This window comes from Betta splendens, chromosome 19 (assembly GCF_900634795.4).
Source record: "Betta splendens chromosome 19, fBetSpl5.4, whole genome shotgun sequence".
In the NCBI taxonomy this organism is placed as follows: Eukaryota; Metazoa; Chordata; class Actinopteri; order Anabantiformes; family Osphronemidae; genus Betta; species Betta splendens.
The window spans coordinates 5644617-5894477 of NC_040898.2; the positions used below are offsets into that span (position 1 = coordinate 5644617).

At 46.1% G+C, this 249861-nt stretch overlaps 16 protein-coding genes and 1 long non-coding RNA gene across 30 annotated transcripts; 10 read left to right on the plus strand and 7 right to left on the minus strand.

Moving 5' to 3' along the window:
- Positions 1–5089: 5089 nt before the first annotated feature.
- Positions 5090–25167, minus strand: LOC114846137 (urotensin-2 receptor). Its single transcript, XM_029134915.3, has 4 exons — positions 24705–25167; positions 23473–24176; positions 22801–23179; positions 5090–5910 (listed from the first exon to the last, which is right to left on the minus strand). Exons 2-3 carry the CDS (start codon positions 24172–24174, stop codon positions 22802–22804), a joined length of 1080 nt encoding a protein of 359 aa, XP_028990748.1. The 5' UTR covers positions 24175–24176; positions 24705–25167; the 3' UTR covers positions 5090–5910; position 22801.
- A 21572-nt stretch (positions 25168–46739) lies between these two features.
- pemt (phosphatidylethanolamine N-methyltransferase) lies at positions 46740–69084 on the plus strand. Of its 4 annotated transcripts, none has more exons than XM_041068474.2 (7): positions 46740–46823; positions 48002–48109; positions 56023–56138; positions 59749–59894; positions 61574–61685; positions 66372–66446; positions 68678–69084. In XM_041068474.2, exons 1-7 carry the CDS (start codon positions 46755–46757, stop codon positions 68730–68732), a joined length of 681 nt encoding a protein of 226 aa, XP_040924408.2. In that variant the 5' UTR covers positions 46740–46754; the 3' UTR covers positions 68733–69084. The 4 variants fall into 4 exon arrangements, 3 of the variants coding, with proteins under 3 accessions (XP_040924408.2, XP_028990017.1, XP_028990016.1); XR_008693140.1 differs by lacking the exon at positions 68678–69084 and adding an exon at positions 62307–66048 and having other exon boundaries at positions 46747–47041; XM_029134183.3 differs by having other exon boundaries at positions 46753–47041.
- Positions 69085–69230: 146 nt separating this feature from the next.
- rasd1 (RAS, dexamethasone-induced 1) lies at positions 69231–73198 on the plus strand. 2 transcript variants are annotated; one of them, XM_029134181.3, is made up of 2 exons: positions 69231–71998; positions 72138–73198. In XM_029134181.3, exons 1-2 carry the CDS (start codon positions 71728–71730, stop codon positions 72665–72667), a joined length of 801 nt encoding a protein of 266 aa, XP_028990014.1. In that variant the 5' UTR covers positions 69231–71727; the 3' UTR covers positions 72668–73198. The 2 variants fall into 2 exon arrangements, with proteins under 2 accessions (XP_028990014.1, XP_055360123.1); XM_055504148.1 differs by having other exon boundaries at positions 72212–72549.
- Positions 73199–84173: 10975 nt separating this feature from the next.
- LOC114845382 (5'(3')-deoxyribonucleotidase, mitochondrial-like) lies at positions 84174–89095 on the minus strand. The gene is made up of 5 exons (XM_029133308.3): positions 88346–89095; positions 87334–87434; positions 86731–86791; positions 86494–86608; positions 84174–86045 (listed from the first exon to the last, which is right to left on the minus strand). The coding sequence occupies exons 1-5, from the start codon at positions 88616–88618 to the stop codon at positions 85906–85908; spliced, it is 690 nt and encodes a 229-aa protein (XP_028989141.1). The 5' UTR covers positions 88619–89095; the 3' UTR covers positions 84174–85905.
- Positions 89096–89847: 752 nt separating this feature from the next.
- Positions 89848–95439, plus strand: cops3 (COP9 signalosome subunit 3). The gene is made up of 12 exons (XM_029133300.3): positions 89848–90032; positions 90937–91066; positions 91353–91465; positions 91619–91668; positions 92429–92521; positions 92761–92940; positions 93078–93218; positions 93318–93491; positions 94026–94112; positions 94212–94325; positions 94445–94525; positions 94625–95439. The coding sequence occupies exons 1-12, from the start codon at positions 89978–89980 to the stop codon at positions 94676–94678; spliced, it is 1272 nt and encodes a 423-aa protein (XP_028989133.1). The 5' UTR covers positions 89848–89977; the 3' UTR covers positions 94679–95439.
- A 285-nt stretch (positions 95440–95724) lies between these two features.
- Positions 95725–104448, plus strand: usp22 (ubiquitin specific peptidase 22). 2 transcript variants are annotated; one of them, XM_029133299.3, is made up of 13 exons: positions 95725–96219; positions 97550–97682; positions 99386–99499; positions 99755–99856; positions 100190–100356; positions 100441–100588; positions 100916–101018; positions 101413–101571; positions 101788–101914; positions 102085–102176; positions 102362–102424; positions 102611–102760; positions 102877–104448. In XM_029133299.3, exons 1-13 carry the CDS (start codon positions 96100–96102, stop codon positions 102917–102919), a joined length of 1521 nt encoding a protein of 506 aa, XP_028989132.1. In that variant the 5' UTR covers positions 95725–96099; the 3' UTR covers positions 102920–104448. The 2 variants fall into 2 exon arrangements, with proteins under 2 accessions (XP_028989132.1, XP_028989131.2); XM_029133298.3 differs by having other exon boundaries at positions 96204–96219; positions 97550–99289.
- A 2-nt stretch (positions 104449–104450) lies between these two features.
- LOC114845381 (tumor necrosis factor receptor superfamily member 13B) lies at positions 104451–109977 on the minus strand. The gene is made up of 5 exons (XM_029133304.3): positions 106818–109977; positions 105977–106104; positions 105716–105832; positions 105372–105635; positions 104451–105285 (listed from the first exon to the last, which is right to left on the minus strand). Exons 1-5 carry the CDS (start codon positions 106898–106900, stop codon positions 105032–105034), a joined length of 846 nt encoding a protein of 281 aa, XP_028989137.1. The 5' UTR covers positions 106901–109977; the 3' UTR covers positions 104451–105031.
- Positions 109978–110109: 132 nt separating this feature from the next.
- Positions 110110–116713, minus strand: sstr2a (somatostatin receptor 2a). Of its 2 annotated transcripts, XM_029133301.3 has the most exons (5): positions 115903–116713; positions 115281–115678; positions 113247–113884; positions 112841–113166; positions 110110–112768 (listed from the first exon to the last, which is right to left on the minus strand). In XM_029133301.3, the coding sequence occupies exons 3-5, from the start codon at positions 113635–113637 to the stop codon at positions 112337–112339; spliced, it is 1149 nt and encodes a 382-aa protein (XP_028989134.1). In that variant the 5' UTR covers positions 113638–113884; positions 115281–115678; positions 115903–116713; the 3' UTR covers positions 110110–112336. The 2 variants fall into 2 exon arrangements, with proteins under 2 accessions (XP_028989134.1, XP_028989136.1); XM_029133303.3 differs by lacking the exon at positions 115281–115678.
- A 5944-nt stretch (positions 116714–122657) lies between these two features.
- LOC114846613 (somatostatin receptor type 5) lies at positions 122658–125198 on the minus strand. The gene has a single exon (XM_029135647.2). The coding sequence runs from the start codon at positions 124695–124697 to the stop codon at positions 123678–123680; it is 1020 nt and encodes a 339-aa protein (XP_028991480.1). The 5' UTR covers positions 124698–125198; the 3' UTR covers positions 122658–123677.
- Positions 125199–126754: 1556 nt separating this feature from the next.
- On the plus strand, positions 126755–177931 carry LOC114845439 (zinc transporter ZIP11-like). 4 transcript variants are annotated; one of them, XM_029133440.3, is made up of 10 exons: positions 126755–126867; positions 127849–127966; positions 128415–128453; positions 139516–139674; positions 158892–159033; positions 170410–170577; positions 176361–176430; positions 176704–176802; positions 176875–177033; positions 177129–177931. In XM_029133440.3, exons 2-10 carry the CDS (start codon positions 127859–127861, stop codon positions 177205–177207), a joined length of 1023 nt encoding a protein of 340 aa, XP_028989273.1. In that variant the 5' UTR covers positions 126755–126867; positions 127849–127858; the 3' UTR covers positions 177208–177931. The 4 variants fall into 4 exon arrangements, with proteins under 4 accessions (XP_028989273.1, XP_028989276.1, XP_028989275.1 ...); XM_029133443.3 differs by having other exon boundaries at positions 158892–159012; XM_029133442.3 differs by lacking the exon at positions 126755–126867 and adding an exon at positions 126885–127120.
- A 421-nt stretch (positions 177932–178352) lies between these two features.
- LOC114845443 (ankyrin repeat and SOCS box protein 12-like) lies at positions 178353–180213 on the minus strand. Of its 2 annotated transcripts, none has more exons than XM_029133449.3 (3): positions 180104–180213; positions 178803–179576; positions 178353–178634 (listed from the first exon to the last, which is right to left on the minus strand). In XM_029133449.3, exons 1-3 carry the CDS (start codon positions 180108–180110, stop codon positions 178483–178485), a joined length of 933 nt encoding a protein of 310 aa, XP_028989282.1. In that variant the 5' UTR covers positions 180111–180213; the 3' UTR covers positions 178353–178482. The 2 variants fall into 2 exon arrangements, with proteins under 2 accessions (XP_028989282.1, XP_028989283.1); XM_029133450.3 differs by having other exon boundaries at positions 178803–179573; positions 180104–180208.
- A 901-nt stretch (positions 180214–181114) lies between these two features.
- On the plus strand, positions 181115–198805 carry pkd1b (polycystic kidney disease 1b). Its single transcript, XM_041068367.2, has 39 exons — positions 181115–181332; positions 181498–181693; positions 181761–181969; positions 182069–182187; positions 182288–182435; positions 182526–182791; positions 182867–183625; positions 183727–183858; positions 183926–184101; positions 184206–184342; positions 184412–186807; positions 186885–187025; positions 187254–187394; positions 187479–187761; positions 187854–187956; positions 188032–188311; positions 188383–188520; positions 188609–188753; positions 188825–189439; positions 189706–189859; positions 189959–190214; positions 190327–190522; positions 190639–190806; positions 190875–191015; positions 191092–191302; positions 191428–191551; positions 191757–192336; positions 192423–192537; positions 192628–192779; positions 192854–193254; positions 193330–193484; positions 193573–193758; positions 193843–194017; positions 194095–194277; positions 194361–194465; positions 196963–197103; positions 197189–197391; positions 197491–197602; positions 197674–198805. Exons 1-39 carry the CDS (start codon positions 181281–181283, stop codon positions 198547–198549), a joined length of 11070 nt encoding a protein of 3689 aa, XP_040924301.1. The 5' UTR covers positions 181115–181280; the 3' UTR covers positions 198550–198805.
- On the minus strand, positions 194058–196975 carry LOC129603370 (uncharacterized). Its single transcript, XR_008693156.1, has 2 exons — positions 194741–196975; positions 194058–194547 (listed from the first exon to the last, which is right to left on the minus strand). It is a non-coding gene; the product is annotated as an uncharacterized LOC129603370 (long non-coding RNA).
- A 762-nt stretch (positions 198806–199567) lies between the features above and the next one.
- On the plus strand, positions 199568–201625 carry LOC114845438 (pepsin A-like). Its single transcript, XM_029133439.3, has 9 exons — positions 199568–199726; positions 199807–199957; positions 200034–200151; positions 200225–200343; positions 200435–200631; positions 200717–200833; positions 200914–201055; positions 201135–201233; positions 201335–201625. The coding sequence occupies exons 1-9, from the start codon at positions 199671–199673 to the stop codon at positions 201470–201472; spliced, it is 1137 nt and encodes a 378-aa protein (XP_028989272.1). The 5' UTR covers positions 199568–199670; the 3' UTR covers positions 201473–201625.
- Positions 201626–201765: 140 nt separating this feature from the next.
- LOC114845441 (PI-PLC X domain-containing protein 1-like) lies at positions 201766–204267 on the plus strand. 3 transcript variants are annotated; one of them, XM_029133445.3, is made up of 7 exons: positions 201847–202115; positions 202186–202314; positions 202729–202853; positions 202934–203065; positions 203184–203348; positions 203508–203697; positions 203776–204267. In XM_029133445.3, exons 2-7 carry the CDS (start codon positions 202200–202202, stop codon positions 204000–204002), a joined length of 954 nt encoding a protein of 317 aa, XP_028989278.1. In that variant the 5' UTR covers positions 201847–202115; positions 202186–202199; the 3' UTR covers positions 204003–204267. The 3 variants fall into 3 exon arrangements, with proteins under 3 accessions (XP_055360240.1, XP_028989278.1, XP_028989277.1); XM_029133444.3 differs by having other exon boundaries at positions 201850–202314; XM_055504265.1 differs by lacking the exon at positions 203508–203697 and having other exon boundaries at positions 201766–202314; positions 203776–203947.
- Positions 204268–215717: 11450 nt separating this feature from the next.
- On the plus strand, positions 215718–217807 carry LOC114845442 (PI-PLC X domain-containing protein 1-like). The gene is made up of 7 exons (XM_029133447.3): positions 215718–215887; positions 215967–216083; positions 216372–216496; positions 216577–216708; positions 216827–216991; positions 217155–217335; positions 217419–217807. The coding sequence occupies exons 2-7, from the start codon at positions 215969–215971 to the stop codon at positions 217643–217645; spliced, it is 945 nt and encodes a 314-aa protein (XP_028989280.1). The 5' UTR covers positions 215718–215887; positions 215967–215968; the 3' UTR covers positions 217646–217807.
- Positions 217808–217906: 99 nt separating this feature from the next.
- Positions 217907–241759, plus strand: spata20 (spermatogenesis associated 20). Of its 2 annotated transcripts, none has more exons than XM_029133436.3 (16): positions 217907–218107; positions 219024–219152; positions 219237–219301; positions 219478–219632; positions 219713–219856; positions 219988–220189; positions 220279–220409; positions 220625–220729; positions 221198–221272; positions 222518–222730; positions 222981–223173; positions 224084–224252; positions 228004–228212; positions 230981–231180; positions 232075–232155; positions 240439–241759. In XM_029133436.3, exons 1-16 carry the CDS (start codon positions 217911–217913, stop codon positions 240631–240633), a joined length of 2463 nt encoding a protein of 820 aa, XP_028989269.1. In that variant the 5' UTR covers positions 217907–217910; the 3' UTR covers positions 240634–241759. The 2 variants fall into 2 exon arrangements, with proteins under 2 accessions (XP_028989269.1, XP_028989271.1); XM_029133438.3 differs by having other exon boundaries at positions 217970–218122.
- The last annotated feature ends 8102 nt before the right edge of the window (positions 241760–249861 follow it).

Sequence of the window (249861 nt, forward strand, 5' to 3'; positions counted from 1 at the left end):
TTTCAAAGAAAAGTAACTTTTTTTAAAGCAACAAAAACGCTCTTGGCTGAGTTATCAGATAGAAACGACATGGATTGTTTACACATCCTTGTGTTTGGACAGAATGCAACGAACGGGCGCTTCCCTCTGCCAACGTGTTTTGTACTATGAAAGTATGAAATAAGTGTGTGTGTAGTCAGAACCTCGCATTGTATTGTGTGCAGAAGTGCTAAAAACAAGATGAGACACATTCACATAATACACAATGTTGTAGGATTGTTGTTTTGATCAGGTTTATAACAGGATATGAAAAGACTTCTTGTGATAGAAAATTATGTTTCAGTTCTATACATCTCTTAACAAATAAACTGGAATGTGTTACAGATGATATCACTCTTTTTTTCTATCCAGTAAAATTGTAAGTAAGAAGTTAAATGAATACTATATATTAGGTCTTTTTCATTAACATCATCTTTAAGAATTGCTTTTCAACAGGAAGGTCCTGTTCTGTGTTTTACTGTATAAGATGCTTGAAATTCAGTTTGCGTCGGACATCGACTTTTCCCACCTGCCTTTTTTCTCAAGGACGCGAAGGAGCTCAGCGCAGAGGAGTCTGACCTTGATGGTCCCAGTGTACAGTATGAGCTCAAGCTCAAGTATGGGGTGAGACTCTTTGAACCCGGTGCCGGCCGGATCCGCTGACGGCTGAGCACATTAACCCCAGGAAAAACCCGAGAGCTCCGTCCTGTCTAAAGAGGACATGGGAGCACGACTGAGGATTCTGAAACGGCTGAATGGAAATCCGCTCGCTTCTGTCTGAGCTCGCCTGGTGACTGATGATGGGGGGGGGGGGCTGAGCCGTACAACCACAGCATGTAAACAAAAGAAAGTCCAAGCATGAAAGACTCTCCTTGGCTTCATCCTCTCTGCGGACGATATAACACCCCGAAGTACAAAAGATGCTTTTATCCTTTTATTTTCCACGCGGCAGGACGATGTATATTATGTGCAGGCGTATTCAAAACAACCGTTTGACTCCTTTGACTCTCTGTCTGCGTCCTCCGAGGGACAGATTTGAATCTGCTTAATTAATTGGGGCTAATCATTATTCAGTCTTTTTCCAGTGAAGCCCGCGCCGACGCCACGGAAACGCCTCGTGAAGCTCGTTATCACGTATCCTGCGCTCCGGCTGAAAGGGAATAAACATACCGATGACAGTTTGACGGAAGGAGGAAAAACACCAGCGAGGTCCTGCAGTCGTGATGAAGAGGACTGAGCGTAATCAGGAAGGTGACGGGAGGCGGCAACAAAGTGCTGCTTCTGTATCTTGTGATAGAATCAGCAGCTAACAATGAAGTTGACAAAGACTTGTCCTTCCATCACCTTCTTTCCCTCCTTTTATAGCTCTGTCAACTGAAGGCAGTTGCTGCTTTAAAGCGATGCCACTGTAGATACTGAACATCCACCTACACCTGCACGTACCTGCGACTACACGAGCAAAGCGAAACCGAGGAGCGCACGTTTACATCTTGCGAGTGCACTTAAGTTCACGCCACAAAGTGCTGAGTGCTCTCTGTCTTTGCTGAGTGCGGGGCCCTGAGGAGGGGGGGGGGGTTGCTGTTGTCAGCGTTTCAGGGCCGCTGTGCAAACCCGGAGCACGAAACGGGGCACAAAGTAGGAAATGTGTTGATAAATGCAGTTTGAATTCAAGGGGTAAAAGTCTAATTGTTTACCTGCTCCAACACCTCGGAGTCTTTGGTGGTTTGTGGCTGCATAGTTACACTTCAAGCCTGTGGGAACAGGAAAACATTCAGCTACAGCTCTAATGAGCAGCCTTAACTCCGCGGCCGGATGCCATAAATTAGCTCACTTGGCTGTATTAGTCATTTATATATGTACAGGCACAACGTGGCCTCAAAGGTTAAATAAAAAAACTGGGCAAATTGATTAAAAACCTGCTGTGGGTCCAGTTTGGACAACCTTGATCAAGAAGCGCTGGGCTGAGCTTCACAAAAACCCAGAGACGGCTGCAATCCCACACTAATAAAGTAATTGAGACGTCTAAGAGGCTTTGTAAAAACCTCCCAGAACCCAACGGTAGTGTTTCTTACCCACCTCAGCTTGTTTTAACATACTGTAGGTTGAAAATAAACCGTACTCTCTGCAGAACCTGTGGCAGCAGCGGAGCAGTCTATGAATGAGCGTTGCCTTGGTAACAAATGCAGAGTCACACGTTTGAGGGGAGGATTTGTGAATGGAAGACTCATAATAAAAGACATTATAGCATTTCTATTACATAGATTTGCTGCGGATGTTTTGGTGCAAGGACATCATGTATATGTCATCACCTCGACTCAAACATTTGTGCAGAGAAACTGCTGTTTATAGCATCTGTAATAACAGAGAGAATGAGAACAACCTTTTCTGTCAGTAATAATTTATGGTGTAAATATAAATATAAACCTGATGAATAATACATGACTACATGAATATGAGCATGTGCTGTAAGTGTGTGTGTGAACTGGAAGCCTTCATATGTAAAGTGGAACTGCAAATGCCTGATTAAGTGCTTGAATGAAGTAAAGGTGCCACGTTCCACAATTATCCAAAGAACACTGACATTTGATAGAAGCATTAAAAAATAATACATCAAATTTATTAGCAAAGTAAACCTAAACACTAAAAGGTGTTTTAATAAAAGGTGTAAAGGATTAGATAGGATAGAATTAATAAAGATGTAACTTGAATAAAGCAGCAGATTTTTGAATTCCTTGTTATTAAACCTTTTCCTTTAGTTATGCCATGAAACGCTGGCATGACTCTGACTCGACAGACAGCTTCAGGTGACATCCAATAACCACTAGACCTTTCAATTAAATTATGTATCTGGTCGATTTCCTGGTAACATACTGCAGTCTAAAAGTCCTCTTCTGAAAAGTCTTCTTTCGTAATAGGTTTCAGGAAAAGGAATGATTTAGTAAACATGGCACGCTGTTCAATTTAAAAACAAAACGAGCTACAGGCCTGAAAAAAGCCTGAGTCTTCGCGTCCCGGGGCTTTTCCCCTGGGAGCGTTAGACTTTGAGCGTTTTCCTTCAGCAGTCGCAGCGAAGCTCCTCACTCACCGCTCACTGAGCCAGAGGAGACAACGCCCAACCTGGAATTACACATTCATGAGCGCGATGCTGACACTTTAGACACGCCCCAGCTATAGTCTCACATAATTAAACTGCATCCTCATGAAATCACCGCGTCCCTCGGGACTATAATCATGTGATGTGGGACCTGCTTCCCCGACGGCACCAATTACATCGCGCGCGTGAGAGGCTGGGATCCTTTTCAAACGTATTAATTGTATTAATTATCATTACGGATAATGAATACAGTGCTGAGACTGTAGCAGTTAAACCATCTCTCTAAAAGCCTCACGCTGCCGGATCTCCTTGCAGACTAGCAACTATTTCACATCACATCCACCTTTGCAGCTAAAGCTAAGGTTAAAACGAAAGGGCACTGACGCTCGGTCTCCAAAGAGACGCTGAGCCCTGCTTCCGATTGGATTTAATTTAATGTGTGACTGCTGGGATTTGAATGCTTACTGATAAGTGGCAAACACATCCTGATCCTGGTCCTGAGGCTGGACTCCTAATGAGAGCCTCCCTGTCTATCAGCGCTGGATTAAGTGGCTGGGTATCCTCAGCCACAGGCGGCTTTCACACAGGGTATTATTGGAAATGTGCTCCTGCGTGAATAACAAGCCGGGGTGATGAGAAGCATGTCAGGCCACAAAGGGCAGGACTGGACAACATTTTGTTTCCACAAGATGCATGAAGTCTCTTTGCAGTCAGAGACACCAAGTATTGATTGGACGTCAGTAGAACTGTATCTGAAAGCTATTCGTTCTAAGCCGCCTGAGACCGAATATTCTCACTCTGGACTCGGTGCCACCGGAATATCACGAACTCCACAGGGCGTTTAATAAGACCAAGGCGATGTCATCGCCCCCTCACAGACAATATGATTGTGCCATAAAATCTTTTACCAGGTTCTTCTTCTCCACAAGGTCGCTTGAAAGAGGCGTTAGAGGCACTTTATTGGATCACCACCTTTTGTTTTACCTCGTATATTGCTAGATTCTAACGTCTAGATGCTCCCCTTGACTTATATATGTTGTCTTGGTTGGATGCTTTCACAATCAATCTTCGCAGACTTAGACTTCATATTGGAGCAGTAGCTAAAACATAAGTTAGTACCGATGTTAACCATCTTTAGCTCCTGTTACTTCTCCTCACCTTGATGAGTCTTTGTTGAGCTCTTGAGGTGGACCCCTCTGGACTGGACCCCTCTTCTTGGTAGAATGGCCACAGCTGCAGAGAGTCTCTATTTGCACATTGTTACCTACATTATCTGTAGAATTAGTGAATTTCTTCTCATTTTTTATGATTTATGTCTACTGTACAGCATAAGAATATAAAGGTACACTGAGTTAAAAAAAAACATTAGGTCCTATAACTGAAGGGACTTGTTTAGTATGTTGGTTCCATAATATTCAGTCCCATTAAAACTAAAGCAGCGAAAGCGCTAATCTTGATTTAGCATTAATGTGTTCATTTAAATGTTGAATTTAAATAGACAAACATTAGATTATCAGACTTAAAGTAATAATAACTAAGCATGATTATGTGTACTCTTACAGTACGTATCGTATGTTATAGAATAGGTTTCCAGTCAAATAAGATATAAAAAGCATACAATCCTTCACACGCCATCCAGCTTGATGCAAGTCTATCAATATCCATTTCTCATGTGTCAAAATGCAATCTTCAGTGTATACATGGCTGTAAATATATTCAGTTCCCGTGGCGAGATCTGTGTTGTTTCATGCTCTCGCGAACAAAACCTCCCAAATTCAAAACCAAGATTTCTCCAGAGAATCGATCTGGTTAAATGTGCATCAATCAGACAGCGTTTCTCGCTCGCCTCCTGTTGCTGAGGGGCTCGAATCAATAGAGATGCAACAGATCGGCTTCCACCTCCCTCCTCGTTGTTCCTTGCAACAGAATTAAAGCCGTAAAATGATCAAGCGGACGCGGAGCAGTCGAATAAAATCACAGTAATCACACATGAAGCACGGTTGGCTTTTCCAGCTTTTAGTTGGGACTTGGTAGCAGTTGTTCTGATCGCACAGCAACAATAAACAGCAGTTTCAACATGCAAAGAAATTCAAATATCTGTAAACAGATGAGATACATGAAATTAAATAGAATTATTAATTTAACTTCTATACTGAATGTTGACTTTACTTTTCTATTAAGTCCTAGTGATGTTTTCATGAATTAAAGGGAAGCTTGTGCACATTTCTTAACTTTATATAATCCTAGCTTAGTATCTCAGCATTACTATTTTCTCTGAAAAGTTATGCAAACCATGCAACTGATACTTTTGTATCAAAAAAGACAAGACAGTCGGGTTCTCTTTCCACTCCTTGTGCTAAGCTAGGCTAATTAGCCGCTAGCTAACCCTCTCTTGCTATAGCTGAAGCCGTGGTTTTGTGTTGAAACACGTTCCTTTATTTTTTTTGGCAATCACCGACAAAATCACCGAACAGTTTCAGAGACAATTTCACATGCATTGCAAAACAATATAGAATGTGAGAATGAAATAAAAAATAGAATGCATAAAATAAGACAAACTCTTGTGTAAGACATTTGTCTCCTTGTGCCACAGGTCAAATAAATACAGATGTGATGGGGATGCAGGCTTATACAGAGTCAAAAGCAGCAGCATCTGCTGGTAGTCATCCAATTCGAAAACGCTGATCCGCAAATACTGTACCAAAGGCCTTCTGTGTCCTTGTATCATGATGAGGCGTTCAGGGTCAGGGTTGTATTAACCTCAGTATGTGCTTTTGTGTTCCTGGTTCAGGACAGATCTAGGAGACACAGGACAGAACGCAGCTATTAATGCAGTGGCTCTATACACACACACACACACACACACACACACACACACACACACACACTGTTTGCCAAACACGTTGTCTTTGGACCAGCCTGCGGCTAAAAATAGTAAAAAAGCAGTTATCACCTCTTCTGCACATATAGAACGGTAGTTATGTTTTTTTTTATTGCTGAAACACAGATTTTTGGAAGAAAACCCATGTCATGGTAATTATTACAGCGTGACATGGGAAGCTTAGAGGAGGATGCCTGGAAGGATCAGATTAGCTGTGAATGTCTGTGATTTCACTGCCATTCACCTTTAGGTTTTCATATCTAAACATAGTTCATCCATTAGGAGTAGTCACTTTACATAAAGAGGCCATGCAGGAAAAATGCTTCACTCTATGTTTAGTCATGTATTTCACATGATCAATCAGAAAGACTGATACTGAAGCAATAAGGCCTTTAGACACAGAGGGAGACGTGCATTCTTGTATCTTGTATTGTGTTGCACCTTATTAAAGAACGGACGTTTTACCTTTAAACTTGCTCTGCAGAGCTTGAAATTGGATTTTTTTTTTCAAGCCAATGGTTGTGGGCACACAGTACTGTATGTATGTGTATGTAACGTATTTCCTTTTGAAGTTTGAGCGTCGAGTCGCCAGGAGCACGAGTGGTTGTCGGGGACAAAGAGGCTGCGGTTCGCGCCTGTTTGAATCTCTATTAAACTTGACGTTATCTCGCCTAGATGTTAAAAACGTTCAGGCCTCCTTTAGCTTCATTCACATGCAGATTCGAGGACGAGAAAAAGGCCGCTCTGTTAGTAGGAAGAAAAACGAGAGAACATCCTTGAGAAAACGTTGAATGTTCATTAATTCCTTATAATTAGTTTTAACAAAGATAGTGAAGTGACTGCAGCTCAGACTAAAGTGATGGTGATTAAATGACTCCTTCCTCCTGATGTTCTGTACAAAGTCCCCTGACAGTTATGCAGTATTATAGTCACTTCCCTCCCAACACAACAATATACTTGTGGTCTTTGATTGATGACAAGATGCTAACCTCCACTGTGAGCGTAGCTTGTTTCATGAACAGATATATTACTGAGTCATCTGCAGCCACAGGGACACGGTTGTGTCCGGTAACAGGGTCTCTAGGACCTGATTCTGGTTAGAGCTCACCATCGTTAAACACCACACGGGGTGAATCACTCAGTGGAGTCCCGTGGAGACAAACTGTGACATCTTTGGCTTTGAGTGCGGATTAAATGATGGTGGGAAGTTCTTGAGCGGACGTCAGCCAAAAACAAACCAAATGAATTGGATTTTTTGACATCTTTGTTAAACGACGTCTGCGTTTCATTTTGGGATGTTTGGACTAGCTTCTTCTGCGACGCGTCTCTATTCAGCCCTGAAGTTGTCACGGCCTTCTGCACCTATGGAAACACACTGTAAAGTTACACAACCCTATAGCAGGGCCAATGAAGTGGCCTCACACAGCCTACTGTATGTTATTCCACCAAATAAATACACTTGAGTGGTCTTCGAGTTGAGAGTGATAACAATCTGATTATTTTTTGGCCTCGGGTCGATCTTATTTCTCCCGGTCTCACTCGATCGGCTCGCTTTTCCCACCGCACTCGGATTTCTTGCTCTTCTCGCCTCCCACTGCGACAAATCCCAGTGTTCACAGAGGGAATTCCAAAAGTTGAGGTTGTTGAGAGCTACAGTACAAAGTGGTGGAGACTAAACTAATAATAAATGGGATCTACAAATCAAATTGTTACAATTACACTAAGGTTAATTAAAGATAAATTAATTTAAAGCTTTTCTGTGTATTGGGAACCATTTATCTTTGAAGGACAAGAACAAATTGCGATATTAGTTCTTATTGAAGGGAACATTGTGGTTGTTATGTGTTGAAACCGATGTGCAGATGATGATGAAGGGCCCGGCTGACCAGCCGCGTTCCTCTCCAACCGTCTTACTTGCGTTTTAGCGTTTCCCAGCCCTTCTGTCGTGATTTACCCAGCGCATTCCAGCAGACAGCTTTTGTTCTGCGCCAGGAAAATTGCGAAAGGCGCGGGACAAAACAACGAACGCTCCAGCTGAGGAAAAAAAAAAAAAAAAAGAGCCCAGAGATTGAGTTTTCAGCGACGCTGGCACGGTCGTCTTAGAAAGCTGTGTACATGAATAGTTAAGCACACTTGCAGACTGAAGCGACTGCAACTACACAATATGTGCAATGTGTGTGTCATGTAACGCAGCATATGTGCAGGTTTAGTATGTGTGTACTGGCTCCAGCAGCAGTTTGGGGCTAACAGCCACATCACTCTCACGAAGGCCCTTTATTAACTGTGATGCTGTTGGCATGGAAACGGGAAATCTGACAAAGTTTGGCAAAGCGCCTGTGTTGTCTTTTGATTCTCTCTCCTTCGTTACGCCTCCTCCTCTCCCTCGCCGTCTTCATCCTCCACGCTCTCTCGCACTCGCACCCCACGGACTCCCCCATAAGTTCCACGGTAGCGTTTCGCGCTGATTAGAGGCGCGACGCCGAGGAGCTCAAGGTTTTCTGGGGCGAGCCTAATCCGGCGTCAGTATTTTTAGCGTCTCGCGTCCTCGGCTCGGCTTCGCACCACCGGCGGCTCCTGATGCTCGCGGCGGTGATCGCGTGCCGACTCTGGGCAGAAAATAGAAAGTCAAATGCCTGCTGCTTCCGTCCAGCTGTTCATCTGACACCTGTTGAGGCTCCGCACTCGCCCCTCTCTCTCAGTAGCAGCCAAACCATCTTATGTCCCACTTGGCATCAGCTATGAGGTGTGCGGACTGCATCATCAACATGATGTACGTGCTTATTTAAGTCAAATTAGCTTCGCTATATTATATATATTGCACTATGGAAGTAGTTTTGAGCTCATAGGGATTCTGTAATTCTCAGCGGTAGCAGGGAGGAAATGTGTTCGGCTGCAGAGCTGGAAGAAAGATTTCCAGGGTAATTATTAGGTTGTTATTGTTGAGTATTTCACATTCACCCTGGTTGGCAGCCAATTTTAAATTTGGATTTGATTTCCCCGCTCCGGATGAAAAAAAGCCTGCAGAGGTAAATCATGTGTGCGCGTTTGGGCCCGGGTGCGATATTGGCTGAGTGCATTTCAAAGGGGGTCGGATCCGAACGCTCCTGCCGGTTCTCCGGCTGCCGTGGCCCCGGCTCCTCGCTCCTCCTCTGCCAGGACATGCAGCCATGGCTTAACCTCCACTCTGCTTCTTATCTTAGCTTTGCAGCCCAGCGGGGCCTCTATACAGGCCTCTAATACTGACTGCGTCTGTGCACATCTGCACCATTTTGCTCCGGACCATCTTCTTTTCATTCATATTCAAATTTCCATTCATCCTCAATACTGTATGTAGATGTACTGTAGTAGTCATTTATTTCCGAAGTTCATCCTCCAGACATGCTCCTTTCTGTGCCGCTGGAGGCAGATGACCTCCCGCGCTGAGCCTGCAACTGCTGGAGCGCTCCTGACTTCCCACCGAGAGCAGCCACTCGCCCAGAATGTCGACGCCAACGTGATCGCTAACAGATACGCGAGCGGCTTGTTTTCCTGCACCCTGCCGTGCGTCGGCAAACGCGGCACTCAATCAGACCGCGGGTGCACGTGACATAATGGAGCAAAGCCAGCGATTCCCCGAGTCGGGTCCTCCGCTTGCAGCTCCGCTCTTTGTCTGACGGAGGGGTGTTTCTTGCTCTATATAGTGTTGATAATTGAAATGAATTGTAATGATTCCCCCCGAAATAAATAAAAAAGAAGCAGTGCAAAAGCAACAAAGTGACCTAGTTTTTTGTGCTCAACATAGTGTACATCACCTGGACATTCATAAAAACTTAAAGCTAAAGATAAATTATGAGGAAATGTGCCCGCGTCCTGTATTACTGGCTTCTAACAGTCATTCTTCTCCCACATAGTGATCATGAGCCAACAGGAACTTATAATACGCGTATAATATCTCTGCTTCACCGAGATGCCACAATACCAGTACAGATCAGTAGAAAGTTCCCCGTCTCTCCTCCCTGGAGCAGCGCACGGTGATAGACTGTAGCTGGTGTTTTGTTCTTTCAGACTGGAGGAGCTCGTTGAAGTGAAATGTGTAGCGACGCAGGCATCGCGGGGACGGGACGAAGCCCACAGTTGTTTCACCCGGGGAATACGTCAAAGAGAAATCCTCAACATCACAACAAGGGGATCCCTTTGATCTTATCTTGTAGTTTAACGTCAGCTCAGCAACAATGGGACTCTCAACGCCGTCTCCCACGGTTTTAGTGCTTTTTAATCGATGAGCATGGTTGACTTGCTTAAGGAGCCGAGCTCAGCTGTTGATAAAAGCGCTTCCTGAGTCTTGTTTTGCTGCGGTTACTTCGTCCGAGGGGCAAAGTGGAAACACCAACATCCTCCAGGGAGGTCAAACGTGTTTTAAAATGTAGTGAAGCCCAAGTACAGTGCATGTTCTGTGTATTTTATATCTTTTAGATTTTCAAGTCACATAATCTAGAATGACTGACCCCTAAAAGATCAGCTTTGTTTCTGACTTTGGCAGCTTTGCACCGTTGTCTCCCTCCACTGCGCGTGTGCTTTTATTCTTCCTTCTTGGCTGTGAATGTCAAGGTGGGAAGTTGTCCCCCATGTTTTGCATGTCAGTGGACTGGGCTTGGCTGGACTCACGGACACAGCGGGCCCCCTTCACACTTCGTGATCTGTTCAGGAATACTCTGATTATTCCCAATAAATCAGCCGTTGTAGAGGCAGCTCCAGCCAACTTATTTGTTTTAAATCACAGCCTTTCATTTACGCTGCTTGATGCTGGAGGTGTCTCCGGGCTGTTTGTGAGTCCCTGAAGCTGAATGTGCAGTTGTTGATTTTTTTTTTTTTTTTTTGCACTGCTATGCAGGAATAACTAATTCACTTCATCGAAGGCTGATTATGTTGACAGGAAGTGAACTTCTGAGGTTTCCTTTAGCATTTAGCATTCTAATAGTGGAGAAAGTCCCATTAAAATGCTACGCTAATGAAACATGATGGCATTTCAGTGCAGATGCAGCGAGTTGAGTCAGAGTTATCACTTTTTATTAGGTGGGTTTATCAAATATTAATATTGACTTGCTTCGGGCTCTAATGGGTTTTGATCAAATATCGCTCAAGGAGCCGACAGTCAAACGTAAAGTTCTGTGCTGTAAAAAACATTTTGTGGTTAAAACGACCAGAGGCAGCTCTGCTTCTTATTTGCCAGTAAATGTCCCAGTTCCTTCATGACCGTGACTTTTTATTGCATTTGCTGTGTTTGTGTGCTAGTGTTCCTGCACACGTAAGAGTTTTCCATGACTCTGAGTTTTTAACTCCAGATGATTCTGCCTGTTTACTAAAATAAGGTATTATGTATTATATTAGGTCAGTAAAATAACACAATTACATCATAGTTGGTTTTCTCTTTTTAGCTGCTGCTATTTGTTCAATCAGAGCTGCTATCTTCTTTCTTTTTGTTATCTAATTATTCTAACAGCTATTTTGGTCGCTGTATAAATTATTTATGCCTGTTGGGAAGCTATTGGATTGTTCCAATGTTCTCCTTAATCCATAGTTTTGAAACTGCATACTTGCCCCACAGTGGAGGACAGACAGTGACAGTGAATGTGACTCCCAGTCCAACTAAACAGAAAACGTTAAGATCTTGAATACTTGTACAGTATGTGGTGTGAACCTCTAGGATCACTATTACCTGTATATGTCAGAGTCAGCTGTTTGGATCATGACAATGAGAGTAGGGGGGGTTTAGTCAAAGTGAGATTAAGAGGAAATTACCACAACTTTATAGAAAATAAAATGCAAAAATCTATAACTAAAAGCAGCAAAGATTATTTATTTAATGTTCATAATAGATGACATTGTCTTGTGTGCAGCTCAACCTGCATATTTCATGGAGTGTATCATGGATCATCTGTTTTGCCTTTAAGCTTTGGTTCGATTTGTCCTCTATATTTTTTGAGTGATATACACAGGACAGATTGTCAGGATCCTGGGCTGGCTCTGCCAGCCATCCTGTTGTTCTTTCACCCTGGACCACGCCTTCTCCCTCACTATGCCACGCCCCTGCTTTTGACCACGCCCACTCCCTCTCCTTCCTTCTATAGACACCTAGCAATCAGCTCAACTTGCCACACCTGCACTTCCCCTCTGCCTCCCTTCAAAGACTCCTGCAGCACAACACTCTGTGCTGGGTCATTGTTGTTAGCAACTATGTAAGTAACTGTTTGTACAGATGACTATATCTGGTGTTTAAGGGCTATCATCTCAGGGTGTCTGATCAAAACAACAATCTCTGTACAGGTGAGTTGAGGTAGAGGCAGAGACAGATCCAGATTGGGACAAACTTTATCTGCATGAGGATCAGCAACACAGACTTTGAGTATATGGGTGTGTGTGTGTGGTTTTCCTACAGCAGAAACAAATACTAAGTATTAAGAAATTATCAATAAACAATTAAAGTACAAGACATGACTGAAGCCTGTTAATAACATATATGAAAGATATACAACATGACTTATAGAAGCTCTATTACACGGACACATTGAGAACAAGCAACAGTCTTAGCGGTCGCAGCACCAAAAGCTAGGCTACATGGCTAACGGTCAGTGTTCTAAACGTCACAAAATAATATACGAATACCTGCTATAGATAACTGAAAACTGGCGTCTCTGTACACAAACACCAACACAATAACGATCCAGTATAAACGACATTACTTACTTTATTAGACGCACACTGCTAAATACTCATAATGTCCGTGCAATGCAAATGCGTCTTCCAAAACAGGTCTCCGCTGACACAAGGAAGCCAGCTCTAGAGCGCCACCTACTGGCCAAAAACAAGAACCAACAGTACTAAACTAAAGTTAAACTACAATCTTTTGTACACTGTTCACGTATGCCATGTCGCTAGCTGTTCACGTATGCCATGTTGTTAGCTTTTTAAGTTGCCATGTCGCTAGCTGTTCACGTATGCCGTGTCGCTAGCTGTTCACGTATGCCATGTTGTTCGCTTTTTAAGTTGCCGTGTCGCTAGCTGTTCACGTATGCCGTGTTGCTAGCTGTTCACGTATGCCGTGTCGCTAGCTGTTCACGTATGCCGTGTCGCTAGCTGTTCACGTATGCCGTGTCGCTAGCTGTTCACGTATGCCGTGTCGCTAGCTGTTTACGTATGCCGTGTCGCTAGCTGTTTACGTATGCCGTGTCGCTAGCTGTTCACGTATGCCGTGTTGCTAGCTCGGTCTGTTTAGGCCCACGTGGTCAAGATTTAACTACGTGAGGAGTCTTTCCTGAGCTCCACAAGTTAAATTTTTTTTGGTTCTATCATGTTTAGCCTCCTAGTGCATTTTGTTTAGTTAAGGGAGTGTTGTGCTTTGTGTTTAGCTGAAAATAAACTATACATGAATTCCTGGCCCTCACGCTACTCTGACTCGGCCCAGACTGACTTTCATAGCCTTGATCCGCCATTCAGTGAGGCGGATTGTGACACACATTTATGCTAGAGACTCAGCAACAGGATCATATGTCGACATATTCCAGCACTTTTCGTAGCGCTTTGTTCTTCACTTCCTGTTTGAAAGTGACATCTTGTGCATGTACTGTATCAAAGGAGCTCTACGCCTGTGATGTCTGCTTGTGTGAGCGGTGTAGGCGTGTGCTCATCATCTGAGAGCACAGGGAGAGGCCTTAAACTGCCCCAAGTGTGAGACGCACATGATTAGTCCTCATCAATCCCCTAAACACAGTGATGTCAGCTTTTAAAAATAGATATTAGCTTGTTAGTGGCTTGTGGCATAATTATGAGCTGGAATTCTGCCTAAGCCTTCAGCTCTGACTCTTAGCCTGCAAAAGTCAAGTATGTGGATCTACTTGTTTACTACTACTTTCATCCTGGAAAGGTTGTAATTACAGTATGTGAAAGTGGTTCTGATAACAGCCCTTTCACATTATCTTTAACCAGCGTCTCCTTTCGTTACTGCTTTATTTCTGATCAAGTGTTTCAGTCTGCGTCTCTGCAGGGAGGATCTGGGCCACAAACATAGCGGCTGCAGAACTTTATTATTTCTTGTGCAGGAGAGAAACCAGACATGTGGTTTTTATTTGTTAATGAAGCAACACTAATCTGGTTTGGGTCCATTTAAAACTTTAGTGTTTGTATTTGTCTCCTTCTTCCTGTAACAAATCCGTCCGTGCCATTCTCTTGCGGTAACGTAATCTCGCTTGTGCATATGAATGATGACATTTCCCACGCGCGGCGATGCCCATCCCACTTTTAATTAGACTGGAAGGTACTGTATGTGTTCTAGTGTCGCCCGCATGTGTCGGCGTCTGCAGGAGCGTGTTCCTAATTAAGGTCCCTGCGCCGGTGACCTCAGCCTCGTCTGAAATGGCACACGACGTCGCTGAAAAACATTCTGCTGGGGTTGTTATGACGGCATGAACGCACCGGCCTGTCACGGAAGGTAGTCATTACTGAGAGGAAGCTTCTGGACAATGGACAAAATCTATTCGATATTATACAACACCTCCGAGCTGAGTCTGTGTTCTTCCACATTTCGGGCAATTATTTATTTTATTACCACATTTTTCGTGTTGATAAATTTGGTTGAGTGAGTTTCATTAGGCAATAAATAATAATCTGAAACATGCTTTTTGGACTCAATATGCTCATTTATATTACCTTAATAATTACAATGTTACAGCATTTTTAGACTGTTTAATTAAACGTTGCCTGGCAACAACCTGTGGACCTCAATAATTGGCCACATAACCTTTTACTGTATAGTAAATCAGCATAAAGACAAAGATTAAGTTTCAGAGTCTTCTCAAGGGTTATATCTAAGATGTCATCAAAGTATCAAACAGTTCCTTGTGCATCCAGTTGAAAAGAAATAAGATTCCTCTGACTTCTGAAAGTCCTTCACTGTCTCATGCAATAACAGTTGAGAGCAGAGAAATGAGAGGCCCGACGGGATTTTGGAACAAGATCCGCTCAGACTCGCTGCCGGGAACCTCAGGAAGAACGCGGGGAAGAGATTACCCGCGACGCTTCCTGTCGCACGGTGGAAGGTGTAGCCACGGCTTCCTTCAGCCTTTCAACAAGTCAACGTCTGGAGAAGACAATAGTTGAGTTCAAGAGTAAACAGGATTAAAGCCCTCAGCGGTCCTGTCATCGGTTCACTGCTGATAAAGCTGTGACTGAGTCCTGTGTGGAGTTGGCTTGTTCTCCCTGTGTGTGAGCGGCCGTCTCCGGTTTCCTCCCGCGCTCCGAAGGTATGCGGTCAAATTAACTGGGCGTCCTAAGTTACCCGGAGGTGTGAGCGTAGGAGTGAGTGCTTGTCTGTCTCTATATGAAGCCTGCGATGACCTGGTGACCTTTGACCCCTGGGCGAACCCCGCCCCTCGCCTGCTTGGGCGGCGCTGGGCTCCAGCTTGCCTCAAGCGGCTGAGACGAGCTGTCCTGATGCTCCATCTTCAAACTCAATCATTCACATTATTTATTCATTTAAATGAATTATTAATATTAGTTGTCTTAAGTTATTTGTCGATCAGAACATAAGAGTGAGAAAGGTCCATCTGCTGACGAGCGCCCGCGTCCGTCCCACTCCATGACACCCACCCGGTGTAAGAAGCTCAGCATCTGTCCTCCAGCCGTCCTCCTGCTGCTTCACCTTCGCCTCTGCTCCGTCCAACTCTCTCCGATTCGCAAGCTATTTCTAGAGGTTGGATCTATTTATCTGAGGGCCGTGAAGCCTGGGGGTGTTTATTAGATTTTGCCGTGTCTGTGTAGGCAGCGAGTGTAATGTTCAGGTTAAAGGTAGCATCTGCCAGTCTCTAACATCTGGAGCTAAAGTGGAAGCTAAAGGCTATTTTTCATTTGGAGTGAGCTTTCTTTAGTTGTTGTTTATTCCTGCTTTTTAAAGCCATGTTTTTATAATGGGCACACTTGAAGAGGGGGGGTTTCTTCTCAATGTATGACCCCAGTTATAGAAAGGTTGAGGCTAAAAATAAGCTGTGTGCAGATGAGTGGCTGCTTCTTTGTGCGACTTCAAAGTGATCCTCCGTCTGTTCCAACTAACAAGAAGCATCTCAACAAAACTTTGGTTTGATTCAAAGCAAGGCCAAAGGAAGGAGAAACCCATAGTCGCACTGTGAAGCTACAGCAACATAGACACTATGAAGTCAAACTAGTCTCCACTGCTTCTCCAACGTCCACAGCCCTGCTGTTCTCCAACACTTCCAGCTTCATTCCAGTCTGAATCAGTGCTTTCATAAATCGACCTCCTCCGGTCCTATTAACCTGGAACGGCAGTAAATTACTACTGTGCCCCTTCGGGGGTCACAGCGATCGCACAGTTTTATCAGGTAGTAATAGAAATGCAGATAAGCAGGGTATAAATGAAAGTACTTACTGTAGAGTGAAATGGAAATTCCATGTGCAGTGTGTGTGTGTGAGAGTAGGAATGATGCATTACTGTATGTGACAGAAGACATGAAACATTCTTCAGTCAAAGTTTTTCTTTTTAATTCTTAAATTGAATCTGTGTGATGTGATTTGTGCTGGAAATCTATTTCATTAAGAACAACTAGAGCCAACGCCGCTCCAAATAAAATGTTCCTGCCTCCCAGGACATGAGCCTGAATTATGATTATTATTATTACGGGTTTTCATACTATGAAATGGGCTGATGATGTGGGCGTGAGAAGCAGCTCCCCGTCCTGCAGAGCCTCGAGCTTTGGTGGCGTGACACCATAATTGCAGCTAAACTGGAATCTACGAGCTCCGTCGGCGACGAGCGTCCAATCTGCGACTCTGATGGACGATAAGCATTCATATTTCCATCTCTAACCAGTTCAAATATGTGGGTTGCTCCCCCTCTATCGAAGCCCTGCCTGGGTTGTTTTTATGAGCTCTGTCGTCTGCTCGTTTGTCTTGGCTGGAGTTCCATTTATCATTGTTGCCTCTCTGGAGCCCTTGATGTCAAAGCACAGCGCTGTTGGGCCATAAATGCATTCCCATCCCTGCAACAGCAGCGATCTCACCACTGTGCCCTCCAAAAGCCATGAGCTCCCACCTCCACCTGGCTTCTTTGAGTATCCCTGACTTTGGCAACTGACTGAAGGAAACTGTGTGAAATCTGAATCAAAGACTTTGAATTGAAATAATGATCATCCTGACTTTTGTAGTTCTAGGCCAATGAGGGAAGATAACAATATGTGCTGCATTCACTGCCAATTAGCACATCCACTCATTTATACCAACACCTCAAATACCCAGACAGTGACTCACACCGCGCACGAACCGGGCATGAGCAGAAAACTCGGAGGCGAAGTGACGACGTGCGCTGACGAGAGCATTACAGAAACATTAAAAAACCCAAAGTTTTGTTTTCCAACTCGAGCGAGAACGCGAAGTACCCGGGCGCCGTTGCCTCTGCTGGGGGATTGCGAGCGACGGCGGATTTGGCGGGCGCCTGACAAAGGAACAAACACCCCTCGGCGCTGGTAATCGGCAGCCGCGTGCTCCGGAACGGCCCCCGCTCGCTTTTGTTCCTCCTTTATCACGTGAACCATCTCCGATGCTTGATTAAACTTTGATCTTCAAAGTCTAATCTGAGCTCTGAGGATCAGACTGTCAGTCAGAGAGCTTTAAAAACAAGGACTTGGATGGGAAAAGGCAGAAAAGGACTGAATGACTTCTTGTTTACACATCACACAGGCTGTCGTTGGCGTTGATATCCAGGTATCAACTACTTGGAACAGAATAACATGCTGTAGTGCATTGAGGACGCCATTTTGTCCCTAATTGTGCATCCAACACTTTCTTGCCCTGTTATTAGCGATCGTGAGTCCTCTGAGTTTCCAGCACCTGCGTGGCCCACGGGGCTCCAGGATGCGAAGCTCGTCCCTACACATCTCTAACTAAGTCCACTCGTTAGTGGTTTCCTGCTCTGGCTCGGGGCCCGTAGCGCCGCTATGTGCTGCAACACAGCAGAATCCTATTAACAGTGAATTTGATGCGATGAGAAACCTTCTATCTCTGACGGCTGGACATTCGGTCTCCGGGGCCGTTTTCCTCTTTGAATCCCTCCAGTCGGTCGGACCAGCGGTTTCTGACTCCTGAGTGTTTTGCAGCCTCTGTTATTGTTTCAGCTCGGCGACGTCGGCCTCAATGCGTGTCTGGCTATGAACATCTGCCGTGTTTGTCTTTCGCTGAAGCTTGTTTCGTGTGTTTGTCCGTTTTACTGGGCCTTGTTTTTTTTTTTATTGAACTGTGAATTTTGTGAAGCACTTGGGAACAAGATGTGAGGTGATGTGTTCAAAACTGACTAGTGTGATTAATGATGAAGTACAGGTGGATGTTTTGAACATTTTTAGTTGTTGTTTTTCTGAAATCTAGAAGCAGTGGAGTTATTGGGTGAACAGGCACAAACTGACCCCAAGGTCAAACCATGCAGTGTTCAGAGGAACACAACAAAACCCACGACAGTTGTTTATCTTTCCTATAATTAGCCGAATTAGAATTTCCTTAGAGCCAAGCTAGATAAACATCAGAAGAAAAGGAAAGAAGGAGAAATAGCTGAGGACATATGGTGTAAAGCGTTTCCAGACAGGTCCAAGGAGGAGGAGCCAGAGAGCACTTTCATCAGGATGGGCCTAAACGATGCGTCCTTCATGGTGCAGTACAGGTACAAGTACAAGGTAGTGGGTCTCAATCCTGCTTGGCCTCGGTCCCGCCTCTCTAGCAAAACATGCAGAATCGCTTCCCCTCATATATAATGCGTCTCTTTCCACACGACATCGGCCAAATGTCAAATTCCTTCGCCAGCCATCTAATGTAGACAAGCAGCCACGTCGAAGAACAACGCAGAAGAACTACAGAAGCAGCTTTAACAGCAGCTACGATATGAATAATAAACCTTCTGAGACCTTCAGTGAGTTCTGTTCTGTTTAATGCACAGGGATAAATATGCACGACTCTGTTTAGAAGTCAAATTCAAGTTTTATTGGACTATTTCGTGGAGGTTTGGTAAAAAGGGAATTCTCAATAGTTGTTAACACGTTAGTTAAATAATTACCCTCCGGCCTCGCAATGAATAAAACCTTTTCTCCTGCTCCTATTCTGTTTTTCAAACACAGAAACCAATTAAATGTCAGAAGGTTAATCCACCTGTTATATACAAACGCTCGTCGCATTAGCTCTGCGGGTGTTTGTTAAAAATGTTTGCTTTCCCCTTTAAATTGGATTCAGGTCTGTCGTATCCTTGATTTTAGGCCGTCGGCATCCGTCACGGGATCATGTCGGCCCGACCGCGGAGAAGTGATGGCGCCGTGGGTCCATTTACCGCTTCTACCAGGCCCGATAATAATTCAAATTGACTGATATGGCCGCAGAGAGAATCTTTCCAGTCCATTTAGCAGTCTCTGTCTAGAGGTGAGGCACAGGAACACCCTGAAACCTTCCTCTGAGCTGTACCACCATCATCATCACCTCTTACAGTGAAGGACAAAAGGAAACAAAAAGCCACATGCAGGGTTTATGGTGCAATAGACATGGGGTTGAGGCTTTATATCTTTAATGACTGTTTTAGTCTGCGTTGCCAGATTGTGTGCAGATGCCAGACGGATCAGTATTTACAAGTGTGTTTGCACACCACAGTACAGTATGTTCAGCTGAGGGCCTGAAGTAACTGCACAGCTGGACACATCAGCCCAGCCCATACACTACAGTACTAACATAGGTTTAACACCAACCTGTCAATCGCACACACTCTGGGGTTCTTTTTAGTTCCCTTCTGCTCCTGGAAGCTCCGGTTCATCGCGGCTGCAGCCGCTAAGTGCTTAATGGCACGGAGGCACGTCTGACGTGAGCGCTGCGACTTAATTCACCGAGACAGTTTACCGTCACTTTAGGGATCGCGGCGCGCTCTCGTAAAAGAGCTAAGAGCTGGAGGGCCGAGATGTTTTCCCTCTGCGGCGGGTTCCGTGCCATCGCACCGCCAGGAAGATTCCATCAAGGTACGAGTGAGAAGGAACCAACGGGCATCGGAACCCACCCCAAACGCAGGGTTCTACATTAGCGTTCGTTAATGTTGGAGCCCAGGCTGCTATTGATCACGCCGAGGACTTTCCTAGAAAACACACTCTGCAGCAATTACCACAATTATTTTCCAGCCGCCCGCGACGAGAGGAGAGCGGCGGTTCCCTTTCCCCGCGTTCCAAACGAGCCGAGTCGATGGAAACGGCCTTCACACAAATGGTCGGCAGATCGATAGTTCGCTGGGCGTCACGGGTGAAAGGGAACAAGACCGCGCACGCGTCGACCGTCACAGACCTCACAGATATTTAGGGTTTAAGGTTGATTTTGACATTTTCTACTCATGCTCTCATTGAGCATGTGTCCGTTTGGGTTAAATCACTGAACTAGTTGTTCCCATAGTTCTGGGCATTGAGGCGGTTACTGTATGTTCATTGGGATGGAATAAGACGGGAGGATCGTTGTGTATTGAACAGTCAATAAGAAGAAGCACTGAACCAGACGAGGCCTATAATCAGCTTGTTTACCTGCGCTAATAAGTGTGGGCTGCGTTAGTGCATGTAGCCGTCCACCACTGGTCCCGGTGAACACATCATTTGCTCCCTAGCTGTCATTTAACGGCTCGTGATGGGTCGAAGAAGGAACCATCGCCTGTCTATCACCCGTCCAGGCTGCTCACGCGATCTGACTGGTCTGCGGGTGAAGACTCCGTTTGGAAAAACATCTGCTGATAATAAGACTATTATGTGTTTGCAAGACAGATGTGATATGAACATTATGGATGTGTGTATGAGACGGTCCAATTTAAAAACAGACCCTGTTCTTGTTTGCTGTGACCATTTATTCTCCAGTCTCTTGGCAGCAGGACTATAGATGGAAACCAGCACAAACACAAACAGCCGTTATCGTCTCGCGTGTCTGTTATTTCCTGGGACACATTTCAAAGCTATCTAAGACTTGGGGGTCTGTGAGAATTGTGTGTAGTCCACATTAAAGGTTCTTGTGTGTCCCATGTTTATCTGATGCTACTGAGATGCATTAGCCGACGCTTTTAATCCAGAGTGACTTACAGGTTCCACAGTGAGTGGGCTTTATTATCTTCCTCGGGGAAAAATCGAATATGTGGGAGGAAGAACCACTGACCCGGCAGTTTGGGAGCGAATCACCAAGTCGCCGCGTGGACTCAGCCTTGAAATCCGTGTTAATCAGCTAAATCTTCACGTCCAGAGGATCCAGGCCATTCAGCGCTTTTGTCACCTTCTGCCATTCAACCACAGCCGCTGTACTTTCACAGCAAAACCAATGTAAAATCAATTTGCACTCATTTGATATTTGATCTTCAGTGTTTGGACCTCTGTCATGTTGATGAATTGCACCGTTTGTAATGATTGTAAAACTAAACTCCCCAGGGCTCAGGAACTATTTATGTGTCAATGTGATGAAGCGCTTGTAGTGAATATTGTTTTGGTACATTAACCACATTTGTGGTATTGCTTCATGTGTTGGTCCAAATCAAAGAATGTCAGGATGAAGTGTAACAGCTTAATAGATATTGACAGAAGTCACAGCCTCCAGTTTATGAGCTGTACACAAAGCAGGACGTAATGTGTATTTGCTTTATACTGTAAATCGCTATTGTGCACCTTGTTTGGCAAATTCACTGCATGTGAAACGTTGAGCAGTTACTCGTTTTGGCCGCACACTGGACGTAGAGCACGCGTGTGTGTGTGCGGATTCGTATTTTCTGATGACTGATGGTTGGTGTCGCTCGCTAAAGGGAGCGGGTGATTCACCGATGCCGACCGGCCACACACCGCTCTGTAATCAACACTTTACTACAGCAACGGTGCGAAGTGCATGAACGCAGGCTTTTACTCCCATGACGGATGAACGGGAATCAAAGGCTGTTTTATTGCGGGGCATAAAATTGTCTAGTTTCCTTAAAAGAATTATTAGAAAGATTAGAAACTGGACTAATCCATGAAGCTCCATCTGAGAGTATTTATGTTCCTGGTGGTTTTGCAGCTTGTCCGCTGTGTTGTGTCTACTGGGCTTGTGTGTGTGTGTGTGTGTGTGTGTGTGTGTGTGTGTGTGTGTGTGTGTGTGTGTGTGTGTGTGTGTGTGTGTGTGTGTGTGTGTGTGTGTGTTTCCTGTTTCCCCTCATGCCATCGCCTCCCCTCACTCTGTTCTTCACCCTCAGCGCTCTTATTTAATCCTGCTTCCTCTGTCGGGAACGCTCACAACCACCGTCTGAAGCTCATCTCAACCACATATACAGAAAAGAAGTCCTCGGGGCGAGGCATCCATGAGGCAACGGAAGAACCACAGTTAAAAGTCAACAAGAGTCTAGTGATTTCTAATGTTTGCTCCCAAAGTAATGTATTTATTTGTGAATATTTTAAAAAGACTTCATGGAGAAATTGTACAGACCTTTCTAGTAAATAGTTTAAGATACACAAGCTGTGAGTATCTAGTCTGCTTTAATATTAGGTAAGATTTTGTAGATAACCTCAAATATGTTATCTTGTTTTTATTAAGAAGGAAGTGGAATCTCCCAGAAGACGTTCTAAGTTGATTTTTAAATCCAAAATAGATATGTCCTTATACAAAACTTGTATAAAGTATACAAAATGTATGATATAGGTGCCTGCACAAAGCGTTACCATGGCAACACTTTTGGGCTTTGACTATCGCTACAAAGCAAAGGTGACCGTTTGAACACAGACCAAATGCTACAGCGTAGAACCAGGCAGCGACGCGCTCCTACCTCACAAGCTGCTGTTGTGCGTTCGCAGCGAGGCCGTGTGCGTCAGCATGAAGCTCTCGGTGCACTGCTGGCTGCTGGCGGACGGCGAGCGGCGCGGCGAGCGCTGGAAGCGGCTCCTCCGGTTGAAGTAGCCGCCGGCCGACCACGAGCGCTTGTGCTTCCGCAGGTACTCCTTGTAGTTCTTGGTGAGCAGCGTGTAGAGGAAGGGGTTGATGCAGCTGTTGGAGTACGTCAGGCACGTCGTCAGGTAGTTGATGTTGCGCTTGGCTTTGGTGGAGAGCGCCAGCGACGGGTGGAACTGGCCCAGCAGCTGCCAGATCCAGAAGGGCAGGAAGCAGGCCCAAAAGAGGAGCACGATGGTGAAGATGAGATACAGCACCTGGAGGGGGAGGGGGGGCGAGATAACGATCACATGTGGAATCGGTTCATGTCGTTGACCCACTTGGAGCTTCAAAGCCGGCCCAGTTTGGGTCAAGTCACCCTGACTGCTTCTCTCTGGGGATTAGCGGGATATCGGTCTTGGCTTTTGGAGTAGCATGCCTCAAAGTCCAGCTTGTAAAGTTGCACTGGTAGCATAAATCGTCCCTGTAGGAGAATAGAGGCTAGCGCAACGCTAACAGATGCAGTACAGAGCCAGAAAACGCACACAACATCAAACTGCGACGCACTGACCTTTTGATTGGGAAGCTTCTTGGTCTGTTTGAATGTCTCCGTCTGCGAAACCCAGTAAGTTCGCGCAAGCTGGACGTAGAGATAGCCAATGATAAGTCCCGGGGCTACGATGCTAGTGCAAAACAGGAAGGAGATGTAAACCTTGTAGGAGAGCGGGGACAGCGTGGACTGGCACATGGCCTTGGTGCCCAGATGAATGCTCACGATCATGGGCAGGGTCAGCACCAGCGACGCCGCCCACACCATCGCGGCGATGGCCTTGCGGTAGCTCTTGGAGCGCTTGACCGTGTCGAGCGGCTTGAGCACGGCGAAGTAGCGCTCGGTGCTCATGACGGTGAGCGTGAAGATGCTGGCGTGCATGGTCAGGAAGTCGGTGCTGATCAGAACGCGGCAGCCCACGTCCCCGAAGTGCCAGCCCTTCAGGAAGTGCGTGCAGACCACGAAGGGGATGGTGAGGAGGTACAGCAGGTCGGCCAGGGCCAGGTTGATGATGTAGATGTACATGGAGGCCGCCGTCCTCATGGACTGGCACATGACCACCAGGGTGTAGATGTTGCCCGAGATGCCGACGAGGCACATGATGGAGAGGATGGTGCCGATGGCGAAGGTGGCGGCGGTGTCCTCGGGCGAGCTCAGGGGCGGGTTGGTGGCGTTGGCAGCCCTTTCCACGAGCACCGCGGGCTCCATGGACACCGTGCTCATATCTGGTCAGGTGGAAATGAAAACACAGGGGTGATGCGGCCACCAGTTCTTATCTTGGCCTTGTTCCTGGACTAACACTGCTCCGGCTCGTTTTCCTCCCGAGCGCGACTAAGCTACAGTACAGGTCGGGTAAACACCAGCAAATCTCTACGAGGACCTATTCTCACGCAAACGAGAGTTTTTGTTTATTTGGCTGCACTTCTGTCACGTTGGCAGAGTTTCCGGGGGCTGGTGACGAAACGCACTGCGAGGAGCACAGAGCCGAGCGCGTCAAAGTTTAAGCAGCCGCTGCGAGAACGCGGCGGCCCGTCCGCATCCGCGCGCTTTCCGAGTGATTCCAGGCAGAAATCAGCGTGGAGCGATTCCCCTCCTGCGCCCTGGGCTGCTCCGAATCAGCAGCGAGCGTAACTCTAACAAACCAGCCTGCTCCGCTCTGATAAGCGCGACAGCCCTCGGGAGATGCACGTGAATGCCTCTTTAAGGGCGAATTCATATCTCTGAGCGTGCAAAGAAATGAGCAGGAGCCTTACCTGGACCGCGTGCCTGGAATAAAGACTCAGTGTTCCACAGGTCCTCCAGTCATGCCTTGTCTCGCTTTGCTCTTCCAAACTTCACACGTGCCTCGCAAACACTCCATAAAACCCCAACAGGCTCAGAATCGGAGATTCTGAGGTGAAAGACGCAGATGGAGCGAAAGATGAGGAAAAAAAGAAGCTACACGCAGCAGGCTCCAAGGGGGGGAATAACCCAAATGAGTCATCCACTAGAACAGGAGTCCTTCCATTGTTGACGGCCAACGAACCAATCCGAAGTGTGCGGATGGACGAGAAAGGTGCCTTAAAAGTTGTCCTCTCCCCCTCGCGCAGCATCCAGAGCCGGTGACATCAGCAGCACGGGAGCACCGATTCAAGGAGCAAGTACGAGGCATCGGCAGTTGAATGACGGTGAGCAGTGAGGATCACATTATGCTGCAGCTGGTTACGGAGAACCCCCCCCCCATGACTGGGAGAGAGAGAGAGAGAGAGAGAGAGAGAGAGAGAGAGAGAGAGAGAGAGAGAGAGAGAGAGGGGGGGGGCAGTCTGAATGGGAGGGAGGAGACAGAGAGCACGGGAGAGAGGAGGTATGCAGGAAATGTGTCCCTCTCTCTCCTTTGTGCCACTCGCTCCAACGCGAGACGCGTTACTTACCCACAGGAAGACCCCGTTGACACGAGCAGCATAAATCTGCAGGTGCAAACAGCTGCCCATTTGATTCATCCCGCTCCCGGTGTGCATCGTGTTATTGTGAAAGCCGGGGGCAATGTCGTCCACCGGTACCGCTGGAGTGGACCTTCTGCTGCTGGTCCTTTTGCACCCGAAGACAATGAAAGAAACGGGGCTGCAACACTACTTCCTGCTGGTCCCGTTGTTTTATTTTTCTACAGTGTAAAACCCAGGTTTGCTGCCATTCCAGCATGTTTCAAAGCGACCTGACGTGCTTTCGAGGCTCCTCCGAGCGTCTGCACAAGGCTGTTGGGGGGGTGAAAACACAGACGTAGAAAAACAAGCATGAAAAGTGAACCCTGGAGTTAAAAAAAGCATAGCCCTGCTTATTTAAGCCTACGGCAAAGCAAACACACGGATAAGGATCAGCTACAAATGTAAAGCATCCATCAGGGCAGTAATGAGTTGTGGTGCGAGCGTGAACTGAGAAAGAGTCTCGTCCGGTTCGTTCAGCGGAGCCTCATCGTCGTCTCAGTCATTGCAATCAGCTCACGGTAACAGTGATGTCGAGTGCGTTGCAGCCGGATTCAAACCGTGGATTCTGAGTCCTCCCCGGTCCTGCCTCGTCTTGCCTGCTCGGACTCCAGATCAACCGATTGCATTCTTTGTGGCGAAGGTCACTCAAACACAACACGCCTGTGAATGCAACGCCCAAAGAACAGGGGGGGGGGGGGGTATCAATTCAAACCCACTCACCACGTGGGACGCAAGGGTTAAATAATTGCTTTCCTTCAATACTGCGACTGGTCAATTTCAGCCTCCAGCTGAGCTCAGGTTCCACCGTCTCCCCGTCAACCTACAGTCATAGTTCAGTTCAGGTAGAAAGAAAGTCGTTCTCAACTTTTCAACACGAGCTCAGAATCACTGGATGGAAGATGAGATAAAATAGAAAGTGTCCCCAAGTTGCCGTGACCAGTGGGTTACAATAACAATCAACTAGGAGCATCTGCCAATTGTAGTGAGTTGAGGCTGATTTGATTGCAGCTTTGTTCCTGCATTCTGCCATTCGCCACTTATCTAATCAGAACCTCCCCCCGCGACGACTAATGCTAACACACAAAGACCCTGAGAAACGGGCCTCAGTGGTCCAGCACTGAGAGCAGTGACCTCTAACAGCACAGGAAGGTCACATCTGGGTGCAAAATACCCCCAAGCCAATATACGGTGACTGTGTTCAACTGTGTTCATCGGTTGTGTGACAGTACGGCAAAGAATTGAAGAGAGTTGAGCAGGTGAAAGTAGATGTAAACACACAAAGAGATAAAAAACCATCTATTCATACAGTTTAAAATAAATGACTGGCTCTTATGTAAGCACCAGTTGTCTGGGGAACAGGTGTGTGTGTGTGTGTGTGTGTGTGTGTGTGTGTGTGTGTGTGTGTGTGTGTGTGTGTGTGTGTGTGTGTGTGTGTGTGTGTGTGTGTGCGTGTGTGCGTGTGTGCGTGTGTGTGTGTGTGTGTGTGCGCCTGCCTGAGGGTGTTACTGCTGAAGAATGCAGTCAGACGTTCAAAGGTTGCCTTCATGGGATCCTTCCATAACGGGGGATTAAAACGCTCCCACACTTTGGGCGTTTAGAAGTCGCCCTCGTGAAATTAGAGGTGATCCACCAGAGGGATTAAGGGAGCAGTGATGAGGCCGTGAGGGCTTCCGCCGTAAAGGATGCGGGGCGGGCGGGAGACTTGGCACGTCACAGGATGACAAACGACCCCAACTCATTAGCTGCCACTCAGACAGAATGAGAAGCAGAACGAGGGAGCAACACACACTGCAGGTTATTTTTACCACTACATGTGCGTGTTCAAGTGTTGTCATCCTGTTAAGTTGGGAAGTGGTCACTGCTCAGAAAGTCACACTCTTCCATAATAACCTATAAGCCCATGGTAATTAAAAGAGCTGACTTCCAACGCGGCCTCGCTAACATTCATGTCGAGGTGTGAGTCAGTGTGTGTGTGTGTGTGTGTGTGTGTGTGTGTGTGTGTGTGTGTGTGTGTGTGTGTGTGTGTGTGTGTGTGTGTGTGTGTGTGTGTGTGTGTGTGTGATGAATGAGAGGAAAAAGTTTGTTGGTGCAGCAGACAGAGAGGATGAAGAGGAGAAGAGATGATGAAACAGTGGAGGAGTATAAATAAGACCGGGCTCAAAATGAAGGAACCAGGCCAGAACGGGACAAAAAGCCCAGAATGATCATCTGGAGACACAACTGGGGAAAGCGTCACGCAGACTCCCCTCGTTAATGGGGGTCGGACTCCTCATTAACGAGGGGACGGAGCGCGCTGTTCGAACACGTCTCGGACGGAATATCTCCACGCGCCTGTTGTGCTGAGTCATGGAATTCCTCAACCTTTTCTCGGAGCCGCCGCCGCCGACTGCTCCATTACCGGGTTTGAGCACGTCAAAGCTGCGTTCAGGACAAAAAGCAGCATGACATCACCGGAGTCAGCGACGTATGAAGACAGCCTTCACAAACAATGAGCGTCAGTCCTCCCCCGCGGGCCCGCGTTTAAAGCAGCTCAGCTCAGCTCATCAATGAATCACCGACTGCCTCGGAATATCAGTCAATCGCAGCAGATGTTTGTTGCTTGTGGGTCTGCAGCGCGTCACCAAACGGCTTCCTAATCCTCCAACAAATGGAGAACAGGCCGGGCCGAGGCACGAACGCACCACAGGCAGGTTTCCCTGTGTTTTTATGAGCTCGCGTAGCGCGAGGACGGACTCTGACGCGGCTCCGATATCGAGTCGTCCATCAACTCGGGCCCAATCGTCACACTCCTGAAGAGCGAAACATTGGAGACGAAGAATCGCTTCCATCTGAAATTGGGCAGGAAATAATGTCATTTTTAGGGGGGATCTAATCTTTAAAGTCACAATCAAGATCCAGTCATTCAATCAGTTTCTCCATCTTGAAGCTCTCGCAGACAAATCTTAGACAGGAAATCGCCTCCGGGTGGATTTTCTTTGCTTGTTGCAGGATGGTGAGCTTATTTCTTTTTGGGTGAATGAAAGAATGTGAGGTCAGTTTCGGGACCCTCCGACATCCGACACTCACGGTTGCACCCCACAATAGAAACAAATGACACAGAGACATCCTGAGCGTTGTTGTGCAGGATATCCAATGTGACGGGAGACCTTCAACCGGAGATTCAGGCAAGTCCACGTCTGCAGGAGTCTGATCAGTGACATCAGGTCAGTGGTTCAAAGTATGATGCAGAGAGCACAAATATTACACATAAATACCCTACGATCAGGGAACAAACAGAGGAAGAGCTGAGAAAAAAACAGGAAAACGCTCCGAAAAGAGTGCGAAATGCCAAAAGGAAACAGGAGTGGACTCTGGGAAACAAGATGTAAGTTCATTACAGGGAAATATGTAGGCATGAGGAAACCCAATGATGCTCAGCTGTTTAGAGATTAGCTGATCAGCTGATCAGAGAGCAGTCGCCGGGCTTCAGTCCTCGTGCGTCCAGGCCCGGGTTTTATGGCGCCGCGAGCAAACAGCGGCGCGGTGGCCGTTAGCGTCTGTAAACAGAGCCGGACCCATGGCAACGGTCAGAGTGTGGACGGAGGCAAACAGAGGCCGCGGGGACCGGAGCCCGAGCAAAACCTGGAACGGGTTCAACAAAACGGCAAAACCACAATAGGCTTCATTTAAACAAACGACGGCGTCTGATGATCTGATGCAGACCTTGAAGCGGATATTTCCCAGCCGTTCGGTGCCTTTTAAAGCGTTGCCACACAATATGGATGACATCAGACTGAGCTGGTGTGACGCGTTTGAACACATACTTGGACGGACTCTAAATCGAGTCCTTCTAAAAATAAAGCCGACCCCCCTCACGTTCCTGTTCACAGTTGGAGGGTGAAGAGCGAAGAGGCCGGGCAGCGGAGGAGCTTTACGGACCTGTTGCTCCACAGGCTCTTTGCTCTTCATTTCCTGCGTCTCTTTAACTGTTTTCGCAAACGCAAGCACGACGTCACAAGCGCAAACTGAGCAAACGTGTCCTGTAAAAGCCCGGTGCATCATGGGCCGCACCTTCCACCTGCAGCGGCCTCTCCATCAGCCGGGACAACCGTCTCCATGGCAACAGATTGACTGGCGCCTGTGACCCCTGATCTTCTTGAGTGGTAGTTTTAAAGCCTGTGTGAGTGACTGGAGGCGAGTTGTGGTGCTGCACGGAGGCGTCGCCGTGACGACGGCGAGGACGAGCTGCTGCGCGCCAGAGGTGGAGTTGCATCAGGAATCGGCTCGCGGCCTCTTCTGCTGCGCCGGTGATGGGCAGGCTGGCTGACGGGACCGGGCAGGGGTCCCTGTGGAGCACGATGCTCACATCACGACGTTGTGATGCGCAGCGGGCTGCGATGAGTGCGGAGAGAAAAAGGATGGAGTGCGTGTGGAGATGAGATGGTGGAGGGGAGGAGGTTCAAGAGTTCAAGAGAGCTGGAGAAACTCTGACAAGGAGATTTAAGGCAGCGCCGAGGATGGACAGGAAACAGCAAATACCATCATCATCATCATCATCATCATCACGAAGACACTTGATTCCAATCAATACGCCGACCTCAGCATTTAGCTCTTTGCACCTGGCTTCACCCACGTCTCTGCAAAGTCTCTCAGCTTCCATGATCCTGAATGGAGTGGGAGGAGCTGCAGGCGAATGGCTTCTCTTTGTACACGTATCGATCCCTAAGCTGCACAGTTGGAGCCTGAGTCACAAGAATCCTTTGAGGATCAAGAACATAGCGATTACAGCAGGTAGAATATTTAGAATCCCAGTGTGTTGACTGTGTCTCAGTATGACTCATCATCAACAAGATCTGCATTTTTTATGTATTTTATTTAGTAGTAATATATATATTATTTATTTTCTTGAACGTTCTCATCATCAGGCACCTGTCCTCTTGTTTGGCATCACATCAGAGGTTGCTTTTCTCCCCTTCGTCTTTTATCCCAATAAATGGCAGCCGTTCGCCCTCATCCTGAGGAGCAGCATTAATCCTTTTCCCGGCTGCTCGCGACCTGATGTGTCACGTGTGGGATGCGGGAGCGCTGCACAGTGGAAACACGTGGGGCGTTACGATGGGCCGCGTGACGGTACTGTACACTGACTGGGACCGGCGCCGGCGCCGCCGGCCCGAACGTCCGCGTTCACGTCCTGCATCCAGCAGAGAGAGGGTGGAAAACGCTCCCGTTCGGAGCTGAAGCTGATGCAACGGCGCGTTCGCCTTCAAACCAGTCAACGCAGTCCATGAACACTTTCATTTCTTTGCAAATCATATTCATGTTTTTGGTGTACACATCCACGGTATGACTGAGATTGAAACATTGGCTGCAACGCGATATTCACAGTCATTGCATCGTGGAATCTTCCGTCCAGTGCTTCATTCACACAGTAACACACAACTGTAAGTTGTCTATTATAAACACCGATCTGATTCAGATCTGACGTCGTCAGGTGCCTGGAGTGGATTGTAATTAAAGCTGGATCCTCGCAGCCGTCAAACAGAAGGCCTTTCTCATTTGCACTGGACTGTAATTAATTACTAGTTAATCAAAGCAGCGGAGAGGTCAGTAACGCACAGGTCCAACCTGGACACAGGTCAGGGGTCAAGTCTAGGTTCAGTAAATTAATTCAAGCTACAGCTGCATGAAGCCCTTAAAGAAACGACTTCACCTGATTCTTTAAGTTTCCCATTTATGATGATCGGAACGACACGACATCAGCGTCTTTGTGGGGAAAGTGCATCTTGACACAGTGGAAACGCTGAAAGCTTTCTGATCTGTTTGTCCTTGAAACGCGCTCCAAGGAAATGTTGGCATGAATATGTATCACGCTCCCTGTATTATAAGGTCAAAAGATGTGGTTTAAAGCTAAACATGAAATCATTTGCTGTGTGTTTCCGACTGGACATTTCCTTTTGAAGCTGTTTGTGTGACAGCTGCAATTACTGGCACTCTGACAGCTTCTGTAGCGCAGACGCCGAACGCCATAATTGGACTATAAAAATATAAATTAGCTTTCGCTCATCACGCATTTATTTTCTCCGTGCGACACGAGCCTTTAAAAACTCTCGAAGGTTAAATTTGAACACAAACACAGGAAGAAACATTAAAGCTCAATGCATGTTTGCAATCAGGGGCGATTAATGATGGCTGATCTGTTGCCGAGGCAACAAATTCTTTGAGAAACATGTGGGTAATGGCTGGAATGCAAGAAGAACAGAAAGGAAACTTCCTCAATCTGTTAATTGGGCATTTTTAATGCTTGGATACGGCAGCTGTAATGTTTTCAATATTACAATACAGACGTCAAAATACAGTATAAAACAATAAAGACGCAGCAGGAACATGAAGGAGTTTAACTTAAATCTGTATTGTAGGTTTAATATCTATAATATGATCAAAGTGTTTTGGGAGGAGTCTTGTTTTCAGTCGAGCTTTGAAGTGTGGGTTCTGATGAGCTGGGAGCAAACGTACTGAAGCATCAGCGGAGAGATGGGATGTCTTCCATCTCTGAGCCGTCACACACTTGATTCTGCTGGATGGAGTCTCGACGATGCTCATCGCTGAATAACTGCAGATCTCGCTCTGAGAAGCCTCGGGATGTCACGGTGTCCTGCTGAGACGTCAGTCCGCTTCAATCCCAGTCATTCTGCGGTTTGCAATTCGTCTTCAATTTACTGCGCATCTATACTGAACTACACATTATGTCTTTCTAACTCATCACAGCTGAGAGGAGTCGGTTGCTTTCACTTTATTATTCCCTCATCTTCTAATCAAAATCCCCCAAACGTATCTATCCTTCAACCGCTGAGTAAAATTCATGAGATTGTTTATTCACCCCGAACTGCTTCACTGACTGTGATGAGCTGCTCTCGGTTAATGTCCACTGTGGGCCTGAATGTGGCTGTTCTTCATTTTCATGCTGTTCAGTCTGACCCACTGCATTAAACTCTAGTCGGGAGATGAAGGCAGAATCTGGAACAATCAGAGGAAACTTTGGCTTTTTGCAATATGTATTTGGATGGATGGATGGCTGAATGGACTATGGATGGATGGATGGACTATAGATGGATGGATGGATGGATGGATAGATGGATGGATGGATGGATGGATGGATGGATGGATGGATGGATGGATGGATGGATGGATGGATGGATGGACTATGGATGGATGGATGGATGGATGGATGGATGGATGGATGGATGGATGGATGGACTATAGATGGATGGATGGATGGATGGATGGATGGACTATAGATGGATGGATGGATGGATGGATGGATGGATGGAAGATCAGTTTCTAGTTCAACAGAGCTTTGATACAGTTCATAAATACACGCTGCCCTCTAGTATAATATTAAAAAAACAGTAAAACAATAAACAGTACTAACAGTATTAACTTAACTCTTGGAAATATTATCATTAATCTGGAACTATTTGAGTAAGTACAGAATGTGTCTCACTCTAACAGACACACACACACACACACACACACACACACACACACACACACACACACACACACACACACACACACAGCTCAACTAATTGAATTATATTGTTCCACCATCTGGCTTAACCATAATCCTGTTCCTCATCAGACTCATCTGTGAGCAAAAACCCAGGATGATCTCCCAGCACAAACATGCTTCTGTTTATCCTCTGGAAGTTCGACTGAGACCCATGGGCTGCTTGGTATTCACCGGGTGCCAGACAGGAGGCCGGCTGCGGTCAGTGTACCGCGACCGCCTGGAATCAGCCCGCCGGCTCCTCCTCACCTCCTCCGTCGCCACACGGCGGAGTGAGACCGATCGCAGGCGCGACAGAGCGCGCCGGCCGCGGGGCGGCGGTCGTCACGGCGAGGACGGCGGCGCCACGGAGACGGGATGAGCGGGGCTCGTCTCCTTCACATCTGTGAAGGTCCATCTTTCAGGGTCGGTTGCTGCAGTTTTCCATCGAGCAGCAATTCATGAGTGTCAGAGAGGCCACAGTTCAGCCCCTTGATGCATTCAGGGCCCGATGGGTAATGTCAGCGCTAGAGAAGGCAGCACAGCTGACCACTGAGGCACTGAGCCTGTGTAATTAACCACCTGTTCACGGCTTCATCCCTCAAGAAACGGGAATCTACAGAAATAGGCTGCAGCGTAGCAGCAGTAAACAGGGTGGAAGCTTCAGGTCTGTTACAGAACTACTGTCGTTTGTCATAACGATTTGTCGCCACAAGTAAAAAAAGTGGGTCCGGTCCAATATTGGCCGGTCGGAAGACAGATGCCGACAGAGCGACGAGTCAGAGGAAGGACAGAGTCAAAAAAGAAGCTGTTACGCTGAGACGGAGGCAGATAATGGCTAAATCAAAGTGCTGTGAGTGCTGCTGTGTCTCCTCGTCCCCGTGGTGAATAATAAATACGCTGAAAGACAAAGAGGAGAGGGAGGAGGGAAGAAGCTGATGAGTCAGTAGAGAGGTTAATGGTGGAGCAGTGAAGAGATGAGTCAGACACGCACGCACGCACACACATACACACACACACATACACATAAACACGCACACACACACATATAGTACACACACACACACACACACACACACACACACACACACACACACATACACACACACACATACACACACCCACATACATACACATAAACACGCACACACACACATATAGTACACACACACACACACATACACACACATGTGCGAGGTCAGTGAAGGGGTCACAGTCAACATATGGCTTATTGTGAAGTGATGAGCCTTGAAATGTCTGCGTGAATCAATGCTGAGATGTTTTTATAACTCTATGATATGAATGAAAGAAAGATGAATGCAGATGTATGAACAGCAGCTGCTCTATCAGGTCCACAGCAGGAGGAGAAGGCGAGGCAACGCTCGCACACACACACACACACACACACACACACACACACACACACACACACACACACACACACACACACACACACATTTCATTAACTACGTTATAACTATAACTATTGTTAAAGTGGATATGCTGATTGTTCACTACTAGAAAACCTAGTTTTCGGCCTAACTATCTGGTGATTGATAATTATACTGTACTTGATTGCTGGATGCGTTTTTCTTCTTTGAGTATTATGGATAGCAGCCAGCGTATATGAACATTCCGCCACCTGCTGGACAGGAGGGTGAAGTGGAACGGCCGGAAAACAATGGATTTAAACGTGTGTATCAGTGTTTGGTTTGGTTGGTTCCATGTATAAGGAAATAACTTGATAGCGAATGTGAGACTATCGTTGCCATTTTAACATTTCATGTAGCATAAAAACGCAAGCACGGCCTTAATATGAAGGGATTTTTTGTGATTCGGCAACTTCATATGTTCCGAAAGAAAGAATAAAAAACAGCCCTGGATACAATATGGATGGAAAGTCACACACACACACACACACACACACACACACACACACACACACACACACACACACACACACACACACACACACAAAACCCAGAAACGTCAACTCCGCTCCACGGCGACGCTGAGGTTTGCTTTGCCCGCGTGCGCGTGCGGCTCCCGCGCTCATACCTCGCGTTAGAAACCTCTCACTTTTCGTTGCGCTTGAATAATTCAGTCGCGCTTTCTCGGTCACACCTCGGCTCTGGAGGAACGACTCCCTCCGCGCCCCGTCGCCCTCGCGCGCTCGGCCGCCCGTTAACGGCCGTCAGCTGTGCAGAGCGTCACAGAGCAGCACGTGGCGGGACGCGTCTCGCCGTCTCTCATTAGAATTGGACTCGGCCAAATGATAAATGGGGCTGATGAGGCTCGAATGAGTTCCTCCAGAAGTCCCGTCCTCGGGCCAAGAACAGCATCAGCGGAGGAAAAGATTTAAAGGTTCACTTCTTTGACTCACTCGGGTTAAATTACAGGAGCGGAGTTAACGACGCTCTGCAGTCACACTTTGGCGGTGACGCAATAATAATAATATTAATGATATTTGAATTAGGAAATATATTAAATGAGTCATTGCGCATGACATTACTCGAGGTTCTAGGGGTCCATCTGCGTTCTGACACGTGGAACGCCGCTTTAAACTTTTTTTTTGAATGCGTCGAGCTGCGCGTCCCGACGAGACCCCGACAGCGTGCGTCTGAGCCCGTAATCCTCCAAACAAACGCACGGCGTTGGATTTGATCCTCGCCGCTCGCCTCGAGCTCGGCGAATTATTGGAGCGCGGCCGGGCCCGGTGGTTCTGATTTCAGATTCCGTTACAGCGCGTGGACCGTGACCGCAGTCTCGTCCAACGGCTGAGCGCAGCGTGAGAAGCGCTCCCTGCGCGTCTAATGACCAGCGGCGTTCATTAAACGGGGAATAGAAATGCGGCGAAATTATGCATTACACTCAGCCCAGTAATTAGACCGGACCATTTGACCATATTTAACTTATTAATCATTAGTTACATTATATAAAACGAACAACAGCCCTGAAATGCGACCAACATGAAAGTGGCACCACATCAGATGAATGGCAGTAATAAAACATTAATACATCTCACATGTTTGATTTTTAAGCATTAAAGTAACTTTGATCATTTTGAAAAAGAATTCCTGTCACAATTATTAGAGGGTTTCAGGTCCTAATCCGTTATTGCTCTTTTTTCACAATCTACTCTGACTAGAAGCGTTTGCAACGTGCTGGCGTCGTCACCGTGTTACGTAAGAGCGCAGCGACTAAGACGCATCAAAGGACTAACAGCAGTGGAGGCTACTTGTTGCATCACATGGAACCTGAACGCAAAGGGGAGAGGCTTCAAACAGCGGATCCATCGTTTCAGACCGCACTGATGCTGTAACGGATGAGCCTTAAGGCGACACACAACCAGCAGCCTCTCAGTGACCTCGTGTGTTCGGCTTTAAATCTTGTGCTGACACTTCAGCTTCTTCTACTTACGTTTACATTTTATTTAAACATATTTATATATTTGTTTAAACCGACTGACTCATTCTGGTCAAAGAGTCAAACGCCACCTCGAACTGCTTGACTCATATTTAACACGTGGTCCGATTTACTATTTTGCATTTCATTTTTGCAGCAGATGTTATAATGTGGATTGTTTATAGGCTAATGTCCCACTTCTTCAGTCTGGAAATTCACTGAGTTGCCGCATAAACAAGTTGTTGCAATATTTAAATTCTGCAGTGGATGTAACAATAGATAAAAGGCTGCTGTGGAGGACTGAGTTTCCTCAAGAAGAAGAAGAAGGCTGAAAATTTAAAGCTGGGCCAATATTAAATTTTTTTTACTGAACCCACATGCTGACAGATTTTAGACTGTTACAAAATAAAGTGTTAAATTGACCACATAGAATTACACGCCACTGCTGATGATGTAGCTGTAGGATAGGACAGCTTAGTAAACAGGATGACTGCTAAAACCTGCAAACTACCATCAGGAACTCATGGCTCGTTCCAAAGACATTTATTCTAATGTTGATGAATTAGGTGAATGTATGAGGAAACAAGGAGCGAGGGAGTTTCACCTCACAACTGTGGGTGAGACGTGAGCCTAAACAGTGAGATCATGGCGCCATCTAGTGGTTGAAACGGCGCATTACAACCAGGCCAATCACCAGCCGCAGCGCCACAACAGCAGCTACTGGACAATGTGAGCAGATGCTGGAGACACTTAAACATGGTCACACTGTCAACTGGGTTCAATACAACAACTACCGGCATCAAACACTAAAAGTAAATGCATGAGGAGATGATGGACGGCATTTTTCTGCACAAACACAGAACATCAGTAAAATCCGGTCCACTAGTGTAAACTAAATAAAAATAATAAAATAAATAATAAAAGTAATTCTGTTTTTATTGAGAACATTCAACAACATCTTGACATGAGAGAGGTGGGCTCACCGTGGACTGGGTCAGGAAATGGCATCAGGGATCAAACCCAGGTCCTTCTTGCTGTGAGTCAACTCTGCCAAGCATTGCACACATTATTAAATTTCATGCTGCTGCTAATAAATATGACGAGTGACGGACAGACTCCATCTACTCTACAGCGTTACCCTGTATGTCATTGTGGGTGGGAACATGCGTTTCCCTGTGCTCTGACGGGCCCTGACTCACTCTCTGACTAATAGTTGTTCCATTATGTTTCATAAACAACTGCAGATTGGAACACTGCGACAACGACACCCAGACCTGTTTTTCGGCACACACCGACCCGATAAAAAGAAAGATTCACATAATGTATTACAATAAAAACAGATCATTATCGCAAAATCAGCACTGTGTCTCGTTTAGGTCAAGCTGTAATGTCCAGCATGACCAGCAGGGGGCAAACGTGGGTCACAGTTTTCTCAAAGCTTAAAGCGGCACAATGAGAAATTTCAGGCTTGTTGCACTTAAGATCACGTTTAGAAGATGTTTATCATCTTTAACATCAGGTATTTCAGCCCTCCGGTTGAGGAGAATCGTGTCTTGATGCTGTCTAAGTTCATTACGTTTAGTTTAATCAGGTTTGCTATATTGGGCTTCTTTATTCTGTATTATGCTTACAAAGTTATTCTTGATTTATTCCTGTGCAAAACCTCCTTGCGGTAACATGAGCCTCTATCTCAACTATCATCTCCATTCATGAAGCTGACGGCCGGGAAAAAGACAATAAATGGGTCCAAGAGTGGTTGTTCTGCCCAAATGTGTGTAAATGTGTGCAATGGTGTGAATAAGTAAATAGTTCGCGGCCATAGTCATGCCGCTCGCTGACTACGGCCCTCATATGACTGAGCGAGGGCCATCTGTCGTATCATTAGTCCCACCTCAGGGCACCATAACCCCGATGGCTCCTCTTTAGTGACCCGTGTGTGTGTGTGTGTGTGTGTGTGTGTGTGTGTGTGTGTGTGTGTGTGTGTGTGTGTGTCGTTGCCAAGCAGTCCACTCCACTGGGCTAAAGTGACCAGGAACCCCAAACAAAGCCATGTGGTCGGCGTATTTGGGTGTGTGACTGGTCTTCGCGCTCGCTTGCGTGAGCCGCCAACGAGGCTGGAGCCTCATCCAACGCACAACCGCAGCCCGCTGTGTTACTTGCAGGACGAGGCCGTCGGCAGTGACAGAAAAAAGTGCTCGTGCCGTTACTTGTCTTATTTTGAATCAGTATGATTATGGTTTCAGGTGCTATTCAACTTCTCAGGCACATGGAAACAAATAAACGAATGCTTTTATTTTGAAAAATGAACCATAAATGAAGAGATTGTGAGCAAAGTCTTCCACAAGAATGTACATACTGCAGCAGTTATTGTCCTCAGGTCCCTGATGACCTAAATGTGATGAATGAAAATACTGCATGATGTAATGATAATAACTGGTGATTCTCATTGTTATGGTAAACGTCTGAGGACATGTGACAGGAGGAGCGTCAGCGTGACGCAAAAAGACTAAAATGTCCAATTTACCGGCTTCTGTCGGCGCAGGACGCGGACTCTGACCTTTTGCCGTGGTTATTTTTAAAGCCGCCAAGTGGGAAGCGGGTCCAGTTCTAGTAAGTGACGGCTAACGACCTCATTTAGATAGACCCGCGATCAATAACGGAAATAAACACCTCCTCCGCTTTGTTATGGAGACGAGCGGCCTTCCAGCCACGCGGCCGCTGCTCAGATAAGGCTCAAAACATCAACAGGGACAGTGGGCTGTGTTTACTGGGAGCCACGTGCGTCTACTGTACTGAGGCTTCACTGGATCAGAACAGAGGCAGAGAATGTCCAACGTACTCCACACATGAAGCCATGATCACAAAATCATGTGAAAGGCTCTACATCCGCTGGTCTGGGGTCAGGCTTAGAAGCTGTGATCCGGCTCCACTTACACAACAGCAGCCGGAGGGTGGATTGGATTCTTTACCTACGTTCCAGTAGTGAAGCTATTGTTGAAGCAGACTCACGACTCAGCGCCTAAACTTAGAGCTGGACAAACATCACAGGGATCCCTCGCGGGCGGCGTCTCAAAAGTAATGCAGAGGCAAGCGGGACGCCTTCGTCAGCGCTAAAGTTGGACTCGGGACGGTGTCGGAGCGTGAGTCACAGGCCGCGGTGAAGACGGGACTCTCACCAGTCTGGGTCGGGTGTCCCCGGGGGGTCCGTGTCCTCGCTGTGAGCTCTGGATGAATTCCCAGACTGTGACGGGGTCATTCCTCATTATTAGGAGTGTCGCAGGTTAAGACTCAAGCGCGTGATTGAAATCGCACATTGAAATCAGTGGAGAGAATCGAACAATTAATTATTTTGATATTTTTAGAAAATGTTTTTGTTTGTTTGAAAAAGTTTCTCATTGGATAAACATCTCTGCCGTGTTTGTTTTAAAAGTTTTTTTCATTAGCCTGCAGTTTCTCCTCCTGTCACCATCTGTTTAAAGGCTCTGCTTTCATTTCATTCAGTTTAATTTGGAATGATTAGTTACGGGATGCATTATTTGTGTCTGGGAAAAAGCCAAAGCGCTGCTGATAATAGACGAGTGGACGGGAAAAACGCTTTAAACAATAGCGCAGGAGAATGAACTGAGATCCTTCTGTTGTTGTGGAGGAGCGGCCGGAGGCAGCGTTCCCGCTGCAGGTCTGAGCACGCAGAGCAGCCGGAGATGATGGAGGGTCTGACATGTGGCGTGAATCAGCTAATGGCAGGTCGTTACCTGTCTGCATGCAGTCACTGGAGCTCTCAGCGCTGCAACATCTGGACCAGTCTAATTATAGAGCGTGAAGGTGTGCGATGTTTGTGTTTCCCAACTTTTCTTCTTCACCTTCTCTTGCTTTTATGTTCATGTTTTTGCCCCCACATAGATAAATAGACTTATGTATAGGATTCTATTATAGAAATCATCCCTGTGCTGCCTTGTTCTTAATACACTGGGAAACTATAAATACATAAAAAGTGCATCGTCACCATGCCAACGTAACCACTACTACTAAATCCAGTGAAGGTAACATAGTGATGGTGAACAGGCAGGTCAAGTGTGTGTGTGTGTGTGTGTGTGTGTGTGTGTGTGTGTGTGTGTGTGTGTGTGTGTGTGTGTGTGTGTGTGTGTGTCTTTCTATTCATGCTACATTCGCTCTTAAGGCAACTGGCTTCTCATTTGTGGATATGTGTCACTCGCGCATGTTAACCATTAACACAAAGAGCACGAAGCGCTGCCAACAGATGGGATTGCCCACAATCTGAAGCAGGATGAGCGGCGTTAGCATTTACAGTACATGAGCAAAAAATCGAACACTTGCTCATTTACAGTTAGCGGGGAAGTCGATTAGACACGGTGTTTTCATCTGGAAGTGGCTCCGGATGAAGCTGATAGATAAGAATATTTAGCCTTAGCTTCATGGATGGAGGATCCTGATGTTTTAGTTGTGGGTTTGGCGAATCGCACACCGTCCCCGTCCTCCTGCGCCAATGCTGCTCAGCTCACATCTCATGGAGCAAAAATGCAAAGTCAGCATTATCAATACTCAAGCGTGAGCCAGTGTATAGCGTCACAGCGGCCGGCAGCGTGGCTGTCGCCGGGCTCCTGGGTAACACGAGTCAGGCTGGGGGGATTACCCTGGAGAACACAGTAAACCTGTTAACCCAGAAAACAACACACCGCCGCCGCACACGTCCGTCTCCAGTCGCCCGTTGCATCATCAGAGAGCGGTTGGACGGTTCAGCAGGTACAGAACCCTCCAACGAGCAGCGGGTCCCGTGTCAGTGAATGTAGTGAGTATGAACCCAGCTGGTTGACTGAACGCACCGCAGCTGGAAACCGAGGTTATACGTTCAAAAATGTTGGTAATGAAGCTGCTATAAACCACTGTTTGTAGCTATTTAGGTGTGTGAACGGAGGCCTAATGATTCATAGTGGAGTGGGTTTGAGGATGTTACAGTATGTGACTGATGCCTGGTGGACACCAAATACTCAATAAACACCCCCCTTTCTCTTTCTGTTGGTGTTCAGGGCAGACCACATTATAAATACACATAAAAAAATATACACAAGTCTCTAATCAAGACCATAATCACGCTTGGATGAAAATGCTGTGTTGTTGACAAGCAAACTTGTCCAACACAACAAGGCAATCAGCTGCTGGACTGGACACAGGAGAAAAAATACAAATATAAACAAATATGTTTAATAAAACTGAATATAAATACAACTGACAAGTTTGTTGTTTTTTACTAAGGACCAACTTCATGCAACACGCAGCAGTAGACTGCACAGTATAGTGAAATGTACCTGAATCCTTTTACAAAATAAAAGAAAAGCTACATCACACAGAACAAAACTGTACAGAGGATAAACGTCTAAGCAGTTAATCATTAAATGACAACACAGTCGACAAAAATGTGTTGGTGGCTCATCTGCTGAGAGTCCTTGACAAAACAACCAGGAGTCGTTTCCTCCATGGCACTTTTTTCCCAACATCCTTTCAGGTATATCAGACTTTGTATAGTTCAGTTAAATACACAACTGCTGATGAAGTACCAGTGACACAATGAAGAGGAAGGACGGGTCCAGCAAAGAATGAGTTGTTGGTAAAAGAAGGTTGAGTGTAGTCAAGCATCTGATACATGACTTGTTTTAATAAACCTCCCCACAATTGCATCAGTACATTTAATAGATATCAGCATATTTGTGATTTGTCATTTAATTGGACATCGGGATATGAGCATAAAAGCTCTTTTTGAATAGAAACTCTTGGCTCAGGGCACATATCAACCCGCCCTTAATCCATTATCACGTATGTGCTCATCCTCCCAAACAGCAGTCCTTGTACTTCCATTTAAAAACATTCCTCACGGGCTCTCGGTTCGTCTCTGACTGGATGAGCGGATCGCCCTTGGCACAGTTCTCAGCATCCCCTGAACGCACCGCCATTCAAACAGAGGTCAGCGCGCTGGTGCTCGATGAGTCCTGATCTATTTGTGGAGCAGCTGGATGAAGGTTTATGTCCCAACCGGCTAATAATCAAAACACTAACACAGATTAGAACGGTGGTGCGCAGGCTTCGGTCCATTTAGAACTGTAATGAGTCTCAACAGTGAGGCCGAACATCACAGACTAAGATGTACTTTGAATGAAGCAGCCGTCGTTTCTCTCCATCATCAGATGCCTCTTAGAGATAGATGTAGAATGAATAGAAGTGAACTGCACGAACACTGAAATGCCTGAATCATGTCCTGGTGTCTGTAACCTGCTGACATGGTTAATGTAATGCAGAATGACTCCCATGTGAGTGGTGCATTCACAGACAAATAACCTTGTTTTGGCTTTTTGACCGGTTGAGAGCCTGTGAGGGTGCTTCGCAGGTTCTGCTTTGCACTTCAGCTTTCCGAGCGCTGCATCATTAGGCGTCTCATGCAGACCCATCACCTGGCAGGTGTGGGCGTTCTCGGCCCAAGCGTGACTCACTCGCTGCGTTATGCAACTGGAATTCAAACGGCGATGGCGAGGAGATCGTCGTGACCCCTCGTCAACGCCTGATGTGAAGTGATGCTCGCCTTCACTTGTGATTCAGACATTCTTCTGAGTAATCAAAACATTGAGGATGATGTCTCATGCCCAATTATCAAAACACAATTTCCTCCCGTCAACCTTTGCAGTTTGCTTCAGCCTTAGTTTTTAATTCTTACAGCATGTATCTATTTATGAAAAGGTAACTTTGATTAAGTCCACACTCTGCATGGCGTTGTGTTTGGATGGATTCATTTCGGATTCTGTTTCTGAGTGGGATCTCGTGTTGAGAAGCTGAATGAGCCCCCTGAATTTTAATCCAGGTTGTTACCCAATCTCCGTGTTACCACGGGAGCCAGCGTAATCCTTAAACCAGAAAAGAAGCAAAGCAGCAAGTGGCTTTGCAGCTACAGGCGACCACTGTGCAACGAATGTTGGGGGATTTTTGGTAGTTTGTGCAATACACAACATGCATGTGTGGTTATTACCCATAATACTCCTGGGCTGCAACATATACTGACTGCATAGTGCATCATGTAGTACAGGCTGTCTGCATAATGTCCATCTAGGCTCACACATACGAACAATGTGTGTGTGTGTGTGTGTGTGTGTGTGTGTGTGTGTGTGTGTGTGTGTGTGTGTGTGTGTGTGTGTGTGTGTGTGCGTGTGTGTGTGCGAGCAGAGTTAGCAGGTAAAAGAAAGAAGTTAATAAATGGGGGGAATTAAGTGCTTGGTTGAGTGAGTCACTGGGTGAACGACGAGGTAAACAAACCAGTAAGTGAGCAACGGAAATTAGGGCATAATAGCAATAAGTCACACAAATGCATATTTAATGTGCCCGGTGTATTTTGGTATTTGTTTGTGTCCGGGGCAGACAGGGAGGCAGTGGGAGGCAGATAGGGGCCAGTCGAATGGGCGAATGGTGCTCTGTGATGGACGTGAGTCATTCTCAGACTGGCAGCTTGGAGGCCGGTCTGCTTCAGGCCTCTGGTGGGACAGGCTCCTCAAATGATAATGAGCCAATTAGCTTCCTGAAGACAATGTAGGAAAACATAATGAGGCCGATTTGAAAAATGTGTCTGAAGGTGCATAAAAAGGAGTGTGTTTGTTTAACACGAGCGACAATGTTGGTGATAACTGAATAACTGCACTCCAAACTCTATTTATACTTCATTTATGAATGACTCACGATGGATTAAAAATGCAGGAGGCATCGACTTTCTGTCCACGTTTGAAAAAACAACCGTTTCCGCGTCATGACTGACGCCCGCAGGCATTTTTTTTACTGGTTGTGTTTTCTTCACGCGACAGTTAATGATGCCCCGCGAGCCCGCTCGTGCGCCGGAGGCCTGTCAGTTCCACTTCCCGCCAATCGGCCCGCGACGATCACGCGGCTGCCGTCGGCCGCATCGATCCACGGCCGGCGAGGCGACGCTTTTGTTTGCACGCGGAGCTCGATCACGTCTTGCCTCATTTACACTGTAATGACAAGGAAATGGTGGCGGGGTTTAAAATGCAGGAAAAAGCAGAGGAAGAACTAGTATCGGTATTATTCTCCTGAACTATCCCATTTTTTAAAATGTAAAAACTGCGACTGTGAATGCATCTTTCAGAGGGAGCGCAGTGACAGAGGCTGACGAGCACGAGGGCTAAACACAACAAACAGGTAAAATAAGTCCACGCGACACGAGCCTCATAATACGTGATGTCATTGTTGTCCCTCAGTTGGATTAAAATACTGAAGAACTCTCGCCGCAGCAGCAGGTAGCAACTTAAATCTAACGAGGTTTCCTCTGTTTACTTGCCGACAGGAAGGAGCACGCGCGGCGGCACGTGCCACCACCCCCTGGATCAAAACAACAAATACATCCGTTACGGCGCGTCGCGGGCCGGATACGTTTAACTGGATGACACAAGAGTCCCGAACGCACATTAGCATTATCGCAGCATCTCGTTGGGAAACATTAACAACCAAGTGTTACAGTGCGACGTCTGGGTCGGATGATTGACGGCTCAGGCTGAGCACACGTGGACGAGGTGCACAGATGAGTTTGAGGATTACACATTATCAGTGATGCTAATTCTGTTCAGCTGACATAAACAAGAGGACAATCTCCATTGTGACTTTTGATTGATTCTCCGTGCTTATCGGTTTCCTGTGGTGCCTTCATCTAATTCCTCACTGCTGAGATCGAATTGCTCTGCTGGCCTGATAATGTGCTGCTCAGCAGAGCTCATACTGTAGATCTGATCAGTGTAAACGCAGTCTCTGTTGTGTGCCCTGACTGATGCTCACAGCAGAGAAGACGACAGATCAGCTGGGTTGTTACTGGTCAGGCAATAGATGCATTTAAATAGACCACAGTAGAAAGTGCTGCTTGCATGTGAGGCGGTTACCACGGCCTGAAGGGCAGACTGACAGCGCTCCTGTCCTTGTGTGAGTTGAATTAGACGACTACTCCACCAGCTGACGACCTTCAGGTCTATAGAAACTGGAAATGTGTGTGTGTGTGTGTGTGTGTGTTGTTGTTCCCAGTGCTGCAGCTCTTCATTCTGTTTCCACTCACTTGCTTTAATAAAAGTGCACACAGACCCGTTGATGATTGTGTGTGTGTTTGTGTGTGTGTGTGTGTGTGTGTGTGTGTGTGTGTGTGTGTGTGTGTGTGTGTGTGTGTGTGTGTGTGTGTGTGTGTGAATGAAAATACAATACACACAGTCTTCCTGTCTGGCCCATGGAAAAGTAAACACTGTCAGCTGTGTGACTGTGTAACTGTATGCGGTAATGCTTTGTGTGTCCTGCGGTCGAACAAATACGGAATATGGGAATATGTAACCAACAGATTGGGCAAAATATTGAATGTGCTCTGTTTGGGTTTGAGGTTATATAGACAAGGGTTGATGACTCATGGACTTTATCAAACTAAAACCACAACAGTTTCCTTATTTATTAATAAATATTATTATGAAAAACCGTTGTAGTTGCTACATACAGTAGACATCCTAACTTTTTGGTTTACTTATTAATTTTCATTTTTTTCCATCCATCCATCCCTCTTGGCTAGTATTGCTTTTTAAAGCTATAGGTAACTGTTGCATAGTATTAAATATACATATTTTTCCATCAAGCATTCACAGGTTTAGGCTTAAGCAAGAAGATGAACCGAGAAAATCACAGAGTCAATCAGTGGAGGAGAGTAAAAAGCAGGCAGAATGTGGTGATGCTATTATTTTACATGATAGCGCTCTGGGCTCTGACAGCGTCCAGGCTGATGAGAGCATCGTATGCTCAGTCAGGGAGGTGCCAGACCTTTAACGCTCACTCCATTTCTGCCTCCACATGGGGTGTCTGCTACGCAACCGATCGGCTCCAAACAAACAGCGGGAAGCGCTGGAAGAGAGGAAGCGGGAGAAATAATGATAAAACATTAAGGAAGAAAGTGAAATGGGTGATGTAGGTATATAGGTAACTGAAAGAAAACAGAAAAGAAGATGGAAATGAAAAAGCGATGAAATAGAAAAGTGAAAAACAAAGGACCTAGTGAACAAAAATAGACATCAATCTGGGCAATTTATATTAGTATGATTTAATTTTTGATTTTAAAATTGCATGAATGGATTAGACAATGTGTTTCATTAATATTCGTTGTTGCTGCTGGTGCTAACAAATGACCCTGGTCATATTTAATATTTTCTGGCAGCGGATGTCACTGTAAATGTCCTAAAGTTTCATTAATTAGAAGAAGGCGCAACCACGAGAGAAGTAAACAAACCCCACAGGCTTTAAGTGCGGCGGCAGCCTCGAGAAATAAACTTTCCCGTGCACATAATCAGCGTACGGCTTTCTTGAGTAAGGTAACTACATTTCCCAGAATGCACCCTGCAGGTTTAAAGGTTATCCGTGCACGCGCGCTTATCCACAGCAACTGTAGCGTTCCTTCGGTGAGAACCTAAGACTTTTGCATTAAATTCTAAGCAAGACCGGTTCTGTCTGCCCAACGCACGCGCGCACACACGCACACACTGGTGCTGGTTATCTGCCAGTATTAACTGGCTGTTAACTGGTGTGTATGAGCCACAGCGACGGCACAGATCCCGCTGGAAAGACTCCTGTGCCGCCGGAGTGCTGCGGAGGACTCAGCAACGTGGATTACTCCAAGGTAAAGGTCAAAATGTGGAGTAAATAAGCAGCTGAGTGTCACGTGCGTCGGTGCACACGCTCAAAGAAGCTGCCTAGAGTCGTTTGACCGACTGAACCGCGTAGTCTTAGCCGCTGAGCATAAACGGAAGGCAGCCGCTCGTGTTGCCGCCTCTTCAAAATAAAAGCGCTGTAAACAAGACACAAATAGGTTTGTACATTAAAACTCAAACTATATAAATCATTTATCAAGCACTGAATCTATTATTTTTATAAACAAATGCAATACAAATACTTTAATATATATTTAATCAAGTATTCAAGTTCATAATAAATTCATGGCATCTTAAGATGTAAAAGTACATGCTATCAAATATATTTTTACTGCTCAATAAATAATATTAATATTAATAATAATAATGTTGGTCAATCATGTAATCATGGTGTACAGAGTTTTTCCCGGTACCCTTTGGTTTGCTACTGTTTTTTTTTCAAATCTTTCCACCTTTTGCTTTCTGCAAGAGGTCAGAACAGATCAGCTGAAATGTCCCTGCTTCACTCAGTTATTGTGCAAATTTGCTAGTTCATCTCTGGCGCCAGTGGGCTTAAGCCGGAAAACCACATGGAGCAACCCAATGTGTGATGGCGAGTGTAAAGCCTCTGATGTGTTGATCAGTTGTTATGTTGTGTGGTAACCTTTTATGTCATACATCACTCATCATCGCTTGCCCCGCTTTGTTATTCGCCCCATTAGTGTAAAACTGTTAATTATAAGGAAGGATAGCATCACATCTTTATATAAAGTTCATAAAAAGCTTCATCATAACATATTAGTACAGTAGAAAATGGTGCAACCTGTCATGGGGCCCCAGTAGACTTAGGAGACCTTGGCATTAAATGTATTAGGAACAGTTCTTCAATAGACCTGCTCACACATTTTTGACAGGTTTGGAAACAACTGATAGCTATTCTTTTTTTTCAGATGGACTTTAAGCCAATGAAAGAATTCTTTAATCTCATCAACTTTCTTGACCCCAGTTTCTGCATTGCTGTAATCGCCATCGCTTTCAACCCTCTCTTCTGGAATATGGTGAGAGCCGCTTCTATAACCGAGCTTTTAATCATTCACATCGAGGTCTGCAGCGAAGCAAATCGACCAGGGACATCTAAAATAATGTTAATTCATTTCCTCAGCCTTTTTTTAAATGAGTCATTTGCTCTTTTTTATGTCAAAAGATCTTGGCAGTGGTGTGTTTGTCTTAAGGCCTGGGCTTTGTTTCTCTATACAGAACCTCTCCTGTGGGCTGAGCAGTGACTTCTGCCATTGTAAACCTTTGTGCAGCCGTGTCTGTGACTATTGGAATATTTAGGGGTCAAGGTCCTTTTTGTAGATTCTGGCAAAACCATTAGCTTTGTTCACACTGTGGAAGACAACTTTTGACGGAGTATTAGCATCTACATTATGGCAAACTGTGCCAACAATGTCCCTGAGCCTGATAAAAGCTGTCAGTCAAACACAGGACTCCCATGTTGTCAGAATTATTTATTCTCAGTAGAAGATCAAGGCTGGTAATTATGTTAAAATGGTAATGGTAAAATTATGTTTATTATACATTACATATATTAATAATTTATGAACAGTGTTGTCCCGATGGATCTTTTTACTAGACACAGGAAGTTCTATAAAGTGTGTAAACACATGCAATGCAGGCTTTAGTTTGATAGAAGTACAGTCTTCCTCGGTGTCTATTCAATTAAACTTGGACCCTTAACTCTGAAATTGAGCTAAGGCATTAGTTGCTAGTTTGCGAGCTAATTGGCCAAATTTGGCTCAATTAGCTCGTTGCATTGTGAAACGAGTTGTCATTTCCTTACGACCGTATAACTTGGTGCCGACTCATTAGACTGTTCACTCACTGCCCACCCAGGCAGGATGCAGGCAGAGGCTCCCTCCTCACACAACAGAAGCCAATTAATTGCAGTCAAGTAAAAAAAAACGCATGTAGTGCTCTGTATCTGACTCCTGAACAGTAAGTAGCCACGTGAGTCGCATCCTGCCTGGTTAGTTCAGTACTTTTTAAAAGGGACGTTGTTCGTCGGCTGGTGGGACCTGTGGACACTGTGACCTGTAGACTTCAGACTGACGCTGGTTTCGAGTTATGATGCAACTAAGCGACTGAACTGTGGTACAAAATGTATGCAGCTGTTTTACCACAGGTCACACTGTGAAACACACTCATCAGATACATCTTATTTCTGCTGGTGCACGTTCACAGCTACTGCAGCACCGAGACCTGGGTCAGATTGTATTTCGGAATTAGCCAGGATCCCTCTTAAAAAATGAACACCCACATAATAGTGTTTACTCTTATAATTGTCGGGCTTTGTCGCTTTTGGAACTAATGCATGTTCACTTGCGCTGCAGGAGGGCATAAGCACATTTGAGTTAGGACTCTCTGACAAAGAAAACATGTCAAGCAGCGCTATTGGTGGTGCTGCTGCAGGTGCTGGTCGTTCTGCAGGGCTGATGTTAGAGGCTACCCCGCTGTAGCAGCGAGCTGCTCTGAACACAGTGTTCCTGCTGGAACAGTAACACAGCAAGGCCTGCTCCTTGAGGTTATGGCGTGTGTGTGTGTGTGTGTGTGTGTGTGTGTGTGTGTGTGTGTGTGTGTGTGTGTGTGTGTGTGTGTGTGTGTGTGTGTGTGTGCGTGTGCGTGTGCGTGCGTGGGTACAGATCAGGATTTACCAGCCTCCAGCTACTGTACCTCTGCTTAACCCAGTTCTTTTTAACACTGACATGGATGGAACACTAACCAAACACACATCTTTGCCTTAGAAAAGCACCAAACTCATTATCTATGCATGCTTTCTGGGTCTGTATCAAACAAGATAAAAACCAAAACGCATACGCATGTGTGAGATCTGTGAGGTCATGCTCTGCTGTTGTAGAGCTTTAATCACGCTGACGCAATCGGAAGAGGACGCGAGGAACCTCCTGAAGGAAAATCCGGCCAGCAGGTCAGCGCCAGCGTGACCCATTGACCCTATTGTGAAACCAGGCCAACCCCGTTGAGGCCCGCTCTGTGGGGAACAGTCAAGTCTCTGCAGGGTTAACCGACTTCCCCCCCGGCCCAGCGTGGGCTGCAGCCTGACTCAGTACGTGTGTGTGTGTGTGTGTGTGTGTGTGGCGCCTACATGCTGATTCATCTTCAGCCTCTCAACACCTGAGGAAGGTGCAGGTGCACCTCGCCACACAGGCAGCCAATTAGTAGCGGGGACACAGCCCACCTATTATAGTCACAGCCACTTTGGGCACGGGCGCCGTCGGGTGCAGATGACATCATTTCCTCTCACCCGGCGAGGCGTTGATGGCGTTTGTAACAACTGTCACGCTGCGATATTGAGACGCTTGCTACCTGAGCCCTTCAGAGCGTGAGATTCGCCAGAATTCATATTCTCCTGTCTTCCCGCAGCCGCTTGGTTTTATTTTCCGGGAGCGACGCTGCTCACTGATCACGTTGGCCGCCTCTGCCTTGACAGTCCCACGGACCTGCCCTCGTCCGAAATAGCCCCCACGCTGGTGTTATTCTCTCATCTTTATTTGCCTAATGCACACAACACATCACTTCCTGCGCGGCAGCCCACTGATCATCGCAGCCACGTGAACTGGGCAGAATAGGCAGTCACATGCTGCCCCTTCATCCTGAATACATTAGCCACATTTGAAAATAAGATCACATCTGCTTCTCCCCCGTCGCCTTAAGCCGTCCTCTCCGCGCGCCTCCTTTTCACCGACTCTCATTTACCTTGTTTTTCTCCTTTTGCTTTTGCACCATTTTCCCTTTTGTGCCCCCTGCTGTGCTCCTCTTTCACTTCTTTCAGTCCTGCTGCTCCTGCCATTTGAGGGAGGGTGAGTGAATCACACGGTAGCAATTTTCTGCTGTTCCTTCTTACCTCAGCACCCCCCTGTGATCCCCGTGGTCTGTCCTTTGCCACAGGTCCGTCACCCTCAAGTTCTTTTTTCCTCTCTCTGTACTTGCTGATTCTTCTTTTTGCATTTCCCATTTGGCCACAATCTGAAATTGACCATTTAGTCAGACCTCATCCAGGCCGTGCTCCACTAAATTGCTGCAGCCGAGTATTTTGTTTTAATGCATCACAGAAGGTGATTCATTTTCATTAAACGTTGCGTGCAGTGAAGAATCAGGACACACAGATACAGTACATAGAGAGATGAATGACCTGCAGCTCTATTGATACTTATCACCTTAATGAAATACGCACAGGGACCTTACCTGCATTTGTGTTTTTCAAATATCTCCTCCACAGCAATTTTCTGAAATGAAATATTGCTTTTATTTCTTCTACATGATTAAAATCTCAAGTGGTCGGGAGGAATTAGACTCATATAGCTCCTGTACTCGGCTCGTGTCTTGTGCTTTCAAGTGAAGCACGATATTTTTAAAGTTTATTTCCTAATCCCATGTCTGCTCTTTTTATGTCAATCTGTTACCTAGGCAACAGGCGCGTACAGAGCACACAGCGATGGACGGGGGAACCAGACGTCTTTGCTTGGATGCCGTTTTCGGCCTGTTCAGGCTATGATCCTTTCTGTGTAGCGCGTTGCCTCAGCTCCTGCCTCTGCAGATGCCTTAAAGTATTTCAAAGTTCGATCTGGGCCTTAATGAGATAAACCTGAGCGAGAGGCTGCACTCGATAGATGTCACACCGACACTGAGGCACTGGGAGGAGGGCGGTCAGCCTGTTCTTTTTTATTTTATCTGTCTGCCGTAGACAGACATCTCGACGTGATGTCAAGTTTAAGATAAAGGCGGGAATCATGGGAACTAATTGCATAACAGCTGCAAAAGACACACTAGAAACAAGTGGTAACAGGTGAAATGTTGTGTAAATAGATAAAATATGTTGTAAAAAAACACAGGAATAAGTCAAATACAATGATGCCCTTCCAGTTTGACACCATCAGCCTTTGGCAGAATAAATTCCTCCGATCAGTGTTCAGCCCGAACATTTTTTAGGTCTGACGCACAACTGTTGCGCACATGGCAACGTGAAGTCTTTGTCTTTGGAGCGCAAACCTAATGACAGTTATATTTAGGCTGATTATCAGTGAGAAGTGTGCATTGAAGTGTCAGCTGCTGCTCTGTTGAAGTGACAGCATATTTTTCCTTTTGACTTATGATCAACCCTGAACCCCCATTTAGTACCTAAATCTGGATTCATTCAACTCGAAGCATATGATGACAATATTCACCCAATGAGTGTGTTAAATTTACTTATATAAATAAATATTTAAGTATTTAAAACTATATAATACATATTTATAATAAATATGTAAATATAATTAAATAATAATAATATTTGACTCAGTAATAAACAAAAACTGCTTCTCATTTTTGTCAGCTATTCTTAGCAATATGATGTTTATTGATTTATGATTCAAAAATAATCTACAGAGGGAATATTCTACATTGTTGCCTACTGTTTACGAGCGATTAATAATATCCAAGTGTAGAAATTAAACACTGATCTGTTTTAGAGCTTAATTGTTTGCTCACACACTCTCAGTGCATGAACAGTAGTACAGTAGGATTTGTATGTACGGTTCTAGGCATGGACTTGAGTTCCACTGATTAACAGGGCAGTGTGACCGCAGACATACCCACGCTGGGTTAAGTTGGCGTGAGTCACACTGCTGGGCGCGGGTAAACATACTGATAGGGCTGTTGTTTCCTCTGGATAGAGTATCTCAAACAAACCCATTGTTTGCCAAACAATGTCCTATTCCACGATTCGGATCTGTTGCTTGATTTTTGCCAAGAGTTCAAGTTGAAGGACAGATGTGACGGCCGTCGTCGCCTCCGTTACGTGGCGCAGCTCCAGAGACAGGGTCATAGTGTGACTGCCCGGGGGTTGACGCAGCGATAAGACCATAATAGAAACGCATGAGTCTTTGCAAAGCGATCCTCTGATGTCTGATCCCACTGACAGACCAGCATCAGCATCCCTGCACCCCTCTCTCCTCCCTCCAGATATTGATCCCCGTTCATTTGCATGTTGTTTATCTGCCCGATAAACATGTGCCTATTATCACCGGCGCTGCGGTTGACAGAGAGTCCGCCAAGGCCGAGATGTTTCAATATTAAACGAGCGCTTTCCGAACTCTAATTAGGCGTCTCTGATGTGCATGTGATCCGTCTATGTTCTTGTTCTCATTCCCCCTGTTACACCGGGGCAGCACACTTGCATTCATAATGTGCGGCGCCGTGCGTGTGTGCGCATTTGTGCCAGTCTGCATATTGTCCCCCATTAAATGCAGCTGGGTTGGACTGAATCACAGTAGAGCTCCTCTGGAGACGTCCACACATTTATTTCCCTTCAACGTCTGTGATTTCATGTTCTTGCTACTTTACGTTAGTTTGTTTACTATTTCATATTTGTTTTTAATATTGTACTCTTGTTCACAAATATTTAGTAATGTCTGGGTCTGAGCATCTGGGTCGTCACCTTGTTAGTAATGTTTGCATCGCTAACGTGATAATTGTTAGAAAACCAGCACGAATGTTTTCAGAACTTGTAATATAATTAAACTATTTTAGTAATTTAATTTAAAATATTAATTGAAATTCAAGAAATACAATCTTGTTAGTTAATCTATGAATTTTGTTATACATAGTTTATTAACTATCTATAAACTATAGCAACTACACCTTTCTCTTCATTCGTGCTTTAGTTATATATATTCTCCGTTTCCTGCAGCCTGTTCTATTTAGGAACATCAGATGAACCCCCCGCCCCCCAGACGTCCTCCTAATGCCCTGACTTCAAACCCATTCCAGTGCCTGCATCTCTGCTCTAAGTGGGCTGATAGAGATGCAGGAGGAGCCTGTTACCTAAGCCTTGATTGAATTTGTCTTGGAGAGCTGCTAGTTCTGCCAAGCTGGCGCCGCTCCTTCATCCCTGCTTTCTGTTGTTTCCAGCGCTCGGCCCATGATTTCATAAGGGCATCAGTAGTCGGCTTGCTCAACCCCATCACCCAGTCAAGGATCGAGGCTAATATGGTGAAGTGTATATGATTAGTTTCACCTCCAGTGCAGTGTTCTCATACTGTGTCTTGTTTACTGCAGAGGTAAATGCTTCACATTCACTTCTTGATGAGCGCAAACGCTTGTCATGGTTTCAGTCAAATGAGGTTGTGGTTATTTCTTCATGTCTTTATTTAGCCATTAAGTAATTATTAACTATTATTAGTTCTTCTGTCGTCACCAGACAAGACAGGCTGTGATGTTAGTAGTCATGTTTTGCATATTTGCATTTAACTAATGAACAGTGAAGAATTTAAAAGCAGACTTAACTGGAATAGACGCAAACTGTCAACGTACTGATTTATTTCCACATCTGCTTCATCCATAGATTTGTGTAATTAAAGTGAGAAGCACATACTGATAAGTCAGACTGAACCGGTGTTTAAATGGTCTCAAGTGAACAACACAGTGTCAATGAAGATGCAGAAGGACATAATATGATTGCTCAGTCACTATTCTACTCACTAACCTACATAAAAACACATCTGCATGCTCAGCAGCTGAAAGCTGTCGTTCCGCGTTTCTTGGCAGACAAAGTTCGTCCTCCTCTCTCCTGTTCTCCTCTTTTCTGTTTTCCTTCAGCATAGATGTGTTGCCATGGAAACATTTGTGCCCTTTATTTCACTTAGCCTTTTCTATGTTTTACAGTCATCTACGCACTTCCTCAGCCCACAGTCAGCCCGCAATTTACAGTTTGTTCGTCCTTCAGAACTCTTTGGCTCAGACAGAGAGTTCACCGCGTGGCAGACGGGTCGGAGGCCATCTGTGTTGCATAACTGTGTGTGTGTGTGTGTGTGTACGACTGCAGGGACCATTTTTAAAGTGCACTCATTTTTACCATCAACACTTAAAAGCCACTTCTGTTTGAGTCAAACTAGGGACACTGCATAGTGAAGGAGCAGATGTGGAGCCTCCTCAATTCTGCTGCTGCAGCTGCATGGGTGCAGCTTGACAGCCTGATCCCTTCTACTCACAACCAGGCCCCTCATCACCGCTGGGTTTGTTGAGTGTCGTCACAAGATGCTCACCTGGGTGTTGGTCCAAAAACAGTTGTATTTCAGCTACAGAGAAGGTGACCACTGTAAATCGCTATAAGCAGGATTTCTGTGGGTTTGACTACAGTATTATCGATCAGCTTGTGAGCTCCTACTGTATTATGTTACAGTTAGAAAGGCAGTCATAAATTATGAGGCGATGAATGTGGCAGGCGAATCCCATGCAGTTTTGTAAAGGGTAAAACCATCAAGTCTTCACTCAGAATGACTTTCAGTGCCACAAATCACGCAGAGACCGTGCAATCAGCAGCTTATGTCCATGCAATGCAAGACACACACACACACACACACACACACACACACACACACACACACACACACACACGCACACTGATTTCCTTCCTGTTGTCTGAACAGTGCTTGTCAGCTCATCAGTCAGCCAATCACTCAGCCAGTGAGTGGCTTTTTTCAGCATCCTAACCTGGTCCTGATGCTGTCTCCCGGTTTTACACTCAGTGATCCGCAACGGGTGAACAGGCAATGACTGATCCCTTTACACAATCGTAACCCTGCTTTAAAAGCTGCAGTGAGAGGGAATGAAGTTTTGATTTCAGATAAAAGAATTGACTTAGAGTCACTGTTTTAGATGAACAGAAACATGACTCGTCATATTTTCTTAGAAAGAAGTCAGCGCTTATTCAGAGCCTGTGCTGCATTCAACCGGCCCAAAAATAATATTAATGATTATTTTTGCGCGATTCAAATCGTTTCTTGCTAATTGAGATTTTTCAGGCCAAAAGCGGCATGGGAGCAGGTTGTCTTTAGCGTCCGACAGCTGCGGGTTCAGCGTCCTGTTAGGAGGGAACGCCACTCATTAGGCTCTGCCATCTGTCTTCCTTCAGGTGGCGAGATGGGAGCATCGCACGCGGAGGCTGTCCAGGCTCTTTGGCAGCTCGCACCTGGCCTGTTACTGTCTGGCCTTCGTCATTGTACTGCTCAACGTTTACCGCAGCCACAGGTAGACATCCCCCCCCCCCTCACCTCCCTCCACACGGCGCCCTGTGGACACGCAGCCTCCCACACCTCCCACTGCGCCTCAAAGACAAACCGCCCTCAGCAGCGCCGTTCGTACGCTGATGTAAAAAGCCTATTTCTTTCTCTCGGAGGATGTCTGGGATGCTTGTTGCCGGGCAACAGCACACAAAGAACAAGCTGCTTTTAAGCGATGCATTTTTGTTCTACTTTAAAGCCACACAAGAAAACAGTGCGAGAGATTCATTCAAGGATGTTAATGGGGAAAAGGCCGAATCCTTGTCCTTGTTTCATCGATACAACATTGTTCCGTACTGAAGCTGGGTATCCTCTGCTTATATGAGTATCAGGAGGCAATGTACACTTACCCTGCAGCAGGTCATCACATGATCCTGTGAGCACACAGCACTCAGATGACAGGAGTAAGGCAGATGAGGGCACATTTCAGTACAGTGCTACAATAAGTGCATGGTTAAATATAAAACTTGGACCAGCATCACATTAGTCCTTGTGTTTACTTGTTTACTGCACAGAGCGGCCTGAGCTGAGATGATGCCACGCCCGTCAGAGTCCCGTGCAGGCAGATAGATACTGTAAAGAACAATGGCAGGCGTTTGGTACAGTACACAATGCAGCGATGGTCTGTTGTCGGTGGCAGGTGACCTGGAAAGGCAACATCCAATGTGACATTGTTAAAGTCTGCCACCTTCACAGATCGCATGATTCATCTGCACCTTTGAGTCTGCTGTACTGCCCAGTGGCAGTTTAATTGGCTTTTAATTAGGATAAAATGAGTCTTAAGGCGAATGGAGTGAAAAGTGTAGATGTGGTTTGGCTCTTTTCATTTGCCTCCTTTGAATTCAGTGAAACATGCGTTCAAGCTTTATGATCAAGGTTGCACGGCTTGACTTTAAATCCCACTGAACTTATAAAGATTCATCAAAGACAAACAATAGACCAGTAAGTACCTGACATGGTGACATGATGCTGATTTTCTCCATAGATAGTTATTCTTAAAAAACAAAAAGAAAATAATCCAAAAATACACTTTACACAATAAAAATACACAACATAAAGTGTGCAGAAAGTCAATTAGCTTCAGTAACCTGTGGCTGATGGCAAACAGACGTCGTGGCTGCTTCTGTACAATGCAAACTCCATAGGTCAGACGTCGCCCGTGTGAAGTGAACAATGAAGAATCGTCCGATAACAGTCACGCCGAGGAACAGCTGGGAGGAAAAGCCGCGGACATACAGCGACGTATATAAAGGAGCTGCAGGCAGCGTCAGCGCCGTCACGAGTAAAAGCGGTGCGTCGTGTTAAACACTTGAGGCCTGAACGAACATGTGAAAGATCACGACCCTCAGCCTTTCATCAGCTTAGAATGGAGAACACATGAAATTGCAAAGGCTCTAGTCGCTTCCACCACAGTAAACATGCTGCCGCCAGAGAAGTCACGCAGTGAGCAGGTTTATGATGGATAATAATGTTTTCCCTTTCTTCGACATCCAAAACAATCCAGGTTCTAAATACATGCGACTGATTCACCAGCAACGTGATTAACGTGGCTTAATTGCGTTCTGATTAGCCGACTGAAGCTGCGTCTATTCATAGCTTCAGTGCAGGTGATGCAGGGAGCGTATATATAGCTTCCTCACGCAGCAGCGACGCCTTCCAGCCATTATTGTCAATTTGAGGTTGTGTTCGGCTGTGGGAGAAAGACGAGGATATGATGATATGATGATATGATTATGTAAATGGTGCATCTCCTCTATTTCAGCAGTCATGCGTTTTAATGATGACAATATGAGTTCACGCTGATCAGCCAGTGGCCTCCATCAGTGTGTGTACATGTAAATACCTCGTGTCTCTGTGGCTTTCTGTAAAGTCTGCGGCGCGGCGTTCAGGGAAAGTGAGTCAAACAGCAGGTTCTTCACTCGGTGAAAGAATACGGCACAGGCCGCCTGGACAACGCCGCACATTAGACTGCCGTCAGTGTAAACACGGCGTGTTTTGGTGCCAAATCGCCCGCGAGGCCGACCCGCGCTCGTCAGCTGACGCTGCCGTCACGCCGGGCGGCGCGGTGCCGTGCGAGCAGGTGCTCGTCTGTGATGCAAGGAAAAACAGCTGCTAATACGGGACTCGGTGACTCCGTGAAAGCCTTCTTCCAGAGCCTGTCCTGGATTCTGTGATTATACAACTTATTCAGACCTTTGCCATGCATTTAAAATAGCTGGTCACACTGACATTCGGTGCAGCCATTTTTTTCCCTGAAGTATAAATCATCATCTGAATGGTTCACTCTTTATTTATTCATTAGCTAGCTACCATAGAAAGTGGTACAGATATTATTTTATTCTGAAATTTCCCCTGTGATGGATGGATGATGCTTCTGTTAATGTCCTGTTTAAAGGACATTAATGTCTTGCAGGTTTTCATGTTGACAGGTAGAATGGACGCAGTGACTCCTTAATCCCCTCGTATCTGTATAGCAGACGGCATAAATGGTGAAGAAAATAAAAGCCTGCAGCTTTTCTGGCAACCCCGTCAGCATTAGTTCCCGTTGCAGCCAGCGGTCACTTCCTCCGTTCCCCTCGCCCCCCGCCCACGTCTCCGTCCCCGCAGACCCACTTTTTCCCCCGCTCGCAATCCCGGTCCCAGCAGTGTCCCTCGCCGCCGCTGACGTGGCCGAGCGGCGGGTCGCATCACATCGCATTTCCTGCTCACCGCGACAAAGGAGCAGCGCCGGAGAGCTCGCAGCGCAGACACCGTAACCCAGTTTTCTCTTATTAACCCCTAACCTAGTTTTGATTCGGGAGCCATTTTTGTCTGCAGGTGTGTGTGTGTGTGTGTAGCACCTGGAGCACGTACACAGGGCACACAAACCCACCAGCATCTGTGTTGCCTGCATCACAGGTTGAGCATTAGGAGCTTTGGTCTGATCTCCTGTTTCAAACCATATATAAAGTCAATCGATTGTGTATTTCCATGTTTGGGTAAAAATCAATGGAAAAAGTTCCCATTCGCTTTATTAAGTCAGTCTATTGAGCTACTTCTCAAGTAGTGATGGTTAAAACAGCAGTAAGACAAACCCATTAAACTCGAGGAGTAATTGCTCCAGACTTTAAACCAAGGACTACATCTCAGTCTGACTTCCATCTTTTCATTCCAAGCGCTATTAATTCTAAATCGAGCGCCTCCCAAAGCAGACGGACGCTTTTCATCCGAGCATCTCAGAAATGGAAACGCTTTCACTGACGGCTCCCCGCACACCACGCGACCCCCCGCGTCGTCTTGAAGCCGGGGCGGCGGCCGAGCGTGGCGTCACAGCCGCGCAAAAGCACTCTCTCTAATCACCAGCCTCCCGCTCGCTGGAGTCGCACGAGGAGATAATGGGAGAATAAGCGAGATGCGATTTCAGTAAAAAAAAAAAAAAGTCCAGCATGCATTTACTGGACATTTCGAAGTAATCACACACTGTGGCTGAGCTAATGAAACATCTTCTCACTGTCCGTTCCTGCAAAGCTGTCATTAATTACTATGTTTTACGCTTTTCCACATCGAAGCATTAAAAGGGTCCTCTGCTTCCTCTGCAGCATGACGGTGGCCATGAGGGCCCAGGCCCGGTGGCAGCTGATGGACGGCGCCGCTGGGTTCTACGGCGGCGTGGCCTTCGTGGCGCTGGGCACGGCGCTGGTGGTCAGTAGCTTCCTCGCTCTGGGCTTCACCGGGACGTTTCTAGGTGGGTCATAAGGATTTCCTTCCATCGGGCGTCCTCGCGTCCTCAGCTCTGGCTCTGACGCGGGTCTGAGTGGACGCCGTGTTTTTGGTGGGCACCCGCCAACGTAAACACGCTTATATTGGAAGATAGAGGCGGTGATAGAAGGTGTGTTGTAAATAAAGGTGTCTTGTTCATCCTGAATTAAGCCCTTTGAGTCACGGTGACCCGATGATTCAAAGAGATTCCACAGGGGCAGAAAGAAAAACCCAAAACAGCATCGCATTAGCCGCAGTGTTTATGTGAGGGCCAGCTGGCTTTGGACCCGTCCTCCAATCACAGCCCACTAAAACTCCGACCCGCAGAGGCCACGGCGCTTTTAGTTCTCCTCAACAAATCCAGGTTGGTCCTTCTCATAACCAAAGTGACGCAGGTTACGCTGGGCATTTGGTGGTGAATGGGTTAGCAGCGAGGAGGCCAGAATCCAGGGTGGCAGCTGGTCCTCTATTCAAAAGCAAGAATATTTGTTTGTGTAATCTCCTTTTTTTTTACCCCGTCCTACCTGGTGCTTAAATGAGCATACGTAATGAGTCGTTATATAACTTGGGCATTAGCGGCCTTTCTCCAGCAGGGAACAAGGCCAGCAGCCCATGTGGTGTAAAGGCTGGCCTCACCTACTGTACTCCCACTGTGAATCCGTGCGGGAGGGTGGGCGAGGGGGACGTAAGAGGTGGACCTCAAATCATGTCCTGGTACACTTTGGATGTGAAATAGGTCAGATCCTGTGTGTGTGTGTGTGTGTGTGTGTGTGTGTGTGTGTGTGTGTGTGTGTGTGTGTGTGTGTGTGTGTGTGTGTGTGTGTGTGTGTGTGTGTGTGTGTGTGTGTGTGTGTGTGTGTGTGTGTGTGTGTGGGTCTAGCACCTGGAGCACATACACAGGGGACAATAATAAGAGCTCAGGTTGCTCTGGGCATTGTCCCAGTTCAGCTGCCCCTAATGTTGTAAATGGTGATGGTGGTTGTTTAACCCAAGACAAAAAACACGCTGCTTCTGAAAATGACTTTGAGTTACTTAAAGTTACATGGAAATAAAAGGACTTTCTGATCGTTGGACCCTGTACGTTTATAGACAGTAGAGTCTGTTAGTGTCATGTTCATTTTGTTGCCGTAATTCATGGGATGTGACAATACAGCAAATAATGGAACAAACAAATACTTCCTTAAGTTTAGTTATTAGAGTAAATTAAAAGCTGCAATGATGTTAAATGACTGTGACAAGTGCCCATTTTGTAGTTTTCAGGTGTTGGCTGATTCTGAGTGAAGACTAAAATCTGTACAGGTCCTAATTGACCCAATTAGCAGTACCAGGTAAACACCAGTGACCCAGTTCTGCTCACAACCAGATGTGTTTGTCACACAACGCCTCCCCCAACATGTTGGACACAAGCAGAATACTGTACTCTATCGACCTGGCGCAGTCGGCGATCCACCCCTGAATGTTACACCCGGTCGCCTAGCAACGCTCACTTTAGGAGGACGAACCCAGAAGTGGCCAAACTTTACAGTCCCTCCAGTCTCAACATGGCTGAGGTCCGCGACCTGACATCAGTAGCAGCCAGGTGACGGTGGAGCAGCCGGACAGTGACATGAGCACGGGTGTGTGTTTCTCCAGCTCCTCCATGTGTGTCTCTGTGCTCTCTTCCAGGTGACTACTTCGGCATCCTGATGGACGAGAAGGTGTCCGGCTTCCCCTTCAACCTCACAGAGAATCCCATGTACTGGGGCAGCACCGCCAACTATCTCGGCTTTGCGCTCATGTAAGTGTGTGTGTGTGTGTGTGTGTGTGTGTGTGTGTGTGTGTGTGTGTGTGTGTGTGTGTGGGACTTCCAGAAGCTTCCTTCTCCGCGTTTACAGCCGAGCGCAGATGTACGTCAAATGTTAATGTCGCTGGAAACGAAGTGCGAGCTTGTGGGAGAGGCGGAGATGACGAGCGGCCGCCAGCAACCTGGAAAATGTTTACTCTGAGATGCAAATCGCTCCCCTCTCGAAAAAGGTCGGGAGGTGAAAACTTTTGCGTGTGTCCCGTCTCCATGACGACCGGGACCACATCACTCGCAGCGTGGCGTGGTTGCTAGGCGACCGGAGTTGATGATCCAGTTACCGATGAAAGCTATTAGAGCCCTTTTTTTATCCTCACTTCAGTCCTAATTTAACTACCACTAGTCTTTTTCTCCTTGCGACTGATTTTGCCCTGTTTCGTCTCTGACGTGAACTAAACTCACTTTAAGGCCAGTAGCTGCAAACTCTGACTGATTAAACCACCTCACTTCAACGCTTCTCATCCCCCTCTTCCTCCGGCACTTGATCAGTGTGTTGATAGTAGCACATTCTGCTTCAACCTTCTGTGTTTGGTTCATTCTGCCTTCTTTTCTTCACAGTACAAAGTCACGCTCTGGTGTGTTTTTCATCACCACTCCAATAAATTTCCTCAATACAATGAAAAATGTGGCGGTTTTGACATTATTTGGATCACTGAGCAGCTAGAAACCTTGAAAACACTGTAAGTGATCAGCTGGATGTGTGAATAACCAATTTAAGAGCCTGGCTCTAGATCTGCCTTTGTTTCTCCTGCTTCTGAACAGAGGTCCTACACAGGCTCCCTCAGCTCAGAGGCCCAGAGCTCAAATCCAGCTCAGCAGCTTTTGCAGCCTAATTAGTTTTCCACAGTAGAACAGTCCACTTCGAGGCCTCAGTCTCTCACGTTTCGGCCCAACAAAGACGCCGAGCGTTCAGCGAATACACAACTGACGCGCACTAAGGTCAAGTCTCGGCACTTAGAAGATTGTTCCAGTCTGATGCACGACAGCGGTTCAGAGGAGGGTTAATGGCTGCGACTGACTGTTTTTTAAAGTAAACTTCAGTCGCTTTATTGGAAGCTGCGACCAGCCTGAGTATCATTGCACACGTTTGCACCTGTTTGCCCGTCATTCTGTTTATGGATGTCATATCCAGGCTGCACCACTGCACCACCATACGTCACATATACCAGAAAAAAGGAGGGGGGGGGTCATTAGACCACAGCGAGACGTATCTGCTCCCATGGCCCTTATTCTTCAAAGGTCACTCCAATTATTGTTTGAGGAAATTAGTGATGATTGTACCCTGATTCAAAATCTTTCTTCTTTCCAAACATGACACACGCTCTTTACATTATTTCATGCTCATTGTTAATAGGTCTAGGAAGTGCATCAGCAGGACTTTTAGATACAAAGTGAGCTTCGCAGTGCGGAGGTTTTTATCTATATACTGTATGTTGGGCTTTTAGATGATGCCATTAAGGCAACATCTCCTCCCGACGAGGCAGGCCGAGGTCAGAAGATCTCCGTCTGTGCCCCTTCGTGCAGGTTTGCAGTCATTTCCTGTTGTCATTCAGTACCAGCATCCATGAAGGAGGCTCAGCCCGAGGACTGCGGACGAGAGAGAACATTACATTGACGAAATGAGAAAAGATGAAAGCCGTGTCCGTGTCGTATGCATTCACCCCAAACTAGGTCAGTGATTGGGAGTTCTCCTTTTCCACAACACAGGTACACACTTAGTCATTTCCCCTGATTGGCCTGAGCCGTGACTGTGTTGGGCCTCTAATGTGGCCGCCTCGGTTTCCCCTCAAAAAAGCAGGTCAGGTATCATCTGAGGCTTGTTAGGGAGAACGCAGGCGCCGGTGAATCACGGCAACGGACCTGGCTGGAATGTGTGCGTTAATGAGCGTCTGCGAGCGGGGAGAGGGTTTTTAACCCAGATTCAGCGCCGGGACTGAACCCCGGCGTGACGCCCCGCGTCCTCACGTTATTAGGATGAATGCGCTTCCCACGAAGGCGAGGCGTCGTCAAATTAGCGGCGCGCTGCTGTCACGTGACTCATATAGGACTCAAATGGCTTTGGTAATAGAATCAAAATGGGTCAGTGACCCGTTCCGTTCTGTTTGGAGCATCTGATGGAGGTAAAGAAACTCTGCAGCCGAAATAATATAGCTTTTCAATTTTACCTGGACTCAATAATAAATCCTGTTTCAAGGATGTGATTCTCTCGAATAATAGAAACGTCACTCATTTAAATATTTGTATAGATAAACTAATAACACTAATTAAACATAATCCTGTTGTTTGTGCCTTATTTGAATAAGTATGTGCCAACACAATTATCTTATTATTGTATTGTACAGTTTGAAGGTTTACTTCAGAATACTTCATACAGTGGTGGACAGAAGGAGAACAGAGGAGCTAGACATCAGATCAAATGGGAGGAAGGATCTCATGTTTCCATGTCTTTGGATATGAGACAAGTGAAAGATGCAGTGAAGGGATTCGTACAGGACGGTGCGTTCCCTTCCCTGCCGCTCAGCTGACGTGTCACATGACCCCGGCGCCTCCATGCAGGTGCAGCTCCACAGTCGGCCGTCCTTGATGATCACCGTCCATGAGGAGTGTGCAGGGACCTCTGTGACTCCCAGGTTCAACGCTGCCCGCAGCTTCGTTCGCCAGCTGGAGCACGGGAATGAACGCAGCGCGACCCTCATGCCTCCATGTTCCAGCTTCAGCGGGCGTGAAGCGCACGCAGACGTGATCGGTGTCAGTCGGCCGCTTCGCGTTGGCATTACGTCGCCGTGTTTGGAGCGCTTTCTGAAAATCCTCGTGTCTTCGAGTTGTTTTCTACAGTTGGCCGTCGTATTTTGCAGCGTGCGACGATCCGTGCACACAATGACCCCGTCCCCGCTAATAAACAGCAACAGCGGCTGCTTTCGGGAAATGAATATTGATGTCTTTGTCCCCATCTGCTCAATGTTCTGGTCCAAAAACGTCTGCAGCTTGATTCACACGGACAGAACACGTGATGCACGGTGCACATTACTGTGTCCCATGCATGAGCGATGGCCACACAGTCAAAGGACACACATGCAAAAGCATTTACACGACTGCACGGGGGTTGTGTGAGTCCGATTTCCACATCTGGAAGTCCGGGAGAAACATGGCGGCGCCACGCGCCTCCCAGCTTTGGGTTGTCATTGGCAGCTATGGCCGTTTGGGATATGGGTCAGTGATAAACAGCGATTACCACACAAGGTCCAGTGAGTCACTGCGGTGTCAGATCCGTGTGTCACAATCAGCGGGCGCCCGCTGCAGCCGGCGCGCTGCGACAGATTGCAGGTAATTGGAAACGTGAACGGAATGTTGCCGCAGCTGTTTTCCTCTGTGACACAGAAACAGCGAAGTCACGAGAGAGAGAGAGAGAGAGAGAGCGGCCCCGAAAACTTGGTAATTAGCCCGCCGTCCTGCAGTCACACCGGACCCGAGCGTGGACTGGAGGGCAGCGTTAGCAGAAGAGGCTTGACGCCAACAGGAGCTGGTGTTCAACTTAAAGGACCTGCGTGCGTCCGATCTGTGTCTGTGACCTGCAGAAAGGTCCACAAAGGCACTTAAAGCAACTCTCATCACCACCTGCTTCATCAGATTCGCGCTGCAGCCCATCTGAGCTAAATTCGAGCCGCTTTTAATAGCTCAAGGTTTGATATGTTGCTGCTTGGTTCCCTTTGGTCTGATTTGGTTTTCACTCATTAGTGTGAAACATCTGGACAGTGGCGGGGGGCCGTCTAGCAGCTGAGGACCCAGTGAGTCTTCTAAATGTTTTACTGCTCTGAGCTTGAGCTTGATGCTCATTGAGAAACAAATATGGTCCATTTTTCGAATTGAACCCTTCATTGTATCAGACAAGTCGCGCTCCAGCCTCCTGTGCCGTGTTTGCTCCTTTCTGGCTCCAAGGACTCTGTCAAAGTGCTGACTCTGACTCAGCGCGGTGCCTCCACCGCTGCCCGCCCAACTGGGTCACTTATATAAGCCTCATCAGCAAGTCCTGTGTGGAGCTGCTCCTCCGTGCGCCGTCGTTCTCCTCGATGTGATTACGCTGCTTTTTTTTTTTTTCTTCTTCTTCACCAAATGATGGAAGGTCGCGGGGTCAGTCTCACGCGCGCAGCCGTGCGCTGAGCGCGTTGCAGACTCGGACGGATTAAAACTCCTGGCTACGGGTTAAAACTCCGGGGCTTTTATTTAAAGCTCCCGTCCGAGCCTTCAGCTGAGCTTCAAGCCCGGCTTCGTATGAAATTGTGCCCCTGCAGCTTAAAGTGAAGTAGGTCTAAAAATACCAAGTGGGGTTGTTGCTGATTGTGTCCACTGCTTCACCTCCATCATGCTACTGTATGAAAGGCTGCTTTTATGATGTTTTTTATTTTTCCATTAAATAAATATGTGTCAGTGTGCCACTCATCAGGATGTAGGTCAGTTGTGTTGACCAGGCTGGAATATTATCTTAGTTTACAAACTGGTCTCCAGATTATTTCTCTTCTAAACCTCACTTGCTGTTACTGCTGTTGGATTGGAGAAGAATCTATTTGTTTTATATTTCTCGCATTTTTTTTAATTCATATTTCTTCCTCTACCTCTTGTCTCTAGCGGCGCCAGTCCTGTTGGTGTTATCCTGACGGCCATAGTGGCCATAGTTTACAAGGTGGCAATAAGATTTGAGGGGTAAGTCTATGTTCCATTGACATTGTCAGTACAAATATGCCCTTTAGGTTTTATTATGACAGTGTAAAACAAAGAGGGACCCAAACTTTTGGGTTTATCAGTTCACCCAAAGCCTTATTTTCACTTTGACAACAGAAGAATCAGGTCCACCTCAATATTAATTTAGCTTAACTTGCTAACAGCTATTCTAAGATGAACACAAGCAGAAGTACTCATACTGTACACATTTATAGAAAGTACTTGGCTCCATGGTGCTCTACTACATGTAGAAGTACCACTTCAAAAACTTTCCCCAAGTTAAAGTAGAACTTTTAAAGTACTTAAATACTTATAAGTTTTAATATTATATGTAACAATATTTCTTTATTTCAAATATTTATTTGTGATTTTCAGGTCATAATACATCCTGAGTATTATCATCTGCAAACATGCATGAAAACACACGTTAAAAAGTGCATGGGACTTTCTTAAACTTTAGGTTAAGCAAGAAACAGTCGTTTTGCTTTCTGAGGCTCCCATTTATGCTGCTTTCATATTCAGGTCCTTTAGTGATGCACTAGAAAGGAATCAGATAAATGGTATTGTGCCAAACGTGCCTCCTCTGAAATAGTTTGAAGTGTGGAAGAACAATAGCTGATATCAGTGTCATTTCAGTTCCATTATCCCTCCAGACAGACACTGCACACGTGAGCTCACTGACGCAGATGAAGCAAAGAATAGGTGCGAGGCCAAAGCCGCAGTTAATACATGTTGTATTGTCCTTCCTAATGTTAAAGTGAGAAGTCATTTACTCATAGTTTTGCTGTGGCCCAGAGCATCCACAGATACTATTCTCCCCACGTCTCCTTCACCTCATCTGCTTTTATCCACAACGACATCCATCAGCTGTGCACAAAGTTGCGCCGGGTAAAAATAAGCCCGTTAAGAGGCCGACTTTTGTCCACGGCAGAAGCCGCCGTCGCCTCCCCTCGCTGTGATTACGAGGCGAGACCCAAAAAGCGGTTACGAGCGAGCGACCTACTTCTGCGTTCGCGTGCGTCCTCGCAGAAGTACACAGAAATGCTGCTACTGCATAAGGAGGCTGCAAATGAGACACAGCAGCTGCTGCCTGCACTGTGTGTGTGTGTGTGTGTGTGCGTGTGTGTGTGTGTGTGCGTGCGTGTGTGCGCGTGCGTGTGTGCGCGTGTGTGTGTGTGTGTGTGTGTGTGTGTGTGTGCGTGTGTGTGTGTGCGCGTGCGTGTGTGCGCGTGTGTGTGTGTGTGTGCGCGTGCGTGTGTGTGCGCGCGTGTGTGTGTGCGTGCGTGTGTGTGCGTGCGTGTGTCCGTGTGTGTGTCAGACGCTCGCTCATCTTCGCAGCAGGCTCACAGGTGCCTCTGTGTACACAACTGCACATGGTTGTAATAAAAGTGCCACTGCATTGATTCGCTCACAAGACGCCTGACCCACTTTTTCTCCCGTACGCTGATAATGTGATAATGCGCCGTACATACATAAACACACGCGGTCGCAGCCGTCGCTCGGCCGGAGCCGTCCCCCAGGTGAGTGCGACGCCGCTGCCGTCGTTTTAGCCCCAACCTGCGAACTCGGAGCAAGGCGGGTGTCAGATATTGGCCCACGCTGCGACCCGGGTCGGACCCAGACGCTACATTTATCTTCTGCCTCTGGCGTCAGTCCTGGATGATCTCACCGTGCGACTGTGTGAGAGCGGCGGCGTCTTATTTAATACGATGACTGCGATAACGTAAACGCAGCCGCCACTAAATAGAACGATGTGACGAGTGCCTCTTAGTTTAATTAATGAACGCTGGGGCTCTGTTTGTGAGTCACATCCTTACTTAATCACGTTTGTAATTTGACATTTAACATAAGTAAGGTCGTCCTTGCACTTCAAGCCTGGGCCACGTCCTAAATGACGGCTTTGCAGGAAGCTTCTCCACAGACACATTCTGTTGTTTCTGTCCAGATGTGACAAAGACACCTCAAACATCTGCACCTGCACTTTGACTCTGGGACGTTCCACCTGTGTTTTACCCACACAGAGCAAATGTGAGCAGCAGCCACGCCTTCTAGCGCTGCTGCTGCCGCAGGTGCAGCTGACGCTCTGAGGAGCGAGTCATGAATCGGAGCCTCCTCACGCTTCACCTCGCGCTCGCGCCCCTGGCACAGGCTGGTACCGTGCTCCCGGCTCTGATTTATTGTCCCGCTCCGTGTTTGTTCTGCTGTATTTACAGACCATTCACTGAGCAGATCTACCGGGAGAGAGCTCAGCGGCACAAGCGTGAATAATCGCCTCTCCGCCTGGTGTTCTTCTGTTTGAGGAGTTTGGTTCTGCCCAACAGCCACTGATCCACTGATCCCACTGTCGCTGCAAGCGTGTGATGCGTTCTATGTTGGTTCAGGTTCCAAAGTTATGCTTATTATGCACTTAAGTAAGCACAGACCTTGATTCCATGTGTTTCTTTTGTGCTTCACAGTTTTCTTTTTTGTTTGATTGTTCAGGTTGTTGAGCTTAAATGGTTCAAGCTGTATGAAAAATATGACCATAACATTTAAAAACTGCTAAATTCCAAGTGGAGTGAGAGAATGTTCCACTGATGTTTTACTCATTAATGTTTACTATTAAAATTAGGCCAAAACACGTCTTTTCTGACTCTATGCGTTTGGACACTGGTGAACTGAAACAGTTTATGTTCTCAGTCACTGTCCTTCAGTTTAGATTCAGAACAAGGGAACTGATACATCAGAGCCAGGTTCCAGCTGTAATTACATATGATTATATAGACTAAGGTTTCTGGGTTTAAATGCAAACCTCTTGAGCAGCTGTGTGTTGTTCCAGCCTTATTTAATGTGCTGATAGTTCCCATGTCGCTCAGACACATAGTTCTCTGTCATTGTTATTAATAAAAGGGACCAAAAAGATACAAATGAATATTTTGAGTTGGTTTGTCAAAATTAGCATTTAGATAGGATCTTTAAAAAAAATCACAAGCACGGGAAAAGTATAAAATAGAGAGAGAGTCGCATAAAAGAGCGAGAAGCACGATTCATGGTGATGATTGCTGAATTGCGATAGTGGTCATGAAAAAACTCCTTTGTTCTAACTAACCTGTACGAACACTGTGCAGCCGCTGATCTGCGGCGGTTGTTATCCTCTTATTCAAAGCAGAGTTGAAGCAGTGCTGGAGCACTAACATGCCCAGGCTCCTCCAGTGACAGGTCCAAGCCAGCGGCTCCATCAAAGGCCCATACTGTGCTCGTGTAGATGCACGGTAATGCTAATGAAGAGCCATCCTTATGTAATGAAAGAGTGAGTCAGGGTTTGGAAGCACCGATCTCACCGATAAGGCAGCACTCTGCGTATCTACAGGCCTTTGCATGAGTCAGGACGCGTACAGTAGCTGCCGCCGAAGCAAAACTATTTCACGTCCTGCAATGAGTTCTGTCTGCAACTGGCTCACATTAGATTTTCTCGTGACAGAATAAATATTGATATGAATAAAACCAGGGCGCTGCGGTTTCATGTGGTGCTAGATCTGATCCGTGTCCAACTGTTTGTTTTCCTCCGTCATCGCATAAATCGGGGAATCCCGAAGGTCATTTTTCTCCACAAACTCCATTTCGGGGCCTAATGTGCGTCTCGGAGACTCGTGTTTGCCCGCTTGCCCCGCACCGTTTGCTTTTCCACCGGCCGAGGCGTCGTCCTCCCCCGTCTGAGCGGCCCTCGCGTCGGCGTCTCGTGTCTTTTGACGGACGTGTGCGTCGCTGGTGCTCCTCTGCGTCCACGTTGCTCCGGCTCTTTAACGAGGGCACCATCTGTGTTGGTTAAAGGACGTTTTCACTGATCTGCAGCTGCCTCGAGACATGCACACGCAGTTCTATAAAAAAAAAAATTAAAAAAAAAAAAAAAAAACGCTACCTGATTAAACAGATTCGCACAAGTGACCAGGTCATGGGACGCTGAAGGGTCACGGTGTCTCTCTCGTCCACCGCAGCAGGAGGCCTCGGGGGGGAAATAGCATGAAAATCATAGTGGAAGGAGGCTCCGTCCACTGTGTGTGTGTGACGCACGCTGCTCCGTGAACCCGATCCAACGCTTACACACAGTATGCTCACTGATTAGCTCACGCACTGCAGGCTTATGCGCCTGTCACACTTAACACAGGAATTTTCTTTGGTGGGAAGCTGCTCAGTTATTCAGTTTACTCACAAAGGAGATTTTTATAGACGGTGATAATCGAATAGGTTCTAGACATGAATCTAGGGCCGCATGGTCCCGTGACATAGCACTAAAGCTGGGTCTGATTGATAACTACCCTCTGAATAAGAAGGAGCATGTTGGGCTCAGCCTCCTCTTTGTTTTACACACACTCCATTGAGGTGCTAATGGAAAAAACGCTTCCTTCTCCTCACTTTACAGGGTTTTTGTTTGCATTCTCGGGCCGCGTTACAAAACCTCTCGGAGGCGGCGAACTGAGCAGATGAAGGTTATGTGCTGACACAGGAACACGGAGCGGAGGTTTTTTTTTTTTTTTCTCCTCCTCACGTTAAACGGGCCGTTCACCTGGAGATGTTTGTACTCCGAGTGCCCCCTGTCGGTCAGCCGCGGAACTGCAGCGGCTCAGCCCTCGAAGCTGATGAAAAGAATCGGCTGCAGCAGACAGTGAACGTCCTTAGTGCTAGAAAAAATACCTGTACTTTTAATGCATGAAGTAGAAACTCTAAAGAGATCGAAACATGCAGAGCTGCTCAATATAAATTAAAAAAATGGGCTGATTTATAAGATTTATAAGGCATTTCTTATTCTAGGAGAACTAATATCCGCTGAGCAAGTACATGTTGGGAAAGTGTCCAAGGTTCACCCTGGTTTTAAACACGCTGTACCATTTGGGACGAAACGCCGGATGAGGAGTAAATGATTAACTTCGTAATATTCCGTGGAAGTTATTGTTTTGCCTGTTCGCTCCGACTCTCTGTCCCATCGTCCATATGCATGCGTTTTATTGTTTGTGCCTCTGTGACTTGGCCGATGCGCCCGTCTCGCCTTCACTGGAAAGCACAAACTGACGCACCAGTGGGAGTTCAGTCCGCTCTTCCCAGGCTGGCACTCAGATGGGCGCCGACTGGTTCAGCTGTGACGTAGCCGGGGGGGGCGTGGCCCGCCGCCTGCTTTAATAAAAGCCTCCGGTCCGCGATCCGAGCGCAGACTCAGACCGAGCGCACGCACGCCGCTCCACCGACCTCTACGCACGCGGAAAGCAGGCGAACGCACCCAGGTTTCACCATGATTAAGAAAATGTCGCCCTCCGAAAGCGACTTCGACATCCCGGCAAAGAACTGCTACCGCATGGTGATTTTGGGCTCCACCAAAGTTGGGAAAACGGCCATCGTGTCCCGGTTCCTGAACGGGAGGTTCGACGAGCAGTACACGCCGACCATCGAGGACTTTCACAGGAAACTGTACAGCATCAAGGGGGACGTTTACCAGCTGGACATACTGGATACGTCGGGAAACCACCCGTTCCCCGCCATGAGGAGGCTGTCCATCCTGACAGGTACGTGCGCAGTATAATAGGAACAATCCGCATCCGTATATAAGGCGCGCATTTGTGCGCAAGGCGCCCGTGCACGCGGCGCACAGGCTGCACCGCTCTCGCAGCGCCACTCAACGCGCGCCTCCTTCTCTCGCTCCAGGTGACGTGTTCATCCTCGTCTTCAGCCTGGACAACCGGGACTCCTTCCTGGAGGTGCAGCGGCTCAAGCGGCAGATCCACGAGACCAAGTCGTGCCTGAAGAACAAGATCAAGGAGAACATCGACGTGCCGCTGGTCATCTGCGGCAACAAGGGCGACCGAGAGTTCTACCGGGAGGTGCAGCAGGCGGAGATCGACCAGCTGGTGGCCGGCGACGACAAGTGCGAGTACTTCGAGATCTCCGCCAAGCGCAACGAGAACGTGGATAAGATGTTCCAGACGCTCTTCACTTTGGCCAAACTGCCTCACGAGATGAGCCCCGACCTCCACCGGAAGGTGTCCGTGCAGTACTGCGACATGCTGCACCGAAAGTCGCTGAAGAACAAGAAGCTGAAGGACATTGGCGAGGCGTACGGCGTGGTGGCCCCGTGCGCGCGCAGGCCGAGCGTGCACAGCGACCTCATGTACATCAAGGAGAAGGCGGTGGGCGGCGGCCAGAGCAAAGACAAGGAGAGGTGCGTGATCTGTTAAGAGCGTCTGGGAGCGATGCTCAGCGCAAGTCTTCGGGAGGAGGAGGAGGGGCTCCAAGAGCCGCCCGTGCGGCCGAGACGCGCTCTGGGGGGCGTGAAGACGCCGCAGCCGCCGCCGGCGCCGACGCGCGCGCGCTCTGGCGCGGCGCCGTCTCCAAGGACGCGTGACTGCACATACGCGGTCCATCAGCACTCGCCAAAATAAAACCACAGCCCACGCGACATTTGAGAATGTAAGCTTGTTCAGCCCGAGCCCAGTGTGTGACGTGGCTTCATACTGTACCTTGTGAGACTCGCGCGTCGATGCGTAAAGTGTCTGTGAGTTGACCTGATGCCCGAGAGGACAGAGACTCATGGAGGCTTAGGAGGAGCGATGCAGGGATGAGAATGTTGTTTACACCTTATTACGGCTTTTATAATGGCTAAAGTACACTTGAATATTTTGTTTCCAGTCATTATTTTCTATTGTGAATGTATATTTATTGTCGTTGTCACTTTTTGCAAAGAAAATATTAAAATATATTAATTAAAACTCTCATTTCTTCTCTCGTTATTAAATCTATTGTCTAGAATAGTTACTGGTAAGTTCGAGCGTCGGAAATGTATGAAGCAGATGTCAGCAGCGATCAGATCATCAGAATCCAAAGAGGAAACCGGTGTTTTAACAGACATGGAAACATCAGGACGGTGGCACCATGAGGTTAAAGCCAGTTGTTTGTGGTTCCAGAGAGCAAAACAGGGCGAACCCTAACTCACACCAAATGGGACATGAGAGGAACACGTGGCCACAGCTCCGTCCTTCATCACTGCCTCGGTGTGTGCACACAAACACGCTGGACCGCCACAATAAAAGCGTGTGGGGCTGTTAAATCATGACCCGGCACATTATCCCCCTGCGACGACAACACTGCAGTTTCCATCCGTGCGCCCACTCATACATTTTAATAACGGTGTACACACACCGAGAGAGAGAGAGAGCGTCGTGTGTGTGGAACCGTCACGTCCCGCCGCTCCAAACCACGCTCACTGTTTGTTCTGATCCAGGTTTTTAATTGTGTGTCATTTCAAGCTCTGTCTCCAGAGTTGAGCCACAAACAAGGCGTCCAGTTCTGTCTCTCCGACGTTCGCAATCAGCAAAAACTCTGTCTGTATCATGACAATAAACGCACGCACGCACGCACGCACGCACACACGCACGCACACACACACACACACACACACACACACACACACACACACACACATAAAACAAGGAGAGAGAGGGAACAGTGTGCTTACTCTTCCGTGTGAGGACTCTCCGTGGTGTACTGCCCTCCCACTCCTCCCACTGCTCCCACTGCTCCCGTAACACCCCGTGCTCCACAACTGGCGCCATTCATTATGGAAATACATAATCACCCAGTTTGCATCACTGGACGGAACGATAATGAAATGTGTGTGTTTTTCTGCCAAGCTGCCCGACGCGCAGAGTCGCTGTGAAATGCCAGGTTTGCACAAATGCACCCCCCCCCCCCCCCCCCCCCATCAGCGTCACTTTAGAGAAAGGCCGTGTAAATAAGCACGGGCTGTGCCAAAGCGCCACTTTGTGCGCGTCGCTCTCTGGGACGATGCTGAGGGTTGAGACACTCGACAACGTAGCGCTTCGAAAGTTCAAACGCGGCGGCTCATCTGAGAAGAGTCGCGCACGGCGGAACGAGGCAAAACACGTCTATTTTAAGAAAACAAGGAAGCTGCTGAGCAACAAACTTCAGAGAACACAGTGTTTTCTATGAAAACATTAAGGTAATAACATGTCAAAGATTATAACAATACTCAGTACAATACTTAATGCTTTATATAATGAAAAGAATACTTTAAAATATGGGAAATAAAAAATATTGAAACCACTGGAATGAACGTCAGTGTAAGAGTTGGCATCTTTACTTCCTGTTTGTCATTTTATTTTGAAGGTGTCTTCACCTGTCCTTGTCCTGGTTCTCCCAGTATCCTCCCAGTATGAACCATGCTTCACATCCACACCCCAGTAAGATGCTGATCCTGTTACCTCATGCACAGTGAGCCCTGTTGTCGTCATGTGAAGGGGATTTGTAGTGGAACCAAGCGAACTCCAGTCAGCACCAAGTGAGTATTATAGTAAGCAGAATAGTTCAGCACCAAGTAGCAACAACAGCACCAAGTCAGAACTCTGGACTATATAAAATTTAAGTTTTATTTAAAGATCACATATAAGTATACAAAATTATATTCTTTGCCTAAACCAGGTTTTGCACATTTCATATTCCAATATTCCATCTTCAGTTTTAAGATAATGAGGTAAAGCAAAAACCATTAAATGAATGGTGAAGTAGAAAGACTCGCGTGTGTGCGTGTGCGTGTGCGTGTGCACGCTCTTAGGGAACCTCTGTTCCTTTCAGAAACGACATGCCACGTCTAAAAGCAGGCGCCATCTTAAAATATTCCGACTTGCCATGCAATCAAATCCAAATCGCACCGACGCGCGTCATTAAAGGCGCCGAGCGAGAGGAAAATGTAACTGGCGCATTAGTGACTAATGACACAGCAAATGCTCGCAGGCTTCTCCTTATGTAACGTGATGTCACAGCCGACCTTATGCGCGCTGCAGCGGCGCCGGGGCGCACGCGGGGGCTGCGCGCGGCCGCTCGCGCCCGTCCCAGAAACCGCGCAGAGGCCCGAATCTGAAGCCTTTCGTTGGAAACACAAGCCGTGCGTCCACGCGTTCAGCCCAGGTTTAGAAAAGCCGAGGCCTGTTTTGGTTTCATTTAAATAACGTCTAGTCAGTTTAATACGTGTTGCTGTGTCCACCTGCTGCCGCTGCGCAGCACTTTCCTAGAATTAGACTATTCCGCCTATTTATACAACAATATTCCGCTGAGTTCTCTGTATTTACGATCCGGAGCTGCTCAGAAAAAAAGAAAGCAGGCTGTTGGAGCGACTCATTAAATGTCTCACAGGAGGAAGTTGAGGCTGGTTTGTTCGTTAACCATTGTGGTTTAGTGGTGACCTCCGGATAAACGTGTGGAAACCCACTTTATAACTTTTTACCTCCTCTCCGTCCACGTTGACTGTTGCAGGCGATCTTGCGTCACTCCGCGCCGACATTATTGCTCCATAAATAGCACCATCGGTGACCTCCTCAAATTAAACCCGAATTAAAACAACAGCCAGCCGTAAAAACCTCACACTGCCCGTCGCGGTGATTTAATAACGAGCACACACACAGAATGTTCGCTAACCTTTGAGCCCTCGTTATTATGAGCCCCCGTTACGTAAGAGCCGGGTTTGGATGTACGACATGGACGCGGTGGTTGGAGCCCAGCTGACATAATGCTCTGTAGCACAACGCGCAGACTGCGACTGCTGCAGCGGTCCTGCAGGAATCTTCCAGCGAGGAGGCGGAGGCTGCGTGACCTTTGTATGAGAGCAGGTGAAGATGATCTGCTCCACATCAGAGCCGACAAGACGCATGGGGGGGGGGCGACGATTGAGTTAGCGGTGACATAAGGCGCCCGCATCAAAGGAGACGCGACTGCGCGCGCGAGCGAGGCGATGCGGTGACGCACGGCGCGGCGCGCGGCGGCGAGCGGCGTCTTCTGGCCGCGTGAGCCGCTCGGGCCTGGTTCCGGGGTTTGATGCACAGCAGGTGGGCGATGACTCAGGGGCGCGTGTGCCGAGCGTCCCACGTGCGGCCGTGCTTAGTCACCGAACGGCGCGGCCGATGCTGTTTTCGTAGCGCGGTCCACGGAATAAAAACAGCTCGTGGATGGGTGAACAGGTTTATTATGGGGCCTTACTGGTGACGTGTTTGTGTGTATACATTTAATTAAACAGAAAATAAATTATTCAGTGCACGAGTTTGATGAACGCAATTGGAAAAGGGGTTTGTCTTTGCTTTGTTGTTTAGTAGCAACATGGGGAGAAATAGAAAAGGAGGAGCACATCTATACAGTAAGTGTGCTATGATGCGTTCAAAGGGCCGCTTTGTTTTCAGTTTACTTGTGTAACGGTCCTGTGCTACTAGAGGTTGATTTGAAGATAAACGCTGATGACGCATTCGGCGAGTTTTTTCTTTTCTCAACAGATCCGCTGTCCTCGGTGTCTAATGTGTGACTGAACTGTATCTGTTAACCCGGAATGACTTGGGTTTGTTTTTGTATTTGCTGAGCCGATGCGGTGAAATTCCTCCGTAGCTGTGTCAACTCATTAGTGGCGATTGCTCTGTAAAGTTCCACTGGAACTAAATGACCATTCGTGATCAATCAGTAACTCTGAGCTACGGACGCCGCCCTCAGCAAATGCCAGGACAGGACATCCTATAATACATGTGGTCATGTTTGTTATTCACGCAGCACCACTTCGGGATCTGCTTATTACATTATGTGGATGAAAAAAAATCAGCTCAGAGACACGACGTCCCCCGAGTAAACAGAGGATCTACTGTATCACGAGGCCACGCGTAAAACCGCAGCCTCCGCCAAAACAATGCAGAATGAGAGATCTGGAACTCGGTTTGATGCTTATGTTGACAAAAGTGGCGTGGATGAAGCCTCTGACCTGAATGCAACCGCGCGTGTGAGAAGGTGTGGGAGTGGGAGCGTGGACGCAAAAAGACCCAGGTCACGTGATTCTCCGGTACCTGGAGACTGACCAACAATATAAACGTAAATACGAACTGGTTCACACTCTTCTGCCCGTTTTACATTAGTGGCACCAGCAGTGCGAACAGAGTCGCATGTGTTGTGTGTGTGTGTTTTTTTTTTTTTTTTTTGCAGACACACTGCTGTTGTCACAAGCTGCTGTAAACCAGCTGCGCACCATCGCGTTTGACGAGCGCTCCGGGCGCGAGGCCAGCGCTCGCGCTTGGCCTCTGACAGCTTGAGCTCGCGGAGGTGCCGATCAGCGAAGCCCCGACTCGTTACTTACACGAACGGACGATCCGGGCGATGACGTCAGCGGCCGCTTATCAGCGAAGGAGCGAAGGAGAACCCGCATTCGTAAGAACGGAGCCCATCAGCAGTTAGTGGCCGCGAATTAAGCAAAACAATGACGTCAGACGACACAGGACACAGTTCTTTATGTTTGGCTGACATTTCTGGGATCAGGTGACCACAAACAGCGGCGTCGTCTGCGACAGCGTCCACCACCGTGTTGTGTTTTCACGCAAACAGTCCCCTCTTTGATTCCTGCTCTCGGTGCTTTACACAACAAGCAGCGGCCTCGGTGCAACGCGCTGGATCTGGACGTGGAGTGGGCGCGTGAGGCCCCCGCTGCAGCACCCCCCCCCCTTATCTGCGATCAACGGGCCTGGGAAACGCCGCGTTTCCAGCCGTTTGTTTGTGCGTGCGTCATATTACCGCCCGTTCATAACTTCACGTGTCCCGGGAGGCAGCGCAATAATAACCGGATCCGCTCGCACCGGGGAGTCTCTGCACCGGAGCGGCCTCATCTCCAACTGGGAATGTTTCTCTTACTGCGACGCGAGAGTAAATATTATTTGCTACAATAACAGACACATTATAACAGATGGCACGCATAATTGGGTTCTTAGTGCTGGTCACGGTGAAGAGCAGCGACGTTTCAACTAATTTTAGAGGCCGTTGTTTGTTTAATGCATGAATTAAGCGTAGATTCATAATGTGCAATCTGTGAAGAGAACTAAAGAAATAAAACGGCTAAAATGGAAGACATAATGACCAAAAACACATGATCACATAAAATTTTAATTTAAATAATTATTTACATCTAAATAAAGTCTGGCTAATAATATATGTTAAAGACAATCTGTCATTTTAACATTTCTTTCCTTTTTTACAACCGTTATGTCACTGTTGATTTAGCAGCATTTCGACCTCTTTGCAACTGTTTCAACATTACTAACTGACATTATTTCAGTCTTATTTTAACGTGTAACTGTATTGTACCTAAGTGAGCGCGTCTGAATGCTGGTACATTGGCTAAAGGTCATGTTCTTTAGCTGCGTAATCCTGCTCATCGGGCACAGACCGCTCCGTCCCCTCCTCCGTGTCCTCAGCTTTCCACCACAGCTCGCACGCTCGCAGGCGTCCCGATGCGCTTGCAGCTGAGGATGGAGGCGCGCCTGCGCGTCGACAGGCGAGAGGCCGGAGGCCACGAGCGTCGCGTGAGCAGGAACGCTTCTGCTCCTCCTCTACTTTTATGGAGCGGCCTCCTTAGGATCTGAAAACCACATCATTGTTCGCTGAGCAGCAGGAAACAAGACAGCAGCTTTCGCGAGTCTAAAAAAAAATACACAACGCAAAACATCCTGTGGAGGCCTAATGGCCTGACTATTAATAATGTCAACTGGGCAGATCTAACAGCGCGTTGACGTCTCCGGATCTTCAAATGAAACATAAGGAACGAGATAAAATCACACGCCGTGTCCGGTCGGCATGACAACGACCAATCAGCTGCTGATGACGGGGCCGGCGCACGCGATGCACTTCGCGGCGCAGGTCGACCAGGGTTCAGGAGCAGCAGCGCGTGAACGGAATGATTCTCCCTCGCTGCACGGGTGCGATGGCACCTTTAGCGCGTGAAATCGGTCTCCCCGCCGCTCCCCGAGCATCACACGCCGCCGCACGCAGGCTGCTCGTCACAGCCTTACCTTGAGCGGCAAGTTAGTCAAAGTGTGATGCTTCCATGAGTCACAATGCACGTTGTATGTGAAAAGCATCTCTATGGAGACACAAAGGAGAAAGTCTGGTGTGTTTGAGGGAATGGAGCCGTTCATAGTGGAACGTGAGGAAACATCCGTCCTGTAAATGTATGATTCCTTTAGAAACAGAGGCTTCCGGTAGATGTGATGCCTCGCGCTGTTTCCAGGAATATGAAGCGTGGACAGCGTGTGTGTGCGTGTGTGTGCGTGTGTGTGTGTGTGTGTGTGTGTGTGTGTGTGTGTGTGTGCGTGTGTGTGCGTGTGTGTGCGTGTGTGTGCGTGTGTGCGTGTGTGTGCGTGTGTGTGTGTGCGTGTGTGTGCGTGTGTGTGCGTGTGTGTGCGTGTGTGTGCGTGTGTGAGCGCAGGCACACGTCAGCGTTCAGTCCGTTGGGAGGTGAATAAACCCGGGTTCGCTCTCTCTGGACACGTGCGCGGGTCGAGACCGGGGACGACCTCGCGAGAGGCCGGTTAATGGCCTCATCCTTGTTCGATAACACACACACACACACTTATTCACACTGACGTACATCACTGACCCCGCGTGCACCAGGCCGGTGGTTTGGCTGCTTGTTTTATGTGTTGTACTCGTGCTGGCAGTTTTCCTCCCTCACCATCACAGTGACTTTGGATGAAAAGTCATGGGACCATTAAAGTCACACTGTGACTGTCTGACTCATGGCACGCGGCTTCAGACGATAAATGTAATAGGTCCTCATACAGCTCAGCATCGGTTAGTACCTCTGTCATCCCAAGATAAATGTAATTCATTAACTGTAATACCGCTGTCCATGCATCCTTATTACAGTATGTAAGGGCTGCTGGAGATGAGTCTGAACACTATTTGCACTCAGTCACTTCTTCCAGGATTCCCTCAACCCGATGACGTCACCCGGCGTCAGTGTGCGTCTAAAAACAACACGAGGCTCTGCATGGTGAGAAGGCACGCCACTGACGCTGGAGAGTGGCTCACGTCGACACGTGACAGCGACACACACACACACACACACACGCACGCACACACACACACACACACACACACACACACACACACGCACACACACACACACACACACGCACACACGCACACACACACACACACACACGCACACACACACACACGCACACGCACGCGAGCGCCTGTGAGTGATGGGCCAGAATCAGTGCGCATCCACTGTGTGGAGAGGCCTCAATCTGTTCAGCAAAGACGTCAGTGTGTGAAGTTTGCTGGCACGGAAAATCAGTCACTCACAAATACACACACACACAATCACACACACACACACACACACACACACACACACACACACACACACACACACACACACACACACACACACACACAGTTAAGATTAAGAAAATGGTGGCATGTAACAGCACACATTCCAAACGCGGCCTCTGAAAACGCCACATTCAGGGGTTTCCAATGATTCAACAGAGAAACCGGAGCAGACAATAACAGGACACGGTTCTCAGACACGCAAACAGCCTGAGCCCACAATTAGCCGCTACAACAAGCTGCTATTTTCAGTCTCGCACCCTCTCCTTTAAAATGCAGTCCACCGCCTGGAAGACACCAAACCATCTGCCTGAAGCCGACGCGATCAGATATTTGTGCTCTGCCTCGCTTTAATGAGTTTGTTCTCTAATTATAGCAAGTTTCTCTCACTTCAGTGCCGAGTGATTCAGGCTTTGTAGTGGTATACACACACGCACACACACACACACACACACACACACACACACACGCACGCACACACACACCAACACACACACACACAAACACGCACACACACACACACACAAACACGCACACACACACACACACACACACACACACACACACACACGCACGCACACACACACCAACACACACACACACAAACACGCACACACACACAAACACGCACACACACACACACACACACACACACACACACACACACACACACACACACACACACACAGGAGGCATCTGGAGACAAACGCGTTGTTGAGATCCTGCTGCTTTTTGTCCAGTGTGAGTGCAAAATCCAGATCTCAAAAATATGAAATTATACTTCATAGGATCCTCAGTAAAACACTGTTAGATGCTCACAACAGCAGGTTGAGTTATTAAATGTTGCTTTTATGTTTAGATGAGTATTAGTGAAAATACTGCTTTAAAGCTGCACTGATGAGAGATGATAGATGAACAAATGACCCAGAGAGAATCTGCTGCAAAGCTGCCACAAACAGACTCTCCACCGCCCAACTAGCACCAAACCAAAGCAAACCTGTGGACATATAGTTATGAAGTCAACCCCCAAATGCTCAACGTGCTACTATATAGTTAAATTCAGCCTAGCTGTTAATCCCATTTTAACAAGGTTCTAATTCCTCGGGTTCTGAGCTGAAGCGATCAGAGAGCGGATAATTCTCCTGTTTCTGACTCCATCGCCCACTGAGTTCATACACACGTTGTGCAGTAATCAGCTTTCTGTGGAGAACCTGTGGTGAATGTTGTGATTTAGAGCTGATGCTGTGGACATTTAACGGCTAATCAGGTTAACGGGACGGTCCCACGGCCCGAACCTGATTAAGTGAGAAGTAAGAAGAGATGTGAACGGTAATAAAGTGCTGTACTCACACACACACACACACACACACACACACACACACACACACACACACACACACACACACGCACACACACACACGCACACACACACACACGCTGAACAGCTGATTGTTAAATTGAATTCAAAGCTCTTCATCAAACTGATATGTGATTCCGTGACTGGTTCATACAATCCGTTCTCTACAGAAAGCACCCGCTCGTACTTAGAAGTGAATTACATTTCCAGCGACAGTTAGCAGCGCTCGCTCACTATTAGCGATTATGTGACGTGCGTGGTCGTGAACAATGTTCCTCCTCTCAGAAAAGGAAGAAAACGGGGGGGGGGGGGGGGGGGGGGGGGGGGGGGGGGGGGGCGAGAATGTCATTCGGCGTTTTTAATTATCGGCCCGTTCGGCTCCCAGATTAATCCGCCGTCGGCCTTCGTGCGCATGAAGTGGACGCGTCCCGCTTCCCGCGAGCGCCGCGTGACGTCACGCGGCCCCTGAGCAGCAGCTTTTCACGGAACCATTCCAAAGCTCCGCGGCCACGTCGGGGACCAGCATCGAAAGGGAGGGCGCGCATTCCTCCGAGGGTCACAGTTACGAGGCCGCTCCCGTTGCACCAATCAGACGCTTCGCCCTGTGCGTTCAGCGCGGAGCCGCTTCCCTTACGATGGAACTCATGACGTCCCGCGACTGATGCACAGACCAACACAATGCTGGGAATGACACACAAATCCTCCTGACTCAGGTCACCGAGGGCTGTCGCTGGTGGTGGAGGCGTTGGCTGTGGGCTCCTTCCTCCTGGTTTCACCGCCCCGCTGGGACGCTCCCACGGCGCTGACGCATTTTCCCAATAAGGACAAACATTTGCACGATGTGCTGCAGCGCGTCCCCGCGGGACCGACGTCCGGACCGCAGCGCCGCTGCGCGCGCATCTTTCTCTGGAAAGCTGCGCTTCCTCTCGTTTTCGACACTAAGTGACAGACGTAGCTGGTTTTGGGGGAATTGTTTGTGACATTCAACTAGATCGTGGACTTGGACATCCTCTACCAACGGTGCTTCTTTTGAATCACATCATGAGTAAATCACTTCCTCTTCCACACTTAGAATAGTCTTGAGTGCATAGAACTTTTTGGAAGTGAAGATTCTGAAGCGTTGTACAGGTCTATGCACGATGGCTGCACGAAGCCTTGAGTCGGGTTTATCCTCAACAAGACAGGACTTAAAGGCTTCACCTGTTGTGTCCAGACGAGATATTTATCGTTATGACCCATTAAGTTCATGCTGGACTTCATCACCTGGTCTCTATCGTGACATGCAGTGTGGGTGCTTTCATCCCTTTCCTCCCCAGAGAGCCCCCCCCCACACACACTCCAACCCCCACCCACCCGGTGTCTCTGCAGGCCTCACTTCCTGCCTTGGCTCTGGGACAGAACAATTTCCTGTCTGGACCTATCTGTCAGTCCACTTCACCTTCAGCCATGCGCTATATTAAACTCTATTTAAGGTATTGTTGTCTGTTGTCATGTCGTGTTGGTTTGTGTAGATTGTGTTTTTATTATTATTTGTATTTATTTAGGATTGTTTTGTTCACCTCCATCCTTTTCTTAAGCACGTGTGACGGTCTTTCATCACCGCGTCACTGTGTCATTTAGGGTTTTTGTATTAGTCCTGGTAATGAACTGCAAATCTTCTGCTGACGTCATCAGCAGAAGGTCCATCTACTTTGACTAGATGGATTAGGAAGCTAAGCAAACCGAATGCACCTGACCTGAAAATGCCTGAAATGTGCTTTACATTATGACTGTTTTATGCACTGTTTGTAGAGTAATGGCCATAAACTGTTATTTATGGTCTGAGCGAGATTCTATTTAAAATGTTTTTGCTATGAGGGCACAAATTGATTAAGGTACAAATAGGATAATGCCATGAGCGCTTGGCTGCAGGAGGCTGCAATATAATCACAGCAATGAGGCCTTTTGAGCAGTGAGAGCAAAGGAAGCAGGCACAGAACTGTCATTCATTATCATTTGAGTCCTCATACTTCAAGAACCTATACAATGCATAATATTGTGTTCATGCATATCTCCTGATTAAATCTGATGCTGAATCAGATGGGATGTCATCTACCTTTATCCTTATCCGTCCTCATCGTATAGTATGTAGTTGTTTCCAAGGTCGCAAGGAAATTTCAACAAAATCACAAAGAGCTGTGTTCATCATTTAAGACGACGTCCAGACTTTAATCGAAGCTTTTTTTGTGCGTACAAGTCACTTCTGGCAGTGTGGAGTTAAAAGGAAAACAGAGAGGAGAGGGGAGGGGACAATGAAGTTGCATAAGGAAGTGAACTGAAGTAAAACACAGCATGGGCAGAAATAAGCACGTCTGAGTCGGGACATTAGACTAAGCACAAGAACACAGCGCTGAGCTCTAAGTGCTTCTTCTGTGACACATGCTCAGCGTCCACTGTTTGGCTCCGAAAGAAAGCACATTAGCACTGACGGGCAAAGTCGAAGGATTGGGGTTTTTAACGCTGCGTCTGAGTAGCGACAGAACAAAGAAAGCAGAGCTTCATGAAAGTACGCTTGTTAAAATCCACCTCAAACAGAACAAAGCTTTGAGCACTTCTGCAGTTTTGTGTCTTGTGTGATTCAACACAAAATGAGGATATACAGTCTTTTTCAGTCATAATGGATTTTGTCATGTTTAATCATGTACCTACATTTAAATCTGACAGAGCAGATCTATGTAAACCAACTAAAATAGATAGAAAACTAAAACACCATCAATGGTATTCATTCGTGTAAAAACAAAAAGAATCAAAATGCATAAACGGTCTCCAAACATTAAATCAATCATCTTTTCTGCTATAATGCTGTTTTCTAACCTTCAGTCTGTTTATCTTATAATGTACTAGTGATGCTTTTGGCAACACGCATATGTCTGTGTGCAGTTCTCAGGCTTTCTCATCAGTGGATTAGTTAAGATGCATAGATCACACAGGAGACAAGTAGAAAAAAAAAAAAGAAAGAGCACCAAAGTACAGTAATCATGTGAACTCCTTTTAAAGCTCGAGAGGTATCTCTGAATGTGTAGACATCGCAGCCACAGTGTGTATAAGTCCCAGTTACACATGCACCAGTGTGTGGAGGCTATATGTGTACGTGTACATGTCAATGTTTAACATTTCTCTACCGCATACAGTGAAGCTGCTGCGAAAACCCACGGCATCAGCACCGCGGACGTGAGACATTCATTGACAGAAATGACTGAGCTGCGACCGAGGCGGTGTTTGTGCAACGGCCGAGTGGCTTTTGGAAGCGGAGGAGCTTAAACAGCAGCGTGGCTGATCCGGGGGGGCGACCGCATGGAACGGATGCACGTCCTGATGACTTCCTGGGCCGAAGTTTCCACACCGGGTCGCGCAGAGCACGGCGGCCGGGCAGATGCAACGGCGTGAATTTAAAAAGGGCAGCGGGTCACAAAGAGTGCATGTCTGTGATCTGCACCTTTATGGTGTCTGTTTACACATATATGACATGCGAGTGCACCTGTGGGTGCGGCATGCTGCGTTATTACGTCTCAATTTTACAGTAGAACCTGCTTGTGAGCCTCACGTGGAAAAAGGCCGGTGAACCAGTGGCTGAAATCTGAAATGTTTGTTGCTGAGGAAAAATGTCGACAATGAGAACTTGCAGTGGAAAAGCAAAATGAGTCAATCAGAGCAGCGGAGGAACTGAGGATTCAAGCTCAATCTTACACTGCCCCCTGGTGGTCAAGTGGCTGGATACGCTCTAGTTACGATGCGCAACAAGTGTCTGCCTTGTGTAAAACATCTATTTTACCGTTTTCTGCAAGACACTGGAAAACGTTGTGACGTTGTTGCCGTGACGACGTCGTTGCCGGGGCGCCGGGCCCCGGGCGGCAGCATGGCCGGAGGAGCTCCTCACTGCCTTTTGCTGTCCAGGATGGCCCTCCAGTCGTCGGACCACGACAGGAGTCGTCTCTGAGAGGCGCTGATGGCGAGGTGCTTGTTGTGGCAGGCGGTGAACAGGATGTGTTCCCACGCTGGCTTGGGCTCCACACCTGATTAGGACAGGAGAATGCATGAATGTTATGCAACTGGCAACCGCACACGGGCATCTGTCGGATCAATGTACAATTGAAGCACTGAAGAAAATGCAAATGATCAACACCCACACTCTGAATTATGTAATCCATTTTCTTGCTAAATGTCGCATTTTCATACATTTTCCATTCTCACGTCCATATTCAAACTTTGATCACGTTGATCACGTGACAGTGCGTTGCTCCATTTTGACCCTGAGGTCCCTGCACGGCTCATCAACTGTGGAGGACGCTAACTTTTTTCCTGCTACTTGCAACTTGTTGGGCGCTTTTCACAGAAGCGCCGCGCGTGCGTTTTAATGATAAACCAGCCCAAGTGTTTGCCACCGCGCCGCCCGCTGACGCCGCCACATCCTGACCCAGCATATTTGTGCGTGTGCACACACATTAACGCGGGCGTCCGCACCTAGAATGTCAGGCTTGTCGTCTATGAGGAGGTCTCCTGTGATTAATGTCTTGTCCCTGGTCAGGATGACCTGCTCCAGAAAGTCGTGACCCAGATGCTTCTCTACCCAAGCGTACTGGAAAAAAAACACAAACACGGGCACATGTGGCACAGCGTGAGACTTTAGGAAAAAAAAGACACCAGGTGATGGTTTCATGGTGGAAGGGAACGGGTGATGCCGACTGGCAGGAGGCTCACCTTCTCATACGGGCAGTGTTTGTAATGCATGATGGGGCTGGTGCAGATGAAAACATCTGTACTGTGGAAAGAAAGCATACAAACATTGTTAATTTCCAGCTGATCGTGTATGAAAGAGGAGGATCTTGGGAAAACAACGAGTAAAGCGAAACATGGTTGGTTGAAAATGTAAACACACACTTGTAACTACGAAGGTTATTTTTAGATGCTTTCTGCTTGTGCGCGTGTTTCCTGAAATGGCAACAGCCTCCTTCATATTGAGTCACTTCACACTTGGGTGAATCATCAAGGAAATCCTCCAACAGATGATCGCGCACCGTCACGTGGCTGCTCCAACCAGCAATCTCAGCCCCGACGACTGTTTCACGTACAGCCACTCGTAGTGACTGTGCTACTATGTGTGAGTTATTCAAGCCACCAGATGACGTCTGGATAAATATATGCTTTGTGTCAGGTGATATTGGCCAGAAGTGAGAAGTTTGAAATCGTATATGTAATATCCAAGGTAGAAATGTAGAAATTTTACACCTAAGAAGCGGATGAATGGATTTTGTGGCCTTTTTCATTGATAAAGCAACCGCATCCAGTCTCTTGGAGACATACTCATCCATCTTGGCCATCTCCTTGACCGCCTCCACTCCTCCTGGCAAGGGTTCCAGCTCCATGAAGAAATCTTTGGACTGCCAGATACTGATGGCTTTGTCCTGGGGACAACACACACACACACACACACACACACACATACACAGCTTATCACCGACAGTGTACAGGTTTGTCTGTAAGTGTCCACGCTTTGCAGGACTGTCCAAAACCCAGCTTCCGACGCACTCGCTGGAGAAAAGCTGATATATGAACGAGGTGGGTCTCTCCTTAAATGTTTATCTGTTCCCAGTCACGCATGGACCTTGCCCCTCAAGTGAAAGCAACATTAAGATAATGTGAGACATATTTCCAATGGTCTCAAAGGTAAATCAATACACAGCTTGATGTGAGAAAAAGGCTCCTATTCGTTTTAGGCCAGGTGTTGATCTATCACTGGGCCCCATTTGTGGTACAGTATGCAACCTCCCATCAAACATCTGTTGGGCCCCGTGACAGGCTGTGGCATTGTCCAGCCCTATTCTAGCGTACTTTTGACCTGACCTCACATTGTCAAAGCTGCTTTCAACTCCTAAGCTCACACAAGCAAAGTTCAAAGGCTATGTGTTCCAGTGTTATACCTGCATTGTATCCGCCAGCTTGAGCTCGATTCAAACACAGCCCAGCCATTATTCTAACATCAGCTTTATGCAGCATTTTAAACTGGATCCTCATTTCACAGCACAATGTGTAGCATTACCTATTTTTTTATTGCACATATCTGAATTATTAGTTCACTGTGTTGTCTCCTCAGCAGTCGTGGGCCAATTTACTTTGGATTAGTGATCACCCTCCACAGACTCCCAGAGCCGTGAAGGCCTTTAACCACAGGCGTGTGACTCACACCACATGGCTTCAAATGAATGAGGCAACTTCACAGGCCAATTACTGAAACTACTAGTAAATATAATTAGCCGCGCGTCTGATTCCGTGCAGGGTGTGACACGTGTGTTTGAATCTATTTCCGTGCGCTTACACTCAGGTCGCCTCTCAGCTCTCCGTACTGCGTGGACACCCAAAACCCCCTCCGATCGTCCAGGCTGATGAAGGGCTCGTCCGGGTACCTGGCCCGGTACTTCTTCAGGAAGCCCCCCTCGAAGTCCGCCAGGACCCCGTCCATGTCAACCAGGACCCGCAGTCTCTTGCCGGAGGTGGAGGAGGACGACATGTTCAGGCAAATCCTCTTAAACGGATCACGGAGCAAAGGTTTCGATCTTCCGAGTAGGCGTGTTGTGCGGCACGGCAGCATCGCCGAGTGCGGACGAGGCGGCAGTCAGCGGCAGACGGCGACTGGACGCGGCGGGTGAAAGTCCGCATGAGCGTCAAGAGGTTTCCCAAACAATGCGGCGATTTTCAGCACCCGACATTTGTTGTGTTGTTCGCTTTTTTGTCTGTAGTAGGAGCTAACTGCTAGCTTGACTTCATCGTGTTGGGCAGCTGCTGTTCGGCTAAGGGTCGGTGGCTAACTTTAGCCGCGAGGCTAGCGCCGCAGCGGTCTGACGGTGTACGGCACAGGGAGCCGCTGGGATCGTTTGTCAGTGTGTGTGAAGCTGCTCACAGAGCGTCTGTCACAGCAGCTACTGCCGATCACACGGTGAACCACAACACTGGCACCGCTGCCACACCAAAGGCAGGGAAGCCCAAACAACACCGGGAACAAACTGTACTACGAGCCAGCTCGCAGCAAAGATAGCCTACAGGGCGCGATGGCTCACTCCTTTCCACTTTCATGTGACCATTGTGTAGAGTAGTAAGAACAATATGTTGTTAATAAACATGTCATATGTTTGCCATATGCCATTCTGTCGAACTTTTGAGTCCATCAACTATAAAATGTGTTATTAAAAAATGGCAAAATAAATGTCAGCTGTTTCCATTTTCTCTCATATTCAGTTTTCCATCCACCAGTCCCAGGGCCACATATTCGCAGACAACTATTCACACGTAGGTTATTTAGAGCCTTTTTATATATTTTGCATTTAGAACAAATCACAATTACAGGACAGTTTAAAATTACATCTGCTCAATTGTCTAAACGTAGTATTTAATAATAAAATTATAGAAACAAGCCACATAAAATGTAACCAAATGCCTCGTTTTCTCCTAAAAACAACAACCCAATTGATAATTATATCTGTTTTGAAATATCAAGTTTTTTTCATAATTGGTAAATACAGTCCCATACAATGCAGCTATGACATTTTATAACATCTTTGTTGACAAGACGGTAATTGTACGTCACTTCCTGGGATTTCTTTTCTTAAGAGGGGAACTAGAGTTATAGTCGAAATGCTAACATAATCTCTTTAACTCATACAAGCAAACCTAATTATTTTTTAATGAAATTATTATGATAGATCTCGTGGCAATTAGTTGTTATTTTAATGTTAATGTTAATGTTTGCCATTAGCAAATTTTAGTGTCTGGCCCTTTAAAAATCCGATGGCCCGTTTGTAAATCTCATCATCGCCTGTTCTGTTTTTGTGATCTCGCGAGAGCTTCACCTCAGTGGCGGCTGTGTGGCCCCCTGTCTCAGTCCGGACGGAGTTGTTTCTGACGTTTGAATGAAAAACAGTGTAAATTACTTCCACTTTGGACCCAGAAAATAATGGCTTCAGCCTTGGAGCAGTTTGTAAACAATGTGCGGCAGCTCTCCGCTCAAGGTACGTCTACTAAACTCATTCGAGGCGAAAGTATTAGCTAGTTAGCTAGCATATGCTATCTAATGTCTTGCCGATAGCTAGGTAGCCAAACTGGACAGAGCCCTTTTTTGCTTTATCATGTAAACACATCATTAAAACGACTTTCTGTGACCTCGAGAGTTTTGCTAATCTTCACCAGAGGATGCGTCATTACGCCGATGCGCTAAATATCTCGGCGAAATCCTTGTCTCTATAACCATAATGCCAAAATTATACTTTTTGTTTTTCATCTAGAAAATTATTTCTGGGGAATGACTACCGGTAGTCCCGCCCTGGCCGCACATCATTGGCTGGCGAACTGAATTTGCGAAAGTTATTGGTTCAAAGTCACCTGTCGATCAAACCTACATTACCTCTGTTGCAAGGCCTTGACAGAACACTTCACCCGCCGATTTAAATAGAAATACTCAGTCACAACGCAGTTATTCTAAATGGTTTTGTCCGCTTTCAAGTTTGAAATTTGGAATTCTGTTATTAATTTGGCCACTAAAGACAATACTTTAGATTACTTGTGTTCTTACAACTTTTTAGCAAAAAACTTAATGTAACCTGTTTCATTTTACACTTGTGGTTAAAGACAGAGTGTAATAACGTTTGTATCTGGTATTTTAAGCTTCACCGTGTTCTCCTGTGTAATGCGATTAAACAAAATAAGCATTTGCTTATAATACTTTGACAATTAATCTCATTAAAACAATAATATAATTAAAAAAACAACAGTCCTGTCCAAATGAATAGTTTATAATGATCCATCAATGTTTATCATTTAAATGTAAACTGTGTTTTGCTGTTCTGAGAAAAGCGTTGTAAAGGACATGCGGGAAGGTTTAATTTAACTAGTCATCTTGTCACCCCTGCTAACCAGGCCAGATGACTCAGCTGTGTGAGTTGATCAACAAGAGTGGGGAGCTGCTGGCCAAAAATCTGTCCCACCTGGACACGGTGTTGGGGGCCTTGGACATCCAGGAGCATTCCCTAGGTGTGCTGGCTGTGCTGTAAGTACCTACTTCTGCTCTGGTTAATTTTTCTTCAATGGTCATCAGTGTAGTTACTGGTAGCGAAGAATCTTTCTGTGGTGGAGTTTACGTCTACTTTGATCATATATGTTCTGTCTTATCCAAACTGGTGTTCAAACCACAGACCTGTTTAATTTAGTTGTTTGACTTGAAAATGTCTTTTACAAATAGGTAATGGATTTAAATTTTAATGTTACATGACAAGGTAATTTGCCAGTTTAGAGCATGCTCATCTTTCATCTTGTTTTTTGGTCATATGTTCCAGATTTGTGAAGTTCTCCATGCCAAACATCCCTGACTTTGAGACGCTTTTCTCCCAAGTCCAGCTCTTCATCAGTACCTGCAATGGGGAGCACATTAGATATGCAACAGACACTTGTAAGCCCTGGCACGATGAAATCTTTCACTCCTGCATGTTTAACACGTTTGTTAGTATGGTATGAAGGTTTTTAGTTGCTCATTTGAGCTTGAGGAAAACAATGTCAATGTATTTTAAGCTCTTTTCTTTTAATCTCCTTTTTCATTTCATAGTTGCTGGTCTCTGTCATCAGTTGACAAATGCGCTTGTAGAACGGAAACAGGTAAGACTTTTAGCTTTTCACTTTGAGTAGTTATTTCAAACTTTTATTACCTTTTAATTTATTTTGAAGTTGAATGTCTTGTTTTTTTTCTGTGCCTTTCATTCAATTAGCATGTGAACTGCTATTTAAATATAATATGAATATATCGTGAATTTAACAGTGAGAGTTTACAAACTTAAAGGAAAAGATCAATGATTTGATCCATCTATAATCTATAATGGTCACTCTGTATGTACTGATGTTTTCCTATGCTGATATATCGTATACATAAGTACACTAGTATGCAGTATACTCATAGACTGCAGTCACTACATGTCCATGTTGTGTTAGCTCCTCTACAGCATTACCACTTCCTTCCACCCAGATATGTATGCTAGCTCTTGGGTAGTTTTTTGTGGTTAGTATCATGTTCTTGTTAGTGTGGCTATAATGCAGGTTATGCATGTCAAAGGCCCTTTGAGTTAGTGTGAAGTTTGAGTACTGCACCATCGCAGCAGAAGCATTCAGCCCCCCATCCTGCAAATGTGAATTTTACCTTCTGAATTTAAACCAAAACTTTGTGTCACAGGGGACAGTGTTTGAGTGAGTCATTCCATGACAGCAGTAAACTGCTTCTTCTGAGAGCAGTGTGTTATTTTTGAAATTATTATTTAAATACATTTTAAAGAGAGCAAAAGACCCGGAATATTCTCATTTTGTTAGGTTTGTGACAGATGTGCTGCAGCTGAATGACACCACATTTGTTCTCTATCACCGACAGCCATTGAGAGGTGTCGTGGTCCTAAAACAGGCAATAGACAAAATGCAGATGAACACAAACCAACTTACCTCAGTTCATGCAGACTTATGTCAGGTGAGTCTTTCCTCCTGCTGGAGTCCTAAAATGCCTAGAGCTTTAACTTGATCATTTGATTTTGTTATAAATGTGATCTGGTGTATCACCAAATTGATTTTCTTTTTTCGAAAATGCACACTTTTTAAATATACTCTCTTGGACTTATTCAAAGAAACAAATCAGCTGCAGTATCGTCTGTTGTCCTTCCAGTGGAATACGGCCAGTCACACGCTCACTACATATCTATCCCCTTACAGCTATGCTTGTTAGCAAAGTGCTTCAAGCCTGCCCTGCCCTTCTTGGAGCTGGACATGATGGACATCTGCAAGGAAAATGGCGCCTACGACGCAAAGCACTTTTTATGTTACTACTACTATGGTGGCATGATCTACACAGGCCTCAAAAACTTCGAAAGAGCACTGTATTTTTATGAACAGGTACTTGCTCACACTAGAACCTCAGGGTGTTTCTTTGTAAGCCAATAGCTATTATAACCAGATATTCTCTTGAATTTCCTAAAGTTTTTGTCCTTTGACTTTTCTTAAAACAATCACATCTACTCTTCTCTTGCCAGGCAATAACCACTCCAGCCATGGCAGTGAGCCACATAATGTTGGAAGCTTATAAGAAATACATCTTGGTGTCACTCATTCTTCATGGAAAAGTGCAGCAGCTTCCCAAATACACCTCACAAATAGTTGGGAGGTTCATCAAAGTAAGAATGTGACTAATGATTTAATAATATGTCATGGAAGCCAATATATTTACATATAGATCTTTATTCAAATTTCTGTCTTGTCCCCCCGTTTCTCAGCCCTTGAGCAACGCATACCACGAGTTAGCTCAGGTTTACACCACAAACAATCCGGCGGAGCTGCGCAGCCTGGTCAACAAACACAGTGAAACATTCACAAGAGACAACAACACAGGCCTGGTCAAACAGTGCCTCTCCTCCCTGTACAAGAAGAACATCCAGAGGCTAACAAAGGTGCGTGCGTTCGTGTGTGTGTGTGCGTGATGTCCATGTTTGACCTTTATTTTGTCATTGCAGGAACAGTCAAAAACTTCCTCATTTTACCGTGTTATCTGCACTGCTGAGCTTGTTTTAACTTTATCAACTACATATTTCAGTTAATATCTGTCTGTCCTCCAAAGCAACCATGGTACAGTCCTTTTTTTTAGCAGAAACCTGTGATATCCAGCTGTTACTGTTTTGCAAGTTAAAAAAATCATACTGGATCAATCTAGTCTCTCCATAGGGACAGACATCATTTAGTATTTTTGTTGTTGATATAATGACGTGACATTTCCAGTGTTTTTATGTCAATCACATTACGTAGAATTTGTATGTTATTTTAAAACCAGTATTTATTTTTAAGGTGGCTCTGTCCTTCTTTCTCTTTATTGTGTCCTAAATTGCCTCCGCAAAAAAAAACTGTCTTCTTGTTGTTGTTCTTCTTATTGTTATATTTTTACTTGTTGATATGTTTGAGTCACGTTTGTAATTAATATCTGTCTGCAGACCTTTTTGACGCTGTCTTTGCAAGATATGGCTAGTCGAGTGCAGCTGTCAGGACCCCAGGAAGCAGAGAAATATGTCTTACACATGGTAAGTTGGTCCACAAGGTATTAAACGGAGTCTCCAGCCAAATATGTTGTTTCTTGCTATACAAACTTGGACTTTACACATGTAATTCTTGTTTTACAGATTGAAGATGGCGAGATCTACGCTAGCATTAACCAAAAGGATGGTATGGTATGCTTCCATGACAACCCCGAAAAATACAACAACCCAGCAATGCTTCACAAAATTGACCAAGAGGTGAGAACAAAACATTTCATTCTTGTTGTGTTTTGCATGAATCTTTGAGAAACCTAAAACTGGTATTGGTGTTCCAAACAGCAAGTACTTTTGAAGTTAAACGTCTTTTCCTTTTTTAGATGTTGAAATGTATAGAGCTGGATGAGAAACTAAAGTCAATGGATCAAGAAATTACAGTAAACCCACAATTTGTGCAGAAGGTAAGATAATAGTGGTGTGAAAAACATCATATTTAATATACGTTAAATATATATAAATCTTTGTACTAACAGTTTCAACATGTGACGCCTTCCTCCTAGAGTATGGGATCGCAGGAGGATGATGTTGGTAGCAAAACATCAAGTTATTCCTGAGGGGACTTGGACAGGGAGAGAACGATGCAGCCACCCCAACACGTTCTTCCCAGGATGAGTTGGATTTTTTTAAAGAGGAAATCAAACGTTCTATTGCATAAGGACATGGGTCAAGGAAAATCTAATTCTGTGGAATGATAAATTTGGTTATTCTTTCTTCACAGTGTCTTAAGGATAACAAGAGGTCCTTACAGAAATGGAAAAAAGATTACAATTTTGTCAGTGTTTTATTTATCAATGTTCAGGTCGGAGCGCCACTGCTACATTAACACAAACCACAATAATAAAAACTGGACTTATTTGTTCCAAACATGTGTGAATATTTTCACTGTTTGTTTTAGTTTTGCTGCATGATGGCCGTAACTCGAGGGCATTACATGTGAGATCAAGTATCTATGACTGACGAAGAATAAATCAGATATATTCTACATTTGTAAAGATTGCGATCGTCGTTTTACCCTCACTCCTTTTGGTTAGAATGTGGATATTATTGATAGTGTGTCTGTTCACGAGGACATGCCCTTGACCAAAATCGTCACAGCGGAAAAGTCGTTCACAATCAGGTGCACCGGTTTTTGTTTTGCTCTTTTTTTACCTTCTGGTTGGATCCACTAGAGGTCGCTGGAGCACTGTACAGAAAACAGTTTTGACAGCTTGTTATTACAAGAGGTAAAGTCAACAGACGAACCAAAACTGTCTTGTCATGTGGGGGCTTGAGCTTTACGATTGTGGGTCTGTTAATAATAAATTGTTTAAAAATATAGTTTGAGGTTTCATGGCTTTGTGAAAAGACTCTCGTGTAATGAAGTGCATTTCCAATACCATTCACTTTTGATTGCCACATTGTAACGCTTTTGATTGATACAATGCAGCTGATTTCCCCTGCAGCCAATCAACGTACTTATACAGGCGGATGTGGTGTGCGAGAAACGGGCACCAATCACGCCGCAGCTTCCACTTTATGTAGGCGGGACTTCACCGCTTAAGGGAAGTTAACGCACGCCAATCATGGGCGGCACTCCGCGTTCATTGGACCATGCTATGAATGAGGTGGGTCTTGACGACGCTTACTGTGTATGCTACTGTTGAAATTTCAATGCTAACCAAGTTTAGCCAGCGTGCTAACATGTAATTCTGCGAATGTGGAGAACTGCGTAACCGACTATATTCCGGATTCAAATCCACACACTATATTCCGTTTCAAATAGACGCACACGGGAAATTCCGTCTATATGTTCGCTACTGCGCGTGTCTCGGTTGCCGCAACCCAGACATGTCCAGTTAGCCAGAACGCAGCCATCGGAGGATAACGAACCTGGCAAGCTAGTGCGCCAGCCTGCCTGTTTGGACCGGGTCAGCGCTGAGGGACTGGAACAGGTTTCATCGCCTAAAGGACGGTCAAGCCGGATGCTGCGACTACCATGAGTCCCGCAGGCTGCCCCCATGTCAACGGCTTTAAAGTAGACAACTGGAAGCAGAACCTGAGGGTCATCTATCAGTGTTTCGTGTGGAGCGGCTCCGCCGAGACCAGAAGGCGCAAGGTAACAAGTGACGGAGGGGCGCGAGCGGTTAGAGGAGAGTCGTCCCGTACCCGGGGACGGGAGTGCGTGCGTGTGTATGTGTGTGCGCGTGCTCGCGTGTGTGCTCGTGCGTGGGCTGGCGTCGCGTGTGTGGACGGCTCCCCGCCCTACCAAAAAAACACAAATCGCCACACAAGTGCCTTGAATGCCAAATGGCTGCATCCCCCCCCCCACACACACACACACCCCACTTCCCACCGACCACGCTGAGGGTCGCTTGTTACCGCTCAAATGGCGAAGTGCCGCTCGGTGAACCCCACCGGTGGCTTGTTTCAGCGGCGGGGACCGCGTCATAGACCCAGAGGCTGATGTGCATCTGTTTGCATTGACACCGCGCCTGCAGTGGCTCCACTTCCTTCCAGCAGCGCGCTGCAGACGAGCTGCACCGTACCCGCTGGTGCTCCCTCGCCCGGAAGCCAGTAATGAGTTATAAATCATCTATTGTGCGTTCTGGCCGTCCTCGCGCCAATCGAATGCCAGATGTTTTAACTGCTGCCGCATTACGCGACAGGATCGATCACATCGACGTGCACACGTTCCCGCGAGGGCGGCGTTTTATGGCGCATCACAGGTGAGGGCGCATCCGATGAGCGCCGTTTTTAGCGCGTGCTCATCCGTAGTGCACGGGTTGTGCTCCGGAGCGTCCGTCCGCACTCTGCCACGCGCACAGCTTCCTGAGGCGTGAAATACGCGCAGGGGGTATTTTGCGGGCTCTTCTCCCGCACGCGCCCGCGTCCTTGCGCCCACCCTGCCCCACAGAGTGGACGAGGCTGGCGCAAAGGCTGCGTATTGACCCCCCGTGGCGCTACACGTGCCAGTCTTCTGTTCTGGCACTGTGCGCACTCTTGAGATTATTAGTAAATACAGATCCTTTTGAAAGAGCAAATTATAAAAGTAATAGCAAACACAACTGATATTTATTCTCTTTATCTTCTCACACCCGCCCAACCGCAATGAGGATCTTCCCCTTCACTGGACAAGACAAATGCCATTTCATCTGGCACATTGTGTATTATTGCTCTCGCATACACATAAATACATACTCCTGCTCATCCGTGACATGTACTTGGATAAATGTGATGTAGACACAGCGGGGGGTTCCACGGATGATAACGGCAAGGCTCCACTGGCGTAGTGACGACATGACCAGCATTTAACTGTGTGGATATATTTTTAATTGCGTGTTTTCCTAGATAGAACCAGAGCTTCTGATTGTGTGGGTGTGCATTGTGGGTCTCTCCTTTTGTTTCCCCGTTAATGCCTCTGGCGTCGTCTCCCCTCTCTCCCTCAGGCCAAGTCATGCGTCTGCCACATGTGCGGCGCCCACCTCAACAGACTCCACTCCTGCCTCTACTGTGTCTTCTTCGCCTGCTTTGCCAAAAAACACATCCACGAGCACGCCAAGAGCAAAAGGCACAACTTGGGTACGGCACACGAGCAATTCAAGGCCCCCCGAGTGTCCTCTACACTACAGCAACAGCCAAATACATGACCTCAAGGGCGTTTGTGTATGTGCTTCTAGCCATTAGTGGACCTAGTGATGGTTTAGGACTGAGGTCTTTGTTGGTGGAAGCTGCTTTATGGTGAGCGCCTCCCCCGTCTCACAATCTTTCCTCCAAAATGAACTTTTTCCGCGTGGAAAAGCACAATTATTATTCCAGGCCAGAGAAGCGAATGTAAAACCTCTGGTAGGTGATATCGCTAATTTGCATGGCGTCTGTGCAGCGCTCCTCCTTTTTTTTTTTTTTTTTTAAAGACGCCGGAGAAGCCGTCTATTTTCAGAGGCGCGTATCAACCGCACAGCGTTCCCCACAACCGCTCGCATGAAGGTCGCTCTGTTCCGAGTGGGGAAACGCGCAAGCAGCTTCTCCTTTTGAATTAAATATTTGCATCAAACAGACACAATCTGGATGGCACCAGATTTGAACAAAGACGTGGGTGTTTGCTGAACACCAAGAACAGTTGGCTGCTTTCCCCGATCCCTGCTACTCCCACAGGGACACATGGCTCGTGATAATCACAACACCGCTCGAAAGTCTCCGCTCCCTCGCAGGGGGAGGCGCTGAATAATACCTGAACTCGCTCCGTTGAAGCAGCTGCATCAAAGTCTCCTGGAGCTTGTGTGAGGGATGACACTCGTACATGGATGGCGGACAGATTAGAGGTTGAAGTGTGTTTATTCGGTGACAGCATCCACATTTATTTGCACATTTGTGTGTGTGTGTGTGTGTAAGAGTCCAGAGTCCACCTCTGCTTTAAAATTCCTCACCTGAGGATCTGAATCCGCCGAATCAGGGGCCGCCTCCTTTCTCGTGTCGTGTTCTGAGGATAATTTTACTCGGGAAGGTCCTCCTGTGCGAGCGCGCCTCCCATGGAGTGTAACCGCCAGTTTAATTAGGTTGGCAGCTAAATTAAATGCTGCGAAGCACAGGAAACAAAGTAGAGCAAGACACACTCCGATACGGCAGCAAGGGAGGAGCGCAGCGCAGCTCTCGGCTGACTGGCGAGGAGGTAATTAAGTCGTCTTTAACAAACCCCTGTGGAATTAGCCCCCATTAAATCGCGGCCCCTCCTTCCTCTCCTGCCTCTCCTCCTCTTTTGTTTTTTTCCCTCCCCTTCATCCCATGCAATGCCTTATCTGCCGTATTCCGTTGTGCAGCCTCGGATTGCGCTCGTCTCTGTATATCCTCTTGTTCCCATGGTTACCTGATGACCCCTTAGATGTTCATAGTTGTTCGACTTAATCTAAATGTACTAAAAGCTCAGTTTCTCATCCTATCGCGAGTGTGTGTGTGTGTGTGTGTGTGTGTGTGTGTGTGTGTGTGTGTGTGTGTGTGTGTGTGTGTGTGTGTGTGTGTGTGTGTGTTACATAGGCACCTCCCTCCTCCTCACCTTTTGACTCCTCACTGCTCTTCTTCATCCTTCCTGGATGGAGCAGATAATACCCTGCTACCTGGCATCTCGGCTCCATGGCAACAAAACCCGAATAGACCTGGAGAGAATAAAGCAGTTAGCAGTTCACACAGCTACAGTATTTATTACGCTCTAACAGACACACAACGCCTTTGAACACGTATTGTTTTCATTTACCTTTTCTCCCTCCGCCTGTCTCCTTTTGTCTTGCCAGCTATTGACCTGCTTTATGGGGGAATTTACTGTTTTATGTGCCAAGACTACGTCTATGACAAAGACATGGAACAGATTGCCAAAGAGGAACAAAGAAAAGCCTGGAAAATGCAAGGTACAGTGTGTAAGCATGGGAGACACTGCTGAATTCAGCAAACACAATCCTGTCCTACCTTTCATAACAACACAACAGTAGAACTGAGGATTTTTCAAATATCTATTATTTTCTAAAGCAGGTTTTGATCTTTCATAACGCACCGCAAATAACAGCATCCAATTAAACAAATCCACATCTGCCTGATTCCTGATTCTGTCTGACACAACAGCACAGCGCAGCAAGCAGACATTCAAATGTGTGTATGCGTTGCAGGTATAGGGGAGAAGTACTCCACGTGGGAGCCCACCAAGCGAGAGCTGGAGTTGCTCCGACACAACCCCAAGAGGAGGAGGATCACCTCCAACTGCACTATCGGTGGGTGTCTCCGGGAGCCGGCGGTTGAGGAGAGGAGCCGGCGTGGACAAACGGCCCTCGTTTTGTTGTGCGGCAGCGAACGCTGCGGATGAAGCTTGAATGAAGGCGCGTGTGTGGGAGAGAGGGGAGCCGGCATATGTTTAGCACCTCGCAGCAGCCTGTGGCGCCGCTAACATCCCTGGCACCGTCTCAGGTGAGGGAAATCGCAGGCCTGGCTGCTGATCTGCGAGGCTCGCCGCTCTCCCCTCCTCCTCCCGTGTGGGTGTGGTTTGGGCTCCCTCCGCCTCGGGCCCGTCATAATGTCCACTGCCTGTGTTTCTCCTCCGCGTCCAGGTCTGCGCGGCCTGATAAACCTGGGCAACACGTGCTTCATGAACTGCATCGTGCAGGCGCTGACGCACACGCCGCTGCTGCGCGACTTCTTCCTGTCCGACCGGCACAAGTGCGAGATGCAGAGCAACTCCTGCCTGGTGTGTGAGATGTCGCAGCTGTTCCAGGAGGTGACTGCCCGTTTTATTTCGCTTAACCAGTGCAGTTTGGCGCAGCGGGAAGCTTCCCCTCACGCGCAGGCCTTCCCTCTGCAGTTCTACTCAGGCCATCGCTCGCCTCACATCCCGTTCCGCCTCCTCCACCTGGTGTGGACGCATGCCCGTCACCTGGCCGGGTACGAGCAGCAGGACGCACACGAGTTCCTCATTGCAGCGCTGGATGTTCTGCACAGACACTGCAAAGGTCAAATCTGCATGTGCACATAGATGGAAACACAGAAATCAGCTAGAAAAGGCCAGGAGAAACGCTAAATATTATAGAGAGAGAGACCAACACACACACACACACACACACACACACACACACACACACACACACACACACACACACACACACACACACACACACACACACACACACACACACACACACACACACACACACACACACAGAGGAGATGTGGAAGCTGACATGACAGATGAGGCTTTTTTGGACACATAAGCAATGACAGTAAAGTTCCACTGCATCGCTTTTAGTGACTGGTTTGTGTTTGTTTTCATGTTCACACAGATGACAACGGCAAGAAAGCCAACAACCCCAATCACTGTAACTGCATCATCGACCAGATCTTCACAGGAGGCCTGCAGTCTGATGTCACCTGTCAAGTGTGCCAGTGAGTGTGTGTGTTGTGGAGAGGTTTCCACCTCCTGCCTTTGAAGTGCTGCTGTTTTACCCGTCTCTGATATCTTGCCTTGAACTGACCCCTCCGTCTCGCCTCCCCTCCGTCATTCACACATTGCACCATCGACTGCACACACACTTACACACAACAACTGCTTCACTGCAGCAACAGGAAAGCCCATTCATGGCAGTCTGTTAAAGTTAATCTCTGGTTCCACCTGGTGGCCAGAGACACTATTGGCTCATCTTGATGCAGTAAATATAACTTGTTGTTTCTCCTCCTGTAGTTTGCACCATATTTGAGAATTATCTCTGGAGTAAACTTTGACACAGATGCAGATGATGCGTCAAAATCTCATATTCATGTTCTCCTGTCTTCCCTCCAGTGGAGTTTCAACAACCATAGACCCGTTCTGGGACATCAGTCTGGACCTGCCGGGCTCCTCGACACCGTTCTGGCCCCTGAGTCCCGGAGGAGACGGATCAGCACTGAACGGAGAAAGTCACACCAGTGGAGCGACAACGCTTACAGATTGTCTGCGCAGGTAATGAAATGGCATTAACATTAATGAATGTTAATCAGTTATATATAATATATAATATTCAGCCTTATTGGTCCAGTTTGCATGTGGCTGTGCATGTGCAAAACCTGGATCCTTGAAACTCATTCTGGTTTCTCCCCAGACCACAGAGCAGTGACCTCAGACAGCAGCAGCATCAACACAAACACATGCGTTAACCCCCATCCTCTGCCATGTTAGGTTCACCAGACCGGAGCACCTGGGAAGCAGTGCAAAGATTAAGTGCAGCGGTTGCCATAGTTACCAGGAGTCCACAAAGCAGCTGACCATGAAGAAGCTGCCCATCGTGGCCTGTTTTCACCTCAAAGTGAGAGCGAGAGCGTATGGTGACCGCTAATTCAGGGCTCTCTGACCATCACAGCAGTCTTTTAATATGTGTGTGTGTGTGTGTGTGTGTGTGTGTGTGTGTGTGTGTGTGTGTGTGTGTGTGTGTGTGTGTGTGTGTGTGTGTGTGTGTGTGTGTGTGTGTGTTTTCAGAGGTTTGAGCACTCGGCCAAACTACGACGGAAGATCACGACGTACGTCTCTTTCCCTCTGGAGCTGGATATGACGCCTTTCATGGCCTCTAGGTAGATGCAGTACATGGGATAAATGGAAGGAAAGCCCGATTTTAGTAATAAGCTAAACATTTTAGCCATAGTCATATCCGTAGTGTATAAGTGGGACATTGGTTGTTTCTTGGAAGCCAGTGAAAAGACTGTTCTTGGTGTCAACTGCATGTGTTGTGATTAAGTTGTTCCGCCGTGTGTTTCAGTAAAGAAAGCAGGATGAACGGGCAGTACCAGCAGACTGTGGACCCCTTCAATAATGACAACAAGTAAGACTGTCTGAACTGCTTTATAGTACAGGCCCAGTGTCTAAGAATGAACCACACATGGGCACTCTTTCCAGTGCACATCATGGGTTGTCATTGGATCACAATAATGCTAAGCTGATGAACCTTAATTAGCATTTGAACAGAGCTATTAAACTAAGCATCCCTTTCTCTTCCTGTTGCTTGCAGATATAGTCTTTTTGCTGTGGTGAACCACCAGGGGACGCTAGAGAGCGGACACTACACCACCTTCATACGGCAGCACAAGGACCAGTGGTTCAAATGCGACGATGCCATCATCACCAAGGCAACCATCAAGGACGTGCTGGATAGCGAAGGGTGAGCGAGCCGCAGCATCCAACACTCCTAACAATGATGCTTTTAGATGGAATTAAGGAATTAAACACGCGTTTCACTCCTGCTCGTTACCAACACTGCTGCTTTCACCTCCCCAGGTACCTTTTGTTTTACCACAAACAGTTCCTGGAGTACGAATAGACGACTCCACCCGTTCCGCCTGCAGGAGGAGATGAGGAAGACTTTGGCACCTGTTCCCAAATAAGTGACTAGAGCGGGAAGCAAACGGAGCTCCTCTTCCCTGTGCCACTATTAAGTTGCAGTTTCTAGCGCGGAGCCATTGTTACAGTACGTACACGTGAAGTTGTTCCGTGTGACTTTGGGGAATGAGCCGTCTGCTTTCAGGAGCCAAACAAGATGCAGGAAATTGGAGGGGGGACGCGTTCGGGGTGCGGCACGAGTAGACGTTGCACTGAAATTCAGGAGCTAAAGACAAAACAACTGTGACAGGTGTTGAAAGAAAGACGTTTCTGCAAACTCCATCTGTAACCAAATAGTGGTATATCCCCTATTTTTTCCCCCTTTTAGACGCGGACAGGGACAGAATTAGTTTGTATTTCGCCTCGGGAACGTTTACTTGATCACAAATGCTGTTCACCAACATCTGCTCCACGCCTGCACAGATGCATTTACCCAACAGCCGCGCGCACTTGAGAAGCGGAGCCGCAAACTTCCCCTGTTTTACCCACAAACATGAACGCTCATCTTTCTAGACACAAGCGCACCGGTCCAAAACGCCCACTTTCTTCTAAATGACCAAATATCGCGAGGATGGAAATATTCCTAATGCATTTTTTTTCTAAATACGGAGTGGGAAAAACTCGGCGGTGTTATGAACATTGTATCGATGCTGGTGAATCCACAAATTACTCATGAGTTTGCAGCTGTCAGTCAGACCTTCTGAGGACTCTTTTCTTTTTGCCCGCTCTGCTTCAGGGCTGGCTACAGATCACACAGTACATGAATATTATATTTTTATAATAACGGAACAACGCTATTGGTTTCATGTTACATGATCAGTCTGTGAATCATTTTTCCCCATCAACCGTGTATTGATCATTAATTTGTACGCAAATGCAAAATAGTACAAATACAAAGTTCTTTTGGGTCGGGGGACGTTTCAGAAGGAAACGTTTAATGTCAAGTTATGTTATTGTTGTTGTGCTATTTCAGGTAAATGGCCAAAAAAAAAGGAAACGAAACAAAAAAGATGGATGTTATTCTCGATGAAAAGTATATATAAGAAGTGAGAAGCTCAGTCCTGTAGTGTTGACCGTCGGCAGCATGTCGCTTTATTTCTGTGTGTGTGTGTGAGACCCAAAGGTGGGAGGGAGGGGAAAAAAACTGTTTGTGTTTCTGTTTGTATGCACGTGTGCGTGCGTATGTGCCGCGTGTCCGTGTACTGAATCAGTACTTGCATTCAGCATGCTGTCTGAGCTAAGCATCACGTTTTGATAGGATCTTTTTTTTTTCTCCCACATGGTGATATTGTATGTGAAGAGTATATATATATGTACAGTTTATTTACAGATCCGCCTCAGTTTGTTTGTTCTTCTGCGTCGCGGGATCTGGGCCTCGGAAACTCGATCGGTCATTCCTCTCATAGAACTGCTGCAGCAACTGGACACAGTGATTAAAACACTCAAATAAAGACAAATCTATATCTGTAACCTTCTGTGGGTTGCTCTTTTATTGACGTATACAAGTATAAGCGGTATTTATACGCGTTCGTCCGACTTTTTGCTTTTGAATGTCGTGACTGATCAGCACCCGGTTCTCATTGAAGTCTACTTTCACTGTCAACGTACCAGAGAACTGTCGTAGCAGAAGTTCATTTAGATTTTTACAGAGATTCTACTTCTCTCTTTGGCTTTTTTAGGCATCAGCCTGTTAAATGTTGCAGCTTTTCCAGTGTTCCAGTGTAGATGTGGGACGTTGAATGGCCAAGCTGATAGTTCGGTCTTCATTTTATCGTCTAGTGCTGTCTGTGACGTTGAGCTCATTAAAAAGCAAATACAGTAACTACAGGGAAGAAAACAATGATAAAGCCAATGGACCTAATTTCTGAAACAATATACAACTAAGAAAATAACCTGATCTCAAACAGATGTTGTGATGTGATGGTTATTAACTAAACAGTGTAGCTTTGTTAGTATTATTTATTTCCTATCAAACGTTAGATTTTTGCCTGGGACACATTCATCCGTTTCAGTTTTCCTTTCCGACGGTCCGATTGACGGTTAGCGGGCGGACTCATCCCACTGCCGCCTCCTCGTGGACCTCTATCCCCGAGGTGTACAGGCTGTCCTCGCTCCAGAGGGAGGCTCCCTTTGGGGTCGGGCCCTTGTGGACGGCTTGTTGGTAGAACGTGAAGGGGGCCCTCAGCGGCCCGTCGCTGCTCTGGCCCAGGGCCTTCAGGTCCGGGAAGCAGTGCACGCACACGCAGGTCTCCGTCGGGTTGGGCTCTTCGGAGGGCTCGGCCGGGCGGCTTGGATTCGTTACAACATCTGCGGATACAGAGGGAAGTGAAGTGTTACTACTCTTACTGCTGCGCCTCTGTTTGGCCCTTGGCTGGTTTTGACCCCGTCGTGACCTTTCTGGGCCCGCGGGGGGCCGGCCTCCTGCTTGGCGCTGGCCTTCTTGGCTCCTGGGTTCGAGGCCCCCTTCCTGGCTCTTCTCGGGAACACCGCCAGGGCTGCGGACAAGCTGGCAACCACCAGCACAACGCACAGGGCCAGCAGCGGATACATCCAGATACCGGGGGGTTCTAGTCCCGTCGTCACGGACAGGTCTCTGGAAGCCTTCACGCCCGTTACCTCGGCCGTCAACGCGCCGCCGGTCACGGGGGCCGTGGACGCTGGGGAGCAGCGGGCAGTTTAGTCGTCAGACGTGGGCGACAAACGTCACATTTACAACATGGCTGCAGGCTGAACTCACTCTGGCAGTGCTGGGAGCACTCGGCCGGATGTCTGCCGCAGATGTCAGAGCACCTCATGCATTTCTTCAGCAGCAGGTCGTAGTAGTGTCCCGGCGTGGCCTTGCATTGAAGCGACTCTGGTGCAGAGGAGGGCGTAGAACACGTGATGCATGCGGATCATGCTTATAAGCAGCATGGACCCATCTACTATTGTGTTAGAAAATAATGTGAATTTCCTCATTTCAGGTGGTTGTGCGGGCGGGTGCATGCGTGTTACTAACTGCAGTAGCTGATGCATCTGCTGTTCATGTGCGTTTCCTGGCAGGTCAGACGGCACTCCACGCATTTCTTGAGCAGACCGTCCCAGTGTTTGCCCTCGCAACACTTTTTACCCATCAGCCCCGGTGACCTTCACAGCGACACACACACAGACAGTAGCACTGTTTAGCATGGTTTTAGTCGGTTCTGTGTTTTAAAGCCGCCCCGTCGTACATGGAGCTAAAGGTAGCTAATGCTAATCCCCGGCACACCGTCCTCGCTGCATTTTGGGTCATTTTCGTCCTTTTTAATAAGTCACGTCAAACGCGTACTTCTCCGCTCTGGCGGGTCGCGAGTCGACGGACTGTGAAGAACCTCCTCCACCCTCCACTGCCTCCGAGCACACAAAGCCTTATTTCTTCTTGAGTGTATTTGTCACGCCCTGATGATCAAGACTCACTCAGGCCTTTCACATGTACATGTGTCGCTATCGTAGTGTAAAAAAAAGGTTTTCTATTCCATATTTACTAATTCAAATCACCCAGAACCAGCGTTGTGCTTTTTAATGTGTTTTGTTGTTGCTTGAACCCTTTTTTTGTCATTTTTGGTCACGCTTTTTACTTCTCACCACACCTTGGGCTACTTTTTCCACGCATGTGTGACAAAAACACAACTCACATTCAGAACAAAGACAAGGTTCAGAGTGACGACCCAATGAGGCGACCCGGATTCTGCCGTTTGTTACCACCTGCCGTTCAGAGAGGGGAACGGACGCTGCAGTCATGGGTTCGAGTCCCGTCCGGGCCGAAAACAGCAATTTGTACCTCGCTTAGCTTGAAAATGCTGTTCGGAGCGTTCACTCACCTGGCGAGATGAAGCAGCGGCGGGAGGATCCTCGGTCTGCAGACGCGAATGAGCCAAGCCTGTATTTCAACATGGGAGCTCATTTGAGTATGACCTCACTGTCTGTTGTGGGACTTCCCCGCTGTGTGTGTGTGTGTGTGTGTGTGTGTGTGTGTGTGTGTGTGTGTGTGTGTGTGTGTGAGGAGCATCCCCCCACATACTGTAGCACATACAGTACTAAATCACAGGACAATCAGCACAAACCAACTAATAGTAAGACACTTCCATACACATTAAAATTGGGCCTTTACAGCTTCAACAGAGCAGAAACAGAGAATGAAGTGGTGACGTTTAGACTCACTCACCTTTAGTTCACATTTTCCACTTAGGTTTTCAAAAAGCTATGGTTCCTGTTGTTATTATTAGTGGGTCTGAAACAAAGACTGAAGCAGCTCATGATCCTGTTCTCCTCAGGAAAGTCCTGACTGCTATTTTCCATAGGACTTGACAGAAATTCACCCGTGTGAATTGACATAGGTTGACATAGTTTACACTTTTCCTGCTGTATCATCGGTTCAAGACCAAACCCCGGGTGCAAAGTCCAGAGGTCTGCACCTCTAGCAGACTCAGTGATAGTTGGCACAGACGAACTGATCACTTGAACTTAGCTCGAAGCATATCGTGGCCCTGCTCTTCATCTGGCTAATACCATCCCTACATATTGAAAAGAGGCGCCCTTATTTCTATGATTGACTGGTGACCTGTCCAGAACCCCGCCTCTTGCCTGATTGACAGCTGCAATGGACTCCGGCATTCACGTGACCCCTAAAAGGACAAACCAACTGTAGAAACTGCAAATGTTATTGAAGCTGCTTTATTTATTTTATGTAAACCGTTAGCTTCTCTTATCAACTCTCACAAAAAATGATCATTCATTAAGATGGACTTCAATATATTCTACTGTTTCTCTAAGAAATAAGGAAGGAAAATGTCTAAAGGGATAAATTATAAAACAAATATTTAGAAGCTAATGCCTCATTCTGAAACACAGTGACAAAAATGATGACTCTTTGGTGTGATCTTCAGTAAGTTGAACCTGACTCACCTTAGTGACTCACCGCTGCTGGTTATCAGTGCAGGCCGTAGTAAATTCAGAAGATGTGACTAAGTTCACTTCCTTCACATCAGTGCGAAACCGGTTGGAATCGCACCTTGCGCTCAGCGAGGAATCGCACACAAGGAGTTGGGCCGCGTTGCTCTGGATGTCCACATTCAGAGTGAGCAGACTAGAAGGGATCTGAAGGCGACTCGAGGCTCACCTCGCTTTGTTACTCCGTCCAGCGGTTTCCCTAAAGTCTTGTCCTACTCAGCGCCTTTCACGCTGGCTGCAGCTGCTGGAAGCCGCCGGAAATGATGCGGTGAAAAGTCATTAAAAGGTGTTAGTTCTGTTTTACTACCCGCTGATTTAGCTGAGAACAACAGGTGCATCTGTGGCGCTGAACACGCATTTAGAAAGCAAGAGATGAGCTGAGCTATCAACAACAGGGGTCACACCTATTGCATCGTATGATAGCACATAGCCGGGCGGTTGAAGGCCTAATAAAGTGGCACGATCGCATGGTTAACAAGGAAAACCTGCTAGCGTTAGTCTTGGTATAATGGAACAAAGACATTGGTGTAACCAAGGCATCAGAACCAGGTCTGGTCCAAGGCATCATTACAGCCACTAGATGTTATTAGGTTCTAGATGTACATTATGAATGGCAAAAAGGGGAAGAGGGAAGGTACCTTTGAGGAAGACTTGGCTCCATGTTGAGTCACACTCAACGCCAAAAAGTAAATCAGATGATGACGAACTACGTGGAATGTTTAGTGTTTGTCTGCATGAAATGTTTCTTGGTTTCGTATGGAACAATTAGGCCAAAGCTAATGATTCTGCTGAAATATGGAAAGTGAGTGAAAGCCGAATGAACGGGTATTAATTTCCTCACATGAAGACGTCGAGCATCTTCACAATGTGGGTCAGAAGAGGTCAAAGACGGTGAAAGGGCTGGATCACACGCCTCCTTCAGAAACCTGAACACCCAGAATAGCTGCTCTGCAGATGGCTAGTCAAATTCTGAGAAAAGGAAGCCTGTTCACGTGTAAGTAAAAAAAAGAAAAACAGAAGAAGCAAAAATGACCATATCATGACTAAATCAGTCATTCATGCAAAACTCACAGTCACAGCGAGGAGCTGCATGTTGGACAGCGTTTCCACGTCGCTGAACATCGTCCCGACAGGAAATCTGATGCGTCTGCTGAGGAACCAGGGCGCGTGGGGACGGTTTGATTTAAGGCGGCCGCTGTCGCCACAGCAGCAGCGTTCGACCAGCAGGTGGAGGCAGCCTGCAGCATATGGAGGCGAACGCCAGGCGAACAGCTGCTAAGTCTTCACCTTCAGCGTCATATAAAATCTATTAAAATCCCCCCATTAGACATTCTGGTACTTTTCTAGGACTCAAGTATGTTAGAAGTGAGATCCTGTCCCAGAATTCAGCTGTTCTTCATGGGGGACCTTTAAGATGCTTGTACTGCTTGTAGTCTGGCCTAGTTCCTTTAACTTTGCGTTACCCGGAGTCTGTTTTATCACGGCAGATTTCCAAAGGTAATTTTTCTCTGTGTGGTTATTGAAACAACCCCCCCCCCCCCAAACTTCTTGTTATCCCAGTGGAAGCGAGTCCTCTGCAGTGCAAATCGAGCCGTGAGTCACACGGCGGCGAGTCCGGCTGGAGAAGTATTAGAGTTGAAATGAAGGAAAGTCGCGGCGACTGTTGGCTAAAACCTGACTTTCACTGCAGGTGATTTGGATGTTGTCTGTAACGTCCTGACATTTGAGTGGGATTCTAGCCACAGTAGGTCGTTAATCTGTCAGAGCTGACCGAGAACGTGGTGCATTTTATGATATTTTATGATCGCGCCACTAGGAGGCTTTTTAAGCCTTAAGATTGTAATTATTGTTTATTTATGAGCAACACTGTGCACTGAGCTGCTTTCACTGACGCTAATAATGCAATAACTTGTTTGCTGCAAGCTAGATTTAACAACCCAGTGAATCCTAGTTTAGCCCTTACCTGTGTACAGCAAACAGGAAGCAGCCAGTACCAGAGACGTACTGATGCTGACGAGAGCTCTTTAAACTCCAGGTAAACCTATGGGGCCAATGTATGTTAATCGCCTACAGTATGTACACACACACACACACACACACACACACACAGACACACACACACACACACACACACACACATACACACACACACACACACACAGGTTAGACCACGGCAGCAGAAACCTGCACTTTAATGGACACTGAGACGAGGACACTCCCCAGTACAATCAGTGATCACATCATAGTCTATGCAACATCACAAATAAACATCTGCTTTAGACATTAGTGTTAATTATTATCACACCAACAGTGGAGTTGAATTGACACATACTGAAGCAAGCCTCTTGTGTTTTGGTTCCCAACCAGTCCGTGCTGTACAAAGGCCTTTGGTCGTTTGGTCGAACGGGTTGAAATACTGTCAAACATGGTTTTTATTTTCAGTTTCAAGGCACATCGATAAAAGTAAATTTACACAAAGTACGTCAACAACAAGCGCGTGTGTCGCAATGAACTCGCCGGAAACTTGTCGATTGAGGTCAGCGCGACTGAACCGTCGTCCAGCACGGACGCGTGTGACGCAGGCGGAGCGCGTGCCCGCGTCGAACGGCGCACCCTCGGGTGTGCGCGTTCTAGCCCTTCACAAATGAAATCAACGAGGAGAAGAGGAAGCCCGGGGGGTCTCCGTCCCCCGGGTTCTCTCCCCGCGGCTGTACACTGTACAGTGGCGAAAGGAGACAGCCGCGGCGGCGCACGCAAACACGCACCACGCGCGTCATCTGAGAAACGCTCAGTGGTTATTCTTTTTTACAACGAGAGCAGCTACTACAGGATGCCGCGCGCTACAGTGACACTGGATTTGGCGCAAACAGCCTCGTCTATTAGAGATCCGCGGTCCATTAATTACATCGGGGGTGCGCGTACAGCGGGAGAGAGAGAGAGAGAGAGAGAGAGAGAATGGGATGTACAGTGTGTGTGTGCGTGTGCGTGTGTGTGTGTGATGCTTTTCCCCAGGAGCCCGTCTGCTCTGCTTCCTCTTCCTCGTGTGATCTTCCGCCTGATCGCAGTGATCGATGGCCGCTGAGTTGACCGATATCCCAGCGCAGAAACGAGAAGAAGAAGAAGAAGAAGAAGAAGAAGAAGAAGAAGAAGAAGAAGAAGAAGAAGAAGAAGAAGAAGAAGTCGATGCGCGCTATTGGCTCGATGTCCGCGAGGCGACAGGACGTGGAAGCCAGCTGAAGGGTGTGTTAGCAGATCACAGCACGAGACACTCAACAACCTGATGATACTAAAGCCTAATAAAACGAAAGTGGGTTTAAGAGATACTTACCTAGAAAAGCTTCGAGTGAAACTCCCCTAAACCGAGTCATTGCGAAACATTATTACGTTGCTGCTACTACTAGATTAATTCAAACATGAATAATGGATCATAGATACTTTTTGTATGGAAATGCAATAATCTGACCTAATTCACCTTTTAAGCGTGCAGATACATTCTGAGAACTGGTGGCCTCCCATAGAAATAATCTTACATAGGGAGTAAATATGACGCAGAACACACACACACACTGATCTCTTCCTTTCTCCAGTATTCATGCAGGTTCTCCAGCTCGTTCCGCTTCCTCTGTGTTCCCGCTCGCTCCCCGTCTCGCTGCCTAATTGACACATTTTCCCCCCGTTGGCTGTGACATGCAGACATCAGCCGGAACGCGAAGCCGAGGGCAGTAGCCACACATTAAGAAGATGTCAGGAAAAAAACACACACACGGCGCCCAAACGGATTGTGGACTGTTGGCACAAATGACAGTGACTGTTAAAAGACGCTCACGGGTTGATTTGTCAAACACCGGTCACGTCAGTGACGCAGATTTTTACAGCAGGCCTCTGCATTTGAAAACTCAATTTTTACAACGTGAAAGCGTTCCGCAAGAAGCTGCGGAGGTTCCTACATAATCAATAATCCAAGATGCTCAATTGAAGGGTTCACAGATCAAATCAATCCTCCAACGGAGACATAGGCCGGCCTCCTGTAAGACCAACTGAATGTCTATATGGTTCTGGAGAACTGTCCGACTTCCTCGGCCGTATTTCCACATGTAGAGAACCCGGAGTCAAACCTTTTTAATTCCACGAGCGACGGGGCAAATGTACAGCGGGGTCCAGGGTGTGGAGCGTAAAGGGCTGCGTTGTGTTCTCAGCATCAGGTCCGACCAGCCTCTTTAAATCTAAATAGATGCCAGTCAGGATCAGTGACCTGCAAACGTCCCCGCAACCCGTTTGCTTTTCTCTGGACTTTGCTCGTGTCAGTGTCCGTGAGCAGCATTACATCATCCTCCTGCCCCCACATGTTGGAGCATGGGGGGGTCGCTAGCAGGGGTCACCCCCTCCCCCCTCAGATGCTGGTTTGCAGCTCCCCGTTGAGCAGCGCGGCGTTGTGCGCCTCCAGCGTGGCGCTGAGGACGGCGGTGTCGTTGGCCATGCGGCTCCGGTCGGCGCGGCTGTCGCTGCGCTCCGCCTCGTCCAGGCCTGCCACCTTCTTCAGGCACAGCACGTTCTGAAAGCTCTTCTTGAAGTTGTCCGACAGGAACGCGTACAGGATGGGGTTGGCGCAGCTGTTGGCGTAGCCCAGCACCACCACGAAGTCGAAGGTGCTCTTGACGGCGGACGTGGGGTTGATGGAGCCCGTGACGGAGGTGACGTTGAAGGCGTAGAACGGCAGCCAGCAGAGCACGAACACGGCCACCACGATGGACACCATGCGCGTCACCTTGCGCTCGGAGCGCTTGCGCTTGGACGAGCACACCCTGATGCCGGACGACTTCACCTGGCAACGGAAGGACGGCTCCGTCAGCCACGCAAGACCTCCACGGCGGAAACGGAACCGCGCGACACTCACCTTGACGATGATGAGCAGGTAGCACAGGCATATGACCGACAGCGGCAGGAAGAACCCGATGAAGAACGTGTAGAAGATGAAGGCCGTGTAGTAGACGTCCTGGGGCTCCGGCCACACGATGCCGCACACCGGGACCTTGTCCAGGCCGCTGAAGATCATGGTGGGCAGGATGACCAGCAGCGACACCCCCCACACCGTCAGGTTGATCAGCTTGGCCACGCGGGGCTTCCGCCATTTCGTGGACTTAATGGGGTGGACCACGGCCAGGTACCGGTCGATGCTCATCACCATCAGGCAGAAGATGCTGGTGAACTGATTGAGAGAGTCTGGGCGGGAGGAGGGGAGTCGATGAGCGGTCAGTGGGGATGGAAGGAGCTACGTGAGGCGTTTTGGACTTTCTACTCACCCACAGTCATGATCACCCGGCACAGGGCTTCCCCAAAGGGCCAGTGCACCAGCGCCAGCTGCAAGGCGATGAAGGGCAGGCTCATCATGCACAGGACGTCGGCCACCGCCAGGTTCAGGATGTAGATGTTGGTCACCGTCTTCATCTTGGCGTAGCGCAGGATGACGTAGATGACCAGCGCGTTGCCACAGAGCCCCACGGCGCACACCATGAAGTAGATGAAGGTGATGACCACGGAGCTGGTGGCGTCCTGGTGCTCCTGCGCCTTGGCCTTGGAAATGTTCAGGTCCAGGTCGGACTCGTTCCCCTGGACGTAGCCGTCGTACAGAAGGGGCTCGGGGACGGAGGTGTTGGGGGGGCTCAGGAGGAAGGGCCACTGGTCTAAGGCCATGGTGGGATTAAAGGGCTCCACACGTCTACAGAAGCCGAGATATGAGAGGCACGGTCTTATCGAGGGGTTTGGGGTCAGTGTTGTGTACTTTAAACAGTTTTGTGAAAATGGCTTTGGGGGGTTAAGTTTTAAGATAAGGACATTTGAAGCTTTGGGATTTGGGGGATTGGGGTGAGTGGGGATTTTTGGGGATGTGGAACAAGTATCACATCCCAGCTGTAAGAAGAAGTGAGATACCAAGAAAGATCTATGGAGAGAGAGAGAGGGAGAGAGAGAGAGGGAGAACATAGTGTGAAAAATGAAATGAAATACTAATTTTCTATGAGATTTGTTTCTCTAAGATCCATGACAACAGCTGCAAGGTTAATTTATTTGCAGTCAAATTAAGTTTGGATTCAAATGAAAGAGTCTTGCTTTCATTGCAACAAGCATTTGGCAGAAGGACATTTGGCTGTTTCTCCTTCATTTGAAAAACCATTAGGCAAACATAGAAACAAATCACGCAGCACCTACTGCTCGTGAACACTTTTTGACTCATTTCCACGTGTGCCGTGGACTGAAGCATATATGCAGAGACGTGGGGGGTGACCGCCTCCGTGTTAACGATCCGATTAACTCACACGACTCCGGGACGCGCACCGTCTGTCTGCATGCGTGCGTGCGTGCGTGCGCGCGTGCCCAGACCGGCGCGTGCACGTGCACGTGCAGCACGCCTGCGTGTGAGGGGAAGGACGAGGGCACAGCGCTGCCCAAGGCAAATGTTTATTCAATTGATCTCGGGGACAAACAGCTCTGACACCGTGGCACGCGCTCTCACCCCCCCCTCCCCCTCACCCTCCCCCCGCAGGGACAGCGTCTGGCTCAACGGGGCCGACGGTTCAGCTCGCGCTTCCACAACCGAACCGAACTAAACAGCTTTGGCCCGTCTACACTGGTTTCTCTACGTACAGTGTAGAGATTAGATTAACGGGAGGACAATTGATGCCTCCTGCGTGTGTGCGCGCGCGTGTTCGCGTGAGCCAATAGCAATCTGCCCTAATAATACACCCACTAATGAACGGATGTCTCGTGCTAATTAAAGTATAGGTTTCAGGACTATTTGGTAACATTCTTGCACTTTAATTGTACAGCGGGGCAGAAATCCCATTATTGGGCGTAAAAGGGGAATTGAGCGCTCCATTAGGGCTCCTGCAAAGTCTAATGGGATGATTGAGACCTGCGACGAGGTAACGTCCGGCTCAGCGGGACGCCGTTTCTAATTGACAGTGACGTGGACGCTGCTCTCCCGAAACGAGCAGGTGACTTCATCCCTTCCAGCCCCATTAAGCGACTCCTGTGTGGCTCTTGCTGCTGGGATGAATGAGCGCACAGTCCGATCCACCCCCTCGGTGCCAAAGAAGACGCAGGTTCAGCTCAGGTGGAGCGAAAACTTGTGCGCCAAAAACTTCCCAACCCCTGCGCCATCGTTTAACGCGCAGCGCGAGCAGGTGTCCTGCGTGTCGCGCAACCCCGCGGACCAGGATCCATTTAATATGAGCGTAACTTTTACTAGAAGAGGCGATTTCATCATTTGATACCGCAACGACGCCCATTTGAAAAGGTGCCATTCAAAAATAAAATTCAAAAAGAGTCATTCTACTCACTTTTATATTGAAAACTCGCTCGTCATATGAAGCCTGTCGTGGTGAACTGTCCGACGGCGCAAACGCGGAGTGCCGCCGCTGCGTCGCGGCGCGTTCCTGCTGGAAAGCTGCATCCCGCGCGGCTCTCCGTCCACCTGCTCCAACCGCGTTACGCGCGGCGCCGGCGTTCGACGCGCTCCGCTCGCCCGCCTTCGCCGGAACCGGTGGCCGTGTCGCGCGTCTCAAGTCATCCTCGCGCCCTCCCCTCACCAGAACGATGCCGCTCCTGCCCAGCGGATGCGGGTCCAAAACCGGAAAGACGGGAGCGCGGCGTGCGCTCGCGGTGGCGCTGCGTCTCGCGCGCAAGTCGTGGCACCGAATCCCTTGCGAGGAGACGGTCAGAGCGGCGCGACGCACGACTTGGGGGGGAGAGAGAGAGAGGAGGGGGGGGGGGGGGGTGTCGGCTAGTGCGTCACCCTGTGTGCATCGGTGTCCGGCAGTTTGCTGATTTTGAGTCATGCCTACGCGCTGGCTCTTTATACTGAATCTCTCTTTGCTACAGAGTGTTGATGTCTTTTAATTAAGCAATGCAGCGAATTAAGAGTATAAAAATAAGAATAAGCTTAATACGAGTGGCACCTACCTGAGCGCTCCCACCGCCCTTGTGTGGTTCCTTCATATGGGCAGAAAGGGGAAAATCGAGCCCAGGCTGCAATTATGGAAGCCTCTTGGTGAATGTATGAGCTTTATCTACAAGCGTTCTCCACTGTCTTCCACGTGCACAACCCAGTCAGTGATGACACGCACGTCCAGCATCCCCTCTTCCGTCTTCATGAAGGAGGGGCTGCAGATGCTTATCTTCCCCAGCAGAACGCTCCACGAGAAAGTGTCCCGGCGACACAAAAGTGCTGCTATTATTAATCGCCACCAACTGTTGTCGCATGAAAGACGAATGGCCTCGTTCGCGTCCGAGACGCCGTCCGAGCGGCGGAAGCGTCGCGTAGGAGACGCTTTGTGAGCCGCTAACGGAGGAGGAGGATCCTGGACAGAACATATTCAAATGCCGGACATTTCTCTTTATCGCGGTCCAAATTCCGGTTCTCCGGTTTTCCTCCACTCTTCATTTTCTTCCTTCATGTTCACTTTGAGAGTTTGGAGTCACTCTTTAGACTCATCACGTGATAACTGGGACCAGTCCGTCTACGCGGCCTTCAGCTCTGACACAGGCCTAAGTCAACACGAGTGCAGCTCTGACGGGCAAAGGTCCACCTTTGATAAGGCTTCAAATCCAAAACAGCTCAGACTTGTTCCCTCAGAACCGACTGATGCGACCCTTTGCTCTCTTCCCACACATTTCAAGGCCTCAGCGCACAAACACGTCTTCTGAGTGTGACCGATTTGATTCCGCTGTGACACTTCTCCAAGGGACAAAATTGAAGCGGGCGCCGCGACACGTTTATCGGTCGGACCCCCCACGGTGCCGGCGTCGAGGGGAGGAGCGCTGTCAAGGTCAACGAGCGCTCAGCTCGTCGGTGAAGGTTTCCTCACAGATGCGTCGCGGATCCGTTGCGACGGGTTCAGAGCGGACGAATGCGACCCGACAGGAGAAGTCGCTGGGCTTGAAGAGATGAACAGAACTGCTTCCAGTGGATATTGCTGCCGGACAAAGCTATTTTCAGGCATATTCTTCCATTCCTGGAATTTAAAGGAGCCCGGTGACCTCAGTGTGAAGGGGGAACATCTGCGTTGACTGGGTTGCCAGGTTTCACTCTCAAAGAGTTTGCACCACCCAGATCTTTAATGTCACTGAAGTGAAGGTTTTAAACAGTTATCAGACTAGATTTTCCCTCTGAGCAGCAGAAATACCCCAGGGAGACTTTATCTGGCTGATAATAGCGTAGCAGTGATAAATATAGGAATATGACCCTTGATGGTTCCCAGTTCTGGATCTATAAACATGTCTATGTTTAGTTTTTCCATAGAAAGCGTCCAATCACAGGAGCCGAGCTGCTTTTTTAAGGGGACCTTCTTTTTCACGGACGGGTGATGAATTAAAAACGGCAGGTCAGGCTACAGTGATGCAGACTGAAGTCCAGCCGCTTCAGTGCCTGCACGCAGCCGACAGCCCCCGTTGCCTGGATTCAACCTTAAACGCGTTCCTCGAGCCAGTCGCGAGCTCACGTAAGAAATGGCCGCTCACGCGGACGGCGCGCGATGACGTCGCGGCGGCTCCCGTGCCGTGGCCGCGATCGGACCGTGAGCTGTTGCGTGGTCACAGGTAGCACTTCGCTCAAAAACAAGCATAGGTCATCACTCTGATAGAGCAGCTCTGAAAAATCTATAAAAAAAACACCATCATTTGTCCGAGTTGCATCATTGAGTCAGAGACTGCTTATTTTACCAACCAGCAGACAACACAAATCGTGAAGGCGTATCAAAGCGGCCATATTGGGCCTAAATTAGAGGTTCTGCTTCATCCGGAGACTCCATTAATACAAATTATTATGCTTTTACATGTTAAAACTGTACAAACACGCATTACTGTATTCCGTCTATTTATGCAGCAGCTCCTCTGGCCTTGAGATGAAAGAACACTAAGTCATGTGATGCTATTAATGGAGGAGACAAAGCTCAAGCACAGAAATAGGAGTGGAAATGGAGGCTCGAAGGCACAATTGACAGTCTGGATGAGGGCGTATGGAAATGTGCTGGTTTACATGTGCTGTGTATTAGGGAGCTAATGAGCGGCAGGGGCAGGGAAGGTGGGAGGGGGTGGAGGGCGTCACAGAATCTCTGATGAGAGGTTTCCTGCCTTTGGGTGACATGAAATCATCCAGTTGTTCCTGATCTCAACTATGTCCGGCTGTTTGGTTCCACTTATTTATTTTCAGTGAATATTGAGGAAACTTCATCTCGAACGTCAGTCTCGTGAAGTCGGCGTGGGATTCACTTACAGCTTGGATGCGTTATTAATGCTGCTCCTCATGGGGCTGTTCCCTTGGGAACATGTGTAACTGAATAGCAGAGGTTTCAGCCGCTTCATAAAACCTCTGCAGTGCATGTTAGCATACAATAAAGTCATTTAAGAGATATTACTGTTATTCACTTTAAACCCTGCATGGTAATATGACAATAATGAATATCTGTTATATGATCATTTAACTTAATTGAACTATCTGCACTATAAATACACTATACTGTAATATTCCTAGGTCGCCAGTAATTCCTTCCATTTTCAATTCCAGTTAGAAACTGGAGACTTGAATGTACCTGCTAGAAATCACGTAATTAACAGAATGCTACAGTAGCTGGGTCTAAAAGCCTAGCTTTAATGCAGTTATGGGGTTCGTTGTCATGGTAACTCACATCACTTTGACCGATTTCCCGAAACCTGATGGACAGTTTCTACGACAGAAAGAGAAAATTGAAACTAAAAAGGGAGATATTGAAAATAAAGACCAAACAGAAGTCAGGCAGAACCAGGGTTTGGACTTTCTCTTCGGTTCTGCTCTGTCCTGACAGGACTGATTCAGAAGCTGAGCAATCATTGACAGTATATTGATTGAGTGGCCAGAAGCTGCCTGCCACAACTAGAGGCTGTGTTTATTTCGTGAAAGCGCTGCCTCTGAGTGCTCTGTTCTGCACACGCTGGAGTGAATCGCGCTACTTTGACAATTTCCCCCTCGTCTTCAAAAAGTTCCTCGCCGCGGAGACCAGCTCCAGCTCTGCCGCACGGCGCCGACCCATCTGGCCTGTTCTGGGCTGCTGAGGGTTCTCTGAGGTCGGGCCGTGAACCTGCTGTGTTGGATCGGGATGACAGTGTGTTTTGACGTCAAAACCGAACTAAACATGAGCCGTTCGTGGCGACCTTTTCTAAGAGCCTCATCAATATTTGAGAGGAGGAAAAATGACTGAACCGAACCGCAGTGTGTCTAGATATTCATTTGAATTAGACTTGGTCAGTAGCTGCAAGTACTTGATCATTTCTCTTGATGTGAAGCACTGACACCCTCTGTATCGTCCTGGTTTCTATCAACAGGCTGAACTTCACACTGTATATAAACCTAAAGTAAAGTAGATCACCATGACATTTTGGAATCCCTCAGGGTCCAACCACCGGACCACTTTTATTCAACTTTTCCATGCTCAGTCTCAGCAAGAAGTCTTCACAGAGAACCTCTCTCAAGGCTCAAACTTGTGTTTATTACTCGTGTTCTTAAATCTTTACACCGGTCCCGTAAACCTCCCGTGCTGTGAGGCCAAAGTTTATGAGCTCCTGTGGGAATCTAAACCCAGCAGGGCTCTTAGATCTTCAGGAGAGTGGGATCTGAAGTCAGGATGTACCCGCTTGCGGAAGGAACCAACTTCCCTGATGAGCCTAAAAGAGCACTGGCGTGATCCACTTTTAAGGTCCTCATCCTCATGTCTTCATGTTTCTTTGATGAGCTGTGCATCTTCTGCCCTGTGCTACAGTAGTTGTGTTTCTCAACCTCCACAGAGTTACGTTCCTTCGCCTTCTGATGCTTTCAACCTGTGTTTGATGTTTGCTGTATAAATGTATCATTATCAGTGGGAATAGTAGAGATCAGTCTATATATACACACATATATTACCATTGTGAGACTTAGACCTCGTTGCATCTTTATAGCCTCTAAAAACAGCTGATTGACAAATCTCAGCTGCTTCCATACGCTGCCCCTTCTATGATCCTGGGACATTTTCCAATGGGAATCCAGATGACGAGGGTTCTCTGAGGAAAGTACAGTAAGACGGATGGTTTGATACGTTTCTGACAACAAATGTAGTGGGAAATACGAGATTATAAAAAAAGAGAAAACAAAAACACCCACAGAGAGGGTCGACTGTGCTGCGTTTACGCGGGCGTCCTTGAACGAGTGGGTGAATGAGCTTAATCATATAGTACGTGCAGTAAAACGGAAAAACGCTGAGACGAAAATCCTCTTAACCCGAATCACCTTGTTGAAACATTGATTCAGTCGTTGTGATAAATATTTCGACAGCCGCGCAGCTTCTGGCTCCATAAAAAGCCCAGCAGTTATTTTTGCGCTTGAAAGGAGCCGAGGCATCGTTCAGTTTGTGAAACAAATGTGAAAATCTCCTTTAAAACCCTCGTGTCATGTCCAACTTCTTCGGTTTATTAAATATTTAGCTGTGGCAACACTGTGTATTGTAAAAAAAGTCTGAAAATAGAGTTTTTTTTCATTTAGTTGTAAATTCACCACCATCAAATACGCTTGCGCTTTTTGATTTTCTCATTTCATATATTCCTAAAAGTGCAGAAATGCTTGATGTAAAGTGAATGAATGTGCATATTGAATCTATACACAATTCATAATGAGCGCTGTGATCTTGTAGAACAGGTATTTTTCAGACTGAGCTCGTACTGGTTTGTGTTTACGGCCTCTCCGCACCACGGGGGGCGCTGACTCAGCAGGATCTTGTTTTTATTTTGCTCCACGCAGTCCTGTTGCAAACCCAAAAAGGGATCAGGCATCGTAAAAAGATAAATACGTTGTTGCCTGATGAGGGGAGAGAATGTGTGGAATGGAGGAGGAGGAGTAAATCGAAACAGAGGCACGCGAAGGAAATGAAAAAAGCACGACGGCCGGGGACTGTGTCAATTGCCCGGCCGACCTTTATTGATCTGCCCCTCTAATCATTTCACGGGCAAATATTCACATTCACGCACAGCACGCTCCCCCGGGTGCCATCAATATCCTTTACTGACAAACCTCTCAGGCAGTTTGCATCTGGTCTTAATTACACGTGGGGGGGGGCGAAGATGGGACCAGTCCGAGTAGAGACGTCCGATGAGAAGAATGAAGGCTTTAACTGGGACCGGCAGGCTTTGAATGTGAAAGAAGCGGCGTGTTTGTGAACGAAGGTCAACGCTCAGGAAGCAAACAACGCGTGGGGGGGGTTGAGCCGCTGGGCCGTATCTGCCGACCCCTCGGCCCTGAATAGTTCCTACAACAGTCCTCAAGGGGGAGAGGCTGTGCTGCTCTGCACGGGTCCCTGTGTGGAGAAAGTCGGAGACAGGAAGTGAACTTCTTTATGCAGCTCAACTTTCACCTGTTGTATTTACTTTAGTGATTTGGAGGCTTGATTCTCCAAACCTCCAATACTTCACAAACTGCTTTAGAAAAACACTGCATTCATTGAGCTGAATGTTCTATCTAATAACCTGAGATGCCTCATTTACGTGGGAATAGCTTTCTTTTATATATTTCAGGTAGACGGCAGACTGACAGTGAAAACAGACGCGCCTGAGACGTAACCTTCGCTGTGATCTGTGCAAACTGCAGCTAAACAGTTGAATCCGGTCACCAGGCATCCAGCGGCTGCTGAGCTACAGCCTCAAACTGGGACACGTCACCGCCTCGGTGTTCCGGGGCTAATAACGCAGCCAAGGACGCGGTGACCTTCTCACAGAAAGCTGCACATGGTTTTATTCCTTGCTCATTAGAAATGATGACATCAACCAGCTTTTATTGGGACTTTATTCACCTTGAGGCAGCGTTTTACACTTCATTTGCTCATTCCTCGGACTAATTGAGGACACATGTTGTTAAGTGGTTTCATTTGAAGAGGTCTTTAATTGAAATGAACCCAAAGCATAACAAAAACTACACAAACTTATGGCTAACAAGGTTTAATTTAATTAAAATTTACAATACCTGTTGAGAACTCGTGTACATATTAAGCCGGGAGTTGCTTTCCTTGCATTAGATTTATTAGCCTGGTTTTCTTTTAATCCGGCAGCCACAGGAAGCTCTCAGTTTGTAGGCTTGACCTTTACAGAGTCTTTCCAGTTCACAGGATGCCTTCTGGTGAGCGTGTCGGAGCAGACGGTCAAGGAGACACTCAGCTTGATCATCAGAAGAAGCCTCTGTCCTGATAGTAAGCAGAAAATCGTGTCCTTCCAAGGGGATATTGTCATATTGAATTGGTACATGAGAGCTAGTTAAGGCTGAATTCTATTAAAAGCGAAGGTGATGCATTCAAGGCCTCTGTGAAGTACTAGTACTAATTTATCCCACGCTCTTTAGATGTTTTTTTTCACCTAATCATTGTGAAAATGGGTCATTTAGCATCTTTAACCTTTATCTATTCTTTTAATCAACCATTTTCATAGCGTACAGTATAACATTAAATGAAGCGCGGCTTCATTTTATTAAACAGCATATTTTATATTACTGAATTGTTTTCATTTATTATAAGTGTCTTGAACTTAGACACTACCATATATAGTTATAGTAATTAATAGATAGATAGAACATATATCTGGGCAAATATTAACAGTCATGTGTTGTACATGTGTATCTGATCCTCAGCCTCCGTGTGTTTGTGTGTTTTACCTGTATGACACTGACACCGTTTTCAAAAATGAGGCACTTTATTTCTCTCTCAGCAGAATGAACAGATTGCAGATTGTCACAGACATCATTTATGCATATTTATATGATTGATAGCCAACATCTGCTTAGACGGATCACTTTAGATAGATGTGTGTTTCCTACTTATTAATTATTGGATCCTGGATTACACTCTGTAGGACCTTTAAAAATACTTATGTATAAATATATATTCATCTACAGTAGCTAAAACTAGTTTTTTAAATATGTCACATCCGATGATGTGTAGTGCCAGTATTGGTTTTAGAGCGATTTAGAATGTTGACGTGCATCACAACAAAGATAAGTGCTGGTATTATTTCACCTAGATGAAGTAAATAGTTTTTACAGGAGGTGATAGTGCTCCGTTCCTTGAAAGCATATTATGGAAATCCTCTTAGAAAGACATCAGAATACGACAGTAAGCTATGTACACGTGCGCACACACACACACACACACACACACACACACACACACACACACACACACACACACACACACACACACACACACACACACACACACACACACACACACACACGCAGCCACTCGGGCATAAACACACACATCTGACACTTTTGTGCACTTCAAGCCAAACACATAATCCAGCTGTGGGAGTCGAGGGGCGCGCTTGTTTTGTTGCTCGCGATCAGCCGAAGGCACGGGCCCCTGGAGATTCTGTTTACCCTCCACCCATCGACGCGCGTTGCCTCGCTTCATTACTTGTGGTGAAAAGCTGAATAACAAGAAAACGCAAGGAGCGCAGGTCGACGGAGAGGCCCGAGTTATTGGAAGACAAACAATAACAGAGGTGTGAGATGGAGCCGGCGGCACAACACAATATTTGTGGAAAATAGGAAAGTGGAAATGACTGACAAGCGATGATATTTCCACAGGACTGATTAAAGCAGAATAAGATACACTTTTATTCCTGGAAGGCAATAATTCCAAGAATTAAGCAGTTTAGTTCAATGGCTACACTAGCGATACATGTTCTGCTCTTCATGCTAGAACCGTAACATCCAGCATACCTCCCTCATTTAAGTCATACTGTTCAGTGTCGCAAAGCATGCTGGGAGCTGACTTCTCGGCGCAGCAGAGCAGCGTGCGGAAGTGCCTCCGGAAGGTGTCGGAGAGACAGGCGTAGAGGATGGGGTTGGCGCAGCTCCACGAGTACGACAGCAGCACCACGACCTCGAAGGCCCTGGCGAAGGTCAGGAACAGGCCGTCCTGGTGCAGGCTCCAGAAGTTGAAGGTGTAGAACGGCAGCCAGCACGCGCCGAACACCGCCACCACCGCCACCACCATCCGGGTGACCTGCCGCTCCAGCCGCTGGGCCCCCCGGGCTGGCGCCGGCGCCCGGCGCCGCTGGCGCCGCAGCGCGAGCAGCAGCGCGGCGTAGGCGGCCGTCATCACCGCGAACGGCGCCGCGAAGCCCGCGGCGAAGGTGTAGGTGAGCACGCCGAGCCACCAGGCGTCGGAGGCGAACGTCGGCACGCACTGGCCCCGCTCGGCCGAGAAGTGCAGCGCCATGGGCAGGATGGTGAGCAGCGAGAGCAGCCACAGCAGCGCCGACACCAGCTTGGCGCGGCGCGGTGTGCGCCAGCCGGCGAAGCGCGGCGGGTCGGCCAGCGCCGCGTAGCGGTCCGCGCTCATGGCCGTCAGGCAGAAGGCGCTGGTGAACTGGTTGATGCCGTCCAGCACCATCACCGCTTTGCAGGCGGCGTCGCCGAACATCCAGTAGTTCTGGAGGTTCTGGCTGGCGATGAAGGGGAGGCCCGCCATGAAGAGCCCGTCGGCCAGAGCCAGGTTGAATATGTACACGGTGGTCGAGGACGACATCCGGTCCAGTTTCAAAATGGCGACGATGACCAAGGCGTTCCCGGCCAGTCCCACCACGCAAACCAGCAGGTAGAGGATCACCATGGCGACGCCGTAGCCCTCAGAAGGGCTCTCGAAGTAAAAGTGCTCATCCAGGTAACTGTGGTTGTAATCCACGTCCGACAACACAAAGGCGGCCATTCTGACCTCAGCGCCCGGCGATGACCGGGGTCACCTTCTGACCCGGAGCAGTCGCAGGCGTGAACCGCTCGAACGAAGGAACCCGCGAAACCGGTGGATGGTCTCGATTTTAGGAGCAGACGGGCTTCAGCAGCTCCATCCAGCCGTTACGGCCATCCTGGTACCGTCGGCGGGGGAGAAAGTCGGCGTTGGAGGCTCCCTGGTGGCGACTGCTCCCTTCAGTGTGGATCCGTGTGCAGGGTCCAACATACACAAACTCCAGTAGCGTAAACAGTGCGAGCGGGGGCCACCGGCAGCTCGGACGCTGCCCTGAGTGCTCCTTCTTCCTGGGAGTTCTCTTATATCTGTGATGAGCCACCCTCCCTCTTTCCTCTACCACCCCCCCTCCTGTTCATCACTCTCCACGCAGTGATAAACTCCAGCTTGACTCACACTCCCCCTCGGCGCTCCCCTGGTCCTTGTGCCGCGATCCCGTTTCCACGGCTAGTTCCCATCTGCTGCTAAACCTGTGTTTTTAGAACATTTTTCTCCACTCTTTCTTCTTCTGTTTACTCCCCCCTTTCGCACACTCCCCTCATTCATTTTCGCTCTGTTCCCGGGCTTCCTTCACTGCCTCCAGTGCTACTTAACAGATTGGGGGGGGAGATCATTTCCTTTGGGATTTCATTTTTTGACATTTGACATGGGACGAAGTTTTTGAACTTTTGCCCTATTTTATCAATCTTTTACAAATCGAGGAGGGCAAAGACAAAAAGTAAAGAACAAATGATGGGAAGGAGAACAGTGACGATCGTAGATGCTGGCTGGCCAGTGACCTCTGTCCTGTTGTGGCTCTGATACGCATAGCTGGCATACCCCGGCAACGCCCCCCCGACAGACCCCTAATGTGTTCCACCAGTCGCCACCAACACTGCAAATAAAGACGACTGAAAACAAACAATTCTCGTTTTCATTCCACCTCTGATCCTGTGATTTCTATCTTATTTAACACCCTATCTTGAAGTTCATTCACCACATGCCACGGATTTCCTGTGAGGTTTCTCGAGACACAACATCACTTGACTTTGCCTGGTTCCAATTAACTGGAAAAATGCCTTTGCAGGCTAAACTCCTAATCAGGTCGCGGCTTTCTTTCCCTCCAGAGAGTCATACCTCACACAACAACGTCAACAAGAGGCGCCATGAAAGCACCGCACAGCACTGAGCGCGTTCGTCCGACGACCTCGCATTCAGACAGACGCGCTGGCACCTTCACTGTTTCTGGGAAATAAAAACTAAACTTTTGTTGTGCTGTAATTGTATATCCTGAGGTGAAGCATTTTTCCTTTTGCTTCACTTACCGGTATTTTACGTCACCACTATTTGGTCACAGGAGAAGATTTTTACTTCACCAGTCAGACAGCTGTAATGTTATAAATGAAATGGCATGTTGCAAATATGAAAAATCTGGAAACTCAATATCTTATCTTACTATTGTTTCCGGTTTGTCAGGTCATTTCCCAGAAATATAAACTATTTTTGGGAGACAAGACTCGGCAGTGCAGCATCTGGGTTTTGTTAAATGCAGTTGCATTACCTAACGGTCAGGGATTTCTGCTATTATGTCACACTACAAACATGCACACAAATATGCAGCATGATCACCAGAGACAAGTAGCCAAGCTGAGCACGACCCTGCAGGTAGGGATGGGGATGTCAGGAATGTGCTGAGTCATTGAATGTGGCGGTACCTCACACGAACCCGTGTTTGGAAATAATTTCTATTTGCAAGAAATATAAATAGTACTTTAACAAAAAAAGTATATATTTCTTTTAGAATTCATACATTCAAGTGAACAAGTAGGGCATCAGTAGAAAAACTTTTATACTTGCAGTATGTTTTACTTTATACTTGACTTGGATTTAATTACACATGAATTATTATTTTTAAAAGCAAAAAATAATAAATAATAATAAAATAATAAAAACAATACATAAATTCGCACACATAAATTTGCTTTACTACGTCCTGAAGCCTCAAAAGTACGGAGCCAACTGCAGCTCCTGTTGCTGCTGCTGTCAAAGTGTTGGACCAATGAGGTGCAAGGAGAGGCGGGGCTTGGTCTGTCATACACACGTGTACCGGGAAGTAGGAAGTAAATACAGGGGAGTGGAAGTGGCACTGGAAGAGGTGAGTAAATCCGAAAGTAAAGTCAAACTTTACCCCTCACTAGAAGGTTGTGCTAAGATTAAATATAGCCGAACCAATGCACGCTGTTTCCTGATGTCGTAGTCAGCGTTTAACGGAATTTAACAGCTGGGTTTTATTATGTAAAGCGAGCAAGCTTTAAACGTTAGCCGGTGGACTCTCGTTACACGTTAAAGGTTAGACACGTCACTTACCTGTGAACGGTACGCACGGTGCCATTGTGTTTGTGTTACAGGTAAACCATGACGACCTATATTGAACATTATAGTGCCAAGGAAGCCACTGTATGTGTCTGTGCATGTGTCTTACTTTGACACAAGTTGATGAACCTACAATCTATTCTGTAATATGAAGATGTTAGTTAAAGCTGTATCATCATGTAGTAGCGTATAGATCTGTTTGATACACTGATGCTGTAGTATAACACTTGGTAAAATAAACCCATATAGTAAATAAACATAAACTCAATTAAGAAAAATATCTTGGTAAAGTTTATTTATACACATTGAGAGTGATAATAAGTTAGAATTCAATCGTGCTGCCCTCTAATTTGAAATGAAACATGATTAGGTTGCATGTTTAACGCTGTTTTAAGAATGGGCCAACCCCAACAGGTTAGACTGCATGTACAAATAAAACGGTCCAGGATGTTCTACACTTCTACACAAATAGGATTCGATCGTTCTTCTGTCTGTGGGAACACACACAATGGGTGTGTCGGATTACATTATTATACGTAAGACAGGTTTTAAGACAAGTGAATGGCCAAAGTTTGACGTGTGGCTGACTTCCAAGAGAATCGCCTCAGCAGCATTAATAAAGCAGTGTGTATCAAGACAAGTTGGCATCTAGTGTTTCAACGTTGTTTTCGTCACGCCGGGCTGACCTTAACTACCATTTCTTCACTTTTCATTCTGTGCCTCCTGGAAATGTGTTTGAGGGGATGTGTGTTGTTTTTTCAAGGTTGGCCACAATGCTGGAAGGCTACAGCCCCGTTACCCAGGCCCTGCTGGGAACACTGTTCACCTGGGGTCTGACTGCTGCCGGAGCTGCTCTGGTGTTTGTCTTCTCCAGCAGACAGGTATTAGCCTCTCAAACTCTCAGTCTGGGTAATAATTGCACAGCCCCAGAAAAACAAGATGGCGTATATAGCTGCGCAGCATTAGCTAGTTGTGTCTGAAAATAAAAAATGGGGTGATGCATAGAATAAAATATTACTATGACTTTAATAATAAATATACAATAGAATATCAGCCACATTTCAACTTAAATAATATGACAAAATAGCAAATCACTTGAAATAAAATCACATAATAATGTACCGTAGCCAGTGAATGTACAGTATAACACAGCGTTCTGTCAGTGAACTTCATCGGACCATTGTTACAACACAATGTTTCGTTCTTGCTTTGCCTTTGCAACACGGCCAAAAAATAAGTGGTTTTATAGAGGAAGATGTTGCACTGTCAGAGTTTGGAGCCATTGATTTAAGTGAAATGGACATATACGATTCGTCTCTCTTTTTTCAGAAGCGTATATTGGATGGAAGTTTAGGCTTTGCAGCTGGGGTGAGTAATATATAAAACTGGAACACACACACACACACACACACACACACACACACACACACACACACACACACACACACACACACACACACACACACCGTCCTCACACACACACCGTCCTCCTAACAGACAGGTCCTGTACAGTAGGAGAAAGGTACGTTATGATGAGTTTTGGACATTTAGATATGGCAGGCTGAGTTTTTCCAAGGGAATGACAAAGTCTACCATATCCAGATGCCACATCCATTTATATAAGTATGAGATAAGTGGTCCCCTGGAGGAGAGCTTGGCCTTATCATGTCTAAGAAAGTATTGTGCTGCACTAGGAAATACATGCCCTTAACTCCAGTTTCTGACTCTTAAAATTACATTTTTTGTTTCCTGTGGGGGACACATTTCACAGCTCATATGTTTGTCCCTCAGACTAGCTAGTCTGCATCAGATATAACTGCCACTGACATGTGAAATACCCCTATTAAGACAGGGCAATTCATTTTAGCGATTCGAGCCATCGCTTTAGAAAGCCCTTCTGTGCAATTGATTTGACAAGCATGCATATGCAGAACATCACTACAAGCTGTGATCTTTACAAAGATAAATATGCAACAGCTAACATTTAGAAATGACTCCTGCAGACATTCTAACCTGTGTAAGTCTACCTTCTCTTCTTGGACCTTTCAGCTTGAAGACATTTAAAACTTTTCTGTGATGCATAATTAAATATCTAGATGTGTAAATGCATATTTTAGACGTCTGTCACCAAAGAGTGATCAAATATAAATACATCATCAAATATAACATTTAATATACAGTGCATCACTATTCACTTTTTTGTCAACTCTCCGATCTTGGGATATGCATCATATTGTATGTACTATTACCATCCTTTTTAATGGAACTTCCTTCCTCTATTATCTAAAAACAGCCGTTTTAGGGCAACATGTGCACCGATGGGTTTTCTATTATCATTCAGCTCCAGATAATGGGTTTACTGTATAATGGAATGTCATGACATTCATATCCAAGATGAGTGTTTGTCACAGTGGTCCAAAAAACATCTTAATTAGCTGTCTGGGTACACACTATGAGGCAATTTGTTCCCTTAAGAAAAATTTTAATACTCTTTTCAATATTACTTATGGCTTCTAAATTGTAATAATTTCCATGGAACACCCGTGCTCACGCATGCATGACGTTTCAGAGATAACTACAATCTTTTTTGGAGCCCGTGTGAAAAGATTTTGAGGCTGCTGATAATTGAAGCTCCCTACAAGTCAGGTAATGCAGCTAATTACTGTATGGATCATAAGAGATGCTTCACGCTTCTTTAAGGGAGGATTAGTCTAATCTCACTTAGGCCTCGTTTGAGCCTAATCTTAACAGCTTTTCACCGCCAAATGACATTCACATCAAAATAAGAGTTTAAATAAGAGTTTCTCTCAAACATCTGCCGAGCTTCTTTCCATTTCTGTAAACAGGGACATTTTTCAAGTTTTCATGAGACACAAGTAGAGTACTACATTGAAGGAGTGCAACTCGTGGAAACCATCTTGTGCAGTCTTGTGACTGTTGAATGCAGCGAGCAGGGCCATAAAGTGCTGTACTCACTCATGTCATCCCTCTGAGATCCGGCTGTGCCAAATGGCAGGATCGCTGCTCAATTTGGCTTTTATATTGGATCAACCCAACTACTCAGCCGTGTCGGTTTCTGAGGAAAAAAAAAGTACCTGAGTGGGTTGAGTGAAGCTGGAAAGAGGGAGGAAGTAGATTGGTTGACCCTTTTATGCGGTTTTTAGAGAGGAGCATCCTGACCAGCTTTGGGATTGCTTTTTGGCTGCGGGTGGGGTGTGAAAGGTGGAACAGATCGTAGGAGACATTTTAAACAACGGAGGCAGATGCAGAGGGAGGGAGCTTAACACAGCAACTCGGGAGAAATAAATAATATTTTCCTTTTTTTATGCCATTTGCGCCAGCATTTTTATTCTTATAAAGCTCAGTGTTCACACATGCAGTTTAACAATTCACAGCACGAGCAGCTTTTTACCTATAACAGAGGTTTATGAATGTGAAATTGTGGACAATAAATGATTTGTTTAACAATGAAACGGGACCTAAGCTGCAATCGCAGATCTGTTTCATGATGGCCTTCCAGAGGCCTAGTGTAATGATCTCATGCTCACAGTTAATAGAAATGATAAATATGTTGATGCACAAGAGCTCTACCCTCCAATTTCCTGTTTTCCTTTGCGCAAAATGTGTGGTCTTGCAGCTAAAATCCAGTTGATGGTTTTAACATTATGTGTGTTTTCTGAAGGTGGGGTTTAAGCTTTTGTAGCATGTTAGGAAAGGAATTTGGGGATGGCTCATTACAAAAGAGTGTTTATACTTACTTTACACACACTTTCTATTAAAAAAACAACAACACAGTCTGCCTTACACAGAACTCTGAACTCAAACAACCCACATTACAGTATGTGCTCTCCATTAACCCCAGTCCCCTCCTTTTGACCCTAATAAATCTAAATGGCTATGCATAGTCTCACTTGCTTTTGTATTGGTAATTAGTAAAGCCAGTCAGGTGGTGCTTTATTAGTCTCACTGGGGATTTAAACAAGAGCTTCATGTCTTAGTACTAGGTGCTGTGTCAAACTTTGTACAGTATATACAATAGAGAGAGGTACTGTATACATAGTTTTAATGTCTAAGATTCTGAATTAGGTCATTAAGTTTTCTTTACTTCACTGATTGAAGTAAAATAACAACAATAACGTTTTTGACTTGATAAATTGAGAAGATTGTAAAGGAGAGAGATGAACTATTCAACGATGCACCCATGGCCTGACATCACCGACATTGATTAGTGGAGTTCAATAATTACAGGCTGAATGAATACTAAATACTTCAAGCAGCTATGGTCAGATGAAGAATGTCAGAAGTCACTGTGTCTTTGTCTTTGGTTGCAGCAGAGAATCTGCTCCAATCACTGCTTTTCTGTTCAATCGGTTAATAGGTTCTGAACTTCCCATAGGAACCCATGTAACATCTGCGTTTGCCAGCGTTCATACATGAACGGGAGCCACACCACACATTTGTCCTCATACCTGTGCGTGCATTGGTTTTACTGAATCTTGAATAATTTCACAAGCTTTAAACTGCATATATATAAAATGCATATATAATAGTTGCATGAATTAACAGATTATTATTTGTTATTCAACGCACATATTCAATGTGTTCATTGTAAATTCAAATTTGATGCCGTACAGCTCATGCCGTGTGATAATGAAGGCTTTAGCTTTGTCAGATTCACACATTACGACATCAACCTGTGCCGCACGTTCTAACTTTCCTGGCTGCACGGCCGTGGTCAGGTTCTCGCTCTGCATGCGAGGAGGGCTGAGTGAGCCTTCCAAGACCTGCGTGAGCAGTGATTTCCGCATCTCATGTGATTCAGACTGTTGCTGTGTCTACGTTTTCGCATTGCCGTGCAAACGCACGCGTAATCGAGTTCAGTGTCTGTCACCGCGCGCAATCGCGTCACGCAGTCCCAGAACAGCGTCTCTCAGCTGTGATACTGGCACATAGTCACATCTTGTGGGTAAATCTTTGATTTGCTCTTCCTCCTCCCCCTACATGTCCTGGCACATTTTACACTGTAACACTGTTTATTCTCGGAAGCCGCATAGAAAGCAGACGTAACCAAATGACGTTGGTGGGCAACATTTAGCCCCGTTCCTCTGTTTTCTCCTTTCTTTCTTCAGAACACTGAGATGCGCGCTGGTGTTGCTATTCGTGGCGCAGTTCATACGACACATCATAAATTTCGCAGACCTTTTTCTAAAGCTAGCGCCAAGTTTCATTGGTCCAAAGTTTCCAATGCTCGTCACTGTTGGTGCTGCTTGGGAGAAGCTGCTGCCAATAAATGTAATTAAGGTGGTTTTATGTTTCCCTCGAAAAGTATTAGGCAATTTTTTATGGAGTGGGAGCTGAGAATCTTTAGGAGCCTGAAAGGACTGTAGTAGTTTCAGCTCCCTAAATTTTCCTTTAGTTACAGACTGGTTTTAATTTAGACATGACACTATTGTCTTTCCCCAGTAGAATAAATGAAAGATCTACAGTAAGTGAAATTATCATGAATGCTGACTAAATGAACTAATGGCAGATTAAAGATTTTAGGTTATAGATTATAACTTTTAGATTATAGAATTTTAACTTTATAAAGGTATGCAACAATGAAAATATTTCTAATACAGAATTGCTTTATTTATGCCTATATAGTGGCTGAATTATGTGCAAAGCCTTCGCTGTTAAGACTTTAAGCATGTGTTGGTGCAGAAAAGCAATAAGGTCGACCTCAGTTTAAAATAGATGGTGAATCATGTCTGCTCCTTTTACTCCTTTTATTTATTAAGGTGTTCAGTGCGAACAAAGTCCGTCCTAACAGAAGCGCTTGGGATGCATGTCACTCCCTGGCTCCAGCTGGTTGACTGCCCACCCATATGGATGACACCGAGATTTTAGAAAATGTAAGAAAGAAAACAAATGCTGTTTGTTATGCATAAAACCCTGCAAGCCAGCGTGAAGGAGAGGGATTTGCCAATAAGCAGCGTTTTATGTAATTATACCATGTGGGATTTTTTTTTAAGGGTGTTATATTTCACAGCATCCTGCCCACAATGCCTCCTCGAGGCTCAACAGTGATTGTGGGGCGTGTAGTGCACAGAGGTTGAAAATAAGCTTGTAGAAGCAGCATCGGTCCATATGGGATTAGTTCTGATGCCATGGTGCTGCCAGGGGCGCTTCACTGTATGTGTGAGGTGACCGGGCCCTGGCAGCCTGAGGGGTAGACAGAGAAAGAGTAAAGTTATGGACATATGGACACACGCAGAATATAAATGTTTTACAAATCTATAGCTTGTTTATAATGCATTTAAGTAAATGGTTTTATTACCAAATATATATTTCTAAATTTAGTCTAGAGTGTTTGCAGGTTGCAAGTGTGGATCTTATTTTTCTCTGGTTTTAAGTGTTTCTCTCTCTGTAGCTCTGTGTGTATGTGTACGTACTGTATACATACTGTATACACACACACAATTATTGTGAAAATCATTGTGAGAGATTGCATTCATCACAACAATTATAGGCATTTATTTGTCTTTGGATGGCGGGGAGCTCCAGGCTGTAGACCTGTTACAGAGTTGCATTAGCAGTCAGAGACACAAACAGCGTGTTTAACTCTAAATCACATCCCTGCCAGCGAGAGCAAAGGGCTGTGGGAAGTGCAGAGTAACGGCGTAGAATTGTTCTTCTCTATTTGTTCGTCTAGAATAACTTTTGGCTTTGCTGTTAACACCTTTTACTCCCAAGTGTAAATGTTAGATGGTAACTGACAAGCTTAAGGTTGGAGGAAGTGAACTTTCACTGCGAACCACAGAAAATAAAACCTTACCAGACGGAGCGTCTCTTGACTAATAGGAATCTCGACTTTCTCTCAGCGGGGAACTTGTTCGATTGGCAGTACTGCACCTGAAAATGTTCAATATTCTATGAGCCACGCTGTGCATGAGCTGTAGAGACGAGGCTCTTGCTGCAGAAGGTGATTGTCCTTTGGCCTGTGGTTCAGCAGCTGAACCCTCTGTGATCCAGTGATTGATGGCTGTTTTTTGGTTTATGATAGTTTATGCCTGTGTGACAGTTAGTTGTTCTATTAGCACTTTCGTGGCTGTAGAATATATTTGCTATTGCTATCAGCACTGGATTTCGAGCTCGACAATTTCTTTTTCCCACCTAAGTCTCACATTTGAGTCTATATTTATGAAAGTGCTACTGAATTCCACTTACCCAGTACGATTCACTTTCAACTAAAACTGTACTTGTGAATAGTTGGAGACCTCTGTGTTAAATGAATGACTTCTTCACTCGCGTGCACCCTCATTATTCAGCAGCACTGTTTGATGGATATCAGCTGAATGCTTAGTATGCAAATGCATCCGGTCTGGGAGTACTCCTATGTGACTTTTGTGGAAAAACACGGTTTGTGTGCGCACTCAGTTGTGTAGCTATGGAAACACTATACATGTACCGGCATAGTGCTCCGTCTGCTTTAAGGTAATGAAGTAGAATGACCTTGTTCCTACAATATACTGAAGGAATGTGTTTGTAAGACTGTAGGACTCTCAAAATTACTAGTCCTGTGGATGATTCTGTATATGCAGTAAATACTGTAACAGTGGCAACATGAGGTGACCTACACTGTCCCGCCATAAATAGACCCCCAGACAGGGAATTAGAATTGAATTAAAAAATAAAATATAACTGAAACTCCACTGGTCAAGAAACATCAACATGTCTTCATTTACAAATCAAGACTGACCTAATTAGAGTCGGAACCCGGGTGACCTACATTTTATTCGCTCCCCGAATGCCTCGCTCTGACACTGATTCTGGAGACAGAAGACAGGAAATGTTCATCCCTAATACAATAATGTTATATCAGAGAAAGAGCAGTTGTTTGATCTGTTTGCCACCGATCACACAGACATTTGACACAGCGATACTGATGGGTCATGCTGCCTGTTTGTCAGAATCGATTGAACTCTGTCAGCTGCTAAAGTAGATTTATTCTACCTACTGTTCTGACTCTACACTTAGATTTTATTGACTCTTCTTTTTTTCAAATGCTCTATTTGATCAGTACCTCAAAAGTATAGTTGCCTTCTCCTAAGGTTTGCAGTGGCACAGTTTGTTCTTCTCAGGTATTTTGGTGCTATGATGTTTTGTTTTTTTCAGTTTTTCACTCTATTTTTGAGTGGAAAGGCAGGGAAAACGTTGTACCTGTAGGATTTCATTAGTCTAGAAGGAAATCTGATTTCAGATATTGCTACTGACAATTGCTGCTACAGTTCTGCCTGCCACGCCGCTGTGCTTGGTAGTAAGGCCATACGAGAAATGTACATGGCGTTGCATGATGTTTGGTATTGTATCCCAAAAGGCTGAGGGATAACGAGTTACCATTAAGCCATTGTGAGGAGAACAATACTGTATGTGTCCTAAATTACATTGCAGTTTACCCAACAGCTGTTTATATCTTCACAAATACACAAGCAGTGCTTCTAATTACAGAACACACACTTTCTGTCATCGGTCTGTTATAAATTACAACATTATGAGTCAAAGCTTTGAGCACCTGGTATAATGGAGTTGTTGGACTGTGAATGAAATTTCTGAACGGATCAATACAACACTGATTGTGTGTGGAAACCAATCAACGTGAATTGATTTTCATGTGATATGTGTATGACTTTTTTAAGAAATTCTTATTTAAAGGCTTGGTTTATGCTCGTAGACAGGCTCAGGTGAGACAGCGTTGTTTTTGTTAGATGGTTGGTGTACTGACTCACAATAATTACCTTGATATTCATGGTCTTCAGAGGCTGAACCCAGCTGACTTTGCTCAAGTCACTGAGCCAAGTCCATATGTCGGTAGGCATTTGCTATAACGCGGTGAAATGCATTGGGATCTGTTCAGTGAACCTCACTAGGCTTCTTATAATAATTATGTTTGAAGTGTAGTTTTCTGTGTGTGTTGGCCAACATGCAGTTATATTGGTGCACAAATAAGAAACACTGGGTGACACATAGTGACAAAGCAATAGATGTTGGAATAAAATAAGTCATGCTGTATTAGTTGAAGAGCAAGCTGAAGTGGGGAATGTGGATGGCACTGAAGGTTATTAGTTCCTGCAAAAGGCAGGGACACATGCCGTGTTGGGAGTAAAGAGGAATTGATTGAGGAGGTGAAATCACATTGGCCTTGGGAGCTAAGTGCACTGCAGCTGAAGAAAACACATGCAAATAAATAGGACGCCACCAAATTAAAGAAGCAGATTCAGAAATCTCCCAGAAACATGCAGTAGTTGGAGGATAAACACCCGCAGAGCGAGATAACAGTCCAATATATGCATAAACAAGCTGCAAATGAACTAAGAAAATTACAGGGATGCTGTAGAAAATGGTTGACACTAGCATGAGATTAAGTATCCATTCATCCACCCACTAATAAATAATAACAACCTACAGGTTTGCTGAAGTGAGCTTGTAATTAGAACTTTCCTGTATGTTCGGTTCAGACCACTCTTTGTAAAATCACCCGTTTTGGAGCTAATTAAGTGGCTGGCTCTTGGATTTTAATATCAGTGCGAACTGCTCATGTGGAGCCCTCAATCTTAGCAGGGCTGTTATTGAATTGCCCTCCAGTAAAACTAGAGCCACAGTAGCATTTTATTGTGAGCGCAGTACAATTAAGCTCCAAACCGGTGACATATGCCTTCCTGTTTATCTTACAGAAGATTAATTCAAATCGAACGTGATTTATGTTGCCTACGTTTGTCCTGACTGGCAATCAGACCAACAATCAATCATCGAGGATGCAGTGGCTCCTTCAATCTGCAATCACAGTCAATCAGCGCATGTTACTCTTGCCAATCCTGACATATGTCTGCGTGACTCTCAATAGTTTTAAATATGCTGCCAACAAAGAAACATAGCAAATTGCTTGATAAAACCAATAAAATGTTTTAGAGTAGGGATACACACAGTAAAAAGTTTTCTGTCTGTCATTATTTATTGTAACTTGAACAAAGATTCAATCATTCTATCACACCAGGGGAAATTTACTCAAGTGCAGTAGAAGTGATACAGTTCTTAAATTGGATTCATTTATTGATTTAAACAATAACAGAGCACCTCTGGAACTCTCGCATTACATAAACACAAATCATTAAAGCTTCAGTTTAGACCAGCCTTATAAAAAAAATATTTAATTTCCACTGAGTCATCAGGCAGATTCTGAAATATTTGCCTCGGTCATTGCAATTACTTATTTTCTCCCCTAAATTAAAATGGTAGAAATATTTCTAAGGTGGTGCTTCATATTCATATTCACTCCATTTTCTCATGAATGTAGTTTCTAAGGCTTAGTATTTGGCTGCAATCAGAATTACCCAGGTGTTTTACAAGCCTTGAGACCTTTAGGTTCAGACTTAATGAGTGGTACCGGTGTAATGGGCCTTGGGTTTTCATACAGTTTGCAAAGAACTAATTTAGTTTTTAGATAGTGGAATGAAAGACTCAGATGAAGTGCTGAACTTTTTCTCCTGACTCAGGGCAAAAAAGCACAAGATGTACTTCTCCACGTTGACTCAGCTGGTCTTCTATCAGTATCTACACTCGTTCCATCAAGATGATCTTGTCAAGGAGCTAACAAATCAAATTTCCTTGCTCCCTTGCCCTCTGGAATCACAGATCAGTCAAATTGATATAAGTTTAAGTGATGTCACATTTTTACAGCCTCGCTGAGTATTCAGATTTTAACCTGCTCTCCCTCACCAGCATTTGTAGAGAAACTTGAACCCTGCATCCAGACAGAACGTCACTCACTCAAGTCAGAAAGTCCAAATATACTTATTTATCCACACAAGTAATTTTACTATGAATCACAAGTCTAAATCAAGCCATAGATGAAGTGAACTATTACACTGGATCTATCCCAGAGGCCTGGTGGCTGTGACAGCAGTGTGCCAAACGTCTGACCCGTATCTGAGTTATGGATTTGTGCTAATTATAGCAGAGGCAGCTCCTCACCCTCAATCAACTGGGCTGAAGTACATGATGATGGAAGGTAAATGTGAGCTGGCGTGGAACTTAAAAATAGTCCCCCCTGGAGTGTTTTCGGTGAGTCAGGACATGCTGTGGGTGCTGCTTGGTATGAGGCAAAGCTTAGAAGCTAATTGAAGTCTCAAAGTTTCTAAATTAATAAGCATAACTAAGCATAGGCACCAACGTTGACTTAATCATTTTGAAACCAGTTGCTTTGTTTAAGTAGCCATTTTGCTTGGATCCAACTGCCTGCTATAATTGGAAGCTAAGTGAAGTGGAACCGTTTGGAATAGAAACCAGCTTTGCAGTTATTAAACAAGCTGCTGCTTCTTCTATAAGTCGCATAATTAGGCCCCTAAACGCAGTGGCCCTCATTAGGTCCGGCACTAGGCTTTGAACAGCATTAAGATTTAACTGGAGATAAAGTTGATGTTTTAATTGGTTGATCTTCAAACCTGGGTATCATTTCAACACATTGCGTGGGACTGTGTCGCTCAGCATGGGCATTAGTAGGAGAATTAGTCGAATGGAGCTGGTATTTCTTCCATTTTTCCAATGATTGCTCCTCTGTTGTACACAGAGCAATCAATGTTCCAAAAGGGGAGTGCTGAGCGTAGAGGTATCTTTCTTCTCTTTTGCTATTTGTGTTTCTTGTCTCAAATCATCATTTTGTATATATTGTTATATAAATGTAAGTTGTTATCATTTAAAATAATGTTATGATACTGTAAACCTGCTATATTAGGCTTTATCACAAAGTTTATGTAGTGATGACAGTCATGAGAGAAGCTATAGAAGCAGTTTGCTTTTCAACTGGTTTACAGTTCACTAGTGATTAGTTGTACATTTCTAAGTCTTACTACAACATGTTTGCTGACCATGTGTACAGCCTGACTGTAGTTACAGTATAATAATAATAATACTATAATAAAGGATGGGAAAAAATGATTAGGATATTTAGAATGTTATCATATATGTACACGGACAGTATAACAGGAGAATCTGCCTGCTGCCAGACACAATGCAAGGAAGAAACCAACTCTTAGCGTTCACTTTAATCCACAAGCTTTCAGAATTTGATTTTTAGCTAAACTAAATGAGTAGCAATCAGCGTCTGCGTTGCTGTACCAGACTGACGAGGCTGACTAAGCCCGGTGCTGGCGGGGCGCTGCGTCTGATTGTAGGAGCTCACTGCAACCTAACGATACGCTTCCACAGCTTTTGATTGACAGGACTGACTACTGATTGACGCTTTGCATTTGCTCCACTGATCAGGAAGCTGCTACAGTACAAAATGATATGAGAAAACACACGTTAAACAATGGAAAATGCAAATGCTAGATGCAAACTCCCATTTGAATTGTCATTTTGATAAATAATTAAAATGTGGTTTTGCCTTCCTCAGGTAATGTTGGCTGCTTCCTACTGGTCGTTGCTCGCTCCAGCAATCGACATGGCTGAGGATTCTGGGAAATACGGCTCGTTTGCCTTCGTGCCCGTCGCTGTGGGTTTCACTCTTGGCGCCGCCTTTGTTTATTTTGCTGACCTGGCCATGCCCCTGCTGGTAAGAGCCTCACACTACTGTACCTCACAGCGAGCAAATATCATTTGTATGTACAGTGTGCGTGTTAAGTCTTGAACCCTGACCCTTGTAATGCCTTTTTTTGCTGAAAAGATTCATACTGTAGGTTGCCTTGTGATCTAAATGTATAAGGATGGCTGGATGATGTTGTGTTAACTACAAGCAATGCCCAAACAGGCTTGGTAGTCACTTGGAGACCAAGTAGAGACCAAGCAACATCAGTATTACAAACAGAAACACTAGAATCCCTTTAAGCAAAGTTGGTTCTGCTTCAGTTTTAGGAAACCTCAATATCTTGTAAAGCCCCAGGTTTTAGACAGCTTACGTTTTGTTTTGCTCGTTCTTTTGTAGAGTCTTTTTCTGTATGCATCACATTGTGTTCTTTGGATTGCCTTCAGGTGAATTGTTTAGCCCTTATGCAGTAATTGAGATAGGACGTTCCTAATTAGAAAGGGCTAATCCTAGCTTCTGGGCTATTGTAAAACAATTGAAACAATCAGATATAGTACACAGTTTTGCTTTGTGAGCTTTCCTGTTGCTCTTGGTGAATTTAGTGCAGCCTTATAACTGATATTTACTGTATAGTTCTGTTTTACTGTAGATGTAAGAACATGTCCAATGTACAATTCCTCTAACTAAATGACAGTAATTACGATGAACACACAGACTCTTTCATATCTCACTGTCTCAGCTTAGCGGGGGTTAATTGTGCTGACCCTTGTGGTCTGAAACTGCCCATGCAGCAGTTCAGCTCCCTTACCTGCACTCAAGCATGCGGGAGAGAGAATGAGTTCCGACATACATGTGGGTCAGTAGTGATACCGTGGGCTGGACATATTCACTGGGTGCAGTCAAGCTTTCTGGACTATTATGTGAAATGAGTTTCAGTCTGGTCATTAGACTTTACAGCCTTTCATAAAATAGCGGAGTCATTAAGTCAAGTTGCACTTTACTAATAATAAAGTGGATGAATATGGAAGGAGAAATCTGCAAGTGCAGCTTTACCTGGATAGCTTTGAGTAGCTAGTTTGTAAATGTCTGTGTAATGTTTTTTTGCACAGCTTTTTGGCCACTAATGGTTTTTCGAAATATCTTACAAATTGAGTTTTGCAGATTCTAAGTGATAAAGACTAATACGTTGAGAACTGAGCAGAGCATAGCAAAGCAGATGAAGGTGGGGAGAGGAGAGCTTGGTGAATTTAAATATTGAGTCGGATGCTAGCCCTGCAGCTTAAGTTGCATATTATGGCTTAAATGTAAAGAGCCTAAAGTCATATTTCAGTGTATTTGTAAACACAAGTACAAGTTTATGATCGTAGTTGTGTTGTTGTGACCCTCTATGGCATTCTCTACACAAACATACAGTGCATGTGTTTGTGATTGTCAGTTGTAAGTGCAATTTAAAGTACGCTGGATTGACACTGTCACCTAAATAATATGTAGCAGTGTATTTGCCAGTGGCTTGAGGAAAGTGACTCGACATGAAAACATCCCAAAAACATCCTGCTGAAGCAAAGAATCCCAATCATGATTGTAGGGTGTCAAAGCAGACCGAGCTTTGCACAAATGTTTTGGATGTTTTTCAGCATTTCGTCGGTCATTCCGCTCACCTCGAGGGACGCTACTGGCAAAGTAGTCGCCCTTTTAACCCTCCCTCCTTTCAGGGTGTCATGGTGACAGCAGTGGATACTTCTGACGATGGCTAACAGAAATCAGCCGGGTCTTCGACACACACGGCAGGGGGCCATCAGAGTTTGAACAGCTGTTGGCCCCACTTTTACTGGCTCCTCGGCAAACACTAGAGCTGAATGAGGGGAACGACGGAGCAAGGGCTCGGTGAACGGAGAGGCAGAGCTGGTACTGACAGGGAGAAAAGGACGGCGGTGAAAAAGTACCTGATGTACACAGGGAGGGATGAAACATAGAGAGGGCTGGAAGAATGGTAGCAGAAAGAATGGTTCCAGTAAGACATTTATCACCACTGTGTTCTCTCCTTGCTCCGAAACACCAAATTGGTCCCTTGGCTAAATTTATTGCATAAAATACTAAAAGGAATATGATTGCAAATAGATGAAGCGTTGCAATTACAGTACTGGATTCAGTTTCACATAGCTTCTTCTGATCTCACTTCTTTTCTCTATAAGGTCATAGAGCCTCTTTCATGCATGAAGCTGACAGATCCACATGCTGTTAGATGGATATCCTCTGGCATTCCCTCAGCATTTGCATAACAAGGTAGAAATGTGTTTTCAGAACATCAGATTTATTTGCACGCAGTTGAATTGGAATATTTCTTTCTCTCCTTATCTTCTGACTCTCGTCGTATCCGCTGCATGAGTATGATAAGAAATAGTTGCGGGGAGAGGGATGGTTGGCAGCTTGGCGTGCAAGCATTGCATCATGGTATACGGCACATCGCACAACAGATTTCCACATTCCATTGGATACAGAGGCCAGTTCGTCAAGTGGACAGCAATGACGGCCAGAGCTTTGCACTGTTTGCTGTGGCTTTGGTATAGTTTTCCTATGGACTGACTGATTGGCATTTTTAGGCATGGAGACACGGGGTAAAACACTCTCCAACTATAAACTATCTCCAACTCTCCAACTTCATTACATCAGGTTGGTTTGACTCCACTGTTGGCAGTAATGAAATTCATAGTCAGAAGACAATATTTGTGTGTTTCCATTTCCAACCCAGAGGTGCTGCTTAGTGGCAACTGAAGGGACTGAGATTCATGTAGAGGTTTAATGCCTCAAAAGGCTTTTGAAGTCCTTTTTTTAAAAAGGGCGTCACCAGTGAAGGATGGGGACTTTGAAGGTCCAAGGTTTAAAACTGACCAGGTAAAATATATGGTAATGGGCTGCTTCTGAATCGTCTATGCATTCTGTATGAATAGCTTTTGGTGGGTTAGTCATTAGTTTAAATTGCTGCCCTCAAAAACAAAAAAGATGCAGAGCCAGCAATTCCCATTTGAAAAAGAGCATTGAAGTCCAGGAGCTTTGTCTCTGCCTCATGCGGTGCCCTTCTCTCTACCATCACGACACCTGCCGCTCCTCATCCACTCATATGAAACTGTCAGCAGGAGCCATGAGTCATAACATGGCCCTTCCAGAGTTGAGTACATTTGTAGCACTTGGCAGCCATTATCATGCCCACAGGTTTACTCCTGTGGCCACGTTCTGCTGGGGAAGGTGGGAAATCAAAGCGAGAGTCAGTTGTTGGCCTCGTGTACTGTGTGATGGGAGTTTTGTATTCATACACAAGCGCTTCTTTGTGTGAGCTCGTCTCTTGTCATATTTTTCTTAGCGGAGCCCATTAGAGAGACTGAAAGAGCACAACATCTGTCTGGGACGCTATCTTTAATGAACACACAGACTCTTTTGTCTGTTTGTGTCGTTCCCGCTCCGAAGCAAATTGGAGCGAAGTATGGAACTCATCTGACCTCTATGACCTCAGGTTTGAACTCATTTCACAGAGCCCAGGTCTTATTCTTCTTCTGCTCCTTATTACACTCCACACAAAAGAGGCTAAACTGAATTTGCATACATACTCACTTTGCATATACAATGAGAGATATTTGAAATCGGCATTCTGCAGCTCACCTCGCGTGGTTGTCACTGCATAATGAATCACACGGGACTGTTGTTAAATTTACTGTAAAACCCTTTTTATTGGAACACACACGTCTGGGATTAATAGTCACTGTCTGCGACAACCGGAGTCTCGATTGAAGAGATTTTCCTCTGTTTCTGTTCATCTTGTCTTCTGCTACGGAAGGAGGTATCGTTTGACAGCCACTCTGTCCTTCACCCCTACATGCAGCCTGTGTTGAGCCTCTCTCTCTCTCTTGATTGTCAAATGTCTGACACATTATGATATGTCCAGTAAAGCTGCCAAGAAACACCGGCGGCTGATAATGTGGAATACGCGATTTAATGAGCTCGGTTTTATGAGCCTTGCAGTATTAGGTGTATGCATATTTCAAGATAGGTGGCACCGATGGGAATAAAACCTCTGAGCTGCTGTGAGAAGATTCAGACCGTCGAAACTACACCACAACAGAGACTATGAATAGAGGGAGGTTTATGTAACGGCATAAAATAGAAGAGGTGGACTCAAATGGCTTGTTGGACTGCTGTGTTTTCAACAACAAACAAAGTTGACTCTGTGAAATACAGTATTTATGGATCTTAAATGAATCTTTCATTCGGCTACATTCCTACTACAGAAGCATCAGTTGAATATTTGAGACTGTCTTAAGAGAAATGACAGCACCCAAATGACCCCCTACGGTCCATAGCCAGTGTGGCACATTGAAGTAGAACTAATATGCACCTCCGTCCACCTTTGTTAATACAGATGTGGACCAGATGAGAACCCAGACAGAGATCGTCCAAACCAGCGCCAGCTGCTCTACTTGCAGCTTGTAGCACTGTGTTTCTAAATCGACTCCTGCATGAACCCTATAAGCGGCCGCAGCTGCTGTGCTAATGGGCACCCCAGCAGCAGTGGCCGCTTACGCCAGCCGTGAGTGGAGGACCCAAGCATCCTTGCAGAGACGCGTTTACAAAGCATCAACACAAGCAAGCGGAGTCTTTATGGGAGCACAGCGCTGCACTGACGTCTTTTTGTTATCCAACCTCGTGTAAAGCATTCTTCAGCCGAGCTGTTGCCAAAAGGCCAGCGCCGTATACAATCTCAGCTGCAGCTGAACATAGCGTGGCCCCCTGAAGGGCTTCCACAAGCCAGCTAATCAGACCAGCATGGGACCCTTCAAAATGAAAGGGATCAGCTTTTTTAAAGTCAAGGCTGGAAGAGCTGTTACATAAAGAGCCTTAAAATGTGTATTAGGACTTGAAACTTGAAACCCTGACGTGCACAACAACAGTACAATATTTACTTCTTTTTTTTAAATTTGTTCCTTTCAGCTTGCCTGAATTACTCTTAGTCTTTTTGAAGTGAAACCACCTTAATTGCGTCTCATTCCTTTCTGCTGACCCTTAATAGGCTTCTCTCCCAGCTCTCAAAATGGAGCATTGTGGCCGTTTAATGAGCACACCTCGGTTCCTCTGCTCCACGTACTTGGGCTCGGCATCTGCCCGCCTTCATGGAGATTTATTTCAGCCCGTGAATAAGTGATGGCTTCCTTATCTGCAGCGTCTGGCGCGGCGTCAGAGATTCTTTTATTGCGTACGCGTGTTTATTGAATGTTGCTGGCAAAACACCGATACGCTATCGCATCAGCCCTTTGAGTCCGAGTGTGACACGGGGAGGCTGAACGCTCCTCTGAGACATAACATCAGAAAACACACAAGGGGGTTGGACTACATGCCCATCAAAAAAATAGATTTTTTTTTTTTTGCTGTTGCCTTCACAGAAGTGACGGCGGAATGTGTTTCTCCCAAAGACAAGAAATCGTTGAGCTTTTTCTTTCATTTTGGAAGCTGAAGGAGCAACGAGTCGATATGACTGAATCTGTTCTCCTGTTGAGATTCTGTGGACACACTAGAGGTGTATTCTCTTTAACCAGTGCATGAAAATATAGATTTTGGAAGAACCAGCCTTTTTATAGAGTATTACACGTGTCAGACATGTCTTTGGTCTAGTAATACTGTAGTAATCAGTAGAGAAATTACATACGTGGCCTTTTGATTAATCACAGTTTGCCCAAATGCATACGAGAGACAGGCAGATGCAAGTGACAGTCCGCAGGCAGGGAAATTGCCGTAGCTACACGGCTCGCAGCCATAGCGGTGCAGAAAGCTGCAATTTAGCAACATAATGTTCCAGCCAGGAGGTCTCATACCAGCTCTGAGTGATTTTCCGTCGCTCGCTCAGTGTGAGGTGCTTTTTCAAAACTGGCTGCCGAGGTTTCTCGGCTTCCAGCTCCCCTGCATCATTAACTAACCCTGGAAGTTCTGTCTTTGAATGGCTAATTTGCAAAAGCAAATGTGGAAATGGGTTTTCAGCACGACTCTCATAACTGCGGCATTTGCATAATAAAATGACCGATTCAACACGTGTCTGTGCTGAACACAGGGGAATTTTTTATGTATTTCATACATAATTTTTCACAAAGACATGACCTTTTGTAATACTACCACACTAAAATCGTTTTGATTTTTTTCCTTTATGTATTCCAATAATAAACTTCATCTAATCGCCTAATTTCAGGCTACACCGCTACAATAATAATAAATATTCCCTGTTTTATTTTACATGTTTTTTAAAACTAACGTCCGACACCGCTTAAGCACTGCAGCAGCGGCAAAAGGATTCGGCCTCATTCAACAGGTTCAATCTGTCCCTGAAACATAGCGTCCAACTCACAGACAGGCCGATAAAGCTGCTCGGTTTGCCCACCAGTCTCTGCACCATTAGAGTCTTTTTTTTTTACTACATGTAGTTTGCTTTGGTTCTGAACACTCAGACCCCAAAACAACTGTATCGTATAAATACGATAATTATTGTTGTTTGTTTGGCAACACTGTCACCAAATTCCCTGCAGCACAGATTGGCCAAGCAATGTAGCGAGATCATCTGCAGCCAATGATCGTGGGGAGTCATCACGAATTATATGAGTTGGGGGTGTGTCTTGTGTCTTGACCTTTGCCAAACCCCTGAGACTGACACACCCCCTAGGGATCAATCAAACCCAGGTTAAGAAACACTGCTTTAAATGAACTCAGTGAAATTACTGCTCTTAGATTGCTACTGTTCATCCTGACCCGTGTTAAAGAGATTAAATGTGTATGGCAGCAGTCTGATCTAATTGAAATTGATTCAAATCACTTTCTTAACTTTCTAAAACAGTCTTTTTCCACAGTTGGCCTCACACTCTTTCTTATCTTAGTCCTAGACAAGGGATAGGAACAAGGAAACTCATGACACGTTCTTCCTTTTGAACCAGCATGACAGTGACTCAGTTGTGGCTCAGTTGACAGTCGGGTGATCTTCAGTGGCCACCTTTAGTTCTCCTACACATTTCAACTTTCTTCCAACAGCCTCTGAAGTTAGAAACTCACCCAGAATCGGCACAGACAAAATAAAAGCATATCTACCTTTAGGAATACTGTGTCCTAACCTGAGGAAACACAATGAGAGTAAAAGTCTATAACCTGGTCTTTGCTCTGGAAACAGCTGTGGTATAATGTTTGTCCAACCATCAGACCCAGTCCTGTGACGCAATATCTCTGGCAGAGGTTCAGTAATTTCCTCAAACATCCAGTTGGACCTTAAGAATGGATTAGATTCTGGTCAAGGTCAAAGTCACCACGACATAATGAGTGCACCGAGGGCTTTGACATGAAAAAACTTTAATCTGTAGATTCCTGAATTATTTTACAGCTTTTCCTCAGTGAGGTTTGATTATTTCATGTTTGCAGAATTGCAAGAGGTGCCCCAAAAATTTGTATTTGTATTTGTTTTTTGGAAATGACAAATGTTATAATTATGATTAAAAAAAGTTTTTTATATTTAGCTTAAATGTGCATATTAGATATTCAGGTACAGAGAAACTGTGTCTTTGTAGTGCTTATGATCTGAGCTTGGCAAATTTCACAAACATCATCTTTGCCCAATTAGCAAATAAGACGAGTGTATTGAGGTTTTAGGTGTGTGGGCCTCAAGGCGCACACACACAAAAAAACAGACACACGTAATTAGACGTGTGCAATACAGTCTGTGCACCCAGCTTAGTGAAATCCATCCCGCCGCAGTCACGATGAGAGGGTGCGTCAGCAGAGGATGATGCTAATCAATGCATTAGTAATGACCCCTCACACTGAGACCACCTCGCTGTGCGCTCGCATCATTAGACAGCTGCTCTTTTCTCCTGCTGTTAGTGTGACAAAGACAGAGAGAGAGAGAGAAGACTGATTCATAGGCTTTCTTCTGTTTGATTGACCGACTTGAATAAAACCAGTCAGAACACAGGTTTATTTTTATGCTTTAAATTATTAGTCTCTCGCCATTCTTACAATTCTCAGTAAAATACTTTTGTAGTATTCTGCATACGCAATAAAAACTTTTAAAGTTCTCAGAATTCTATTGAATCATTCGCAGAATAATACCAATAGCTTTCACGCACCATTTCATTGGACTGTTACGAAGTTATGTGAAACGTAATGTCAGCTAATATTAGATACACTGTAGCTGGAAGCGCGGGCTCTGCCACTCAGAGCCCGGTAAGGAGCCTGTTTGTGTGCTGGGAGAGTGATGGCTGCAGGTGTGTGGGAACGGGAGGCGTCGTTAAGTGGGGCGGACGGACCTGCACTGGAGAGTGAGCCCCAGGTGAGACATCCAAATGTAATAATGAGCTGCTTCATCCCAGCGTGTGTGTGTGAACTGTGCCTAAACATCTGATTCTGTAGCAAAAAACAAGCTTTAAAGACTTCAGAGGGATACTCTGCCATTGAGACATCAGTGGATATCATAGCTGGATGATGCCACCACAAGCACGTTCCTTGACAAATGCATTGCATGATCTCGGATTCATTTCTCCTGATTTGAGTGTACTACATCATGCAGATGAGCAGATGTGTCAGAGGAACTCTTCAACCTTGGCGCAACGTTCGCTGATTACACAGGATGCAGACAATTTGCTCTCGATGGGGGATGGCGACGCCGGTCCCATGTGGTTTACGATGCTGGCGTGTGTGTGTGTGTGTGTGTGTGTGTGTGTATTGAAGCTATAGTGTTTTCCCAGCAGTGAGATCCTGAAAGGCTTCGCAGGTAGCGAGGATTCGGGCAGAGGCCAATGATTCATGTATCCAACAGCGGCTCTCCACCTCATTTATTCACCGCATGGACACGGAGCTCATGAGCCATACTGAATATCACATGACGCGTGTGTGTTTTTCCTACTGCCCTGGCTGCCTGGCTTACCTATGAATAATCATCCCCCTTTGAAATGTCACCTTCCAAACTCAATGGCCCCAAGCGGATCTGTGTGTGTGTGTGTGTGTGTGTGTGTGTGTGTGTGTGTGTGTGTGTGTGTGTGTGTGTGTGTGTGTGTGTGTGTGTGTGTGTGTGTGTGTGTGTGTGTGTGTGTGTGTGTGTGTGTGTGTGTGAGAGCCACACAGACTTCGCCGTTACATAACTCTAATTGAGGGAGAAAACCCGGGCTCTGACTTGAGCACTCGAGATTGAGATACAAAAATGAGGCAGGCTCCTCAAGACTGCTTGCGCCTGCAGAAACAAGGTGATACCATCTCCACAACCCTTCCTGCACCTCGGTGTTCTCCCTCACGTCTCTGAGGGTACCGCGTTGCCATGGAGACGTCATTTGAAATACGTAGTCCGTCCGGCGTTGGTTTGTGGGTGCAGAGAGTTTGCCCTTTAGTCCATCTAACCGGTAATAAGGCAATAAAATACACAGTACTATCACTGTAGCACCTTTCTTTTTAACTGCAAATTGCTTTTAATACTGTGTCTCCTGTTACATAATAATTACTGTAATTGCTTGTAGAGCAGTAGACAGTTGTACCCCACTGGGAAACTATATATCTTAAAATGTGCAGGCTGCTGAGACTCTCTCCCATCCCAGTAAACATTACAGCAGATTTATTTGATCTGGATGGCCGTTATTATTGCTGCTCCAGTCACAAGCTGCTATGCGGGACCTTGCTGCCGCACTGGAGAACCCTCCGTTCAAACAATAAATGGTAACAACTGAGTGAGTACCTCAACCTGGAGAAACGAGCAAAAAATACTCTCAGTAAATCTCAGCCCTTCGAGTGCAAACACACACACACTACACCATTCCTCCAAGGCATCCGTTGTTTCAGGATACAGATAAATAATATTTCATAATTCTCTACAGTATGTGCAGAAGTTCTGCCAGACTCAGGCTTCATTAGCATGAAAATGAATAATTGATTTGCTGCAGTAAAAGTACTTCTACTTCCGTAGGTTTCAGCACATTGTTCACTGTTCATTATACCTATTAAGTTCATTGAAGTCTCACACTATAAATCGTAAAGCGGAGTGAGCAGCTCTTCTACGGCTCTACAACAGGAAACATGCATACCTCCGTGTAATTCCTTTGGAAATGACACCCATATAAAACACCTTTGAACGTCGATGGCCTTCAGCAATGAATGGCGCGCTATAAAAGCTTCCAAAAGCGATGCTTCCACATTCAGCTATTGTTTGTGCCTTTATAACACGCGGTTAATGGCAAAATTACATTTTTACATTTAAATTACATTTAAAGCAGCTTCAAAGCATTAGATGTACCAGCGTGGGGATCATTGAATTGGATCAGATGCACAGCAGCAGCCGTCTTTGGTTCACACAGTAAAGCGCTGTGGCTGCCAGTGCTGCTGTGACTCACCACGTTTGCCTGCTTTGGAGAGCGTGCCACCTCAGGACAGAGGTCCTCGTCGGCAGATACCATTCCTGTCTGACTGCACAAAAGCCACACAGAGGCGAGCGTTGTCAGATCAAAGCTGCCCTTAAGGCCCCCCGGCTCAGGGGATACTCGCCCCAATGCCACCTCTCTGGAAGTCGCTGTGTTTGATCAGACAAAATGGCCAGCGGGTCGCTCAGCACGTCAGAGAAGTCACCCCGAAACAAAGCTTAGTTGAGGGAGGACGGACGCGGCGTGTGAGCGGGGCTCAATAGGCGGCATGCTAGTCCTGCTAAGCTGCACCCAAGGTAAGCTGCGAAGTAATCAAGGTGCACACGGCCGCCCACACAGGAGCTTCAGATGGGGAGATTATCTCGGCATACTAATGGGGTTTGGAGGAAAACGTCTCGTGAAGGCAATTAAGGAATCTTTCACCAAGGTGGAGGTTTGAATGAAGCGAATATTGATTAGAGGCTCTTTTAATTTTGTTTCTGCAAAGACTGAATTAAAAACTGGCTGTCAATTACCAGTTTCCAACATTTTATATTATATTTGTCTGGCTCACTTGGTACTTTTTAGAGATTTCCACACATATCAATACAGTTAACTGTAATAAGGTACATTTTCACATTTCTTTGTAAATTGACCAAATTCTTGTACAGTTAGAGTGATCTTGTTTATTCATGAATAATATAAATTCTGTATTTATTTCTATATGGGATCAAGCTGGCAAACATCTGACACGTTTGTCCCGTCCCCACACTAACTACTGTAAACATCAAATGTAAATTTTACCCAAAGGGGCGTCTGAGACAAATATATTAGCTAGAGAAACCGACTGTCTTCCTCCAGGCGTGAAATCTTCAAGCACCAATATGTTGTTGTATATAGGAGCCCTTGTTTTACTGGACCCCTTGCTTCTTGTTACTATACATGTTACTGGAGCAAATGCGTCATTATTCCTAATGGAGATTGCCTGGCTCTCCTCTGTGGCTTTTACTTTATATGCAAATAGTTCCGTCTGGTCTTGTGCCGACTGAAGAAAGCAGATGCAATTTTAACAAAAGAGAGACAATTGCAATGAACCCTGGATCGTATTGTTTTGTGCTTCTCCCTCTGTCTTTCCGACAAAATATAATGATGTATTTTTCTGCGTCTTCAAATCAAAGGACATATTCAAAAACAACCATTCGTTATTTTGAATGTTGCTCTTTCGGTCAGCTCAACGATCGGATGCTGGTCTCGCTGTGAAGTGACTTTGGGATTTTGTCAACAGTCTATTTCTTTCTGAGGATAGTGTTGCTGAAAGTATGTGTAATAGAAATATGGCCTGCATACGGAGCCAGGCGTAAACACGTCAGTGCCTTCTGTTTCACTGTTCAGTCACAGGGCTGTCGCCAGGACCCGATTTTTATCATCATCATCATCATCATCATCATCATCATCCACCAGTCACTCACTTCTGTTTGTTCCAATGGAAGTGGCAGAACTGATGGATACAGTATGTGTTTATTTAAAACCTAGTCTTCAGTGGTCTCTGTATTGGGAGGTATTTCCCTGAAGCATTCATTCCACTAACATGTCTCCGGTAGCAAATCACACTTGGTGGAAAAAGAGGCCTTTGCACTACTGTAAGCACACGGTACATCAAATACATTATAAAAGCTACAAAATGTCTGTCCTTCCTCTGGCTCCTCTTTCTTTAGATCATTTTCTCTGGAGCCTTTTCCATTTTTGTCATGACGCGCATCACTCTTTGTTTTTGTTTTTTTAACCTTGTGTTTGTGTGTAAAAATATATTTTCTCTGGAGCTGCATTGTAGACACATCATGACTGTCCTATCTCTGTTATAATATTATCAGGATGGTGTCGATTGATGTTCAACCTAGAATTTAGACAAAGCCTTGAAACATAAACTGAGCTCTACGTTATGCTTGACAGGTTTTAATATACACTTGAACTGAAGATAGTGGTTTCTGTTTGTTGGGCATTCACTTTTCAGCCTATTTTTTTCACTACTGTCCATGTGATGTTTAAACAAGCACATAATACTGTATTTATAGGATATCATTTAACTGATCAGTTGACTTTTATTTGGATCGGTTTGCAAAGAATGTGTGATGCTGTAGACAATCCAGGTCAGACAGCAACAGTAGTGAACAAACAGCCTATGGTGAGAAGGAAGTATTCCCTCAACACATGTCATTACACATGTATTAAACATACAGGAGAAAAAAATATTATTATCCACTAATTACCCTTGTCAACCTGTTTCCTGAGGTTATTTATTTAATTTTCTGTGTTAAAAGGCTCTACACCCCTTGGTTTGATCACTGTTTGTTCTCTGTAGCACGTTCTTTAAATCACTGTTGACTTCCCACTGGACTCTATGTTTAAGTTGAAAGGCCTCCAGTGGCAGATGAAAGAGATACGTCCTCTCAACAGCGTTTCAAAGAGATTTTCCTGACCTTCAGTCTGTCTTTGTTGTTTTCTTTGTCTTTTTATATTGGTCAGGTTGAATCAGTTGAATTTCTCCTCTAGCCTCATTTTGTCTTGCCCTGTTTGTTTATATATGCACTTGGTTGTCTTGTTTAGTCAGAAAGCAATTACTGTGTCTTGGCTGTGATGCTGCAGAATGTTTGCCACAGTTTTCTGGAAAGCTGAGAGCAAAGTTGAAGAAGGATGTCCACGCTGCATTATCTTTGGCGCTTTTTTTAATTGCTCAATAACATATTTAAAGTTAAGAAGACAAAAGTTAGATTCTGAATTAAGCAGAAAGAAAATGTAATGAATAAACGAAGCAATGAGGAAGAGCCCATCGATTCACCGTACGAACAGCGCAAAGCCTTGAAACAGTGCCGCGGTTGATAGAAGAAAAGATCTGTCCTCAGTCATTGCTAGAAGCAAATAGAATTTTCTTGATGAAACTAGCAGCCTACAGTAAATACTGAGTCACTTTGAAAACTTTTCCGTCACTGATTTAAAGACTTTATTTATTTAGGCAGTATTGTCCAACCAGCAGATTGTTGGCAAGTTTAGCTTTTAGTCTGGCTACGATATGCTGAAGGCACCAGATCAGCCCATTTCTGTATGGGCTGTACATATATACTGTGCATGAGGCGTCCATTTGCAAGCCACAGTCACTAATACTGGTGGTATTGGAGTGATCGTGGGGTTATTTTCATGAAAGCGGATTGAAATATTACTTTATTCTGAGTGAATTTGACCTGATGTGGAGCTGAATAATTTGACTGCCGTCATGGTAGATTGCTTCCACTATTCTCTCCACGGCAGAATTTCAATTGCTTGTGCAGAAGCAGCTTTGCATTCGAAGTAACACTGCTGTGTGTCGTAATTTCCAAACTGTAAGCCGCTACGTTTTTCACGAGCTTTGAACCCTGCGGCTTGAATTTAATAATAATTTGTGTTTTTTTGCTGTATTTAATATAAAAGTTATGAAAATCTTTCTGTGTATCATATTTCTGTGTAAATATGTTATGTTACAACGTGGACACCTGCAGCTTTAAGACATGTGTGGCCTATGAAAAAAACATTTTATAGACCCACTAGATTTGGGGGATATGGGTGGGTGTTGCTTAAATTTGGGTGCACTCTACAGTCTGGAAATTACGGTACATGGAATATTACTGTTGCATTAAACGGGGACCAATTGATTTGCAGAGAAAAGATTTTGGGAAGAAAACTGAAAATCCTACACAATACTTCTCAATCTGAGAAGCAGAAGTAAGACTGGGAAGTCTCAATGCACAGGTGAGGTCCGCGGCTTCTTGTGTCTAGTTGCAGAAACAACAACCTTGCAGGTTCTCGGTTGACACGGTATTCTAAAACAACAGGCTCAAAGTGAATAGTTGAGACACAGCTGCTGCTGTAGCCTTCTGCTTCTGCCTACAAACAAAACGTTATATAAAAAAAATTCTGATGGGGAGAAATGAAAGAAATGGACAGAGTATCAGTGAAATGCACCTTGAAGACAATTTTGTAAGGCAGTATTCAAATAAAGACTTGTGCTTCAAATCATCCTGCAGTGATTTGAAGAGACAAATCCTTTCCAGCAGCAAATTCAAATTTAAAATTTGAAATAATTAAAAATGAAATTGCTTAGGTTTATTTACTTTCATGACAACACAGACTCGGTCCTGTTTGGCCATGATGCACTGCTCTACATCTTTTTAAGTTTCTTTTTTTTTTTTGCTGCCATCTGTGCAAACTCACACCGGAACACTGGTTGACGCTAACAAGGTGGCGAGCGCGACATTAAAACACGCGCCGCGGCCGCCGCTCGCTCCGCGCAACAGTCGGCGGCGGGTCGACCGAGAGTGGGACGTGGATGAGCGGATGCCGATTCGGTGGCCGCTGATCAGCTGAAGATCAAACATGGCTCCTGCCGGGTTTCGCCACGGCGTCCCTGTGCTCTATCAGCAGCGACACACCGAGTCACTCAAGCACTGAGCTGGAGGAGAAAGTCATTTATCCTCCTCGCCTGCTCGCTAACTGCTCCATCTTTGTCATAATAATAGCTTAAGTTGTCCCAAAAGGGCACACTTCTCAATTTTATGCTTTACTGCGCTATTATTGCTGTCAGGGCTTGTCATTTTAAGACAAGATAAATCAGGAATACACAACTCACTACAAAAAATATTTTAAAGCTTTGATACATGTAACCAACACCTAAATAATTATTTTTTAAAAGGTATTCGCTGAGGAAGGGAACTGCTCCTCTGAACAGCTCAATGAAGAGCCAATGTTGACCTAGTGCGAGTTTTACTCACATTAATGACAACTACATACTTTGATGACACTTATTAGCATCCCGCATGACCTTCACTCCTAATATTGACAGACACCTCAGTCTAAATGGCATCTCTTAGCTCTCAATCAATGCCGAGCCGCGCGGGAGCTCTTCAGAGATGAACGATGGAAAACGACACATCGCTCATTCACCAGAGCCGTTCAGTTATCGATTGTGAATCGATTTTTCCGATCATTAACAGCTCAGAGCCCAACAAATAATAGGTGTGCCTGCGCCGAATACTCCGCTCTGGAGCTTTACTGGCTCCACTCATGAATATTTTCAGCTCTAGATGGTGAGGGGTTGTACTAGAGGCGTGATGTTCGCCGCTTAGAGTGAGAAGGATGTTACGTGCCTAAGTGGAAAAGCAATACACAAAGTCAGAAATATACAGTATTATGTGTTTAATAATAATACGAATCTGCTCATGTCTGCAGATTTGAAATCTATAGAGATGTTTGAGGTCTTATATAACCTGTCACCCTCTCTCTGCACTGTGCTGTCAAACTGTTAAAGGCAAAACTTTTTCCAACCGAGGTTTAATGGGATTTACGGAGCAAGGCCTGTTGCCTCATTGTATTCATCCCCTTGATTATTTCTAAATGTCAGACGCTCAGTCCGGGTGGATAAGGCCATTATATGACTGTGGCTCTATGGCCAGTGTCGGTGGCTCAAATGGCCATCAGTGACGGATGACAGAGACCCGTAATTTAGCAGGGGAAACAAAACACTTGTCCACAGTTATTTACATGCAAATGAATTGGTTAAAAACACCAAATGAAAGAGAGGACCGCACAGCAGCGCTCTACTTTCACACACGTGGAATGCAGGTTGCGTTTATCTTTGCTTTGTGAATGCCTGCGGTGATTACAGTGTCTGGAGGTCCATTAATGGCCGCCCAGCGCTCCGTCTGCTGCAACGCCGGCGTCCGCGGTGGAAGTGCTCTCTTCTAACGCAGCTGCTGGAGTGATCAGGCCTCATTTGACTCCCAACTCCGACCGAACTAACCGCACCAGCTACTTTTGAAGGCGCGGAGGTGTTTTCCCCACACAAAACGTTGTTGTTACACTTTTTCTAATGTAAGGAACCTTGACAGCGATTTGCAGTCAACGTGATCAGATCACCCGTTTGTTTCTCAACCGAGTTACAGCGTATTTGCACAGACTTGGGCCTTGATCAAACACCCCTTTGTAGCAGAGACGGGTGCTTTTTAAATCTGGAGCGCTCTGTGGGAGCCTGCAAATCCAGGCCCCATTCACAATGACTGGCACCTGTCACTTGCCTGACATTTGAATCTTGTAATATTCCAGTACGAAGCACTGGATCCTACACTTGGAATTATTATTACATCAAGTCAACGAAAGCAGTCTTGCTCAGCAGCTTTTTGTGACTCATTGCTATGTTCACTGGTCTCCACCTCAGTGGAAAACCTTTGCATACCATTGTTACTTATATTGAACCCAGCCATGTTAGTGTTTTCTAAGAAAAAAACATTTCCAGTCCTTTTGTTCTAGATTTTTAGGCTACACAACAGGCTTAACAACACAAAAGATGTGTATAGTCAACTTCCACATGCAACACTAGCTTAGCTCCTACGGTCAGTTGTGGTGGAAAACTCCAGGTATTGTATATATTCTTATAGATTTCGCACAACTTCTTATTCTTATTTATGCATCTGAGCATAGATTTGCCATCGTGTGGAAATAATTCAAATGAGGAAGTCAAACCTGTGTGTATTTTCCTCTCAGCTTGTTAGATGAGCTGTTGAGTCATGATTAGAGATCACAACAGCGTCATAATGAGCATCATACTTTAAATCATGCATGCCAAGCTTTATGTTGAGGAGAGTTTCATATTCCTGGACTTTACACTCCAGACGTCCAGGAAAAAATGAGGGTTTGGAGGTTTTGTTTGTCTTTGGACGTTTTTTTGTTCACGTGTGAGCGGTTGCTGTCTGCGGCCACATCGGAACGGCTCAGTAGTTTGAAGTGTCACAGTCTGTAGTGCATCAAAGCACACAAACCAAGACAGCGCCAGCGCGGGTGTGTGCTGGAACGCACAACACAGTCTAGGTTTAATAGAAGCCGGTCGTCCGCTCCTTTCTTCTTTCCTCCTCTCTCTCTCCTGCTTAAGTCTCGTCTTCCTCATGTGTGACAAGTCCTCTGAGGCATCTCAGCTGCTGCAGCCATCACACACTATGAGTCACACAAAGCTCAAATCCTGCAGCAGGAAGACTTTAATGTGGAGTCCTGCTGCAGCGCACGGAGACCCGTACAACACACATCAGCGGGCACTTCACGACTACAGGAGGAGTGGGTGGATTTACTGAGCCGAGCTGACGAGGGACACAGTAGGAACAGGAACACTTACTGTAGTTCTGCTGTAGGTGTATTACGTAAATATGTTTTCTTCAGTCAGTTGTATTTTTCTCACTGTTTAAATATTATATTTTATATGTATCATCATGCCAGATCTTCCCTGTTGAAGTGAAGTGAAATCCATCCTGTGCAGATGAACAATTAAGATTTGTTAAGGGAGCTGCCAAAGAAAGTGTGCTGACTCTGAGCCAGTGGTCCCACACGACAAACACCTCGAGTGTAGCTGGGCTACAGCCCAAACCCACAGACCGATAAAGGAACCGAGTCGTGCTTGCTTTTATTAAACCCGAAAGGTCAGGAGAGAAGCTTGTTTGTTCATCATGTTACTGTGTTTTTGCTTATCAACAAAAGCCCAGTGTTTGAGATGAGTTTTGTCCAATACCATGCACCAAAAACACAAACGTGAAATGAATGTGTGATTTTTTTTTTTTAATATTCCATTATTAAAGCTATAGGCTGAATGCTTATGAAACGCAAAGGTTCTTGCGCAGCCCCAGGCTCTGCCACCACTAAGCCTGCTCCCACCTCCTACCAAAGTGCTGTTATCCTCAAAAACATATTTTACCACAGTTGACAGATTGTATACTCCAAATCGGAGTGTTTACGCGCAGAGATCGGTAAAAACCAGTAAAAGGCCACAGCGAGCTGCCAGCGGTTCAGCTACAGGTAAAGAGGGGGTGACTCTCTGTGATCAGGAGCCCAGCGGCCGTGTCAAGTGTTATAAAGATGAATTCAGACCTGCGGCTCAGATTGTGTCATCGGCCATCGCCAGAGGCCACCGTGGGTTAATAACATTCCCTCAAGATGGTGCCCGAACTGCCCAGTCAGTTCCCCCACACACGGTGACGCATGCAAATGGTCACGCGCACAGATGGAAAGTGATTTGCAATTTAAATATTTGGAATTGTGATTCGATTATTACATCCCGACATTTCTATAGTGTGCGGCGATCCCTGCATTTGAATGAATGGAGGGAAGGAAACGTGCTCAGAACAGCACTTTGAGCCTGGTGGTCAGTCAGTGTTTACAGCCCAACAATGACACAACACAACACAACACCCCCAAATGTCATGCACCACCTCGCTCATTAGTTGTGGTCTGACTAACCTCCCTCCTCTTTGTTGTCATGCTTTTCTCACACGCCTCATTGCCTCGTAGCCGCCGCTGTAGGTAATAAAGAGCAGGAATGACAAATGCAATCAAATATGTTCACGACTCATATTCTGCAGGAGCTGAGCTTTAGGAAAGTGAAAAAGTTTCTACATCAACAGTTAACTGGATGCTCCCCCAGAGAAAGCCACTCTTCTTGGAGCCAAGCGTCGCTGATGGCGCTGGTGTAAGGATCCGCTGGAGGCTTTACAGCCTCATCTCAGTGAGAATGCCTTATCGCCGCGACGTCGCCATCTGCGAGAGAGGAAAGTGCGAGTGAGTCGAGGTGGTGTGAAAATAGTAGCGTTCGCTCGTCTTCCACTTCCACGGGCTCGGATCATACAGCGCTGTATGTGATAGCCTCGCTCATCGAACACAAAGCCGTGATGTTTGTACAGTAAAACACAAGGGGTTAACACTGAATACGTGAGCTGGTATTTCTTCCGGTAGCGTTTGTGATTATTTGAATGTTACAGCTAAAATATGTTATCTGTCTTTAATCCACAGGGCGTAGGGAGCGACCCCCACACCGCCTTGGCCCTGGCCCCCGACTCCAAGCTGCTCAAAGGCGAAGCAGACGGGCCCTCGTTCCAGCCGCTCGACCCAGACGAGATGACCATCAGGATAGGTAGAGCCGGACCCCTTTCAGGCAAGCCTCCCTTCGTATACGCACATCACCCACGTCATGGCCGAACAGCCGCTGCAGTCGCCATTTCGCACCGGTGTCACTACAACTGCAGGCTGAAGCTTCATTGATGGCTCGCTCTGTCTTTTCAACCTTCCGCCCCCCTGCTGGGTCTGCAAGCCACTTTCCGGGTGTTGTCCTTACTTTGATTCTGTCAATCAGGTTGTTTTTTTTTAAGAAGCTCTCCTTGGTTTCATGGGTTCTAACATTTATCGAATAAATCAATCGAGTCCTTCAACCCCATCACTATAACACACACAAACACTAATTGATATAACCTTGCTACTAAAACAGTCTGTGCCCTCAACCCACCCTAGGATTTGTAAGGAATGGCCTCAAATGCTCTCTGTCGCTACTTTGAACTTACCATGTACAGTAGCAAGTACAAGAACACAGAGACACGCCGGATGCACGACAAGTCACGCCAAAGCTGTCAAACTCATCTAGTCTGTTGTAAAACTTTTTTACACAGCGTACTGTAGATGTTCAGCCTGCGAGTCAAGTCACAGGGCTCAAATCTGATGAACTAATTAAACAAAGATAAAAAAACATGATGAGCAATTACATCGCATGCGACACGGTGGAAAAGAACAATGGAGGCAGCAAAACAAATCAAGTCAAGGGGGAAAAAAATAGATTTTCAAAAGCCCTGATTGAAAGTACACAGTATAGGAAATGTGTGAGTGCGTGTTAGCAGAGCGCGCCAGAGAAATCTGGCACAAACACTCCGTGGCAGTGTACTTCCTCCACTGGCTGGTAGCCGTTTAGATGCATTTTAATGACTCTGTTGTTCCGTGTGTGCCTGCCTGTCTCCCTGGCGACATTTAATCTAAGTACAGCAGTCACCTTGTGTAACACGGATTATTAAGAACAACTAAAAAACGGCAGTAGAAATCAAAACGGCAAACAGGGTCTCCCCACATTCCCCGGTGCTCCTGGAGAGGGAAGGAACAAAAAGAGTGAAAAATATGTATCCACATCCATAAATAAGGGAGAAAAAAGTCGTAATAGCCTTTATTACTGTGAATGCTTGACACATTTTTCAACATTTAGATTTAAACTGTGGTAAAGGAAACTACCTGAAAGAATCTGTAGAATAACACAAGGGGATATTTCTAGTGCTCAGTTAATGTCAGTTCGTTCATCTCCCCAACACCAACGTGCGCTGTACGAGTCAGCTGTATCTCAACGCCGCCTCTTGTAAATATACATCTCTCACTGCAGCGTAGCATTTTATAGCGCGTTCAGCCTTTTCCGCGGCAGACGTTTAGACTTGCAAGCAGAGCTGGTGATCAACCGTGACATCAGCCGTTATTGGTGCTATTAATTACACCGTGACATGACCGGTCGTGAGGCTTCCCGTGCCGTTAATTCATGGAGACACTGACTGTTAGGGAGCAACCTGCTCTTTGCTAATTAATTGAACTGAAAGCTGGAAGATCCAGTTATTGTGTGACTTTTCTGGCCACGTCCGAACAGCTGAGTCCTTTCGTCCGACTCGCTCCTGCCCTTGATTTCTCTTATTGACGCCGTGATTTCGCATTCACGCGGGTGTTTTGCAATGATGATAATTTCCAGTTTTTAACAGTCCAAGGAGTCCAGCAGATCGCGGACGTCATACTAAACGTCAGAGCTGTGAAAGGTCTTAGAGCCGTAGCAGCTGGAAAACGGGCCAAAAGAAAGAAATCAAAGACTTAGACTCTGCTCAGACCAGAAATGATCACCAGCAACTACAGTGGCATTGTTCTGATAATCAAGAGGTTCCCTTGAGCTTCAGCTCCAACCTTACAGCAGTTGACGTCCACCAATATGATCATTACACGAATACTGAATCGAAAATCAGAAAATGTATTCCATCACAGCTCATTAATAACAATGCTAGAGTCCCTTTGGAAACCCCTCAGGGCTCCAGTTTTCATTACTGGCTCCAGTCTTTAGGATGAACTACAGGACTTTCAGCCTGTGGGGAGAGTGGAGGAAATGTGAGTTAATATTGCATCACGCTCACGCCTCCACGCGAGCCTCTGCACACAGCACAGAGCTGTGTACCTCTGTTAGTGCATGTTTAATGTATTTGCTCAAACCCACTTTTGTGCTTCTGTGTTTTTAAATCATCTTATCATTCACACTTTAACACACCTACCCCTCCTGTACTGATTCTTACTATTTTAATTTTTAAAAACTCTCTAAAATTACAGGGTTATTGGTGCTTGGACTTATTTCCATCTGAACATATTTGATTGATTAGCTTTTTTCTGCTTGCCTTCTCCCTAATCTGAAAAGGCTGCGAATGCATTCTTCTTCTCCAAGTGCTTCTCTTGGGTTTAAAGGCCCGTCTGTGTCGTAGCAGTCGGTGCCTTTTCAGTCATCACAGAAGATAAACCAACCAAATTTAGCTCTTGATGTGCTGTATATGAATGCGGATGGTATGCATTGCCGTTTTCTAACTCGTTCTAATCTGTTCAGCAGAGTTTTTGCATCTTAAATCTTAATTAAACTGCTCGCTCACTATAAAGAAGGACATCTGTTCTAAAGCATAGATTCACTTTGTTCTTAGAAAGCTCTCAAACAGCATTTGCACCCCCATCTCTCAGCACAAACAGCACGCAGAGGCTGGAAAACATGATTAAAAATCAAATATGGTTTTGCTTCCTGAGTTGCATCAGAAATGAATATCATTAGATGATTGTGTTCCTTATGCAGATCCTCCCAGATAGAATAAAGTGATGATGTGGGGTTATTTTCTCTTAAATGTCACAGGTGATTAAAAACATAATATATTCACTTATATATTGTACACAGGCTTGTGACATCAAGAAGTGTAATAATGGAACCGCTCATGGGTCTAAAATTGAAAGAACCTGACCCAGTAACAGTGGATGAAATAATTAAAGTTAAAAGGATAAAACTTGTGAAAGATTAACACCTAAAACAAATAACTGTGAATAATTAGATTAAATGCAGAATATGGGGAATTCTTAGCAATTTCAGAAACACACACAAGTAATAAACCTCAACATGATGTCTAAAGTCTTTCCAAGCTCCCAAAACTTCTACGCATTCACTCCTTTTAATGTATGTTTAATTTATTCTGCGTTTTTCTAGGCACTGTAAATTCCTGCGCTGCCTGCTTCTTGGCTGTCGCGAGTAGGAATAATTAAGAGGCGTTTCAGACTTAATTAAGGCGGGGGAAATCTTGGCTGACGTGCAGTTCCATTACCTCCACCTGACGCGGCCGTTTATCAGGCTCAGCTTGGTGCATAAACCAAGAAAAGATACAGTAGATGATGCTGTTCATCCTTCCCTTAATAACCAATTCATGCTGGAATTTTGGTTTAGACCCTTCACTTCACCCTCAAATGTAATGATTCCAATACAGGATGTTCCATAGAGGTTCTGTTTGTTTCAGCCAAGTATATTTACACACAGACCTGCTGTCGAGTACCTGCCTGGCTTTATTGTACAGACTTTTGATGTGGACCTGGGTCGATCTGTGTCCTCGTCAGTTTGGGTCTTCGTTGAAATTCAGACCAGTTAAACTCTTCTTCAGCTCGTGAGTCATGGTTAATAATAATAATATAAAGTGGCGGACGAGACACTTGAAACCTGAAGCATAACTGATGTCATGCATGCATATATTAACACATACCTGTAGAAACAGGCTCAACACTGTACTGTACGTAATGTAACACTGTAAATAATTCAGTTAGCGCTGGAAGGAATCAAAGCGTGAGGTTGGAGGTGTAGCATGAACACAGCCTGACGCTCAGGTTCTTCTTCCTGCAGCTCAGCACTATGTCACTGTGCAGCATTCGTGTGCTCTTAGAAATACCTGATGCTCTGTGGCGCACCAAGGTTCGAATAAACATTCACCACATCAGTTGAAGAATAAGTTGTCTTTCAATTGATTAATCGGTATCTTCCTTGTTTTAGCTCCAGAGAAGAATTAAAATGGGCCTTAAACACATTTTTTTTCTCTTAGGCCCCACATAAAATCAATATTGTATTGATCAGAACATGCCACTTTGCATACACTGGCTATAAAACATGCTGTAATTGACTGGTTGGGGCTGTAGGTGTAAAAGCCTATGGAGGCCTCCCAGTCTCACGATGCTGGTGGTGATGGTTCTTGTTGACCAGAAAGCGTTATTAGTTTTTTATGAGGGACTCAAATTCTTTGCTTCGTCCAGGTGTTAAACCTCAGCTGTCCGGGAGGAAGGCTGGGAAGCTGATAGAGGGAGGGATGCTCGCTGTAGATGGAGCCCAAGGGGTAAACACACACCAGGCTTTAGTGACTAGGCTCAGTGTTGCACTGTATCATTTGTGCCACTCATCTTTCTCTGCCTTCCTCTCATTCTCCCTTTATTTAGCTCTGACTCCAGCTGTGACACAAAGATTTGAAGTTAGCCTGTGCTAAAAAGAAATGTTAATTTCTGTTTTCTCATTTATTAAAATAATTAGTATAATAGTAATTATATTTTATTGTCATTTGTTTTTTCAATATTCTATAAATAGTTTACATAGAGAGATCGAGAAAACCAAAATATATGATGTATTAGTTTTCCGTGAGCAATTTTAATATACAGATTTAACCGGTTAATGAAATGGTTGAAATGCATACAGTCAGTAATCAGTATTCATTGTGTATGCATAATATGGACGGCTGCAGTCATCTATACTGACTGCTTTCATCTGACACTGGGATGATTGGCCTTAAGCAGAACGTCAACAGCCATGGCAGCTAATTAATTCTGTGGGTAATTAGAATGTGTGTTCCGTATTGATAATATAATTGCTCCACTGATTTATGCAACTATACTGTACATATCATACTGTTTACCACCTGCTTGGATCGGTTAATGACGTGGCACATGAAATAGTGACAAAGACAAAGACAAAGTTTGTTTGTTTATGTGGAAAGTCAGAGAAACAAAATCTAAAGTGCATGTTTTTGTTTTATCCAGCAAACAGTAGAAAATGAAGCCAACATTAACAAGCACCACTTCCCTTCAAGGCTGATTAGCCTTTTCCATTTTGTGCTTTAAGTAAGTGATGAGGCTTGCAGGACAATATAACATGTCTTCATGTTTATTGGACGTGCTCAGATTGTTTTGTGAGGCGTAGTAAGGTGCTTGTGTATCTGTAAATACAGAGATCAGACGCTAAAGCAAATTGACCCAGATCCTATTTGGTTTGTTCAAACAGGTCTGAGGCCACTGCTGCACATCATGTTAAAGTACAGTAGCATTAGCGTGTGGTTGGCCTGATTTGTCTGATTCCAGGTCACAAGACAGTTGCTTGGCAACAAAGGCCAAGAGACCCTCTCAAAATGACGGTCAAACATGTAGATATTGGAACCAGGCTGGGGCTGGGTGGTATGTGTCCATCATTATCCTCTAAGAAACAACTATTAATTGGCTGTCTGAATCCTTGCCCCTGGTCTAACAAAATTAATACTTCTGCTATTGCTAACGAGATAAGCAGGACTTTATTGGGCGGAATGATATTGATGGCGAGATCGTCTCCGTGGAGACGAGCAGAAGGTGTCGCATTCGAGCGTCGCTGGATCGATGCTTTCGACCGGTACAGGCCGTTGTAACGCGCGGTCCCTTTGTTTCCGTCTGCCTCGTTACGCGGCCGGCGTGACGGAAGGAAGACGTCCTCCCACCGGAGGTGTGTGCGGCCGTATCGATGCAGCGCAGCCAACGCTCTCCTGTGTCTGCTCAGGGAGCCCTGTTATCCACATCAAGGTCACGCGGTTGCCTGGCAACAATGGCCGACGGACACATAAATGTTTAGCTGTTTACCTCTCGCTCCGCGCCGCCTCCTCGTATGTATATTAACGCCCCCCTTCACTTACGGCCTCCTACACCTGGGCCCTCTGTCCCCGCAGTCGGCTCTGACATCTGTGGGCGTTGGCGACTGCTGGGCCGCACAGTACACAGCCTGTGAAAGGATGTAAATAGCAGAGTCTCGTTTCCATCGTTGCCCTGTCCTGTCGTATTTGTTTCTTCTCCTGCTGAAGCTGTAGGAACAGAAATGGAAAACGGCATCCAATGTCCTGCTGCACGTTGTCAGCCCTGTCAGGACGCGGCGTGGGGGTTCCGTCTCTTCAGGAAGTCTGTGCCGTATGTCCCAGTACATCAAGGCGACTGCATTGTTATTTTGGACACAAGCTTTCAGTGCAACAGCTTCCAGTACCTCCGCTGGCGTGCGATAATGAATGCATCCTGCTGCAAAGGCCACCAGGTAATGAAAGCAGGAAGATGCACGAGGGATGAAAGGCGCTCAGCTGCTCATCCTTTAGGTTGAGGTCGACTGTTGCTTAAAACGAACCGTATCAAGCCTTTATTCTTCTGTCGTTCGACACGTGTGCTCTGCGAAAGCAAGCAAGTTGCAATTTCATCCCATTCAGGTGCGAAAACAGTCGCCAAGGTCCGATTCTTACAAGTGGGAACCGTTGAATCACAAAAGTCAAGATCGTTCTCTCACGGAAACCTTTTCTCAGGGCGTGAGGATAAAGGACAGCGTCTCTGCCCCATTTGCTTCTGTGTTTGCAGTGTGTTTGGAGATGTGACCTTATCTGTCCTCCGTCTTCACATTGGCAGCAGAGCGTCCTATCAGCTCTGTCTATATTTCGTCCTCCCAGTCTCTTCTTTGCTTTTAACCTGCCTTTTTACCGGCTCTACGCTATCTTCAAGTGTTTTCCCCCTGTTGTTGAACTCTGCAGAGCCGACTTGACAGAATATCACTATTTTCCAACCAACCACTTCAACATATGAAAAGCATTAGCTATAATGCTAGCAAACTAACAGATAAATACATAAATGAACCCCAAATCTAATCTGAACACTGACCCTACTGCGGCATCAACAAACTTTCATCAACATTCTTTACGCTGACTCGTCAAAGCGGGAATGAGCGTGGCTCCGACATGAGTCATATTTTGTTTAGCTTTGTTTTATCACTGAGCCAACGTACACAAGACCAGCCGGCTGTGAGGAAACGCAGCGCAAGTGGCCGGCGTGTCGTTGCCCCCACGACTGCAGAAAGACCCAGCAAATGTCAATTGCAGCCGAGCCCGAAAACAGCTTCATTAGTCGAACAGCAAATTTGGATCCCAGACGTTTCAAGTAAGATCTAACATACTGTAATTCACGTCAGAGTTGCACGCGGACAGCCGGCCGTATTCAGACCCCTGCACCAACGAGCAGTGAGCGATTCGAGCCGGTGTGAAAGAAGAGGCTGTTTGCTTTGGACGCGAAGACGGAGGAAACGCGGCAACAAAAGGGATGAGAAAACGCCGCGCCGGGGGACAATGCGGGAGCCCAGAGTGAACAAATGGCCCTTCAGGAACAGCGTGGACCAGCTTTGTCCAGCTGCCGCTCTCTGCGCTTGGATTTAGGAGTGTTTTCTGTTTGCCTCTTGGTTTTGCGGCACGTTCATACCCGGGTGAATGATGAGCGTGAATGATTTATTCCAGCCGTGTCATTGGCCTGTTAACACGGCTTGTGGAATTTGGGCTTGTTTGACCTGGACCGATGTATTATTGGTTGCTTGTTTTAGAATTATAGTCATCGAATGTCAACATGTCGCATTCACAGCGAGAGACGGAGGTTAAGAGCATCAACGTGCACAAATGATTCTGACTTCCTGTTTCTTCTCATTTTCTCTCCCTGCAATAGGCTGCTTCCTCTATCTTTGTCCTCCATCACCTCTCCTTCGCACAGACCCACACTACTATCCAATACCCCGTCTCCATCTATTTGCCTCAGTTTCTCCAGTTATTCTCCGTCAAATAAATCCATCTTCCTCTTTCATCTTTTCATCCCTCGCAGGCTCTACTTTTTCTCAGAATTTTATTAATGCCTCTTCAAATCCAACCGAGCCTGTCATTTCCTGGTCATTTCCGACTTGCAGAAGCTGCGGCGGCACCGTCTGAACCACGCGAAGGGCCGGGGGGGTCTCTGTGGCTGATGTCTGGAATCATTGCTTTTTACTGAGTGACTAACCAACATAAATAAATGGGAGCTGTTGCAAAGTCCGGGGTGCATTATTGTTCACCACATGTCCTTTTGCTTTTCACGCTGGCCTGTGCAGTGGTTAGTCTAGTCGTTTTCGTCTTACTGCAGTGAAATTGCTGCATACAAATGCGAGCGTTGCTCTAGTCCGGACAGTGCAGGTGAGAGAGAAGTCGGTGAGAAATGTGGCTCCAGCGCCTCGGGAGCCGCTCAGCGCTCACGAGTAGAAGGCTCTTTTGACACTGGACAGCTCCCAAGTAGCTAAAAGTGGGTGGTCGGGGTTAGTGGCCGAAGTCATTAGTGCAGCTGAGGGAGGAAGATCCTCCTTGACCGATTACTGAATAGGTTGCATGACGAAGCTGCGAACAAAGTGCATTTAATTGTTGATCAGATCCACCAGATAATGAGAAGAAGCAGCATCACAATGTGTTTTTTTTGTGAGACAAGACTCTCAGACTTAAAAACCTTGAAATTCAGATGTCTCACACACACACACACACACACACACACACACACACACACACACACACACCATCATTTATTTCGTGATTGGTGCAGTTCTGGCCACAAAAGCAGGCGCGTGTGCTTCTCAATAAGCCACTTGTCGCTGCGGAGACCAAGTACCCGTCATCTGAACAGAGAGACCACGGAGTCTAGTAGAAAGCTGAGAATGTACTGTACAAGTAGTTTGTAAGTTGGCCCTGGGTCGAATATTGAAACTTTTGCAAGGAGAAAGTTATTGCAGGGGAGAGCACCCATCCGGCAGACACTCAAACAAATCAAGCAGCCGAGCTGAAGGAACCCGCAGAATTACCTGATAAGAAATCCCTGCTCACATGAATGGAGAAACCTGATAAGTCAGCTTGTTACGAAGGTGATTAAAGTTAACTTTGCTTTAACTGTCTGTTGCCCGGTACGGTCCCCTGAGCCATTTCCCTTTTCTGAATGAGTCCCTGTGTGTGTGATGCTGCGTTAATACTCACTGTTAATGCTTCGTCAGGGCTCCATCACCCTGAGTGCAACCAGTGATTACTGTATATTAATAGTAGCAAATGGCTCACTGTCACACTGCTTGTTTTGCACGGTGGCATTACCGAAGGCCTCCGATTCAGCTGTTGCTAATGAGCACTCAAGGTGATGATGGTGGAAAACGAGGCTTTGTTAGACTCAGAGAGCATTTGGGCATTGATGGCAAAACAGTCTGAATAATTGAATTCCTACATTCACCAATAGCACACACTATACATGCATTAGTTTGTATTGGGTTGTATGACTTCCCCTCTCACCTGAGTAAAGACATCCGGATTTGTTTTAAATCAGTTCTCAAACAACCTGCTTTCTTATGCCGTGTGCCTGACTATGATATGCACCCATTTAACAACACGCATTATTTGGTGGCTTGAGTGCCACTTGCTGTTGGTAACAGCCGAGCCGCCGAGAGCGAGGACAGAGCTTCTTAGGTGAAGCGTGACGCAGAATAAGATGAGGAGGAGAGGAGGGTGAGAACGAGGAGGATGGTGATTACTGATGAGCACTGGAGTGAAAAAGAATGATTTAGGGTCAGCAGGCCAGTGCCAAGTAAAAAAAAAAAAAAAGATGAAGGAGTTTTACTTGGGAGGTAGAAGTCACAATTGGCACGGGCGCAGAGAGACGCGGGCCTGAGTCTGATTGCTCGGCTGTTGCCTGGAGATGCGAGAGGGAGAGGGAAGTAACGAGATTGAGTCAAACAGCGTGCGACAGAGATGGAGTGTGTGGGTGACGGAGGAGGAGAAGTGGGGAAAAGTGAGTGAAGACGAGCGGGGTGTTCTACTACTACTACTACACTGTAGGTTTCTCGTAAAAAAAAAGTATATGCACAGTATGTGGAACAATCAGATGAATCAAAATCTCCAACCGTTGCTACAAACAGGTGCGAGCCTTCACTTTGTTGCCTGGTTAGCAGAGCAGCCCTTGCACAAATCCATTCTCATTCACGACACACAGCGGATGAACTGCCGGCTGGCTCGGGCCTCATTAATAATTTTCTTGCTCCTTGCCAAGAACAACATCTCCACAGTGCAACGCGAGGTGAAATACCGTAGCGTCGGTTGAGTCTCGCCTCATTCACAGCAACAGCAGCTACCTGTTTTTACCTGTGCAACAAGTAACGGTGAATGTGGAAAGTATTGTATCAGAAGGTGGTGGAGACCAAACCTAAAGCTTAAAATAGAATGAATGCACTTTATGATGGAAGCGCTTATATAAGAATTTATTTTGCTACTCTAATTGTATAACTCATACTGGGCTAAATTTAACCATCGTCTCTGTTTGTGTGATGATGAATTTTCTGCAGATATTAGCATCACATGATAAGGACGACACACATTCATTTTCCCATCAATTAAATGTCATTACAGTCGTACGACTCGCAGCCGTGGATTCTGCGCTAATGAGATTGTCTTTGGCTGTTTACTTTGCGCCGCTTATGTTGGAGATTGAAGTCATTATCAGACCCAGGGCCTGTAGCGCTGCGTCCCTCAGGCTGGAAACGCAGGCTTGATGATGGTCGTCTTAATCGGCCGCGAAGCAGTCGGCGGAGGAGCGCGATTTCATCTGCGAAAACCCATATCGTCTTTGAAGCGCCTGCTCAACACACAGGGCTTATTTACGCAGTTCTAAACTGAAGATTTAAGACTTTTGTACATGTAGCCTGATGATATCTGGGTTAACAACCTCATTAGCATTTCAGAGAACCGCCTGATTGGGCCTAATTATTCAGCATTAGGCTTTACAGCATCCACGTTCTGACATACAGTACGTAATGTGCTCCCAGACGTTTAACACTAAAGCATCTTTTATAGTGCGTGACAGGTGGAGCATTTCCGTCAAATGTGAAGCAGCAGCCGTCGGTGTTTATTACCAACCTCTGTCTGCAGCTGCTGAATGTTTGCTCCTGCTGCATCATTAGGGAGTTCAGGAGTGTTCAAACTAAATATGTAGCCGAACAACAGAAAGGTCTGCTTATCTGTACCATGGACACACTCGTAAACCGGGCCGAGAAACAGGCAGCCCCTCCAATTTGTCAGAACTCTGCCCTTTTCTGGTTCTGGTACTAATGAAAGTAACTGCATACACTTTGATGTTGTACTTTCCGTGTCTTGGATGGTGAGTCTGAATGCAAAGTACCTGTTTCTGCCTATGAAGAACAAAAACGATACATTTGTAAAGAAAAGCTGAATTTCAGACAGATGGTTCATGTTTTAGAAAGTTAGAAGGAGGTTAATTAGCAGTTTCCGTGTTTATGCAGTTGTGTCCAATGTTCCTCTCCTCTCTTGTGCAGATAAAATAGATAACGGGGACGTCTACCAGAGAAGGAGAGGACCCAGCGCCGGCAACTCAGATGGACAAACAACAGAACCTAAACGGACAGAAGCTGCTGATTCAGCAAGAAGCAGCTGGAGACGAATTCTCCTCCTCATCCTCGCCATCACTATTCACAACATCCCAGGTGAGAAACAGCTGTTTATAGCGTCTGCTGAGTTGACCCCAGTCCCCGTTCCTTGTGTTTAAATATTCTAATGAAGATTAAAAGGCTTTCAGCACGGGGAACAGTTTCTGTGTCCAAACTTAACTTTGCTGCTTAAATGGGCTGTCAGGAGATTTTTATTTAGACAATAATGGTTCTCAGTGGATTAAGGCTGCGCCTACATTTCCTGTAATGAAGAGGTAAATCAGGAAGATTTACAACATGTAGGTACTTCAGATCACCTTCAGTTGTCACCCAACAGCAAATGCATGTAGCTTAGGTTGCCATGGAAACGCAAGTTCATCGTCTATTCCAATCAGCCATATTTGTTGGCATCAGGTGTCCTGAGGTATTTTAACGCCACAGGCCTGTGAATGTTGGTTATTTTAAAGTAGGGAACAGTGTTTATCAGCCACACATGTGTATGTGTAGGTAGAAATATTGGATCTCTAGCTATTAATAATTCATTTGGAGTAAACTCTCCAGATGCTGAGCTGGACCGAAGGCCAACCGCGGTGGTATCAAGCCGCATCCTGCACTTCTGTACCGGCTCAGAGTATTTTTGTGGGTATTTCTTTCACACTGGAGATGAAACATTTGAATATTTGTGATGCTCAGTCTTGTTAAATAGACAAGTTTGCTCTAAAGCACACCAACTGTAGCGTTACAGAAATTTCTGTCAGATATCATTACTCTTCTTCAAAAAGAAAACAGCAGGGTACTCGGGTATTAAAGAATTGTAATATCATTCTGTTGCACTTTCCTCACACGTGTGTGACCGAGGAGTACTCCACTAACTACGAAGTAGAATCGCCCTTAAACAACACATGCACATGTAATAAAGCACACATTTGCACTGTAGGTGGAGGCGCTGCAGACCCACAGAGCTCTCCTGTGAGACTGCTAATGAAACAGACCGCCCACAGCCTCATCTCCCATCCAGCAGAAAGAGAAATTAACTCCGCCAAACTCATTAAGTCGAGATTCACAACTCGACTCAACCAAGTATCTCAGGTGTAAAATATGTCTTTTTGGAAACGACGCAGAAATTAAAATTCCTCTCGCCCCATTAGTTGCGTTTAGTAATTGTATATTTGAATCAGTTGATTATTTTGAGTTGTTTAGTTTAATTCATTAGCTTCATCATGTTTGTTCTAAATGAGTCGCATTCCAGTCACATTCATTATAAAGTAATAATCCAGAAAATATTAATTATTGATCGCCAGCAGTGACAAATCTATACGAGATGGCCTCTAGTTTCCCGATATGCCACAGAGGAAATCACCATGAAAAATGCTTGAATCTGTTGAATCGGCCTCTCTGATGCCGTGGAAGCGTAGCTACGCGTGTAACAATCGCCCCTTCGCCTACGAATCCATCCCAAAGCCATCAGGTGATATTACACACACTTGTGCATGTCCCGTTGTCATGACAACAGTACACATGACACCTGTGACAAACGTCCTTGCCCCAGTGTGAGCCCATTGTGCTGTCATGTTAAAGGAGTCGACTCGCCCACAGCCATTTCCAGGCCTAATGTGTGAGCATGCCTCTGACAGATACACCTAGGCTTGAATCTCTGTCAGGGCTGCAGAGGGTTTAGACTAAAGTCAGCTGCAGTGGACAGGTTGTTGCTGTGGCTTCACCCCAGAGAGGGTCTGAGGGTCGAGCGTGCAGCCACAGTTCTCTCTTGGACTTTTATTACCTCCTCTGCCTACTTGGACTTGGTTATAAGCAGACTTTAACACGTTAAGAGCAGGCATTTCTTCATCAGGTGTTCAGTGGCTGTTTTATGCACATGTTATTGCCCACACGGACCCTGTCCTCTCTCCAGAGCGAGTTCAGCTGGGTTGACTTGGTTCCCTTAGCTGACTCATCTTTCACGCTGCCACATTTATGTCTAATGTTCTTCAGGGTTCAATTGAAATAAACCGAATGCCCCTAGATTACAAAGTGAGAGCCGACCACCTCTTAGATGGAAGCCTGAACGGAGGAAATGATTCTCTGCAGTGTGGAGGGGACGTTTTAACAGTCGCTGGATGATGTCTGTTCATTTCCAGCTGAATGTGGCGTTTAATGGGAAAAGGCCCTTCTGGGAAATCATGGGTCAAAATGGGCTTTTGAGTAATTCCTTTTCTTAAAATATTGATTGGACAGATCATTAGTTTACATAAATCACCGGCCTGGTGCCAAACTGTGTCTCAGTCCTTTGGAGGGAAAGGTCAGCATTATAAGACTAATTGGGCCAGAACAAAATCAGACGGGTTGATGTCGTACTGTAAAGTCGCATGTGACACAGTTGTGACAATCTACCACAGTGAAAGAGTCATGATTTATGGGAAGGCCCAAAAACCCATGCAAAATCCAATCTGCGATGCTCTGCACGTTTTATCTAAGCATCAAGTCATCCTCTAATAGCAAATATAAGTGACTGAGGAGCGGTCATTCAATTCAGCATCTACTGGTGCAGTTCACCTGTGTTCACTGATCACGAGGCTTATTACTGGTTGAATTTTTTTTGAATCAATTTATTTTTTTCTCAAATGGAGTAACAAGAAAGGGCCGCGCTACCTCATATCATAAGTGCGCTCCTCATGTGTTATTCACTCTTGTGCCATTAGTCAATGGGAATGTTCTTTGTGTAGCTTTTCAAAGCTCTTTGAATTGAAACGTCTCAATGGCTCATATCGTAGCGTTAAAAAAAATCCGACTGGCGCTCTTGAATGAGCCGCAGCCTTGAGATTGTCTGGCGTCGAGCAGGAGACAATCCACTGGTCCGGTCCCAAAGACGAGCATGGATCGGACAAGTTCCTGACGTTCTGTGATACACAGACCTTCGTCTGAGCGGCTTCTGTTCGGTCCCAAACGAAATTCCGATGAAAAATATTGACCAGTTATTCATTAGCCACTTCCTTTTCCCTTTGAACAGCCAGTCAGACAGTAGTGCCCGACTCCACAGACGGCGTGAAGACTCCACGACACTAAGACGGAGCCGTGACACAAGTCAGGGGATGTCCTGTCAACGCCAGGGGGGGGATTGATGGCCCCCGTTTGTCTGTAACAGTAGGGTTGATCCCTGTTAGTGTGATGAATGGAGAAATGGCTCTGACAGCTGTTTATATAACGTGCATTGTTGCATAGGGCAATCATATAATAGTCAGTTTCCTCATTACGCCGGGAATGTGCAGAAGAGAATTTTGAAACTGCTGGCACCATTTATAATATAATCTGATCTGATGAAGGTCTTCAATGAAGGTCTTCAATGACTCTTTCAATGATTTCTGAGGCATTACTAATTAACCAGACTTTTTGAGGCAGGAACGTTCACTGCACTGGTTACCAGTGGCGGTCCAATGAACTGTCCCTGGAAGGATCCCGCCATTAATTCCAGGCCAAATGGACGTAAAAGCTTGCGGTTCTGCAGGGACGGGGAGCTGAGAGAGACTGGAGTAAGTGCAGGCTTAGTGGAGAAAGGAGCGCGGGGAGGAGATTAAAGCGCAGCGCGATGGGAAAGAGTGGCTGCTGCGACAATGGGCTGCGGGCAGTATCGCCAGACGGGATAACACTGGGATTGGGTAAAAAAAAGAGACCACGGAGGGGAGGAACACACGGGGAAAAGCTGGGAGTCGTTTTGGGCCCGGCTGAAATGAAAAGGCGACCAGAAAAGAGGGCTTGATTTTTTAAAGCCTTGTATCGACCCCCAGTCACTAAAATCCTAAAGGCTGCGTCTTCCATCTTCAGCCGAGCGCCGGAGGCCCGCTGGGCCATCGCCAGAATCGGACCGGGAGAAGAAGTGGTGGTGGAGCGCGGCGCCCCTCCCGTCACGGCCCGTTCCGCGTCCCGGTGATCCGCGAGACATGAGCTTCCACGGCCAAGTAGCAGAACCGGGGCCCCTCGCGTTGAACGCTCCCCCGCGAACCCTCTGCTTTGTTTTGGACCCGGCTCTTTCCGCCCGACGGACTTGCAGCGCTCCCCCGACCCCCGAGCGGACATGTTTTATTCAAACACTATTATTTATAATTGAAGGCTTTTTCAGTGATCAGAGCGTTTGTGCTGTCGTTTTCAGCCGGGCCTGATGGATATTAATGGCAGCCACTGCGTAGCTGAAGGGTGCTTCAGTTCATAATGCTGCTCCAGGAACGGCTCCGGGGGAAGTTGATTAGAACCCGAGTCCATCGCTACCAGAGTAAATGACAGATTCCGATCTCTCACTTTGTTTTCGCCGCTCTCTTTCTGACTCTATCTCTCTCTCAATCTTGACATGAGACACCTCAGGAGATCAAACGCTGAGACTACAGGGATCAGTCAGGCCCGAATCTACAGATCTGATCTCCCTGCGCTCCAGCTCCAACGCGGCAGGACTTAGCGGTGGTTTCCGGCGCTGAGCGGCCGGTGGGGTGGAGACAAAAACAGCAATCAGCAGGAAAAAGAGCAGCTCGCCACTCTGTGTATGGATTTTGCCAATCAGGCGGCTCCGTTTGAATCCGCGTGGAGCAGCGACATCGATCAAACTGCCTGGTAGCCAGAGGGTCACAGCGCCAGGCAGCAGGCGGCCACCGGGATTAGCTGTTATGCAGACGTCACCCCCCATGGACGTAGCAACTGGTCCCTGTGGGAAAAATGGACCGCGAAGCTCGAGGGCCGCACGCGAGCAGCCGGGTGGCGTCACGTCCGACCGGCGCCGCCGCTTGATTCCAGGAGCGACAGCTGTTGTCAATCAAACGCCCTCCGCCCCGGCGGAGGCGGCAGAGCCTCCGCGCTCCGTCACAGTCCCCGCGTCTCCTTTAATGAAAGATATGAACACATCTGGTTTGGATCAAGAAGGTTTACGTCTTACTTTTAGGCTTTGGGTGGGCACCGACTGCGATCCTCTCTGGCTGATTCTGAGGTTTGGTCTCAGGTGAGCGGTAACTATGTCCTGAGGGGCCGTGGACGGTCATAGATTTGTCCTCATTCGCCCCCCCCCCCCCCCCACACACACACACACACACACACACACCGAGGCTGTTGATGCTTCCCCCATTCATTCGCCTCCACCAGAGCTTTTGCACATTGAAATTCCGCAGCTCGCATCGGAAAAGTAACACTCGACAGGTTTTGTTTTGATAAATGGATTCGGGGCCCGGTGACGAAACAACTCCGCTGTACCGGCACAGCCCCTTGATGTTTGAGCTCATCTTGATTCAGCTTCAGGGGAACAAACTGAGCGAATTAAAGCGGTTTAGCGTGGGAACGTGAGTGCTCGTCAGCTTTTGAAGTAGACGCACTCATGGCTTATCTCCCTTTTAAATAATAAAACTAAGAGGCCTGTAGATGCATCTGCACGTGCTCACTTATTTCTTATGGATACTCTGGGAGCATTTCCCTCTGTTATGGCGGTTTAAGAATGCGTGACAGGCATTACAAATGATACAAATGGCAGATCTGAAGGAGACGAGCTCTGTACAGTGGTTGCATTACAGATCCCGCTTTATTCTGCCTGAGCTGCCTGTGCACATACCGTAGGTACATGTGTGGAGGATGAAACATCAGTAGCAGGGTGTATCAGAGGAAACCTGACTATAGAAGGTACGACTGATAAGAATGGAGGTCCCCACAGACCGGGGCTGAAAGTAGACCACAGTGTTCTGTGTTCAAGAACACAACAAATCCCTCAATGCGGCCGTTCCAGCCCTGTGCACTACTTGTGCTGCAATCGTCTTCGAGCCCTTGGGATGCGTTTCTGTTCTCGGTGTGATTCGTGTTTCCCGGTGCTTCATCTGCAGAGGGCTTGGCGGTTGGAGTTGGATTCGGAGCTGTGGGAAAGACTTCATCGGCTACTTTTGAGAGTGCCAGGTAAAACTAGACAAGTAATATTACGTTTCTTCAAATGTGGACATTTAGTTTGGTTTAGTTACTTTAACTTTAGCATGTCCTTACATAAAGTTTTAATTTTCTTTGGTCTGTCTGTAGTTAGAGGGTGTTTGTAACAGTTGTGTGATGTGCTGCTGACACCTAGTGGTGTGAGTGCAGTACTGCAGCCGGTAATAGCATCATATATTACCATACCACACCATATATTAATTTAAAGGGACATACTCTGACTGTTGCTGTTTTATGTTCCTTCAGAAACCTGGCTATTGGAATTGGCATCCAGAATTTCCCAGAAGGCTTAGCAGTGAGCCTGCCTCTCCGGGGCTCGGGAGTGTCCACGTGGAAGTCGTTCTGGTAGGACGAGAACGTGCCGGTCATTTCCTAAACGCTAGGACGGTGTGCTGAAGGCCGCTGTCGCTCCCTCAGGTACGGCCAGCTGAGCGGGATGGTGGAGCCCCTCGCCGGGTTGCTAGGCGCCGTCGCCATGGTTTTGGCAGAACCTTTGCTGCCATACGCATTAGCGTTCGCTGCCGGGGCCATGGTGTATGTGGTGGTAGATGACATCATACCGGAAGCTCAAGTCAGGTAAGGAGGATGAGTGAATGAAGAGCAGCCAATGTGGCTTCAACTACTCACTCACTTTTCCATTTTCTCCTCTTCCTTCTTGTGGACGTCACCAGTGGAAATGGGAAGCTGGCGTCCTGGACCTCCATCCTGGGCTTTGTAGTGATGATGTCGTTGGATGTGGGCCTGGGTTGAGTTTTAATGTCAGCTTGGCACCGTGTCAACAGAACCCTCAATGACATGACCTTGACGTCATCAGAGTGGAGCTGAGCTCAGTTTTAAGAATGGGACCAAGTGTTTTATTCTAAAACACAAATTAGAATTTGAATTGTTGCTACTTGAATCCATTAATCTGGACACTTTTGTAAAAGGACAAATAATACATCAACTCAGAGCAGCTGAGCCTTTAAATTACTGATACTGTTTGTCGTACTGTAGGTGGGTTCGTCAATAGCGTATATACTCTGAATGCAGAGCTTATGAATGTTCTGTTAAAATTATGCATTTCTACTTTTTTTTTTCTTTTTCAGAAACATTTCTTCCAAATTCAAATCATCACACAAGTAGAATGAATGTTTTTGTTTCATCGTTTCCTAATGAATCCTAATACTTGAAGTTTGATTTGGTTGAATTTGACTTGAGTTTCGCTTCCTTTTCTCCGTCCTCTGCAGTGTCACTGTCATTGATATGAAGTCCAACTTTTCTAACATACATGTTATTTCTCTGGCCATTATTTTATCTTGGCTGTATAATTCTTTTACAGGGATCACTCACAGTTGTGTTAACAAATTAAAACAGCCTTGTTTCTATTTTGCTTCATACTGAGATTAACTTTGTGACAAATACTATGACCTCTGTCTAATTATTTAAATGCTGAATTTAATGGTGGAGTATTTATATAATTAAACAACTAAGTGATTCTCAGTTTCCTAATTGTGTCTAAAGGCTCCTGGTATGTTGCATCCATGTTTTCTACGCAGGTTGTGTATAATAATACACACTGTTTTGTATACGTTTTCTATTCACAGTATACTGCAGTCATTCATTGATGATGATATCTTTACCTCTGAAGAGCCCAATAAGTTTGACTGTTGTGTATAGTATCATTTACAGATATGATTAGTCATGAATGATCATACATTCATGACTACAGACATGAATATCAGTTTTGTTTTGCAACGTTTTGTGCTTGATGTACTGAGGAGACTGTTTCATACCCCCCATCCCAACTCAGCAGGAGCCTTTGAGATTTCACAGCAATAAACAGCTGTTTCAAAATAGGGACTTAACTTAGCATGAATGTGTGGGTAAGTACTCACCACATAAACACCACATATTCACACATTTCCTTTGAATTTAATTTCATACCCACAACAGCACATAGACAGGAAGAAAAGTGACAAAGCTGGTCCACAGTTTGCAAATAAAAAAGAAATGATGAAATAAAAGCTATTTCACGAACAGGCTGAGCTACAGAACAGCGACTGGAGTGGGCTTATGTTGCAAAAAGTTAATGAGAATTGTTGGCATTTCCAGCTGATCGATACAATGGATCTTGTTGATCTTCTTGAGGTATCTTCTGACAGCGAGTCGGCACTGAGAAGTCAAGGCCTTTGGATTTCCTGGAGACACAGGATGCAAGACGAACGGCGTTATACAGAATAATATTGAAAGCACAGATTTATTACAGATCTAAATCTGATTTATGTGCAGCTGGTTATAACCTGCTGTCAGGGGACAATCTATTTGGGTAACAGCTAAAAAGAACCATGGGTGACGCGTTTCTACACCTCTTTCCTGCAGAAGCAGCTCCACGGCCTCGTTCTGCTTTGTCGACTTCTCGATGATCAGCGTGGGGAGGTAGACGTTGGCGCCGAAGTCGATCAGAAGCTGGATGTACTCCACGCCGCAGCCGTGCCGCAGGCACATCTCCAGCACAGTCTTTGGCTGCTTGATGGAGCTCAGCAGCCTTGCGTTCGTGCAGTTGTAGTCTGGGTCGGCCCCGTAGAGGAGCAGCAGTTTAAAACACTCCATGTGACCGTAAACTGCAGCCAAGTACAGCGGCCCGCTCGACACCCTGCCGCTGGACGTCAAGAGGAAGACTTTGGAGCGGGAGTTCACGTCGCCACCGTGTTTAAGCAGTTCTTTTAAGATCTCCACATCCCCCTCCCGGGCAGCAGTGAGGACGGGGGAGCAATTATTGGATGCGCTTCCATTGGGGTTGGCGCCGGCTCTTAGGAGCGTTAGGACACAGTCCAGATATTTCCCGCGGACGGCTGCAAAGAGAGGCGTCTGGGCCTTGTTGTTCTCGCAGTCCACCAGGGCGCCGTGGGCTAGAAGGATCTGCAGGCAGCTGAGGTGCCCTTTGGACACGGCGGCATGCAGAGGCGTGCCTCTGAGTCCCCAGCCGCCTCGGCAGTTGATGACCTTCTTGTAGATTTCTTGGCAAAGCATCTCATGGACAAGTCTGTCATCGTTTTTTAAAATGGCTTGTCTGAGCGCGGTGATTTCATGGATGAATTCTTCTTCTTGTGGAGAGATCCTTAAACGGAGCATAGGACCTGCTGGACGTGTGGATAGTAGATTAGCCAGACTCAGACTCTCGTATTTAACCTACATACCTCAACATACAGAGACTGAAATACTTCCACCAAACTCCCGTAAAACAGCAGCCAATTTAAGGTTTGTTTTTTTGAAATCACTGTACAATATACTTTTTAACAACCTGTGCTTGATCGTGAGCAACTAAGATCTTCAGCAAAGATCCATGTACAACAGATACACATATAGATCAGATGACATATGATTGAACGAAATCTCGTTTCCAAGAACTGCTGTCCTCTTCAATCATGAACTGTAGGGTGCGGGACTTTCACTGCGTTTGTGAGAATTAAATGACAACACGCATTGACAGTAACGTTATTTACTGTACACCTATCCTTTATGCTGACGTCACGTACCGGACGAAACAAAACGCTAAAACCACCTTTAAACGTAAGTTATGACTCTGTGGATGTCGCCTTTTATGATTTTTAAGCTATATGTAGCAAAATAAAGACGTACATGTGTTATATTAGCTTTATTAGCCTACCTAGCATGTTTCATCTGTTGTCTCCCTCATCTTCCTGTTCGTTCTTCTTCGTCGTATTTATTTTTTGTTGAAACATTTACTGTAACGCGCCAATGCTGCCCTCTACTGTTTGGATCCTGCTGCATTGATCATAAATCATTGTAATCGCAACAATTAGGTTGCTAAAACGTGCATTTTGGAAACTTCAAGTAGTCTAACAATAATTCATTTATTATTTATTATCTGTAGTTGAATTGCCTTGAAAAATACAATAGTCAATCAGCAAAAATAAACATGTATTAACATGTATTATATTAACATATAACATGTAGTTTAGATTAACAGGTAGTTCCGATGTTTTTGTCTTAACATTTTAAAATGATACATTTGACCATGTTCAGTTGAATGTAAAAAGTTGATTACAGTTCTCTAATACAACCAATGCAGCTGTTCACAGCTTGTGCTGAATCTGCTGCTTCAGTAGTTTAATTTACAAAGTAAAACGCACTTGCATCCACATCAACAGCCTGACAATTGCCACCTATAGCTGCTTCATCACGGCCTTCCACTTTATCTGTTTTGTCTCCAGGCAACCCAGATGGCATCCCTTCTTTTAAAGCAGCCTCCGTGTTTTATGCATGTACGTCACAGCCATTGTTTGGTCAGTGGTGAGAACAACAGGCCGTGAGCACAATGCGAAAAGGAAGAACTTGCAATTCAAATCAGACACCACTCGCTCTTAATGGCAAAATCAAAAATTAACTTAAAATCCTAAAAATTGTATCCAACCCTTTGACTTGTATCTGTCATTAGCTGCATCTTGCACTAAGAGAGTCTGACTCCTTCTTTTAAGAGCCAGGGGTTTTACAACATGGTAATGAGCTGAGCTGAGCTCCTCTGTCCACTTTGCTATATAGTTGTTGCTGAGAAACCAAATAGAAGTCACCCAGGCGCTCACACAGAGAGCGGAGAGGCCTTTAGAGTGGCACCATAACTCATAGTGTGTTTGCAGGACGAGGGGGGGGTGGAAGGTGGTGCTAGAGGAGGGAGGTGTGACAAAAAGTGTAACAAAACACATAGACCGAGGATGAGAAGAAGAGCTGTTAGTGGCAGTGGCAAGGAAACGATGACAACACACGTGTTTAATGCTATGCTGAGGTTTCCTTCATTCTAAGGAGGTTATGATTTATTCTGCAAAATGACACACACACTATGGATTCTTTGGGCGCTGTTGATATTCACACCCGGAGGTGAGACAATTGATTTTCATCCTTAATTGACTCAAAATGAGGATTTCGGAGTTAGTCGCCGCGTCCCGACTGGTGTTGTTTGTGCTGCAGTGTAAACCATGAGCCAGTCGGTTGCAGATGTCTATTGAGTCTTACTGTATATTGAGGAATGCTGTGATCTCATAGACCGCGTCTCCCCGGAGAACGCTCCCTGTCCAGAGGGTTCTCGGGTCCACCTGTCCAGCCTGCGGTGTTACTGGCTTTCCCGGACGACATCGTCCTTTCCTGAGGCCTGGGATTCGTGCAAAGATGTTCACGGAGGAGACCTGGCAGCTGCCAACAGCCTGGAGCTACAAAACTTCCTCCATCACTCCTTCCCAGCGTGAGTCCCATGAATAATAGTATATTCTCTACTTATATATAGATTTATATGGGCTTTTCCTGTTTAGGGAAACCACTGTGTGGGTTTGGCTTAAGACTTCAGGGGGAGGGGGGTCTGACCAGGGTGGAGGTCTGGAGACATCAGGTCATGCAGGGTGGGCTGGACCCAGTGACAGTGGTGGGGGGTGCACTGTGATGGCCTTGGGAACACTGGGGCCGGGGAGGAGAACACCGTGTGCTGGACAGTTCCACTTCCTCTGCGAAAGCCTAATAACTGGTGAGAGGCACTTGTTAGTGTCACTAATCGTTTGTTGACTGGTTTTACTGGTAAGTGTCCCGAACGGAAAGTGATCGCGGCTTCTTTCTCTTCCTGCAGGCGTTTTGCCGACTACAGACAGTTACCTCACCGGACTGGTTCTGATGAGTGGTGTGTACCCTCAGACCCAGATATTCCCCCTCCTCAGCGTTCCGGACACTGGACAGGACACAGTGGAGGTCAGGTTACATCTTCGCTGCAAGATGATAAAACAAAAGGATCCTGGAGCTCTTGTTTTTATTTTACAGGAAATAATACATAATCGTTTTTCTCCCACAGCTGCTGCTGTTTCCCGGCTTGTGGTTCAGTCATGCCGGTCAGCTGGTAGCAGTAGAACTGGTCGTCAGGCCCAGCCCGCTGGCCTCTATGGCCCGGGTCCAGATCCTCCGACCCTACTGTGACCCCAACCTCCACTTGGTGCCTCCAGGTGCAGCCCTGCTCACAGTTGCCAGTTATACTACAGTATACCACTATACTTGTACTGCTCCACTGACTCCACCTGCTCTTTGCTCCTTAGGTTGCAGCTCTCTTCTTAACCCCTTCAGCTGCTGCACAGCAGTGCCGCTGTGTAACACCACAGGAGGCTGCAGCGCGGGCCAGTACTGGTGCCCCCTGCTGGACACTTGTGTCCCTACCACCAGTCCCTGCAGCCCTTATGACACTGCGGCGGCCGTCCGGGGCTTTGAATCCCCTCCCAGGTACCTGGAGACGCCGCCCTTCTACCACATGGTGGCAGACCTGCCTCTGGAAATAGAGCCCAGCTCTGAACTGAAAACCACGAAGGTCAGTTTGTTTGCTGGTTGTGACTTTTTGCTGTAGCTGTGATGATTCTTCTCACTTCTCAGCTGTTTTTCACAGGTGCTTCTCCCAGATCGAGCCATCACGGTGTACCCGGATGACGTGGTGGCCGTGCAGCACACTCGTGCCTCCGGAGCCTTCCTTCACTGCCTAAAGAGCGAGGCCTCTGTAAATTCACCGTGGCGCCAGAGTTACCTCTCCCTCATGGGGGCAGAGCGAGGAGGCTGGTGGAGGGCAGGCCTGACATCACTGCCTCCAGCAGGCCAGTGGGTGGATGGGGTGGTGTGTGATCTGAGGATGCTGTACGTGGACAGTCTTCACAGAGGAACTGAGCAAGAAGACGCGTTTGGCCTCACCCATACAGAAGCGACCACGGCTCTGAGTCTGATGACCGTCGGTCCTTCCCTGAGTCTGAGCCCTAAATTTGGACTCAGTGTGATCCATCCCCTACCGGATGCAAAGAGACACATTCACATCCAGATCGACCTCTTAACACACATCGTGATAACGGCCTCGTCTGGGGCGGGTGCCACGAGCTCGTGGTCGGCCCCGGTGTCGCAGACCGGGGTCCCCTTTCTTCCGTCGCTCCCCCATGAGGTCACTTCCTCCTGGCCCCATGATCAGAGGCCGTTCGGCGAGGCCTGGTACTCCTCTGTGACTCTGTCGCTGGCCTCGGTGGGGGTCCAAACAATGAACATCACCGCGATGGATGCCGAGAGCTCAGAGAGTCTGAGTGTGACTGTTTGTGGATACGAGGCAGTGGCAGGGCTCAGCGTGGAGCCGCGCGGACTCACCAGGATGCTCGTGAACATTTCACAAGTGAGAATAAAAGAAAATCACCAAAACAAATGGATTTTCTGGATTTGGATGGTTTGTGACATCATCTTTTTACTTGATATCCTCTTGGCTTCGTGTTACAGGTATTCAACGCTCAGCTGGAGAAGGGCTCCTCGGCGAAGTTCCGATGGGTGACTGACGACCTAGAGAGTTCTGCACACGAGGGGGAGTCGTACAGGGCGCTGTTCCAGAAACCCGCTCAGCATCGGCTCGAGGTGAGAAGCGTCGGCGTGTTCGTGGTTGTGACCGAGCGGGTGGAGTGACCTTCGACCCCTCTGCCAGGTCTCTGCATCCAACCCGGTGAGTTCTCAGAGCCTGCAGCTGCTCCTGACGGTCGACGACGCGACTCTGCTGGCCGAGCCCGAGTTCCTGTCTGTTAGCGAGGTCGTAGCGGCCAACGCTACACACCCCTATTGCCTAAGGGTGAAAGCAGACGTCTCCGCGCCTGTCACCTTCAGGTAAAGGTGTCACGCATTGAAAAGAATACTACACATGCCTGGTTTTATAAAACCTACTGTATTCTATTATTTGGGTGTGTTTTCATGGTGTATTCGTCTAATAGATGGGATTTCGGGGACAGACGTGGCAAAATGACCACCAGCCGCCCAGCTCCAGGTCAGACCGTGTTAGGACTCATGGAGGGACAAATCAAGCAGGCGTATGTCCAGGACTCAGTGAACTACACCTATTCCACCCCAGGTAAACGACTGTAAATAAAGGTGCGACAGTGAACGTATGATTTTCTAACTTTAAGTTTGTTCTGTACAGGTGACTACACACTTCATGTTCGAGTCGTCACCGAATACGACAGCACGGAGGCGTCTGTGAAGATAAACGTCCGCCGTCGGCTCGGTCACATCCAGATTTCCGCCTCGCCTCCGGTGCCCGTGGTCGAGCAGGCCGTTCTCCTGGAAGCTTCCTCAGAGCCCTCTGCAGCTTCTGTCCTCTACACGTGGGACTTTGGCGACGGGTCCCAGCGGGTGAACCACCCAGACGGGCCCGTCTCACACGTCTATCATTCCCCAGGGACCTACACAGCACGCGTAAGCGCCTCAAACGCTGTGAGCGAAGTGGAACGGTCTATCACAGTAGAGGTGTTTGAGAGGTTAGACGGACTTCGGATCCGGTGCTCGAGCCTCACAGACAACAAATATGTGCCGACCAGAGAGGAGCTGCGATTCCTTGCTTCCATTGCCAAAGGCTCCCATGTCTCTTATCGCTGGCTTGCTGTGCAAAGCAGGGTAAACCAGCAAACCACAGGCGACAGAGAGCTTTTCCGTCTGTTGGCCAAAACCCCTGGAGAGATTTCAGTTCAGCTGGTAGCCTCAAACAAGCTAGGCGAGGCTACCACCGCTGTGTCATTAAAGGCAGTCGAGCGCGTAGCGAGTGTCCAGATTAAAACCCAGTCAAACGCTGTGGCTTTGGGGAAGCTGGTGCAGATCTCTGTGTCCGCATCCGTGGGGTCAGACCTGGAATACCTCTGGTATGTGGATTCGGACTCGTCGCCCTTGACGACTCAGGCCCCCGTTCTTTTTCACACATTCACACATTTGGGCAGTTGCCTCGTCACAGTGTCTGTTCAGAATGTCCTCAGCCAGAGTAACGCCACAGAGCGGTTCTCTGTCCAGCAGGCAGTCGAGGGGGTGGACTTCAAAATAAAAGGCATCACAGCTCCATTTTATGTCAGTTCGAGCACTGCCGTTACGCTCTGCGGGGTCTTTGCTGAGGGTAGTGATCTGCGCTGGGACTGGACACTTCTAGATCCCAGAAGCAGCGTATTTATTGCCACCAACCAGACCTTTTCCCACAGTTTCCCACATTCTGGATCGTATCAGGTGTCTTTGAACGTCTCCAACGACATCAGCTGGCAGGTGGTCTCCCACAGGGTGGTGGCACAGGACAGGGTCGAAGGCCTTCATCTGAACGTTAGCAAGCCGCTCCTGTGCGCTGAAGAGGAGGTGACGCTTGTTCCGACCATCTCCAGAGGAAGCAACGTAAGCTTCGCTGTAACAGTAAGAAACGGCGAGTGGATCCATAGTCAAAGCCGCGTCGAAGGGAAATACACAACCTCAACTCTTCCAGTAGGGAGCAACTTAATTACAGTGAGGGTTTGGAACCAGGTCAGCAGTGAAGAGCTGTCGACCGACGTTCTGGTCATGGAGCGAGTTGGCGGTTTGAGTCTAGTTAACCGCTCCGTTGCTCTAGAGGCGCTAAAGGGAGCTCATTTTAGGGCAGAGGTCCAACGTGGGGGTCCGGTCACCTACACGTGGACGTTCGGCACGGGGCCGGGGCCGGGGCCGGGGCCGGGGCCTGCGCTGCTCACGGGCCAGGAGGTGTCCTTCACTCCAGCAGAGAGCGGGTGGCTGTCTGTTAGCGTGGTAGCTAGCAACGGCGCGTGCTCGCGCGAGCTAACGGAGATCATCGCGGTTGAGCGGCCTGTGACCATGATCCAACTGCTCTGTGATGCAGAAAGAAGCTTCCTTGGACGCGCGGTCGGGTTTTCCGCCACAGTAGACGGAGGAAGTAACCTCAGGTACCACTGGGACTTTGGCGATTTCACCGAAGCCACAGTGACAGAATCCAAGTTCGTCAGTCACACTTACCACCGCCCTGGGGAGTTCAGCGTGACGGTCCGAGCTGTGAACAGCGTTAGCCACGTGTCCACGCAGCTCCACGTGACGGTGGAGGAGCTCCCGTGTTCCAGCCCTCAGGCCTCTTTGGTCCAGAGCCGGACTACGATCTTCAGGTCCAGACCAAGTTTCTTTGAAGCGAGCGTGACCGTTAACTGCTCTGCGTTCAAGCCGGCGTACCTGTGGGAGGTGTACGCGGGCTCAGACTGCGCTAACGCCTCTGGGAGCAGAACCGTTCTCAGGGGTGAAGCAGACGCAGCGTCGCCGTCGCTGTCGCTCCCGAAGAACTCTCTCCGCGTGGGACGGCACTGCCTGGTCTTTACACTTTCCCTCCGGGGAAGCCCTTTATCTGCCCAGAGCAGGGCGACCGTCACGGTGGTCCACTCCCCGCTGGTGGCGCTCATCAAGGGAGGCTCGTTCAGACTTTGGTCCAGCCTGAGCGACCTCATCCTGGACGGATCTGACTCCCAAGACCCGGACGAGGAGCCGGGGGAGGGGGAGTCGCTGCAATATCAATGGACCTGTGTCACGCCGGTAAACAACCCTCATGTGAACGCAACCGGAATTTTAACGCTCTGATGCTGACCAATAACACTCCTGTGTATTTGTAGAGCTCTACAGAGGTTCAGTTCTTTAGTCAATCAAGCACAACGATGACGGTGCTCAGCTCCCAGCTGCATGCGGGCACAGTCTACACCTTCACCCTCACCGTCCTCAAGACAGGCAGGACTCCAGCGTCAGCCAGCCAGACAGTGAGTGTGTGCATGTTAGTGGGCTGATAACGGCCATAAAGGTCGGTTGGTGAAGAAATAGTTTGAAATTAGCTTCTGGCCAAGTTTTTTGAATGGTGCTTAAAAACTATGAATAGCATATTTCACGGTTTGAGTTTGTGGCTCTTGCTTATGAAATTGTTAGTCCTCGTTAACGTCGGATGACGCGAACACCACTTGAGTCACTGTGCAGCACCTGCCTGTCTTCAGGTGTCTGTGACTCCGGCTCCCGTGCTTCCTGTGACGCTGGAGTGCGTTTCCTGCTCGGTCGTCTCCTCCTCCCACCTCTTCACTCACACCAACGCCCTCATCATGTCTGGACAGTGTGGACAGTGTGGCGACAGTGCTCAGGTCAATGTTCTTCAAAGTGCTGCGAGGCATTCTGGGTAAAATAGTTGAATGTTCATATTTTTCTCTCCATGTGTTTTCTCCCAGTACACGTGGAGAGCTGAAAGCCAGGCTGGTGGGATTCTTGACCTCGATGACATCACTACGTCTACGGGGAGGCGTTCGCCCCACTTGGTGGTGCGTTCAGGGGTCCTCCAGCCGGGACTGAGCTATACCTTCACTCTGAATGTGTCCCAGCTGGGCAGAGGACGGTGGGGCGTCGCCAGCCTCTCTGTCCTCCCTAACAGCCCGCCACGCGGGGGCCTGTGTGATCTGAGCCCAGAGTCAAATATACGTCTGCTGGAGACGGTGGTGACGTACAACTGCTCAGGTAACGCCGTGGCATCAGATGATCAGACGCTGTTCAGTTCAGCAGCAGCAGAAGCTCCTTGGGCCTCACTAACATCTGTTTTCTGTCGGCAGGGTGGCAAGATGATGAAAGCGAGGCCTCTCAGCTGATATATAGCCTACAGGTGGCGCCGTGCCACCCCATTAGTAATGAATGTCCCATGCTCCTTTTATACAGGTAAGGATGAACCTCAGCTGATAACCGATTGTAGAGGCGGTGGCCGCCTCAGTACCAGTGCCTCTGTTTTCCCAGGGGCATCCGCTCAGCCTTCAGCAGCGTGCTTCCAATGGGGACTCAAAGGCAGGGCAGCGCCGGCTCAGTCGTCACTGCTGTGCTGCTGGTTGAAGATCATCTGGGGGCAAAGGTCACGGCTCTGAGCAAAACGCTGAGCATGGAGAACCCCGCGTGGAGCCAAGGTGCCACTGACTGGCTTAAAAGCAGGAGCCAGAAGGAACTGCGGGCTTTGGTGCAACGTGGCGACCCTCAGGAGATCGTCTCTTATTCCACGGTGCTCACGGCTCAGCTCAACAAGGTAGAGCCGCTACCGGACCAAGCCCGGCCCACGTAGCCTCTCATTACTAGCCTTTGTCCATGCGTCCACAGATGCAGGCTACGCTAAACGGCGCGGAGCTGATGGACAGGAGGACGATCAGGGAAACCGTGACCCGGGCCCTGACCTCTCTTCCCCTGTCCTCCATGCTGGATGTTGACCAGATCAGTTCAGCGTTGGCTCAGTCCACTGTAAGTTGTCACCCCCGACTGCTAGCTGAAGCGCGGAGTGCCTCAAACTCCGAGGGCTGATGCTCCCTTTTCCCGTTTTCATCCCCAGAACGTCCCCGCTGAGTTGGTGTGTGAAAACTGCCACAAGCAGCTCCTGAGAGCTGTGGGGGAGATGATCGGTTTGATGGAGGACCAGCTGATCCCCGGCGCTTCGGCGGCGGTTCGCACCGGAGGAAACATCCTCAACATTTTAGGTGCTGCTAATTGCACTTCTCTGCTTTTGAACAGAAGCTTAATGGGTAAATGCTGCGCTTTGTGCCTGCAGGTAGCACTCTGGCAGCGTCCGGCCTCCACTCATCGGTCGCCCTGTCAGCACTGAGTCACACTGGCGCCTTAATGCGCTCTCTGATGAGGTCACAGTTTGCTGGCGTGGCCCCACTTTTGCTTTCCAACCCTTACATCACTACGCTCGGTTTCCGTGGCGATCCCTCCGACCTCCTGTGCACCGGCCACTTGAACCAACCCAGACGGTGGCAGAACTCACCGGCTGACGCATCCAATAGTTCTCAGTGTCTGTTTTCTATTCCCGACTCTCTAACCGCCCACCTGAGGAGCCAGAGGACGGAGGTGGTGCAGGTGCTGGTTGCCGCGGACGGAGCAGCGGGTTCCGGCCCTTCGCCCGCTGCAGCCGGTCCTCCGATCTCCACCGGCGTGGTCGCCATGGAGATCACCACTCCGCAAGGCCGGCCCGTGCACATTAGAGACCTGCAGCCTGAGCAGGCCATACGGGTGGCCCTGCACAACAGGGGCGGCGCTGGGAGCGGGACGTGCCTCGCGGTGACATTAGCCACCGAGCAGCTGAACTTCACCGTCACGGCTCCAGACGAGCTGGGTGAAAACGCCGGCCTGTACCTGTCCTTCAGCTTCAGCCGGGCTCCAGGTGCAGCAGGTCATTTCTCTCCTTATATACTGCGTATTCTACGAAATACATGCTTCAAATCATAAACACGCTGCATCCTCTATCATTTTAATGCTGCTTTAATTATTGACTGTGACTTTGACGTTAGCTACGCTTGACGTTTTCAGACGTGTAAAGCCATGCGTTGTGTGATAAAAGTGAGCTTATTAATTATTCTTACTGTATTTGCAACTTGTGCATGACTTATTAAGTCGAGTTGTATCCAAGCGGCTCTGCGTGTCTTTTAGGATGCACTCGAGTGACGCTGGGACGTGTCAAGGTGGAAGTGAGCTCCTCGGGGCCAGAGGCTAATGCATCCCATAATTCCCTAGTGAGAGAGTGGGATTTCACTCTCTCGGCCCAGAGCCTCTCCGCAGAGAGGACTGTCTTCCTTTCCCCACTGTGAGTCACAGCTCCTCACTATAACGCACTATTCTGTCTCTTTGCTTGATTTGATGCAAAAGAAAATGTTTTTTTTTTTTTTTACTTTCATCTCATCAGTTTGAACGAGACCGACGAGCGTCTCTCTGTGAACGTGGCCACGTTGTCGGGTGGAGGCGAATCCGTGCGTTTGTCCCTGTGCGCGTTCAGCTCCGTGTGTCGGTACTACAACCCGCAGGAGGCGCGATGGAGCAGCGAGGGTTTGCGGCCGCTAGAGGGCAGCACGCTCCACACGGTTCACTGCCTCACGCAGCACCTCACCATGTTTGGGGCCAGTCTGTTCCTCCATCCTGGAGCTGTTGTTCTTCTGCAGCCGGTGCGGTCAATTTACTTCACTAGCAATTCACTTTAAATCGATTTTACAACTTTATTTCTCCATCAGTCTCAGGATTCTTCTCTCTCCATCTTCTCGCCCTCCCTCTCTGCAGTCTGCCGGTCCTGTGCAGAGCGTGGTACCAGGGATCGTGTGCGCCGTCCTGGTTCTGATTCACCTGGTGGCGGGCCTCATCGCTCATAAACTGGACCACTTGGACGACCTGAGGCAGAGCCGGGTCCCCCTATGTGGCCGCCCGGGGCTGTACCACTACAGAGTCCTGGTCAAGACCGGCTGGAGGCGCGGAGCAGGTCGGCCGGCGATGATGTAGCGAACGCGAATGTGAACGTGAATGAATGCAAGTGAATTCGCAGCGCCGTAAAGCAGAAATAATGGGAACCCTCCGCGCTGTGGTGCGACCCACCAGGCACCTCCGCACATGTTGGCATCGGCCTGTATGGCGTGAACAAGAGCGGCTCTCGCCATCTGCAGAGGGACGGAGCCTTCCAGCGGGGCGGCCTGGACCAGTTTCAACTGGAGACGGACGAAAACCTGGGAGAAGTCTGGAAAATTCGGATCTGGCACGACAATACAGGTGAGTATAGTCATTCTACATATATTTTGACCCTTTAGTCAGTTTTCAGACTATGTGTTTGAATGCAGGCCTGGACCCCTCCTGGTACCTGGAGCACGTGGTGGTGTGGGACGCTCAGACGGACCGCCTCTACTTCTTCCTCCTGAACGACTGGCTCTCTGTGGAGAGCGAGGGGAACGGCGCCGTGGAGAGGGAGGTCCTGGCCTCATGTGAGCCCCTCCGCTCCTCATCGCGGCGGCCGCCGTCGGTAACTCATCAGTAGTGACTCAGATGCCTTCTGCTCAGGTCCCGAGGAGCTTTGTGAGTTCCGCAGGGTCCTCGCCTCCCAGCTGCGGTTCGGGATGATGGAGCGCCACGCGTGGCTGTCGCTGTGGGCGCGTCCTGCACACAGCTGCGTCACCAGGGGTCAGCGGGTCGTGTGCAGCGCCGTTACCCTGCACCTCTACCTGGCACTGGGGGCTCTTTGGTACGGGGCCGTGGGCACCGAGGGCCACAGGTAGGAGATGACGTCACAGCTGCAGCCACTCTTTTGTTTTATTGTAGCGTTTATCAAAAGATGTCCCGGAGGCTGTTGTACTGTAGATTCTGTCACGGCATTCATTTGCGTCTCTGTCGCCCAAGCGGGCCGGTGTCGGCTCGCCTGCTGCTCAACGCGGAGACGGTTGCCGTGGGGATGACGCTGGCGTTGCTGGCGTTCCCTCTCCAGTGCTTGCTCGGTTTCCGGCTCAGAAAATCTCCCAGCAAGGTACTGCGGCGCCTGGCATTACATAAGATGTGGACCGGTTTAATGTGAGAGTACGTGTTGTAATAGAGGCGTGACGTGTTGCTGATTGGAGGTCAGTGGAGTGATTTCTGCTAATGATATATGAGTGGGATCTCAGCATGCACTGATACAGGCTCATGTAACCAATGTGTGTTCTGTATGGACTGTATTTGTGTGCGTAACCTAGGTAACCGTGGACATGCTGGCTTCTCCCTCGCCCGACTGTCACTCCGTGGAGATGGACATCTACCTCGGCCAATCAGGGCTCTCCAGCCCGTCCTTCGTATCTCTGCCAGACACCTCTACATCCGTGAGCGTGACCGGCTGCAGACACGTTATACAGTATCATCAGCGTCATCATCTTCACCCTTCTTGCTATTGTCTCCAGCTCCTGGAGAGCAAAGGGATCGACTCCAGCCTCCTGGACTTCTGGGCTACTTCCGGCCTGGCTCCCCAGACACAGGCAGCGCGTGACGGTGAGGAAGCAGACGCCTGGTCGTGCGACAGCTTCTTCGATCTGCCACTGAGCTCAGGCCACAGCGAGGCCTCAGCTCCACCCGCTGTGGGTGCTCTACGGCCCTTAAGGAGGAAAAAGGCTCTGCTGGAGCTGGGCCCCGTCGCCCCCTCCTCCTCCAGATATCAATTTTTAAAAGGCAGTTCAGACTTTAATAAGTCCCCTGATGCTCCAGGACAGGAGGTCCTCACCGTGACAGCAAACCAGGCCCAAGGTCACAAGCACAGTCTGGCAACGTTTCTGACTCTGTCTGGTGAGATGATGTGAACAGTCGCTGTGTTTAGGTGTGAATGGCCTGTTTCTTTGTTTGATTGATGGATTGCTCGTCCTCGGTGCCAGAGGAGGACCTGCTCACGTCTATAGTCGCGGCATCAGAGGACCCCGCGGCGTCGACCCCGGGCAGCTCGGACAGCGGCTGGGACTCGCCCGCGGCCCCGTCCTCGCTCTCCCCCGCGTACGCGTCCTCCGGACTCACTCGGATTCGCAGCGTCGCGTCACTCCGCCTCCCCTCGCCTCACCCGCCCTCCCTCCCTCTCCCCTGCAGCTGGAGCTCGTCCTGCAGCAGCTGGTCGGACCGCTCCCTGCGCTCCTCGCTCCGCCGCTGCCCCTCCGCGCTGTCCGTGGACTCGGTGGCCAGCACCTTCCTGCCGAGCCCCTCTCCCGACTCTGCGCGCTCCTCGTTCTCCACGCGCATAGGTGCGAGCCCTCCGGTGGCCCAGCCGTCCCAATGCGTCTGCCCGAAGCACTGACTTGTGTTTTCTCGTCCACAGGCGTGGCTCGGGGTCCGCCCGGCCGCTCGCTGCCCCCCTGGGCTCTGTGTGCGGCCCCTCCTCTGCTCGCCGTCCTCCTGGGAACCTCCCTGGCCGTGATCGGGCTCTACGGCAGCTTCCTCCCCAGACCCGCGGTCCTCATGTGGCTGGTGTCGGCCCTGTGCGCCTTCCTCGCCTCTGCCGTGCTGCTGGAGCCCCTCAAGGTGTGCGCGGGGGCCTTGATCTGCGCCGCGGTGTGGCGGCCCGTGGATCCGGAGGTGGAGGAGCAGCTGGCTCGCGACGCGGCGGCGGTGAGGGCGCTCGGGGAGCGCTGCAGGAAGGTGCGGCCGCCGGGCGGCTTCGGGCTGCTGCAGGCCAAAGAGGAGGCCCGCAAGGTCCAAGCGCTGAGGTCCCTCATGAGGGTAGGAGCCAAACCGGGCTTTACAGCTTTTAGCTCCCAGACTCAGCCGGTGCCTTTAAACGCTCCCCATTTGCAGCGCTGCGTGGGCCAGCTGTTCTTTGTGATGCTGGTGCTGATGGTGAACTACCAGGACAGCGTGGGGCAGAGCCAGGGCAGGCGGCTGCAGTCCTGGGTCAGACGCGGCCTTCATGCGGCGCCCCCTGGAGGCAATAACCTCACGTCACTCAGAGAGTAAGGAGCCACCGAGCGGACGTCTGCTTTAAATGCAGTGGTTAGTAACGATGACATCACCGTAGCTGTGTTCTGCCTCTCCTCTCAGCTGGTCGGACGCGGAGCGGTGGCTCGGCGGCGCCCTGGTCCGACACCTCCACCAGAACCCGTCCCTGCGCCTCGTCGGGTCGGCCCGGCTGCGGCACGGCGAGGGCGGCCTCGTCCTGGGGAACAGCAGCGAGGCGACGCGGCGGCTCCTCGCCGGGCTGCGCGTGGCCCGGTGGAGCAGGAAGATGTAGGCGACGACCCCGGCGCTGCGTTTCAGGCGCCAGTGATGAGTAAATCGGTGCCTTTTTGACTGTGCTTTCGTCTCTTTCAGGTTTAAAACGCTTTCTGTCGACTTCACACAGCACCACAGACAGTCTGGCCTACTGGTGTGTGTTTCTCTACAGTTAGCATGGAACGAGGCACAGACACTCACTCCCTCCCTCTCTATCTATCCACTCCTCATCCCTCCATCCGCCTCAGGACTGGACCTACAGGGGGCGCTCATGGTAACAATTCACTAAATCCTTTGTAACAAAAATACGTGTATTCAATTCTAAACAGCTCTTTTAATGTTTTATTGCAGGTTCTTCTCCTGGTAGCTGCTCTGCTCATCTTCTTCGCAGAGATGTGGTCTCTGGCTACTGAGCGCGCTCAGTACCTGCGTCAGTGCAAACACTGGCTCCAGCTGCTCCTGGCGCTGTTGTCACTGGCAACAGCTGTTCTGCATCTGTCCTTCCTGTCGCTCGCCGCTTCGTGCGTTTCCGAGGTAGAAAACGACACCGGTTTTAACCCAGACTAAGACGAATACTCTCTCCAAACATCGAGTGAGATCATTGTCCGACTCTTCAGCTTCAGTCCCGGCCAGACGGCTTCATCAGCTTCCACAGCGCGGCCCTTCGGGTGCAGAGGTCTTCTCAGTGCGCTGCCGTCCTCCTGACTCTGCTGCTTCTAAAGGTAAAGCTCCACTCTGGTTCCTCATCACGCAGCGCTGGTTTCCATCCGTCGGGTCTAAAGCAGCCACAACACTTTTCATACGCTGGGAGACAAACACAACAAAGCACAACAAGCATAAATCAGTCAATAAATCATATTTACTGTAACATTTCCTCATTATAAGGATTTACTATGAACCATCAACAGTACATCACTTAGTCTCCTATTTTCAATGTATGCATCATTACACAGCAGTTAGACAGTAGGATTTGGCTAAAACTTTAACATGACGATACCACATGTTGGTCTTAAATGGGTGCGATTGCTCAGCTTCAAGGTCTTTCCAGATCCAGTCCTTAACCAGTGTCCAGTGACCATCCCCTGGTCCGGTTTCTGTGCCGTCCATCGTGACGTTCCATTGATAGGATTCCCTCATAGAAAACAAAGAAGATGAACACAATAACTGCGCAGATCACTGCCATGAGCTTAATGGCTGAATCCTGTGGCGACAGAACACCTCTGAAATTAACCTCTGGAATTATTGGAATTGCCTCTGGAAATTGTGTTTTTACTCTTTGTATGTGCTGCGCATTTGCAGACTGCTAGGGTTCGTGGTAGCAGTACGACTTCTAGAAGTGCTGTGGACAATGCTGCATGTTCTACTGACTTGACACTTCTCCTGTAGAAGTGCTCATACCTGAGTGTTGAGAAAGCATACTGGCTCTCTGTGTAAACTGTTGGTTTCGTCGCATCTAGGATGGATTTCTTCCTGTCTGTTGTTAATAGCCTTCCTTCAGGTTTCAAGTCATGTCCTAAAAATGTTACTTGTTGTTTTGCTCTTGGTAACTTTGACAATGGGCCCTTGTTCCCTGTTCTGTGAAGGTTTTCAAATAGAGCAAATAGAGCTGCATATACCAGAACATGACTGTGTTGAGGCATATCAAAATCTGCTAAACAGTTGTTTATCTTTTGTGAGAAGATTGTTGGGCTATCACAAACCCCCTGTTGTGATAAGTGTGTTTTTCCTTCTGATAGGTGAAACCAAACCATTCCTGTGAGTCTTCCACTATTGGGATGGAGAAAAAAGCATTACTAGGATCAGCTAGTCCCACAATTGTTCATCTGGTTGTAACTGGTTTAACTGGTGTGTGAGTGAGGAATGCAAGTGTCGACTGTTGTCATAGCTCTCACCCCCTCATTTGTTCCAAAAAGGCCAAATGCTGCTGTTACCTTCTTTTTCTTTCCTTTAATAATTTCTTGTACATTTCTTGTAATTCGTGGTCTGCTGAACTCCATCAGTTTGGTGATTTACATTGTGTTTTCTGATAAAGTCAGATAGTTGGGGGAGGGAGCCAGCCATCAAAGCTTGTTTTACTGTAATTGTTGTTGGTAGGGAGTTGCCTGCAGTCAAGCTTGTTCTCGATTCTCGTTTTGCTTATTCTGAATATGTCTCTTCCTCTTTTCCGCCTGCTCTCTACATTTCATAGCTATTAATACTGTAACTGCGTTCGTTTACATGTATTTCTCATCGCCTTCCAGGGCAGGCTGTTATTTTTTCTCATTATTGAACTTCATCCTTAATTCACCACACTGTGTACTTCAACAGACTACTGGATTGTGTTAACACCGTTGGGTTTCCTCCAGTGCTGCCGCTTGTACGTCAATTGGTGACTTTCACACTTACAATCACACACTTTCACTCCAACAACCGGTTTTCCTTTCCACTGGATTTATCAGGTCCCAGTCGATCTACTGTTCTCTCCGGACCTATTAAGTCTCAGACAACAAACTATTTCTGGTTTTATTAGGCCCCAGACAACCTTCTCTAAATGTGTCCCAGACACAAGAACAGGTTTTCCATTAACAGTGAGTCCGGTGGGCTTTTGGCAAGTCACAAGACTTGGCCTCACCCGATCTCAGCCAACTCTAACTGTCCTTAATGTGCATCCCAGACTGCGATGCGTGTCCTAGAATACGCTTTTACTCTTTTACTTGCTGTGTTGCTCGTCTCTGGGATCTTGTCATCGACGCCGATGGAGGGAAGACCCAGTAATGTTGGGTCTAAAGTAGCCACAACACTTTTCATACGCTGAGAGACGAGGACAACAAAGCACAACAAGCTACAACTTCGTTTTACTTGCAAGGGGAGCCCTGAGGTCTTAGCGTCGTAAGGGCTTCACCCAGGAACAACTTCAACTCGGTCTCCGGCGAGCTCTGCTTGGTGCAAGCTTTTTCTGGCTTTTCCAGCTTACTCAATATAAGTCAGCAGCCCCAACCACTCCCTGTTTCTGTCTGTGTGCAGTATGCAACTCCAGCAAAGCATAACATGTTCCTGTTTCTCACAGGATTCAAACATTGAACCCATATATGCTTCATAATGACAATAAGTAACAAACAATAAATCACCTTGTGAGTGACGTAACATCATAATAACAAAATCATAAATCAGTCAGTAAATCATCTTTACTCTAACACCATACTTGCTGTTCTACTACTTATCCACGCGTTTCCTCCCCAGGCGCTGCGGACCTTGCGCTTCGTGCGGCGGTGGGCGGCGATGGGCCGGGTGCTGCGCGGAGCCTGGAGGGAGCTGTGGGCCTTCGCCGTGCTCCTGCTGCTGCTGCTGCTGCTGCTGCTCTGCGTTCACCTTGGCGATGCGGTACGCGCAGCGGAAGCTCCACCCAACGTCATCCTAATCCAAAACGCGGGGAACGTGTTCAGTACAGCCTTTGTCTTGGTTGCAGCTTCTCCCCCGTTCGCTGGGAGGCTTCCCGTCTGCACGCGAGGCCTGGGTGTCGGCGCTGTCGGCGCTGCGAGGCCGAGGCGCTCTCCGAAGAATGTGCAGAGCGCACCCGGCCGTGGGTCCAGTCTATGGGCTGCTGCTGATACGCGGGGCGTTCTGGCTCCTGGCCAGACTCTGTGGAGCTGTTCTCATTCGCACATACAGGTCCGTCATATGTATCCTCAGTTTAGCTTTGTGCACCACATGTACAGTACTGTACAGGTGTGTGAGTCAGCGGTTCTTTATTGATGCTGTGTCCCAAAGGGAAGAGCGGGCGGAGTTGTACCATCCAGCAGTTGAACCCCAGGACTATGAGATGGTGGAGTTCTTCATCAAGAGACTCAAGCTGTGGCTGGGTCTCACCAAAGCTAGAGAGGTGGGAAGTACAACGCTGATTCTGAGGGTTCCCCTCGGTTGTTTCATGCTGCTTCCTCCTCTGTTTTGCAGTTTCGACACAGAGTGACCTTCGAGGGCATGGATGCGCCTCCTTCCAGGTCCTCCCAGGATTCCCGTCTCTCCACGGCCTCATCCACTCTCCCCTTCTCCCGCTCCCCGTCCTTCTATTCTTCGGCTTCGTCCCCTTCCTCTCTGTCCTCAGTCCTCTCCACGGCGTCCGGAGACTCGTCAGCATCGGAGGCGGCCTCCGGCGTCCTGTCGCACGGCGACCGCCTGCTGCCCTGCGTCAACGCCGTCCTCTCTCAGTTCGACCGGGTGATCCAGATATCAGAGGAGGTCCACAACCTGGAAATGAAGCTGGATGAGGCCGAGACCAGGAGAAGGAGGAGACGGATTGTTGATGAGGGGAAATCTGCTGAAAGCTTCAGAGAGGAAAAAAATGTGAAGGAAGGGGAAGATGAAGGAAGGGTTCCAGCAGAAGTCAGACGCAGGAAGACGGGGGTCTTCTATCCCCGGCAACGTGTCTCCCTCCCATCATGCTTCCCCTTCAATACGTCCACACTGCCCTCGAACCGCATCTACCTCCAGACTCAGAACTCACACTCTGACTTCGATTCAGTCCTGCCTCAGGTGTTTAGCAGCAAACACAGCTTTGAAGCCAACCCCATAGCTGGAAGCCGGAGTTCATGTCCCACAGCCTCACCGGACTATGGACCGTTCCCCAGGAGGAGAGCGTGGCATTCTGGGATCTCTCATTCCGCCGATGCAGCGCAGAGAGCCTGTCTCCTGCACGGAGGAGCTGTCCCGTGTTTACAGCTGACAGATATCAGACCCAGGAGTGAGGAGGGGATAAAAAGGCGAGTCAGCGATGGAGTTCCTGTGAAGAGGAAGGCTTGGATCTCTGAGGGACCAGACACACAGGACTAACCACTAGCTTACACCCTGGGAGTGTGAAGGCTGAACAAAATGTCTTCCTCTGAAACCTTTCCAAAAAAAAAACACGATTGAAATTATACATTTCATGACAAATTCGTAGTACTTTGTTAAAGACTTGTTAGAGACTGTTTGACTAAAAATGTATTATTAGTTGTAGTTTTTTAACTCATCTACTCTGTATTGACACAACTATTGTTTACAATAGTGCAATTGTACCCCACAGGTGAATAAAGACACGTGGGCTGGATGCGGGTGCGTTTTCCATTCCTTCATGCGTTTCTGTAGAGCAGCATTGTTTGTACTGTACTCGTACCGTTTGCCTTAAGCGATAAGGCGGCCCATGGTCATTTTATTGTTCCGATCCACGGCAGCCTAGCGCAGGAGAAACACTGCGAAGTGCTTGGACCACATTGCTATCGCCGGGACGCCTAAGGTGACTGACTGTAGTGTTTGTCTTTGATAGCGCATTCAGGTTTTTATGATCGGCGGGTGACTTCACTCCGATAAAACACAATGGGTCCACTGACTATTTAAAAGCAAAAATACACATCAAATCGAGGAGTAATTGTTTAGGATTATGCAGAAATGCAAAGTATCACTCGCAGCCCATAGTTTTAATGTATTACTACTGTATGTTGCAACTTATTAACATAAATGACCTCACAATGCACATTATTATGACTTCACCTCACACTATGACCTCAGTAATAAACGTCCTAGAATTACTACAATTCTGACATCCTCCACTTGAAACCCGAGATATTTTAACCAAGTTGCTCTATTCTGTTGCTGTGACCATTGAGTGTAAGTTAAGGTCAACCTGCCTTTAATCATACTGTATAATTGACATTGACTTGAGGTCAGCGGTTACTTTATCATAACTTATCGTGAGTTATTTGCGGCGGAACGTGTGCGCGTGTCGCCTTATCGTTACGCAATGATAACGTGGGCGCTCGGCTGCGTATAAGAGGACGGGCGCTCCTCCGTGGGCGCTCAGGTCGTAGAGTCCACAGGTGAGTGTGGGATCATAGAGGTATCACGTTGGCCATTTGCTGACCCGTTTGTCATTTGTCTCCTGTGTGTCTTTCAGAGTTTAAACCGTCGCCGTCACAATGAAGTGGGCCTTTGCCTTGTGTGCCATGGTGGCACTGTCCGAGTGCCTCGTCCAGTAAGTCCGCTTCATTTAAAAGGAAGTACATTCTATGTGAGCGGTCGAAAGAATTGAACCCGTTCGCTCTGGTGTGTCAGGGTGCCTCTGAACAAGGTTAAGACCGCCAGGGAGAGACTGGAGGAGCAGGGCCTCTGGGAAGAGTATCGCCTCAAGTATCCCTACAACCCCATGTCCAAGTTTGACTCGCGCTTCGCTGTGGCCGGCGAGCCCATGACCAACGACGCCGACGTGAGTAGCAGCATGGACGGAGAACCCACAAACCCCTCGGCTGTCACTAAACCCTCTGTCTCGTCTTCACGCGCAGATGTCCTACTACGGCGTCATCTCCATTGGGACTCCTCCACAGTCCTTTAGGGTCATCTTTGACACGGGCTCCTCTAACCTGTGGGTGCCGTCTATCTACTGCAACAGCGCAGCCTGCAGTACGTACAGTATCAGGACATACCCACAAAGGGTGGCCGAACATTTTATTAATAAACGTCTGTGTCCTCCCAGACAACCACAACAAGTTTAACCCCAGCACCAGCAGCACCTTCAGAAACAACGGCAACTCCCTCGACATCCACTACGGCACCGGCAGCATGACTGGTTTTCTGGCATACGACACAGTGACGGTGAGAAATAAAACCATGTTAGACTGGGAAACAAGTCGCAATCCTCATCACCGCTACGTCTAACAGAGTCCTCGCTCTTTTGGTCAATCAGGTGGGTGGGCTCCCTGTGACAAACCAGATCTTTGGCTTGAGTGAGACCGAAGCCCCCTTCATGCAGTACATGCAGGCTGACGGGATCCTGGGCCTGGCCTACCCGGCCCTTTCTGCCTCTGGTGCCACGCCCGTGTTTGACAACATGATGCAGGAGAACCTCGTCAACCAGGACCTGTTCTCCGTGTACCTGAGCCCGTAAGGACAGCAGCTTGTGGACCCCCAAGCGCTACTGGAGCTATCAGGATCGTTCTAGTGAGGGTGCCTTTTCTTTCGTCTCTAGTAACTCTGAGCAGGGCAGTGTGGTGACATTTGGTGGCGTGGATCCCAACCACTACTCTGGTGCCATTACCTGGGTTCCCCTCTCCAGAGACCTCTACTGGCAGATCACAGTGGACAGGTAACATCCACTTCCCATTGAAAACGTCGTCAAACTGAAACCACAAAGACCCTTTAATGCCAGGAACTTGCTCCCTTCAGCGTGACCGTCAACGGACAGGTGGTGGCGTGCAGCGGTGGCTGCCAGGCCATTGTGGACACTGGCACGTCTCTGATCGTTGGACCTCAGAGCAGCATCAGCAACATCAACACCCAAGTGGGGGCTACTAGCCAAAACGGAGATGTAAGTGCTAGAGAGGAGGCTGATGAGGCTTCTTGTTGGGTATCATCCATCATTGTGAGCTTCCTTGTCTTCCTCACAGTTTGTTGTGAACTGTAACAACATCGGCCAAATGCCGGACGTGACGTTCAACATTCACGGACAGCAGTTCACCCTCCCGGCTTCTGCCTACGTCCGTCAGGTAAATGTTTGTACACCCGCTGGCCACTATATGTGTCTTACATGTAGCTGACTGTATTTTACTGTAGCTCCGGTTCATACAACTCTCTTGTTCCCACACAGTCTCAGTACTATGGCTGCCGCACTGGCTTCGGCGGCGGCGGCGACAGCCTGTGGATCCTGGGTGACGTCTTCATTAGGCAGTACTATTCCATCTTCAACCGAGCCCAGAACATGGTGGGTCTGGCCCGGTCTAGATAATCGACCTGTAGTGGAGTCATTAAGCAACTTTACCAAAGTACAATTCATGGTTTTCAGATCTATTGTACTAATGAGTAATGACTGAGACTGAAGTGCTCACTACTTATTGATGGAATTGCCTCAAGTTCAATAAAAAGTACAACATTGTAAAAAGGGTAAAACTGCTTTGTTTAATCATAAACGATTGTAGTGTTTTACTGACAGTCAGTATTTTGTTTATTGTTAGAATCTCATACTAGTTTGTCCTAGAGTCAGTACAATGAGACAATGAGGTATGAAGTAAAAATATAAAAATCACCTACATGAAGATCGGATTAAATAAAACATCTTTAAAAATATGAACTGTAGTATGAACGCAGGGCTCTAGAGTTTTAAGGATAAACAAAGCTGCAGTTTTGCAACTTAGTCACAAGTTTCGGGTGAACGAATGTGAAATAAGGAACTTCACTTGTATCGAACCCAATTCTATTTTTAGGTTTCTTTGTGCATATAAGAACCAGTGTGACTACAGCAGAGCTGCCTCTGTGTCCTGCCACTGTCCCGTCGAAATCAGATTTTACATTTGAACATAAAAAAGGTTTTCAGCAGATTTGCAACTTAAAGTCTGTGTCAAATCTGAGGTTAAGGCGTCTACTGTGGCAGAGTAAGTGTTTTACCTACTTTCTTGGCATTTTACTAAAAATTGCGATACTATCAAATTCTATCAAATTCAGAAATTCTTGTAGAAATGCAAACATCTGCAAAAAACAAGGTGAAGAGTGGCGTCACGCGCTACAGCGATTGGATGTCGGAACTGCCACCTGCGCTTCACGACATTCCTCTGTTTAATCTGGCCATACCAGGTATGAAACTATGAGTCGTCCTGCAGCACTGCAGGATTCTGCAATACAGAGCATTTTTTAATGTACTGAGAGAAACATAGATAATGGCATGTACAGTACAACCAGGGTTCAAAAAAGTCCGAAAAGTTATTTTAGCATTTCACATTTATTTGAATCAATGAAATTTGAAATTTATAGCTATTTGTCCTCCTTAAAAAATAAAGGCTAAATATTTGTTACAGAAAATTGATGTGACACAAAAAACAGCTGCTGGTGAATGTGGAGTTGATTTCACAGACGTAAATACTGCATCTGCAGTTTAACCTTTACCCTAAAGCTTTCAGGTTTCCCTGTGATTTGTACTGTACCTGCTTGTAACATGCATTAGTACACCTACCGTACTGTAAGTACAATTTTCTGCTTGTTTATTCCTAGGCAGCCATGACTCAATGAGCTATGATCTGGACATCAGCTCCCCCATTGCTGAGCCTGAAAGTCTTAAGAGGTTCAGCTGGGTTTGTTGTGTCCCTTGCTTACTGCTCAAGTGGGGAGCCACTCAGGTAAGTCAACTTACAAGCTACTTTCACTTAATGTGCTTTTGCATTTAATAAGAAATAAAAATGGGAAATTTGATTTGTAGGAAGAGACCATCATAAAGCAACTAGATGCAGGAGTTCGGTACTTTGACCTGAGGGTTGCTCGCAAGCCTGACGACGCCAACCCCACCAGGCTTTACTTTTATCATGGGCTGTACACACGGACTGATGTGGAGGTAGGATGGAAATCTCCTACTGTATGAACTGCAACCGTCTACTATAAACCTCTGAGTATCAAGATAGAAGTCGACTACGTAATTAGGGAATGACACCTGCTGTTGCTGTTGTATTCAGAGTATTCTGAAGGTCATTAATGACTGGGCAGAGAGACACCCCAAAGAGGTCATCATCCTGGCTTTATCCCACTTCCTTGGCTTCGATGAAAATCCTAAAGAACTCCACAACCATCTTGTGAACTTCATTAAGAATTTGTTTGGGACCAAAGTCGTCCAACGTGAGGTAAAATACAGCAATAGATGATTTTACTCATAACCTTCACAGTATGTTAATTATGATATAAATGGATGTTCAATGGCTTTATGTAGATCACTGTTATAGTGGTAATTTTACAACTGAGCTCCTACTTACAGAAACAAAAACCTTTTCTTTACAAAACAGGTCACACCTACCCTGAGAAGCTGCTGGGACCAAGGCACAAATGTTATCATTTCATATGATTATAAAGGAGAATATCCTCCTCATTTGTGGAGTAAAATACGTTATTACTACGGGAACAGTATGGATTGTACAGAAATTGAATCTAAACTGAGTCAAACTTTGAAAATCAGAAATCATCTTTCATCAAACGGTAAGTTTGTTCTTATGAGTGAAGGCTGAGTTTTTTTTCTGTTTTATAATGCTGAACTATTTGGCTTTCAACCTACAGGTTTCTTTGTTTGTGGCCTCAACCTGACGCTGCCAGAAAATATCTGGATATTGAAGTACATCCTTCGCCCGTGTGACAACTTTGTCAGTGCTGTGCGGAGTAGCCTCCCGAAACTGCTGTCATGGCTAGAACAGCAGACCAGCGAGAAACCCAACATCGTCGCCTCAGACCTGGCAACCAATGAAGACTTTATCTCAACAGTCATCCAACTCAATGATACAGCTTAATGACTAGATAAAGCATTTCCATCAGAAAATGCACAGTGAATGCTTCCATGATGAATGTATTCCTGAAGAATTGCTGAAGTAGCTGAAACATTTAAAACAGATGCAAATAGCTCAAGCATGTAAAGCACAGATGAATATATCTGAAGAGAATTAGAAATTGTTTAAACAGTGCTGAAAATTTGCAGTAGAAGCTGAAGTAGTTTTTATTTCAAATGGAGGAAACTTGAAAGAGACTTGCTGAAATTAAAGAACTGCTGAAAATCAAGGAAGTGTGTAAAGGTTTGCTTAATTTGTTGAAATATAGCCAGATGTATCAAAATGTCTAAATATTGTAATTAAATACTTCATTTCAAGAGCTGAATGAGTAGCTCAACGTTTTGGAAATATTCAATACAGCTGAAATTTCAAAGTATTTCAAAGTAGTTGAATTTAAATTGAGAAAAGTTGAAGCCGAACAGTAAAATTGTTTCATTAACGAGTCCTAATTACCTAATCAAATGCAGAAAAGTCATATTTAGGCTACAGAGTTAGATTGGTGCTTTTATTTTGAAAGAAATTAGAGGAAGCGTGTGTCCTAAATTGCTAAACTGAAAAAAAACACTCATTAAGTAGTCCTAAATAACAAAAAAAGCAGTCAAAAGCAGAAATCAAGAACGTTTAGAGCTTAGTTAGTAGCACTAAAAGTATAGTGCTCTTATTTTGAAATGATTTACAGGATGCCTGTGTGGGTAATTGTAAAATTGTAAAATTGTCTCATTAACTTGTCATAAACAACCAGTAATTACTTTATTGTAAAATAGACTCATTATCGATTCACAATTAACCATTCAAAAGCAGAAATTATTCTATTAAATCGAAAAATTTGGTTTGATTATTTTATTTTAAAAGGGTTTAGAAATGTGTGTGCTTTATAGCTAAACTGTAAAATAGTTTCATTACTTGTCACAATTAACCATTCAAAAATAGAAATTATGCTATTAAAGCTAAAAAATTTGGATTAGTGCTTTTATTTTGAAAGGATTTAGAAGAAGTGTGTGATTAATTACTAAACAATCAAACAGTGTAACAAACTAATCAGTAATATGCATAGAGCTGCTACACTGAGCATCAGGAGTTTGACCTGTCAGTGAAAGCTGCAGCTCCGCCGTTGTCATAGAGACGAAAAGGCGGGAAAATCAGCTCCATTCTCTATGTGTTACAAACACCCCCAAGACCAGCTCCTCAGTGCCGCCCTCTGAGATTGGGAGGAGACTCACAACAGAGCCCCTCCCCCAACAGTCGTCCCCCGGCGACCTAAGAGGGTTCCGCAGGATGGGTCTGGTGAAAGTCCCAGAAAGTCCCATGGCCACGGAGAAGGAAGTCGCAGGTCCTGGACCAAACCGCCTTGCACCTCCGGATGAAGGCTCCCACCGACCCGTCCAGCCCCTGGACCTGCTGAGAGGGAAACAACGGGGGCTGATAGCCATAGCCTCAAAAGGGGAACATCTCAGCACCTGTGAAGGAAGAGTATTGTGAGCGTATTCGATCCAAGGAAGCTACCGGACCCAAGACGCCGCCCGGGTGGACGACATACACCACAGCATAGTCTCCACGTCCTGATTCTTGTGCTCTGTCTGTCCATTAGTTTGAGGATGGAAACCAGAAGACACCCAGCGCTGCACAAAAATCCCTCCAAACTGCCGCGTCAAACTGCGGACCGCGATCAGACAAAATGTTCTCAGGAATGCCAAGCATGCGGAACACATGGACAATCAGTAGCTCCGCCGTCTCCTTGGCCGTGGGCAGCTTGGTCAGAGGAACCAAGTGGATAAGCTTGGAGAAGCGATCCACAATGGTAAGTATGACAGTCTTACCTTCCGAAGGCGGCAAACCTGAAACAAAGTCAATGGAGATGTGCGACCATGGTCGGCATGGTACTGGCAGGGGACGCAACAGCCCCGCGGGTGCACGATGTGGCGTCTTGTTCCTCGCACACACGCCGCACGCTGCCACATAACGTCGAACATCCAGTCTAACTGAGGGCCACCAGTAACGCTGCAAGACCAGTGCCAGCATCCGCCCCCCCCCCCCCCCGGATGACATGCCAGCCGCAAATCATGTCCCCAGCGTAGAACCTAGGTGCGCAGAGGAGGCGGGACAAACAAGAAACGAGGAGGACAACCAGCAGGAATAGGCACCGAGTGTTTGTATGCTCTCACTCTCGTCTCCAGTTCCCAGGTAATTGGGGCCACTGTCAGCGGGCGTAGGATACGCTCGTCCTCTGCCCTCGGCCCCTCCTCTGTGGCCTCCAAAAAGTTGCGCGACAGAGTGTCTGGCTTCCCATTTTGGGAGCAAGAACAAGGCCCAACTGGACTGTCTCGCATTAAGCCACCTGGCCGTCTTGATATGCTCCAGGTTCCCTATGGTTCGTCCAAACCATAAAAGGTTGTTGTGCCCTCTCCAACCAATGTCTCCACTCCTCCAACGCCAACTTAACTGCCAGCAGCTCCCGGTTGCCCAAATCATAGTTCCTCTCTGCACAGTTCAGTTTGCGGGAAAAGAACGCACAGGGATGCACCTTACTGTCTTGTTCGCTGCGTTGTGACAGAACTGCCCCCACTCCGGTGCTGGAAGCATCCGTCTCCACTATGAACTGCCTCTGAGGATCGGGGAGACAGAGGATGCGCACGTAAACCGAGAATTCAGCAGCTCAAAGGCTCCCTTCGCAGTCGCCGACCAAACGAACAGAGCCTTAGAGGAGGTGAGGGCATGAAGAGGAGCTGCCACCTTGCTGAAGTTCCTTATAAAACGCCTGTAAAAATTGGCAAACCCCAGAAAGTGTTGCAGCTGCTTACGATCCCTTGGCTCCGGCCAATCTGTCACAGCCACTACTTTGCCCGGATCGCCAGCTTCCCTGGCTCCAAACAAAAGCCTAAGAACGAAGTCTTAGCCGTGTGAAATTCACATTTCTCAGCCTTAATGAATAATTGGTTCTCCAAGAGCCTCATCAGAACCGCCCTCACGTGCACCTCATGTTGTCGGTCTTTAGAAAAAATGAGAATGTCATCTAAATAGACGAAGACAAACCTGTTGACCATGTCCCGCAGGACATCATTTACTAGAGCTTGGAACACTGCAGGTGCATATTTCAAGCCAAAAGGCATGACCAAATACTCGTAATGCCCCTGGGTATTGAATGCAGTCTTCCACTCATCTCCCTCCCTTATGCGGACAAGATGATAGGCATTACGTAAGTCAAACTTAGTAAAAATAGTAGCACCCTCTAAAAGTTCAAAAGCGGACGCAATGAGGGGAAGTGGGTAGCGGTTACGTACGGTAATCTTGTTAAGGCCTCGATAGTCAATGCAGGGATGGAGACCGCCGTCCTTCTTCCCTACAAAAAAGAACCCCGCTCGAGCGGGTGATGACGACGGACGGATGAGCCCCGCGCGAAGCGCCTCCGCTATGTACTGGTCCATAGCCTCCCGCTCCGGTTCAGTAAATGAGAAGATCCTTCCCCTCGGCGGTGTGGAACCCGGCAGGAGGTTGATCGCACAGTCATACGATCAATGAGGCGGAAGCGTAGTGGCGCGAGCCTTATCAAAGACGGCCCCCACGTCATGATAACATGCGGGAACCTGGTTCAAGTAGGGTCAAATAACCCCCTGGCACCTGGCGGATGGGCGGAGACGGATGACGTGGACGTGACGTAGGGAATTCCCCCGCGTCGGCTGAAGATTGGGCTCCTGCGCTCACCGCTCGTCGTCCCGGAATCCCCGTGGCGAATGGCTGAAACTGCCCGTGTCCGCTGTGGTGTGAAATCCCTGCTGCCGATGGAGGTCGGCTGATATTGCGACGCAGTGCTGCCCGCTCCGTCTCGCGTAGCGTGAAACGCTGGCCGATGTTCACCGCCAGCGCCACAAGATCTCTCAGTCTATCCGGAAGTACGCGCCCTGCCAGCTCATTTTTGATCTCCTCCACGAGACCGTCATAAAAACGATCACACAAGATCTCTTGTCTCCAATCCAATCCGACCGCCAGCGTGCGGAACTGTACCACATAATCCATCAATGAGGAACGTCCTTGAAACAGGTGGAACAGTTTGGCTGCCGCCGCTGTGCGATGCGCGACAGGGTTAAACAGGGAAGTGAGTTCTTCTGCGAATCCCTCGAAAGTGGCGACGCAGGCTGCGTTGTTCTCGTATTCCGCCGCACCCCACTCTAGCGCTTTGCCTCCCAGCAGAGAGATGCAGTTTGCCACCTTCTCCCCTTCAGATCAGAACAGCCCCGCTTCCACTCTGAACTTTAGCCTTAAGAAAACTCTGGCAACGGGAGGCATCCCCATAAAACTTGTCGGGAGGGGCTAGTCTAACCTGGGAAGACGGGATCGAATCTAAAGATGCTGATTCACTGCCGATCTCCCGCAGAGTACGCAAGGCCTCAGCGCGGGCTGCAGTGCGTGGGCTGTCGAGTAACAAACTAGCACTGCAAAGGCTCGGAGCCTGCCGGGCCTCCTCTCCTGCTGGGTCCATGTTTAGTCAGTGTGTACTGTTACAAACACCCCAAGACCAGACAGGAGCGGGGCTGTACACAATCCAAATCAAACAAAACCAACCGTCATACAAGAAGTCGGAGACCGGAGCCAGACAGATGCAAACAGAGAGTCCACCATGACACACTGACAACTGGAGGAGTCTCCTTCCTCCACTTAAATAGTCCCCCAATTAATGATGTTCCTGGAAGGAAACAGCTCCTCAGTGCTGCCCTCTGAGGTTGGGAGGAGACTCACAACGCTCTGCTCTGTAAAAGCAAAGTTCCACCGCTGCTAAACAGGCTTCTTACAGCAAAACCATAATACCTATCACAAAAATAACTCAACTTTTTAAATGCCAAGGCTTTAATAAGCATTTGGTGTAAGCCTTATGTTTGAAGACTAAAAATTGTGGTCACAGTTTTGATTTCAATATGCAACTCGAGTGACATATTGAAAAGATTCTGTCTTAAAAAAACGTTCCTTCACACTCTAGCTGTGACATCACGCACTCTAGCTGACGCAATACACACAAATGGAAAAGTTTAAAATTGACCAAAAACCACCCAATATTTAAACTCCAATACTGTAGATCAACAACTATTAAAGATAATAAAAAGCTGAACGGAATAGTTGAATAGCTGAAGACTGTTTTAAAGTTTGAACGGTGTATGTAGCTGTAGTATGCTAAAGTAGTTAAAGCTGAAAGCAGAAAAAGCTGAAGAGTATTTGCAAATGGTTTTCCATTCAATTCAATGGAGAAATCTTTATGAAAAAAGCTTAACTTGAAAAATATGAAAGATATGAAAAATTTGTATGTAAGCACACTTCTCCTTAAAAGGCATAATATTTTGATATTTGAAAGGTTTCTGTAGCTGAAAGTATGCGGGACTAGTTAGATGCAGAAAAACATATGGAAGAATAACAATAATACTAAAGATTAGAAAAACAATACAGTAAATGCTAGAAGTGTGAGAAGTGTGATGTTATGACTCGGCTTCCAGGCCACCAGGGGCAGCCTGGTTTCACCTTTTGGTTTTGTGCCCTCGTTCTGTCTTGTGTTTTCTGTAATTAGTTGGATAGGGTTCACCTGTCTTGTCTTATATTTAAGCTCTCAGTCTGTGCACAGTCTTTGTTGGTGCATTATATTTTAGCATGTCATTGTTCTCCCTCTGTCCAGGTTTGCTTCTTCGTTCAGTGTGTGTCCCAGGTACTGTTGTTTGCATGTTTAGCGTTCTTAGGGTTGATTTATTTCCCTGCTCTGCAGTGATCTTTAGTTATCCAGTGAGTATATGTGTTAGTTTTGCACTGTTTAGTTTTTGGCCTGCACAAGCAGCATCCTTAGTTTGTATTTCCCTCTGTCTACTGTATATGTTTATTTATTAAACCGTAATAGCCCATTCCCCGCTCATGGTGAGCGCAGTCCAGTCCTAATTAAGTTCAAGTCGAGTTTGCCCGGTGCTGGTAACATGTGATAACTAGAAAAGCATTTACATAGGAAAATGCACAGCGAATGCTTCCAATTGCTGAAAATAACTTAAACATTTAAAACATATCTGAAAGTAGCTTAAGCACATAAAGTATAGATGAATGTATCTGTACAGAACTGGATATTGTTTAAACAGAGCTGAATATTTTATATAAGTTCAAAGAGATATGCTAAAACTCAAGAAACGCTAAAATAAATTTAAAATGAAGGAAGTGTGTAAAGGATTGCTGAATTTGATGAAATATAGCTGAATGTATTAAAATAAGTAAATAGAGTCCAAGAGCTGAAAGAATAGTTGATTGTTGTGGAAACATTTGAAACAGCTGACAGTAACTGCAGAGGAAGTAGCTGAATAATAAATTTGGAAAAGTTGGAGCATTTGAAAAAAGCAACAGTAATATAGTCTCATTAACTAACCATTATTAACCAGAAACAAACAGAAGCAGAATTGAATTTGGATTGGTGCTTATACTTTGCAAGGATAGTGGAGGAAGTGTGCGCCTAATTACTAAACTGTAAGATAGTCATATAATAAAGTCATAATAAACCAGTTGAAAGAAATATTGCTATATGAAGCTGAAGATCTGAATTTATGCTTTTATTTTGAAAAGTGTGTGTGGTTAATTGCTAAAGTGTAAAACAGTGTGAATGACTAGTCACAGATGACCCTTTTATAATATAGCTGAAAGTTGATAATATATTAAATACATAACTCAATTTATCTGAAGTAAATCAGTGTAGTTATATTAAGAACTGAATGCATAAACCTGCCTCCAATGGGTAATGAATCCAGATCTCCTACTCCCGTGTTACAGACCATTGAGCCACAGGATATAAGCGGTGGATGAAGAAAAAACTAGAGCAGTTCAAAAATTCTCTACGAAAATGATTTTGACTTATGCTTTAAGTCTGAAAGGATTTGGAGGATGTGTGTGCTTAACCGCTAAAGTTAAAACAGTATCAGTAACTATCCAATCAAAGGCATAAGACATACTAATAAGCAATTGGATTGCTTTTATTGTGAAAAGATTTTGAGGGAGGGAGTGTGGGTTTTTATTATACTGTAAAATATTTTAATATACCATTTGTAATTAATCATTTGAAATATTACTGAAACTAGCTGATGAGTTGAATGTATAGCTGATCAGATCTGCAAAGAAAAAGTTGCAGAGGTGAATGTGCACAAATAAAACAAAAGAAGTTTGATTTCAATAAAAATTATAATATGTTTCACACATGACTACAGTCTCGCAAATCCTTCTTCTGAACTTGGTTGAAAGACTTGTTCAAGTCAGGGTTTGAACCAGAAATTCATGCTCCTTAGCACTGCTCAGAGGAGCAGTATACATACTACTAGAAAAACTGAAACTTCATTACGCTATTACTACCATTAAACATATAAGTCAAGTCAGTTTTCCATTTATTTCAATGGGAAAAAAGTTGAAAAAAGCTTATTAATTTAAAAGTAAAAAAATATATGAATGTGAAAAGTAATAGTGCCCCTCTCCTTAAAAAGCTGAACATTTTGATAGCTGAATGGTTTCTGTAGCTGAAAGTATGTGGGACTAGTTAGTGTGAATGCTTGAATGCTTAGTGTGAATGCTGCAGCATTCACTGTGATAATAATAATAATCATAAAGATTAGAGATTAGAATGCTGGAAGCATTCACTGTATTGTGATGAGACAAAGCCACCCATCCATCCAGTGTTTAATACATCACTGGTGTCGGGTTCATTTATCAAAACTGATTCACACACTAGGTGTTTAGTGTCCACTTCCTGTTGGTGCGCTACCATGTGTCCGTTTGAGGCATTACAATAAAGTTTTCTCCCATCATGCCTGGAGCGCGCGTGTACAACCGTGCACTATATAACAACCGCCCTCCCACCGAGGGAGTCATTAAGCATCTTTACCAAAGTGCAATTCATAGTTTTCAGATCTATTGTACTAATGAGTAATGACTGAGACTGAAGTGCTCACTAGTTACTGTATTGATGAAATTGCCTCAAGTTCAATAAAAAAGTACAACATTGTAAAAGAGTAAAACTGCTTGTAGTGTGTTACTGATGATCAGTATTTTATTTTTTGTAAGAATCTAGTTTGTACTAGAGTCATTACAATGAGACAATGAGATATAAAATAAATAAATATATATATATATTTATATTTCCATATATATAGAATATATATATATATATAGATATATAATATATGTATAATATATATTATATAACACACAATACATACATATATATACAATACATACATATATATATATAGATATATATATAGAATTATATATATATATTATATATATATATATATATATATATATATATATATACAAATTTGTACCAAACTGAAGCAACATGAATTCTTAATTGTCGCTGTACGTGTTGCAATTCAGGATGCAGAGGACAGCGTCCGCCGATTCACAATCCACCTACGGTGGGTCTCAACTGCTGCCCTCGTGTCTCAAAGGCCCCAATAAATGAAGCCGTCGTTGAGTGTTACATTCAGGAGAAACACGGGTTTGGCAGCTGTCGAATTGACGCATACATGTAAGTAAAATCATTCCATAACAAAAGTATTATTTGCATCTGTCTTTATTTTATGCCTGTGCAACAATTATAAGACTACATGTGTTTTATCCTGGTGCATCTGATGTTTTAGGAGTATTGACTCGTACTATTATGGAACTTTTTGAATTGAATGTCTTTTTTATGCCACTGCTGCCATGTTTCAAAGTTAGAACATGAATTAAAAGGCTGTTTTGCTCTTGTGCTAATGTAGAGCTGAAGTAAATAGACAGTGATACCGTTGTTTTTCCGTCTCAAAGGCCCGGATCACACAAACCATTACTTCCTGCTATGAACAAACACAACATTTTCCGATTGTAGAACAACATTTATTCACAGTTGTGTCATACAAAGGTCCCAACTGTTCCATTGATGATCAGAATAACCAGTAATAATGAGTTTTTTTATTTATTTATATAACAAGCTATTTCCAAGCTCGGGTCCTCTACCAGAGGCCAGGGAGCTTGAGGGTTCTGCGCAGTATCCTTGCTGTTTCTAGGACTGCACTTTTCTGGACTGAGATTTCGGATGTTTTTCCAGGGATCTGTTGTAGCCACTCCTCCAGTTTGGGGGTCACAGCCCCTAGTTCTCCGATCACCACAGGCACCACTGTGGCCTTCACCTTCCAAGCCTTCTCCAGTTCTTCTCTGAGCCCTTGGTATTTCTATAGTTTCTCATGTTCCTTTTTCCTGATGTTGCCATCGCTTGGTATTGCCACATCCACCACTACGGCTTTCCTCTGCTCTTTATCCACCACCACAATGTCTGGTTGGTTAGCCATTACCATTCTGTCTGTCTGTATCTGGAAGTCCCACAGGATCTTGGCTCGCTCGTTCTCTACCACCTTGGGAGGTGTTTCCCATTTTGACCTTGGGGTTTCCAGTCCATACTCTGCGCAGATGTTCCTGTATACTATGCCAGCCACTTGGTTATGGCGTTCCATGTATGCTTTCCCCGCCAGCATCTTACACCCTGCAGTTATGTGCTGGACCGTCTCAGGGGCCTCTTTACACAGTCTACACCTTGGGTCTTGTCTGGTGTGGTAGATCTGGGCCTCTATGGCTCTGGTGCTCAGGGTCTGCTCCTGTGCGGCCAGGATGAGTGCCTCTGTGCTGTCCTTCAGCCCAGCCCTTTCAAGCCATTGGTAGGATTTGTTGAGATCAGCCACTTCAGTTATGTTCCGGTGGTACATCCCGTGCAAGGGCTTGTCCTCCCATGATGGTCCCTCATCTAGCATCTCATCCTCTGTTCTCCACTGCCTGAGACATTCACTCAGCACATCATCTGTCGGAGCCTTATCCTTGACGTACTTATGGATCTTGGATGTTTCATCCTGGATAGTGGCTCTCACGCTCACTACTGTAGTCCTCGGCCTCCTTCTTTGCGGCTAGCGTACAGTCTCAGGGTGCTGGATTTGGGGTGGAACCCTCCATGCATGGTGAGGAGCTTTCGTGTCTTAACATCTGTGGTCTGTATCTCTTCCTTTGGCCACCTTATTATTCCTGCAGGGTATCTGATCACTGGCAGGGCGTAGCTGTTTATTGCCTGGGATTTGTTCTTGCCATTGAGCTGGCTTCTTAGGACTTGCCTTACTCGTTGGCGGTATTTGGCTGTTGCCGCATTCCTTGTTGCCTGTTCAAGCTTGCCATTCGCCTGTGGTATTCCAAGGTACTTGTAACTGTCCTCTGTCTGCTATTGTTCCTTCTGGGAGTGAGACCCCTTCTGTGTGGATAACCTTGCCTCTCTTTGTCACCATCCTCCCACATTTCTCGAGTCCGAATGACATCCCGATGTCTGAGCTGTAGATCCTTGTGGTGTGGATCAGTGAGTCGATGTCTCGCTCACTCTTGGCGTACAGCTTGATGTCATCCATGTAGAGGAGGTGACTTATGTCTGTTCCGGAGTCGGTATCCATAGCCAGTCTTGTTTATTATTTCCTTCCAGCCTTGGTGGGTCTGCTCTGCTCTTATTACCCTTCCATTGAGAGTACACTTTCGCAGGTTGTGTTACGAACAGCCGGTTGATTCGTCTGGCTTCGTTGTCTCTTGTGTATCTCTTTAGGCGGCTGACCAAGGCTTGTAGCCTTTGCTTGGCAGTTTTGAGTGCTTCAGGTATGGTCATCTGGCTGTACCTCTTGGGCATCGGTCTTTTCATTGCACCTCTCTGGGCCTCTGTCATTTGGCTCACTTCCCTCTGAGCTGCCTTGATTTTTGCCTCCAACCTTCGTTTCCATGGTGGGTATTGTTTCTCATGGTTCCCATGGTTGCTCTTATAGCCAAGCACCTCTAGGATCACTGATGCGGATATCAGTTCATTGGTTTCTGTGATTGTTGTGGTAGGGATCACTCTCAATGCTGCATTCACATCTTCCATGTAACTTTCTGATGGTACTTCACATAGCCGTTGTAGTGGGGTTCGGGGTTGCCTGTTCAATCTCGCCATGATCTTATCTTTCAGGTCAGTCTCTGCCTTGCTCAGCGTATCTGTGCTCATTGGGGCTTCGTACCCAATTTCCGGTTGGGGAGATGGTGAAACCTCCCCTCTGACCTGGCGTCCTGGCTCCCCCTTGCCGTAGCATTTGTGTTGTACCTCGTCAATCTCAAGTTGTGATAGCAGTTGCAGTTTGTGGATGTTGAAACACTGAGCTACTAGTTGCTTCGCCGTCAGCCTTGAATGTGGGTTTCTCCGTTCCCATTCACCGCACATTCTTTGCATGTAACCCCTCTGACTAGGGTTACTTGAGTAGTAGCATTCCAACAGTTCTCTGTTCTCGCATCTTAGCCATTTCTTTCTTGTTCCAGTAGCCCACTTCTCGTCCCGACGTCTGAGTATATATATATATATATATATATTATATATATATATATTTAAATATTATATATATAATATATATATAATATATATATTATATATAAATCACCAACATGAAGGTCTGATTAAATAAAACATTGTTAAAACTATGAACTGTAGTATAAAAGCAGGCTTTAGAGTTTTAAAGATAAACAAAGCTCCAGTCTGTTCAGTTTTGCAACTTACTCACTTGTCACACAAGTTTTTGTTGCCACTGCGTTGAATGACACCGGGTGAAAGAATGTGGAATGAGGAAGTTCACCTTTATTGAACCCAATTCTATTGTTAGGTTTCTTTGTGCATACGAGAACCAGCGTGACTACAGCAGAGCTGCCTCTGTCTCCTGCCACTGTCCCGTCAAAATCAGATTTTACATTTGAACATAAAAAAGTTTTTCAGTGGATTTGCAACTTAAAGTCTGTGTCAAATCTGAGGTTAAGGCGTCTACTGTGGCAGAGTAAGTGTTTTACCTACTTTCTTGGCATTTTATTCAAAATTGCGATACTATCAAAGAGTTAAAGTAGAAATTCTTGTAGAAATGCAAACATCTGCGAAAAACAAAGTGAAGAGAGGTGCCATGCGCTACAGCGACTGGATGTCGGAACTGCCACCTGCGCTTCACGACATTCCTCTGTTTAATCTGGCCATACCAGGTATGAAACTATGAGTCGTCCTGCAGCACTGCAGGATTCTGCAATACGCAGAATTTTTAATGTACTGAGAGAAACGTAGAGAAATATTTGTTACAAAAATTGATGTGACACAAAAAACAGCTGCTGGTGAATGTGGAGTTGATTTCACAGACGTAAATACTGCATCTGCAGTTTAACCTTTACCCTAAAGCTTTCAGGTTTCCTTGTGATTTGTACTGTACCTGCTTGTAACATGCATTAGTACACCTACCGTACTGTTAGTACAATTTTCTGCTTGGTAAATCCTAGGCAGCCATGACTCAATGAGCTATGATCTGGACATCAGCTCCCCCATTGCTGAGCCTAAAAGGCTTAAGAAGTTCAGCAGGTTTTACTGCGTCCGTAGATTAATGCTCAAGTGGGGAGCCACTCAGGTAAGTCAACTTACAAGCTACTTTAACTCAATGTGCTTTTGCATTTAATAAGAAATAAAAATGGGAAATTTGATTTGTAGGAAGAGACCATCATAAAGCAACTAGATGCAGGAGTTCGGTACTTTGACCTGAGGGTTGCTCGCAAGCCTGACGACGCCAACCCCACCAGGCTTTACTTTTATCATGGGCTGTACACACGGACTGATGTGGAGGTAGGATGGAAATCTCCTACTGTATGAACTGCAACCGTCTACTATAAACCTTTGATTATTAAAATGGATGTCGACTATGTATTAAGGGAATGACACCTGCTGTTGCTGTTGTATTCAGAGTATTCTGAAGGTCATTAATGACTGGGCAGAGAGACACCCCAAAGAGGTCATCATCCTGGCTTTATCCCACTTCCATGGCTTCGACAAACGGACTGAAGAACTCCACAACCATCTTGTGAACTTCATTAAGAATTTGTTTGGGACCAAAGTCGTCCAACGCGAGGTAAAATACAGTAATAGATGATTTTACTCATAATCTTCACAGTATGTTCTTTATGATATACAGTAAATGGATGTTTAATGGCTTTATGTAGATCATTATTGTAGTGGTAATTCTACAACTGAGCACCTACTTGAAGAATTAAAACCTTTACTTTACAAAACAGGTCACACCTACCCTGAGGAGCTGCTGGGACCAACGCACAAACGTTATCGTTTCCTATGATTATCCAGCAAAATATCATTCTCATTTGTGGAGTAAAATATCTTATTTCTACGGGGACAGTATGGATCGTACAAAAATTGAATCTGAACTGAGTCAAGTTTTGAAAAACAGACCATCACACTGTAAGTTTGTTCTTATGAGTGAAGGCTGCGTTGTTGTTTTGTTCTGTTTTATGATGCTGAGCTATTTGGCTTTCAATGCACAGGTTTCTTTGTTTGTGGCCTCAACCTGACACTGCCAGAAAATATCAGGATATTGAAGTACATCCTTCGCATGTGTGACAACTTTGCCAACGTTGTGCGGAGAAGCCTCCCGAAACTGCTGCCGTGGCTGAAACAGCAGGCCAGCAAGAAACCCAACATCGTCGCCTCAGACCTGGCAACCCATGAAGGCTTTATATCAACAGTCATCCAGCTCAATGCTATAAAATGAGACAATGCCAGCCAGCCATCCATGATTTAATACATTACTGTTTTTTGTTTTATTTATCAAAACTGATTCACACACTAGGTGTGTAGTGTTCACTTCCCCTTGGAGCGCCACCATGTGTCCGTTTGGGGCATTACAATAAAGTTTTCTCCCATCATGCCTGGAGCGCGCGTGTCCAACCGCGCACTGTATACAAACTGTATGGAACTGTATGGGACATGCTAACGTTAGCCTGCTAGAGCAATCAATCAACACCTGTTGAATAAGGATGTTAAGACTAGCATGGCGTCGCTCGACGTCCAGAAATAGACGCCCTGAGCCCGCACGCCTGCTAGCTGCAGCTCTCTGCGCTGCGGACACGCCACAGCAGCGCCCCAGGAGCGGCGTGAGGTGTTTGACAACAACCCCCCTCCCACCGAGCGGCCGGTCGGCGCTTCCGCGCTCCCCGCCGACCTGCTACGTCAGGTAAACGCCACGGAGGTGCGCTGGCTACTTAGCTAACGTTGGTTGTAAGCTAGCGTTACTTTAGCATAGCGCATTTAGCGTAACGCTACTTTACCAGACTCGGCAGTGGTGTTTCCACACTTCGTATTAAAGCCTGTCGCACGATAAGGTCATAACGAGCTGTCGTCACGATTTGTATCGTGCTTTTAGGCGATTTACGTATTGCGCGAAACCCCATTTAAAAATCATACGGTTATAAATATTGTTATGGTTTGTCACTAAGCATGTCCTAGTTAATAAAGACTATTAGCTAAGGTTTCAAAGGAGTTCTATTTAAACTCGGCTAACACACTAGTCAAAAAGAAGAACTTGTTTCCCAATTAATTCCTATATTTTGAACCTTGTGTTTGATAACCCCTTTTTAACATCCATGAATTGTCGGCTAACTCACATGTAAACTAATCAGATCGTGTTAGATATATGTTGATATTAATTCTGCCGAATTAAAAGAAATATGCGGATATTTCCGCATATTTCCGTTAAGTCAAGCTTAAAATTACACAAGAGTTTGCCTAAAAAGTAAAGGCAATTTGGAATAATACCTTCTTAATTGGACTCCGGTGTTTGGATTCTCTTCGGTTTTGGTTAATGCAGCTGTCGCTTTTAAACGACCTGCCACGTTATCGGCTAGATAATAATGTTATGGTCGTTTTGTGTAGTAATAGACATCAAAGGTAAATAGATTTTACAATTAGTCTGGAGGACCAACCTTTGGTTTTCATCTGCAAATTTCAGTTCAATCCAATGTAGAAGAACTGACGCCAGCAACAACTTCAAAAGCGTCAACCAAAAACCTTTTAGTGGTGTTGCATCTTCATAGTGGAAGTAATACAATAATAGACACACTTATTGTAAATCTAAACGTTTGTGTGTCCAGTCCATCTGTTTTTGTGAGCATGGCTTCGGGGACCGAAGGCTCATCATCCACCGCTCACAGACACACTAACAGGTTGGCCAAGGAGAAGTCACCCTACCTGCTGCAACATGCTCACAATCCTGTGGACTGGTAAGTGAGTTTAATCAGATGTAGAATTACAGATTCCTGCTGAGTGGACATTTACAGTACCAACTATTCTGATGTTTCTTTCAGGTATCCATGGGGACAAGATGCATTTGACAAAGCAAAGAACGAGGACAAACCCATCTTTTTATCGGGTATAAGATTCATTCCACATCTTGTATTAGCATCCATATTATTTTTGGATGCTAAAAAATCCAATATAATATATTTTATATAAGAAATCACTCTTTTTAGTTAATTTTTAATGGCTTATTATTTACTAGAAGTAAAACATGTGTTTTCTGTATATCTGTCTGTGTCTGCTTAATAGTGGGGTACTCAACATGTCACTGGTGTCATGTGATGGAGAGGGAATCTTTCGAGGATGAGGACATTGGCATATTCCTTAGCGAGAACTTTGTCTGCGTTAAAGTGGACAGGGAAGAGAGACCTGATGTGGACAAGGTCTACATGACTTTTGTTCAGGTTTGTTCCATTCATATTTTCACAGTTGTCTTGTTTAATTTTTTGTGTTAATATTGCCTTTTGGTTATTATCATCCATAGGCAACAAGTGGAGGTGGAGGCTGGCCCATGAGCGTGTGGTTGACCCCTGACCTTAAACCTTTTATAGGGGGCACCTACTTTCCTCCAAGAGATCAAAGAGGAAGACCTGGGCTCAAGACAGTCCTTACCAGAATATTAGATCAGGTAAGTCAATATTTGTGTTTCTGTTAGCATGTTGCATTTTGTGAGCATTTATATTAGCTTTGCTGTTAGTTCTCAGGCCTGTGGACCTCCATTGTTATATCTAAATAATGATAAATATGTCTGATGGACAGTGGAAGAATAACCGTCCGGCTTTGGAGACCAATGGAGACAGGATCCTTGAAGCATTAAAGAAAGGCACATCTATAGCTGCAAACCCTGGAGAGAGCCCTCCATTTGCACCAGATGTAGCTAAGGGTTGCTTCAAGCAGTTGGCTCATTCCTATGAGGAGGAGTATGGAGGCTTCAGAGATGCTCCTAAGTTTCCCACACCAGGTACACACAAACAAAAAACTGAATGTTGATGTTCAACCATTCCAACCCTTCTCGTTTTAGGATTCTATTTCTCTGTCTCTCCTCCATAGTAAATCTCATGTTCCTCATGACGTACTGGTCTGTGAATTCAGCCACCACAGAGGGGGTTGAAGCTCTTCAGATGGCATTGCACACACTCCGCATGATGGCACTGGGAGGCATCCATGACCACATAGCAAAGGTAAATCATAACTAAAAACATAAATAAATAAGAACAGGAAACAAAAACAAAAGTCAATTGATGAATCTTACCACATTGTTTTTCATAGGAACAGATTGCTGCAGGATCAATGACACTAATCCTCTATATGCATACAGTATTTGATGCACACTAACTTTCTTTACTTTACGTATTGTCTCACTGTCTCGCTCTTGGTCTCCCTCTCCTTTTCTCAGGGTTTTCATCGATACTCTACAGACTCCTTCTGGCATGTTCCCCACTTTGAAAAGATGTTGTACGACCAGTCTCAGCTGGCTGTAGCCTACATAACTGCTTTCCAGGTGTGTGTCTCTGTATGTCTGGCAGGGTAATTATCTCTCCATCATTATGTGCTGCTATTACTAAGTCAGCAAATACCTCCAGTGTGCAATATAAAAGGTAAATCAACATTACACCTGTGGGGGTTTGTAAGGAACTTAAATTTCCAATTAAAAGGAACAGATCAATAAAGAATGATTAGAAAGAGGTTGTGCTGCATTCTATTATAGAACCAGAGTTTGTAGCTTCCTCTTGGGTTAGTTCAGGCTGTGCTGCTTTTTCAGTGTGGACAGTGACTGAGAAAGAAGTTAATTGGGGCAAACCTAAATGCAAATATGTTTGTGATAATGAGGGTATAGACCTACCTCAGCACTTGTATTGCATGCTGCAGTTTATACAGTATCTGCCATATAAATCACATAAAAAGTTCTTACAGGTTATGCTAAGGTTAAATTATAACTCTAAGCAAGTTTGTTTTTCTATTTCTCTAGGTATCGGGTGAGCGGTTTTATGCAGATGTTGCTAAGGACATACTGCTCTATGTCTCCAGAGACCTGAGTGACAAGGTGAATCATTTATAGCCTTATTGGTTCTGTGTACTGTATGTGTGCATTTGTTAGTGATGCCGAGGTTATGAGGAACCCATCCTCACTGGTATAAATCACGAAGAAGGTAAAGAAGATAAGCTAGAGTTATAGGGGATGTTGGATAAGGTTGGCGTTAATGCAGTGTTTTGTCTGTGTCTGAGGCTGCCAAAGCAAGATGATTAAGTAACTTGTGCCAGAGTAGAATAATCGCACGTTGTTTTCGAGTGTTTGATGGCAAGAGGTGGAACCCAACTGACAAACAATCCCTTAAACCCTTTACTCTCATTTAAGGGTCATCCTCCCCTTTTGATTAATGAGTCAGCAGCAGAGAATGGGACAGACAATTAACACCTAACTCACTGCAATCATTATATCATCATTATATTCACCAAGATTTATTATGTAATTATACCCTAATGAATTATGCCCGAAATGTAATTTTCTATAGACTGTATGTTTTTTACCTACTGAAATGCCAGGGATCTTCCATCAGGGATAAAAACTCCTGGAGTTTGCTGTGCCTGGAAAAATACTATTCACTGCTGTGTGCCAGGTCTCACAAGAGCTCTGCTAGATTTGCCGTATTACCTATGAATAAAATAGAATCGCACTATTCCACTGTTGTTCATCCTGCACAGTTGGCTGTAAGTCTTTGTCTGGTAAATAGAAGTACTGTTGTCCTGCTGCACACAGTTTTTTCAAGAAACTTTCTTTTCCTTAACAAAAATCATTGACGTTTATCATTATGTGCAGGGAAAGACGATAAAGTGCTATAATACTTTATATACAAGGTATTCACCTGAAACGTCAATTTTACCATTTCTACAGATCAGAATATGATCATGATCTGTTTTCCCCACAGAATTAATATAAAACAAGAATTTATATTAATAACTTGGAACAGAAGTGTTTTCCTGCTTCACTAGGTTGTAATGAGGCTAAAATAATTCCTCCTCTGAAAATTAGTCAGTTGTGTAACCTATTGTGACACTTAACTGACATCAACTGCCTGTGTGGTACTTCCAATTAGCTTTGTGTTTTATTACACTATCTGTGAGATTTTGGGCATGGGTTTCATCTAAAGGAAGGACTGATACAAATTATCTATGTTTGAGAACATGTAAGAAGAAACCCGAGTCCAGGAGTAGGTTGTAGAATGTATTAAAGTATATTATTGTGTTTACATTTTCCTCCTCTTTTCAACTCATGCGTTCTTAAACCCAGTCAGGGGGGTTTTACAGTGCTGAGGATGCAGACTCTGTTCCGCCATCGGGGGGACCAGAAAAGCGTGAGGGTGCTTTCTGTGTCTGGACGGCATCTGAACTTCGGAGATTGTTGCCAGATGTAGTGGAAGGTGCTACAGGATCAGCCACACAGGCAGACGTCTTCATGCACCATTATGGCGTCAAGGAGCAGGGCAATGTTGCTCAAGAGCAGGTATTTTATTTTGTATTGTACAGTGACGCTTCTTGTCAACTTCAAAACGTTTCACTGTACTTGCACTATTAAAACAGCTTAATATAATTGTAATGAATTTAACCTTATGGTATGGGTGTAATGCAGACTGTAAAAATAATAAATTGTTTCATTAAACAGCATTTTGAGGTGTTAGAGCTGATCCATTAAAGCATTAACATGACAGCTGTTGCAGTCGGTATGAGCTCATTTGTGTTCTGTGCGTTGCCAGGACCCCCACGGGGAGCTGCAGGGCCAGAATGTGCTGATTGTGCGTTATTCCGTGGAGTTAACGGCTGCCCGTTTTGGACTTGATGTCGAGAAAGTCAATGAGCTCCTGGCCTCCGCCAGAGCCAAAATGGCAGAAGTGAGAAAGAGTCGGCCATGTCCACATCTGGACACAAAGATGTTGGCTTCTTGGAATGGTAAAGTCTAAAACAGGTTTAACACTAGGACTATTTTAGTAGAATTGGCATAATTGTGCTCATTCTGACAGCTCTGTTGATGACTACAGTAGGTAATCAGATAATGTTACTTGGAAAAAAATATCCATATGCAGGATAAATTATATATTCACCAAACTAAAAAAGTTGTTTCTTGAATCAATTAATAGGATAAATAAAAGAGGATGCCACGTGTCACCAAATGCCACACATACAGTTTACAGCGAATTTTACATTAAACGTGCAAGTTGCTCAGCTGGCCCATCTGCAGATATAGTTCAACCTAAATAGTAGTACTGTGATGTTACTGAAATATTTATACATACAATGTTTATAGACATTCTTCTAGTTACTATCTATATTACTACAGATGCTGTACACTACTGTCACGACACATTACGTGTCCAAAACATTGTCTCAGGTTTGATTAAGTATAGGAACAAAACAAAACCAAAAGAAATCCTCACCACACATACAAACGTGGAAACAGCCACACGTTAAGTTCCCAGGGCTGATGTCTCAAGACATTGTGTTAGTGAGGTAATGAGGCTCTGGATTCCCAAGAATGTTCCAATTAGACAGAAAAACCTTGTTCTTGTATCTAGTAAAGAAAACCTTCTCTTAATCACCTGTCCCTGTCTTGAGCTACTACACTGGGTTGTGCACTCATTCACTTTGATGCACTACATGTAAGCAAAGTGTGAGGAGAAAGGGAAGGGTTATTAGTGGTGGAAAAGAGAAGGCATGAGAGGGAAAAATCTTTAGGGCTGGAATAGAATACTACAGTAAGTTTAGACTGAGGGGCACACATTGGTGTGAAGTGAGTGAAGTGAGGGGATATGTTCAGTACGTAAATGTTGCACCGCATTGCTCAACGCTTCTTTCCACTCAGGTTTGATGCTGTCGGCCTACGCTCGTGTTGGAGCTGTGTTGGGGGACAAGGCTTTGCTGGAGAGGGCAGTACAGGCTGGAAACTTCCTAAAAGAGCACCTGTGGGATGCCGAACAACAGACTATTCTCCGATCCTGTTACCGTGGAGACCAGATGGAGGTGCAACAGATGTAGGAGACCTATTAAATTTTCTAACATTGCATCAGATTATCGAAAAAAATATCAATAATAAAATAATATATGTAAAACCTATTATATAGTTTATATACTGTGTTATTAGTGTTGTGTTATCAGTCAATGGCTAAAATGTTAGTTTTCAAAATGTAATTGATGAAATTATGTATAGGCAAACAGAAATCTTAAGCTTGGGATGCACTTTACTGTAAGATACACCAAAACCTATGTATATAGGTGGAGAGGTTCTACACAGGGCTTCTGTGGCACAGACCTATGGAACAGACTTGTGATATTCCCTTCTGAATATTTCTCAGTAACGTAGCCTTTTAAGCTAGTGAAAGGTCAGTGTTAAGTTTACAAAGTAGGGTGGCTGTGCAATACCGTAAAATCCACATCTCTTTTCCAAACCTCCTGTTCTGCCATTACTGTAGCTACCATATTATGCACACATATAAAAGGGTCAAAATAAGAAAGGCTCTGGAAGACATACTCTAAACCACAGGGTGGAGAAGCGAACATAGTTGTTATGATTAGGAATGAATAAATATATATGTGCAGCATTTCAGTACATAGAGAGATCTGAGGATATGATTCATTGTACATATGTAAAGGTCCAACAATGCAGTGGCCTGATTGACACATGGTAAGAAACGCAACAGGGTACCTTTTTTTAAAAGGTTTTCCTTTTCTGTCAAATATGATGATCTGACTTATAACACAGGCTGCAGTGTTTCCATACAATTCCCTTTTATAAGTCATAACAGCTCAGTCATCTTTTCTAATGGGAACAAACAGGCAAGTCCTACAGAGCTACCAATAAAGCACTGTGCAGGAGTAATAATCAGCTGTAGTATTGTGCTGGCGTAATTCTTTATATTCTGAACAGGAGACAAGGCTACGGGGAAAATCAGGTTAAAAGAGGAAATCACAGACCAAGCTCACTGTTCACTGCACCGACGCAATCTGGTTACTGTAAAACTGCATTTACATACACCATTCAGCAATCCAATTTCTCCCTTACCGTCTGGCTTATATGAAACACGATTGACCAAATTTAAAGTGGATTAGAGAGAAAGCACACTGAATGATGTATGATGTTGATGCCTGAAGAGAGCGTTTTAACTGACAGCATCGAGTAGCCTCTTCTTTAGCCTCTGTGCTTCAGGCTGATGGGATATAAGAGTTTTTGTTTTTGGAAAAAGTTCTAGATTTTCTGTAAACTTTTCTATGTAACATGCAGTAAAAATGAATGTTTAAAGCTCTCGAAATTACAAGCTGACAGTGCGTGTTACCTGATGAGCCTGAAGGCCTTAATTTAACAGTCAATGTTGTTGAACCCACACATCATACAGTACAGACACACTGTCTACTGTTGATTCTACCAAAACGACTCTGTGTGCCATGTGCCATGAGTCCCAGAGCACACCTGATGAAATGTGTACAATTTCAAATGGAAAACACACACACACGCACGCAAAGCCTAAAAGCCTCTGGCCTTGTTTGCATCTCATTCATAATTGTCCAGTTCAACGTGTTGTCAGCACTCAGAATGCTTACCAAAGGTCTGTTTTTTAACACTGGTTTCCTTTCCATGTGAGTAATTCCCTCTGTCATATATAGGCCATGGACTAATTCACCAGGATGAATGGTGGGTGTTCAGACTAACTGGGTTAATAGACTGTGTATGTGTTAAGGAGCTGATGCCATATATTTTCAGTGGCCCTTGCCTGGTGCTTTGATTGAGATTCTTCACGGAGCAGATGGAGGCCTGGGATTAATGGTACTAAGGTGGTAGCTTTGGTTGTGTAGACTTACCCTGGCTTGTTCATTCATACATACAGTTTGCAACAACAACCACTGTACCTGCGGTCTGCATACTTCAGTGGCAACAGAATCCTACTAGCATTGGAGTGATTTACAGAAGCAGAAAGCATTCGTTTGTCCTGTGATTCTTTTAACGAGATGTTGGATGTTTTGAGAAAAGGGACGTAGCAAAGGTCCAACAGAAGATAAAGTATTACTGTAAGTGTAACCACATGGACTGGTGCAAAACATAGTTACATGAGGGGAAAAAGGAATGTGATACACTAAGGGGCTCCAGGCTGTCCCAGGAAAACAAACAGCAGCTAGATTTTCTGACTAATGAGTCAAACTGAAAACCCTGTCTGGGTATTTCAGTTTTCTCAGTCATTATAACTCAAACTATTGTTCAGTACTGCAGTAGTACAGTATGTGTTAAACGAATTATTCAGTGAAATTACACATAATTTAAGAAAGTATTCTGTAACACAATGAAATATATCAAATTATCTCCCAAATGAAAGGTCACTGCACTTGTAGTAATGATGGAACTCACTATTTACACGACCCATGTCGCCCCGGCACGGTTTTCCCTCATAGGCTTATTCTGGGAAAGTGAAGTAGGTTGTGTACGGGCAAACAATTAAGAAGCTATAATTATAAAGCCATCTCTAAATGCTATGATACCGTAGACTGATGGGGTGTTTTATCTTTGCGCTTGGCAAAATGACTCATTCAACACACTATTAAAGGTGTGAATGAAAAGGCTGAGTACTTCTGAATGGCCTTTACATTTTTGTATTTGTGTCAGTGAGGCCCTCTTGAGTTCTTGTCTCAGGCTGTCATCTCTAAAGTTGGAGTCACCTCAGCTAGATTACATGTTGATGTACTAGAAAGGCTTGGAATAAATACATAGTTGGTGACTAATGCATCTGTATTGGTCACTGTAGGTCACTCATGTACATCTGGCCAACTTGCTCACTTTAGTTCAAACAGTTCCACAAAGCTACGTGGGTGAAGATTGAAACCTTTCCTTGGGCTCAGTCATTGCCTTAGAATTTCAAACGGATCCATTAGGACAGCTGTATATATCATTTTTATAGCTTGTTTAAAGTTTAAATTCCAAGTACAATCTTGATTTACAATAAACTGACAAATCCCTGTCCCGTGTTGTGTCCTTATGACTAATGACCGCCATATGCGCTTCGTCCCATTCCAATGCCTCCTCCCATTCTCAGCCACTTGACCCTCAGCCACCAGTCTCGCCTGAGACAGCACTATCTGGCTTCCTGTCACCGTTCGTCCCCCTGCACTCACCTAGATGGAAGTGCCATTGTGGAAACTGGGGATGAAGGAGGGTGGGGGAACTTGATCTGGTCGTGTAGTTGGATGGAGGAGAGATGTGTAGAGACTAATTCTGACAACTCTAGTTTAAAGGAGAGTTTAAAAAGACACTGCAATTATAACCTACAGTAATGGGGAGGGATGAGATAACTTGTCTAATTAATATTCTGCCTCACACTTGGTGTTGGTGCCACGTGTGCATTTATAAAAATTGTTGATGCCTTTGTGAGAGATAGAGGAGGAAAATTAGTAATTTCACATAGAGCAGAGGCTTTAGGGAGAGATTATACTCAGTTTGGTTTTTCTATCATAAAGTATTGGGTTACTGTCCAAAATGATTCCTTCTGGCTTTTTATAGTCTCAATTACAGCCAGCACTGCAGGGTTCCTTTGCTGTCTTCATAGCAAACATGGCTTGATATTCTTTGAGGCTTATATTGACGCATTTTAATACGAAGGAGAAGCAAAACTCTGAAGTTGAACTAGTTCACCAGCATTAACTGTCAAAATAGTTCTTCTGTCAATTAATTTTTTATGAAAATGTCCTAGTTCTCTGCTTTTTCACTTCCTTAATTCTCATTTCCTTCTCTCTCTTCTCTAGATCCCCCCCCATCTCTGGCTTCCTGGACGACTATGCCTTTGTCATCTCTGGATTGCTGGACCTGTATGAGGCCACGCTGCAAACGGAGTGGTTGCAGTGGGCGGAGGAGCTGCAGCTCAGGCAGGATGTGATGTTCTGGGATGACCAGGGCGGCGGCTACTTCTGCAGCAATCCCAACGACAGCACTGTCCTGCTGCAGTTGAAAGAGGGTGAGCCTAGACCTTTTTACACTGATGACCCTCAACTAAAGCAGGCTGTGGTGAAAGCATGGATACTGACAAGCCTGTAGCTACAGTATGCAGCTGCAATCCACTGTGTTCAGACTGTTGGTCACAGCCACCATTCAGATTTTCTGCTGATCATCAATAAAATGCTTTTAATTAACTGGTTGCCGTGGCTATCGGTCATTAGTTTTTGTGGGACAGTGGGTTAAAATGAGACTTTATGAAATTAATGAAACAGAAATTTAAACTAATGTTGTACATTCCATAGTTTGTTCACTGATTCTTAACAACGTGCATGAGTAAATATCGAGGTGTAATTAGTGTGAACTGAGGCAGTTTCAATGGTTGGGTGTAATCATTTGCCCCTCCATCTTTTTCTCACAAACCCATAGGGTATATCCTTATAAGTAGTTTGAGATGTCTGCCATAACACTTCTGCTACTTTCGTTGCATCTCCATAAGTGAAGGATGGATGGGTGCTGTCCTGATACATGAACAGCTAGAGGATAAAAGAAATGAGCAAAGATATAATGATGTCCCTTATCTACCTCTTTCACCGCGGCGGCAGACTAATGCTCCGACTCGCCAGCTACTTTGATCAACAGACCTGTCAAATCTGTCTCCATTCGGTCTCTCGGTCCATCTGCCTTGGACAGATTGAAACAGCACACACGTACAGTGGGATTTTTGAAATATACCGGCTGTTTCTGCCTCATCTCATCTCACTTAAATTTCAACTTTGTCCAGAACTGTTTTTAATACTGATTTTCTTCTTTGGGATGTTGGGTGCTCTAATTCCAAATTGTATGCTACATTTTGGTGGCAGACTGTTCCATGATACTAAGGATGCAATGCTATGCATTGCATAGATAAATGCACAAATCATCTCAGCAAAAATGTCTAATCATGCCATCCAGCAGACTGCAACTAAACAAGCCCCAATGCATGCAAGCTAGAATTTTTGGTACACATAGTCTTAATCTTTCTGTGGGATTAAACCTTGGCGCTTATGTTGCTGGTATTCACTGATTGTTTTTCCTTTTGACTACTTTTGGTAGATAATGACTACTGCTTATTTGTGACACTTCTTTTTAACTCGTCATGGGGCTGCTCTGATACCAATGCTTTCCCATTTGGCTTAAAGAACTGAATATTCACCTGGTGTCTGTAATTGTTGGGATATATGCTAAATATTAATAGGTCTGACTTTGACGTGAATTGTGTTCAGCTGCCTGTCAACTCCTCCAACTAATGGCTGCTGGCAGCTCAGAGAATCTCAAACCTTGTTTGACATGCAGACGTCCACCTTTGATCTGTCACGCCAAAGTTATTCTTTTGTCTCATTGTGGTTGTGAAGGTGCCATGTCTGGAAGCGGCCCCTGTTATAACTCCATTTAACGGCTTAATTTGTTCTTAAATACATCCTGTACCATTTAATAAGCCGGTCTCTCCTCATGTGAATGCAGTTCATTTTATGTAATATCTAGTTTCTCATTGCAGGATTTTTAGTTGTAAAGTCAGTATTTTTGCTTTACACAGTATAATGTTGTTATACAAGTGGGTATATAATGAAATTTATATATAAATAATTAAGCCTGTGACTGGTGCAGCAGCAGTCATGGCCAAGATATTACAGATTAGTGGAGGAACCAATGACAAAGCAAATAGTTATTCTTAAGAAGCTGTTGACTGATCAAAGATGATGGCTGTGTCTGTGTATCAGCCCTGTGTATGCAGGGATGCCTGTCCACCTGCGTCTGTGTGCGTTTATCAGAGCTGACATGCGAGAGGGTTCCCATCTGAGAGCATTGACTGTGCCATCATGGTCACAGCACTGTGTAGGGTTGAAACCCATTAGTGACGCTACGGCCGCTGCAGTGCGGACGCCTGTCCCAGCAGTGTGGTCTGTCACTGTAAGATGGATTACCCCGCCACAGTGTCACAAAAACAAACACACACACTGAAGCGTGGCGTGGCCAAGGAGTCAAATTGAATATCCACCGAGTATTTTCCCGATGTCCTAAGGATGTAATTTTGTCTGTCTTTCTTTCTCACATTGAAAACCTTCATGGCCAATGACTTCAAATCAGTGTTACAAAGCAGGCATGTAGCGAGGTCATAGTTTATGGGAAGATCACCTCCACGCTCTCATTGGACACTGATAAGAGATAAGAGCCAAGGACTTAAGGGGGTGAAGTCATTAGGTCATCTGTTACTCTGGCATTGTGTTGTACCAATGGACATAGCGAAGTTAGTTTGACATAAATGTAACTGATTTGTCACTTGAATGTTCTCATTGTATATTTTCTCAGAAAACCTACACCATATATTAACTGGTTGAGCTGAAAAAAAATCTTTATTTATTTTATTTGCAGTTTTAAGCATCATCAACTGTTTTATCTTTTATTATTAGTTCATACTGTATATGACCACTAGGGCAAATAGCTGTATATGAATTACAGTACTTACAGGCAGTTTTTCATCAAAAGCCTTGTATAAATTATTTTTATTATTTATATATTATTGTATAAATTGTCGATCAGTAGATACAGACACAACAAAGTTGTTGATGACTGGCACACAGTGAGTATAACTCCCTAATAATTACAATATTTATTTAACCACATAGATGGTAATTATAGCCTCTCTGTTGCATTCATACTATTGGTTACTTATGATGTAACATAAATGCCAAAATTGTTTGTTTGTCGGCTTATGTTGACTTTCCAATGATGTATCTTTGTGATTTTCAGATCAGGACGGTGCAGAGCCCAGTGCTAACTCGGTATCAGCATCCAACCTTCTTCGTCTGTCTCACTACACTGGAAGGCAGGAGTGGCTGCACAAATCTCAGCAGCTGCTGGCAGCCTTCGCCGACCGCCTGACCAAAGTTCCCATAGCGCTGCCTGAAATGACCCGGGCTCTTCTGGCTCAGCACTACACACTTAGACAGGTTATTCGAAAATGCACAGCTCAATTAAACCTATCAGCTTGACTTTTCTGAATGGAATATCTACATTTCTTTTAAAGGGAATCTGTGAAATTCTATGCAATAGACAAGGCAGACAACCAGTAGCGATTAACTGTGGCTTTAGGCCCATCAGGCAGCCCTGCATTAAAAGCAGATACAATTCTGAAGTGGAAATTATTGCATGGGCTCAGCAGTTCATCTAAAGCCAGTGTCAGGAAACACATTTCTGCATCCATTAATGCATGTTAAAACTCCACCATGTAAAACAAAGGACCCGCTGCTCCATCAATACTAGATCCTCAGTTCGAGGTTGAAAACACCATGATTAAAACCTGTCCTTAAAGAGCTCAATATGTCGATATACTGTACAAGAATGTTTTACCTAAAATGAACTGCTGTGGGTCGCTTTAGACTGACTGCTCTTTAAAAATATGTTCATTTAATCCAGGCACACAGGGTCTGAGAATCTTTCTGCCTTGTTGTCGTTAGTGTACATTTAATGGGCTATTTGTGAGATTCAGCTCCAGTTATATAATCGGATTTGAAATATTAACTCCCTTATTTAGCCTGAAACCAGCGTACCACAGCATAACAACAGTAGTTACCATGAAGTTTCTTGGTGACCCTAGGAAAAGCTAATGGGCAGTAAAGTCTGAGAAGGGAAGTAACAGGAGCAGAAACAGTGTGGGTAGGGAGTCGTTAGACCTCTGCCCCTTATACACAACCTGTGAAGGATTAGGAAAAGGGTGAGGTGAAGCGAGGCAGTCCTAAAGCAAACCTGTGCCTCCTTAGGGCTACAAAACATACCTGACCTCCTTATCTGTTCATATTTCTACATCAATGCCTTTTCCTTACATTCTCCCTTATTTTGTACAGATTGTGATCTGTGGCGAGAGGGATGCCCCTGAAACAACAAGTCTTCTATCAGTGGTCCACTCCATCTTCCTGCCACATAAGGTACTGTAGTTACAGGATTCTACATTGTGTGTTTGTCAAGATGGTGCATTCCACATTCAGACTAACATGTGGAAAATGTGTCATCAGCTGAAACGTAGATTAGCTATTATTTGTGAGTAGTAAGCTTTAAATATGGAGCCACAAAAACACACAGATGCAGAGTGAAAGCAAGCGACAACAGCGCCTGGGGTTTTGGCTGGTTTAAGTGTCAGCCTGTAAAGGTCAGCCTCAGCTTCTCTGTCTCCTCTGCAGTGTTTTAACATTTAAGATGCTGTTTCTGTTTTCAAGTTAGTTGACTCCGTTGGCCTCTCCTAATGCCTGAATGCCTAGTGGCTCTGCAGCCCCCCCCCCCCCAAAGCTCAGAAACAGGCTGCTTATGAATCCTTTATAATGAATATCAAACATCCATCTTCATTTTTTGGATAAACCTATTAATTGACAATTATCAAGAATCAGTTAATGTATCTATTAATCACAGCGCTTGATCTTGCTTCAGTTTGCAATCGCATGTAAATTTCATTCATCTCTGGCAAGTGTTTAAATGTAATGTTTAGCTCAGCAAGATAATGATGTTTGTACAGTACGTCAGCACTTCATTTGATTAGTATGACTCTGGTGAACGAATGTGTTAAATTTAGGCATACTACAGTATTTTACCCCCTGAACCACCAATTTGAGCTCAATGAGTCCTGACATTGTCATCCTGGAATATGAAGGCGCCATCAGGGGAAACAGCCAATAGAATAACCTGGGTATTCAGTGCACTCAGGTGGTTAGTCGACCTCATTTTGTTGCCAGCTGAAACATATTAATCACTACAGTAATTATGCAGTAGAAGGTTGTTGCCTAATTGCAGGTGACTACTTTTTGTCCAGGCAGCGCATGTTTCTTGTTGTAATTAATGTGGAAGCACGAATAGAGATGTGCAGTGCTCTGAAGTAAGAATCTGATGCAGATGTGCAGTCTAAATTGTCTGGAGTGAGGTTATTCAAGAGGAAAATAGATGTGTTTTTCTGCTGCTGTTTCATTGTGAGAGCAGGTACTGGGAGACCCTCATGTTCACTGGAGAAGAAAAAACTGTTACAACAACATCAAAAATTTATGCAGGAGAAATGCAGCAATAAAGTCCAGCCATGCATTTTTCTACCTAACCAGATCTCGGTTTTACAACCTATGCAGTGAATTTTTCCTACTTTAGAGCAGGACATTTTAGCAACTAACTAACAGCTTCTCTATTTCTCCTCCTGCCTCTCACCAGCAAGTTGTAGGAAACTACTATATATCTGTGACCATAATCCTTTATAGCCCTTAGAGGTCGTTTTGTACAAGTTTGCCTTCAGAGTACACTTGATTTAATCTAAGGTGTTTTTCTTTCTTTGTGTGTAAATAAAAAAATAAATGCACAGGAGCTGAAATTAGATCAGTAAATTCAAACAGGGATTGTCCAATGAAACGCACACTCACACACACTCAACCAGAGGCTACTGAAATATAGATGAGTATTGCAGTATCAGGCAGTGGCTGCAGTAACATCAGGCCATTCCTGATCCCTGCAGAGAGACAGATACCCAGACTGAGCCAGATAGAGCCATTATCGGGATGGATCTATTTTTAAGGGGACGTATCACTGCATCCAGCCAGAACCAGCCACATGCTGGGCCTTCTTATTTGTACTCAGTTAGTCATGGAATTCTCACAGTAGAGGCCAATAAGTAGAAAAATGGTTACCAGAAGTAAACGGACCAATCCTATGGTTTATGCCTGGAGTCATCTTTTACAGGGAAGTACTTGCAGGTCGCCTCCCCGGCATTTGTAGAAGAATTGTTTTGCGTAACAAATATACGCTGTTTGCTGCAAAGATTGGAGCCAATAAGGCCTCGGTGACGAAGGGTTGTGGCCTGCGTCTGCTAATGATTGCAGTAAAAGCAGAGCTGAGGACACAAGAGGAATTGAGTTTTAAAAGCCTTTTACGTTGAGGGATAAGAAACAGATTGTGGTGACCACAGAAACAACAGGGGACCAATAAGACGGCTGCGCAGGGGTTACCACCGGGAACAATAAGATGGTAAATGGGAACGAGATTAATGTTTTTTTTTTTTATTTCAAGCAGAATGTGTGGCCTGAAAATGCTTAAAACACTAAGTTCAGATTGCATTCTGAATGTGAAGATAGAGGAGGATGAGCTTTATCATCCTGTGTGTTTGTTTGCGAGACACAGTCTTTTGGGCAGGTCTGGTATGTGACACAAAAGAGCCGCCAGACACTTTTTTTTTTCCTCCTACTTCTAATGAGCCTCCACTGAGCCTGAGAGTTACATGGAGGTGGGGAGAGAGAACGAAAATCAGACAGAGGGAGGAGAGCGGCTCCAGATGTTGTGAGAACAGCTGGCCAGAAGCAGCAGAAGCAACACTGTTGGCTAGACATGGTGATCCTGCACACCACTAAATACACACTCTCCTCCTCAGGGAAGAGAGAGCACCTCTCAGAGGACTAACACTACTGTCTACAGCAGCTGTGAGACACTTTTTTTTAAATTTCTTTATTTTTTTATACACAAACACCAGCAGTTAAACACACTATCCATGTGTCACACAAAGAAGCACAAACAAAAATGACAAACACATTCTTCCACATATGCATGATTATTTGTATTCATTACTTTAGTTGCTGGAATAGTAGCCAACAACAGTAATGGTGTCGCTGTACAGTAGAAACTACTTTAGTATTTAATATGCTATTAGCAATTATTAATATTATTAATAATAATTGCTAATATTGCTTATATTTCAGATATGTGTCAGTTTTGGTGCTTGAGTGATTTTAATCCTCCCTCACCTTGGTCCCCTGTTTATTAGCTCCACAGCTGAAAACGTTGTTACTACATGTACGTAAATGACTTTCTAAAGGTTTCAGCTAACTTGTTTTGTAAAAAATATAAAATAAGTTGTTTTCCTGTTAAAGAAAAAGAGTTCCAGGCAAATCCAAGAAATTAAACATTTCTTTAACAAGTGCAGGAATAAATCTCCTACACAACAGGATGGATCTGCTAATGTTAAGCTAAAGTGTGATGGAGTCCAGAAGCTGCTACAGTATAACCAGCATAGTGTGGGAAATGCTGCAGCGCACTTGATCTGTTTATTATGTGTGCAAATTACATACAAATGTTTACAGTAGATAGGCATGCTATCTTTGGGGGGGGTTGAATCTAAATTCCTGTTGTGATTTTCTGTTGTTAGCCCGAATGCCACTTGTCAGTGCGACTGTACTTATAATCAGTCACATTTGTGTGTTTGCACTCAACTAGTCATTCTGTCTGTGTTAAAACATCAGAGTTATACTGTCTCAGAACAGGGATTTGTGTGCATGTGTGTCTCTGGCAGGCACAAATATGGAAACTCAGTGGCTGTGATGCTTTTGTTTGGGTGTTAAGCAGAAGCCGAGATGCTTGTTATCGTGAGGACTCAGAGTCTTAGATGTTACAGGGACTAGTCTCTGTCCTGCTCCATTCTCTCTAGACAGAGCAGAGTACAATAGATGACATTCTGTGAGAAAAAGAGATGGAAGGCAGGAACATGACCTTTTAGGGGGAGAGGGTCCTTTCTCAACCCATCTGTGGGGGGAAGTGACTGCAGGTCCCCTAACCAGACCTGAGAGACGTGGGAAAAGTCGTCAGGGTGACAGTGAGGGACAGAAGGGGGAGCCTAACCAGAGGCTAACTGTGTCTGGTCACAGCACAGTGTAGTAGAGGATTAGAGCGTGACAGGTTCAGAGTCCACCTTTGTGACCTACCTTTCTCCAATCTCCCCTCTGTCACAGCTCTTTTGTTAGTTCACCGGTGTCTACAGGCGTGTGTATTTCCTGCATGTGGTGTATGGCGTGTGAGGAATTGATTCTCCTGCTCTGTCCTAATTACCTGCTAATTCCAAGGAGTTACAGAGCAAAAACCTCATTGATTGGCAACAGTGGAGAGACTTCGAATGGTTTCCGTCAGTGGAGGGGTTTCAAACCAGACCGTAACAAGCAGGCTAGCTTTAAAATAAACCAGCAAACCTTTTAATTATCAGTAGGATAGTGTGTCTCTCACAGGTTAATGTAGCATATATTTTATATTTTCTGACATATAAAAGGTTTCAAGAACTTGCTTTGAAATATTATACTGTAGCTACTGCCAGTTCAAAAAACAGAAGAAACTTGTTGGGGAGCTTTTATGTTGCAACTGGTACTAAAAGATGTACAGTAGGAGTTTCTCCACACCTGTCTAAGTTTACAGTGTTCTGTGATGACTTGGACAGAAAGCAAACTTTTTTTATTTCAAATTTGACCCTGCTGTGTGAATCAGAGCTAATGAAACACCTCTCGTGGAGTCCAGCAGTCTTTCATCTCACACATATAGTCACCCGTCCTCAGAGGTCGTTACCGCTTGTTGGCATCTCAGCAGAGTGACCCCCCAGTGTAAAAGCATAAGAACTAGAAGCAGGAGTCAAGGATTTAGAACATTGGCAGGTTTTAATAAAAACGGTAATGTTAGCATTTTTCTTTTTATTTTAATACGTAATTAATACAGTGGTCATCTTTGAATAATGCTAACTAATGTTTAGGGTTAAGTAAGGAAATATTATTTTGTTGTTTCTAAATTTCTTCGATCTTCATCTACCTTTTTTTTATTATAGGTTAACTGGATGACCGTGTCCTGACATACAGTATTGCCTAAATAAAAGGGGAATCAAAGGATCTGGTTAAATTCTAGATCTAGAGGACATGACATTTACTTTTGTCTTTCCAGCACATGTCAGATTTCTTCCCCTTAACATTGTGATCCCATCATGACTTTTATGACTCGACCAGATGAGAATTCCCTTTCATCTGAAATTCAACGCGAGCTGATGAAGTATGTCATGGGTGTCGGGATCCAACTAAAGAGGGGAGCTGTTAATTCTGCGCAGACATCAAGGCATCGTCGCGTGTCACTGCGGCCCCTGATGAGTTAGTGGAGAGCGGCCTGTAGAGGCTGTCAGCAGATGCAGACTGATGCCCGGTGTGACAAAGCACAGAGCAGATCGCCTGCACAGGCCACACAAGCGTGTGTGTGTGTGTGTGTGTGTGTGTGTGTGTGTGTGTGTGTGTGTGTGTGTGTGTGTGTGTGTGTGTGTGTGTGTGTGTGTGTGTGTGTGTGTGTGTGTGTGTGTGTGTGTGTGTGTGTGTGTGAAGTGTTGTGCGGTGCTCCCTGAACTCTTTTTACCACAAAACAATGGCTTGTTTCTTTTATTATGGCAACAAGCTAAAGCAAAGGACGTGGATTGAATGAATGTAAACTTTCAAGCATGTGATTTTTATTTCTCACGCGTTTGAGGTTGTGTTGTGGTCTTGTTGTGATGACTTTGTGACAGTGTTTATGCTTAAGTTGTACATGGTGTAATTCAGACATTGTCAGTCTTCTGTAGGTATGACATCAGATCTAACAAATGTGTGTTTGACATCTTCAACGTGATCCTCCTCCTCTAGAGAGTTTGTCCTATAAGTCACTAGACAGGACAGAAACCATTAAGATGGATCCTGAAGACGTGTGTGTGCGTCAATGTCAGCACAGGTACACGGTGTTCCTCTAAAGCGTCTGAGCTCGGCTGCTTTGGAGGAGTGGGAGGGAGCTGTCAGTGTAGGGACATTTACCGGGTGGGAGTTGTGTGTCTGTGTTGATGCGTGTTTGTTTCAGGGTTGCCCAGCGTATGAAGGGATTAACCCTGTGGGAGTTGGCTTGGAGACTGTGCTCTCATGTGAAGCCAACTGTGCTGTCTGCTGCAGCCTCACACACATACACGCGCATTTTGCCTTACGCTGAGTCCAAGACCACACAGTCTGCTTTCCCTTCATCACATTCACAAGACTTGTGTATATACGTTCACACATAATCTCCCCGTCTCTCTCTGCTGCTGTGTTTCTCCATCACTCCACCCCCCCTCTTGTGCTTTGCTGGTCCCAGGAGTGTGTAGATGGTGTTGTTGTGACACAGACAGACTACATTGTGACCTTTAAGATTTGAGAGTGTGGCTGAATGTGGTCTGGGCCCAATGAGGGAGCGCATGAAGTTGACAACCAAAAGCAAGTGTCAAGACCAAGTGGTTCAACTTGGCGCAGGACAGCCTCCTCCTGTCTCCATAGCAACGGTCACGTCGTTAGACTCACATTCCATCACACTCTTCACCCGTGTGTGTGCGCTCTTAATCCATTGATTGCTGTATATTAATTACATTTCTGCTCTGAGCTGTACCGTATCTTCAAAGTATAGATTAAGAAAAGATAGAGCAGCATCACTTGATCATTCCCTAAGGAGGTCATTACACCAGACAGCACATTTAGTAATAGAAAAAGCAATACTCATCGCTGGCGAGGCCTTTGGTGGCAGGGGGTGGGCATTGATAGGTTCTTAGCGTTAGATGTGCAGATGGCAACCAGCACAAATGAACATCTAAGTGGCTAAGTGGAACATTGGGAGTGCAGTGAGACGGTACAGTAGCCTAATGTGAACATGCAGCTCATAGAGTTGAGGTGGAAGCGAAGCAAACCATTCTACATGGATGAGGTAAGCAGAGGTATCTGCTGTTTTTATTCAGCTTAAATTAAAAACCATCACTTCTGTGTGTGTTTAGCCAGCAGAACAGAAACTGGACTAAGCCTGGAATCCACATCCTTCAAGCATCGTCACATGTTCACGCAGCAGTGTTGCATTGGGAGGAGATCTTTCACCGGACCATTTAGTCTCCGCGTCTCTTCATTCTTTTCCCTGTTTTTCCACTCTGTCTGAGCTTGTCGTTGACGTTGTCATTCTCGCTCCGCTGTGAACTCAGGGCGGTGCCCGGCCAGGAGGAATGGACATTTGTTTGACAGGGGGCTGCCTTAGGGATGGGCGGCTCGGCCCTCTTTAACTGTGCTCGGCTGCCCGTCTAGGAGCACCGAGTCGCACAGCGGCCCGACAAACAGATGTTGAGACACGTCATCTCATTTCAACCACGTCGATTCTCACCTTTACCCACCACCACACTCTTGTCATGTGCAATATTTAAATAGTTAGTGTGACCTAGTCTTTGAGGGCACTGGTGTTGCAGCAGTGTAATATATTACACTGTGCGAATCGCATATCCGTCCACTCACTATTGTTTTTCCTCTGTGTGGGCATGAGACAAGGGAGCTGCTGACCCACGACTGAATGTATTATTTTTAGGAAGCACATTATGTTTGGTTTTAGTGAACGTGTATATGTGAAGAATTACATAATTTCACTTGACTATTGTAAATAGTCTGAAGAATGAATCAAGAATATTCAAGAATAAATTAGGTTTGTTTTCATTATGCCATATGAGGTAACACTTTGTCGGATGAAAGGACTAATTATGGCTGCATCGTGGCACCTGTTAGTGGTTAGGACATACTGTACAGCATTAGGCAGCAGTTAGCTGATGTGTTAGAACCAGGAACAATAATAAATAGTGAGAATCCGCCAAAACATCCGCGGTCTTACTGGCGCAGACGTGATCTAAGGCAGGAACAGTGGTGAACTGATGGCTGGGTGATGGGCAGCACAGGCTGCACACAGCTTGGCTTGTGAGCTACTGCAGCTCAAATGGCTGAAGAAGTTAATGCTGGTTCTGTTGGTGGAGGCATCACGAAGCCTTCTTTGGCCTGTGAATCAAGTCATTGTAAACTTTATTCATTAGCGATATAGTGTATCATTCATGAAATGAATATTAAGTACATAAATTGTTAGCAGAAGTTTTTAAACTAAAATTTATATAAAGTAATTGTTAGCAGTTTTTAAACAATAAATTAAGGCAGTTTTAAGTTTTTAAACATAAATTGTATCGTGTTTTACTTGTACTTATACAGGTACTGCTCACCACTAAGTGGATTGCTGGGTGCACAATATATGGCAAACAGTGATAAGTCTGTAGGGAGACCAGACCTGGCCTTGTTGTTCACCTTGACACTTGATAGGTTTACACTTCAACATATTCTGCAAATTGTCTCTATTTTGTTGCGGTTTTATTTTTTTAATCATCGACGTACAGTACAGTAGTATATTACGCACCACCATTGTGCCGATGTTTATTATTTTAGATTAGCTGACTTATTAGCTGAATTTTTTATTCACTTTATTCTAAATCATTGTATGAACCACTGACATGGTCTTTTTTGAGCTGGTAATCTAGTATGGTGTGAAAGTGACTGATGTTGTGTGTTGTCTTCAGTCAGTAAGTACGGCCCTTTTCTCATTGCTTCTGTCTTCGGCAGGTGTTGATGCTCATCGATGGCGATGCAGAGTGTTTCCTGTGCCAGCGTCTGCCCGTCCTGGCCTCCATGTCCCAGAAGGGTGGTGCTGCCACAGCATATGTCTGCCAGGATTTTACCTGCTCGCTTCCTGTGACTGACCCCCAGGAACTACGGAGGCTTCTGCTGGATGTGAACATGGAGAAGCCAACAGAATAATACCTGAAGAACTGACTGAACTTTGACTACAGGGACCTAATCCTCAAAGTCTTTCCATAGCATGTTTGCTGTCTGGCAAGTCAGGCTTATATGCAAATATACTATAGCAACTTGCTCAAAAAAATTAAGGGAACTGGATGTTGATAAAACAATTCCTAGAGGATCTCCTCTCAGAACATCAGTGAGCACCTGGACCGTCTGTGGTGGTACTGAAATGACATTGGATATGCACTAATACATAAAATGTCCTTTACTGTAGTTACCTAATTGTAGATTTAGGTCAGGGAAATATGAGGGCAGGTCAGTGGCATCAACCAGTAATTGGGCCCTGCTGGCAGACCTGGCTATGCTGGTGTTGCTGGTAAATGCCACATTGCTGAGTGGGAACATGTCAGGGAAGATCAGAGCCTCGTGCCACCGGATAAGGTCTGTGTTTGACTATTGGGACACTTATACTGTATGTACAGTAGTAGATGTGCTCTGTATTTATCAATTATTTTATTAGTGTTAAACTGGTAAGTAGTTCCTTTTGAGGTGATTGGGGTTAGATCTGTTACTTTATATTTTAGCCAGACCAGCAGAGTATTACCTCAAATATCAACTCAAGCTTTTGCTTAGTAGCATTAATGTGATGCAGGTGTAGAAATGAACCTTTAGAGAAGGATGCTCGGCAGCAGCAGCACTTGTGCAGCGATAAACTACCTTCACCCCAGAACACTTGAACAAACAGGACCGACGCTATTTTGCAGATAACCCAGTCTGGCCTCGCCCCGTGTTCCCGCTCCCACGCTCATGTCACATGGATCTGACAGTGGGGGAAACACGCCTTGGTTGTGTTTGAGTGCAGGAAAAAAAGGCTATTTTGGAGCTCCTTAGGTGTGCCATAACATTACATAACAGTATCGTTTTATTGTTCGTGTGTGTGATTCGTCATCACTGTGAGTGAACTGCTCTCCAACAACCCTCCGTTTACTCTCCGCTCTCAGCGTTGTTTATTTGTGTCTTGTCCTGGCTTCAACGTGAGCGCTTTCGTCTCCACAGCTGCACAGCCTCTGGGTTTTATCTTAAGGTCTGGACCAGCAAGTATACGCACAACCTTGAATAATAAAGAATATTGCTCTCATGAGCTGTGAGCATTTTATTTGTGGAATGGATGCGGATGTGGTTACTCTCTGGGTGCGGAAATGTTTTGCTGCACAGATGTATGAGATTCTTTTTCCACTTTTCCACAAGAGCAGAAAAAGTTGAATACATGACGGGATAAATTGTGACATTTTCACGATGGCTTCTTTCTCTCAGCCCAAGACAGGAAACCTCCAGCAGGAACGGAATGAATGCATCTCAGCGGTTTGCCACTCTTCTCTACTATAAATACCGGCGTTGTGTATCGCATCCCTCGCCTTTTCCCTCAGCAGGCTGCATGAAGGTAATGTAAACTCTGTGCGACTGTGAAGGTGTATGAAAGCGAGTCAGAGCGATGGGTGGAAGCGGTGACGCTGAGCCGACGCGAGGGCCACAGTAAAACATGTTTGTGTTGTGACACGGCGGCAGCCTCGCATCCCTTTGCTCCCCATCTCATCCATCGGCGCGCCGCAACCATCTGCACTTGTTTACATTCGCTTCTCTTCCTCTCCCTACTTTCCACAGGCGCCCCCCCTCCCCTCCTCCCTCTGCCTTTTCAGATCTGGCGAGGGCCCCGTCGCCTGAAGAACGAGGGAAGTCGCTCTGGCAGACGGCTGCTTTTGTGGAAGAACAAGAAATTGCCAAGGGAGGAAAACGGGACGAGGAGGGGGATGAGATGCCCTGTTCCATTTTAGCTCCACTCTTCAGATTAGGAACTTTTTGTCACTTCTGGGACTCCTTATCTATTTCTTCCACACCCCTCTCCCCCTTTGCCCTTTGGTGTCTCACTCTATCGTGATCCTCTCTCGCAGATAGAGTTCTGCCTCCCCTTCTTATACCTGGTCTGTGTCTGGCTCTTCTTTCACATACTGATACGGACCATTTATTCCCCTCCTCCCTACCCGCTTCCCACTCCTCTCATTACTGTTCTGCACTAATTGTTTTGATGAGCTGCACACGCTGAATTTTAATTAGCACTGAGATGAGTGCTTGAACCCGGCTAACCTTTTAACCCAGTAATTATGGCTCTGGCATGTTTGCTCCACAGATCAGCGATGATGCTGCTGGCACCGTAACTTTATTTGTTTAGCAACAGACCGACAGCAACATAAATAAAGTCGGTACATTAAGTAAAATTATATTAACTCTCAAGGCAGTGGACTTTGCATTGGCCAGCTGAGCCTGGGGTAAAGTAGTTGATGCCTTTGGCTGTATGTGAGCACACACAAACTCCAGTTTGCCTCAGCATCACCCTGTAGCTTCTGCCACCAGAGGCATCATCAGTAACTCATCCTTATCTTGCAGTTCCCACAATGCCCTGCCATTCATTAGACGGGTGTTACTTAGGTCCTTACTGTGCTCTAGTTCCTCTGTGATCAAGAGATTTAAGCTTTTCAGCCTCACTATAGTGTCAGTAGCTCATGTTGCTTCACAAATAGCTTCTCAAAGTTAAGGGACAAGCCAGTGTATGAACACTTTTGTGCACAAACTTGTGCTCAAATGTCAGACATCTGCCCAAAAGTATTTATTAGCTGCAGAACTCTGGCTACTTTAGACTCCAGGAATCTGAACAGTAAAAGGGTTGCAATCTAATATACTGTAGTGTTCTCAATTTTTGCATCAAAAAATAAAAACAAAGAGCAGGGTTTTAGTGTAGTATCTGCTATTAGATTTAAAATAAAATGCACTGAAGCATAACGTTTGAAGGACAAAACTATATAAATCATTATTTTAAAGTATATGAAGTTAAAGCAATAAAGTAGGATGAAATAACTTAAAAATGCTTCTACACATACAAACGTTGATTGAGATCCTTTTTTCACTGGTAACTCTGGTAACTTGACTGAGATGCAGCACTGATGTACTAAGTTACACTGGTCCTTTGATTCCAACATGCCGAAATTGACCAGTATGCTACAGTAACACTGGCCAATTAGCTCTGGACACAAAGGGTGTCTGTCATTGTTAGTGTTCAGTACAGTAGTAGCACATGCATTTATGCATGCACCTTGTGTGTCAGCAATAATTCTAACATGAAGTTGTTCTACCTCAGCATAAAGTCTTCAGCGTCTTTTTTTCTTGTGTGTGTCTTTGTTTATGCGTGTGTGTGCAGGCTGTTGTGCCTGTTATCAGACGTGGCTGCTACGTTTCATTGTGTGTGTGTGTGTTAATGAGGCCACAGGGGGTCGAGAACGGTGGCACACTAACGTGTAAAGAAAAGTACGGCTGGAGTTGGGGAGGGTGGGCTGGAGGGAGGTGGGTCAAGGAAGTCTCTGGTTCTTATGTTCTAACAGAGTCTCAAAACAAATGCTTTAATATGACATTTCCTTCCAGTAAGACTAAAACTAAAAAAAAACCTAAAACATGAATTGAAAGGGTTTTGCATGTATTGCTTAAATAGCTAAATGAATGCTGTGTGTGTGTGTGTCCCACCACCGGCACCTGATTGATAAGCCTAGCTCCGAATCAATACCTCTGTTCATCAACCCAGCTACCTGAGCTGTGAGATCACACACAGACGCGCACTGAGCCATTAAATGGAGCTGAGTGTCATGATGGATCACACGCCTCTCCCCTTAAACCCAATGCTGCTGTGATTGCAGACATTGAAAAGGTAAACCGCTCTCCCCTTGAATCAAACCAGTCGAAAGCACGCATGTTGTTGTATTTTTACTGGATGTTTGTCCCTCCTCTAACCTGCTTGCTTCCTTCTGTACAGCTACATGACAGTGTGTAGGCAGCAGAGTTGGACCATCAGATAAAGCAGCCTGCCAGCAGCGGTCATGGGCAGCGGAGTGCGTCTAGCCAGCTGTTGTCGAGCCAGCTGACAGGCTGGAGGTGGACAGGTAATGGAGTCGTCATTGGAGAGCGGATGGGAACGCGTGGACGTGTCCTTTTCCTGTATCAGTTGTCGTCGTAAGTGTTTTAATATGGAGTCATTGTGGACATCCTGGCTAATATTAGGCTTTCAGATATCAGCGACCCGCCTGGCGTTTGGGTCGCTGATATCTGAAGGGGAGGGTTCACCTTTAGCACACATCAAGCTTCCAGCACGGCTGGTCTTGGATATTTGCCCCGTCTTCTTGGCAGAACTTGCAATTTTCACATCAAACGCTTGCTTTCCTAGCACAGACCGCACTTATAAGCTCACGCTACAAATCCTTTATAGAATTGTTTCCAACCTACTGAAAGCTGAGGAATTCTGGGCTTATCCTGTGTCTTTATTATGCCATCTATTATAATGCACCACCTCGTCTGACGGCGACACAGCCCCAGAGCACTGGAGCACCGCCATCGTGCCTGACAGTCTTGTCTCACCTCTCGGCTAAGTGAGAGCTCGTGACTGGTCCAGTGTTTTGCCTCCAGCACCCCCACAACCCAGGAAAGGCTCTTAGGGTAATAGATGGATACGCTGTCCTGCCTAAACGTCTAATATTTCATTTTCATCTCAACAGTTATTAGCTCAGCATGAACCAGACTGAGTTTACCATCGAGTTTACCATGTAATTAAACCAAAATGAACTGTTTTAAATGTCTGAGGTGTGCCGGGGAGAGTTGTGTGCGTTTCTCTTGCCTGCTCCATGAACTAATATTGAACCTGACATTTCATGATAGCTGGTTAATAGCAGCCCAGCTCACGTCCCCGTCTCCCAGCGCTCCGTGCAGGTGACACCTGGCAGAGAAGTAATAATATGGATGTGAGATGCCTGGATGGAGTAAGGAGAATGGGGCAAATGAAGGAAGACGGAGTCAGGAGGTCAGGTATTTAGATTGAGAAGGAAATATAAGATGCACTGCCACATAAAACACTATAGATTATTTTTTTGTTATTGTGCCTTTGATTATTACGGTCTCAGTGCTGTCTAGAATACTCACTGTCTTCCTCCTGATGTAGTTCAGTAGTAGTTTTATAGTTTTATTGCTCTGGTTCAACTTCTTCATCTCTTCTGTCATTGTGTTGCTTTGCTCCAGCTTCATCCCAAGAACTCTGTCCACACGTCCAGCTTGAAAAAGGTAACATTTCAACCAATATTTTGTTGCTATCAAACAGCCTTTTGTTATGTGGAGAGACCAATCAAAAGCTACCATGAGTACAATGATGTTTAAAACATCTCCTTTATGTAAGAAAAACATGAATCCGTCTCACCCTCTAAACAGAATGCCCCAACTCACAGCCCAATATACAGCATTTGACAGATTATCCTCACATTCTGGCCAAACCTGCCAGATTCCTTTAATTTATCCTGCCAACCTGAGGATCCACTTATGCGACTGAGATGCAAAAGACTCAAATGTCTCCTCAGGCCAGTACATCATCCCCATACGTGAGCATCCAAACAATGCCTCTGCTGACAAAACATTATACCAGTCAGTACATTTGGTTGTCTTGGATCCTACTGGATGTTCTGCACCTGTAGCTGAGCGCGAACCCGGCTGTGATTCACTTTCCGTAAAAGCAGATATTACACAAACCCACTTGCAGCTGCTGATGGGGGGGGGACAACAAATATAAAAGTAGGTGAAGAAGAAACATGAGAGAACAAATCAGTATTTCATCAGCAGAACAGAGTGAACGCAGCCTCTGCCTCCATAGATTTATTATGTGTTGCCAGGTCAGGCTGGTGTTGTGGGTAGGAAGGTAACTAGAGCGATGGAGGCTGAGGGGGAGAAGGACGACTAGTTCATCATCTTAGCCTAGTTAGATGAAAGAGATGCTCATTAAAGCCTTCCTTCCCTTCTGCTTGGCTCAGGCTCCCTCTCCTTCCCTCTTACTCAGTGTCACGCGTTTGCGTCACGCTTGGCAACAGGATCATAATCAGTTGCGCAAGACAATCCAGTATTTATTGTTTCTACCATTCATTCGTCTTGTGAACTGGAATCAATATCAGTATTGTTGAAAGGTTAAATTTGTCATCATTAATACAGCAGAAGAAAATAAAATGTGTTTTGCAGTTGATTATACTGTAGCTCCCAATGAGTGAACTGTGCACATTTATTGAAGTTATGCACAGTGAATTAGGCTCCGCCCACAGAATTTCAGTTCCTGAGTTGGAAACTGAAGCAAGTGATGTAATGGTCGAATATAATGACTGTACTTAAAGTAAAAACACACCATGTTATGCATGGATGGTAAAGTTGCTCTGTGTCCACCACCTCTCTCTCTCACACACACACACACACACACACACACACACACACACACACACACACACACACACACACACACTAATCTCAAGCATCAACGTCCGCCTTCACGACCAAGACCTTGACATTTATTCGGCATTTGATGACATTTGTGGACACATGTAAACTGCAGGATTTGAGCCTTTCCCAAATGGAAGCAGACTAGTGAGGAGCAAATGTCAACGGGCTCCGGCCATCTGCTGTCGTGGCTCCAGGAGCGAAGTGAAGTTCAGTGCAGGACGCGATGTTGTCGGTCAATTCTGCTGTGTCAGGATGCTGAGGGGGGGTGTCACTCAGTCAGACTGTCACCGATAGGTCGCAACAGGTTGGTGCTTTTTCACACGTAGCTGCTTTAGAAGAAGGAAGCTCATGCTTTTTGAATTAGGAGAAAAGACAGATGGAGCAGGGCGTGAAATGAATAAATGTTCAAGGAAGTAACAAAAGGGCTATTGAGGCACATTTGGATAAATTTACCACCCGTTGCATGCGTGCACACATGTGGCCTGGCGTCATTTTTAGCCCTTTGATTGCTGAAGTAATTTTAATTGTAGAGAAGTCAATGTAGCGTGGCCTCGCATGCAAGCCCGGCACAGGCTTCCTTATCAGCTGCACTGCTGCTTCCAAACGTTCCTCCCGCGCTGTCGGGGGAAATTGCAACCAGCTACGGTGCGCCGTTGCGATGGAAGCGATATTGGGAGGTTGTGTGCGACAGACTCCAAAGACGGGCATTATTGTTAGCATATGGCGCTTCATGATTGAGCCATGAAAGACCAATATAGAGACGGGGCTTTGGCAAATCCTGCCTGAGCACGGAGACGGTGATGCTGCAGTTTGATGCTGGGTCCTTGACAAGAGGAGCACTTTGCTTCAGTCATTCTAGTGGTTGATATTTTGATTTTACTGTTGTGTTATGGTGAATAGCATAAAGTAATGACCTCCAGGCAAGTGGGGAACGTGCAGACTTGGCGTGTGAGCTGATTATTTAGCCCTGCGCGAGGCCCTTGATTTTGACTCCTCGAGTGCGAGTCATTCCCGCGGCTTCGATGCTTCTGATGCGAGAGCAGAGGAGCTTCCCGTTCCTCAGAATGCGAACAAACTGCGTCTCATTCAGTCCGAGCCAACTCGGGTCTCGGCGTTTTCGTTTCTGCTTCCGCGCGCACGGATTAATGTCTGTCTTGATGGTTCCATCACCGCTGCGTTTCCATCGGCAGCTGGAGTGGTTTCTGTAATGAGGACTGGAGCCTCCACAGGTAAATGCACAGCAGCTTACTGGGTTTATTTGATGTATACAGTAATTAGCCTTATTTTGAATCTATTTGTATAAGCCCCCCCCCCCCCCCCCCCCTCCATACTCACCTTGGCCACGCCCCCTTCATCTCCCCTCCCTTCTCCTCTGCTCCCTCTGAGGAACTAATGGCAGTCCCTTTCACCTGCATATACTCCCTCCGTAGCCTCAGCCAGGCTCTCGGGTGCTCCGCTCCTCATCCTGGTTCTGGCCATCATCCGTCTGTCCCCGTGGAGAGCCCTGTTGTGCTGTCCTCCTCCTCCCCCTGTCTCTGCTTCTGCAACTGGGTTCTGAGAGCGTGGGCGTCTCGTTCTTGCATCTTGAGAGTTTTTGTTCACTGAGGGTTGCCATGTTCCGCTTTGAGAGTTCCAGAGTTTCAAAAATGAATCCCTTTTTTACTTTATTTCCTCTGGCTGTATTTTGGGTGCTTTTTATAGAAAGACATAGAATCCTCATATAAGATAACTGGTTTCAGATTAATTGTGACTATAAGTTTCACCCACATAAAGTTGTATCATCATTATAAAACTCACTCGCCTCTGTAAGTACCTGTTGCTGAATGCTAAGTGCTCACAGGAAAGCAAGCGTATAGTAACGTGCCACTCTGTTTAAAGACACCAATGCATGCAACGATGAGTTGCATGCACAGAGTTAATGCACTACATTTTGTTCATGTTGTGCAGCTTTACAAGACAGTTTTCAAATTGGTTTGATTTTACATAGAGTTCCAAGCCACAGCATGTTTAAATCATTAGCGAGAAGGAAACGTACACACACGCCTGAATGGTCTTTTTAAGTCCATGTTTGCATGTGGAGCTTAGCTTCACCCATTAGATGTGTTGTACAGTATGTAACAAAGGGTTACACGCCAGGAAGCACCTCACATCTGCAAAATACTCCACAGGCTCCTTTTTAACATAAGACTGATACTGTAAAGTACAAGTGAAATTCCTTTTTGATGAGATGTCTAAACTCTAAACAGCCAAGGAACTCGGATGAAAGCTGCCGCTCGTTTCTCTTGTGGACGTTCGGCAGCGCAGAGTCAACACTCGCGTGGCTCCTTGTTATTGTCACCGTAACTCTCTCCAGACTGCTGCAACAGGACGCGAGCTGAAGGCTACACACACACACACACACACACACTAACACACACACACACGTCTCTCAGGTTAATGAAATGTGACCGCTGTTATAGGGGACCCGCTCAGGAAGCGCATGGAGGGCCCGGTTACAGCCTGCCTGTTTCCAAAGAAAACACCCAAACACCGGGGCGTCCAGCAGTGCCTCCGATCGATCTGTCTGCCTTATGGCGTCCGTCCTGCCTTATGGAAATGTGCCCCCACCCACCACAGCACATCTGCTCCCCCGGTACCGTTCCCTTCCCTCCTTCTGATCTGCGTCCAGATGACATTCCCGTCGGTCCGGCCTCATCGCAGCCCCGCGGTAAATGAGATGGCCTCATCTGCATAATACATTCCTGAAGCTGGAGCCGCAGGAGCGAAAGGAAATCCGCTTGAACTCTGGGTGCTCGTTTGAACTTTGAGACTTTCTTATTATTGGCGTGAAAATCACCTTTTTATCGTCTGAAGATGCTTGATTATAGGTCAAAGGTCAACGCAGGTCATCTTTGCTGAATG

Excerpts from the sequence above, each read along its gene's own strand:
- LOC114845382 (XM_029133308.3), bottom strand. The coding sequence starts at position 88,618 with ATGCTGCCGTGCCGCACAACACGCCTACTCGGAAGATCGAAACCTTTG. Across the intron at positions 86,609-86,730 it reads AACACTGCCCGTATGAGAAG|TACGCTTGGGTAGAGAAGCA; the intron begins GTGAGCCTCCTG and ends TTTTTTTTCCAG. Across the intron at positions 86,046-86,493 it reads CGACAAGCCTGACATTCTAG|GTGTGGAGCCCAAGCCAGCG; the intron begins GTGCGGACGCCC and ends TGTCCTAATCAG.
- LOC114845438 (XM_029133439.3), top strand. The coding sequence starts at position 199,671 with ATGAAGTGGGCCTTTGCCTTGTGTGCCATGGTGGCACTGTCCGAGTGC. Across the intron at positions 200,834-200,913 it reads TGGCAGATCACAGTGGACAG|CGTGACCGTCAACGGACAGG; the intron begins GTAACATCCACT and ends TGCTCCCTTCAG. Across the intron at positions 201,056-201,134 it reads CTACTAGCCAAAACGGAGAT|TTTGTTGTGAACTGTAACAA; the intron begins GTAAGTGCTAGA and ends TCTTCCTCACAG.
- rasd1 (XM_029134181.3), top strand. The coding sequence starts at position 71,728 with ATGATTAAGAAAATGTCGCCCTCCGAAAGCGACTTCGACATCCCGGCA. Across the intron at positions 71,999-72,137 it reads GAGGCTGTCCATCCTGACAG|GTGACGTGTTCATCCTCGTC; the intron begins GTACGTGCGCAG and ends CTCTCGCTCCAG.
- LOC114845442 (XM_029133447.3), top strand. The coding sequence starts at position 215,969 with ATGCAAACATCTGCGAAAAACAAAGTGAAGAGAGGTGCCATGCGCTAC. Across the intron at positions 216,709-216,826 it reads ACACACGGACTGATGTGGAG|AGTATTCTGAAGGTCATTAA; the intron begins GTAGGATGGAAA and ends TGTTGTATTCAG. Across the intron at positions 216,992-217,154 it reads CCAAAGTCGTCCAACGCGAG|GTCACACCTACCCTGAGGAG; the intron begins GTAAAATACAGT and ends TTTACAAAACAG.
- pemt (XM_029134183.3), top strand. The coding sequence starts at position 46,952 with ATGAGCCACAGCGACGGCACAGATCCCGCTGGAAAGACTCCTGTGCCG. Across the intron at positions 59,895-61,573 it reads CTTCACCGGGACGTTTCTAG|GTGACTACTTCGGCATCCTG; the intron begins GTGGGTCATAAG and ends GCTCTCTTCCAG. Across the intron at positions 61,686-66,371 it reads TATCTCGGCTTTGCGCTCAT|CGGCGCCAGTCCTGTTGGTG; the intron begins GTAAGTGTGTGT and ends TCTTGTCTCTAG.
- LOC114845443 (XM_029133449.3), bottom strand. Across the intron at positions 178,635-178,802 it reads GCTGCTTCTGCAGGAAAGAG|GAAATCCAAAGGCCTTGACT; the intron begins GTGTAGAAACGC and ends CTGTGTCTCCAG.
- LOC114845381 (XM_029133304.3), bottom strand. The coding sequence starts at position 106,900 with ATGAGCTCCCATGTTGAAATACAGGCTTGGCTCATTCGCGTCTGCAGA. Across the intron at positions 105,636-105,715 it reads GTGCTCCCAGCACTGCCAGA|CGTCCACGGCCCCCGTGACC; the intron begins GTGAGTTCAGCC and ends GCTGCTCCCCAG. Across the intron at positions 105,286-105,371 it reads CCCCCCGCGGGCCCAGAAAG|ATGTTGTAACGAATCCAAGC; the intron begins GTCACGACGGGG and ends CTGTATCCGCAG.
- LOC114845439 (XM_029133440.3), top strand. The coding sequence starts at position 127,859 with ATGCTGGAAGGCTACAGCCCCGTTACCCAGGCCCTGCTGGGAACACTG. Across the intron at positions 176,803-176,874 it reads TCCACGTGGAAGTCGTTCTG|GTACGGCCAGCTGAGCGGGA; the intron begins GTAGGACGAGAA and ends TCGCTCCCTCAG. Across the intron at positions 177,034-177,128 it reads ATACCGGAAGCTCAAGTCAG|TGGAAATGGGAAGCTGGCGT; the intron begins GTAAGGAGGATG and ends GGACGTCACCAG.
- usp22 (XM_029133298.3), top strand. The coding sequence starts at position 98,980 with ATGTTCATAGTTGTTCGACTTAATCTAAATGTACTAAAAGCTCAGTTT. Across the intron at positions 99,500-99,754 it reads AAAAGCCTGGAAAATGCAAG|GTATAGGGGAGAAGTACTCC; the intron begins GTACAGTGTGTA and ends TATGCGTTGCAG. Across the intron at positions 101,572-101,787 it reads CTTACAGATTGTCTGCGCAG|GTTCACCAGACCGGAGCACC; the intron begins GTAATGAAATGG and ends CTGCCATGTTAG.
- cops3 (XM_029133300.3), top strand. The coding sequence starts at position 89,978 with ATGGCTTCAGCCTTGGAGCAGTTTGTAAACAATGTGCGGCAGCTCTCC. Across the intron at positions 93,219-93,317 it reads TAGTTGGGAGGTTCATCAAA|CCCTTGAGCAACGCATACCA; the intron begins GTAAGAATGTGA and ends CCCGTTTCTCAG. Across the intron at positions 94,326-94,444 it reads TTCACAAAATTGACCAAGAG|ATGTTGAAATGTATAGAGCT; the intron begins GTGAGAACAAAA and ends TTCCTTTTTTAG.
- LOC114845441 (XM_029133445.3), top strand. The coding sequence starts at position 202,200 with ATGCAAACATCTGCAAAAAACAAGGTGAAGAGTGGCGTCACGCGCTAC. Across the intron at positions 203,349-203,507 it reads CCAAAGTCGTCCAACGTGAG|GTCACACCTACCCTGAGAAG; the intron begins GTAAAATACAGC and ends TTTACAAAACAG. Across the intron at positions 203,698-203,775 it reads AAATCATCTTTCATCAAACG|GTTTCTTTGTTTGTGGCCTC; the intron begins GTAAGTTTGTTC and ends TTCAACCTACAG.
- LOC114846137 (XM_029134915.3), bottom strand. The coding sequence starts at position 24,174 with ATGAGCACGGTGTCCATGGAGCCCGCGGTGCTCGTGGAAAGGGCTGCC. Across the intron at positions 23,180-23,472 it reads AGAAGCTTCCCAATCAAAAG|GTGCTGTATCTCATCTTCAC; the intron begins GTCAGTGCGTCG and ends CTCCCCCTCCAG.
- spata20 (XM_029133436.3), top strand. The coding sequence starts at position 217,911 with ATGTTAAGACTAGCATGGCGTCGCTCGACGTCCAGAAATAGACGCCCT. Across the intron at positions 219,857-219,987 it reads TTACCAGAATATTAGATCAG|TGGAAGAATAACCGTCCGGC; the intron begins GTAAGTCAATAT and ends TCTGATGGACAG. Across the intron at positions 220,410-220,624 it reads TCCATGACCACATAGCAAAG|GGTTTTCATCGATACTCTAC; the intron begins GTAAATCATAAC and ends TCCTTTTCTCAG.
- LOC114846613 (XM_029135647.2), bottom strand. The coding sequence starts at position 124,697 with ATGGCCGCCTTTGTGTTGTCGGACGTGGATTACAACCACAGTTACCTG.
- sstr2a (XM_029133303.3), bottom strand. The coding sequence starts at position 113,637 with ATGGCCTTAGACCAGTGGCCCTTCCTCCTGAGCCCCCCCAACACCTCC. Across the intron at positions 113,167-113,246 it reads CCGGGTGATCATGACTGTGG|ACTCTCTCAATCAGTTCACC; the intron begins GTGAGTAGAAAG and ends CCTCCCGCCCAG. Across the intron at positions 112,769-112,840 it reads ACCTGCTCATCATCGTCAAG|GTGAAGTCGTCCGGCATCAG; the intron begins GTGAGTGTCGCG and ends TTCCGTTGCCAG.
- pkd1b (XM_041068367.2), top strand. The coding sequence starts at position 181,281 with ATGACACACACACTATGGATTCTTTGGGCGCTGTTGATATTCACACCC. Across the intron at positions 187,026-187,253 it reads CAGCGTCAGCCAGCCAGACA|GTGTCTGTGACTCCGGCTCC; the intron begins GTGAGTGTGTGC and ends GCCTGTCTTCAG. Across the intron at positions 187,395-187,478 it reads AGTGTGGCGACAGTGCTCAG|TACACGTGGAGAGCTGAAAG; the intron begins GTCAATGTTCTT and ends GTTTTCTCCCAG.